This window comes from Ochotona curzoniae, unplaced genomic scaffold, assembly GCF_017591425.1.
Source record: "Ochotona curzoniae isolate NIBS_2020 unplaced genomic scaffold, NIBS_Ocur_1.0 scaffold_2453, whole genome shotgun sequence".
Classification (NCBI taxonomy): domain Eukaryota; kingdom Metazoa; phylum Chordata; class Mammalia; order Lagomorpha; family Ochotonidae; genus Ochotona; species Ochotona curzoniae.
Genome location: NW_024467094.1, coordinates 14,962,198 through 15,244,020, shown reverse-complemented (window position 1 = coordinate 15,244,020; position 281,823 = coordinate 14,962,198). Strand labels below are relative to the sequence as shown.

General features: G+C 40.9%; 5 protein-coding genes and 1 long non-coding RNA gene across 11 annotated transcripts; 4 read left to right on the top strand and 2 right to left on the bottom strand.

Annotated features, from left to right (window-relative positions):
- Window positions 1–15,947: 15,947 nt before the first annotated feature.
- Window positions 15,948–39,396, bottom strand: DGKE (diacylglycerol kinase epsilon). 2 transcript variants are annotated; one of them, XR_005885925.1, is made up of 13 exons: window positions 39,261–39,396; window positions 38,567–39,049; window positions 33,792–33,951; window positions 30,974–31,093; window positions 29,173–29,316; window positions 28,181–28,338; window positions 27,328–27,379; window positions 25,676–25,789; window positions 24,684–24,755; window positions 21,855–21,982; window positions 21,544–21,655; window positions 20,750–21,065; window positions 15,948–17,045 (listed from the first exon to the last, which is right to left on the bottom strand). XR_005885925.1 is itself a non-coding variant. In XM_041000659.1 (12 exons), the coding sequence occupies exons 2-12, from the start codon at window positions 39,028–39,030 to the stop codon at window positions 20,886–20,888; spliced, it is 1,704 nt and encodes a 567-aa protein (XP_040856593.1). In that variant the 5' UTR covers window positions 39,031–39,049; window positions 39,261–39,396; the 3' UTR covers window positions 18,334–20,885. The 2 variants fall into 2 exon arrangements, 1 of the variants encoding a protein (XP_040856593.1); XM_041000659.1 differs by lacking the exon at window positions 15,948–17,045 and having other exon boundaries at window positions 18,334–21,065.
- A 4,713-nt stretch (window positions 39,397–44,109) lies between these two features.
- NF1 (neurofibromin 1) lies at window positions 44,110–276,075 on the bottom strand. Of its 4 annotated transcripts, XM_041001779.1 has the most exons (58): window positions 275,809–276,075; window positions 239,216–239,359; window positions 237,594–237,677; window positions 233,549–233,739; window positions 218,986–219,092; window positions 213,529–213,596; window positions 213,225–213,300; window positions 212,321–212,478; window positions 208,626–208,799; window positions 208,056–208,178; window positions 207,325–207,399; window positions 201,115–201,246; window positions 196,599–196,733; window positions 192,208–192,321; window positions 188,631–188,710; window positions 184,104–184,227; window positions 181,729–181,890; window positions 180,068–180,317; window positions 179,465–179,538; window positions 179,148–179,231; window positions 176,709–177,149; window positions 176,194–176,333; window positions 175,806–175,928; window positions 174,965–175,048; window positions 173,852–173,968; window positions 173,114–173,295; window positions 172,786–172,997; window positions 170,425–170,586; window positions 170,181–170,284; window positions 160,472–160,607; window positions 156,112–156,174; window positions 151,569–151,727; window positions 150,957–151,054; window positions 148,762–148,908; window positions 146,046–146,192; window positions 142,875–142,985; window positions 95,618–96,050; window positions 94,727–95,067; window positions 91,724–91,926; window positions 88,413–88,606; window positions 86,447–86,587; window positions 86,005–86,284; window positions 85,340–85,554; window positions 84,992–85,053; window positions 84,735–84,849; window positions 84,124–84,225; window positions 82,357–82,497; window positions 80,801–80,927; window positions 78,144–78,275; window positions 76,909–77,044; window positions 75,239–75,396; window positions 68,000–68,122; window positions 67,478–67,605; window positions 67,188–67,288; window positions 65,704–65,846; window positions 65,313–65,359; window positions 63,918–64,134; window positions 44,110–46,998 (listed from the first exon to the last, which is right to left on the bottom strand). In XM_041001779.1, the coding sequence occupies exons 1-58, from the start codon at window positions 275,866–275,868 to the stop codon at window positions 46,856–46,858; spliced, it is 8,523 nt and encodes a 2,840-aa protein (XP_040857713.1). In that variant the 5' UTR covers window positions 275,869–276,075; the 3' UTR covers window positions 44,110–46,855. The 4 variants fall into 4 exon arrangements, with proteins under 4 accessions (XP_040857713.1, XP_040857715.1, XP_040857714.1 ...); XM_041001781.1 differs by lacking the exon at window positions 68,000–68,122; XM_041001780.1 differs by lacking the exon at window positions 156,112–156,174.
- Window positions 97,412–101,266, top strand: EVI2A (ecotropic viral integration site 2A). Its single transcript, XM_041001786.1, has 2 exons — window positions 97,412–97,590; window positions 99,864–101,266. The coding sequence occupies exon 2, from the start codon at window positions 99,879–99,881 to the stop codon at window positions 100,623–100,625; it is 747 nt and encodes a 248-aa protein (XP_040857720.1). The 5' UTR covers window positions 97,412–97,590; window positions 99,864–99,878; the 3' UTR covers window positions 100,626–101,266.
- On the top strand, window positions 104,947–114,077 carry EVI2B (ecotropic viral integration site 2B). 2 transcript variants are annotated; one of them, XM_041001785.1, is made up of 3 exons: window positions 104,947–105,093; window positions 105,432–105,495; window positions 112,553–114,077. In XM_041001785.1, exon 3 carries the CDS (start codon window positions 112,578–112,580, stop codon window positions 113,898–113,900), a length of 1,323 nt encoding a protein of 440 aa, XP_040857719.1. In that variant the 5' UTR covers window positions 104,947–105,093; window positions 105,432–105,495; window positions 112,553–112,577; the 3' UTR covers window positions 113,901–114,077. The 2 variants fall into 2 exon arrangements, with proteins under 2 accessions (XP_040857719.1, XP_040857718.1); XM_041001784.1 differs by lacking the exon at window positions 105,432–105,495 and having other exon boundaries at window positions 104,949–105,093.
- On the top strand, window positions 123,063–126,528 carry OMG (oligodendrocyte myelin glycoprotein). The gene is made up of 2 exons (XM_041001783.1): window positions 123,063–123,996; window positions 124,847–126,528. The coding sequence occupies exons 1-2, from the start codon at window positions 123,994–123,996 to the stop codon at window positions 126,170–126,172; spliced, it is 1,329 nt and encodes a 442-aa protein (XP_040857717.1). The 5' UTR covers window positions 123,063–123,993; the 3' UTR covers window positions 126,173–126,528.
- LOC121170503 lies at window positions 136,866–140,017 on the top strand. The gene is made up of 2 exons (XR_005885968.1): window positions 136,866–136,990; window positions 138,673–140,017. It is a non-coding gene; the product is annotated as an uncharacterized LOC121170503 (long non-coding RNA).
- Window positions 276,076–281,823: the final 5,748 nt, after the last annotated feature.

Genomic DNA, 281,823 nt, shown 5'->3' with positions numbered 1-281,823 from the left:
GTGCAAGCTGCCGGGGCATGCAAGAAAAGGCCGTTCTGAAGAAATGGTTGATTGAGAAGCTCACTCTTAGAGCGCGGGCAAGACCTCAGGCCGGCCGACTGCAGCCCCCTTTATCTTAGCAATGTCTTTCTCCCGGGAACCCCAGCTGTTGCCCGGCCTCCCCTCTGCACCCTGCCCCAGCTGGGGTGCTGTCTGAGTGTGGCACCCAGACACTCCCCCCAGCTCACGGGTCCAGCTGCCCCCTCTGCATCCCCTGCCCGTGGGAGTTCACGGTGCTGCCCTGGAGATGGACTCCAGGTTTGCCTGTTGCCTGCAGGTTGAGCATGAGAAGTGATATGCCTTTGGTTAGCTATGGGCCCGACCCTTGGCTTCACATTCTGTAAACCAACACTTGGCTCTTTGAAGGACGTTCCTTTGATAGGAAGTGTCATCTTCGATAGGAAGCAGTTCCCGTACCTTTAAATTTTGTGTGAAGGAGCATCGTGGTGGAGTGGGTTCAGCTGCCGCCTTCAGCGTTTTGCGCCATCAGAGCGCCTGTTCATGTACACAGGCTGTTCTACCTCCGTCCCAGCCAGCTCCCTGCTGATGCAACTGGAAAGGCAGTGGAGGACGGTCCACGTGCCCGGGGCCCTGCACCCACACTGGAAACGTGGAAGAAGTTCCTGGCTCTTGGCCTTCGCCTGGCCCAGCCCCAGCTATTGTGGACACCTGGGAGTAAAACAGCAGATGGAAGAGTGTCTTGCCTTCTCCGCCCCTCTCCAGCATGGCTTCTTGCTGGTCAGGTCTCCTCAGAATGTGGCCTGCTCTGGAGCCAACAACGTCTTTCTTTCTTTCTTTCTTTCTTTCTTTCTTTCTTTCTTTCTTTCTTTCTTTCTTTCTTTCTTTCTTTCTTTCTTTCTTTCTTTCTTTCTTTCTTTTTTTTATAAAGATTTATTTATTTTTATTGGAAAGTCAGATATACAGAGAGGAAGATCTTCTGTCCATTCACTCCCAAAGTGACTGCAACGGCCCATGCTGTGCCGATCCGAAGCCAGGATCCAGGAACTTCTTCTGGGTCTCCCACGCGGGTGCAGGGTCCCAAGGTGTAGGGCCGTCCTCGACTGCCTTCCAGGCCACAAGCAGGGAGCTGGATGGGAAGTGGAGCCGCCGGGATTAGAACTGGTGCCCATATGGGATCCCGGTGTGTTCAAGGTGAGGACCTTAACCACTAGGCCACGTCGTCGGGTCCCCAACAACGTATTTCAAGCAGCTTGGAATCCCAGCGTACCACACAGGAAAGCCACCTCAAGGTTTTCATCATCTCCTGGGAGAGTTCTTACTGACCTTCCGTTGTGTGAGTCTGGGCTTGAGCCAAACTCACTTGTAACCAGTACACACCAAGGGCTGGCTGGCCGGGTCTGCCCGGGTGTCTTGGTTTGGTTTTGTAACCAGTACACACCAAGGGCTGGTCGGCCGGGTCTGCCTGGGTGTCTTGGTTTGGTTTTGTTTCAAGGGGAAGGGCTTACGTGGCTGAAGCCGGTGATTCAGCCCTAGATCTCCTGGTTATGAATACAATGGGGCACCTGTGCTATGAAGATGTGGGGCTGAGTTTGAGGCAGGAGAGTGGCCTGGCTGGGGAGCCCATGTGAGCCTGAGGCGTGGGGGACACCTGGGCAAGCAGGGGGAGAGTTAGGCAAGCTCAGGTTTCTGCCTGCTCTGCCCTGAACAAGTCCCAGGGTCCTCTGGGCCTGGGAGCTCTTAGAAGGGTCTCTACTGGTCGAAGTAGCCAGTATAGTGAGAGAGAATGGCTTCCTGTGCCCATGTCGCTGGCTTGGCAGCCCGGGGCTCTGCAGGAGTCGGTGCGTGTGGGGTGCAAAGTTTATGTCGTTGTCTCCGCTCCTGTCCACGCCTGCCACCCGTGCGTTCCCTGCGGTGAGGCTGCGTGTCAGGAACTCACCTCCTCCTTCACAGAAGGCACGGCTCTCAGGAGACTGGCGACGTGCAGCCGTGTCAGCTCCGAAGCTGTTTCTTTGAGGTCCTTCCCCCGAGGCCTTCCTTCGGCCCTCTCTCCTCTTGTCTCTGTTGGCTCTGACCCGTCTCTGCCGGGGACTGTGGGCTCCTTAGGGCGCTGTCTTTATTCTTCGTCTCTCTAGGACACACTTGGCCTGGTACACATCCCACACAAAAAGTGTTTGCTGAAAAAAAAAATGCAAAAAACAAAACAAAAACTCATTTTCAGCGTTCGATGTCTGTCTTCCAAAAGTTTTCTCCCTATGTATCCCAATAGTTTGGCAAAATTGAGATCTTCTTAATGAACAAATAATTTTTGCATTTTTTGGTTCTTCAATGTGATTTCAGATGTATTTTCCATGTTATACTTTTTAAAAAAATATTTATTTGAAAGGCAGTTACAGAGGTCTTCCACCTGCTGGCTCACTCCCCTAAAGATGGCTGGGCCACAAGGAAGCCCAGACTTGAACTGGTACTCATATGGGATGCGGCTGCTTCGCTGACACTGCCACGATGCCAGCCATGGTGACACATCTTCAAACCTTAGTTATACCAACAGTAACTATTTATCACACAGTTCATGTATGCTAGCTGTGGTACCAGGGGCTCTACAATTTCTTTGTTTCCAATTTTCAAGATGAGTGTCATTAGCTCCATTTTACAGATGGAAAAACTGAGACTGATAGCTAAAGCAGCGCGTGTGAACAATAGCCAACAAAACTAAATGGGTCTCTAGGTCCTAGACCAGTGGCCTAGCGGCTAAAGTCCTTGCCTTGAACGTGCTGGGATCCCATGTGGGCACCGGTTCTAATCCCGGCAGCCCCACTACCCATCCAGCTCCCTGCTTGTGGCCTGGGAAAGCAGATGAGGACGGCCCAAAGCTTTGGGACCCTGCACCCACATGGGAGACCTGAAGAAGGCTCCTGGCTTTGGTTTGGCTCAGCTCCAGCCATTGCAGACACTTGGGGAGAGAATCAACAGATAGAAGATCTTCCTCTCTGTCTTTCCTCCTCTTTTGTATATCTGAATTTGCAATAAAAATAAATAATTAAAAAAAAAAAACTAAATTGGTCTCACTGACTTTAATATTCTTATTACTATCATATCATGCCATTCCCCATCGTTTTTCAGTGGTTTCATAATACACTTTTGAATGGATATGTCATTGTTTAACCACTCCTCATTTTTGTTAGGATATTTACTAATTATAGAATTGTAAAAAGAAGTTTATTGTATTTATTTGAAAGGCAGATTTAAAGAGACAGGGAAAAGGAAAAGGAAATGGAGGGGAAGCGAGAGAGAGAAAGAGAGAAATATTCTATCTGCTGGTTCACTCTCCAAGTGTCTGCAAAAGCCAGAGCTGAACTGTAGCAAGCCAGGGGCTTCTCCTTGGTCTCCCATTTGAGTGCAGGGTCCCAAGGCCTTGGGCCGTCTTCCACTGCTTTCCCTTAGAGGAGCTGGATCAGAATGGTAGCAGCTGGGACTCCAACTGGCACTCATACAGGATGCAGGCATGGAAGGTGGTGGCCTCACCTGCTGTACCCCAGCATCCCTTAAAGTTAGATATTCTAAGCTAGGGGCAGCATGCATCACCGTATTAGCAGACTTCCCCACTACATTTGGGTGGAGCAGAGTCCCAGCCGTGGAATTACTGTGTGAAAGGGCTGGCCTGCATCTATGGCTTCTGGGCATTCAAGGCAGCTTGCTTCCCTGGAGGACTGTGTTCCAGCAGGCTCAGTGTCAGGGCTCCTGCAGGATGTCAGCTGCCCTTTAGCTCCTGCAGGGTGTGCAAGGCCCTCCCTCCAGGAAAGCCCCAAATCTGCTTGAAGAGCCTTCAGAGCTGACCGGGAGAAAGAAGGGGGTGCATCACGAGTTAGAAATCAAAGCCCAACAGACCGACTTTCCTGGACTCCTCCTGCAGGCAGATGATCTGGGGAAGGACCTAGGGCTCCAGCTGGGCCATGCAGGCTCCTGCCTTGTAACCCTGGGTGACAGACCTTCCTCCGTGTGTCTCTTAGGACTTGGAACCTCAGATCTCCACACCAGTCAGGCAGCCAGCCCCTGTGAGGCCCCTCTTGTCCAGATCTCTGTGACGCCCACAGGAGCAAGAAGAGGCCGGTCAACTGGCAAGTGGGCGTGCGGAGGCTGGCACGGAGCTCAGCAGGTTCCCAGGCCCCAGGGCCGCCTCTCAAGACCAGGGTGTTGGCTGCCTGGTTCTGCGTTGTTGAAGACGGAAGCATACTGGCCTACATTCCAGGGAAAAGACGGGCCTAGATGGCTACAATGAGGGCAAGGCCATCACTGTGGGGCTTTTGTTTGCTCTTGTTTGTTTTTATCATTTGAACAACACTTACGGATTACACCGCTTAGGGAAAAGGGGATACAGAACATCTTTAAATGTCAAATGAAATTCTTGAGAATGTATATGTCTAAGAAGAGTATGCAGACGCCTTGAAAATATCTTTGGGGCTGGCCTTGCAGCACACAGCAGGTGAGCTGCAGCTTGGGTACCCACCTCTCATACTGGAGTGCCAGCTGCTCCATTTCTAGTCCAGTTTCCTGTTAGCGTGCCTGGAAAGGCAGTGGATGACGGCCCAAGCGTTTGGACCCCGGCCATCCGTGCAAGAGACCAGGACAGAGTTTCTGGTTCTTGTTTTCATCTGTGGCCCAGTTGCAGTCATTTGTGGACTAAACCAGTGCTTGCAAACCAATCTCTCTCTCTCTCTCTCTCTCTCTCCTTCCCTCCCTTCCTCCTCTCGGTCTGTCAAATAAACAAATGCATAAGCAAACAAGTCAGCCTTAAGAAAAATCACTTCTAGCACCAGCTCAGGCATTTAAGAGTTCCATTTTGCAAGTTCAAACAAATCATTTCCCACCAATGCCACTGTGCCCACAGGAGTCGGGTGGGCAGTGCTGCTCAGGCTGGGTAGGCGTGAAGACCTGTTCTCTTGCTTTTCCCAGGAGCATCAGCAGGCTAAAGCTCCATCCAACTGGCTGAACGCTCACCTCTCACAGGCCCCTGTACAGCTTGCTGCCACAAACTGGTTTCAGTATTTCCCACAAATTAATGATCTAAGAGATTGATCTGATTTGTTTTTAAGTAGACTAGGAAATCTGAGCAGACCCCACTTTGAAGGCCCCACGTTGTCCTGGAAATGCTTGCCCAGGCATTGCCTGGGATGCGGAATGGCTGGGCAGCACAGGGCAGTGGCAAGGAGTGAAGCAGATCAGTTGAGTCCTGTTCCAGTGCAGGCTGGGAACAGTCCAGCCCCTGGCTTCCCATACAGCTGTGGCGAAGGCTGGGACTCGGCACGCGCCCGGGGAATCCCTCCAGCAGACATCAGGACAGAAGGGCTGTCTTACAGAGAAGGCATTGAGAAGTGACAGCATTTGGGAAGGCTGTGATCAGGGTGTAAAGCTTAAATACTTCCACTCCTGTCTTGGAGCAGGTGTGGACTGAACACAATGACCTCATTACAACAAAGGCAGGACTGTGTCAGATTCCACTGACACTGGCAGCGTTTCCCCAGGTACGGCGTCTGCAGCTACTGTCAGGACATCACGTGTCATTGCAAGAAGCACACGTTCTTTCCGTGATTCTGAAAACTGAATCATGAATCATGAACCGGAAGCGTTTTTCCCATGTTAGCACAGTGGGAGCAGAGCTCCACGGGGTGGGGATGCGCAATGAGCATTCCGAGGGAGGGGGCAAGGAAGGCAGAGCTCTGCTGGGTGGGGGCGCATCCACGACTGTTGTCTTAGGTTGTGGGGAGATGTGCCAGCACGCCGTGCCAGGGCGCAGGCTTGGTGCCATGGAGGTGACGGAGAGCCGTGGGAGGGCCAAGGCGAGATGGTCACATGGCTAGACTCTGTGCCTCCTTAGGGATGGCTTTGGAAACTCTGGGAATTTCTGGGGTGGCAGGAATTTGGGGGTTTCTTGTGGAGGTGAGCACGCAGTCCATGAGTCAGTACACAGGACAAAATCATTAACTGGCATGGGCGTGAACACACCAGCCTGTCTTCCAGGGCTGCAGAGCACTTGATCCGGGAGGAGAGGCCTGTGCGTGCGTGGCGAGACTTCATGTGGGCATTACTGGTCATGTAACCTCAACGATCTGTCAGCACCTCGCCCCGTGTCCCCTGTGTCCCCTTGCCACATGTGACAAATCAGCTTCCACTTACGGAGCACCTCCAGTGGTTGGCGGTCACTGTCCTAGGAGCCGTGTTGAGTCAGCAGAGAACGCTGACATGGCAGCAGGAAGTCCCAGCATGTCTGCCGTAACTTCTGTCCTGGTATCCCTCAGCCCCTCAATTTGAGTAACTTACATTAAATCTTAACATGACCTGCATTGATCAAATGGAGCCCCCACCCCAAAAAAAACCCACAAAAAAACAAAAAAACGGTCAAAGGGCCCAAAGCCTTGGGACCCTGCACCCACGTGGGAGACCCAGAAGAAGCTCCTGGCTCCTGGCTTTGGATCAGCTCAGCTCCGGCTGTTATGGTCACTTACTTGGGGAATGAATTTAAAAATAATCTGGCTGAGTGTCCCAGGACTAGCTGGGTGGCTCCCGTGTCAGGGCCCCAGGGCACCTTCTGTGGCTCTGCTCCTGCCCCGTGCCGCCCTCCTCACAGCAGGCTTTCAGATCCTTCACAGCTTCAAGCCTCAACTTCCCTCCTCGCTGGGAGGCCAAACAGCCACCAGGTGGCGCCAACGCCCCTCCAACATTACCCCCTGACGCTGCAGCTTCAGCCTCAACCTGTAGCCTGGGCGCTCAGGCCACAGCAGCTGGCTTCTCCTGAAGGGGCCCTGGCCCTCCTGCACCCCCTGCTCTCGGCAGCCTCTCACTCCCTCCGGGATGTCAGGAGCCAGAGCTGGTGCAGCCTGGTGCCCTGAGAAGTGAGAGGCCCGACTTGCAGATGGCGAGGGCTGGCAGGGCAGGGAGGGGGAAGCAGGGAGAGCAGCAGAGCAGCTGGCCCCCGGGGTGGGAGCCCAGGGTAACAAGCCAGTGATGTCTCAGCCTTCACCACACACACGCTGCCCAGCCTGCTCGGCCTCTCCCACCTCAGCTCCCGCTGGCATGCAGCCCTGGAGGAGCCAGAGAAGCCCTGCTTCCCCTCTGCCGCCTCTGGGACACCCCAAGAGTTATTAGCTGAAGAGGGTGGGTTTGTGTGGAGACGGACTTGGGGCAGCTGCAGGGAGCTGGCAGGTGGGGCGGCATGCATGGGCGGGAGTGGGTGTGTCCCGGAAGCACAGGGACCCTGTGCTTCATCTGGCTGCTAATTTACATCTTTCACATCTTTTCTAACCAAATGGCAAGGGTGGGTAATTGGTATCCTGGGTGCTGTGAACTGTTCTGGCAGATGACTGTGCCGGGTGGGAGGGGTCACAGCTTGCCAGGCCGAGGCACAGGTGTTTAATTGCATTTCTGATTGCTGTCTGAACTCGGCTCAGTCTTGTGCGGCTGCGCCCCGAGCCTGTGGAAGCTGGTACTGTGCCACAGCTGAGTGCAAGCACAGCGTACCCAGTTGCTGTCCACAGAGAAGTGCAGCAGGTGTCAGAACTGAACGAGGAAGAGGGAGGCAGGCGGTCGGGGGATTTTCTTTTTCTCCTACGTGCAGGAAGTTGTGGGTACACATTCCTGACGCTTCTTTGTGGAAGAGATGGAGTCTGACCAGCCTTCCCTGTGACCGACTTCTCTGTACCGATGCCATGTGGCAGAAGCAATGCCACGTGCTCTGCGGCTAGGTCGCCACAAGCACCATTCATCTATGTCTCCTCAGGCCGCTGGCTCGCGGTGTGAGGGCTCCTGCCAGGCAGCACGGACAGGCCCACATAGGGAGGCCTCCCTCCAACACCTGGCACTGCTTGGCCGAGCAGGTGTGAGGTGTAAATTAGCAGCCAGATGAAGCACAGGGTCCCTGTGCTTCCGGGACACACCCACCCCAGCCCATGCATGCCGCCCCACCTGCTAACTCCCTGCAGCTGCCCCAAGTCCGTCTCCACACAAACCCACCCTCTTCAGCTAATAACTCTTGGGGTGTCCCAGAGGCGGCAGAGGGGAAGCAGGGCTTCTCTGGCTCCTCCAGGGCTGCATGCCAGCGGGAGCTGAGGTGGGAGAGGCCGAGCAGGCTGGGCAGCGTGTGTGTGGTGAAGGCTGAGACATCACTGGCTTGTTACCCTGGGCTCCCACCCCGGGGGCCAGCTGCTCTGCTGCTCTGCTGCTCTCCCTGCCCTGCCAGCCCTCGCCATCTGCAAGTCGGGGCCTCTCACTTCTCAGGGCACCAGGCTGCACCAGCTCTGGCTCCTGACATCCCGGAGGGAGTGAGAGGCTGCCGAGAGCAGGGGGTGCAGGAGGGCCAGGGCCCCTTCAGGAGAAGCCAGCTGCTGTGGCCTGAGCGCCCAGGCTACAGGTTGAGGCTGAAGCTGCAGCGTCAGGGGGTAATGTTGGAGGGGCGTTGGCGCCACCTGGTGGCTGTTTGGCCTCCCAGCGAGGAGGGAAGTTGAGGCTTGAAGCTGTGAAGGATCTGAAAGCCTGCTGTGAGGAGGGCGGCACGGGGCAGGAGCAGAGCCACAGAAGGTGCCCTGGGGCCCTGACACGGGAGCCACCCAGCTAGCCATATATTAGCGGATTATTACAAGACAGTCTAATGAACTGCACTCTTATTTAGCCTGTTATTGTGTTGGGGCTCTGTTGCAGTAACTGAACCTGGAGCTTTGCACCGTTAGGGAGTTTACAGTGCACAGGTCACCGTGCGTGTTCTCACAGGCCTGTGGGTCAGCTGACACTGTCAGGTTGAGCGCTGCGCTGGCACTGAGTTCTTGAAGGCCACACAGGTCATTCTGGGGCACAGCCAGGAGCTAAGAGGAAATCCTCTATGGCGAGAGGTTTAGGGCAGAGCCGAGCAAACTCACAGGTCTCTGCAAGCCGCGGCTTGGCGCAGCACACTGTGGCTGCTCTCACACTCCACGGGCTGAACCCAAACCCACGGGCTGAGCCAAGGCAAGAGGGCAGCAAAGAACCCTCCAGCCACGAAGGAACCAGTAAGATCTGTCACTCCGGAAGGGGAGAGAAACTGGAGCACCCAGTGTGTGGTGAGCCCTGGCTTCAGGGGAACACAAGCCGGGCCACTTCTTCCGTGGGCGGCCTAGAGCTCAGCCCGGAGAGGGGCAGTGATCGCTGTCCCACGGTGACCCGGCAGGTCAGGAACTCTGACAGGACGCTGCTCACATCTACTTCCTCTCCACAGAGCCATGTGGCCGACCCCAAAGCCTGGTGCCAAACCCTGCCCTTAGGGGTGACTTCCCCTGGGGTATCTCACACTGTCCCTTCATCACCCCATGTGGTCGGCTGTGATACACACACGGCCTTCCTCACAGCTGCACGCAACACACCAACACGCACAGGCTGTGAGCGGAGCTGAGTTCTATAGCAGACCTGCCTGGCACAGGGACCGTGGGGATGAAGAGCTAAATGGCCTCACAGGTCACTGAAATCTCTTTCTGTTTTTTTTTTTTTTTAAGATTTATTATTTATTTTACTTGAAAGTCAGAATCCCGGGGAGAGGCAGAAATAGAAAGATCTACCTGCTGGTTCACTCCCCAGACGGCCACCGCCGCCAGAGCTTCAACTGGGACGGTTATCAGCGAACATTCTTCAACATGTTTGTGGAAAAGGAAATTAAAGCACAAATTTACTTTGGCGCATAAATCATTTAAGTTATTCACTGATAAATCTGCAAAACATGTATGAAAATGTATATTGTAAAAAAACTGTGCAATAGCTAGTGCAATAGCTCAATTGGCTAATCCTCCCCTTGCAAACATCAGGATCCCATGTGAATATTGGTTCTAATCCTGGCTGCTCCACTTCCCATAAGCTCCCTGCTTGTGGCCTGGGAAAGCAGTGGAGGACGGCCCAAAGCTTTGGGACCTTGCACCTGTGTGGGAGACCTGGAAGAAGATCCTGGCTCCTGGCTTTGGATTGGTTCAGAGGGAGCTGGATTAAAAGTGGAGTAGCTGGGACCCAAATTGGTGCCTACATGGGATGCTGGCACTGCAGCCAGAGGACTAGCCTGTTTAGCCATCTGTGCCAGCCTCACATTCTTAGGAAGCATATGAAAATCGAACGCCATCTGGTATACTTTTCAGACGCTCTCTACATCCAGTCTTCAAAATAAACTCTAACACATCCACCTTGTCAAAGTTCTCACACCCAGCGTCCTGTCCACAATGCATTCTCCAAACACACAGCTGCTGATCATAAGCTCCCCCTGCTTGCCAGCTCCCGCCCACACCCCTGCCCAGGACACGTGCAGACCTAACGCTGTCTCCTGAAACCACGCAGACGGCCTCTTCCCGTACCTAGTGTGCGCGATGTTTCCTATATGGACTCCACTCATGAGCAAGCACCTCACTCACCAAGGGCACAAGCACGCCTGAGTGAACAGAGCAGGGGGCACTCGTGTCACAGATGCACCAACGTCCTCTCGGGCGTCTTGCTTTTCCGGACAGCACTTCTGCTCCAATCTGGAAGCAGCCAAGCAGGTCGGCTCTTCCCGCTCTGCTTCACCACAGTGCTGGGAGATTACCGAGCCAGGAAGCAGGGAGTCAGCTTATCCCTGTCTGCAGATGACATGCTGTGGATTTATTTATTTTTTAAATATTTAAATTGGAAAGTCAGATGTACAGAGAGGAGGAGAGACAGAGAGGATGATCTTCTATCTGTTGATTCACTCCCCAGGTGACTGCAATGGCTGGAGCTGAGCCAATCCAAAGCCAGGAGCCTCTTTCAGGTCTCCCATGCGGGTGCAGGGTCCCAAAGCTTTGGGCCATCCTCAACTGCTTTCCCAGGCCACAAGCAGGGAGCTGGATGGGAAGTGGAGCTGCTGGGATTAGAACCAGTGCCTATATGGGATCCAGGCACGTGCAAGGTGAGGACTTCAGATGCTAGGCTACTGCACTGGGCCCATGCTGTGTATTTATAGAAAAAAAAAACTTATGACTTCATGAAGAACAAAATCAGGAGAATAGGAAGATACGAAATCAACATGCCAAAATCATGAGCACTTTTAAACACCAGTCAAGATTCACTATGATTAAAAGCGGTTCCTTCACAATGTCTACAAAAAACAAAAACCAAGAAAATACTTGGGAGAAAGTTTAGCCAAGCATTAGTCTCTACACTTAAAGTGACCAGACATACTGAAGGGTGTTGATAAGTTGAATAATACATGTAAAAAAGTGAAAGACCGTCCACATTCATGGGTTAGAAGAATCAATATTCTTAAAATGTGCATTATAACACAAAAGGGTTTACAATTTGAACACAACCGCCATCAAAATGCCAACGACATTTTCCACAAAACCAGAAAAATCCATTCTAACATTCCTGGGGAAGCACAGAAGAACCGGAACAGCAAAGCACTTGCAACAAAAAGAACAAAGACAGAGGCTTCAAGACAAACTTCACAGCTACTGTAACCAACACAGGGAGGCCTGGGGCGGAGACAAGGGCAAAGTCCGCAGAACAGCCTGCAAATCCCGGAAGTTAACGCACACAGCCACGCCTTTGACAAAGCTGCCGAAGCCATGCACCGGATAAAGGACAGTTTCTTCAACAAACACTTTGGAGAAAGCCGGATTTCCACATGAAGACATGGTCACCCCATCCGCTCCTCTATATAAAGCCCAGCTCAAGATGGATCAAAGGCGTAAATGCAGGATGTGAAACTATGAGACCACAGCAACGGCAGAAGGCCTTCATGACATTGGGTTCGGTACAAAACGAAAATATAAACAGATAGATGGGACTATATCAACGTTAGGAGCTTCTGCCAGGAAAAAAAAAAAAAAAAGAATGAAAAGACAGTGGACAGAATGCCGAAAGCCTTTAACAAAGTATGCAGATCCGGGCCGGCATCTGCAAGGAAGACAGCAAACTCATCGCTAGTGACACCGAACAAGTGAGCTAAGAACAAGACCAAAGGCCGCCCCGTGGCGTGAGCCGGCCCAGGAAAGGACTGACAGCATTTAGAGCCCAGCCTGTCCTTTCCGCCAGGATCATCACAATGTTTGGGTTTCCACAGAATTGAGGTGCATTTTCAGAAGCTATCACCCAAGTTTTCAAAGCTGTCGCTGGCAGAAATATATTTGATGAAGAGATATTTAGGTCACTGGGGAGCTGAATAGATTATCTCACTGAGAAGTTGTCATGAAAGTAGGAAAGATAAGATCAAGCGGACTACAGGGAAGAAACGGTTGCTATTTCCGTTGCACAGTCACTTCAGCAGTTAAAGGATGTAATTTCTAGTGACAAGATTGTTACTTCACAAATGCCACTTTTAGGGTCCGGCACAACGGCTCAGTAGCTAAATCCTCATTTTGCAAGTGCCAGGATACCATACATGTGTCAGTTCAAGTCCCAGGTGCTCCACTTCCCATCCAGCTCCCTGCCTGAGGCCTGGGAAAGCAGTGGAGGATGGCCCAAAGCCTTGGGACCCTGCACCTGTGTGGGAGACCTGGAAGAAGCTCTTGGCTCCTGGCTTTGCATCAACACAGCTCTGGCTGTTGCGGCCACATGAGGAGTGAATCAGCAGATGGAAAATCTTTCTCTCTCTCAGTCTTTCTGTAAATCTGCCTTTGCAATAAAAATAACTAAGTCTTAAAAAAAAGAAGAAGAAGAAGAAGACAAGCCAGCCGTTAACACACTTCCTGGAATGCTCGCATCCCATACGGTGGTGCTTGCTTCAACACCGGCTCCTCTTCCAGTGTCAGCTTCCTGTTAGAGAGCACCTGGGGAGGTAGGGTGACTGTGGCTCAATGACATGGGTCCTTACACCCATTTGGGAAGCTCAGATTCTGTTCCAGGCTCCTGGGCTCTGGCTGAGCCCAGCTCTAGCTGTTATGGGCACTCAGAACGAGCCGGGGATACCGCACCACCTGCCATGTCAAAGGCTTCCTCTGGAATCGGGAGAGCTGGTGCACAGTTCGGGTGTTGGCCACTAGATGGGGGTAGAGGCAGGCTCACGGTGCGAGCTGAGGCTCCCAGGCTGCGGAAGGGACGCCTCGTCTGCCTGCTTGCCGGCTGCCTCTCCCTCCTGTTTGCTGAGGGCAACCTCAGCTCTCCTGGCTGACCATCCTGAGGGAGACTGGTAGGCTGAGAAGTGCTCAGAGTGCCCTAGAATTAACTCTAGCTACTACCCGACTTCTCCTTAAGATATCACCAAATTGTCCATTCTCTAATTGGAATAAACATTTAACACAGAGGCAACCTGGCTTTTTCTGTGACTTTGATGCCACGCAAAATTTTATCTTTTAAGGGTGTTTCCAATATATACTAAAATCTTGGGGCCAGGTATGGTAGCCTATCAGCTAAAGTCCTTGCCTTGCATGTACCAGGATTCCATATGGGTGCCAGTTCTAATCCCGGCAGCTCCGCTTCCCATCCAGCTCCCTGCTTGTGGCCTGGGAAAGCAGTTGAAGACAGCCCAAAGCCTTGGGACCCTGCACCCGTGTGGGAGACCTGGAAAAAGTTCCGGGCTCCTGGCTTCGGATCAGTTCAACTCCGGCTATTGTGGCCACTTGGGGAGTGAACCATCAAACAGAAGATCTTCCTCTCTGTCTCTCTTCCTCTCTGTATGGCTGACTTTCCAATAAAACATAAATCTTTAAAAATACATACAATAAAACCTTAAAAATTTTGAAAATTATGAAAATGCCTACATTCTCTTTGCCCTCCACAGGTACACAAGCCCCCGTGCTGCTGCCACAGACTGCACAGCCTTCCCCATACGCTCAGCTCGGCCTCCTTCCTCTCCGGCCCCTCAGCCCCCTGACTCCCTGTCTTGCCACATTCTGAAGTCCACCATAGTTACTAACTCGATTATCGAATTGTTTCCCCACCTAACAGACAGAGGGGAGAAAAGGCAAATGCTGCTGACCATGCTCAAGGCAGATTCTGGGGTGACAAGCAGATACGAGGGGCCCTCTGGATTTTGATCTTTCCCTGAAGTCAGGTCATCACAATCTGTAGAAATTACACACCAGTGCCCCTTGCCTGGAGACTATGGATATCCAACATGCCAGATGCTTCTGGAAGGGTTCAGACCTCAATTACTCAGTACCTTTGTTTGCCTGTTCATGCAAGCCAAGCAGCCAAAACTCAGTGATCCAACACTTTCAGAGAGAGAAGCCAACACAGCCTCTGGGTGCATCCAGGGCCAGCTCCGTCGGCCCACTGCCCTACACTCCTCTATGTGTGGCAGGTCTCAGGACACGGGTGCTGTTCCGCTCTGGCCTGGAGGAGCCCTGGCAGTGGGTCCTTCCTACGCTCCAGGACATGTTAGCACTGCCCACCCCGCACAGCAGCACGCCGTGGGCTTCTCCAGGAGCAGCATACCAGCCAGCAGGCAGTGGCCCAGGCTGAGCGAGCTGCCTGGCCAGCTCTCACCCCCCATGCGAGCCCCAAGGAGACACAATCCCTGGGTGTGACATCTACGCCAGGGAACACGCCCACCCACGAGCGGGTGTAGAGCTGTGTCCTCCTCCACTGGCCCTGCCAGGGCTCTGACTGACGTCGGGCACTCCGCAGATTTGGCTGCTGAGGGCCAGATGGGGGTTGGCCCTGCACCAATGGGGGTCAGAGGAAATGGGGCCCAGACCGAGAGCACCGTGGGCACCACACTGGTCGAAGGGCTGTGGTGGGGGAAGTGGTATGGAAAGGACAAGGCGATCTAATTTTTAATAAGATTTGTGTGAGGCTGCAAGAATGAGGCCTACCTGGTGAAGACTTAGGGATGGGGTGGAAGGAAGTCTGCTCAGGGATGCAGTTAGGGGCGCCCCCTGAGCACCAGGACGAGGCTGATAAAGTCAGACTGCGAGGGATGGAGCCCCCGGGACACTGGAGGCGGCCGTGAGGACGGCACAGCTCACACCGTCCCTGCGCCGAGGGGTCTGGAGGTGGCAGGACACGGAGGGGACGTCGAGCAGCGGCCGCGCCGGCCAAGAGGCGGGAAGTGCCGGTGCGGGAGGCGGGGCCCGGGCTAGGGGCGTCGGGGGTTCCGGATCCCCTGGCGGCCGCGGAGCCAATGGCAACGCCCAAAGGGGTCGGCGGGTACCACCCCCGGCTCGCGCAGCCAATCGCAGCGTTCCCGGGGTCGGTCGGTACGGCCCTGGATCCGCCCCCCGCCCACGGAGCCAATCGCAGCCCAGCAGGCTAGGCCGGCCTGTTATACCGGTCTTCTTAGTCTGAGTTAGACCTCCGGGAGTGGACTGGGCCGGGATGCAGTGATGCCTCGGTAACAGAAGGTACAGACCGCTGCGAGGACACATTTCCAATAGGAGCAGGGAGGAGGTGAGCAAGGGCCCCAGCTGTGGGATCGAAGGTCGTGGTGCGCAGGGGAACCTGCAAGCCCAGAAAGGGTGTGCTCAGCCATCATCCCCTCAGCCCCCTTGCCGAGCTGCCCCCCACCCAAGCCCCTCCTTCAGGAATCTCGGGGTCATCACCGAGTCCATGGGAGCCCCTCCCTACTACAGTGCATTAAGGATCAACTATGAAACAGAGAGCCCTGTGGAAGTTATATTTGGACATAAGGAGCCACGGTGCTTGTTCTGTGCTGCTGCCGCCCTGACGGTGAGAGAGGACTGGGTCTCGGGTGTCAGCTTGGAGGAGAGTTCAGGATGTCCGAATCGGACTAGCACCTGTGACATCCCAGGAGGCCAGGTCCAGTGACTGTCCCGGGACGCTCTACCTTCCCTGTGCCCCAGCCAGCCGCTGGAATCCCAGGGCCTCCCGCGACTGTGCCCCAAATCCTGCCTGGTAATGTGGATCCGGGGCAGGCAGTTTGAGGGCAGGCTGTAGATGCCCCAACTGAGCCTGAGGCCCAGTGATTTGGGAAAAGGCTGGCCCTGGTGTAATGGCCATAGGGTCTAACTCTATTCCAGGATGCTTCAGTAAGATGTCCTAAATGAAGGGTGGGGCAGGGTGCACACAGACCAAGGGCTCCAGCGATGACTCAGCTCCTGCTTAGGGCGCACCCACCTGTGCCCACCATCCTGTGTTGCTGGGTCCAGTCATCCCTGTGTGCTGTGACCGGTGGGGGTCATGGCTCATGGGCCCAGGGCCTGGTCCAGCTCACTTCTCAGCCTGGGCTTCACAGTCCTCTCAACGCAGCATCAGCTCAGGTAGTAGATCCCCATTGTCAGGAGAGCCCAAGTATTCCAAGTCCGCACGGTCCCTCTGCTCCCTTACTGGTGCTGGCCTCCACTGAAGAGTCAACTGCGGGTCTGGCTCGGCCCCCACACCAGGTCAGCCTATTGTTACTTATTAGGATCTGAACAATAAACTAGGTCAGTAGTGAAGGTTCTGGATTGATTGTTCAGGCTGGTTATGCCCATTCAACATAGACATAGTCCATCCAGGCAGCTTGCCTCTGAAATGCCAGAACGCAGGTGAGCCCCAGAACTGCCCGAACAAGCTGAACCATCTCCAGCCAGTGACCGTACCCCAAATGCAGACACCCTTGTCTGCGTCTAGTCCTGTTCACCCCATCCAGCAGGAGGCCCAGCTCAGCCTTCACAGTCCACTGAGCAGGTTCAGTCTTCTCCAGCCAGCAGCAGACTCAAGAAAACCGTATTGCAGGAAGCACTCCTGTGCCTGTGGAAACGCCACCAGACACCACAGTCAACAAGAACCCCGCAGGTCCCACTAGGGCCACCTTCAGTTAAGTGCCTACTGTTAAGCAAACTAACAAAATGTATTGGTAATCCCGCAGTGTGGGCACTGACATCTCTCCACACCCACAGGCTTCTCTTACCCATCGCTGTCATCCCCAGGGGACCAGTTTGAAATTCAGCTAAAACAGCAACTACAGACCCTCCTCCCAGCAACCCTGGAGAAGGAGCATTCCCCACAGTGATCCGAACTCTGACAGTGGACCGCGCTGAGACCCACGGGCGGCTGGTCTGTGCCGAGCTCGTCTCCAGAGCAGGCCTCCTGATGCTGCTCAGCCGTGAGCAGGAGGAAGTAAAGGCACCAACACCGGATCACGTGTGGACCTGAGGGAAACAAAAGCTCAGTGTGAACAGAAAGGGCAGCAGTGCAGAGGGGTGAGGCCAGCCTTGACACACCCAAGCATTCCATCATTGAGGAGATGCCGTGATTGCCCCAGCAGGCCAGCCATGGGCTCTTGGTCCTTATCTTGTCTTGGCAACAAAATTAGCCAAAATGGCATTTTCTTAGTTGGCTCCTTTAGAGAAGGAAATGGACAAACATGCAAGGTAAACAAAGTAAAAAATGCATCACAGATTATATAACAAATTAGACTTGGAATGGTCTTTAAGATCCTCTTAGCAACTCACCTGGAAGAATGGGATTCTGGCTAGTTTGTTCTTACTTTCCACCCCTGTGCCTTTTCACATTGTTCCTTCTTGTTAGTTCACAGAAGTTCCACATGTAGCTATATTAACAGATTGCCACTATTTTGACTGCATATATATTTTGTGTCTTTTTTTTTTTTTTTGAGGTAATAGTTTTAGAGTTCTTAAACCAAATCAAATCCACTGGTCCCCAAACTACTATCTGACATTGTTTTCAGACTCTAACACTGAGGTATGCTTGTTTGTGTGTTGAAATGTATATTCCAGAGATTTTTAAAGAAGCCTCACTCCAGGGAGGCCTCTGCACCTGGAGCCTGGATAGCAAACCATGAGACATTTCTGAGAAAGTTACAAACTTTCTGAGAAGTTACAAACTTCTGAGAAAGTTACATTGAAGAAGGCCATAGCCAGAAGCACATGGAGGATATGTCAGACCACTGGAGCCTGCAGAGAACACCTGGTACCACAGCAGAGGAAGGAGGGCAGGACAAACTGGACAACTACCCCAGCGAAGCATGGCGGCAAATGTCTGGATGAACCAGACAGTGGCTTAACATACTGTGCCACAATGCTGGCCCCAAACCTCTTAAACATGAACTGGGGGACCTTTCCACAGTCATTTGTCTTTCCCTTTTATAATAAGGGAACAGGAGGAGAAAGGGACCACATGTTACCCACAGTCACAGAAACAAGAGGGTTCCCACCCAGCTGGGGCTTGTCCACTGATCACAGTGGGCTTGGGTGTGAGCTACATCTTCTGCCACAAACCAGGGTCCTTGCACTATTCGGACAGTTGCTGAAACAATGCACTTTTGCTGTTCAAAGAGTAGCTTGTGTGTCAGTAGTCTTGTGTTCTGAGCTGGTTTCACACACTCCCTTCACAGAGAGACACTACACAGTGTGAAACTGTGAGCTAGAGAATCTTGCTGGATTCTCATTTTTACAGATTAATAATTCCATAATATACATGAAATATAATTTTATTTTATATTACAAATGCAATATATTATTTTGACAAACCAGTAGTAGTCATTCTTATACCACAGAAAGGACTTTTACAGTTTCTGAGTCACAGAAGTCTTTAGAGCTCTAAGGAGACAAATACATTTCAAAAGGCAAACACTATACATCCTTATATACACTAAGAAAAATAAATTATCTTGACTACAAAACTTTTATGAACATTAGCTACATTAAGGGCTCATAGCTAACTGTTGTAAAAACCTAGGACACATTTTCACCAAGTAATCTTGCCACTAGAAAACTCATATTTTAAAATACAAGTCAGTGTGAGCTTTACTTAACCAGACCCTCCTGACTGCCTAGAGGGTCTGCGAGCGCTTGCCGGTACTCGGGATGTCGGACACCACGATCACGGGAGGGCGGGATGTGTTAGGGAAGGGGAGAGGAAACCTGCAGATACGGACTACTTACTAATAACTTTAATATTTAACAGACATTTAATCGTTTATCAGTATCCATTTCTTCCTGAGAATATGGAAGCCTTTTTTTCTAGTATTAGGACAATGCAAATCAAACAGGAAAATCACACAGCAAATTTTCTAAAGTGTAGATTCCCTGATATTATAAACAATTATGATCTTTAATCCTAATTTGCAAATGCAAAGTCTCACAAATTGTACTTATTTAAATGAGGCACATGCTATGCATGTATTTGAAATCCTGGGTAAATGTGCATAAAAGTAAGTGAATTTTGTTAAAACAAGATAATGACATACTATGACATGGTATTGCATATCAACTTTCCTACATGAAGATTCTGAGTCTAAGCAGAAAAACTTGTGGAAAGTCAAAGATTGATTTAAATAAATAAAGGCATTGTATATAAACTTGTTATAATGCAGTGTAACATTGCAGTTCCTTTTAGCAGTTAAACACAATGGTTACTTTAATTCTAACAGCCCAAATTAACTCTACTGAGTTTCTACTATAATTAGCACTACAAATTATAGTAAACTAAAACCTATAGCAAAGTGAATTTACAAAATATGGGATCTGTAACAATTCTGATCATTAATGAAAGAATAAGTTTAATTACTCGAAGTGTGATCAGTCCCTAAAAGAAAATCTACAGAACTCTCCCACAGTAAGCTCCTGTGTAAGATACTGAGAATAAACAGGAAATACAGCAGGCTCAACAATCTTTCAAAACAATAATTCAGCATCAACTATAAAGATTTGAAGCTGTATTTAATACTGATGACCATATCTATTACTAAATTGTTTCCTCTAGATACGGACTGGCCCAGATGAGACTTGAGTCTGTTTGCAGCAGTTCCCAGACAAGGCTTCCGAACAGACCACTGAGGGGGCTGGTGATGTCCGGGAGGACACGTTCTAATCTTTGGGATTATGTCACTGAAGACCACCCAGTCCACAGCAAAGTACTTGGAAGAAACCACCAGGCTGGGGCACCAGGGTGGGCCAGAGAAACAAGACCAGCCCTGCAATAGCTTCTGGCAAGACCAAGCATAGCGCCTAGCACAGCTCTCAGTTCTCCATGGTTTTCCAGTCCTTCTCACAACTGCCCTCAGACACTGAGGACTATTTTGAAAGAATTAGAACTGGGTAATAAATCTGTCAGGAGAATCAGAATTTTAATTACTTAGCAGACCAAATTTCTGATTATGATGAACAGAATCAATGTGATAAACTAAATTTATAATAAAGCTATACAGCTATTACAGTGTAAACACGAAACACAGGTATCAAAGTGAATAAATTAAAATATATCTCATTTTTACATAAGTATGATATAAACATTTATTTTAGTAGAAGTTTCTGTACACTTACCTCCCTGAAAGAAAACTGTTAAATATTTTAGATATAAAACACTACTTCAAAACACTACAAGACACTCACTCTTTACAATATTAGTTAGCCTTGAACATGCACTCCCAGGTCCTAGGAACCTTGCTTTTTATCAATTCACATATCTGGCTTATAAAAAAGATTTTAAATTTCAACAGCATAGTCACTAGCAGGGTTAATTAACATTTAGGGTTCTGAAAATAATCCTAATGTAAAAATAAAAACTTAAGTATTATTTTTTTTTGGTTTCCTTTTGGGATTCTGCGCACACAGAGCCATTTGGTATGGGTTGGAGGCCATCCTGGTGGACTCAGCATCGGCCACGTGAGCGTGCCACTGACCTGGCCCTTCACCATGGCCAGTGTAAAATGCTGTGATGTCCGCACGTCAAGATGAGGAGGAAACAGCCTGCACATCCACGCCATTAAAGTGCACATCAAATGTGCGTTTCAGGAGTAAGGAATGAGACAGCATGCTTCAGAGTGAGCCCTTCTCCAGACATACAACCAAGGAAAACAAAGAACAGGCGCCTGTCCCTGGCTGCTACTCACATAGACATGCACCTGCTACGTGCCACTGAAATCACAACTGAAGTGCTGACGGAGAGCTTATGCTTCCAGATGAATGTGGATCTACTTATCCGCAAGGACCAAGGATGCTAGGCTGGGCTTGCACTTCCACATCCACCTAGTCGGTTTCTCTTATGTCCTCTTGATCAGAAGTACTGGAGATGTCATCGTCCGTCTGTTCCCCCGAGAAGTACAGCATCAGGGCATGCGTCTTGTGAGTTATGGTGACCGTGCAGGGCCCTTGGGCCCACGGCTCTCCGTCGACTTGCATTGGCATCATGGAACACTTCAAGATCAGCTGGTTTCAGGGAATAAAGAGTAGCAAAACGTCAGTCCACTACGTCCACAAGGTGTTCTGTACAAGCACTGCCGACAGGCCCTTAACCTACCTTTGTTTCATTCAGAGAAAACTAATCAACAGATCTTTATTCATGGGTTGTTTAAGGCTGTGATAAGGAACTCTTATTTCTTCCATGGGCCATATGAATAACATCATTGGTGGGCCAAACCAAATTACCAACTTAAAAATTAGCTTGCTGCAGATTTACTGACTTTCAAGTCTTATCCACAGCTGCCTTGGCATGGCCAAGGTCATCTGACTACTTTAGCTGGATTGAGGGTCGTGTTTCCTCTCTTCTGACCCATCCTACTCAAGCCCCTCCCTGTAAGGTAACCAACAGCGTGGGCTGTAAGCCACTGTCCGGAGCTCGCCAGAGCATGTGCACCTGCCTCCAGAGCAGCGGCTTAGATGCTCAGCACAACAGTGCTTCACTCACCCTCACAGTGTGGGCTTGTCCTATTCGGAAAGGATTCGCCAGTTTCACTTGAATCTGGGCACAGTGGAAAGACCCATATACTCCAACCACTTCCAGCAAGCCATCGTCATGCCTACAGTTGGGAAAAGGAAGAAGGGTTCTATGACATGGAAGAGCCAAGTCAGGGCAATGACCTTCTAACACAGGTGGGCCATCAACTTACTGTTGATGCTAATGAGGAATACAAACAGGAAAATTTGAAAGAAAAATGTATAAGTCTATAAAGAAAAACAGTAGCTTAATGAAAACAGCGACAATGACAAGGCACGCACCTGGCTAGCGGGTAGGTCTCATCTCCCATGCCTTCCCACAGCCTGCAGCCACCGCCCCAGTAGCCAATGTTCAGAACTATGATGCCTTCCAAATCTGGCAGCTCTACTCGCTCGCCATCTAGTTCTAGCTTTAAAGAAAGGCAAGTGGTTAGTTACGACACAGCATTTCTACATGGATCCCCTGGAATTCCTGCCCGTTGCTGTCTGTGTGCGCAGGTGCCAGGTGAGACATGCCTAGCATCTCCAACTCTTGTACAGATGTCTAGATCAAGACCCTTAAGACATTCTTATCTTTGAAGTCCATCACTTTTGCGGGTTTTCTCCAACTCGCTGCTTCTGTAGCAGCTGTTAGCCTTTCCTCCACTCTCTGGGAGCCACAGACCCTGCTGTTCTGGATGCTGCTTCTCAGTCACTACTGTTAGTCCCACATCCTGCCTTTCCTCTCCCTCAGTCACAGATCGGGCTCCTCTCCCCCTGCAGATGCTGCAGACTGCAGCCAAGTGGTTGGCTGCCATCTCTGTGGACGGCTCCCTTATCCCACTGCCTACAGAACACTGGCTCTAACACCGTCTTCTGGCATGGCTATACAAGGCCTGCTTCCCTGGAACCCAGGAATCACACGGAGTTTTTGCTTTTATCCTCCTCATCCAATTAATCAGTAAAAGCAGATTACCCTTTTTCTCTTTTCCATCACCCCTAGCACTTCTCTCCCCATGACCTGTGTGCCTACAGCTTCGCTGCTCTTCAAGTGCCCTCACAGAATGGCTAATGACCATGGCCTTCTGATGTCTTGGCTCTAGGCTCATAATGAAATCCAAGTGCCACAACAGGCCAACAGGGCCTGCCTATTTAGCCCCCTGTCCACTTCCCCAGTCTCAGGTTTTACCACTCTCCTACCAGCCATTAAGCTCTGGCTTGAATTCAACCAGGCCACATTCTTTCTTTGGACCCTCTCTGCATGTGCTGTTCTCAGCCTAGAACAATCTCCCACTCCTTCCACTTGGCTCACTCTGTATTTTCAGATGCTAGATTGTCACTTCTAGAAAGACTTGCTCTTCATTGGCACTTTCCCTAGACAGGCTCTGCAGTCCTTCAGTCATGCCTGGCTCTTGCCAACTCCCTGAAGACATGAGCTCGTCATTTCCCATACCGTATGACAGCAAGGTAAGTATCTTTCTTCTCCTGACACTTTAACTGGGGAACAAGGGATTTCTTACTGGATCTCCAGAATTTTAGCATGGTATGTGGTATTTTGTGGGCAACTCTACAAATAATGTTTGTATGGATTAACTAGTAGACAATAAAGTGCTATCATGTCTGTCTTCCTCTATCCTACTTTCCATCCCCCTACAGCAACATCAAATATTATCATTGAAAGACCTTGTTATTCCTGATGGCAGCAGCTTCAGCTGGCTAATGGACACCAGCTCCTTGTGCCATGTCTGTTGTTTTTCACTCTTTTCCCAAACTAGTTATCATCTCTTTTGACTTGTTTTGCTAGTTTCAGGTTTGTTATTCTGTCTTTTTTTTTTAAAGATTTATTTATTTTTATTGCAAAGACAGATTTAGAGAGAAAGAGACACAACTCTCCCATCCACTGGTTTATTTTTCATCTACTTAAAAGAGCAGCAGAGAGAGAAAAGCCTCTATCTGCCGGTCCACTTCAGAACTTCCACATGGGCAGCAGGAACCCAAGACATGAGCCATCATCTACTGCCTCCCAGAATGTACTAGCACAAAGCCACACTAGACGTGGAGGTGCTGGGACTCAAATCAGCACTCCCAATATGGGATGCATCCTGAAGCCTTAATTTGTTATGGCATAATTCCTGCCCTAGAATTAATGTCTTGTTGCTGCTATTAATCATTACAGATTTTTCTGGAAGCCACCAAGGTATACATACAAGAATATATAAAAGGAATTCATTCAAGACTTTGCCATATCACAGTGTTAAGGATGTCACAGCAATAATAATCATATAGCTTATTTTGCTGCACAGTCTATTTTGCTGTTTTTATACTTCCGTTTTTAGAATTCAAGAGTGATACCTCACAAAAATAACCCAAATTAAACTTACATTTAAACATCCTCTGAGCATTATGGATTTATCAGGGACTGAACTTGAAAATGTTCAAATCTGTTTCTATTTAGCAATTAGATTCCAGAGTCTATAAACGTGGGTTTGGGCCTGGCGCAATAGTGTAGTGATTAAAGTCCTCACCTTGAATGCGCTGGGATCCCATATGGGCACCGCTTCTAATCCCAGCGGCCCCACTTCCCATCCAGCTCCCTGCTTGTGACCTGGGAAAGCAGTCGAGGACGGCCCAAAGCTTTGGGACTCTGCACCCATGTGGGAGACCTGGAGGAAGCTCCTGGCTTCAGATTGGCTCAGCTCTGGCTGTTGCAGCCACTTGTGGAGTGAATCATTGGATGGAAGATCTTTCTCTCTGTCTCTACTCCTCTCTGTATATTTGACTTTCCAATAAAAATAAATAAATCTTTAAACTTCAACATTTCAAATATAATCTATTAAAAAAAAACCTGGGTTCAATCCTGACTGCATGCACTGTGTGGCATTGGGAAAATGATTTAACTTCAAATAGTTTTCCATTTACTGGAATATAGTATTATGTGCCTTGAAAGGTTTTAGGGAGAACTGAGATGGATAATGTTCATCAAGCATTTAGCAAAGTGCCTGACACCTAAATATCCTACATATGCTAGCAACATATATTAACAGAAAATTGAGTATTTTCATTAAACATTCTTATAGAAAATCCTTGTAGAAAAGAGATGCTAAAACTTTAGAGAAGGTGTTAGTAGCTTACCTCAACTTTTTTATTCAAATCTTTACATTCTTGCACTAAACAATCTTTGGTCCCATAGAATAAGTAAACAGCCTATTAAAAATAGACAAAAATCATGTTAGAACAATCTAACAAACCCTGCAAATAAGAAGAACACACTGGCCCAAACGCTGATCTGATGTTTGAATTGTGCTTTCTTAGTCAAGACTAGATTCTAAAGGAGAAAAAAGGCCCAAAGCATATTGAGGGTGCAATTCCTGGCATCACCCAACACCTCTTAAAGCTGGGACTCATTAGAGGCGGCCCTGAAAACAGCATTGTGGTAGAAACTCAAGCACTTGAGCCAGAGTCTGCGTGAACAGGAAGTCAGGGTCAGCAGCCCAAGGTGGTATCAAAACCAAGTACTCCAATATGGGATGCAGGCATCTCAGCTGCTGGGTCAAACGCTTGTCTCAGGGAACCATCTTAAAATTTGAAATTTTTGTACAACACCCAAGAATGCAACTGCTTCATATTTACTTTTCACATCCCCTAAAACAACAAGAAGGAACCCCCAAACCCACAACTACAAAGGAGCCAGCTGTATGTGAAGTCAGAGGGATGACTTTGGCTATGAGCTCAGGACTGTTTCTTTCCATACCTCATCTACCTCCTGAAGCTTTCCCAAGCTGATAGAATTTATTGTTTTCTCACTGATGACGAACAAAAATTTGTTCCACTTAACATTTCTTTACCTTTTGCATTGTCATTTAAGAAAAGTAACCATATATTGCAGCTAGTTGCCATCTAAGCAAAATACTTTGCAAAACATCACAACTTGGAATTAAAATCTGTACAGCAATACAACAATAAAACACATTTAAGGGTCCAATTTGACAGTCTTACACAAAATAGAACAGGTAAGTAATTCCACGGCTGGTTCAATCTGAATCTCAAAGTGCTAAATATGGCGAACTATTGATTTTTACTGTACCTTCAGTGATAAGCAGGAAATGTTATTTTATCCAACACACCTTATTAAGAATTCTGCTAGAAAACAGAGACGGGGCCTTCTCACGGTGGGCATGAAAATTGAGGGCCATGAGAGCATCGGGTCCAATAGAAAAATAGTTGTTCATTGTGAATTCCTGTGAGAAAGAGTGAGGATGAGCAGCAGCCATGCCTTGCCCAAGCATGTGTCACACTTCAATATGGAAACCATAGTCTTAATGTTTTTTTCTGAAACCTGAGTGTCTTTTCCACCCACTTTGCCCTACTCAGTGAAGTGGTAATCACAGATGGGGATCTTCTTCCCAGACTGTCTTATGTGTGCATCGCTGACCTTTCCAGCTGCAGCAGCCCTGCCTATAGGCCCGGGGTTTCCCTCCTGTGTCCCCACTGTGCTTGCATTTTCCTTGAGCACAGCTCCTAGGCTCTCCACATCTGTGGCCCCATCCAAGCCAGCCTGGATATGCAGGCCAGCCGTTTCCATGACTGTCCTCATTGCTGCTGAGTCGAGCTTGACTCTAGTCAAATTAACTTTCTTTGTTTATCTTCTCCAACTCTATTTGATTGGTTCTATTTCCAGATTGCTGGGCCTGCTGGTGAGAATCCTACATCACAATTCTTCTACACGTTGTTATTTCCAACCATGGCGGGACAGTCAACAAAAGGGCAAATCAATTCCTGGGGGGACTTCCTTTTGCCTTATCCTGAAAGGGACAACCCCCCTCAAGTCCTGATCACTAACCTCGTGCCTTTGCTATGTTCAGATCATCTTGAGTTTTGCCTTGCAGGGAAAGCGAAATCAGCAAGTATGAATTCTCATGCGTTCTCTCTGATATCTAAGTGATTACCATACTTAAAGTTTCAGTTGAAAGGCTGACAACTACAGGTGTGAATTCCACTTTTCACTCAGCACCCCAAATGGAGAATGGGCCCAGTTGATGTTACAGGGTTTCCCCATCATCTGCTTCTTTACATGTTCTGTGTAACTTTCAGTCCCTCCCTAGGCTGCCGAAGCTTCTCAGTTGATCTTTCATGCCAGCCCAGACTGGATCCCTCAATCTGAGTGTCTGGCTTTGTCCTGGTTCTGAGCAGTGAGCTCACACTTCTCACTTCTTGGTCAGTACGTCAGTTTTTTGGGTTGATATGCCCAAAACGTAACTTTCTTCTTACCTAAACCTGTTATTTTCTGTTTTTCTGAACTTCATTCCCAGGCTCCAATTTTAAACAACTAGGAAATCTAGTAGTAACATGGATTTTTGTCTCTTGCCTTTATACCCAGTTGATTGCCAAGAGTTATCAGTTCTACCTCCTGGAAGTCTGAATTTTTTGCTACCTAGGATTCCCCTTGTCTCCCGACTGTAGGCTTCCACACTGGTTTCACAGGGTCTCCACAGGTTGGCTGCATCCACATTGTTTGCACTGTCTCCTCCCACCTGTTCCAAGATCTGATTTCTTTACCTAAAGATCCACGCAAATGCCAAGCACAACAAGGTGGCATGGTTATGCTGGCCGCCAACTTCAGCTCTGGGGGAGCCTGGGCCTTTTCTGCCAGGTAACCAGTAAGCTCAGAGGAGCCAGAGCTCTGTGTCCCCCCAACAGAAGCCACGTCATTACCCACACATTCACTTTTATCTGCACATTCACCCAAACTACTTGCAAAATCAGCACTAAAACATACCTTGGGCTTTCTTAAGTTATAGTATCCTTTATTTGTTACTTGAACTTTCCACCTAAAAACAGGTTTAAAAAGTCAGTACTTCTATCAAAATAACTGAATTCTAGATGTCATATTTTTCTAGTAAAATAGCATTTGAAAGAGTAACTGTGTCTAACTGAGTGTACAAATTTCCTAAGTACTAAGCGGACCTATATTTTTGGCTCTTAGTAACAAAAGAACAGTATCTGTGTATGACAGTACTTCAAAGAGGTTGTGGAGGGACCAGCATTGTGGCGTGAAGGGTTAAGCTATCATCTCCAATGCTAGCTTCCCATATGAACAGTGGTTCAGGTCCCAGCTGTTCCACTTTTGATCCAGTTCCTTGCCAATGCAGCTGGGAAGACAGCAGAAGATGGACCAAATGCTGGGCCCTGCCATCCATGTGGGGAACTTGAATGAAGCTCCTGGCTTAGGCCTGGCTTATCCTGGCTGTTGTGGCCATCTGAGGACAAAACCAGCAGATGTAAGATCTCTATGTAACTCTACTTTCAAATAAGTAAGTTGAAAATTGAATTAGAAGCTACCTTTCTTTTGATGTGAAGAAAATCTATATGATCCACATACATACTGTCTTAAAAAAATTCAAGGGAAAATGCATCAAAACCTGTATGATTTCACAATTTTTTTTTTTTACAGCAGAATAAGGTTAATTTTTGATTCCATTTCTGTGTCCTTTTTAAGCACCCATATATAGAAGCACAACTAACACAATATTTTACACTTAAATTGAACTTAATTACCTAAGTTTTGATTTATAAGCCACATCATAGTCCCAAAGCTCAAGACATTTACCTCTGGGCTAAGTGTTACTTACCGGTCAAGTTTAATGCCATCTGCTTCCATCACATTTCTTAAGACTTGTGCGACTGGGATTTCGCCAGCATAGCCTGTACCCCAGCCCAGTGTATTGGACAGATCATTGCCTGTTCCCAGAGGCAGCACTGCAACTTGTGGGATGTATTTTTCTTGTCCCTAGGAAAAAGAAGATTCGTTTCAGATTACTTGCAAGGTAATGCTATTTTATAAAGCTTAAAGGCCAAGCAAATAAGGATAGAAAAATAACTATTGATTGCATTTACCACATAATAGTAATAATAATTTTTGTTTTGCTATTTAAAATTGGCAATGTCTTCTAATAGTCACCTACAAAACAGAAAAAAAAAAAAAGCAGGCTTTCCCCTCCCACCCAGCATTCCATACAGGCGCCCGTGTATCCTGGATGCTCCACTTGGGATTCTGTTTCCTGTAAAGCAGAAGATGGCCTGAGGACTTGGCTCCCCGTCACCTGTGCAGGAGAGCTGTGCAGAGTTCCTGGCTTCTGACTTTGGCCTGGCCAGGTTAAACCTTTGTAAGTATTTGAGTGAACCATGGATGGAAGATCTTTCTCTCTCTGTCACTTTTTAAAAGATTTGTTTATTTTTACTGGAGAGGAGATTTACAGACAGAAAGAGACAAAGATCTTCCATCTGCTGGGTTCACTCCCTAAATGGCCACAGGTGAGCTGATCAGGAGCAAGCAGCTTTTTAAAGAGTCCCCCACATGGGTGCAGGGTCCCAAGCCTTTAGGCCGTCCTTGACTGCTTTCCCAGGCCACAGGCAGGGAGCTGGATGGGAAGTGGAGCAGCCAGGACACGAACCGGAACCCATGTGGGATCCCAGCACTTTAAAGTAGATTAGTTAGCTGAACTACCATACCTGTCCCTCTCTGTCACTCTTTTAAATAAATAAATCTTTAACTGCTTTCCTCCATCTTGTGTTTGTCTTAGAAATTATTTTGTGATCATCTTAAAGACTGGAAGACTGGTACCTTAATCTTCATTTCATCAACTGTATCCAGGACCCAGCCCACCGTCCCGTCCCCTCCACAAACAAGAACACGAGCCGAATTATAGGGAAGAAGGGTACACAGCTGTAGAGCCTTGATAGGGGGAGTTTTGGTTATATCAAAAACCTAGAAAAAAAAAAGAAAATTATTTTTATCCAACACTGCTTCTGTGAGAATGCATTCCCTCTAGATGAGCAGATACAGTTTTAAGCAACACTGGCCACTACGTGCTTAGTAACAAGCCAGGCATTTGCTCATTGTGTTCGCTGAGGCTCATGCTCACACCAGCTCTACACAGCTGGAGCTGGTTGCCTAGAACCGAGCAGGAAACAGGTGCAGGAAGGTGCCAAGTGCTACGACTATCCACTACACACACCATCTCCACACAAAACCACAACACGATGAACACACCTCGGGTTTCTTATTTCATACTTTTTAAAAAAATCACTTGTTCAAGTTAATATATGTTTTAGACAATTTTGCACTAAGAAATGATACAAAAATACAAGGATTGTTGATATCCATTACTCTATAAGTGATCTTTCAGAAGTATTTCAAAATGCCCTGTGTATAAAGATATTCACTGTTGCATTAATTCTACAGTTGATCTTACACAAAAAAGGCTGAAAAGTGATTAATTATAACTACTTCCAACAGCACATAACTGAATAAATTATGATACATTCACTCTATGAACTCAACTAGATATCCAACATCTAATTATGAGGACTATACTGCAATAGGAAATAAGTAAATAAAAATACAAATTTATATCAAGATGATCACAGCAGTGTTAGCACAAAAATGCATAGCAGTTAATGGAAAGAACATGAACAATGGAAATGGTGTATTTGTACAGGAGAAACTGAAAGAGATTTTCTCTGTTTTTATAATTTTCTTAAGTAATGTTAATACTGAAAGTATAAAAACAAGATGGCAGCAAAAAAAGTTGCTGCCTTTCTGACTGCTGTGCAATGGGTTGTTCAGTTTTTCCAAAGTTGCTAGCACAGTATCCTCATTTTCAATGTCATTATTCCCCTTATCTTCTTTTTAAAACTGGGGATATAATTTACCCATTATAAATTTCATCAGTTTAAAAAGTCAATGACTCTTAGGAAGTATATATATTGAGTTGTAATACCACCACCATGACCCAGTTCGGCACATTTTCCCTGCTAAGTAAGGCTTCTCTACACCCATTAGCAGTCCCTCCCAGTCCCAGCCTCAAGCCACCTCCACTCCACTGTCTCCCTGGATTTGCCTTTTCCGGGCAGGTCACATAAAGGATGTTTCATTGTGTCGGGGTCCTTCACGTGGCATGATGCTTTCCAAGTTCATTCACTGAAGTAAGGAGGTATCAGCACTTTTTTTAAATCACTGAATAACCCACTGTATGGCCACACATTATTTGTCCATTCACTACTCAACAGACAGCTAAGCTGTGACCATTCCTGGCTATTACAATGCTGCTATGAATCCTTGCAGGCAAGTCTCTGCAGGATGTATGTTTTCACTTCCTTTGGGTAGACTCTTACAAATGGGACTGCTGGGAGACAGGGTTAAGTTCATGCCCAACTTTTTTTTTCCATGTCCAACTTTTTAAGAAACTGCCAAAACTTCTCATAAGCAACCGCACCACAGTGTATCCCAACTCCCAGGCTCCCTCCTCTCCCCAGATCAGACTGGCTTGATCCATTGGTCCTTCTTTCCTGTGAGCAGCTGACCTGTGACTTCAGGGGATTTTCAGGAAATCAAAGGAGGTACAAAGGAAAAGTCTATTTACCTGGACGGGATTTAGCAGGATCTTGAATTCTCCCAACAGTCCTTCTCCCATGTTAGTTCCACTACGCGAGTTGGCTAGGATTATTAATGGGGTCCACTGTTTTCCAAGCTTAGCAGCTAGCTTAAAAGAATAACAAGATGAGTGAAAAGGGTTTAAAATCTCATATGGCTTTTCATTACATGATCACGATGGTGCTATAATTTGCTGAAAATAAAAACAGCTAAATTGGTATTATCAAAACAACATAGGGTCTGGCGTGGTAGCCTAATGGCTGAAGTCCTTGCCTTGCACACACAGGCTTCCCACATGAGTGCGGATTCTGGTCCCAGCCCCGCCCCACTTCCCATCCAGCTCCCTGCTTGTAGCCTGGAAAAGCAGTTGAGGACAGCCCAAAACCTTGGGATCCTGCACCCATGTGGAAGACCCAGAAAAAGCTCCTGGCTTCCAATCGGCTCAGCTCTGGCTGTTATGGCATCTTGGGGAGTGAATCAGTGGACAGAAGCTCTTGCTCTCTGTCTATCTGACTTTGCATTAAAAATACATAAATCTTAAAAAAAAAGCAGCAACAACAACATAAAAGAGAATTCTAAGACTGGAAAGGGACTTTCAGAGATTAACCTTCCCCTACTGCATAATCATCATGTGCTCTATTCCAGTTCATTCCTCCATCACGTGCTCTGACATGTAGGAAGGAATTCACTAGCAAGGCACCCATTTCATAGCTAATCAATGAGAGTTTTGAATTGAAAATCTGTCTTTTAAATTTTGAAACATAACTACCATATATTGTTCTAAATTTATTTACTGAATCAACTAGGGATGATTTGTTTTTACATAAAATTGCTGTGCTTATAGACACCAAGTATTTTACCCCTCACTGGTCTTACATATTGGCAATAAGTTCTTTCAATTTTTCTTAGATTGAGCACTGATTAATTGCTTATGTGGATTTTCCTTTTCTGGATATATTTTGAAATATTTAATTTACAAGATTTTTAAAAACCAGATTCAGGGCTGATGTGACACCGGCATACAATATGGGTGCTGGTTCAAGTCCCGGCTGTTCCACTTCTTATCTAGCTCCTTCCTAATGAACTTGGGAAAGCAGTGGAAGATGGCCCAAAGGCTTGGGCCCCTGTACCTACATGGAAGACCTGGAAGAACTTCCTGGTTCCTGGCTTAGGATTGGCCCAGCTCTAGCCACTGTGGCCATTTGGAGTAAACCAGTAGATGGATACCTCTTTCTCTGTCCCTTCCTCTAATTCTACCTTTCAAACAAAATCTTTTTTCTTTTTTAAAGTTTTATTTTTCTTGGAAAGTCAGATATACAGAGAGGAGGAGAGACAGAGAGGAAGATCTTCCGTCTGATGATCCACTCCCCAAGTGAGCACAACGGCCAGTGCTATGCCGATCCGAAGCCAGGATCCAGGAACATCTTCCAGGTCTCCCATGTGGGTGCAGGGTCCCAAGGCTTGGGGTTGATCTCGACTGCTTTCCCAGGCCACAAGCAGGGAGCTGGATGGGAAGTGGAGCTGCCAGGATTAGAACCGGTGCCCATATGGGATCCCAGCATGTTCAAGGTGAGGACTTCAGCCACTAGGTCATGCCGCCAGAGCCTCAAACAAAATCTTAAACCGAAACCAAAATCAGTGTTAAGAATCCAGATTTGTAATAGTCTAAAGTCTAAGGAAATTAATGTCTGTCATTTAAAAAAAATTATTTGAAAGAGTTACAGAGAGAGAGAGGAAGAGACAGAAAGTTATTTCATTATCTACTAGTTGACTCTACACGTGGCCACATGGCCAGGGATGAGCTAGGAGATTAATGCAGGTCTTCCACGTGGATATGTGGCCCCAAGCACTTGTCTGCTAACTGTTGCCTTCCCAGACTGTCGTCAGGGAAGAAGTGAAGCAGCTGGGACATGAACAGCACCCACACAGGATGCTAGCGTTGCAAACAGTGGCTTTATCTACCATGGCAAAAAGTCAGCCCCTGCCTGCCATAATCGAATCATCTCGCCCCTCTTCCACTCTCCTTGTGGATAAAACCATTACTGAAGCTATACCATAATGTACTTAGTAATTTCAGATTGAATTCAATAAAGAGTTGTATAGTGAAAAATTACTCTTATATATCACAACAGGAATGCCTGATAAGGTACTTAACTTTAAAATAAAAGTCAAAATATTTGAGCATATTGAAGTAGGATTTAAATGTGCACTTTTCCCAAATCACTCCTTAAGAGCTACATAAAGATGGTGAGTTATATTTATGCTGGTTTTCATTCACATATGTATCTACTGCACTTTAAGTCTAACATTATCTGTGGCAGCATCTAATGTACAATGTGAACTTATCTCAGGGGACCCTCTGCAAATTCCAAATGGAATAAGTCTTCTAGAAAAAGAGAAAAATTTATTTTTTCTTTTTATTGATAATAACTATAAATCCCCAAAACTGTTAGCAGAATTGTCTGAGGACCTTATAAAATAGATGCATTCCTGGAACCTACCTTCCACGTGCTAATCAAACATGAGCCTGTTTTCTAAAGATCCCTCCTGTGATTTAGATGTGCTGTGTTCGAACCAGTAACATTAACACCTGCAGCTTTCCTCCAAAAACAAAGAACCAGAAACCCAAATGTGTGCCAAATCACTGGGAACTGAGCAGGAATTTATGGCTTACCACAGTTGATGACATTTTATCTCCCCCTTGCCTTGAAATCTTATTCCTGGCCCTAATTCTTGTCGCATACTTAGCCTTAACTGTCACACACAGACTTAAAACGATTTAAAAAAATCACATAAACTCTAATTACCACTTCATAGTCTTTCCTTTTGTCCTTACACATCTGGTTAATGGAGGTTAAATAACTCGGTGGGATGATGAGGCTTCTGAATTCCCCGAAGTCACACTGGGCGTTCTGTAAGCTCGTCTTCATGCATTCATCATGCACTGTTTTCTGACACCAAATGCACCTGAGGAATGGGAGGAACAAAGGTCTTTATTAATTTTAAGCTACAGTCTTACCAATTCACAAATCATTTATATAAAAAGAAAGTTCAGTAGTCCCTAGTTATTCTCAGGGGATGGGTTCCAGGACCCTCTCGACTCCCAAATCCAGGGTTAATCACAGAAGAAGGCAGCAAGTGTGCACAGAACGTAAGCTCATCCTCTGTGTGTTCCCATCACCTCTGACCACTTACCATACCCATACGTGAACCCTTAGGTAAACGGGCGTTATATGCTATTTTGGACTAGAGAAGGACAAGAAAACACTTTCCCTGTTCAGTGCAGACACAAGCCTTCCCCTAACACCTTTAACCTGAGTTGGTTACTCTGTAGGCTCAGCTCCCATCGGTCACTTCCTCACCACCAGTGTCAAGTCTGGCAAAGTGACTGCACACGGGCAAAGCCAGCAGTAAGTTTTCAGCATGACTGTCTAAGCTAACACTAGTCCTCAGACAACTAGTCCTTAGTCCTTGCGCCTACAGACCCTTTCTGGGCATCGATGAGGTTAATATCACTTCTCATGCCCTGAGTAATACTGAGAAGCAATTTCCCCTACATTCTCTCAATGGGGTTTCCAGAAGCTGTATCACTCATGCTATCACCACAGACTAAACGCAGAAAGGTATTCTTGTTTTAATTTGGAGGCCTTTGAATAGAAGCGAATCTAAATTTTTTGGTCTTTTGTGAATTCAGTTACGTCCTTCATTCCCCTTCCTCTAGGTTTTAACAGCTGCATGTACCTTATCTACCTAGGAGATCAACATCTTTCAGTCAATCATTGTAAATATATACCCATTTTCTTTTTAAGATTTATTTATTTTTATTGGAAAGTCAGATATACAGAGAGGAGGAGAGACAAAGAGGAAGATCTTCTGTCCAATGATTCACTCCCCCAGTGGCCACCACAACTGGAGCTGAGCTGAATGGAAGCCAGGAGTCAGGAACCTCCTCCAGGTCTCCCATGCGGATGCGGGGTCCCAAGGTTTTGGGCTGTCCTCAACTGCTTTCCCAGGCCACAAGCAGGAAGCTGGATGGGAAGTGGAGCTGCAGGATTAGAACCGGCGCCCAAATGGGATCCCAGCGTGTTCAAGGCGAGGACTTTAGCCGCTAGGCCACGCCACTGGGCCTGACACCTATTTTCTTTATATAACCTGTAAAAAGTATTTACCTTAATCTAGATTCCAAACTCACTGAGAATAAAGTTCCTAATAACATGTAGATATTTTACCCTAGCATGATGTCATTGAGTAATCACCTAACATCTTTACTTTTCTAATGTTTTATGTTAGAAGACTTCAAACTCCCAGAGAAGTCAAAAAGACAACAAATGAAATGTTTATACCTACCTTTCACTATGATTCCTAATTAACATATTCCTCACTGACATGGGTACCAGTTTGTGTTCTGGCTGCTTCATTTCCGATCTAGCTCCGTGATAAGGCACCGGAGAAGCAGCGAATCATGGACCAAGTCCTTGGGCCCCTACCCCCACATAGAAGACCCAGAAGAAGCTCCTGGCTCACATCGGAGCAGCTCCAACTGTTGTGGCTATTGGGAGTGAACCAGTGGGTTAAGATCTCTCTATCTTTTCTGTCACTTTGCCTTCAAATAAAAATAAATCTTAGAATTTTCTCCACAAGATCTTTGCACACTACACAGGAGATAAGGAGCTAATCTCCAGAATATACAAAGATCTCAAAAACAACAAAACAAACAAACCACTCAAGAAATGGGCATGGGAAATGGGCAGACACTTTACAAAGGAACAAACCCAAATGGCAAACAAACATATGAAAAATGCTCAAGCTTTCTGGCAATAAGGGAAACCCAAATTAAGACATTACTGAGGTACCACCTAACCACCTAGCCAGTAAGAATGGCTCATATATGAAAAACCACCAACAACACTTGCTGGCAAGGCTGCGGGGAAAAGGGAACCCTACTCCACTTTTGGTGGGGCTGCAGTTGGTACAGCATCTATGGAAATCCGTATAGAGAATACTCAACCAATTGAAAATCTGCATACCATATGATCCAGCAATAGCACTTCTAGGAATATATCCAAAAACACCTGTTATACAAGAAACCAACATGCACCCCTATGTTCATAGCAGTACAATCAATAATTGCAAAAACTTGGAAGCAATTGAAATGCCCATTAACAGAAGATTGGATAAGAAAGCTATGGTTCATCTACTCCATGGAATATTACTCAGCTATTAAAAAAAAAAAAAAAGAAATACATTTCTTCGTGGTGAAATGGGCCTAATTGGAAACCATTATGCTAGGGAAATGAGCCAATCCCAACAAAATCTAGAACCAGAGCTGAGACTGAAGTAGCTGAAGGAAGTGAGTCACAGCTCTGTTTTATGAATCTGTGTGCATGTGCGTGTTTCAGCAGTGGCTTGAAGGAAAGGCCTTTATGTAAATAAAGTGGTTCTTAACACCAACACAAGCAACAAAGCCTTATTTCATGTAATAAATATTTAAAATACAACTTGATCCCCTATTTGAGTCAGAAGAGAGAAGATAAAAAGACAGGAGTGGAGAGAAGTACCAGGTAAAAACACTCCTACACTCTGGCGGCTGTGGGCAGAGGCGGGAACATAGGGAGACTCATTCCCCAGGAACAGCAGACAAGGGCTCACTCTGTGCAGTAACCGAAGCAACACACGTTAGAGGGGCCCTGTGGCGTGTGCTCCAGGTGGCCTGGGCTGCAGGCCTGCTCACAGTCAGCCCTCTGAAGTGCTAACCTAGCCATCAGCACTCTCAGCTCACTGGCCCTCTTAGGGCCTGCACGCAGAGGCAGCAGGGCTGGGTGAGGTTCAGACAGTGATGTCCTGGCAAAGCCTCCAAACAGCTCCCTGTTCCTGAAATTTCCCTCTTACACAATGCTATCACAGACTGCAGCTCTGCTCACAATTGCCCATGAAATGCACCTGTTCAAGACAGGCAGCGCACTAGCATTTCAAGAAACCATGCTCTCTCTGCTTTCTTCCGGCACATAATCACTTCCTCCACCGGCCAGAGACCACTTCGTGTGGCAGTGAGTGCATCCTGGTGGGAACTGAGCACTTGGGTACCTGCTAGGACAGGGGATTAGCAGCTGTGCTCCAACTCTAGCAGGACCTAGGGCTGCCGATCCCTCCTCCACACCATCCAACTCCATGGGTCTCAGTGGGATTAGCGTGGCCAGAAAAACAGCAGAGAATGTCCAGATAAATAGACACTGTCTTGGTATCAGTATGTCCCACATATTACACAACCCTAGATTTTCCTTTTCCAACAGAGCTGAAGGGATGCTGGTGCTGCTGGTCTAGGGGCCTGTCTTGGTGATGTCCTGGGGTACAGGATGCAACTGCATCATATGGAGGGGACAACGTGGAAGGGGAGGTGACAGCAGGCAAAGGGCCCCATGGGAGAAACACACAGATGGCACCTCGGGATGCCTGGAGCCTGCCAGAGACCAGGAGAGGAAAGCTCTTAGGAGGGGCAGGCTTAGTGATGTTGATGCCTACAGCTCAGCGTGGGTGGAGGCAGACAGGCCTGCCAGGGCAGAGGCCAGCCGGGAGGCCCTGACGCCACAGCAGGCTCCCGGGAGTCCGTGCTGTCAGATCACCACGGCTTCCAGCCGAGCAGACACTTGCTCAAATGTGAACTTTTCACCCCCTTAGGCAAGGAACCATAAGCAGCATCACTTGTGAAGTATTTGAAATACAGGATATTTACAGAAGTCATCTTTATCTACTCTCTCACACACACAGAACGGAAGGAAATCTAAGAATAGACAATTCATTATGAAATTTATTTCAAGTCACTGGTCACGTGGTGCTCACCAATAAACAAGAGGCAGAAGGACAATCTAAATGTTAAAGATATCAAGTAGAAATGGCTACAAAACTCTGCAGGTGACTAACAGCACTGGGAAAATTCCTTAAATCTAAATCTGAGCCTTTGTATAGTTCTTCAAAGGGAGATTTAAGTGGGGCGAGGGATGAGCGTTGTGTGGCTTGTGACGTTGGCACTCCTTGCTGACGCACCCTGAGTCCCAGCTGCTCTGCCCTCGGCCACACAGCTCAAGGGCTTGGGCCCCTGCCGCTCACGTGGCAGACCAGGATGGAGTTGCAAGCTCCCAGCTTCAGCCTGGCCCCGTCCTAGCGACTGGAGCCCTCTGCAGAGTGAGCCAGCGCATAGATCTTTGTCATTCCTTCTCTGACACCCTGCCTTACAAATACATCTTCTTTAAAAAAAAATTGCAAAAAAGATATGGGCATAATAGTGCTCATGCTAGCAACAACAACAAAAATCTGGGAAAGAAAAAAGGCACTTCCCATTAACTGCTGCCCGCTTTCCCAGCCAAGTTCTTCTACATGTTTATGGGCCTTCCTACTCAGAAATAAGGCCCATGACACTGAGGAGGTCCAGACGCCCAAGGCATCTGCTTCTATTTCCAGACAACGCTGAAGAACACAAACGCTTCGTCCACTTGCTCATGCATAAGCCAGGAAGGCATTCCTGGCTCGCTCAAACTCCCTCATCTGCGATCCCTGTTCTTGGAGCCCGCAGCAGGTGCTGCCCTACCTGTAGTCGCAGAGCTTGGGCTGGCTGCCGCACTGCTGTCCGCAGAGCGCACACGGGCTGCACAGGGGCACGTTGCCCCGGATCCAGTGGTGGGGCATGGCGTCCGGCGCCCCCGCGCCCGCCTTGAGCACGATCTCCTTGCACGGGAAGCGCCGGTCGGCCTCGCGGAGGCAGGCCTCGTCCACGCGCAGCCCGCAGCAGTCGCAGAAGGCGCCCCGCAGGATGTGCTGCGCGCACACGCAGCAGTAGCTGGGCTGGCTGAAGAGGTCCGTGTCCAGCCAGCCGTGCTGGCTCTGGCGGAAGATGTCCCTGCGGTGCAGCTGGCGGCGCGAGCGCTGGCGGCTGCACCACAAGGTGACGGCCACGGGCAGCAGCACGGAACACAGCGTCCACACCACCAGGTGCCCGTCCGCGAACAGGCCCCTGGCGGGCGGGCCCGGCGCCGGCCGCCTCTCCGCGTCCATCTTCTCGACAAAGGCGGGCCTACCCCGGAGAGAGACAAGCGGGTCCACCCGGGCTCGCCCTTCCTCCCACCACCGCTCACCCTACCTCGGCCTGCCCCCCGCAGTCCCGGCTTGGCGCATCACGGCTGCCCCGCCCAAGGGGCCACCAGGCCGGCCACCGCCTCCTTCTAGAACCCGGCCCGCATCCCCAACCCGCGCCTCCATCCCGGCCCCTCACCCTCAGACCCTACCTCCCGGTCGGGCCCGTATCACCCCAGCGCCGTGGGCACGGCTGGCGGAGGAGCCGCCGCGCGTCCCAGGCGCCGGAGCCCCAAGAATCCCCACGCACGCCGCCGACCGGCCGAGCCCCGGCTGAGGCTGAGGCGGGGCCTGCGCGGCCGGCGAGCCCCGCGCCTGGGCGGGGCCGGGAAGGTGCGAGAGGACGGTGGGCGGGGCGAGGCTCGGGGCGGGGCCGTGAAAGGCGGTGGGCGGGACCGAGGCTGAGGCGGGGCCGGGGAAGGTGCGAGGAACGGTGGGCGGGGCGGGGCGAGGCTCGGGGCGGGGCGGGGCCGTGAAAGGCGGTAGGCGGGACCGAGGCTGAGGCGGGGCATTGGGGATGCGGTGGGCGGGACCCAGGCTGAGGCGGGGCCTGTGGCGGCCGGCGAGCCCCGCGCCTGGGCGGGGCCAGGGTAAGGTGCGAGAGCGGTGGGCGGGGCTAGGGGCGGGGCGGGGCCGGGGATGGTACTCGGGTCGAGGCGTGGCTGATGACGGAGATAGGCGGGGCAACAAGGCGTGAGGGTTGGCTGGTATAAATTGGAAAGCCAGGTGTCCAGTGCACGGGGTGTATTGTGTGCCCTGAGGTGATCTGCAGGCTTGCAAAGCCCCGCTCTGAGATGGGAGTCGGGAACCGGAATTGGGTGACTGCCCCTCGCACTGTAGCAAATTGTAAGCATATGTCTGAGAGTTGGTAGAAAACAAAATTTCAAAAAATGTTTGGGGGTTAAAAGTGGAATTCATAGGAGAGGGGCTTCTTCACAAAGTTCAAGGAACGTATTGTGTCATAAAAAAATCTACGCGTGGGATCTTAAAACAAGCCTCCCCTCCCCCAGCTTTCTGAAGGTGGCTGGTCGCCTGCAGGCCCAGAGCACAGGAGCAGCACCGGTCGACCCTATGTGCTGGCTGCCGCTCACGGCTGCGCCTGCTGGGCGGAACACTGGCTCTGTGTGCACTTGTGGCCCAGGGGCAGGTGCATCCTGGCAGTCGTATTTACTGCTCTGTCATGTTCCCTCCGGTGCTACAGCTCGGTGTCTGCATCATGACCTCTTCGGCTATCTAGGTTGTGCCCAGGATTCTTCCGTCACAAACACTCCCTGTGGTTAGGATGATATTCCCCCGTAGATGCTGTAGGTGAAAAGTATAAGGTGCATGACAGGTGCAGTGTCCCAATTCTTTTTTTTTTAGGCCATCCTGGACTGCTTTCCCAGACCACAAGCAAGATGGGAAGCAGGGCCATTGGGATTGGAACCGGTGCCTCTAACGGATCCCGGTGCGAGCAAGGCGAGAACTTTAGCAGCTAGGCTACCGTGCCAGACCCTAAAATAAATAAATCTTTAAAAATGTTTCCCAGGGGCCTGGTGCAGTGGCCTAGTGGCAAAAGTCCTCACCTTTAGCTCGCCAGGATCCCATATGGGTACTGGTTCTAATCGTGGCGGCCTCGCTTCCCATCCAGCTCCCTGCTTGCTACCTGGGAAAGCAGTCAAGGATGGCCCAAAGCCTTGGGACCCTGCACCTGCGTGGGAGACCCGGAGGAAGTTCCTGGCTCCTGGCTTCAGATCAGCATAGCACCGGCCGTTGTGGTCACTTGGGGAGTGAATCAGTGATGTAAGATCATCTTCTCTGTCTCTTTCTCTCTTTATATCTGGCTTTGCAATAGAAATATATAACACAATAAGATTTTATAAAACATGCAGAGGTAAAAATGCTAACAAGCACTGGCATGAACACAGTGGACACGGGCTCCGCCGGGGGCTGCAGGCTGGTGGCCAGCCCCCTGCCCCTCGTCAGACGGAGCTGAAACCCTGAAGTGCATGTGGGGTTTCCACTTCCCTGCTTTCACTTGGAATTTACACTCCACTCAAAATATCCTGAAACAACACAGCTTTGTGACAAGTGACAGAACAACCATTCCAGCGGTAGCCCTACCCACGAGCAAGGCTCCAGGGGAGCTGTGTTTGGGGAGTGTCCTGGGGGTGGGTCCTGGACTCAGCCCTGGCCTGTCCCCGGGAAGTCCAGGCAGCCCTGCGGCTGCGAGAGGCCCACTCCTGGGCGTGGTTCTGTCTCTGTGCATGGTTGGCCCTGAACTGTCCTTCGAGCCCCACACGGTTGAGGCTGAGCTCCCCTTTGTGGCCTGCACGAAGATGCGTGTCCGCGGTGCGTTCTTCCTGAGCATATTGACCACAGGCACCGGGAGAAGAGCTGGGGCCTGGGTTTCCGCGTGGTATGGACAAGAATCCCAGCCTTTCTTTGCCAGTGCCCAGGGCACTCCCGGGTGGGCATGGAAGCCTCGGACTGAGCTGCATCGGGCCCAGCCGGCCCCCAGGGGCTGCAGTGGCCCCGTTGGTTGGTCCTAGCCATCGGTCACACTCCCCGCCTCAGCCAGCACAGCCTCCAGGAGCGTGGCTTCCCTCCACCTGGCGAGGACACCTGCGGGGCCCCAGCCTCCGCCATCCTTCCCGGTGCCTCTGCTTGAGGCCATTTTTGTTTTTTCCTCGGTCTGACAAATAAAAATCAATTAATTAAAAAGGAGTCAGCCTGAATCACGTACCCCCAAGGGGCTTCCTCCTTATCTTCACTATGAGTGTGACTTGGCAGTTAAAGGACCTGGCAAAGCTGCACGTGCAAGTGAGACCCAGCGGCGACGGGCGGCTCAGGCCAAGGGCGGGAAGCTGCTCTGTAAGCCTTGAGTCACACACGTATGCATGTTATAGGCGCATGCTCTCTAGAATTGTACACACACTGGGAAAAGAGCTTTCTAGAAGGTCCTGTAAAAAAGAAGACAAACATATTAAAACAATGCCACATTGCATTGTGAGATTTTCACCTACTGTTAACCAGCAAAATGGGATTGAGTCAGACCTATAGGGCCAGCCGACAGACAACAGTGCCCGAGAGAATCGGATGAGGCTGTGGGGAGGCTGTGCGAGCAGCCTGATCAGTCAGTGCTCGCAGGAGTCTGCACGGCTGGGGCCTGCCTTGCTGGAGGTGAGCCCGGGCTGCCTGGTGGAGAGAGCAGTACTGAATGCCCCTGCTCACTGGTTCCCAGGCACCTCTGTCCCCACTTCTCTCTCACCATGGGGAGCCTTCAGGCCAGCAGCTGGGGGACAGTCCCAAAGCCTGAGCCAGAGCCATGGGCAGGCCAACAGCCAGGGCTGTGGTGGGGGGTCTGTGGCCTGCATCTTTGTGGAGCCACGGTCCAGGAATGAGAAGCTGGGATCAGGAAGGTTCCTGACTAGGACAGCCCTGGATCTGACTAGGATGCTTGAGGACGCAGGAGAAACATGTCTTTGGGCAGTCTCTGAGTTGCTGGTTCTCTCTGCCAGGATTTCCAGGCAAACTAACCTTTACTCCCCACGGGGCCCGGCCTGGGCCAGCAGGTGAACCAGTCTTCCCCACAAGAGGGAGCTGTACTTGCCCCAGGCCTGTGGGCCTCTGCTCCACGCTCTCAGTCCTCTGGCCCACAGCAGACACTAGTACCCTTCTGAGGACAGTTCTGTCCTGGTCACAGGAGCCACGCTGGAGTGTCTGCATCAGCAGGGTCAGGAGGGGAGGTGGCCACACAAGGGGGCATAGGAAATGGCAAGGGGGGTGCGCCAGCGTGGCACAGTTGAGGTTCTGCAGGGGAAGAGGTAGGTGAGACGGTGGCTAGTCCTGGGCTGTCAGGCACTGCTGATGCATGCAGAAGCTTGGGTCTCCAAGGGCCTCTCACTAAGATTGTATTGGTTGCAAGAGTTTCTGGAACTAGAATGAGCTTTCTCACATGGGCTGGCGGAGGAGACCCCGAAACATCCCTACAAGAAATTAAAGAACTCCTCACATCTTAGAGCTGATTGAATTTACGTTTTACTTTTAAAAAAGGGGGAGGGTGTGGGAGGAAAATACATTACTGAGGGAGCCGTGATGGGGACGGATTCTGTGACTTCCCCTGCGGTGGCGGCCGCAGTCTGGGGGCAGACTCCCTGCCGCGCACGCCAGCGCTGGCTTACAATGTTCAACAAGGCTGTGGACAAGGGTGCTGCCCAGTCTGAGAACAGGCAGGAAGTGTGTTATCATATACAGCGCAGGTTTACAACACGTGGCATTTTCTTTAAATGATGTAATGCAGGCACGGGAAGAAGTTAACAATACTAACACACACAAAAAAAATCAAAGTTTGGTTTGTTATCCATGTACAGCAACTAAATGCTTTACAAAAAAAGCAAAATAATACAATATATCATCACATGTATTTACAGTGTAGTAAATATACTTTTCTGTTAAATTTTACACAAACTATGTACAGGTGAATATGCTGCATTAAAAAAATTGGAGTGGCTGACGCTAAGTGAACTGTTAAGTCCATCGCATAACATTGAAGGAAACATGCCTCATTATGCCTGGGACCAGGGGTATAGAAATAAACCTGGAAACAAACAAACAGAAAGCCAGAGTGACCCTGAAAACCATTCTGGCTTATATGCCCGGGGGTTGGGGGTGGCTGCTGGCTGCTTCCACCATGCCCCCACTGGGCCATCTGCATGTATGTTGGAAGCCAGCTGCTTGCTGTGGTATCCGCAGCACCTGGTTTACTTGGGAACTAGTGTGTGGCTGCAGGACACAGCATATGCCACTGTCCCCCAAGTGGTGTCTTCCTGTTGACACCTGGGGATACACCCTGCTGCAGCCAGGAGTGCCGGTGGGCGTGGTAGGTGCAGGTATCTGTTACCTGTACGACAGGGTGGCGGACTCCCTGCTGTCCTCTTTCAAAAACTCCAGGGAGTTCTCGAACCAATCACTGCTGATGTTTTCCATAGAACTGACAGCTAATGATGCTGAAATGGGCAGCCTGTGCTGAACATCAGAAAGCTCTGCAGCTTGTAGGGGTGAGCTTGGAGAAATGTGTTGGTTAGAGACCTCCACTTGTTCCAGCTACGGGGAAAGCCAGAGATTCCTCACGAGGCAGAAGTTGTCTGGCCAAGGCCACCATTGAGCCCCTGATATGCTGGGCCGGGCTGAAGCGCTGACATGCCTCCCTTGCATCTGTGCAAGGCTGACCATTTGTGGAGTGCTGCAGTGGAGTCAGCCTGCCCATCCCATGAGCCATGGGAGAGGCACTGCATCTCGATCAATCTGTGTGTGGAAATCTAACTGTGAACATTTGGAAGTGTATCTGTTTGGATAGGAAGAGCACAACAGTGTAACACCCACCATTATATGCACCAAACCAACAGAGGGAAAACTATGGAATCACAATGGTCCAGGGCTCCTGCCACCTGCTGTCAGCAGGGGGCACTGCTGCCAGAGCAGCAGGGGCAAGAGGGCCAAGACCACCACAGAGTGGCATCCTTGGCACTGGGCTATGTATCTATTTCTAAACCCAATTCTAAGCTTCTGCTATTAAGAATGTTTTATGCTAACGCAGCCTCTAAGAGTTAAAAACAAAAGTTTATTTAATTGCACCTGTCTTCAAAGATTTTTTTCCAACAATTCTACGTTAAAATCACTATTAATACTAAGGATTTTTTTTCCCTTTTATTTTGGCAAATGGTTCTTACTTTTCCCAGGACTGTAAACAAATTAAAAAAAATTCTTGTTATTTCTGAATAAAAAAGCAATTTTATTTACATTAACATATTACATTGTTATTGTGTGGATAAACGTGAGATGTGTTATATTATTAGAATCAGAACACTTAAATGTACCATTATTTATTGAGTTAGCTGTGGAATTTAATTTACTGAAATCCACTAATGAAACAACACTACAGGAAACTCCGCTCTCCCCTAAGTTTTTCCCCCTCCCAAAACCATTATATCTCAACATGTAAGAGGAACGTGGGAGTGGGGGAGAGATAATATTTTTTTTAATAATAAATATGGTTTAGTCCTAAATTGGAACATCCAGATACTAATATGCTCACTGAAATCAGGTTACTTTGCATACTGCATGTACCACGAAGAAATTGGATCTGCACTGCTGCGGAAAGTCCCATGCCATGAGAGCGCAGGCAGGCCATCCTGCACAGCCGCAGGTCTCACGCTGGGCCTCCCGTTGTCATACTCCGCAGGCCGACCGGTCTTTTCACAGTGATTAAATGCAATTCTATCATATAGAACCCAAATGTTTCCATACAGAGATTCCTGATTTTTTAAAGAGGAGTGGGAGAAGATTAAAAGATATTTAAAATACATCTTATCAAAAATTTTATGATAATATACACCATTCTCTATGTTTGTTGGGAAACTATTTAACAAAATGAACATATCAGCTACTCTAAAAGTCACGTACCATTCCATTTTGCTATGGAGCTAATGTAGATATCCATGAAAAACTACCTTCTGGAAATAATTTCCAATGCTTTGTTCACTGATTACCCTGCTCAGAATTATTTAGGAAAGGAGAGGAAGTGGGTAAGATGTATAATTACTATACTTAGTATAGTTTTGGCTTAAAAATAAACAAATTAAAAAAAACTGACCTTTAGCATATTTAAACATTAAAAGAGAATCAACTGGAGAAGAAAATATAGTTTGGATGACTGAGATTGGATAAGGCCTCAGAACCCATAGCTTTAATGAAGCAATGTTAATATATGTGGCCTTGCTTATTTTTCCTGTAATTATTGCTAATACTCAAGTGTTAGTATTGAAGAATCTACTACAAAATGTTAGATCCCTCCCACCCTCCACAAAGTACCTGGCCTGTGGCTTTAGGATATGAAGTCACTGAGGCTTGACCCCTGTGGTTCCTTCAGTTTTGTAAGGTGGAAAAAAAAAAAAAAAAAAGGCCCAGTGCAGTAGCCTAGAGGCTAAAGTCCTTGCCTGCTAGGATCCCATAGAGTTGCCAGTTGTATCCTGATGGCCCTGCTTCCCACCCAGCTCCCTGCTTGTGGCCTGGGAAAGCAGTCAAGGACAGCCCAAAGCCATGGGACCCTGCACCCACGTGGGAGACCGGAAGAGACTCTGGGCTCCTGGCTTCGGATCAGCTCAGCTCCAGCCGTTGTGGTCACTTGGGGAGTGAGTCATTGGACGGAAGATCTTCCTCTTTGTCTTTCCTTCTCTTTATATATCTGACTTTGCAATAAAAATAAATAAATCTTTTTTTTTTAAAGGCCACAGCTAAAAGATTCAATGTAATGGGGTTACATTATTTCTCCCAAAGACATCTATCCGAAAAACATGGAAATAAAACTAACACTTTGTAGGCTAAAGAAAGGGCAACATAGAAGGCAGAGCTCTGTGCAAATGGCTTTCATAGCTGGCCAGCTGTGGGGGCAATGAAGAATTCATTTTCTCACCACTGGGATGCTTGCTGTTCAAGTGTCCTGACCTCCCACCGTCTGCAGTTGTTCTGAACATTTGCTTACACCAAATACACACCGGAGCCGGGGCGGGGTGGGAGATGTCAAGAGAAAGCAGCATTAGATGTAGGCGACGCTTCCCAGAGTTGATCATCGGGCAACATGGCAGACTGGCTGGGTCTCTTAAGAACATGAAGTGTAGCATCACGACCTGTGGGGTGGGACAAGGCCAGGGGAGTATCGCCAGGGAGCCCACGCTAAGTCAGGTAGAAAAGAGAAAGCAAGCAGGCGTCACATGATCTTTTTGATGCTGTTGCGTTTGAAACTGCCAGCACTTCTTTGCTTCTGCACTTGGCTTGCGGATCCGTGGCGAGTTCGCCCACTGTTACAGTGGCCGGTTGTGGGGGAGAGTTCGACATTCTCCTTGTCGAGTCCTGCAGGGAGACAAGGCAGCCTGTTATTCTCTCGGGGGCAGGCACACTCCAGGACTGAATCTCACCGCTCAGATCTGAGACACCACCTGGAGAACCGCTGCCGCCTGCCCTACACTCTATGGCTCCAACAGTCACTAGGGCCTGGTTGCACACAAACCTTACATTTTGCTCAGCAACATTGGCCAAGCAGCAGAGAAACAGCTTAAGAGAAGAGACATGTCGCATGGCAAAGCCAGAGGCAGGCAGGCTTGAGCTGAAGAAAGGCCAGCAGCTGCCAGCGAGCAGCGCCTCCCTCCAGAGACCCCAGAAGCTTCCAACAGAGCCAACGACCAGTGCCCATGTCCTCACTTCCCTGTTTGCAGCAGAGCCGACTCTGCAGGTGCCGAGGTACTGATCTTCCCACCAGCTGGCCATTTAGGAGATGGGGTCAGTTGCATGCTGTTTGTCACAGCACCTGTCCCAAAGGAGTCAAGCGGTTTCTGAGAGAACAGCAGCTCCCAAAGGCACACTGCGCAATCTCGGCTTTGCAGCTACAGCAACTCGGGGCACATTTGCCACTCACAGATGTGTTGTTCCTCTTTCAGCAAGGAGACTCAACCTCTACATGCTGGGGCCTACAAGGCATTTTAGGAATCATCTAGTCATCTAAATTTGCAAAACAATTTCACAGGGCTAGCATTGTAGTGTAACCAGTAAAACTGCTACCTGGTAAGCCAGCATCCCATGTGGGTGCTGATTCAAGTCCCAGCTCCTCCACTTCTGATCCAACTCCCTGCCAATGTGAAGGAAGAAGCAGCAGAAGATGGCCCTAGTTAAGTGTTTGGGACCACTGTACCCACATGGGACACCCAGATGACGTCCACAGCTCAGCCCTGGCTGCTGCCACCCTCTGGGAAGTTATCAGTGGATGGAAGATCTCACTGTCTCTGCCTTTTCTCTCTCTGTAACACTTTCAGAATAAACAAATCTTTAGGGCCTGGCATGATGGCGCAGTGGTTTAAGTCCTCACTGTGCACACCCGGGATCCCATATGTGTGCTGGTTGTTACCCCGGCAGCCCCGCTTCCCATCCAGCTTCCTGCCTGTGGCCTGGGAAAGCAGTCGAGGATGGCCCAAGGCTTAGGGACCCTGCACCCGTGTGGGAGATCCGGAAGAGGCTCCTGGCTTCAGATCGGCATAGCATTGGCCATTGCGCTCACTTGGGGAGTGAATCATTGGACGGAAGATCTTCCTCTCTGTCTCACCTCTCTGCATATCTGACTTTCCAAGAAAAATAAAAATAAATCTTAAAAAAAAAAACCCAACAAATCTTTAAAAAAATTAAGAGGGCTAGTGTCATGGAGCTGCAGGTTAAGTCTCTGCAGACATCCTGTATCACGGAGTCAGATGTTGTCCCAGTTTTGCTACTTCCCATCCAGCTCCAGGTGCACTAAGAGGCAGAAAACATCCCGAGTGTTTGGGTCCCTGACGTCCATGTGGGAGGTCCGAATGGAATGCTGGGTTCCTGACCTCACCTGGCCACTGGGACTGAGGTAGGGAATAAGGTCTCTTTCTCCCTCTCTATCACAGTAGCTTCAAATACATTAATTTAAAGATCAACAGGTAACGAAGGATTACAGATCAGAAAGGTAGCAGGACAGTGGTCTGCCCAGGGAACGAGTGCAGGAAAGGGTGGGGGGCTTCTTAGGGTGCTACCCTGGCTGTCTCTGTTTCCTGATCTGAGGGGTGGACTTCAGAATGTGTTTACTTCTTAAAGGTCACTAACGTGCAAGTTTAAGATCTGTTTACTTTTCTGCTGTTACACTTCAATAAAATCTGGCCTTAAAGGAGACTAACTGTGCCCACTTCTGGTGAGAGAACAGAATGCTGGAGGGCACTGCTGTGGTTTCCAGCCACATATGAACTCTTAACTAATATTTACTGATCAGAGAAGATGACCGCTGCTTCTGGAAGAGGAAAAAAGAAATATACATATGGTAGGGGAAAGGCTGAAAAAGCATTTGCCAAAATAGGTTCTCTCTGAATACTGTTATTTTACTGTATTCTTATCTGTCTCCTCTGAATTTTAAAATCACTATTTCAGAATGCAAAAATTTCTCTTTTGGAGTAAAAAAGCAGCATTTCAGGACCAGAGGAGTTCATTACATTACAGAAGATGTGCAGATACCTGACTAGCCATTGGCTGGCCTATGTACAGCACTGAGTTTGGGATTGTCTGCATTTTGGAGCCACAGGGCCTTCATCTGGACCAGCCCCGATTGGCCTGGGAGGCCTGTTCACAGACTGCCTTTGCTCGCATGTTACGCAAAGGCGCCTTGGGCTGGGCACAGGAGTGCAGCAGCAGAGCCATCACTAACACCTCTCCAGGAGCTGGTACCAACATTCTCATTTGTAGGAAGAGGAATTGGGGTAAACACACCACAAGGCACAGACTTTTCTTCTGGGCAAAAGGATTTTAGACCGTTTTTACTCTCTTCTATATGGCATGCACTCCTTCTCCAGATTTATTTAAAACATACAGAGGAAGGAGGCACCAGATCTCCGGGAGGGGCCTTGGGCTTCCTTGTGATGCATGCATCTCTTGCTTCTCTATGAGTCATCCTGGGTCCTGCCAGCTTTCTTGCTTGCTGTCACCATCTGAGGACTCCATGTGTTACCACACCTTGCTTTGCCTACTGGAGGACAAGCACCTAGAGGGGTAAGGAGAACTTGTTATTCACTCTCCTATAAAATCTGATTATTTTCTTTTTTTAATTTTTTATTTATTTTTTTTAAAGATTTATTTTTATTATTTTCTTATTGGAAAGGCGGATATACAGAGAGGAGAGACAGAGAGGAAGATCTTCCGTCCGATGAGTCACTCCCCAAGTGAGCACAACGGCCGATGCTATGCCGATCCGAAGCCAGGAGACTCCTCCGGGTCTCCCACGCAGGCGCAGGGTCCCTAAGCCTTGGGCCGTCCTAGGCTGCTTTCCCGGGCCACATGCAGGGAGCTGGAAGGGAAGCGGGGCTGCCGGGATTAGAACCGGCTCCCACATGGGATCCCGGGCGTGCAAGGCGAGAACCTTAACCACTTGCGCCACCGCGCCGGGCCCAAAATCTGATTATTTTCAACAAATACTGGTTGAACTGCTGGCTTCCATTTTAAATCATAACAGCTAGGTCCCTCTAATTCAGAGCCCAATGCATATAATCCCTGACCTCTGGGGGCTAGGGACACACACACACACACACACACACACACACACACACACCCTGAAATCTTTCTCCCCTTTGGCTTTCTTTGTCTGAAATGAAGAACCTGTCAGTATATTAGACCTTCCATTTCCCCAAACCTGCACATTTCAATCTAATGGCTTCTTGAGGGCATGTGGAGCGCAGAGGTCCTCATCCCACACACAGGGCCAGTGTTTCCCACTCCAGATTCCCACTCCTGTGTCTCCTGCAAGACAGCAGGTGATGGCTTATGCATTCAGGTCCCCGTCCCTTACATGGGAGACCCAGCCTTGTCTGTTCTAGCATACAAAAGATCTTTCTGGCTTTTAAGTAAAAGGAACATTTAGGAAAGCTTAATAAAAAGTTAAAGAATGCCTAAAGCATTCCTTGGCCACCAGGAGGGGCTCCCATTCTCTTCAATCCCCAGGAGGGCCCTGTGGCCCCAGGCCAGCCATCTGGGCTCCCTTGGGTATCTACCTCTAACAGCCTCACAGTTTCTGGACCAGCTCATGCTGAGAAACAATCACTACAAGCAAGGTGCCAGAGGTTTCTTTCTGGGCACAAGGACCTACTCAGTGGTGCTATTTTTTTTTTCTTAAAGATTAAATTAGTTATTTGAAATTCAGAGTTAGAAAGAGAATCAGAGATATATATGGAGAAAGAGAGAGAGAGATTGAGAGAGAGAGAGAGAAAGAGAGCACACTCTTCCATCTGCTGGTTCTCTCCCCTAGATAGCTATTAGCAGCCAGAGGGGTTGGAGGACTAAAGCCAGGGGTTTTACCCTGGTCTCCCACATGAGTGCAAGGGCCCAAGCACTTGAATCATCTTCTGCTGCTTTTCTCAGGCCATTAGCAGGGGGTTGTATGGGAAGTAGAACAGCCTAGACACGAATTGATACCCATATGGATGCCAGCATCACAGGCTTTACCCACTATGCCACAATGTGGGTTCCCTCAGTGGTATTCTTTTTTTTTTTTTAATTGGAAAGTCAGATATACATAGAGGAGGAGAGACAGAGAGGAAGATCTTCCATCCGATGATTCACTCCCCAAGTGAGCGCAACGGCCGATGCTATGCCGATCTGAAGCCAGGATCCAGGAACTTCTTCTGGGTATCCCACACGGGTGCAGGGTGCAGGGTCCCAAAGTCTTGAGCTGTCCTCGAGTGCTTTCCCAGGCCACAAGCAGGGAGCTGGATGGGAAGTGGGGCTGCCAGGATTAGAACCGGCATCCATATGGGATCCCGGGGCGTTCAAGGCGAGGACTTTAGCTGCCAGGCCACGCCGTCGGGCCCCCTCAGTGGTATTCTTAAAAAATAAAATTATCTACAAATTGGGATGGGTGTTTGGCACAGCAGTTAAACCCTGGCTGGGACACCTGCATCTCATATCAGAGTATGCAGATTCCAGCCTAGGCTCTGTAGCTTCTTGCTACAGTGCACCCTGGGAGGCAGAGGCGACAGTGCAAGCAGCTGGGCCCCTTGCACCCATGCAGGTCTAGATTCAGCTCCTGGGTCTAGGCTTCAGCCCAGCCTAGCCTAGCCTAACCCTGGCTGTTTGTAGCATCTGGGGACTGAGTCAGTTCATGGGAACTCTTTCTGTTTGACTCCTTGTTTCTCTGCCTTTCAAATTAAAGAACTAATGGAAAAAAAATTTTAAAAATTATTCAAATTAGACTGTCACTAAATGCTAGCACTAAAAATATTTTACTGTTTTGTTATGTCAATACCTTTCAACTTCAAAATTTTAGAAATCTTACTTACTTCCTCTTAAGTGTTAATTATAAAAGAAACAAAATATAAAAAAAAACACCAGTCTTTTGCTGTAGCTCATTAAGTCACCTCCTGTTATACTGGCATCCCAAAAGGGGCCTGTTTTGAGTCCTGCCTGCTATACTTCCCATCCCAGCTCCCTGCTTAAGTGCCCGGGAAAGCAGCAGAGGATGGCCAAAGTGCTTGCATCCCTGCAGCAATGTGGGAGACTTGGAGGACGCTCTGGGCTTGTCTGGCACCACCATAGCCACTTAGTCATTTGGGCAGTGAACCAGTACATGGAAGATATCTCTGTCTTTATCTCTGCAACCTTGACTTTCAAGTATATAAATAAAAATTGTTAAAAGATTTACTTATTTTTTATTGGAAAGTCAGATATACAGAGACAGGAGGAAAGACAGAGATGAAGATCTTCCATTTACAATTCCTAAATGGCTGAAATGGCCAGAGCTGAGCCGATCTGAAGCCAGGAGCCTGAAGCCTGTTCTGGGTCTCCCACATGGTTGCAGCGTCTGAAGGCCTTGGGCCATCCTTGACTGCTTTCCCAGGCCACAAGCAGGGAGCTGGATAGCAAGTGGGATCGCCAGGACTCGGACCTGTACCCATACAGGATTCTGGTGCACCAAAGGTGAGGACTTTTTAGCCACTATGCCATCATGCCAGGCTCCTAAGCAAACTTTTTTAAAAATGAGAGAAAGACTAGAAGCAGAGGCACTGAAATGTTAAGAAACATGGATCATATAAGACTGTAGGTGACTTTTTCCCCCCAATTTTTCTGAGTTCTTCGGTGTTTTCCCTGCTGAGCATGCTCACTGGGAATGTCTGAGCACGAACAATGTGCCAGCCCTGTCATTCGTATCCCAAAGCCTTGGAGCTATGCAAAAGGACGACAGTCTGCTTCGCTTCTCACATTTAGTTTGTGTCTCAAGTCCATTCTTGGCTTGGTGTGTGTGTTTTCATCAGTCACACACAGGCAATTGCAGCGTGACTATGACTGCAAAGTTCAATTTCATAGCAAGAATGTTTTACTGTAAGGATCACTGCAGAAACTAACATAAAAACCTTTTTGGGGGGAGGTCATTTAAAAAATCAATCTTCGTGCTACATTTACAATGCATTGGGGTGTCTTGAAGAAGCCAAATTAGCATGGAACAGAATGCTCATGGGGTATTTTGGGTCTAGCATTTACGTTTCTAAGCATAATTCTTACTTTGAGAGTTTTGGCAGCATTCTTTTTTTTCACTCTCCAAAATTAGACCTAGAAATCTCACTGGGAACTGATGCACGACTTGTGCCTCAACATCCTACAGGGAAAAACATTCAGACGATCAGCCAAACGGCTCTCATGCAGATGGGATCCCCCTGGGCCAGAACATGCCCCACAATTAACAGCACAGCTGCATTGGCCTTGCCCTGCTGCTCAGCAAGGCCTCTGGTCTCCCTGTGCCCTTCAAGCACTGGCCCTGCCTCTCCTGCTGCAAAACTCCATTAGGTGGCAGCACCACCTGAAGGACTAAAGCAAAAGCTCTGCTCTAAAACCGCATCACCTGAGGGTTCAAATCTCCATACAGATAAGCCGTGACCAAACATGCGGCCAGTCACAAACATGCAGGGCACAGCTGGCAACTCAGCAGTGGTGCAAGGGCAGCACTGGGCTTTGGTGAATGTGCTGGCTCCATCCAGAGAGGGAGACCCAGTGGAAGGGCTCAGGAACACCACCTAATGAGGACAGATGTTGGGAAAGGACTCCCAGGTCATGGGATGGCTGCCAAGTTCTGTGTCTATCTCCCCTACAGGACATCAGTTCCCTGAAGGCAGCCCCAGCCCCAAGAATCACAAAATACTTTGTTTTAAAAATCATTACAGTTTCCCAACATGGAATGTAGTATTTTCCTGAAAGTGAGAACTGAATCCTTTCTGGAGAAGCTCAGGAATTGGATTAGGTAATATGTGAGAAATCATATCTAAAGGCTATTTATCTGTGAGAAGTCACACATAAAAACGCAAGCTCAACGGTGACACTAACTCACCACCTGCACAGGGGCGTGGGGGGCTACTTGGCTTGGCACAGCCTGATTTTCCACAAAGACAACATGGCAGACCTACAAACAAGGGATCTTTACAAAGATCCCAGAAATGAGTATTGTGATAAACTTGCATGTATTTCAAACTTTTGCATCAAAACAAAAATATTTTAAGTCAATTTTCTATGAATTTTTTGAAGTTCCCTTATTCATGAGGAGGCGACCATGTTTGATTCTTGGCTGGATTACAACTCTTGCTTGACTCTAGCTCTGAATCTGGCAATTAAGAGTAAGTCACTCTTTGTTTCTAAATGTTGTCAGAAGAATCAGATAAATGAAAAATTCTTGCAAACAGATAAAATAATTACTATACAAATAAAGATGCTCCTAATGTCTGAAACAAAAATGACCTAAAGATACACTGGGAAGAATTTGGAATCAATGCATACAGAATGTATTTTAAGCTATGATTATAAATTTACTGAAATGTAAGTAAGCACAAAATAGAATAAGGGTATCTTAATAGAAAGGGGGAACTCAATTATTCTTATGCTATAGTCAATGCATTCATAAACTGTTGAGGTATCTTGAAACTGCATTTTGAGCTAGATAGAATTGCAATTAGAGGCATTAAGAAGAATTTCAGCAAATTTTCATCGCTTCTCTGTTTAGGTCTAATCTTTCTGTGTAACAATTACAAAGACAACAGGCATCTTTCAAAAGTTAGACCTAGGTATATACTGCGTTTGTTTCTTAGACAACAGAACAAACAACCAGTTTCATTTTAAAAAACACAGGTGATACAGTGGTCAGACAGCTTTTGGTCAGACTTTGGAAAAACAAACATTTATCTTACAAAAGCTAAAAAGATCTTCCTCAACACACATGCCCCACTGTTTTTCTATGAACTCTCTTTTGCTATCCTAGGGTGGGATCTCATCTCCAGAGTTTCAGTGTGGCTGTTAAGTCGCTCCCTACCTGAGACAGGACACATGCCAGCCTTGCCATTGGTGCAATACCTAGACCTTATGATGCTGTGGCTTTACAAGTGCCTCAGATGTGTGAGCCAGACCCAGCTGACTGGCATACGGAAGTTTCATGCCATGTGCCCAGGAGAAGCGCAGGGTAAGCAGTGCTTCGTGCAAGCATGAGGACAGTGAAGAGTACCTTGATGAGGAAACAGCTGCATGGAAACTGCTGACTTAGAGCAAGGAAGAGGGGCTTCACAGACACACAACGAAAGGAAAAACAGAGTGAGTGACATCCACAGACTCCAAAAAAGAAAAAAAAGGGAGTGAAATATGATTAGCTACTGGGTAACTGCTATGTTACTTGGTTTTCAGAAGCAATCTGGTTTTAGCTATTGAACTCTGACCATTAATTTCATATAGTACAATCTGTTAAATGATAGAACTGATAACTTTAGAGACAGATGGGCTTTTTTTTAAACACACTAAGGTATTAATGTTGTACTTAAGAATCAAAGAACTCGTGATACTCAGAAAGTGCTCAACAAAGCAACATCAATCTAACTTAAAATCCAAGATAAACATAATGGACAATTTTACAGGTAGATGTGTTTTTATTACCTTTATGAAGATTTTTTTGGGTCTAAGACAAGAAATAAACTAAAATATGAGATTAAGAAATTAGCATAGGGCATGGTGTGGTAGCTTAGTGGCTAAAGTCCTTGCCTTGCATACCGTGGGATCCCCCATGGGTGCCAGGTCATGTCCTGGTTGCTCCATTTCCCATTCAACTCCCTGTTTGTGGCCTGGGAAAGCAGGCAAAGACAGTCCAATACCTTGGGACTCTGCACTCACATGGGAGACCCAGAAAAGGTTCCTGGTTTCAGATTGGCTCAGCTCTGGCCTTTGCAGTCACTTGGAAAGTGAACCAGTGGATGGAAGATCTTTCTGTGTCTCTCCTCTCTGTAAACCTGACTTCCCAATAAAAACAAGTAAATAAATAAATGAATTAGCATAAATTATGCTGAGTAATTTGCCAGTTGCTCAAAATTACTTTTCTTGGGAGCAAATATATGCCCAAGCAGCTGGGACACTGGTTAGGATACCACATCACACATCAGTGCCTGGGATGCGATTCTGGCTCTGTTCCTGATTCCAGCATCTTGAGACTGTGCACTCTGGGAGGAAGTGGTAATGGATCAGGTGGTTGGGCTCCTGGCCTCTGTGCAGAAGACCTAGATGGAGTTTCTAGCTTCTTGCTTTGGCCTGTCCCAGATCCAATGATTGTTGGCCTTGGGGGAGTGAACCAGCAGTGTGTGTGCTCTGTCTGCCTGCCTCTCAAATCAATAAATATATAATCTTCTCCCCTAATATGGGAGATATAGAAAGGGAATTAAAAAAAAAACCAAATAAAGGTCTGATGATACCATTAAGCATTTATTTAAAAAATGTTAATATTGTTTTAGCGATTTTAAGTGGTCTCAAATAGAGTTGTTAAGTTTCCTCTAAGATTATTTCAAACCTAGTACGCACACAAGGAATATCACCCACTCGGAGCTATGTCTCAATTTAGAGAAAAGGTTGTGCTAGAACATCCTGGTGTGTACTCGGCAGTCAACTCCATTAGCCTTGGAAAGTTTAGGATCAAACAGCAGACAGTGAACTAGCTAAGTTCTCAGGACCATAGCTCTCAGGGGCAAGGTCTACATTACAAAAGTGAAACAAAGCAAGAGAATGGCTGGCAACTTTGGACAAAGGTCAAAACTAAAATGGAAGAAGTGATTGTAATAATACTAATGCTAATACTAGTAGTCAATTGAGTTGACCAAAGGAAAAAAAAATTAAGGATATTTTCTAAGTAAAAAACACTGAAAATAGATCTCAGGCTTACTATGTTTTTTTTTTTATATTTTTCTCACACATTTAGAGGTAAAAATGGTTTATAAAACTGCCCTTGTGGTGCCCAGTGCGGCAGCCCAGTGGCTATAGCTTGCTGGGATCCCATATGGGTGCTAGTTCATGTCCTGGTGGCCCCACTTCCCATCCAGCTCCCCGCCTGTGGCCTGGGAAAGCAGCTGAGGATGACCCAATGCCTTGGGAACCTGTACCCACATGGGAGGCTGGAGGAGGCTCCCGGCTCCTGGCTTTGGATCAGCTCAGTTCTGATCACTGAGGCTGCTTAGGGAGTGAATCAGCAAGTAGAAGATCTTCCTTTCTGTCTCTTCCTCTCTCTGTATATCTGACTTTCCAATAAAACAAAAGCAAAAAAACCCCACAAAACTGTCCTTGTGGCTGTTGTTGCAGCTTAGCAGATTGCCAGTTGATGGCCTGGGAAAAGCACTGGCAGATGGACGCCTGCACACACCTGCAAGTTCTGGATGAAACTCCTGGCTTCAGCCTGGCCCAGCCACAGCCATTCCAAACCCAGGAAGAGAATAAACAGAACATCAATATCACTGTTTCTCCTTCTCTCTGTAATGCTTTCATATAAACAAATGAATCACTACAAACAACTTCTGCCCTGTTTCTTTTCAGTAAATGTTCCTATAAGCTGTATTAATAACTTGGAGTTCAGGGCACAACAAGAGCAGCATTACAAAAGAAGTCAAAGTATTTCTCCCTGTTTTCTTCACCCTCACCACTTCTACTGTGAATTCTCCCGGAAGCAGGGGCCAGGCCTTCAAGTGCCTCACTCCCTGGGGCAGAAGAGCTCCTTGCACACACTAAGATACACATTGGGAGTTAGGGCTATTTTCCCAGAACTCTGTAGTACTACTCTTGTACCTAAAATCAAAGAATATATAAATTCCTAGGAGTTGTTAAACAATGTAGATCAGAACTGAGAACTCAATACACTGATCAGGGCCTCTGTCACCATTAAGTGTTCCATAGCACCCCACGTGCAGTTACAACATAGATGGTCGAATGTGAAAAACACTGCAATAGTCAGAGATTTTAATGCCTTTGGAAATGGATCTACTCAATCTCTTGCTAGTAAGTACTAAATCATTTAATTCTACCTGAATCTTTAATGCACTTGCTCTTCAACATCTAAAAAAGATGCAAGCAGAGTGTAACTGAAATGCATACTTGAAAATGAAATAGAAAGTATTCAAATTATAACTTCTGTAACAGCCTCTTTGCTCATCAGTGTGGATAAAGTACTCACAGCTAAGCTATAAAGTTAATAAAGTCTCATAAACAGCATGTTCAGGTAGGTAAGCTACATTTTCTAGTTTTTTTTAAATAGGTCACATTTAAGCAATTAAAAAAAATTATTTGAGGAGAGCAAGCAAAAGAACACTTTTACCTCTTGCTTCCCTGCCCAGATGCCTGCAGTGGCTGAGGCTGAGGGCTTGGAATGCAATCCAGGTCTCCCAGTGATTGGTGAAATCCTAACTGCTGAGCCTTCACCGTTGCCTAGCAGGACATGCATCAACTGGAAGGAAGCTAGCGTCAAGAGCTGGAGCCAGGGGCTGAACCCCAGGTACTCCCATTCCAGAGGCAAGGCCAAACACCTACATATGCTTTCTAGTTTATTAATTCATGTCTAGCTGAGCTATACTGGGCCTAACAAAGATTACAATATTAAATATGAGATATCCTTATGGATCATGGAATAAACATTATGGATTCTCTTCAGGATGTTCTTAGTGGCACTGTGAATTTTTTTTTAAATGATTTTTTTTATTTTTTAAAAAGATTAATTTTTTTTTTTAAAGATTTATTTTATTTTTTTTTTCATTGGAAAGGCGGATATACAGAGAGGAGAGACAGAGAGGAAGATCTTCCGTCCGATGATTCACTCCCCAAGTGAGCGCAACGGGCCGATACTATGCCGATCCCGAAGCCAGGAGCCTCTTCCGGGTCTCCCACGCAGGTGCAGGTTCCCAAAGCCTTGGGCCGTCCTCGACTGCCTTCCCAGGCCACAGGCAGGGAACTGGAAGGGAAGAGGGGCTGCCGGGATTAGAACCGGCGCCCATATGGGATCCCGGGCGTGCTAGGCGAGGACCTTTAACCACTTGCGCCACCGCGCCGGGCCCAAAAAGATTAATTTTTCTTTGAAAGGCAGCTACAGAGAGAGAGACAGACAGAGAGAAGGAGATACAAAGAGATCTTGTAACCCTGGCTGATTCCCCAAACGGTCATAATGGCCACAGCTGAACTGATCTGAACTGATCTTCCTAAGATTCAGGGCCAAAAGACCTTGGGCCATCCCCCGCTGCTTTCTCAGGCTAATCAGCAGAGCACTGGTGAGAAGTGAAGCAACCGGGTCACAGACTGGCACTCATAAGGGATACTGGTGCTTGTAAACAGAGTTAGACTGCAACACCACAGTGCCAGCCCCTAAAGATTTATTTTTTAAATCTCTATTTGAAAGGCATATTTACAGAGAGAAGGAGAGAGAAAGAGGGAGATCTTGCATCTGACAATTCACTCCCTAAATGGCAACAAAGGCAGGAGCTGAGGTAATCCAGTGCCAGGAGCTTATTCTGGGTCTCACATATGGTGCAGGGAGCTATGTCTCAAGGACTTGGATCATCTGCTGCTGTCTCCCAAGGTCATAAGGGGAGCTGGATATGAAGTGGAGCATCCAGGACTTGAAATGGTGCCCATATGGGATATCGGTGCTGGAGACGAAAGCTTAGCCTACTACGCCCCAGCACCAACAGTAGGAAATTCTGAAGAAGCAATCTTTCATGTCTATTTGGCTAAAAGGTCATCGTCAATACAATTTTTTTTATAAAGATTTATTTTTATTATTTTTTTTAATTGGAAAGATGGATATACAGAGAGGAGAGACAGAGAGGAAGATCTTTCATCTGATGATTCACTCCCCAACTGAGCGCAATGGCCGATGCTGTGCCGATCCGAAGCCAGGACCCTCTTCTAGGTCTCCCACGCGGGTGCAGGGTCCCAAAGCTTTGGACCGTCCTCGACTGCTTCCCCGGCCACAGGCAGGGAACTGGAAGGGAAGCGGGGCTGCCGGGATAGAACCGGCGCCCATATGGGATCCCGGGCGTGCAAGGCGAGGACCTTAACTACTTGCGCCACCGCGCCGGGCCCACAATTTTATATGCACTGAGCTCTGGTTGTAACTCATCTTTTACTGACCTACACTCAATGTCTACTAGGGAGGGGTTCATAAGACATCATTTATGCATTTTTAAGTGTGGATTTATTAAGCTGTCCCCCGTCCCCAGATGGACAAATGGGATATGTACGCAACTTTTTGAAGTGTGTATTTCAGGGACAACTGCATTATGTAAGTGAGCACCCCTTCTCTGGAAGCTGGATGGAGACTGATACAGTATCATTGACATTTCTATTTAAACAAAGACTGAGGTTGGGGCGGAAAGGCAGGTGTATAAGTCTCTTCATCTACTAATCTGTCACCAAATGAGACAGAACCCCAAAAGACACAGCTTAGTGGTTGATCTCATTAAGCACCCACGATCTAAAAACAGTCCTGCCTGGGTGTGGTAAGTGTATCAGGGTTGTCTGTGTACTAATCAGTGACTTTCAGTTTGTGAAGTAAGGCAGCAGCAGAGCCTCTGTCTTCTAAAACTCGACAGACTGGGTGCGGGTTGATGGAAGTTAATTTGGTGGCAAGTCAGATTTTGTTGCATTTCAGGGAATGATGTACATCTACTTTAAGTGCTTCTGCACGGGACTTGGCTGCTGGGAGTGGAGATATGGAAATACTCATTTTGGTTTCTTTATGCTAAACAGCAAAACTGAAATGCCAGACTGAGTTAGGAATCTGTATAAAATTAACTTAATCTAGCATTCTGATATCAGCAAACTCAGTTCCACAAAGAAATGAGAAGGTAAGGAGATAAGATTACATGGTGCTAAGGATATGCTGTATTATATCTAATTACAAAGTATCAGCTCTTTTTTAAAAAAAGACTTATTTATTTTTATTGGAAAGGCAGATACACAGAGAGGAGGAGAGACAGAGAGGAAGATCTTACACCCAATGGTTCACTCCCTAAGTGAGTGCAACAGCCAGTGCTGCGCTGATCTGAAGTCAGGAGCCAGGAGCTTTTCAGGTCTCCCACACAGGTGCAGGGTCCCAAGGCCTTGGGCCGTCCTTGACTGCTTTCCCAGGCCACAAGCAGGGAGCTGGATGGGAAGTGGAGCTGCCAGGATTAGAACCGGCACCCATATGGGATCCTGGCGCATTCAAGGCGAGGACTTTAGCCACCAGGCCACACCGCTGGGCCCCAAAGTATCAGCTCTTATCATTAGTAGATATTCCAAAAGAACAAATGACAAAACCTCAACCAGGCACAAGAGTTAGGTTCCTTTTTGGTGGAAATCAGTCTATCAATTTAGAGACAGCAATGACACACACAGAAGGGAGAGTAAAAAGAATAAATAAACCTGGGGCTGGACAAACAGAATAATTCATCTTGTAGTGCCAGCATCCCTTATGGACTCTGGTTCACATTTTGATTGCTTCACTTCCAACCCAGCTCCCTGCTTATGGCCTGGGAAAGTGGTGGAGTATGGTCCAGGTCTAGGGGATCCTGCACCCATGTGGGAGACCTGAAGGAAGCTCTTGGCTACTGGCTTCAGATCAGCTCAGCTCTGGCACTGCGGCCATTTGAGGGATGAACAGGTAGATGGGAAACTTCCTCTCTATCTCTCCTATTCCCTGTGAATCTGTCTTTCAAGTAAATCTTTTAAAAAAACAGAACAGATAAGCCCTTTTTCCAAAATGCACAATAAAAAAATCTTGTGAACTTAAGGACACACATCTTAGAGACCAGAAGAACTGACCACCACACTCCATTTCATAATTTCTATTACTGTTAGAGCTCTGGTTTTGTTTAAGAACAGTCAGAGTTGCCAGGGTAGAGTCAGGCAGCATCTCTGGAGAACTATTAGAGGGGGTACAATTGATTTAAAAATGTAGTCAAAACCTTATATATTAGTGTCTGATTTTTGTAAACAGTTTGAAGTAAGAGGTTACAGAGAAAAACTGTTTCACTGAAGCATATGACATGGCTGATGTCCAGTCAACACCAGACATGCATTATCAACTAACAGGAAGCCTGCACTAGCACTTCATTTTCAACCTAATTATTTTTGGTGTCTGCATTAGTAGGCAGAGTCTGGCAGAAATTCCTCTAATAACTGGCCTGGTGGTGGGAACCTAAGGAAACCTGTCTTGACAGGCTTAACACTACTTTATCAGCCCAAGAAGCAAAAGTTTGGTCAAAATGAACAACCAACCAGGAAACAAGGAGCTTTACAAAGGACTAGTAGATCAAAGGGAGTGCAGAGAGAAATAATAAAACAAAAATAAACAGATAAATAAATGAAGAGGGAAGGGAAGCAGGTAGGTAGGCAGATATGTACACACACACACACACACACAGAAGGCATTGCATGTGGAAGACACAACACTGATCTGAACTCTAGATACCAATGTAATAAAGCAATCGATATAACTTTTCTAAGCTTCAGTCTCCTCGTGGCATTCCACATTGTGAGCCTAGAATTAAATTAAGTACACAATTCCTCAGCTATGCTAACTGGAAGAAAATAAATTTTAAATTTTGCTATGGCCTTACCAATTCAAATGCTGATAATGGGGCAAGTTCACAGATCATGGTGCTTTTAAACACTGGTGTTCTCAAAAATCATCTGGCATGTTTATTAAGACCCCAATGCAGGAGTTTTCAAGCAAGAGGTCTTTCATGGGACTGCAGTGTTTATATTTCTAACAAGTTCCTAAATGAGGCTATGGTCTCTGGTTGAGACCACATTTGAACAGTGTCCAAGAGAAAGGTCAACAAGGGCAAGTGAACATGGTTACATGGGAGGAAAAATCACAAGAAATTCTCTTGTTTCCAGTGGTTGGGAATTATCAGTAATATGACCAACAAATAAATGCTGAAATATACTGTTTACATTGACATGTTCATGCAAAACTGGAATTACAAACTGGGGATTCTATTTAGGATCTTGAACATCACAGAATAGTTATATAATTTGATTTTAAAAAATGCAATCCTTGCTAACATTAAAAAAAGAGCTATGTATAGTGAATTTCCTTACAGAACGAAGTATTTCACAGGTGAATTTTGCAGAGAATGAACAGAAATTTAAATATTCTTTTATTTTAGTCATTTTAGAAAAAATCTTTCTGAAAAGAAAATGCGGGCTTTCCTTTATCACCCAGTATTATGGTAAGCAACACAACAGTCAGCTCTGTAAGGAATAAATTCTGGGGGGTCAACCAAAACTACACAAAACCACTCATTCTGACTGAGCTTGTGCAGCCATGTATAGGCTTGTTACTCTGCTCTCCTTCCAGGGTTATTAGCTGTTGCTTCTCAGCATACTGTCCTCTGAGCCACATAATGCACTGATATGCTTTTCCATCTGGCTCTAATAGTGACTCCATAGCAAGCAATATAATTGCAGACTTTGAGATATCGTTTTTTTGAAATGACATTTTTGTCTGTGTATTTAATCCCAGGTTGTTCACTGGATGGTTGGCTTGCCGTTGGTCACAGGCAAATGAGGTACTGCCAGACTTCATTGTATTGTTTTGATAATGTATGCTGTATCAAAGACACATTAGGGCAATTAGGATATCTAGCAAAGAAACTATAGCTCTGTTCATTTACAGGTAATATAACTCAGGTCATATCAGGCTCTTCTTTCCCAAACCCTAAAAACCTATCAACCTGAGCATACTATGTGAATGCTCTTAACATTTCACTGTCCTATGTGCAAGCTATTATAAAGTAGGGAGCCTTATGGAGTAACAGAACACAAAACAGGTACAGGTCAACAAGGAATGTATGGTGAACCTCATCAGATAAGGAGAGAACTCTGCTGTAAAGTGCTCAAAAGGGGATTGCTGATGCTTTTATCTTAGCATCATCGCTCAAAGTCATACAATGATCACATTTACTGACCTGGGGAATGCTGGGAAGTTGCAAGTGAGGTCATGGAATTTGAGAGATTAAGGTTGGCAGTGATACTGAGCTGGCTCTGCAGTGCAGGAGGGTAAGGAGATGTGGGTGTCAGGAGGGACTCCTCACTGGCTTCTTCATCAATTCCAGGCAAGTACGTGTCAATCAAGGCATCAAGAAACTTAACAATAAGCTCAGCATAGTCTGGGATTTGTGTTTGCTGTAAGAGAAAACAGGAAAATATTTTAGCTCCTCTTTTGTTTCACCCCCATCTCCTTGGTAACTTCCCTCTAGAGCCCAAACATGAGGGTTTTCTTTTGAGGGTACTTCTCTAGTTTTCCTTTCTTCTTTGTGTTACAAGAGCATAAAATGGCGAGGGGGCGGGGAGTATAATGCTTATAAAATTCCATTTTATAGGGACTTACAGTTGGAGTTTTTATTCAGCTTACACTTAAAGCTTTCAGATAAACCTGTAATTTCCGAAAGCCTTGCACAGACAGATTGAATTGAATAGTGAGACAATACAACCATCAACAATGATGTCAAGCCAATTTTCCAAAACAAAGAATCATCATCAGAGCATCATCATTCCAGCTGCCAATGCACCCTACTGCACTGTGAAGGGCTCAGGGGGTACCTGGCACTCTAGCTACAAAAACTCCTGCATGATACACTTATTTCCACAATTTCGGTCTTGCTGATTTTTAGTGACAATCTGTGCATATGAAGAGATATTTAACAACAGCCAAATGAAATAAACTGACCAATGCTTTAAATTTCAACAAGGTTTAGATAATTAATACTTATTTATTACTTCTGTACCTGGAATACTACACTAGGAACTGTAGCAATAAGAAACAGATAACCTGCCATCAAGGAACTTTCATCAATTTGGAGAGAGACCATGTAAAATAATACAGTCATTTGGCACAGTATCAACTAAAGCCAATCAACCATAGAACAAAATGAACAGGAGCAAAGATGGTTTATCCAGAGAGAAATGAATCTCATCCAACAGGACAGAAGGGAAAATGCGTCCATGAAATACTTTTGACCATAGATAATGCTCCTTGGTAACCACCAGGTCCTTAAGTGCGTCTATTAAGATGATCAAACATACAAGAACTGATGACAGAAAAGTTTTAGAAATTCATTATGCCTTTTGAAAAGTCACACATAAAATGAGCTACTGATTTTGTGAAAGCTTATATTTATGTATAGAACCATATTAAAGGTGCTATCTCTTAGAAAAAAATTGAAACCCTTTTATAAAAATAACATGTTTGTTGTTGTTGATTATTGTGGCTTTAGTACATTGTGTATTCTTAAATCAGACACATTAATGTGGCTAAGAACTTTGGTTTGGCCAAAAGTTATGAGAAAAAACTATTTTCTTACCTTTGAAAAGGGTCCTGCAAACCGCCATAAGCCATTGAAACCAAAACCTGCAACAAATGAAACATTTTCCTTGTAATAAGCAAGACATCTTTTAATGGCAACAGACACTAAATAAGTTGTATGTTGATACACACATACTAAAACATTTTAGATTGGGTGTTAAAGCAGATTAAAACTTAACAGTTAGTACGAAGTCATACATTAACTTAAAAAAATGATCAATCTGTTATTATACTGAATATACAGTCAGAAGAGCCAGACAATGGTCTATACATAGAGAAATAGAACCAAGTCCCTCCCCCCTAAAGAGCAATTCTGCAGTCACTGCAGTTACAACAGTGTGCCCATCAGCCAGCTCCTCAGCCACACTTCTCCTGGCATGTGTATTTACTTTGCAGGTAAGATGTTTGATATTGTGGAGGGGATTCTTCATGATATACCACACTTTGCACAATTCCATGGATGGGATTTAACAAATTTGGATCTTGGCACAATGACAACAGGGTGTTGATCTTGGAGTCCAGCAAATTGTGTCTAAAAAATAAATCAACAAAGGAACATTTCAGAAGGAAATGAAATGAAAATCTATATTAGCAAACATAATGTACAATCCCGGGAACAATGTGGCAAAATTGAAGGGAGTTAAGTGCTTTTTACTCCCTGGGACTTTTCTATGTCTTTCAAATTACCTATAATGAACACAGATGTGTATGCTATTCTTGGTTTGTCTCTTGCTTTTTAGTCATCAGGGAAAATATGGTAAGAATGAACTGCAAGGAGTGCCTAACTGTAGATGGTGAATATTTGTTCAGGATTAGCTGGGCTCCTGTCTGTGCCTTGGCATGCTTTTGGACCATCTCTTTCTGCTGTTGACACACATCTAGGCACTTAAAACTGAAATTTGAAAACAATCAGTGCTTACTCTCAAATGGCACAAGGAAAAAAGAACATTTAGGAGGGAGTGAATTATACCTGTATGATACAACTGAAATAGGAAGGAATTAACTATTTCTAACCCAGCTATGTTCCTAGAATAAAAATAACTGAAATCCAACTTAAAAATTCTAATATGAAATTAATCTCAAAAAGGAAACCATTTTACCAGATAGAAGGTTCTGATCAGAAACAAAATTTCCACATTTCTTTGAGCTACTTAAATTTGAACAGTTTAGTTATTATTTTAGTCCTAATAAAATTTACCTTCCAAACAAGATGTTAAATTCTTTCCTTTTTTGTTCAGCTGTGTTTAAAAGTTAAAAAACTCTAAAACCCAAACAGGCATCCCGAGTGAAACACAGCAAAGCCACTGGTTTGCTTCTGTGAAGACAGTAAACACTGCACTTCCAGATGCACCATTTTTGAGGCCAGTATAATGGGGTAAGCCAGCCCCTATGAAGCCAGTATCCCCTATGGGCAGCTCAAACCCAGATGTTCTATTTCTGATTCTGTTCCCCACTAAGGCACCTAGGAAAGCAGGGGACAATGGCCAAGTGACTGGGCCCCTGCACCCACGAGGGAGACCTGGGAGAAGCTCCTGGCTCCTGGCTTCTGGTGGTCCCACTCCAGCCCCATTTGGGGAATGAATCAGTGAACGAAGATTCTTCCTCTCCCTCTCTATGACACTCTTTCAAAAAAACCACTTAAAGCAAATCAACAAGATAAATGTTTTCTCTAACTACTCTTAGTAGTTAGTTTTCCCAAACTACTCTTAGCTAACAATAAACCCACTCTCTAGGCTTAGAGTCATCATCATGTTATTTTACTTCTCCCTCTTTGCAACTAATGAACATTAGCGGATATTAATTCCTAACCCTAAATAAAATGTAACTTAAATACAGGTACAAAGAGCAATTAAAAATAACAGGAAATACTTACACAACAGGGAAAACTTTGGGGAACACCACACTGGCCTCTGCTAAGTATGCATAAAGGATGCGTTGATCAAATTCATCTGTGGTATATTTTACCAGTGTAGCCTGCCAAAACACACAAAAGTAAATAAGTAACATTTTTGCTCTGCAGCTGAAATGCTATATTTTGGTAAGAAGCAGAAGATACCTTGCATTAATGCTTTTTAATATTTAAGGGCCTGCTAAGAGCAGATTGGAATAAAAACTTGAGCAGGGAACAAAACAAAACAAGGTTAAACAAGGGGAGTCCCTTACCAGAACAGTGAGAAGAAGTGCTTGTATCTTCGGATCGGTCAGGACTTCTTCATCCAGGAGTGCGTTTGATTCAGACATGGAAACCTTACACAAGTGTGGATGCTGCTGTGCTGAGATCCTCTGAGTTTCTGCAGGAAGAGGCGGATTAACAGGACCAGCTGTGTTAACAGGTACTGGACAACAATTAACACATTTCAATGGTGCTTCTGAAACTCAACAGCTTCTTAATAGATGCTTTGTCAAAACAGGCAGCTTTACTGTTCACCCATTCAAATATTTTAGGTGGCTACTGATAATTCTGTAGATATATACATACATGTAATTATACATATATAATTGGTTTTCACATGGGTTTCAGAATAACTCTCACTTTAAGGACTGCTGCCAAGCTTATATTTTGAAAAAGAAACAAGGTTTCTATAGTCCATCATAAAGGGAGTAAAAAATGAAATGACTGTGAAGTCGATGAACTCTTGCACTGTGTTTCAGGGATGCAGATCAGTTATTAACTTTGTGTCTCACCCATTTCATAATCAGTTTCTGCTACTCTCCTCATTTTGGGGGGTGTTGTGATCCCTGATTCCATTTCTTGCCTTTTAGGAGCCTTTGTGTCTGATATCAAATGATCAAAACTTTTCCTTGTTCCTATAAACAAAAATTACAGAATATGGGAATGCGTTAACCACAGTGTGTAGGGAACATACTAAAAGGAACAGGCTTTGACATAAACCATGCAGGCTTCCCCCATGGGACCCAAGGAACGCTCAGACATCCCCTGGAGCACTTTCATTCGCAGGCTTCCCAACAGGTTTTCCCCAGCTTTCTACTCCTGGATGGGTTGTATATCTACTGGTTCAAAATAAACTGATCAATAATTAATAATCACCACACTGTAGGTGAGATTCCTCTGACTAATGGTAACACACAGGGACATACACTGCTCAGAAGTAAAGATCAACTAAATCTGAACAGCTTTTCCAGTTTAAGACATTCTGCTGATAGGCCTGGTATGGTAGCCTAGTGGCTGAAGTGCTCGCCTTGCAAGCACCGGTATCCCAAATGGATGTTGGTCCAAGTCCTGGCAACCTGGCTTCCTATCCAGATCCGAGCCTGTGGCCTGGGAAAGCAGTCGAGGATGGCACAAGGCCTTGGCACCCTGCACCCACGTGGGAGACCCAGAAGAGCTCCTGCTTCAGAGTGGCTCAGCTCTGGCCCTTGTGGCCACTTGGGGAGTGAATCAACACAGACGATTTTCCTCTCTGTCTCTCCTCCTCTCTGTATATCTGACTTTCCGATAAAAATAAATAAATCTTTAAAAAAAATTCTGCTGGTGTTGAGAATTATTGATTATTATAGAAGCATTTGGAAACTTAGGCAAAACTCAGTTTGATTAGTTTTTCAAGAGATGTGCTCACCTAAAACTATTATGGAATGGATACACAGGTGCACCTCAAGCAAGCAGGGCTTTCTCTTACATGGTTCTGAGCTGCTCTTATCAGGTATTACACGAATACAGAACACTTCTATTTTAAATGGAAGTACTGACATTGTATCATTTGAAACCTACACATTGCTGTTCTTTATATTCAGATTTCTCTTATTCATCTGAGGATTTTTTTTTCTTAAAAACTCTGGTAGAACTGGTATTGTGCATATCTGGTAAAGCCACTACCTGCAATGATGGTGTACCATATGGGTGCTGGTTTGAGATCCAGCTTCCTGCTAATGTGCCTGGGGAAGCAACAGAGGACATCCCAAACGCTTGAAGCTCCTGAACCCACACAGGGACCCAGAAGTTCCTAGCTCTCAGCCTTGGACAGGCTCAGCTGTGGGGAGCCGGGTGCTAAAGCCATTCCTGGGAGTGGGAGGGGCCGTTGCAAGATGGTGGCTGTCCCGGAGCCAGGAGGCGGAGCTGGTCTTGCCAGCAGGTAAACAGGAAGTCACAGGGATAGGCCCCCCCCCCCCCCCCCGCGATTACTGGCCTATCATGTAGCGCCAAGAGGACCCACAGGGAGAAATGATTGGTGGAGATGATGTAAAAGTAGCCAGTAAAAGCTAGACGACAACGGATGGAAAATGACAGACGGACGACTGCGACAGATGACAGACAGACAGACAGACAAATAGACGATGATGGATGAGAAAGACTGGGGTCGGGAAGAAGGGTGGCAGAAAGAGGCCGGCCAAAGAAGCGGGGAGGAAAGCTTAGATCAATGGGGACAGGAGCAGAGGAGAGAAGGATTTAAATGCAGCCGCTTTTGGCAGTGAGGGGTCCGGTTCCAGCTTTTCCCGGACCCTCAAGAGCGTGTCTGGTTATTTTTATTGTCGCGGTGGCAGCAGCAGCGACACTCATGTTGCGATCCAGCTCCAGATGCTGCGGTCATTTGAGGGATGAAACAGTGAATGGAAGATCTCTGTCTCTCCCTCACTCTCTCTGCAACTCTGCCTTTCAAGTAAATAAATAAATCTTAAAAAGAATAACAACACTCCAATCAACCCACCAAAGCACAACTCTGGAGGGGCCTTGCCATGGCCTAAGCTCCTGCCTGTGGTGCTGGCATAGCATATGATCCTACTGTTCTGCTTCCAATTTGGCTCGATGCTTGTGGCTTGGGAAAAGAGTGGAGTATGTCTTAAGTCCCTGGCCTCTGCCTAAATGGGAGACCTAGAAGAAGCTCCTGGCTCCTGGTTTCAGATCAGCTCAGCTCCAGCTGTTGTAGCCATTTGGAGAGTGAGCCAGAAGATGGAAGATCGATCTTTCTCTTTCTGTAAATCTGCCTTTACAATAAAAATAAATCTTTTTTTTTAAAAAAAAAACCATTAATTAATTAAGTTGAAAGGCAAATGTGTAGTATCAGAGGACTGAGAGACAGAAATAGAGTGTGAGAGAAATAGAATGTTCTGTCAGCTGAGTCACTCTGCAATGGCTGTGACAGCTGGGGCTGGGTCAGAACAAAGCTGGGTACCAGGAAGCCCATCTGGGTCTCCCATATGAGTGGCTATCATTTACTATTTTCCAAGGCACATTAGCAGGAAGCCAGGTGGGAAGTGAAGCAACTAGGAACCAAACCCTCACTCTGATACAGAATGCTGGCATCACGAGCATTAGCTAAACTCACTGCCACAATAATGGCTTCTTTCTTGTTCTTTTTAAAAGATTTTTTTTTTTTTTGAAATTTTACTGAAAAGTCAGATATACAGAGGAGGAGAGACAGAGAGGAAGATCTCCTGTCCGATGATTCACTCTTCAAGTGACCACAACGCCCGGAGCTGCACTGATCTGAAGCCAGGAGCTACGAACTTCCTCCAGGTCTTCCATGTGGGTGCAGGATCCTAAGACTTTGGGCCTTCCTTGACTGCCTTCCCAGGCCACAAGCAGGGAACTGGATAGGAAGTGGGGCCACTGGGATTAGAACCGGTGCCAGCCTGGGATCCCAGTGCATTCAAGGCAAGGACTTTAGCTGTTAGACCACTGCACCAGGCTCTAAAACAATGGTTTCTAATAGTATTCTTTTCTAAAAAATCAGATCTGGGGGGGCCCGGCGCGGTGGCGCAGTGGTTAAGGTCCTCGCCTTGCACACCCGGGATCCCATATGGGCGCCGGTTCTATCCCGGCAGCCCCGCTTCCCTTCCAGTTCCCTGCCTGAGGCCCGGGAAGGCAGTCGAGGACGGCCCAAAGCTTTGGGACCCTGCACCCGCGTGGGAGACCCGGAATAGGCTCCTGGCTTTGGATTGGTATAGTATTGGCCGTTGTGCTCACTTGGGGAGTGAATCATCGGATGGAAGATCTTCCTCTCTGTCTCACCTCTCTGTATATCCGCCTTTCCAATAAAAAAAAAAAAATCAGATCTGATTTTTCATTATCATATAATCTGACAACTGAACCGTGAGGAGTATATCAACTTCAAATATGAAAAATAAATAATTAATTAGTCATATAAAGAAATTAACAATAGGCATTAATATCGAGGTCAAACAAGGTAGCCTGAGAGGCTGTTGTGCCAAGAAGACACTGCAGTTTAGTGATCAGTCCCAGGCTCCATGGGTGGAGATCCAGCTAGAATAAAAACTGAAAACTCAGGTTTTCTATAAAACCAGTTTTGCCCTCACTGTCTTTCTCACTATTGTATTTCCTCTTTCTTCCTGGGAGATCTCCTTCCACTCAAATAGCTCCAACTACTTAACAGCTGATCAATTCTAAGGTGCCACTTACTTGCTTCTCTCTTTCTGAATTCCATACACATCTTACCATTTCTCTTGGATATGCATTTCTAGATATCTTGAGGGAGTTTCAACTACATTACTAACCGATGTGCATCAAGCATGTATTATAAAAACGCTGGTCTTATTCCCTGTGAGAGGAATCACTGTGCAGCCAGCTTTGAAGCTGGAGGTTTTTTTTTTTTTAAGATTTATTTTTTATTGTTATTCGAAAGCGGATATTCAGAGAGAAGAGACAGAGGAAGATCTTCCGTCCGATGATTCACTCCCCAAGTGAGCGCAATGGCCGATGCTATGCCAGTCCGAAGCCAGGAGCCTCTTCCAGGTCTCCTGCGCAAGTGCAGGGTCCCAAAGCTTTGGGCCGTCCTCGACTGCTTTCCCAGGCCACATGCAGGGAGCTGGATGGGAAGCAGGGCTGCCAGGATTAGAGGACCTTAACCACTTGTGCCACCATGCCGGGCCCAAAGCTGGAGTTTAAGGACACCCTTCACAGCCTTCTCCTTCTACCTGCATGCTAGCAAGTCAGGCACAAAGTCATGCCCATTCTGTATCAGAGAAGTAATCCAAACCTGACTGCTCTCCATCCTCCCAAACCTGTGCAGATCTAAAAATCATTATCATTGTTATTATTTTTTACAGATTTATTTATTTTTACTAGAAAGTAAGATTTTACAGAGAGAAGGAAAGACAGGAAGATTTTTCCATCTGCTAGTTAGTTCACTCCCCAACTGGCTGCAATGGCCAGAGCTCATCTGATCTGAAGCAAGGAGCCAGGAGCTTCTTCTGGATTTCCCACATGGGTGCAGGGTCCCAAGGTTTCGGGCCATTGTCCACTGAACTCCCAGCCACAAGCAAAGAGCTGGAAGGGAAGAACGGAAGTGGAGCAGCCAGGACGTGAACTGGCAGCCATACGGGATCCCAGTGCATGCAAGGCAAGAATATACCCATTAGGCTATGGGACAGTGCCAGAAACAAACAAACAAACAAACAAAACAACCCCCCAACATTGTTATTATTTTTTTTCCCTGGAATTGCTGTGTCAATCACTTACATGCTCTTCCTCAACAAAAGCCTCCTTTTATTTCTCCACACTATCACCAGAAAAATTGAACAAAAAATAAACTAGGTTCTGTTCTTCCCCTTGCATATCTCTGCTGGATACACATTAAGGCTCTATCTTTTAACATGACATGCATAGTCTATTATAATTGAATTCCAATCTCTCCTTGGCCTCCTCATTTCCTTCCCTATTCCCTATGATCTACTGTTAATTACTTTCCTAACTGTTTTAATTCATGCTGTTCTCTCTCTTGGATGTATACACTTCCTTATCCTGTGTTTACCCTGCAAACAAGTAATAAATCTTCAAGATCCAGCTCACATGTTACCTCCTCTCTGCAATCTGTCCTAATGCCCCCTACCAACACACAACATGCTAGTTTTGCCTAGGAAATGTCACTGTAACCAGTTGGTTGTGGCTGAGTAAATCTCAGCCACCAGACTAGAAGGGGCAGAAACCAAAGCATTTTCACCTACCACACAGGGCGAATGAGTTCAATACTGCATTTCTCTGAGGCTATTTTTCTACTTACAGTTTCCTGGACACAAAAATCCAGAATTACAAAACACAAAATAACCAGGAAACTCCTAGGTGATTACTTATCGTAAAGTATTAACAGAAAGAAACCTAAACAAAAGGTAGCAGACTAGGTGACAAATTACAGTGACTAGCATTTGTGACTTCGGTTTCCTCTGTGTTGCCTGTTCACTAACATTCTTTTTTTTTTTTTTAAGGTTTATTTATTTTCATTGGAAAGTCAGATTTACAGACAAGGAGAGACAGAGAGAAAGATCTTCCACCCTCTGGTTTATTCCCCAAGTAGCTGCAATGGCCAGAGCTGAGCCAATCTGAAGTCAGGAGCCTGGAGCTTCTTTGGGGTTCTCCCACACAGGCACAGGGTCCCAAGCCTTTGGACCATCATCTTCTTTGAGGCCATCCTCAACTTCCCTCCCAGGCCACAAGCAGGGAGCTGGAAGGGAAGTGGAACAGCTGGGATACGAACCGGTGCCCATATGGGATCCTGGCACAAGCAAGGCGAGGACTTCAGCCACTCGGCTACTGTGCCAGGCCCACTAACGTTCTTTTACATACACATTTTCCTAATATTATCTCAAGATACTTAAATTTGCTGCACTGACAACAGAAAGCCACAGAATCATTCACAGTGGTGGTTGTTCAGTATCTTCTAGTAGCAATGAAAATTTAGCTAATGGGATAGCTCTGCATTTTCTCTGTGGGCAAGATGGAATCACATGTCTCTTTTCTTCATTTACTTTCAGTTATTGAAACAGGGAAGGGTTTCTTGGCATTTTACATGTCCTTCTCATAGACAAACATTGATGTTATTGAGCAATCTTTTTTTAAGATTTATGTATTTTTATTGAAAAGATAGATTTCACAGAGAGAAGGAGAGACAGAAAGATTTTGTTGTCAGTTCACTCCCCAAGTGGCTACAATGGCTGGAGCTGAGCTGATCCAAAGCCAGGAGCCAGGAGCTTCTTCCCAGTCTCCCATGCGGGTGCAGGGTACCAAGGCTTTGGGCCATCACCTCCCTTTTTCCCAGGCCACAAGCAGGAAGCTGGATGGGAAGTGGAGCACCTGGGACATGAACTAGCACTCATTTGGGATCCTGGTGCACACAAGGTGAGAATTTAGCTCCTGAGCCTTTGCACCAGGCCCTTGAGCAACCTTTCCAGAATCACATCTTCTTTAAGAAACTGAAAAGTATATTGTGTTTTCAGTTTTTTCAAAGAAAATACCACAAACACTATTAGTGTAACTTCATACTATTCGAGAGTATTTTACTCTCAAGTGATAATTTATGGAAGTATTTTATCATCAATGACTCTAGCAGGTCTCTTCCTGTCTTGCAAGTCTTAAGCATCCTACTCCTGTTTCCTGTTGCCCAGCGAAGTAGGAGAAACCAAGGAGGGCCATAATATTCCGACTAAGAATCCCTGTCTGTTACAAGATCTAATTCTTATCACAATTGGTTTGGTTAACTAATCCACCAAACTCTTGGCTTCAAAAACTTTTACAGCAAAAACAAAAACTTTGAGGTTGGCACTGTGGTGCAACAAGTTGAGTTTTTGCCTGTAATATTGGCATCCCATGTCATAGCTAGTTCAAGTCTTCTTGGTGGCTCCACTTTTGATGCACTCCTTGTTAAAAAACCTGGAAAGCCGCAGAAGATGGGTTCTGGCCACCCATGTAGGAGACTTGGATGGAGTTCCCGGTTCCCAGCTTCACCCTGGCCCATCTCTGACTTTGTGACCAATTAGGGAGTGAACTTCTGGAAGGGAGATTTCTCTGTCTGTTCCTTTCTCTCTGTAACTCAGTCTTTCAAACAAGTAAATCTTTGACCAACAACAGAAACAGAAAACTGATAAACCTGAACAATATCCAAGTCATTTTCTAAGTGTAAGTATCTCACCACTTAAAAAAGCAATGAAAAGAACTTGTACATAATTTCAACTGACCAAGCAATTTCTTAGTATTGGCCTGAGAAGGCTGCCCCATATCCAAGCTCATGGATTTCCTGGCTCGTGGACTGGTCTGCCCAACAGTTGGGTAGGTGGCTGTCAGATGCCCTTCAGAACCTTTGGGAGAAGACCATGGCTGATTCTCTTTCAGAGTCCTAAGAGATTTAAACAAATCAGAACTGGTTAACATGGTTATAAATGCAACCACTGTTTGTCCCTTCTAGGTGGCTGTCTTTTTTTCCCACTAATAATAGCTGATTTTAAAACAACACTTAATAGTTTTTGCAGTAAAAACTCAGTGTATTCATAGAAGTGAATACAATGGTGACTCTTGCCATTGTATTTTGTATCTAGTAGATACTCACCAGAGGTTGAACAGAATGTTGAACAGTTCTGCACTAGTGTTTAAAAATTATTTTTAAGTTGAAAAATAGAAAAAACTGTATATATTTATGCTGTGTAACATATTATGAAATATGCATACATTCTGGAATGGCTAAATCAAGCTAAGTACCATATGTATTATCTCATAAACTTATCATTTATTTGTGGTAAGCACAATGAAAATGTATCCCCTGAACAATTTTCAAGTACAGAATACATCTTCTATTAACTATAGCCACCATATAGTATAACAGACCTGGTGAATTCACTGTATTGCCTTTTAAATCAAGGAAAATCAAGTCAAAATAGGCCACTGTATTGGATTCAAAACCCAGAAAATCAGGAGCGGGTCTTTAACGTGGAAGATATGTAGCCTGTATCCCATAGTGGGTTACCTGGGATGGATATGTGGTTCAGCCTCCTGGCTCCAGTAGCCTGTTAATGCAGACCCTGGGAGACAGTGATGATGGCTAAGGTAACCGGGTTCCTGCCACCCATGTGGGTGCCCTGGACTGAGTTCCTGGCTCCCACCTTTGGCTCCAGGGCTGTCCTGATAATTGTGGATATTGATGGGTGAACCAAGAGATGGGAGCTCTCTATCTTTCCTTCTTGGTGAGAAATACAGAAATTGTTCAAATTAATACACTCTATATACAGAATACTACTTTTGTATGTTTAACACAATACCGAAAGATATGCCGGTTTAATCGAAAATATAAACATCTCCCAAATTATATAATTATACAGTTTCTCCAAGTTATAACAAAAAATATGCTACCTGAAATCATGTACAAGTTGACATAACTCGATTATTTTTATTCCAAATCTGTACTACAGAAAACTTTAAAAATTTCAGTGTGATGTGCATAAATATACAAATGTGCTGGTATATACATGTTCTTATAAATCTGTATGAAGCTTAGTTTCCATTATTAAGCACTTAATGTTGCTTATAGTTCACTATAGTTCATGTTAGTTTTTGGTTAAAAAATTTAATACTTTCAAGATCACATTCTTTATCATTGAGCAATTCTGTGGTTAACAGACGTCAGCTAATGTAAACATTAGTACCCTTAGACTAGAACAAGAAGGTGGTAACTTTCCTACTACTAACAGACATGCAATACTGTACATTTACAGAGTGCTGTGATTCATATTCTTCCTCAATCATCTCCACATTTCTTCTAAACAACTTACTGGATCACCCTGATATTTGGCTTCATTAGCATAGAAAGTTGAAATCCGATTATAGTTATACAACATGGGAGAGTAAGTCCACTTACCTGTAGCTGGGATCACCATGATGAATGGGGTATGTGTCCATAGGAACATTCTCCATTGAAATATCAGTAAAAAGAAGTGACTGTCTGTGTTTTAAGCTGAAACGACCTCGAACCTCCTCAGACACTGTGAGTAAAGCTAAATGGAAAGAGGGCAAATTTAACAAATAATGAGTTTGACTTCAAACAGGATATATTTCTCATAATCTAGAAAAGATAATACCTCTTAATAGTGCATATAAACAGCCCTAGACAGTGTGAGGTTTAAAGCTTAAGTCAGACTTGTTTACCTGGAAAGGCTTACATTGTATACAAACATGAGATACACCAGAGTTTTAATAAGTACCTTATATTTTTCAAGAGCTTTAATGTACATTTGATCTTTTTTTTTTTTTTTGCATTTCATTTTATGACATAGTTTCATAGGCTCTGAGGTTCCCCCAAACCCTCCCTGTGTCCTCCCTCCATGGTGGATTACTCCACCTTATTGCAATATTACAGTTCAAATCCAGTCTTGTTTCTTTCATTGCAAGCATGAATGTACATTTGATCTTAACATACACAGAGTACACAGGGGAGGCATTGATAAGCCCACTGAGGCATTACATGATTTGCTCAACATCACATGGTTCCAACAAAAAGTGTTGCTCACATTCAAGTTTGTGAAACCAAGAGTCAGTACTTTGCATGGAACAATTATATTCATTAAGTATACTGTATATCCCTGCTAAATGTTGCTGAGCAGAGAAACAAAAATCAGATAAAAGTCAACAGGAAAGATTTAATGGGATGGTGGGGATGATAAAATGGCATAAGGAATGAATACTGAAGATGCAGAAAGTCACTTGGAGAAGATGGCAATATGATTGGTTTAAAATAAGAATAAGGCTTGATCAGAAACTGAGACAGAGGGGACAGAAAAGGGAGGGTGGCTTAAAAACTCAGGACGCTATCCTGAGATGCTCAACTTCTGTGCCAGACAATAGTTACTTATTATAGTATTTTACACTAAAAATGCAAGGGGAATATTTCAGATTTTAGCACCATTTCTTTCATAAGGAAAACTGTTCAGGCAGAACTTTTAAAAATTTTGAACACCAGCAAAGGACTCAGACTATGAACTCTTTATCCTCTCAAAGCAGCCTGCGGAGGGTCTATAGATATTTGGAAATTCTTAGAAAAAAAAAATCTTAGAAATAGATGTTATAAGATTAACTAAATCTATTCCGTGTTTTTACCTGCTAAGTAAGCCACACTCTGAGTATTCACCTCAAATTTGTCACAGTTTCTGTGTTTGTTAACCAAAGTTAGTAGTGTATGCAAAATTCGGACTGTTCTTGCAACAATAGCAGGTGAAGGATGTCTGTAGCCTACAAGGGAAAAAGAAATTAAAACAAGTCAGTTATTTTGTGATTAGCAATTTTTCAAGAAAAATAATATGAGATAATTTCTGCCTGCCCAAAACAGCCACCTGGAAAGGTAAAACTCCCGTGTGGCTAATTAGTTACATGTAGGATTAAGTTAAAATGTGTAGAATACAATGAAGCTCCCTGAAACTCTAAGGTTCCCCAGGGAGAAGAAAATGAGGAAAGAAAATAATATTTTAGACCTTCCATCCCCTCTGGAGTGCAGGGATTTAGATGCAGACACACGCACATTCTCTTTCTTTCTCTGAGACTATGGTTCTATTTCTTTCTTGTTCTTTTTTTTTTTTCCCCCAAGATTTTTTTTTTTTTTCCATTGGAAGGTCAGATATAGAGAGGAAGAAAGACAGAGAGGAAGATTCTCCATGATTCACTCTCCAAGTGACCACAATGACCGGTGCTATGCTGATTTGGAGCCAGGAGCCAGGAACCTCCTTTAGGTCTCCCATGTGGGTGCGGGGTCCCAAGGCTTTGGGCTGTCCTCAATTGCTTTCCCAGGCCACAAGCAGGAAGCTGGATGGGAAGTGGAGCTGCCAGGACAGGAACCAGTGCCCATATGGGATCCCGGTATGTGGAAGGTGAGGACTTTAGCTGCTTGGCTACCACGCCGGGCCCTACAGTTCTGTTTCTTAAAATTCCTTTTATATGGGCCCGGTGCGGTGGCGCAGTGGTTAAGGTCCTCACCTTGCACGCCCGGGATCCCATATGGGCGCCGGTTCTATCCCAGAAGCCCCGCTTCCCTTCCAGCTCCCTGCCTGTGGCCCAGGAAAGCAGTCGAGGACGGCCCAAAGCTTTGGGACCCTGCACCCGCGTGGGAGACCCGGAAGAGGCTCCTGGCTTCGGATTGGCATAGTATCGGCGGTTGCGCTCACTTGGGGAGTGAATCATCGGACGGAAGATCTTCCTCTCTGTCTCTCCTCCTCTGTATATCCGCCTTTCCAATAAATTAAAAAAAAAAAAAGAAATCTAAAAAATGCCTTTTATAAAATTAAAACACTAATGACAAAGGGAGTATGTGTGTGTGTTCTAAGTGTCCAAAAAATAGGGTTAATCAGAGGATAAGTTTGACCTCCTACTAGCTTTTAAACACTAATGTTGCTCTATTTTAGAATAGGGGATTTCAATACTGAATATATTTGGTGTTCTTTCACAAACACAGAATAAGCAGATCACTCCCAGCTGCAACCCCTCCTCGTGGAATCCTGAACAGAGTGTAGCTGCTGTTGCATGTACAATCTCTATTCCCTTTACAGATTAAAACTCCTTTTTTTTTTTTTTTGGAAATTTCATTAGAAGGTGAAATTAAATGTATATGTTTCCAGTTGCAGGCATATACATATATACACCAGTTAAACTCTGGAGGGACAGGGCAGACCTTTAGCCTAGTGGTTAAGATGCTGATCTCCTGACTTCAGCTTCCTGCTTATGCGGACCCTAGGAGGTAGGGGTAATGGCTGAAGTAACTGGGTCTCTGCCACCTCGGTGAATGACCTGCACTGAGCTACTGGCTTCCAGCTTCGTTCTGTCAGGCCTAGTCACTACAGGCATTGGGAGAGTAAACCAGAAGATGGTAGTGCTCTGTCTCTCTTTGTCCCTAAAATAACTGAAGTATACAGATCTCCAGGCTTTCTCAAGCCCAAGAACAATGTAAATTAATACAAAGCTGTAGACTTAAGCCTTACTTTAACATCACTTTGTCAAAGACACACCACTACATGATGTCCCTGTTAGCCATGATCTCCTGCTATGACTGCCCCATTTTAATAAGCCAAAGCTACAAGCTATAGAGTCAGCAAGGGGATTAAGGCCAGGCTAAGAAGTGATCAAACTCTGAGGAACAACTGAAGATCACTGACTATATGCAACACAGAACTTTGGAAGAGTGAGGGTATGGTACCACAAAGGTGAGGCTCCATGGAGTTTAATAATGGTATTGATCCACTGAAAACAAAGTGAGCTGAAGAAAATATTTTCCAGGTATAAGTTCATCATATGAATTCAATGACTTATGTTCATATTTGCTAACCAGTAAGACACTTTAAGTACACTTACTAAGAGTATAGCAATTAAGTTGAATACTTATGCATTTCATAAGAATCAACTATTGCATTTTTAATGAAATCTGATATTTGCCATGGGAATTAGACTCTTAAAACATACACTGAATAAAATACAACTCATTGAGACATACAATTTGAATTAAAATAATTGAGCAAAATATTTCAGCTTCTTTCATAAAACAACTTATTTTAGTTACAAAAGCCGGGGCTGGGCCAGCCTGAAGCCAGGAATCCAAAGATGTGTCCAGGACTCCGACATGGGTATCAGAGACTCAAATACTTAAGCCATTTCTTGCTGCTTCCTGGGTGCTCAGTCGCAGGAAGCTGGGTCAGAAGAGGAGCCAAGACTCCAAACCAAACACTGCAAAAAACCCTGCAGCAAACAGCCTCCTAAAATATCCTGACACACACCTTTTAAGAGGTGTCCAACTAGTGCAAAGTTAAAGTTGGAGTTGAAATTGAGTCCAACAAAATGATCCATTTGTTTGCAGTGCCATTCCAGAGGATTCCGGATTGCCATAAATACTTCTTCGGGGCTCTAGAAAGACAACCAAAACAATGGTTAACGAGGTTCACACAGAATATTTTCAGGATCGCTTACTAGTTTTTGTGTTCAACATGATAAGAAATCCTTTCAACTGAGATAAATATTATTAGGTTTCTTAGAGAAAATCACTGAACATTTAAGGTAACAGAAATGAAATAGTATAAGAATGTTAGGCATTTAGACAAGATGGTGCAAGACGAAACTGCATTTACAAAGCAGTTTCTGCTTTCTGCTATCTTTAACAAACTTTATGAGCTCTAACTCCTAGCACCTTGGGAGACTTGGGAGTTAATAACAGAACCCCTACTAGGATTTTCTGGCTATCACAATGCCAAGGAAGACACTACTAAGAAACAAATACTTCATTTGCAAAAATTCTTAATAACACTTAATAGGTATGTATGACTCTGACTAACACTGTCCTGTGACAGCTTCAGAAAACAGAAAAGGAACTAGGAAAGGGGAGTTCTAGCCTCAAACCAAACATACAAATATGGTCAAGTTACTGAACTTCTGTATTATTTTCTATTGTGTAGAATGGAGGTCTGACTGATGAACTTGAAGATAATGTCTGTCCCTTCACTTCTGCGTACTCTTCCCAGACCATCAGTTGTTTGGGTCCACACTATGTTTTGCAGAATGAACAAATACTGCTCAGACCAAGCACTTCACAGTTAAGCCATACTATTGTTCTTTCTTTGTTTCTGTAACTGGGTTAATTTACTTTAGGCAAATATCTTATCATATAAATATATGGCTTATCTTCAAAAAGAATTCCTTTCTTTTATCCTAGATGCTGCCACTTTTTCTTCAAAAGTGAAAGAAAAATAATTTCATACTGTTTTAATTTCCTCCTGTATACTCTATGAGTCAAAATCCAATCTCAATGAAGCTTGATAAATGTTCAAAGGAGTGTCAAATGTTGAAAGTGAGATAAGACAAAAGGAAAAAAATCTAGCAAAATTAAACACCCCAAATTTTTCTTTAGTTTCTCTAGCTTCCTCACTGGCTACTAATGAAATAGATTTTTTCATTAAGTGGCATTATTCAATAAAAATAAGCTTTCTTTTAGATTATTCCTTCATTTGTGAGATAGTGGGGGTAGAGAATGTTAACTTTTACCTTAGGGTTCTGAAAATCAAAAATAATGCCTGGTATGGTAGCTGCTATGAACAATATTATTTTTCCTATTTTTATTAGTGTATCAGTGCTTTTTCTGCTATTTTTACATGAAAAAATGCATATTAAAACCTAGGTTTTAATGAATTGGTAAGGAACTATAGTCACAATAAGTCACATTATAAAAATTTACACTTCAGTCAGTTATGGATCTCTTCTGTCTTTAAAAGAACCATCATAATAAAGAGGGAGGGGGTGCTCAGTGTGACTCATCTGGAAGTCCCAGGGAGAGCCTGCTGACCTTGTCATTAAATATCCGGAGACTGTCCAAGGTGTGCAGGTTCTGCTCCAGGAGTGCTGTGCCTGCTGAATACAAGTTGACCTCATCAAGCTGCAGCACAGCCACAGCAACCCAAAAGAGGGCTTTGTGCAGGGGCGAGTCCTGGCAAAGGAGACACAGGCCTGGTGAGGAACATGGACCATGGAAGAACCTCGTACCTACATACTACGGCATAAAACAGACATGCTACTTTCACCAAATCACCCATGGTTTCCCCCCTGGAAAGGCAGTATGTGAGTAAGTCCTCTGTCTTTTGTAAGAGTGAAGAATAAGACTCAAGCAGCTAGGCACACAGCTTCAGCATTTCCTTTGCTCTTTTTCCTAAATCTAGTCAACAAGGTTTGCTAATTCTTCAAGAGAAGTCTAAAGTCTATTTTGCATTTGCTATTTCTTTAGGAATGCTAATGACACTTTCTCTTGCTGACCTTTACTCTTTTGCCTCCAGCGTTTCCTTACTGTCATTCAGGATGCACTATACCAGCAGAATGCATATCACTTGTCTGGCAGAAAATGCTATGCTTCCAACCTCTTTTTTTCTGAAGAACGGTGAGAATTATATCAGTCCTGTCCAATCTTTGCAACCTTCCCTTTCTCCCGTCATTGTCCACCATCTCCGCATCACCCCAGCATTCTCCTTGCTCTTATTTTCACTTTTGTTGTTTCATCTTTTTCTCTACCTGCATCAACTCCTACCCATTTCTGAAGTTTAAATTCTACCCTTTCAGGGTTTTGTTACTCTTAACAGTAATCTGTCAGTGTCTTAAATTTAAACTATTTATTATTGGTTAGTCCATGGATTTCAGAGCCAGTCAGCCTTGACTGAGAACCCCCGCCTGACCTTTCATCAGGCAGGTAACACCAGGGGCATGTTACCTGGATCTCCTCAGTCTATTCTGATTTATTATATGGGGATAAGAGAACCATTTCTAGTAATTTCAGGTTAGGATGTTTGCAGACCACAAAACTCTACCAGGAACATAAACTCTTCTAATATTTGTATCCCTTTGAATTCAACTCACAGAAATAATAAAGCTTCAGGGCTGGAAAGTAACCTTAAATGATATTATCTAGTCTTAGTTTACCCATTTTATCCATGTAGAAACATGATGTTCACAAACACCATTGCTAAATGAGCACAGACCATCCTAAAGCAGGGACAATGTTATTTCACTCCTAAACAACATGCTCACTTAGTATCCAAATGCTTCTGACAAACAGATATACTTCTCCCACCTTTCCATTTTTCCATGGTAAAAATCACTAATACATCACTACCTACACATGCACTTTCCCACTCCTGAACTTTCACATCCACTCTGGAATGTGTGCGCCTTAAAGGCAGGGAAAATTGGCGCTTTACTCAGTGCTAGTGTAAGTTTAGCCCTTAGGGTAGTCCCTGATGCATAGCACATGCTCAATTAAAACCTTTTACTAGAAGAATTAAGAATACAGCATCTATCTCTCCTTTAAGAATGAAAAAAGAAATCTGCAAGCACTTGAGAACACACTCTCTAAACTTAGTTGTTCCCCATGGTAATTACTTCAAACAACTAAATTTCAGACAAGAGGCTTATGGATGGCTTTCTGTTTTCCTTTTGGTTGCCATATGGCTTTTCTGTTATAATTTGTTCTCAATCCATCTTATTGTCTGAATTGCTGCCAGGAAAGAAAATTATACTTAACATCAGTACCCAAAATGCATAAACTCTTTTTCAGCTCAATAATTACCTTATTAAGAAGTGGCTGTAATTTGGTTAGTGCTATTACTGTGGCTTCTATCAGAACTTGACTGTTGTAAGTATCAGGTCCTTTCAAGCAACTCTCAAGTGCCTTTTAGGGAACAGAATTCTTTATTTTAGTTTCATTGAAATAAAACATTAATGCTTAAACTGAATCTCAGAATCACCTCAGGAACAGTTACGTATTTAATGCCAGAATTATTTCCAATACTATGGTGATCTTGGAAGCTTGCTCAACGCACACTGGAACATTTGTGTATTCTAATGTCATAAATCAAGTAATACCACAGAAACTACAAACTACATAACTTTATGTAAGGGTCTGGCCTTAGCACCATATAACTATATGCTTTAAAAACTGGTAAAATATTAAGGTTAATTGCTTAGAAAAAGAGGCAAAATACTTATTTTCTTCTAAAGACATATTCTTTAGAGAAGGTTTCTTAATTACAATAATAATCAAAATCCACGTCTTAAAGGTTGAATAAACAACAGAAGGCATTTTTTTCAAATCCAAATTTAAATATAATTTTAAAGAAAAGAGGATATGTTTTATTATTTAGAAAACACAAGTAATTGGGAGAAGGAAGGGAGAGGTACCTTGCTAAGAATACGGATAATCTGCTTTATCTGGCCATGAGATACTCGTTTGCTAATACAGCCAAAGACAACAAGAGCTCTTGGTTGCAGAGATGGATTATACTGGAATGCAAATCTGCAATGAAAAGATCCCAGAAGCTTAGGAAAAATCTATGCTTATACACACTAAATAATAAATTAAAATACTGATTATGTAGTAATTTTATGTTTCCAACAATTCGCACATTTTTCAATTTTCTGTTCACTGTGGAACCTACCTTTGTGCTAGTTCTGTCCACTGGTCCAGCCACTTGCAAGTTGGAATGTCTCTCATACATGCCTAAAAAAAGGATACTCTGAATATATGTGGGATCTTTGTTCATGGAGAATGAATACTATTTTTAAACTAGTTTTCCATGAATGCCTTGAAGATCCTATGTATGTACATAAATGTTTTAAAAAAACATTCATTGAAATATAAACAAATAAATGATAGTTATGTCATCAGTAATAAATTCCATGAAAGTATTTTTATTTAAGCATCAGATGCAGAAAATAAAAGCAGAATAAACCAATACTAACTACTAAAGCAGACACTTAGTTTTGTATCATTTTGCCTTAGATACCTCCATGATCTCTAACAAAGCTTCTGTGACTGTTTCCAAGGATGTCAAAGCAAACGTTTCCCTCTCGTAGGAGCCAGGAGAGAAGGACCTGTCCCGGTAGCTGGAACGGAAAGCAATGACTGCGGCTGACTTGACTTTGCTAATGCCAAACAGCAAGTAGAACTTGGGTAATGAGAATTCTGTCAGACTGAGTCTCAGAACTTGCTTAGTCTCTTCTGTAAAAGAAAGAAAAAATAAGTAAAAACTTAAGCTGCTAATTTTTAACTTCTAAACTACCATGCTTCATTTTGAGTACAGTAAATTTAAATATCATCTAAAAATTACATAATCATGCTCCTTAAATTGAATTTACCAGATATTCTAGATGTAATATACTCGATAGATATTCCCCATTGAACCAAAAATCAGTACCAGTAAAACTGTCTACTTAAACCACGTGACAGCTACAAAAGGCTACATGACAAACGGGCATTATGTTACAGTTTCATATGGAATGAGAGTAATGTAATTTTTTCCCATGTTAACATTTCACATCATTATTACAGGTTTAAATTAAATCTTGGTGCTAAGGCACCATCATTAATAATAATATAATCTACATTAATTGGGTGAAATAAAGTAGAGAATAGAACTGGTGAAACACAAAAAATCATCCAGAAACTCACCACTGAACTGAAGCTGTGAACACGTACACAGGGAGTGGATGATGTTGATGACCAATCCATGCGTGGAAGCTCTCAGTGAGAGGGGACCTGTGGCCACTAAGAAAGTTACAACGTGAAAAAGGTAGGGGAGATGAGCGGCTACGTCCAGGGAATTGTTGAAGGACAGCATGAGCATGTAACGCGCTAAGATAGCAATATCATCCCACATCAGATGTTGTTCCAAGGTAGGAGTAGGAGACAAGCATGTCTTATCAATTATTTTGCACATCCTCCCAATAACCTGTAAAGGTAAACAATTTACAAATACATGAGACCAATAGTCTTATCATTAACAAATTTTAATTTAACTTTAAAACAACTAGTTAAAAACATAATTAGAAAAACTTCCTGATCATGAGACAGATATGTTATGCCACAGCCCAAAAGGCACAAGAGTGATTACCTTGCTTGAAACCAACTTCACGTTTCCAGAGGCCAAAGCTACAGCAGTGTCTGCCATCACCTCAGCTTTGATGGATCCCAAGCCACCGGTTGCACTGGTTTTGATGAAGCTGTCTAGCACAACGTCAAGTAGATCTGTAATCTAGTGCAAGAGGGAATATGTCTTAACATTTTTAAAGATTTATACATTTTATGGGAATAAGTGCCAGAGAAGGGGGGGGAGGGGAGAGTGAGTTCTTGCCTATTTTGGTTCAAGACATCCTCTTGTTCACTCCCTAAATGACCACAAGGAAACTGGAAGCATGGAGCCCCATCTGGGCTTCCTAAAAAGGGGGTGGCAGCCTAAGTACCTAAGCTATCCTCTGCCACTTTCCCAGGTGCATTATCAGGGAGCTAGATCAGAAGCAGAGCTGAGTCCAGTGTGATGGCTCAGTGGCTAAATCTTCTCTTTGCATGTGCTGGGATTTCATAAGGGCTCGGGTTCATATCCCGGCTGCTCTATTTCCTATTCAGCTCCCTGCTGGTAGCCTGGGAAAGCAATAGAAGATGGCCAGAGACCTTGAGACACTACGTATGTGGGAGACCAGGAAGAAGCTCCTGGCTCCTGGCTTTGGATCAGCTTAGCACTGACCATTGTGGCCACGTGGGGAATGAACCTGTGGATGGAACATCTTTATGTATCTCCTTCTCTCTGAATATCTGCCTTTCCAATAAAAAAGATTATGAAGAAGCAGAGCAGCTAGGATGCAAATCATCATTCAAATATGGGATGACAGGGTTATGAGTGGTTACCTAATTTGGTGTACCACAATGCTGGCCCCTGACTTAGTTTTTAAATCCCTCCACCAGCATAATTTCCAATTTAAAAATATTCAATGAATAGCCTAACCAATTTAAAGTTTATATGAAGCCTTCAAAATGCATTTTACAAACACTTATTAGTGAACATATCAAAGAATATTAGAAAAAGGATGAGGATATTCACTCAGTTTCTGCAGAAATTAAGAAATCGATATTCAAAATTTGAAATCCTCTACATATTGTCTTCATGCACTTGGCACAGTATCTTTGTGCTCCTTTAAAATAGTGAGGCTTGACCAACATAAAATATATTTTTTTAAAATACAGGAAGTGATAGGATTTATTTAAATCATACTAAAAACTTTTCCATGGTTATAAAATCAGATCCAAAGTCACCTAAAATTATTTGGAGGGAGTAGGCTTCTGTTGTAGCTGTTAGGATGTCCACCAAGACACTGGAATACTAACTTCATTTTCTGACTCCCAAATCCAGTTTCCTGTAAGTGTTGGCCCTGGGTGGTATGGATTGCTTGATTTCTGCCATCCGTCTGGGACACTTGGACTGAGTTCCCAGTTCCGGGTTTGGTCCTGACTCAGCCCTAGTCACTGTGGGCTTTTGGAGAGTGAATCAGTGAGAATGGGAGCTCTTTCCTGTCTTTTTCCCTCTCAAATTTAAATAAATAAATAAGAGCATTGTTTGAGTAAAGGTATTACTTCCTTAAATCATTACTTTAAATAAATACATTAACTCTTGACCGATAAAAAAGTTAACATTACTTATAACATTGGCATTCTGTACTAGAACCACAAATGAAGGAAGGTGTTCCAAATAAGAATAATAAATATTTATGGAAATTCATGGTGTACTGAATACATTCCAAAGAACTACTTATTAGAAATCACACCAGAATTCTATAGTTAATATCTATTTAACCATCTAGGGAAGATAGTTCTAAAAAACTCATTTTCCTCTGCCTCTGGGACAGTAATCAAACATTTAAAATTGTGAGTCTAATGAAGAGCTGTGTGGATGTCCATATATTTTACAGCTGGGGATGATTTTTTTCCCCCACAGCTATATTGCTGTCACCTAGCACAGTTCTTTGCATAGACAGTGCCTCAGAAATATCTGTGGCACTACATAAATATGTGTCCAAATTCAATACCTGCCCAAGGCTCCCCCATATTTTTGCTTGAATAGATGGGTACATCTGCTTCTCATTTATGGTCATTGTGATTAGCTTATCGAGAATAGCAGTAACTCTTTGTCGCTTGGCATCATCGTTATGCTTGCAAAAACGAACTAGGTTGGAAAGCCATGGAGTCATATATTCCAAACAGAGGTGTTTCAATTCAATACCTGGAAAAAAAAATACTATTAGCATACATGGTCAAGGCAAATCATGTAACAATGATTTCAATATAAAGATTGGAGGGGAAGGGTATAGGGTGAAGACCATTACCTAGAATCAGGCCTGGAGAAAAGAGACTTGGCAAATATAGGTTTGATGACAGAGGTGAAGAGAGGAAGCCTTGAAGAGAATAATTTTAAAAGCCGTAAGCCAATTTTTAAAAAGTTTTAAAATTTTTCTCCCTTTTAATAATTTATATTCTAGTTAAAAAAATTTGTTTTACTCTCATTGCAAAAGGAATATGTGGTATTCATACACAGTTTGATAAAAGCATCAGCAAGCAGTCAACGTGATCAGCTCATTTCTCTCCAGGCTTTTAAGTTTAAGTGGAGGTAACACACTTCTGTGTGCCTGGATAAGTAAGTGTACCACATCTCATCTCACCAAAAATTTTACTATGTATCAAGTATGTTCTAGGAAGTCTCTCATTATTACACCAAGATTATATTAACATTCCCTCAAAGCACTTTAACTTTTTATTTTGGAAAAGTTCAAATTTATAAGAAGACACAAAAATAGCAAAATTCCCTTATACATTTCACCTAGTTCCAAAAATCACTTTTTAAAGTTGTGGTAAAACATATATAACAAAAAATCTATCACCTTAGTCGCTTTCAAGCATACAGTCCAATGGCATTAAGTACTTTCATACTGTTGTATAACCATCACCATTTTTTATCTCTGGAATATTTTCATTTTACACACTGAAACTCTTTACTGATAATATTTTTAATGGCCTCACAGGATTCTAACATAAGAAGATCTAGTATTTTAATCAGTTTATTTGTCTTGATTTTTTTTTTCTATCATAATTAAAGTTCAAACCAGGAAAAGTCAATCTATGGCAAGCAAGGACTTCACAGTGCTACTTGCAGAGAAGGGACAGCAGTGACAGAGGGACCCCTGTAGACACGGGCAATGCTCTGCACCCCAATCTGGACAATCCTCTCGTGATGTCTCCACACAGAAGAGCTCAACAGACTGCTTATTTACAAACTGGGCACTTCTGTGAGTACAAAATACATCCCAGTTAAAACTATGTTATCCTAACATTAATTTCTTAGGATAAATTCTAAAAAGGAAAATCATGAGACCTAAAATTACGAACATTTTTAAGGACGAACATTTCTCGGTGTCTGCTTCCAAACTGCTTTCTAGAAAAACTGTCCTAGCTGACAGCACTAACTTTTTGCGAGTCTCAAAGCTGAAAATATTACTTCACTATTCTCTCAATTGGTGATTCTTACTGGTAGGCTTAGAACAGCAAAAAAATTCTTTTTAGCGTGACTAATGCATAGATAATTCACATTTATATGTTACTCTTTTATTTCTCTATAACTTCATGATTAAGAATAACAATCTTCTTACAGTTTCTCCAAATGTATTTTCTGTTTTTGACTTATGTTTCACTTTTGACTTTAACACTTGAAAACTCTGTTCAAGAAAATCTGTTCACCACTTTCTTTGTCTCCTATTTTACTTCTTCTGTTTCATACTGTTCTTGCTCATCTAGAAATTAATTAAATATTTACCACTTTTTCTTCTTTTTTGAACTGTTCTAGATTTTATATTCAACCCTTTTTTCACCTTTATCAGATATTTACTGTATACCAATATGCTACACATACATTACTTCATCTGAGGTCAATGTTTACAATATACTGTCCACTGAGATAGTTATTAGTGTCTCTTTTTAGAGACAAGGAAAGTGAAATTTTGATGGATTTAGTAACTAGAGCAAAGTCACAGGATGATTAAGGAGAGTTGAAGTTTCAAAACAGATTTCTGAGTTCCTTTGCCCATTTTCTTAGTGACACCTCACCTACTATGTGTAAATTCTCTAATATACTGTGTGTCCTAGTTGGATATATTCAACTCTTAAATATAGCTAGACCTTATGTTGGTATTTACGTTACATGGTGAAGACAAAGATCTACCTTCACACATTTCCCAACTTCATTTCTTAAGTGATTTGCTCTTCCTCATCAATTTGTCATGTTTTATGCATCTACTTTGCATAAACTAATCTGATGCTTTTTGAACACCTTTGTTTTAATTATTGCATCATTATAAAATGTTCACACATCATTATACAATCTGATTCCTTTCAATATTTTCTTATAATTCTTAAAACTTATAATTAAAATTTAGGATCACTTTAAATTTTATCTCCATTCCCAATTTTCTGATTCCATGGCTATTACACTGAGCTGCAGCTATACTGAACTCTTCATGCAGGAATACAATATGCCTCAGGTTTTCATTTGTTAATATTTAGCAATAACGCTTTATACTTTCCTTGTTTTGTCAGTTTATGCACTTTTTGGTTAAGATTTCAACTTTTACATCTACTATCTCTTATTTAAACATAAAAGTAAGATACTAATGATCTCCTCTCGATGAATTATATAAAATCTCAGTTGTCTAATACAGAAAAACCAAGAAAGAAGAGTGCTGAAAAATAAAGGAGGAAGAGAAGGAAAGAAAATGTCAGGAAATAAGCTGGGAAATGATTAACACTCATATTACCTCAGAGCATGGTGGTGGGCAGATGTAATAAAGGAATGTTAAACTCATGAGGTAAATGAGACAAGCTAGGACTGACCCTGGACTTCATACTACGCCAGTTCACTTGCTCAATCATATCCTCCAAATAATAAAAAACTTCAAGTCAACCAGAAGAAAAGATATGTGACAATTTCCCTAAAATATGGAACAACATAGATGGTTCACTCATGTGGAATTTTCTGTTAAGAAGAGAAATGTTAAAACTAATTAAACAGAAACAGTGAAAGAAATACTTGTAATTAATCCAGAGATGGGTAAGGTACCTTGCCACCTTGCTTTTATTGCCAGAATTCTAGTATACTGCTCAATGTTGCCTACCAGAGGTTGCTTCAGAATTGCTTCAGCTGCTTAAAGGACACCAGAAACGAAAAATCAGAGAGGTAAAAAGTAAAAATATAGTAAACAAAAATTTTCACTGGAGAATTCTGAAATAAAAGGGTTTTCTTTGATTTTTCTTAAGATCATCGTTAGTATTAAAGAAAATTATCATTACTTACTAGATTTGCTAAATCCAGAAATACACTCTTCCAAAAATTCTAACGTGAGGTGTGGTTCATTGGCTGCCAGTGTCTTACTAATAGAGACAATAAAGAGGGTGTTGTTGGCAGGGATACATAAACCTGATGTCTCTAGTAACTGGCCCTCGATTTTTAAATTAAAGGTACAAGTTAAGGCACACAGAAGATTATAGGCAGCTGACCTAGGAGAAAACACAAATGAAGTTGTTTTAAAACTTATTTTTCCTTATAATTCCCCAACTTTTTCAAAACATACAGCTTATGATTTTATTGCAAAACCATGACCAGTTATTTTCAAATTTCAAAATCAAAGATAGAATGTTATGATTCTATAAGAGAATAAAACAAAAAATCCTTTGATTGTGTAAGAATTTTTAAAAAAATCCTTGATGAGGCTCCTGAGACAGGTGGCTCCAGGCCTTCCTATAGACATTTCATGAAGACATCAACTGTGACAGTAGGCCAATGCATGGGAAAGAAGTCAGAAGATGGCATATCATCGACACGGTCACTGCAGCCTCTGATCCCTCTCCATTCACATGGAGTCATTACAGGAACCGTAAGAAAAGAAAAAAACAGAATGGCCCCATGCCTTTAAAATATTAAAATATTTGGTCATCAGTATCTTCCTGGGCGTCCCACAAGTAACCCTACACAGCAGAGGTCAAAACCAGAATTAACTTATAATTATGCCTTCCCATTTTTATAATTTTTATAATTTCATTTCTACATATCAAACCACCACAAACAAAACACTGTAATATTCAAGTTCCATTAGATAACAAAATTCACTGGTAAATATCTGGAAATATGTTTAACCATCTAGGAGACAGTTAAAACATTACAGTCAATTCTGACATTTTTTTTTCTTTAACAAAAGAAACAGTTCATTTAGCATTTTTCCAGCTTTCCTTACCTCTGAACTTTGATCATGTTAATACATTTATTGAAGTCTGCCTAAAGCTGCTGTCCCTGAGGTGGGCCTCGAGGCTGGTAGTCAAGATGTCAGGTAAGACACATGACCCCACTGGAGGGCCTGGGGATGATTCCTGGCTCTGTCTCCTGACTCCAGCTTCTCAACAGCACAGATTCCTCGAGGTAGACATGATGGCCCAAAGAACTGGGTTCTTGCCACCACCACACTGGAGACTGGGACTAAGTTCCTGACAACTTTCTCTGGCTGTAGTCCAAATCCAATTGTTGTGGATATGTGAAAAGTAAGCCAGAAGATGGGATATCTATGTCTCATACACTTTTTTTTGTAATTTATTTAAAAATAAAATAAAATAAAAAAAACATTGACTTACTTCACTAGAATAGAGCAGGTGGGTTCATAGAAGCTAAGCATTTTTAGAAGTATTTTTGTATGAAGAAATTTGAATTAGAAATTAAAGACAGGCTTACAATTTTACTTTCCTAAAATGACAATATTGATATTACTAAGTTTATATGCTTTTTATTAACTCCTAGATACTCTCAAACAATGCTTTCTTGACAACAACTTTTATTACGTATTATCAACAGCTATAAAAATTGGTTTTCTTCATTTAAGACCGGTGTCTTAGAACCTTTGCGATTCTGACAGCCAAACAGTCCCAGTTCCTTGTGGACAGTTTATGAGAGTGTTTGAACTCTACAAGGCCCATCTAAGTAAAGAAATCTTGTTGATTTTTTTCTTTTTAACTAAAAGGAGAATTTAGAATGCTAAAAAGTCCAGTATTAAACTTAAACCCCAGGGAAGATTTTCTATGACTAAGAATTCATATCTGTAAAAATTCAAGGTTATTGAGACAGAATTATCCCAGTGTAAAAAGAAGGTGGAGGACCCCATATGGTAGCCTAGTGCTAAAGTCCTTGCCTCACATGTGCCAGGATCCCATATGGACACTGGTTTGTGTCCTGGCTATTTTATTTTCCATCCAGCTCCCTGCTTGTGGCATCGGAAAGCAGTGGAAGAAGAATCAAGCCTTGGGACCCTGCACCTGCGTGGGAGACCTGGTAGAAGTACCTGGCTCCTGGCTTTGGATTGGCTCAGCCTGGCCGTTGGGGCCACTTGGGGAGTGAACCAGTGGATGGAAGATCTTCTTCTTTCTCTCTATGCGTCTCTCTGTATATCTGCTTTCTCAATAAAAATAAATAAATATTTGAAAAAAATAAAAAAGGTAGAAAATAGGGAAGAGTACAAACAGACATTGCCAGGAGGGAAGAAGGGGAGGAGGAAACAAAAAAGTATCTGTTGAGTGCTTTGCTGATACACAACCTATTAAACCTTTGCAGGGTTATAAGGAAGGTATTGCTACTTTTGTTTTATAAATCAGGGAACAAGAGCTCAGAGAACTTCAGTTTCTCGGCCAGTGTCCTATATGTACAGAAAGTAACACATCTACATATAAACTAAACTGACTCCACCGACCACATGCATTCTGGTTTCTTGGTCCAATGATTAGTCCTTAACAAGACCAGTTACACTATGCTTAGATGACATCTGCATATGCTTCAGTATTTCAGGAATTCTATTTAAGTGATATAGGTGGAAAGTATACATTAACGTTATCGTATGAGTATTAATCATTAGACCTCCCCTTGACAAGCAATGATTATCTAATTTGACTGCCAGGAAGTCTAACAATGACATTTAAACATAGGAAAACTAGTTAAGATTTATAAAAGGAGAAAATTTATGAGTTGGCTTTAAAAAAAAAAACAAACTTTCTTTTTCCAAAAATCTACTGTTTGAAAAGTTTTTGGAGAAAAGGCCTGTGCTGGTTTAGAGTGAATCACCCTCATTCAGAATTCCACAGTTCATGTGAATACTCCACAATTTGATGAAGTCATGCTGGTTAACCAACATAGCATGCTTCCTAATTTACAGCATTAAGGAGAGACTGTCTTATAGGCTGATTGAGTGGTCTCATTTTAGAAGCAAAAGACAATGGATTAAGTTTAAGTAGATATTAAAACAAATAAACAAAACAAACCTACCGTAAACTAGGGTCTGAACTGCCTAAATTCAGCAATGCAATATTAAGCAGTGTCCCAGGGACATCTTTTGGTCGGATCTTGGTGTGCTGGGGAATGGAGTCAGGCTGTGAGAGCTCCCAGCGAGTCCGGATATGAATGATAGACTGGACGATGGCTTCACACTCCTGGTGCATGAAGGTGAGTGGTGTGCCCTGGTTTGCAATGGTTAAGGTGAACTGGTTCTCATCCACTAGGCAGATCTCTTCAATTTCCGAGGCATAATAGATATCATTCAGAAAGACCGACTGACCTAGGACTTTTGTTCTCTCAGCTGATGTTACTTGAACAGCAGTAGAACCAACCTGGAAAGTGGTGAGGGGTGAAGTGCAGAAGATTAAATTTCATTAAGTAGCATTTTTAGAGGCTCCAAAAACCGATCAACAAACCAACCAACCAACACCAACATTTGCTGTATTAGGAATTGCTATCACTCCAAATGGTTTCAAGCATTATTGTGATAAAGGTCCCCCAAAGACACAGAAAACATTTAACTTTGCTTTTAAAAAAGTCAAGAATCTGATACAATAGTACTTATTTTATTCTCAAGGTTCATGTTCCTCATTCTGTAAAAAAAAAAAAAGCACGTAATATCAGAAGAATTTCCAACTAGGTGATTTCCCGTCTCCACAGAGCCCTACTGTTTGATTAATGAAAAAACTACCTGCCCTTTTCACAACACATTGACTACAATCCAACCTAGCACAGAATGAAATATAAATTTTTCACAGATTCCCTAGGAAGAGGAAAACCTTGGTCTTTGATAAAGACAACTATGAGGACACTGAGGGGCCCTGGACATGGTCTGGTTAGACAGGAGAGGCAGTTAACAAGAAGACAAGGACCACAATGTACCTTAATAGAAACTTTGGTGTCTTTGTGGGCCAGCTTGAGAGCATTGTGGAATACCTTGAGGTCCTCTTCTAAAGCCAAGGTGGCAGCAGGTAGTTTCTGCTGTTCATGCTCTATGTGCTCAGCCAGCTTTCCAGGACAATCTATGAAGATGAGTCTCTTACTACCTTTGAGCCCAGTGAGCAGCCGCTCGTGATACTTGGTGTACTCCCTGACCCAGGAGTTGCAGTTATAGACATAGACCGCAGAGACATTGTCATAAGCAAAGCCAGGAAAGACAACGAACCACTTGGAGAGAAAGTCTGTTTTAAAACGATTGCTGGGTCCAGTATGCGTAAGGTCCACTACAATTTCATATGGCTTTGCATAATATGGCTTTAACGTCAGCAAGACGTGGTATATGAGCAAATCACCATTGATTTGGCCAGTTTTGAACCTAAGGAAGACAACAAAAATAACATATGGTAACAGTTCTGATTAAATATAGATTTTACTAATCTACTTTATAATTAATCTATTAGAAAGAATAATATAAAACAATTATTCAAAGTCTGGACTCAGTTCTCAATTTTTCTGCAGCCATGGAGAAATAAGGTTAAAGTAAAAGGGGAAGAAAAAAAAGACAGTGTAAAAATCTTGCATGATATCACAATAAAACCTCTGTCCAACAGTCAAGAAAGGAGGAAGGCAGTGGGCACTGCACTGCTGGTTGTCTCCAGGTCTGTCAATTTCACAGAAACAGCATGGGTAGGACTGACCTATCTGGAGCCCTGTAATGACTCCAGCCATTCTATCTGTCCCATCTTAAATACAGATTGTTTCAGCAATGAATACATGAGTAAAATCAGTATAACTAGGATAAACAGGCCCAATACAGCTAAAATGGCTAAAATTTGAAAATTTTGCTTTCCTTGAATTTATATACCCAATTTTCGGAGTTGTTACCTCAGATTTTGGGCTACAAAGGAAAAGCCTGCCCAAAAATCAAAGAGAGAGCTGAGAAATGAAGAGAGAAACTGGGGTCCTGGTCATAGAACATGAGTCTGGACAAAGTCTCCCCTCAGATCAAGTTTATCCTTATACTATTAACTTTTGTAAGTTAATAAATGCCATGTTTGGATTCAGCTATACTATTAGGTCATATGCTGCTTAAAATTGAAGCAATGCTAATCAGTATAAACAGTCATACTGAAGTCCACTGTAGAACTCTGAAGAACATGGTATAAGAACTGATTTGAGAGAGAGAGGAGAAAGAGGAAAAGAGAGAATATTTTCCATCCACTGTTTCACTTCTCTAGCAAGGAACTCCATCCTGATCATCCACCTGGGGAGGGGGCCCACTACATGCAGAGTGAGCATGTACACACTGCACCACGCTGGGGGTTCTGTTCCATACATTTACTAGATCCTTCCTCACACCACTGCAGTTCCATAGTTTAAAACATCAGTAGTTAGGTGTATCCCTCTATTAGCTGACCAATAACCCAAGGACTCCAAATCACATTTTAAAATGAGTCTGCAAGGTGCAAATAAAATTTGTGGAGAGGATTTTCATGCTTCAAGGAAGGTGACATTTTACTGCTTTTGAGCAAAATCAATATATTATCTAAAAAACCTATGGCGGGCATCAGGATGAGCACTAAGTCAAAAAGCAGTAAGTAGAAACCCTCCCAGCTCTGGAGGCGGGGATCTGTTCAACAAAGCTCCCAGTCATGCCAGAGGCCAACTAGTCTAGTTGGGAGTTTTTTTTTCTTTTTCTTTTTTTTCTGTGACATGTGCTTTAGTTGCAGGGGAAAGGAAATGTGTCATCTGTGGTTTGGTTTTAAAAGTGGAAAGCTAGCTGAACATATCCTTTTCTCACTGCAGATTAAGGATTTATATTCTTCAAGTCCATTCTGTTTTAAACGAGAAAAGAAGAAGAGAAGTCGTTTGCTAAAATTACGTTTTAATCAGACTTTGACCAAGCACTTTGTAAGGTACGTCATACATACAGTTTTTCTTATGCCTTTTCACTTCTAACTTTGTACGATTAGTATTCAAGGAAGTGCTTTTGGAGTGTGTAAGAATCTCACTAACAAAGCAGATTCGTGAGTGACTGAAAATGTATGCTGTTATTTTTGTCTGTCTTATTACGTAAAATTTAAGTTAGAAAGCAAAGACCACTAAACATGGAATTTTAAATTAGCAAAATGATGGATTAGAGTTTGGATGCCACAAGTAAACTGAGAAGCTTATTACAAACTAGTTATAGAATAAATTCATTGCTAACGCTTACATATTATAAATTTACTAGAAATAAAAAAATTGTCACAATCTGGTATCGATGGCATGAATTAAACATAGACAGAGTCATTAATTCTCAGGCATTTACAGGGCTAAGGGAAAAATCTCATTTTGTCCATAGTTGTTTATTTGGGCGTGGCGGTCCATCTGGCTAAAGACAATCAACAGCGGGCCTATTATCTGTGCTGAGGTCGGCACTGTCAGAAAATGTACGAGCACGAAGATGTGTACTACACAGCAAAGGAACTCATGTGACAAGAATAACCCAGCTCACCACCCAAAACACAATTCCAGTTAGGAAGGGAAAATTATTTTAATCAAAGAATCATGAAATACTGACAGACTTACGCCACTCAACTTAAAAATCAAAGCTGAACATTATAATACAAAAGTTGGTGTACTGCATATTCAACTGTGTGTTTAAGGTTACCATCCAAAAAGTAATCTCATCCCTAGAACATTTAATAAAGGCGTTTTCCTGCCTACTATCATAGGGATAATATGAAATGTGAATATGAAATAGTTTTAAAGGTTTGTTTCCAATCAGCTCTGTCCATTATGCACTGCTTTTGTCTATATAACTCAACATATCACATTTATATTCAACTTCTGTGTTTCAACACAGGCAATATCAGGTGACATTAAAAAACTCCTCCTTACCAAGGTTTGATCTCTAAAGTATGCCTGGCACTGGCATCTGTGTTACTGGAATATGGGTTAGAAAGATGAGTTGTTGGGCATATTCCAGAACTGTGGGGCTGGAGTCCACACCTAAACTAAGAGATGCTTACGCACATTCAGGTTTGAGGTCAGCTAAATGTTTTTGATGTGAAGTTCCCTCAAATAAATGCTAACAACAAAACTCTCTTCACGCATTATTATAGGAGAGAGAGTTCAATAACGGTGGTAAATTCTCCTTGTTATGTCAGAGGTAACTAGAACATAAATACTGGTTCTACTGAAAATGTTGTCCAACAGTAGACAATAAGAATTAAGAGGAGAACTTGCCTCCTTGTTATATTGGCTTCTAGGAAGCTCAGAGCCCCAAATGAATCCCAACTTTTTCAACTACATATGAAGATATTTACTATCTGCCACTTCTAACACCTCAAGATCCTGATGTTTTCTTCCTATTTTGTTGCATAATTTGCTTTGTGGAATCATACATAAATATCAGAAAAAAGTTATACAGAAACAATAACTTAAAAAAGCCATTAGTTTTCTGAACTTACTAGATTTAGAAGAAATCTGCTTCTTTTTCTCTGCTGTGCCAGATTTTAAGGTCAAGAGAACAAGTAAGGCTTCCCTTTCAGAAAAATCATAGTGAATGAGGAGAAACAGGCAAAAGGAAGGAATTAGCACCATATACTAATTTCATAAATATCATCTCTAAGGATGTTGCATCCTAAGCTTCAAAATTAACACTAAAAAAAAAAAAAGAACATCTTGAATTCCTATTTGAAGTTCATTTTCTTTTGGCTGCTATGAAAATTCACCGCTTCCCACTAAAAAGAAATAAACCAAAAATCCTACTTGCATTTTCTTTTCATATATGAAACAAAACTCTCAAGAGCACATTTCTTTTTTACCCTAAAGAGTCATGACTTGTTAGCTGGAGGGTGAGTAGTTCTGCAAAATTAATCCTTATTTTTTTTTTCTTAAAAAGAGGAATAAAGAAGTAAAAGCAGAAGTTGCCAGCTCAAAGCTGAAGTCTGCAGCACACTTAAAGTGGAGAAATTTGAAGAGCCAAGTTATTCAGTTTAAAATGATTACTAGTTATTTGTAATGATAATTTCTAACATCTAAAAATATAACACAATAAAAATGCTTCTCTATACATAGTCTAAGAATACAAACAAAAAAGGCTCAGGGGAGAAGGCACTCAGTAGTAAATGTTAGAACTCAACTGTCTTCTGGAAATCATGATCAAAACTTAAAGTAACAAATTATATTGTTCCCCCAACAGATTACCAATATACTCATGGACATGGGCCACACGGGAGCACATTACCTGCATCTTGCCTTCCTAATGACAACAGTGTGCTCTTTGCTTCCTGGTACAAAAACAAACCACACCCATGTTTGGGCTAATGCTACTGTCTGGGATTCTGTTACTCCAAACAGGGACAGAAACCACCATGAAAACATCAGCACAAGCCCTGTAACACCTGAAGAAAATTACAAAGAAAATTCTACAAATATACCTGCACCAGCAACATCATCTCACAATGCATCTTTTACCCCTAAATCTGAACCGAAGCTCTATGTCACTATTGTCAGGACCAAGCCAACAACACAGAGCACTGAAAACACAAGCAAAAATCACAGCGAAATTGTCAAAAAGGATGTCTGTGAGGAAAACAACAACATGGCTGTGTTGATTTGCTTAATTATAATTGCAGTGCTTTTTCTTATCTGTACCCTTCTATTTCTGTCAACTGTGGTTCTGGCAAACAAAGTCTCATCTCTTAGACGATCAAAACAAGCAGGCAAGCGTCAGCCTAGAAGCAATGGTGATTTTCTGGCAAGCAGTGGCCTATGGCCTGCTGATTCAGACACTTGGAAAAGAGCAAAACAGGTCGCAGGGCCCAACCTAATGATGCAATCTACTGGAATGCTCGCAGCTACAATGGAAAGGAAAGATGAAGGGACTGAAAAACTTACTAACAGATGTTTCAGTGATGAAAGACATAGCTTAGCAATGAAAAGGGCTATGGAGCAAAAATGAAAGTAATTTGGCATTTAAAGCTGCTGGTCTATGATCTTACATTGGACACAGAATTTAGCTTCAGATAGGTATAAAAAAGGAGACCTGTATCTGCTTATTTAATTTCTCCAACTGTGTATTTCTGTTTAACACTGAATATTTTAAAAAGCAAAACAAGCAAGGATTTGTGGGGCAGATTTTAAAAGATTTTATAAGAAAATAAAAATAGCAAAAGGGTAACAACATGAATATTCCCTATTCAACAATGGTACTTAAGTGATCATTATCTGAAAAGAATCAGAGCTTTAGCATATCCTTAGAGCCAAGCTTATGCTTCAATATTTAACAGAAATTACATTTCTACCGCACAGCTATACACTGTAATGGTACCTCTTGGTTGCACATGGCAGAATGCATACCAGTTCATCTATCAACACAGCTATTCTCAGGCAACATGCTTTCATCTTTACATTTGGTACACATTTATTTTTCACTACAGGTACTAAATATTAATAGTTTAATTTTGTACAATAAATTAAAACTCAGATTGAAACTGTGACCATGTATATCTGCATCTGCTTTACTATCTCAGAAAGATGTTATAAAGACCAGGGAGAAATGAAGTACAACTGAAACAGCACTCACTCCTGCCAGCGCCGAAAGCTCACTGTTACAAGTAGACATGAATGTCGAAGATTAACCACAATGTGCTTACTGGCACACTCACAAGCATTCAAAGCTGATTCATGATTGGATTTCATGGATGCCAAGTGGCCTAGTTACTTGTCAATTTTATTTTTTCCCATCCAATGTGACATGAGCAAAGGAAAGGGGTGTGTGCATGCACATTTGTGTGCATTTTTGTTAAAAGTCTAGAAAACAGGACATTCCAAATAATTCTTTGCCTTTAAAAAAAATTCAGCTTCAAGCAAAATAATGACTTTCATTTAAATTAAAACCTTCATCCTCAATTACATATATTGCAATTTTAGTATATATGCTGCCAAAGTGAGCACCTCAATTACATATATTTCAAAAACTGGTTTGGGAGGCTTTCTAAATAGCTAATGGAAGTGAAAGAGAGCATATTAATAAAGGCCAGGCTACATTTCAAAAAGTCTCATCTCTTTTTTTTTTTGAAAGATTTATTTTTATTATTTTTTCATTGGAAAGGCGGATATACAGAGAGGAGAGACAGAGAGGAAGATCTTCCATCCGATGATTCACTCCCCAAGTGAGCGCAACGGGCCGATACTATGCCGATCCGAAGCCAGGAGCCTCTAGCGGGTCTCCCACGCGGGCGCAGGTTCCCAAAGCTTTGGGCTGTCCTCGACTGCCTTCCCAGGCCACAAGCAGGGAGCTGGAAGGGAAGCGGGGCTGCCGGGATTAGAACCGGCGCCCATATGGGATCCCGGGCGTGCAAGGCGAGGACCTTTAACCACTTGCGCCACCGCGCCGGGCCCAAAAAAAAGTCTCATCTCTTATTGACATTTGTTTCGGTATTACATAAAAAAAAGATTTTAGGGGTAGGTGTAAAGCTTGGCAGTTTTGGTGCTGGCTAAAATGTCTGTCTTATATCACAGAAACTGGGTTCATTTCTAGGTTCCTGACTCCAGCTCCATGCCATGCTTAATTCCCACTCTCCCCACTGTGAGCACCTAGGAAATAAACCAGCAGATGGGAGCTCTTTCTGTTTGCCTTTCAAAAAAACTAAAAAGTGGGAAAATGGAAATGAAGGACAAGTTTATTTTTTAAAAAGGAGAAAAGATTTCACACACTCCCACATCTGACTCAGTAGGGATAGGGTGAGTCCCTACTCCTGGTTTCAATCTTCTGCTGGGCTAAGGAGGCCAACCTTGGCCACATGGGCTTTTGGGAGAGTAAACCAGCAGACAGGATATGTGTGTGTGTGTGTGTGTGTGTGTGTGTGTGTGTGTGTGTGTGTGTGTGTGTGTGTGTGTGTGTGTGAAGAATTAATTTTTTGTAGAAAAAAAATGGAAATAAAAATGATAAATTTACTTTTAAACTTAAAGTATCCCCCACACCCCCACAAGGCCAGTGACTCTCATCCTAGCTACATGGCAGAATCACCTGTCAAAAATATCAATGCTCAATTTCCACAGCTTCCATCTGACTCAACTGGAATAAGGTTAGCTTCAGGTACTGGCAATTATTATGCAACTTGCTAAATGACATTGATTTTGTTCATAAAACCCATTTCTTACAAGTACCATGGCTCCAAACAGCTAGGCTATATCTCAAATTGAGAGGCAAAAGTATTAGTATTATACCCAAGTTATTACCAATTTGAAAATCAACCCATTGCAAGTAAAGCTAAACAAAGTGAAAAAGAAAGCATGGGACTATCATGCCAATCACGGGGACATCAGGTTATCATTTAAGGGTGAAATGGCACAGATTAGAAGCAGAAATGGGCAAAGTTCTCTCTCTGAAAATTAAGGTTTTTAGACTACATATCAGAGTATAGTGCTAACACAAAGCCCTCTCTTAAACCAAGTGCCAGAGATTCTTGTCAGAAGAAATGAAAATAAAATAGCATCTTTGTGAAAATAATAAATCAAGCAGGAAACTACTTTCTTCTTCAACATTGTTGGTCAAATCAACAGAAAGCTATTATGCACTTCAAGAATATTTGAAAGTCATTACACACTCCAGGCTACTCAGCACCGAACCTCAGCAAGATATTATCCAACAGCAGTCCAGGCACTTAGAATAGTGCTTACTTTGCAAACTTGGTAGGAAAGAAGGCTTTACATTTCAAACTTACACACTAGTTATTAACAAAAACATAGCTACCTCTGCGCATTATGGTTCACTACTTAATTATGAACTTAAAATGTACAGGGATTGGTGCTGTGGTTAAAGAATAGAGGTTAAATAAAGTTGGTGCCAGCATAACTGGCATCATGTGCGGGTACTGGTTTGAATGCTGGCTGCTCCACTTTGGGTCCAGCTCCCTGCTTATGTGCCTGGGGAAGCGAGGGAAGATGGTTCAAGTACTTGGCCACAGTACCCACATGGCGAATCTGGAAGAGGCTCCTGGCTCCAGCTGTTGTAGCCATTTGGGGAGGAAACCACCAGACAGAATAACTACTTTCTCTTCATCTCTCCCTCTTTGTCTCTACAACTCGATCTTCCAAATAAAGAAATAAAACTGTCTTTTTAAAGCTACATATAGCATTTTGATTTTACTCTGCCATTTTTTTTGGTACTCAGTTATAGGGACCATGAAATCTGTGCTTCTATGCTGGGACCAGTGGCAACAGCATATAGATTTATCAGACCTACTATCACAGCATCAGCTAAGGCATTTGGCATTTATTTCATCTGATAATAAATTTATAAATTAGGAATTATGAAAGATGTTGGAAGGGGATTTGGTCAAAGAAATTTATGTTCACATGGACTCTTTATAATAAGTATACATTATTTAAAAAATGATTTCCAATTTTTAAAATTTTCCCCTAAGAAGTATCTATTTGAACTAAAAAAAAAAAAACCGTTAAGCATTTGATCCAAATACTTTCTTATATTTTGAAAAAAATAGTAATTTCTATTTGAAAGGCAGATTACAGAGCAAGGAGAGAGAGAGAGAGAGAGAGAGAAATCATTTATTCACTGGTTTACTCCCCAAATGGTCACAGCACCTGAAGCTGGGATTGTTTGAAATCGGAAGCCTAGAATTTCTTCTTGTACTCCTATTTGGGTTCATGGGCCCAAGAACTTAGCCATCCTTTGCTGCCTTCCAGCATACCAGCAGAGAGCTGAAGCAGAAATACAGGAGCTAGAACCTGAACGGGCACCCATGAGGGATGCCAGCACTGCACATGAAACCTTAACCTACTATAGTACTGTGCCAACTCAAATTTCATTACACTGTTAGCTGGGGTTTCCTATATTTCAAATGGGGAAATTACATTAACATTTGCTGGTTACTTAAAAGCATTTATTCTTGTTATGTTGTTTAATCCTTATAATGGTCCAATAAGGGAAACATTCCTTCTAAAGAGGAACTGGTAACTCAGAGGGATAGTGACAGACACAACATTCACTCCTTGCAGAAAGAAATCTCACTTTGGGAACAAGCCAACCAGTGGCGTTCCCTTAGACCACATAATTTTCTCCTTGGGACTTTATTCTAAATATTTAAAAGACTTAAATACATTATTAGAGAGTTTTAAATGTCTATTTATAAACATTCATCAACAGCACTCAAGTCCAAAGCTCCAATTTGTGTGTCAAAGTAAGTTCCGTTAAAGCAATACTTTTCTTAGTCATTTTGTGGCTTTTTGCACTTCCGGAATCAGCTATTGATAAACTTCCTCTTTTTCTACGGAAACCAGTTTAGTTTGCTGGAGGGCCATTTTTAATCTGAAGTGAACCACCCCTTTTGCTTTCTTAGCCAAATCATCAAAATGTCCAGCTAGATCAAGAATTTAGCATCCTGCAAAAGAAGTTAACAGCTGAGGTAAGAAAAATTTCAGACAAGTAATTTGGTTCGATATTTGCTTTATATAAAATTTGCTTTAAAAACTAAAAAGCCGTTGGTGTCCTAAATTTAACTTCATTCAAGGTTGAGAGCCTACAGATGTCTCTAACAGATTTTTCTCATTTTATTATATGGGATTAAAAAATTCAGTATTTAGCTTGCCTTCAAGATTTTGTTTGCGCAATATATGTCCTTTTAAACTTATTCAGTCATGTTTGTTAACCTTAGTCTTATACCAAAAAAAAAAAAAAAAGAAAAAAACCAAAACCAAAAAATTATAGCGCTGGTAAAATCAGAAATAAAATTTGATTCCATAGGTAACCTTCATAATACTGATATTTGCTTTTCATAAATTTTCTCTCTATATAGTATAATCCATAGGTAAGTTGTTTTTATTTTGATTTCCTTCTACATTCCATAATCACCTTTCTTAGATATCTTTACCTCCATTTTAAAGAAATGAAATGTGATATCCAATGATTATGTTTTATTTTTACAGAGAATTTTATATTTAATGATTGTGTAAAAATGTTGTAACATTTTACAAGTTCACTAAGGGAAGAAAGTTATATGTAGGCATGCATTCACATTATCTACATATTTACATCACACATTGTTTTAAAAGATTTATTTAAGGCAGATGACTGACACACAGAGAACATGTACTCCCATCTACTGGCTCGTTCCCAAATGTCCACAGGAGAGACAGACCAGACCAGGGCCAGAGACAGGAGCGGGAAACTCAATCCAGCATTCCCCATGGTGGGCTGTAATGTCAATGAATAAATTCACAGTGAATGATTTCCAATTTCAATACTTCAAAATAGTTGTAATTTTTTTCTTATATAAGCCCATTATGGATTTTTTCTAGTTATTACAGAAGTTTCAAAATAATTTCTTTTTGATAAGATATGTCTGTACATTTTTAAAAAGTCTTTAAGCTTAAAGTTTAAGTGTCTATGTTTTCAACTGCTTGTCAGATAATTCTACTTAAACTGATCAAATCTGAGTAAGTTTGAAAATATTAAACACAAATAACGCCTTTCAATATACAATCTTCTAAAATCATCACAAATTTTCAATAAATTTATTAAATATGGTATCTTACAAATGAATCATTCAAATTTCCCACAACTGTTTTCAAAGAAGCACAGAACTAAAATGGATTTTATATTTCTTTTCCTATGTTTTATGCAAACTTAGCAACCAAAGTTATTTCCGTCTTTATTTTTAGGCAGCTGACATTCTCCTTTCTGCACAAGCATTCTACTTCATCATTTTGCTATAAAAAACAGTGCATCATATATGACAAATAGAAAGAAAATGCACTAGACTGGTATGGTTTCTGTAAGTGTCCACAACTCAGAGCTGTGACATTTTACCAAGTTACTCTATTTGTTTCCATTTCCTTTTTTTGTTAAAAAAAAAAAATGCCACTACCAAAAAACTCTGAGCATCTGATAAGGGTCCTATTATTAAGGAAATAGTCATCAAATACTGACTAATCAAATATTTCCTTTTAAGGTCAATTTCATTTTTGATTTTCATGACACACAACTGCAATTTTCCATATTTTGTGGTAGAATATGACTAGTTGGAGATCACATCATCACAAAATTTTAATCTATTTTCCTCATAAGTAATTAATATATGAAAATAACAAGAATACAAATTTGTTTTAAGACCTATTTTTATTTTTACTGGAAAATCAGATATACAGAGAGGAGAGAAAGAGAGGAAGACTTTCTGTCCAATGATTCACTCCCCAGGTGACCGCAATTGCCGGATCTGCACTGATCCAAAGCCAGGAGCCAGGAATTGCTTCCGGGTTTCCCATGTGGGAGCAGGGTCCCAAGGCTTTGGCCTGTCCTTTCTTTGGCCACAAGCTGGGACTGCTTTCCTAGGCCACAAGCAGGGAGCTAGATGGGAAGTGGAGCTGCTGGAATTAGAACTGGCACCCATATGGGATCCTGGCGCGTGCAAGGCGAGGACTTTAGCCTCTAGACTATGGTGCCAGGCCCAAGAACACAGATTTTTTTTTTTTTAATATGCTATTTACACTTGCCTTCTTGTATGGAGTATATTCTCTGAATTTATGATTCTCTTAATTTAAAAGATAACATTTCTTAGCATATGTAACTTAGTAACATCAGTTTTATTTTTAAGATTATATTTATTTACTTAGTTTGCTTGAGAGGTAGAGAGAGGTAGAGAGAGAGAAACGTACCTCCAATTGACTGGCGCACTCTACCCAAATGTCTATAACTCGGAAGTCTTAGCTAGGTGAAGGCCAAGGACCCAACTACCTCTCAGGGTTTGCATCAGTAAGCAGCTGGAATGCACAGCATGGACAAAACTGGAACTCAGGCAATCTGATATGGGATGTAGGCAACTCAAGCAGCGGTTTAGCTACTGTGCCAAACACCTGCTGGCTAATACCAGTTTTAAATGCTGCACCTTTTATATAGTTCTACATCATGAAAACATGTCTAATACATGGAGACTCATGCTTCATTTCAACTATGTTTAAAATGTTAGTTCAAAAGAGCTTATATATATTTTCTAAAAAATCAAATATTTAATAAAGCAAAGGACTAGAATCACAGATTTAAACCTCAAACTGTCAGTTTCAAATAATGAGTAAGGTATTGCCACAGGAGGGTTGACACATCTCCTTTTTTCACCTCATAATTTGATGTGCCTGAACCACAGACTATGATTTCTAGAAAAACCCTGTGAACAATGTGCACCAGTCCTTCGTGTCAACCAGCAGGCATGCCTCTGGGCAGTGCAGTGAGGGGCTAGGTGAAGAAGGAGGCTGCGACAGGATCTTAATTATTCTTCCAGCAGACAAGACAGTCTGAAGTGAAAGGCAAGTGGGGCTGAGAGGGCTCTTCCTTTGAGTCCTCCATCTTGGAAACAGAGCCCTCTCTGCAGGCTTCCTGCACCCACACAGGCCACGGACAGGAAGCAGCAGGCTATACTACTTCTCACCCACTTCAATTTTCTCCCCCAGTGTCTTTGTTCTACCCACTTGAAACTTCTTTCCTAACTTGTTACTAAACACATAACTGCACTTCCTGTATCTTCTGAATACCTTTGCTACTCCACTGCTCTTCCCTTTTCCCATAGTTATTGTTTCCTGAAATGTTTTCTCTCCTGTGCTTTTTAAAAAAATGCCTATTTCTTTTTCAAAATTTTATTTTAAATTTTCTTCTCCTTTTAATTCCTCTATTACACATCATTCTTCCCCTCTAGGGAGCAGTTTTGTACTTCAGGTATATACCATTTACATTAAAAAAAAAGTATGTTGTATGGAGCAGGTACAGTGGTTCAAAAGGCTAATACTTCACCCTATGGAACTATGGAATCATGGAACCTATGATTACCTAAATGTGTTTCATCACAGCCAATATATAATTTAAAATGCCAACCTTAAAAAAAAAAAATCTTGGGGCTGATGTGGTGGCTCAAAAGGCTAATCCTCTGTCTGTCAGTGCTAGCATTTCATATAGGTACTGGAGCACATCCTAGCCACTCCACTTCAAATGTTGCTCTCTGGTTGTGTCCTGGGGAAGCATGGAGGATGGCCCAAGTCCTTGGGGACCCTGCAACTATGTGAGAGACATGGGAGAGGCTCCTGGCTGTCAGCTTCAGATCAGCTCTGGTCATAACAGCCATTTGGGGAGTGAACCAGAAGATGGAACCTCTCTCTACCCTCTTCCTGTAAAATCTGCCTTTCAAATAAAAATAAATAAATCTCTATAAAAATGCATGTCAAATAACTTTCTGAAACTAACACTGGCCTCACATCTTCCCAATATAAACTCATTTTCTCGCCACTGTAACCCCTATTTATTCCTCTTTTAAGCCTTGTTCCTTCTTTCCCATATTACTCTGAAGGGCTATAAACAGATTATAATACAAATTCTAGTATTCTGGTAGGGGCAGATCCTAGAAGGGCAAAGGACTAATTGAAGGCTAAGTCAGAGATCAATTTCATTTCAATATCACAGTGATCCTTAAATGACAAATGAGAATCTCATTCACTGGAGGGTCAACCACCTTCCTACTGACCTAAGAGGCCATGGGTTCATCAAAATAGAATTTACAAACTAGACTGCTTGCTAATTACATTCCTATTTGGGCTCTTTCCTTGCCTAATGCAGTTCTCAGCTAACTGAAAAGAAGAACCATATGGCTTCTTTATTTTAAGCAAAGTCACAAAAGAAAAAAACATTTTTGGCTGAAGATAATTCATGGCCCATATTTTCTGTTGCTTCAGCTGGTGCCTTTGAAAACATTTGAAAAATGGAACTCTGAAGAATAACATCTTGGGTCATTTTTAAGAACAGATGGTGGGTGTGAAGTGCATGGACAATGATCCATGGCACAGGACTCAAGCCTCTACGTCTATACGAAAAGCTTTACTTTCCCCCAAATTTTGAACCTTGAAACAGAGGGGGAAAAAAAAAGAATTTATTGACTGAGATTCCACTTTCTCTGCTTACACTCTGGCAGAAATATTAATAAAAAATGAAACAGAAAGAGAAGCAAAGAGCCAAACACAATTCAACGGTTGCTCAGTGCCTATCACATCAAGAACTATGCTGCATAGAAAACAGAATATAAAAACACTGAGGCGGGGGGGGGGGTGGAGATGGTCCCGCCTAAGAAATCCTTAGTCTGCCACTGAAGTAACACTGTGCCAGCTGTTCAGCTCATTTGAATTTTCTCATAAAGTCACTTACAAGTGAAATAAAGCACACAGAATACCTGAGACACTATACCACAAAGTATGTTGAAGATAAGTATTTTTCTTTTGTTTTTTACCACCTCTTTCAAAGCTCGTTATGATCTTGTTTGAGAGGATAGTAATAATATAATGAAAATGTGAACATCTAAGTAATAAAAAAAATAAGCACATGTATTAAAGGTAAAGAATCCTAAAGACAAAGAAGCATGGAGATTCAGCGAGTAGCTGCAGCTAATGGGCTGGGTCAGTTACAGAGACATTGGTTTCAGAAGGAAATTTAAACTTTGTCTAAAAGACTCAGATATGCAGTCAGAAGGCAAAATGGGTGAGATATTGGGGGGAGGGGATATTCTAGAAGGGTGAAAAAGAACATAATTAAAACTGCCTGCTTTGGAGTTAAAGGTGGGTATTTACGAAGTATGTAGGTGGGAAAGAGTAGATATAACTGAGAGGTTCCGGTCCTGAGATGTGAGTCTAGACTGGATAACTCAAACCAGAAAGAAGAAAGTTCAGTTCAGAAGTTTCAACAGCAGTGGGGCACTCACAAGCAAGGAAGTGATAACCCAACCAAGCAAGCTTTCAAGATTGATTCATCAGTAGTATGCAGCAGAGTTCAAAGAATTATTTAAAAGTTTGTTTGATGTATTAGAGTGAAAAAGAAAAGAAGACAAAATGTGAGTGGGAGAGGAAATTATATCCCCCTTTCTCCTAAAATAGGATTATCTATCATCACCATGTACTAATTACAAGAGAAATAAGCAAATGAAAACTCAAATATTCTGAGCAATCTATTTATATTCAAAACCTTACTGTGCCTTGCAATAGGACATTAAATCCCTTGGATAAATCTATGAATCACAGAAAAACTAGAGCTACTAAACATATATGCTAACATTTAACACTCAGATTTTCCTTTCCCTAATGTTAAGAAGCCCTTGTGAGTAATGGTATACAAAACTGGTATATTACATGCAAGAGCTCAGACTGTCTTTGCATAACTCATTGTAGAGGCAAGGCAACTGAGGACAGAGCAGGCAGCAGATGGCTGCAGAAGAAGAACTGGACCTCAGCTCCTCAAGTTTCAGCTTCTACCCTATCCAGACCTCTAAACTTATTCATGTGCTTTATTGTCCTTGTCTATGTTGTCCCTCTTTGCTGGAATAGTTATTTGATCAATTCGTTCTCACAGATATTTCAAGTGTCAGTTCACATTTCACTTCTCTGAGATACTTTCCCTAATCCATAGACTAGCTTGCTATTTCTGTGCATCTCCTGGTAACTTTATGAAAAAACCCAAATGTATTATTGTAATTTTTTTTACCTGTTTCTTGTCATTGAAACCTGCAACACTTGAAGGCAGCAATCCTACATGCAAGTGTGTGTATACCTGTATCTAATTATTTCTTCAATGAAGACCAGAGTCCACCAAAAGGATGGTGTTAGTCAATAAATAACAGAAAGGACTGACCTGACAAGCTTCAGAGATCAACCCAGGATTCTGAGATTGATCAGCCCTTTAGAAATATGAGATGCCGAAACATGGAAATTGTGTCGGTTGTTGAGAGTTTTGCACAAATTACTACTAGAATAGACTGTATGTAGGAAACTTAGTTGTACCAAAAATGAGAAAAGAGAAAGAAGCTGAGAAAGAAGTCCCCTTTGAGGTAAAAAGGAAATCTATTAAAAATATATTCAATATGCTGACAGTGAGGTGTATGCAACGATATGTCTGCAATGACATCAACAAACAGAATCAGAACAAAGGAGATTTAGGAGAATATACAGGTTTGGGAACTATGGCAAAAAGCCGACATGTTAAATCTTACTGAATCAGGAGCAAAGAAAAGTAGATAAAAGTGAGGACTGAGTATCCATATTAAGAAATTAGGAGGAACAGAGAAGCTAGTGAAAATAATATGAAAGATAGACTGTATTACAATAAGCTTTTGGATTTTTTAAAAAAGACTTATTTTATTTTTATTGGAAAGTCAGATATACAGAGAGGAGGAGAGACAGAGAGAAAGATCCTCTATCTGATGATTCACTCCCCAAGTGAGCACAATGGCTGGTGCTATGCCGATCCGAAGCCAGGATCCAGGAACTTCTTCCTGGTCTCCCACATGGGTGCAGAGTCCCAAGGCTTTGGGCCGTCCTCAACTGCTTTCCCAGGCCACAAGCAGGGAGCTGGATTCGAAGTGGAGCTGCCGGGATATGAACCAGTGCCCATATGGGATCCCAGCATGTTCAAGATGAAGACTTGAGCCACTAGGCCACACCACCGGGCCCAAGCTACTGGAATATTAGTGAAAGTAAACTCTATATTGTTTAATTGTGGTTGATGTTGGGAGTGGAAAGAGAGAAGAGAAAAAGGATAACTAGATTGGGTAACGGTTGGCCAGGGCATTCACCAAGTAGCACAAGCAATATAATTCTAGAGTAAAAGAAATACAGGCAGTGGATGGACCCAGCTACAGAACCTGAAATTAAGATAACATTCCCAAGGATGTTAAAGTGCTCTACAATGAGTTGGGGCATATTCGAGAGTAGTTTGCACTAGCTTACAGTATGGCCAATAAATGAGGAATAACAAATATTAATGATAGGCTCTGTAATGAAAAATCAAATGTAATCAGATATCAAATAACATTTAATTGATTTTTCTTCTTTCTTTCATTATACAAGTGCTAGTAAGGAGGAAGATTCTGAAATGGATTCCAAATATTTCATCTTATCTTTGTTTTGTGGATTCCTGAACAATAACGCATTTTCCTCAGAGATGAAGGCAAACACAACAAGCAAATGGGAACAACCAACAACATCTAGCTCATCAATATTAAATATCTCGGCCAATTCTGAAAGTACAACAGAAAATCATTCGACTTTACCAACGGAATTCAACAACCTTTCTGCTGAACAAACACTGTTGCCATCCAAAGTCACTGGTGGAGAACCAACACCAGCTGCCCTAATCTCTTCTGCGAATCCTACAGCACAAAGTTCTGCCCGACCTCCACTTACATATAACACCATCAAACAAGCCACACCGCCGACAGCCAACACCACTTCTGCACAAACAGTAGCATCCGAGTTCACCTCTGTTAGACAACCACCAATACAATCTGTGCATGCCTCTCCTTGGCAAGGTTTACTGTCTGCCCACACCTCATCTTCAAAACCAATACCACCATCTACACATGATCTATCCACACAACTAACACCAAGTGTCCAAAATCCACCAAGGATTACACCAGGATTCACCTTTGATGCTACCACTAACAAAGAAACCTTACATAAGACCAATTCCAGTTCAACAGCTGCCATATTAATTGGTATAATTCTGACCTTTATGCTGATAGCGATAATTATCATTGTACTTTGGAAATGCATGAAAAAGCCAGTTTTAAATGATCAAAATTGGGCAGGTAGGTCTCCATTTGCTGATGGGGAAACACCCGATCTATGTATGGATAACATTAGAGAGAATGAAGTAACCCCAAAACGTACATCGATTGCCTCACTCATAACCTGGAAACCGGGCAAAAGCACACTTTTAGCAGACAATTTAGAAATCAAGTTGTTCGAATCAAATGAAAACCTCGAGAATTCTAGTAACTCCAAAACAGACACAACAAAAGAGCAAGTAAACGATGCTTCAGAGGACAGTGCTGACAGATCGACAATCGGCACCGCAGTTTCTTTATCAGATGATACAGATCTGCCTCCACCACCTCCCTGTCTTGATTTGGAAGGACAGGAGATGAACCAATCTGTCACACCCATAATGACAACTGCATCTCGTCAACCAGATGATTCGAATGTTTTTCCATCACCTGCAGACTGCCTCAATCAAGCCTGTGAAGATCATAAACCTTCACCTCTTCTTGACTCACTCAACTTGCCCTTGCCACCAGATTTCGTGCAAAGTCAAGATTTTAACAATGAGAGTCAATGTCAAGAGTACTCTATCCTTCTTGATTCCAATCAACACCTTAACGAATCCTTGCCACTGCCACCAGAAGAACTGTTATAAGCACATATGTGCTTTTTAGTTGGTCGTCCACCCTTCTTACATGACTCCATTTTACATTTTTCTTTCATGTGATGAATTACATAAAATAGCAGCTAGCAACAAGTTTTGATTTTTTATTCAGGAACTACCTGAAATCTATTCAAACCTCATGTATATAGGAAGAAAGTTTTTTCAAGAGTTACTTGACAATGACCTGTTTACTGGCCATAGTAAATAATGTCTCTAAAGGATAGTATATTATACATATGCGAATGGTATACATGTGAATAGCAATTTCTGAAATAAGAATTTAACATATAATTATTATTAAATAGATTTTTCCACAAAAAGCTGTTTATAAAACTAAGATGAGTAAATAATTTCTTATTTTTCTATTTCAAATATTGGAATAGGGAAGAATGAGATTAAATACTCTATATTTTAAACCAACAATTCAAGTAGTAAATAAGTTTGTGAGGATGGCAAATTTGCATGGGGCTGGTGTGATGGCTCAATTGGCTATTTCTGTCTGCAAGCACCAGCGTCCCATATGGATGCCGATTCATGTCATAATTGCTCCACTTTCCATTTAGCTCTCTGCTTATGGCTTGGGAAAGCAGATGGCCCAAGTTCTTAGAACCCTGTACCCACGTGGGAGACCTGGAAGAAGCTCCTGGATCCTGGCTCTTGGCTCAGCTTTGACTGTGAGGGCCATTTGGGGAGTGAATCAGTGAATAGAAAATCTTTTTCTCAGGTTCTCTTTTTCTTTGTAAATCTGCCTTTTATAAATAAATACATATTTACATACATAAGTAGATATATAAGTAAATATTTTTAAAATGCAGCAGTTCTATTTTGTAGTTTCACTGGAAATAGTAAATAAAGTGGAGGATTAAGTTGGGGACATTTGATTGAAAAAAAAAATGAGTACACACCCTAAAATGTAAGCACCTATTACACTGAGGAAACTCAAATTTTAAAACTAGATTCTTCAAACATCATCTTCTTTTAAGCACTCAAATAAAAATGAAATCTTAAAAAGAGAGGGGACAAAGAAATGTATTGCTTCATTCCAAATTTAGATTATTTCCCAGGAGAAACATACTATCTCAAAATATAAACGATTCTTAACTATTCACTAAACTTAACACTTCCTTTTCCCTAACCTCTTATACCACCTTTAAGATGCAGAATTTTGCCTTTTATCCATTTATCCAATAACTGACACATGTGAGTTATCACAGCCAGGCCTAACCTTTGCCCAAGAAAAGAATGCTGGTGGCCTATTTATGCTTGAGGGGATGCCACCATATATGCAGAAATACTCTTCTGCCCAGTTCACACACATCCCTCCTCCTCATTCTGACCTCCACTCCAGGGACAAACAGTATCTTATACAAAAATGTGTGGATGTTTCACTGGTAACTTGGTCTTTAAGAACTTCTCATGATTCTGGGATTTTCACAAAAGAATAGAACATTCATTTGTAGCATTTGTGTCAGAGTCCAAGCTCCATCTTTAAAAAAAAGGATCAGGTTTTTGAACATGGGAATTTTATATACCATGCCCTCTGTAAACCTTTTAAGCCATCCATTACTGATCATGAAGACTTGATTCATAGTAGCGTAGTATTGTGGCCCAAACTGCAATCCCTACATTTGAGATGAATGCTGGTTTGAGGCCCAGCTACTCTACTTCTGTTCCAGCTCCCTGCTAATGTAACTGGGAAAGAAGCAAAGAACGGCTCAAGTAGTTAGCCCCTGATTCCATGTGGGAAAACTGAAAGAAGCTCCTGGTTCGCTTTGGCTTGGCCCAGCCCTAGTCCATGTAGCCATCTAAGGAATAAACTGGTAGTCAGAGGATCTTTGTCTTACCCCACATTCTGTAACCATGCCTTTCAAATAAATAAATCTTCTAAAAAAACTTTTTTTTAAAGAATTTACTGCTGGGCCCAGCATGATAGCCTAGTGGCTAAAGTCCTCACCTTGAACGTGCCAGGATCCCATATAGTTGCCGGTTCTAATCCCGGCAGCTCCACTTTCATCTAGCTCCCTGCTTGTGGCCTGGGAAAGCAGTCCGAAGCTTTGGGACCTTGCACCCACATGGGAGACCTGGAGGAAATTCCTGGCTCAGCTCCAGCCATTGTGGCCACTTGGGGAGTGAATCAGGAGACAGAAGATCTTTATGTCTCTCCTCCTCTCTGTATATCTGCCTTTCCAATAAAAATAATCTTAAAAAAAAAAGATGACTTAACTGCTAAAAATTCTTTCTTGGTTTTCTTACTCTTCCTGAGTAAGCATGTTTACTGTCTACATTGGTTCTCTTCTGTCTTCCACAGTAAAATGTTTCTTTCACGTCTTTCTCTGATTTAGCACTTACATAGCTAATAGCTAATTTACCATGCAGCATCCAGAAATCTGAGAAGTCCATTATTCTTTTGAGGTTTAAGTAAGATACACTGCTTTTATATTTGTCATGTTCAACATGCTTTAACTTAATATAATTCTAATAGCCCCGCCTCCATTTTTTTTTTTTTGCCTGTAAGAAAGTTACCTAATAGAATTTCTCCACATTTTAATTCCTTTTTTCACCACTTTCTTTCCTAATCTCCTGAAGGATGGGCACTGTGAAATAAAAACATAGCAAATTTCTTACAACAGCAGATGATGACCTGGCCCCAATCTTGTCAACTTTACTCAAACATTGGAGGCAATTTTTTTCTTATTGTTTTTTGTGCATCAGAAGACTGAACTACTGGCAGCAGTTAAGTTTTTTGTTGTTGTTTTGTTTTAAAAGAAACTCTCTGCCAGGGAGACAAATCATTCACATTTACTGCATGTAATTTTTTTTCCAGTTGGGGTCAGCTGGGAAGTGTTGAGCTGCCAAATAGTGTAATTCTTGCTTATTCAGCAGAAAAGATATTGGAGCCAATAAAAGAAGTGTAGCAAAGAAAAAAAAAAACTGCAATTAAAAAAAAAAACAGTGAGAAGAATAAAGAATTAGGATACAGAACCTAGAGTCTATTTCATGAACATAGCAAAAGACACCGGGGAGCTACATACTCGGGTGTTCTCACCAGATCAGCATTTTCACCTGATTCAGCAACAACCCCGAAGATAAACAAGAGTTCAATCCCTTTTGCTTTCTCCTGCTGAGAAAATAGGACCAAAGAAACCAAGTGGTTTGCTTAGAAGTGATGCTAAAAGCAGTTTGTTCTAAGTCTCATGGCAAGGCCTCTTGTAGCAACATAGAACTAAAGAGCAACCTACTTTATGTGCCAAAACATTCACACATGTACCGCACGATTGCTCTGCTTGCTATAGGTGGTAGGAGACATGGTGAGCCAGTATTTGATGTAATTACCTAATTTGGAAATAATAATGAAAGACCTGGGCTTCTTACTAGTAAAACACTGTGCCTCTGGTATATGAATAAAAAAGCATCAATGGAACCCAATAAAATTCATAAACAGACTCAGGTATCAAATTAGCAGGTACAAGTGCTGTAACAATTACATAGACATTTGGAAAAAATAAAATTGGATGCATACTTCACACTACATTAGAATAAACATGCAGAAGGGGCAGGAGTTTGGCATAATGGCTGAACTGCTAGTTTACAGGCCTATATCCTATATCATGGTTACAGTCAAGGTAGACACAAAATCTAGAAGTAATTAAATAAGAGAAACTCAGTAATATCAAATTTTAAAATATAAACAACAAAACATACATTGTAACCAAGGCAAAAGACACATGGCAAGTTGGAAAATAAAATAAATGCAACTTAAATTAAGAAAAAGTGATAGCATCTGTAAAATTTTAAAAGCTTTTAAGTTCAAAACAGGAAAACATGTGCAAAATATATAAAAGACAATCATTGAAGAAAATTCATATAAACCTATTTAAAGATATACAACTAGGGCCCAGTGATGTGGTCTAGCGGCTAAAGTCCTCGCCTTGAACCTGCCGGGATTCCATATGGGTGCCGGTTCTAATCCCGGCAGCTCCACTTCCCATCCAGCTTCCTGCTTGTGGCCTGGGAAAGCAGTTGAGGACGGCTCAAAGCCTTGGGACCCTGCACCCATGTGGGAGACCGGGAAGAAGTTCCTGGCTCCTGGCTTCGTATCGGCATAGGACTGGCCGTTGTGCTCACTTGGAGAGTGAATCATCGGACGGAAGATCTTCTTCTCTGTCTCTCTCCTCCTCTGTGTATATCTGCCTTTGCAATAAATAAATAAATCTTAAAAAAAAAAAGGATATACAACTAGCTTCATAGCTAGAGAAATGCATTCAAAATTGTAATGATATAATGTGGCTTACCTATCAGGTAATACAAATCCACTTTTAAAACAGGTTGTATTAAGACTGTATGGAACAAGGCTTTAAGACACACTGCCAGTGGGACCGCCAAACAGTTTCATCTGTGGAGAGGAACTTAACAATTCCTAGAAAAATTCTAGATGCATTTACCATTCTGCCCAGCAATGCTACAACTATGGATCTTTCCAAATACTCTTTGGCAAAAGTATGAAATATTCACTGTGTCATTACTCATATTACTTAAACAGCAGAAGCCTGAAACAACCAGGACAACCATCACCCACGATACATTCCCAAATGAAGTCCTACACATCATGAAATAGAAGGACAGATCCTAATTTGCTGACGCAGAGTCATCTTCAAGGCTGTATTAGTAAGGAAGAAAGAACATGGCATAGAACAGTATTTTGTAGCCTTTTATAGAAAAAGAGGAAGACAGAACATATACTACACATATGTATTTTTACATACCTGCAGAAAGAAATACTGTTAAGATTCAGCCAAATGCTGATGTAGTCTGACGCAAGGAGCAGTGCATCCGTCCTTCCGGACACAGAAAAACATCAACATTTTCCTCACTCTACTTCTCCCTCACCCTGACATTCCCCATCCTAATCAGAGGCCCACATGAGTCTGCAACTTCCTCATCTTTGTAATACTAACATAGAATTCTAAATAAAAGGTACAGCCAAATGTCACTGTATTTTAAGATTTCATGAATAAAAATCATCACCAGTACAAAAATGAAAAAAGAATAGAGGGGAGGGAGAAGCATTATTTCTCAGAAAATATTTCTTCACATATCTGACTCACATGATCTCTAAAAACTGCCAGTCCACCGAAACAAACAAGTATAAGCATATGTCAGGTTGATGGTAACAGACAGATACACAAGAGATTTGTTTTAAGGTGCATTAGAACATAGAACTGACTACCGATCCTTCGGAAAACAAATTCTAATAGCAGATTGAACTGCTAAGAAATCTTAAAACTTCATTCAGTAGTCTCTAATCTAATTCTAGCAATACTGGTATTATTTTGAAACTATTGTGGGATGATGCAAATCAGCAAATATGTTAATACTGTTAGGAACTATTTATAGGACATATGGGGGATAGAAGAACAAATTAAATATTCCCAAGGAAGCAAAGAGATAAATTCAGAATGAGGGACATTTTAGAGAACAATTGAGAAAAAAAGAGTGGGGAGCTGGGTAAGGAGACCGATCCATATGAATCAAACTAATTCCCACCCTGTCACTTGTTCCATGTATTTTAAAATACTTTATTGTGTACTGTTACTTGTTTTCAGCAGAAGAGTCAGTTTAAACCTTACAAGTCCAACATCCTAGATGTAAAAATGCAAAATCCAGAATGTTCTAAATGAGTTAACACTTTTTGTCACGTTTGTACTCCCAAAGTTTAAAATTTCAGAGCACTCTGGATTTTGATTTTTGAGTTAGGAATCTTCTACTTGTAAAGGCTCTGCAAATATTGTAAAACCTGAAAAAAATTCCCAAATCTGAAATATTGCTGGTCTCAAGCATTTAGAATAAAGGACACTCAAATATACCAAAAATAGAAAATTAAGCACAGCAAATGTAGTCAATTTAACAATAAAAGGAAAATTGAAACTACTGATTAGCATGAGATAGCCATTCCTAGCAGGTGGCTTGTTAGGCCTTTCACAATGCTGGGGAATAATACATTCTAGAACACAAAAAAACATTCAAATCATTATCTAGTATACAACAGCTGCCTAACAAATGTAGTTTCTGGTCAGGGCAGAATTACCTAAAATGTATTGTGTCTTTATGATATCTACAATAAGCTATAAGGAGAAGGCACTGAGCCTCAGTGGAATAAGCCACCACAAGGGATAGCCAATCAGAGTGCTGGGGTGTGTCCTGGTTGCTCCATTCAGAACCACCTCCCTCCGGGGACCTGGGAAGCAGAAGATGGACCAAGCACGGTGCTCGCACAGCCCGTGTGGGAGTCTCAGCTCTAGGCTACTGGTTTCTGCCTGGACCAGCTTAGGCTGCTGGGGCCATTTAAGGACTCAACAAATGAATGGAAGATACATATCTATCTATCTCTTCCTTTTAGTTAACCACAAAATGAAAAATACCTCTCTCCCCTTCTATCCTTCTCTGTCACTGTCTTCCAAATAAATAAAGAAAGAAATACATATTATAAAGGTTAGTTTTAATAAACACTTAAACCTCCAAAATTATTCTTGCTTTTGAATAACAGTAATGGACTATTATTTTATTTCATGTATTTCTAACAGTTTAAGGTAAAACTGCTATAATTCAAATACTTTGAAATATTTCCCATTTTCTTTGTGGGAATGTTATAGTTGTGTTCCAGCAACATGAGACAGTTCTGCATGCCGTCTACCAACAGGAGACGGGAGCCGCAGTCATTATTACTATCAGAACATTCTGCTATATGCAGAATCTAATCCTGATATAGCCTAAACTCAAATTCATTTTCTTTAAGATTTATTTTTTAAGATCTATTTTTCAAAGATTATTTATTTTTATTAAAAAGGCAGATATACAGAGAGGAAGAGAGACACAAAGAAAGATTTGTCCAATAATTCACTTCCCAAGTGGCTGCAAAGGCCAGAGCTGAGCTGATCTGAAACCAGGAGCCAGGAATTTCTTCCAGGTCTCCCATGTGGGTACAGGGTCCCAAGGCTTTGGACAGTCCTCAACTGCTTTCCCAGGCCACAAGCAGGGAGCTGGATGGGAAGGAGGGCTACCAGGATTAGAACCAGCACCCATATGAGATCCCGATGCGAGCAAGGCGAGCACTTTAACCACTAGGCTATTGCACCAGACCCTCAAATTCATTTGTTAATGAAATAACATGTCCTAGTCTTCAAACCAAAGTTGTGGAAGAGATAATTCTACTTCTCCACTGTCATAAGGAGATTCCCTACAATCAAAAAGGGAAATATCAATGTCTCAACTAGCTAATTCTCCACCTGCAAGCACCAGCATCCCACATGGGTGCCAGTTTATGTTCTGGCTGCTCCTCTTCTCATCCAGTGCCTGCTTATGGCCTGGGAGAGCAGCAGAGGATGGCTCTCCTCCCTGCACCCATGTGGGAGACCCACTCTTGGCTCAGCTCTGACCATTGCGGCCATTTGGGGAATGTGCCAGCTGATGGAAAATCTTTCTCTCTTTGTCTCTCCTTCTCTCTGTAAGTATGTCTTTCCAATAAAAATAAACAAACCTTAAAAAAAAAAGAAACGTAAATATTCAGGAAATTGTTCCTTAGTCACACCTCTTCAAGTGTAAAAGTGTACGCTTAGGGCCTGGCACAATAGCCTTGCAGCTAAAGTCCTTGCCTTGAACACACCAGGATCACATATGGGTGCCAGTTCTAATCCCGGTGACCCTGCTTCCCATCCAGCTCCCTGCTTGTGGCCTGGGAAAGCAGTCGAGGACGGACCAAAGCCTTGGGACCCTGCACCTGCATGGGAGACCTGGAGGAAGCTCTTGGCTCCTGGCTTAGCATTGGTTCAGCTCCAACCACTGCAGCCACTTGGGGAGTGAATCATCAGATGGAAGATCTTCCTCTCTGTCTCTCCTCCTCTCTCTATATCTGCCTTTCTGATAAAAATAAACCTTTAAAAAATGTTCAAAAAATATAAAAAAGTGTCACATAAGCTAAAACAGAACTCTAAGCATCACAACCAACCATCTTATATTTCTATGATTTCTATATTTCTACAATATTTCTTATTGTATCTATGCTGATACAATATTTTAAATTTCCATTTTAATACTGTCTACATAGTTGAGAGGGATGCATGCCCATGTGAGTCCTTATAAGGGTGGGGAGGGTCAGGTATGGAGGAAAGGGGGTGGGACAAATGTTTCAATTTTTAAAAACACACTATTTTTGAACACAGTGGTTTTAAAGTGCTATGATGGATGAATGGTTTCTGAAATACATAGAAAGAATCTTAAGAGCCTAACTGAACTCTCAAAGTAAAGTGGCAATAAAGCACCAAATCAATAATAAATTTCCAATGCTGCTCTCTTTTAAAATATAGGTACTTTTCAAAGAACATTAGTTTTCTACAACTGGGGATTACTCACTATAGTTTTTTCCCTAAAAAATAAAATTTTCACACAGTAAATTCTATTGGTGTATACAATTTAAATAATGGTAAATGCAATTTAGAGACACAGAAAACGTTCAATAAGGAGACCATTTAGACTTTTTTCTTATATTCAATCTGTTAATTCCCATTAAAAAAACAGTGACAGTATAACAATCAAAATACCATGATTTCACTTGCTTTCTTTACTAAGGTAAATTGATCATTTTTGAAATGAAATGTGAGTTTAAATACTATTTAGGGGCCTGGCATGGTAGCCTAGTGGTTAAAGTCCTCATCTTGCACACGCTGAGATCCCACATGGGTGCCGGTTTGTGTCCTGGTCACTCTGCTTCCCATCCAGCTCCCCTGCTTGTGACCTGGGAAAGCCATTGAAGACGGCCCAAAGCCTTGGGACCCTGTACCCATGTGGGAGACCAGGAAGAAGCTCCTGGCTCCTAGCTTCAGATCAGCTCAGCTCTGGACATTGCAGCCACTTGGGAAGTGAACCAGCATATGGAAGAACTTTCTCTCTGTCTCGCTTTCTCTATGTAAATCTGGTTTTCCAATAAAAATAAATATTAAAAAAAATAGTATTTAGACCATCAGTCCAATATGGAAGGAGAATAACCATAAATTTGAGCTCATAATCAAAGTCTTTCCTTTTACATTATTTCATGAAATTTAAAAACTACAATCTTTGTCTGAAAACAAAATATAAAAAATTTTAAATCACTTGAAATTGATAGTTATTTTTAAACTACAAAATCAAATACATGTTATTCATTTAGCACCAAAATATCTCTAGAAAAAGCAGTCATATTCGTTTACCAGTCATACAAGTTTCATGAAGAGCCAAAATACACTTAATCCCTAATACACAAAATAAAACATTTAGCATGCCACAGGAATTAATAATAAAAAATAAGATGCTCATTTTAAAGAGTAATGTAGTTTTTGTATAGCCTCAAGCAAATGATTCTCTGTGTCAGAGAAAAATAAAGGCAAAATAATCCTATGTAAATACTTCTTCACCTCCTTAAAAAGATAAAATATTTAACTTAAGTGGGTAATAAATTTGAAAAGCTGAGTGAACAACATAACAATGACTGTAGCATAAATGGACATAAAAATCAAACAGAGTGTTATATTTTTAAAAATAACATGATTGTACAATTTTTGGAAAGAATATAAAAAGACAGGAATTAAAAATCTTAGTATCTTAGAAGCCATCCAGAAGGAAGATCAAGCTCATTCTGAACACTTTTCAACATGTAAAAAGAATTCAAGCAGAGGCATTAAAAAGAATCACAAATTCTTAACGTGGCAAATGTTAAAATGGAGATTGAAAGCTAAGACAGACAGCAGAAAGAAGTAAGGGCTGGTTCTAAGGTGTATGACGTCTTGTGCCCTGTAACAGGTCCGTTGCAGGCCACGCACTTGCAGAGAGCCTGCACCTCTAGCAGTGCATTTGAGTCAGCGCCCATGACAGCTCTGCAGTCCTCCTCTGTGGTCCTGATCAGGTGGTTGCAGAGCTCCAGCTCCCAGCAGCACAATGCAGCTGAGCAGGCACGCACAGCCCACGGCCACAGTCGGTGCCGACTCTCCAGAACAACACGACCTCTAAGCTTTACATTTCCCGGAGAAAATGAGATGCTGATGGTGAAGACGACACTATGGTAAGCTGCTATTTACATCAGTAAAAGAGCAAATCCCATTTTTCCCCCCTTTCCTTTTTTTAAGAAAAAGTCAGTGCTAAGACTATTTATTCAATGGTGAGTGCATGCACCAGAAATTTGCTGCAGTATCAGTGAAGGGATTTCTTTAAAATATTCATTTGTTGGTAAATATATAGATATATATACATGTTTTACACATAAATGTATATATACATGTTATATAGCTTTCCTTTTGAAAATGGCACTGAAATATACAGGGAAAATCACTTCAGAAAATGTGAGGCTTAAAGCTCTGGTGTTGGTCTGGATTTTTCAAGTGCCTGAAAATGTTGGACCAGGATCTATTTAGTTTAAAAAGACAAGCATAAAATGTGAATGAACGCTTTAATATCTAAATAAAATCTCATCCTACAAACATACTGAGTCTCATATTACTGCAGAGATGTAAAAAGAGAGACATGACAGCCATTTTTTCCTATCTAAGTAAGAAAGCATATTTTCAAAAACAGTAACAGCTTAGGACTGCAACTCTTCATGTTTACAGAGAACGTCAATTTACCTTATTAAGTTTCTGGGAGGTTGAGTAAGAAAAACAAAAATTATTGTAAAAGGAGAAAGAAAATGCAGCATAGGGTAGAAGAGAGAGTCTCTACCACATAGCCCCAGTTGAAGGATTAGGCATTTGGACTATAAATGAAGGGGAGCTTTGTTAGTTTAATCACTGGAACAATTATAAAAGGACTCGACAACAAGGAGGTTTATTGAAAATTTTGCCTAATGCTAACTGACCCATGCAGATGCCTAAATTGTATTTGCATATTAAAAGAAGGGTGTATCTGTTTGTTTCCAGGCTTTGATGGAATATCAGATATTGAAAATGTCTCCCTGCCTGTTCATCCTTCTGTTTCTCACACCTGGTATTTTATGCATTTGTCCTCTCCAATGTAAATGCACAGAGAGGCACAGATATGTGGATTGTTCAGGCAGAAACTTGACTACATTACCGTCTGGACTGCAAGAGAATATTATTCATTTAAACCTGTCTCATAACCACTTCACTGATCTGCATAACCAGTTAACGCAGTATACCAATCTGAGGACCCTGGACATTTCAAATAACAGGCTGGAAAGCCTGCCTGCTCAGTTACCTCGGTCTCTTTGGAACGTGTCTGCTGCTAACAACAACATTAAACTTCTTGACAAATCTGATACTGCTTATCAGTGGAATCTTAAATATCTGGATGTTTCTAAGAACATGCTGGAGAAGGTTGTCCTCATTAAAAACACACTTAGAAATCTTGAGGTTCTCAATCTCAGTAGTAACAAACTCTGGACAGTTCCAACCAACATGCCTTCCAAATTACTTATTGTGGACCTGTCTAATAATTCCTTGACCCAAATCCTTCCAGGAACATTAATAAACCTGACAAATCTCACACATCTTTACCTGCACAACAATAAGTTCACATTCATTCCAGAGCAGTCTTTTGACCAACTCTTTCAATTACAAGAGATAACTCTTCACAATAACAGGTGGTCATGTGATCACAAACAAAACATGACTTACTTATTGAAGTGGATGATGGAGACAAAGGCCCATGTATTAGGGACTCCCTGTTCTAACCAAACATCATCGCTGAGGGAGCAGAACATATATCCCACACCTGCTGGATTTACCTCAAGCTTATTCACTGTAAGTGGCACGCAGACAGGGGACACCATTAACTCTCTAAGTATGGTAACCCAACCCAAGGTGACCAAAATGCCTAAACAATTCCGAACAAAGGAAACGTTTGGTGTCACACTAAGCAAAGATAGCGCCTTCACTAGCACTGACAAGGCCTTGGTGCCCTATCCAGAAGATACAGCCACAGGAACCACCAATTCCCACGAAGCAGCAGCTGCGACTCTCACCGTTCATCTCCAGGATGGAATGGTTGCAAACACAAGCCTCACTAGCTCCACAAAATCCTCCCCAACACCCTTGACCCTAAGCATCACCAGTGGCATGCCAAATAATTTCTCAGAAATGCCTCAACAAAGCACAACCCTTAACTTACGGAGGGAAGAAACAACCACAAATGTAAAGACTCACTTACCTTCTGTTGCAAGTGCTTGGGAAGTAAATACTTCGTTTCTCTTAATGCTTAATGCTGTGGTCATGCTGGCTGGCTGAGGGTCTGCACTTTCTGATCTAACGAAAGCACTCCTCTCTGATGTACAGTCGGGAAATTATGCCCCTATCTAACCAGTGACTCAAGCTATACTCAGTATTCAAGAAAGCCAGTCTTACATTTTGGACTCCGATGTAAATGAAGTAACTTGTCTTAAATAAAAGAAGTGCACAATGTCTTGGTACTTGCTGCTATTTTACTGTCTTAAGTAAAACTAATGAGTTTCTTTTTAATGAAATGTTTCTTTTTAAGGCTTCAATTTATTGCACAATATACAAAGCATCTAAACTTTAATATGTATTTTATGTATGTTTACACTGTCAAACATCTGAGGAAAAAAATAAAAGGTCTATGCTCACAACTGTGTCGTCTGTTTTTCTAGTTACACAAACTTTATCCAGCAGAATAAAAACAATCCAACAGCTTTTTTTCCCAGGGAAGCTTTGGTGAAGCCTTTAAGGTGAATGAGAATCGGCGGTCTCCAGACTCTGTCACTGAAGTAAAACTGTGGCTGCCACCCCCACAAATGGTTACACCACATCAATTAGTTTTCACACAGGTCATAATTGTTTTAAATCTAAATGATGTCCTGCTTCTAAGGAGCTCTTGGCTACTTTACAGATTATAATAATGGACAGAAGCTCTTCAAAAAGCAGGAAGACATTAGGCTTTGCATTTTAATAAGGAAAGTTTAGCTTTGGTAGGTGTGTGTGTGTGTGTGTGTGTGTGTGTTGAAGTATTAGAAATAAAAAGCTTTAATTTAAGATACGCCAAGGAACAATTTTAGTACATACTTAATAGACTATTTACTAATGAAAAATTCAAATTTTTACAAAATTAGAATCCTATTAGGGCAAGAGAAGGAAATTTATCTTTGTACAATCAGAAATTGGAATCTAATTTACTTAAATAAAGAATAAGATTAGCTTATGGATGAAACCATGGAGTCTAACAAACTAGGATGGTACTGAGGGAGGGAGGCAGAGACATGAAATGGGATTCACTTGGTACCGTTCCCAGAAGAGGAAGCCAATGAAGGCAGACTGCAGAGTATGCCTGGGGAGGGGGCAGAGCTTGACACTCCAACCAACTACACTGGAATTCAACAGAAGTAAGTCACTTTATGAATTAGTACCAAACGTAACTCAGTAGCCAAAGTCAGAGGAAGTCTCAAAAAGTAGGGGAAGGGAGTGGCACTAGATTACAACGGAATATAGCATTAACTGAGATGGGTGAGCCATAAACAAGGTATTTAATTCATGAGACACAAGGAAGAAAAAAAACTTTAAGCATTTCTAGAATTAGAAAAATAGCACAGAAACTTTTATGCTCCTCTTAAGGAATTTTAACAGATAGTCCTCTCTTTTAAGAATATATAATTTTTTTAGGAACCAAGAATATGAAAAAATTATAATTATGCTTCAATAACACAATTGCCTTCTTGTTATTTAGTATACTGACTCTTAAATATGTATCTGCCCCAGCACACCTAAATGGCTCATTGTACCTGGAAACCTTATCATGAAGAAATGAGGTTATCTGAAGAAGCTTCCCCAATAATTTAAAAATGCATTATCTCTCTAAATGGGCAAGCCGCACCACTGCCTTGCAGAGACACAGTGCTTCACAGTCCTACTGACAGACTGCAAGCTCAATCTCTTCTACCACACACTTACATTTCGTTTTTTAAAATACAAAGGACCGAGTTCCACAGAAGCAAGGTTTCTTAGAGGCAACCTTCTTTCACTCTGGAGATGCCAAGAATTCCATGTTGTCTTACAGTCCCTCTTAGGGCAGGGCAACAGTACAGTGAAATTACGGCCCACAGCATCAGCAACAGCTGTGGATTATGTTGATACTACCTGACATGTCTGCAAAATGCAGAGGAAAATCCCAGCAAGTACACAAGCATACATATGTCCACTTTCCAGACTAAGGCCTTAAATATGCTCTCTAGCCTGATAGATAATACTTAATTAGATAATATTTCCTTCTAAGGAAATAGTATTACCATTATTAATGGAAGAAGATGAACTATTTGACAGTATGATTTGTACCACTATACTTCTGGACTCTGTAAGCATTTAAAATGCATTTGTTCTCAATGTTTATTTCACAAACTCACCAGATACAGAAATATATTTATGTATGTATATGCGCAGAGTCCCTGTTGATGGTTCAACTTAAGATTGTCAATCTTTATGATGGTACAAAAGTCTAACTGTACACCCATTCTGTTCCTCAATGTTCAATATACTAGCATGAGATTTTAACAATGTATTAAAAATGTTTTATTCTTATTAGATGACTTTATTTAATGTTAAGCTAATGTAAAGCTTTCTGATGACCTTTATGGTATGCTAGACTAAGCTAGGATGTTTAGTAGGCTGGGAATATAGGTAACTAATTTTGTAGGATATTGAGCATCTGTATATAGATATATGTGTATCTATATTTGTCTCATCCATCCACTAGCTTGATTAAAAAGGATGTGATAATATAGCCAACCACATAACTGAGAAATGTAATACAAACATGAGACCATTGTTCAAAAATTACTAAAATAGCAAGTAGTGCTGGACACTTAATCTAGCAGTTAAAAGTCAGGTTAAGATCTCATGTGGCCGTAACAGAGAACCGGGGTTTGATACCTGGATTAACCCTCTGACTGTAGTCTCTTACAAACGTGGATACTAGGAACTAGTAGTGATAGCTAAAATGACTGGTTTAATGTCACCCCTGTGGGAGTCTTGGATTAAATTCCTAGTATCTATCTGCCTTTAATCCAAGCTTTTATAGGAATTTGGGGAGTGAATCAGAGAGGGTGAGCATACACACACATGTACTTCCTCCAAATCAATTTTAAAAACCTGCAAGTAATTACATAGAAGTAGTAAAAGGTAATACTTGGGCAAATATAATGAAATGGCTACATTCATATATTGGTATAACTCTTTTGGACAGCAATTTGACAGTGAATTGAAACCTAAAAGATTTTAACCTTTAGTAAATTTTAGGTAAAGCACAGCATTCTAACTAAGAAAAACAGAAAAAATAGTCACATATTCACTCTTAGGAACCTAAGTTTTAACCAACTGACCACAGTATTATGTAGCCAATAAAAATATTTATGAAGAGTTTTCAAAGTCTGAAATGTAAACAATGAAAATTTTAGAAAGATAAGCAGGGGTGGGCATTTGCCTCAGTAATTGAGGCCTGCTTGGTATACCCACTTCTATCAGAGTTCCTGTGTTTGAGTCCTTGTTCCACCTCCGATTCAGCCTTACAGCTCTGGGAGGCAGCAGGTGACAGCCTACATACCTGCGAGTAAAACCCTGGTTGATAAGCCCAGAACGCACATTAGAGCGAGTGCTTAGGTTCAAACTGCTCTTCCACTTGCAATCCAGCTTGTTGCCAATTCACATTCCAGGAGACAAAAAGTGACAGTTCAAGTACCTGGGTCCTTGTCTCTCATGTTTTGGCCTAGATTAGTGCAGGCTGTTGTGGGCATCTGAGGAATAGTCTAGCAGATGAAAGATATGTTTCCAGTTCTGTCTTCCAAATAAAATGAAAATATAAGATGTTAAAAGTTTTAAAGAAAAAGGGGGCCCAATGTGGTAGCCTTGTGGCTAAAGTCCTCGCCTTGCACATGCGGCCAGGATCCCAGGTGGGCACCGATTTTAATTCTGCTGGTCCTGCTTCCCATCTAGCACCCTGCTTGTGGACTGGGAAAGCAGTCGAGGACGGCCCAAAGTCTTGAGACCCTGCACCCGCTTGGGAGACCCACAGGAGGATCCTGGCTCCTGACCTCAGACCAGCTCAGCTATGGCTGTCACAGCCACTTGGGGAGTGAACCAGCAGGTGGAGGATCTTTCTCTCTGTATATCTGACTTTCCAATAAAAATAAATGAATCTTAGAAAAAAATTAAAGGAAATAACTAAAAATTACAGCATATAAATATACATGCTACAGATCTATATATAAAAACAAAATAAAAAAATACCAAAAGGCTAAAACTGTACATCAAGATTATTTTATGATGTGTCTTGTCCTTAAAGAACATGACCTAATAAACTAATAAATAGAGGATCTGTCCAAAGTGATTCAGACTAAACTAGAAAACAAAGCAAATGAGAAGAAGCAAGGTGAATTGCAAGTAACAAGAGGTGATTGAAGGACCACAAGCAATCTTGATGGTGAAGGCTGGAGATGACCACAACCAGGATTCCTGAGAGCACACCCAACTGAATTTAGCTGAAGCAGTCCACTATGGATAGGGCTGTTCCCCCACAGCTCTCAGTGGAGAAATTCTTTTCTCTCATTTTTAAAAGCCAAATTCTTGGGCCCGGTGCGATAGTGTAGAGGTTAAGATCCTCGCCTTACACATGCCGGGATCCCATATGGGTGCTGGTTCTGATCCTGGCGGCCTTCCTTCCCATCCTGCTCCCTGTTTGTGACCTGGGAAAGCAGTGGAAGATGGCCCAAAGTCTTGGGACTCTGCACCCACATGGGAGACCCGGAAGAGCTCCTGGCTTTGGATTGGCTTAGCTCCAGCCGTGGCAGTCACCTGGGGAGTGAACCATCAGATGGAAGATCTTCCTCTCTGTCTCTCCTCCTCTCTGTATATCTACCTTTCCAATGAAAAAAAAATAAATCTTTTTAAAAATGACAAATTCTTTAATGATTTGGCCTACCTCCATATGGCTTACTGTATGTACTGAACATTGCTTCCCTTTGCAATCTCACCCTGAAGTTTTGAGCTCCCCCACATTGTGTGGTTCAAGCACAACTCCTTTTTCTCCATTTGGTGCACTCTGGCCAGCAGGCTTTCAGCAATGCTACAAGTCTTCTTTTCCCATCTTTTCCTTCTTGCCTCTCCCCTATCTAGTCCTCACATGCCCAATGCATTCTTTAGATTTCAGCTTATATATCACTTCCTCCTAGAAGTTTTCCTTCTGATCATCTTTATTAGAACTTACAACTAAAAGAACGAATACATAGATATCAAAGATGTGACCACTAGCTACCCTAACAACGACCACAACTTAAGCAGAGCAAGTCAAGCCTGGAAGTTTCCTCCCAGAGTCAAGTTTCTTCCACATACATCAAGATCTTAAGGAGAGATGAAACAGAGTTAAGAGAGGGAGATCTGGTAAGCTACCACTTGTCATATAAGATGCTAGCTCTGAGAAGGTTAATTCTAATATCTGAGAGCAATTCACTATAATAAATAGTTCAGGGATACTCAGGCAAAAATAAGTATAAACAAACATCACCTTCAAGTGCTAACAATGTGTTAAACAGACTAGTTTGTTTCACACTTTGAAAGCTGTGGTTTTGAGTGAGGTCTTCAGAAGCTCAATTTTGAAGAACTGCCATTTAGGTTCAACAGTTCCAAGTGAGATAAGCATAGTTATAAACCAAACAGACGTAAGTCCAATACAGCTGTTTGTCCTGGCCTGAAAACCCTTGTTTGAGATTCTGAATTTGTATGTTATTGACAAGATCAAAACACAAAAATCAAATGCACATACATGTTGAAACAACACAACTTTGCATGTTTGTCTTCTCAACATAATTCTAACTGTATTTAAAGCACACTGTAGTTTAATAAAGAATGGCATTTTGCCATCCACAGTCTGTGCTATAACCTTGGACAAATGAGCACATGGCCACTGATAAAAGGTACGGTGAAGAACATGCATTCCATGGAGTGAATTAAACCAGGTACAGGAAAGCACTCTGCAGGTGTCACACAAAACACTGTAATGATCACACTATTCCTTGTATTCTTGGCTAAGTAATAACATTAGAAGTGAGAATAACTGAATCCACACGATACATAATTCTCCAAGTATGTACCCTCTTCAACTATGCTTCAAATAACTGATTTGTGGTACACACTGTTTGTTATTTACTTAATCCATGAGATAAAGTGATTTAGCAGCAAAAAATCAGTTACCTGCACATTTCACATGGATACTACAAGACCAAGGATTAATAAATCTGATGAAATGCCAGGAGATGCAGTTTGTTCTTTTGTATTATTTTGTTGCCTAGAGTCACTATTTAAACACATTGAACATTTCTGGAAGGCTGAAGGAGTCTAAATGCTTTTATAATGCTTGCCTCAATGGAAAATAAATTAAAATTTAATGACTTTTCATTGAGACAGAAAAAAATTCAAAACATCAGTAAAGGAAAATGAGGCCACCATTTAACCACAGTAACCACTGGGAATGCCCACAATTGCTAAGCAAAGCTTTAGCATTCACCATACACCTAGAAGGGGTGATGGTGACGAGGTAAAGGCCTACAGCCCACTGAGCAGCTCTATTGCTTAACATCAGACATGTAACTACATTTCCTCACACTATGACAAATGATCAAAGCCGGTAAATAGCTGTTTATACAACTCAATCTAGGAGCCAGCACAATGGCTCAACAGGCTTAGCCTCTGCCTTGCTATATCAGCATCCCCATGTGGATGCCAGTTTAAGTCCCAGAACCTCCACTTCCCATCTGGCTCCCTACTTATGGCCCGGGAAAGCAGTGGAGAATGATTCAGATTCTTGGCAATTTGGGAGACCTGGAAGAAGCTCCTGGCCGTGCATTGGTTCAGCTAAACCTAACTGTGGCCATTTAGGAATTAAATCAGTGGATGTAAGATTTTTCTCTCCGTATCTTCTTGTAAATCTGTCTAATAAAAAATAAATCTTTTGAAAACATCTCCATCTACTTGTAGGGTCTAATATGTCCCTGTGGTGGTTTTTCTTTTTTTGGTAGAAATTACATAAAATTTCTCTTGTGTTAACAAGCAAACTTTATTATATATGCTTCTTGCTCTGACTCCAAATTCTACAAAAAAAAAAAAAAAGCTGCAGGTCATTGGATATGAACTTAGATATACACTGTTTAAGTCTTTTAGATCTGTATTAAGATTAATCAAAGGATCAAAGAGTCACTTGAAACTAGTAAAACATCTGCAAATAGAAACTGTCCGTTGCCACGAATTGGTTTTAACTGCAAGCACACAAAATGCCCCCAAATTTCTATATATTTCTGTAAAGTAATGTTATTTTATTTCAACAAGACAGCTAAACCTAAAAGCAGCTTTAGGCTCTCTCCTTTTAAAATATCACCAACATTTTTAATTTATACAAGAAATACCTCATTCTAATAAAACACAATGTTACTAAATATATTTGTTCTAATATATTAAGCAATTTGAAGTATGAAGGTTTTCCTACTACATATTAAAAAATCATCTCCCTAAGACGCTGTGCACAAAGGCAGCACAGCTTGAAATAAGTGCATCACCTCCAAGGAAGACTCTTCTGAGGAACAAGACTTGCAGGTGGTCTTTCTCTCTGTCCCTTTTTGACACTCTGCCTTATAAATAAATAAATCTAATAAAAGGGGTAGACCTGGCACGGTAGCCTAGTGTCTTAAGTTCTCACCTCACATGTGCTGGGATCCCATACGGGTACCAGTTCATATCCCAACTGCTCCATTACCATCCAGCTCCCTGCTTGTGACCTGGGAGGGCAGTTGAGGACGGCCCAAAGCCTTGGGACTCTGTACCCACATGGGAGACCAGGAAGAAGCTCCTGGCTCCTGGCTTTGGATTGGCTTAGCTCTAGCCATTTCAGCTACGTGGGGAGTGAACCAGCAGATAGAAGATCTTCCTGTCTCTCCTTCTCTCTGTAAATCTGACTTTCCAATAAATAAATAAATAAATCTTTAAAAAAGTTTTTCTTACATTTATTATCTGCTCCTCTCCCCAACCTAGATAATTTTTGAAGCTAAGGTGTTTGCAATAGGAGGAGAAAGCATAATCAACATGATTTAATGATTCATCAAGTACATGTGGTTAGAGCAGGTTAACGTGAAGACTGTTGCTAAGGCCCCTTTTACAACTTAAGAGAAGTGGGACAGTATACAAGAGAAGGAAACAGAAAGGAGAGCATCTTTTAAAAATTCAGTAACTTTTCATGGATTATGAAAAACTGACAAGCCAAAATTACATAATAACAGACTTGTTATACTATGTTAATAGGAAGATAAATTTGCTTAAAGACTGACATTTGTCTGGGGGAGGCAGGTTTTAGGGGGGGGGTGAATTCCAGTGCCTATAAAACTGTGTCACATAATGCAATGTAATCAATTTAAAAAAAAAAAAAGGACTGACATTTGTCCTGAGAACATGAATCCCTGTTGGGGCAGACGTTTAGCTAAGACATTAGATGCTCTTGGGGCATGCTGGAGTGCCTGGCTAAATAACCAGCTCTAGTTCTGGTCCGCAGCTTCCCTCCAGGGTACATCCCGAGAAACAGCAGCAACGGCTCAAGTTGCTGGGATCCCTAACCACGCTCCTGGCAGCCTGGAATTGACTTTTTGGCTCCTGGCTTCAGCTGGATCTAGCTCTGTTGTCGGATTTCAGGGAAATAATCAGTAGAAAGAATCTCTCTGATCTCAAATAACAAAGAAATTATTTTTGATAAAGAATATGTAATTTTTTGCAAACAAGGAGAAATGTGTTTTTTTCCTACATTATCTTTGTAAATTGAAGAGGCTGTTATTTTACCATAGAAGAGAACTGTGCTTATATACAGTTCCAAAAGACACTCATAATTAAGTCTAAAATTTACCATAGCCTAAGGTCCGGTGCAACAGCCTGGTGGCTAAATCCTCACCTTGTACACCTGGGATCCCATAGGGCACCGGTTCATATCCCAACTGCTCCATTCCCATTCAGCTCCCTGCTTGTGGCCTGGGAAAGCAATAGAGGAAGTCCCAAAATTTTGGGACCTGCATGGGAGACCAGGAAGAAGTTCCTGGCTCCTGGCTTTGGATCAGCTCAGCTCCAGCTGTTGCGGCCACTTGGGAAGAGGACCAGCAGATGGAAGAACTTTATCTCTGTCTCTTGCTCTCTGCAGATCTGACTTTCCAATAAAAATAATTAAATCTTTTTTAAAAATGACAATATCCCCAGAACCTAGGGAATGATACCATAAAACAAAATAAAATATGTTTTAAAAAAAATTGCTGCAATACTAGCCCCACATAATACTGTTTTAAAGTTATCTTGAGGGGGCTGGCGCTGTGGCTGAATGGACTGATCCTTTACCTGCTACCACTAGCATCCCATGCAGGCATGGGCTCATGTCTTGGCTGCTCTACTTCCAGTCCAGGACTATGCTTGTGGCCTGGGAGAACACGGGAGGACAGCCTGGGTCCTTGAGGCCCTGATCCGGTGTGGGAGACCCAAATAGGCTCCTGGCTTCAAATTGACTCAGCTCTGCTGTTGCAGCCATTTAAATCTGTCTTTCAAATAAAAAAAGCCTTAAGTTACCAAAAAAAAAAAAAAAAAAAAAAAGACAATAGCCTACCTTATCACAAAGTTGTATACTGTCTCAGAAAGTTTCCCCATTTTTTTAAAAAGATTTATTTTATTTTTATTGGAAAGGCGGATATACAGAGAGGAGAGACAGAGAGGAAGATCTTCCGTCTGATGATTCACTCTCCAAGTACAATGGCCGATGCATCGACATATTTACACAAGTCAGTATGTCAGGGCACAGAGCAGGTTTGAGAACAGAGTGGATATGGAAAGGCACAGGCAAGATATTCAAAACATAATTAAGTTAGTAAGCACAGACTAACTACTGCCACAACCCCAAACTCAAAGGTCAGGAGTAGTAAAAAGGGTACATTACTAATAGTTTGCAAAAGGCTAAAATAATACTATTATTACTATTAACCCCCAGAGAATCTACAGAATGAACAAGTAAAGAGGACAGGACCAAATTCCTGTGCATTATTTTAGTACTTGGTTTACAATATTTACTCCGTTGCCAAGAAGCTTTTCTTTTTGTTTGTTTACTTCTTAGACCTGACCACGCTAATTTCCAGTTACTGAGGTTATTATATACACCAAGTAAATCAGATTTAGCCTTCATGGATTCCATTAAATCAGGAAGAAAAAACTTCATAACAAGTACAACAAGCCAGGAACATGTACTGACTTGCACTTTCACCAATTATGTAGCAATTTCCTTGTATGTCAACACCATTGTTTACAATCCTGTAATTTTTAAAGGGTGACAACCCATGTGATGAAAACTGTAGCACAATGTAACCCAACTTCCCTGTATGTAACAGAAGAAAGGACTAAAACAAAATTCCTTTAAGTAAACAATTTTCTTCAAGGTAGGTTACATACACATATTCAACTGTAAACTCAGTATGAAAACACCGCTTTCAAATGCAACCTTTTTAGTAAATTTCCTATTAATAAAGGTTACCTTCTTTTCTAAAAGGTTCATTACGTACTTTACAAACGTCACACTCCTAAATTACTTTTATAACCTCAGGATAACAATGGCTACTAACAACCTTATATACAACTTTGCTCTAAGTAGGAAAAATAAGTAACAATATCTTCAACATGCCTACTTATTTTAAATCAAAACCAAAAGATCATATTAATCTTGTTGGAATCGACCTAGTGAAAAAATTCACCAATATATAGAAAAGAGGGGGAAAAAAGTGTTAATTACTAGATTCTGTAAATAAACAGGCAGATTTTACAAAGTCAATTTGAATTCATTCATCTCTGCTGAAGTCTGTGTTTACATCAGTTGTTTGGGAAACACTCCGTTGGATAATTGCAAAGAGCAAATGGTAAGGCAAGTTCAGAACATGTGACATTTTCACTAACCATGTTTAAATAGCACGTAGTGAGAAAGAAATCAGAAACCTCACAGGACACTGGAGAAGGTCTGGATTCTTACTCTTCAATACAGAAAATTAAAAGGTAACATTAATTTGAAATTTTCCCAATTATATATTAAAGTAAAACAAAGCTTTCAGCATACATTGTATTTCTAATATTAAAGTTTAAGGTTTTTTTAAAAGATTTATTTTATTTTTATTGGAAAGTCAGATTATACAGAGAGGAGAAGAGACAGAGAGGAAGATCTTCTGTCCAATCATTCACTCCCCAAGTGAGTGCAACAGCCAGTGCTATGCCAATCTGAAGCCAGGAGCCACGAACCTCTTCCAGGTCTCCCACATGGGTGCAGGGTCCCAAGGTTTTGGGCTGTCCTCAACTGCCTTCCCTGGCCACAAGCAGGGAGCTGGATGGGAAGTGGAGCTGCTGGGATATGAACCAGTGCCCATATGGCATCAGAACGTGTGCAAGGCAAGGACTTTAGCCACTAGGCCATGCCGCCGGGCCCTAAAGTTTAAGTTTAAAGCTTAAAAAAAAAAATGGCTAGCTAACCAGGTCCTGCATGAGTTACCCGCATTGTCTCAAATGTGACAAGCCATTCAATTTGAGAACAGGATGATAGGAAATGAGCTTTATTTAAAAAAATTTGGTGATGTATATAGTTTGCTTTTGATTCATATCTACTAAAGAATACAGGACTTAGATTTGCATTCCAATGTTGGCCATTTTTAAGATATGTAGTCTCAGGCAAGTTATAACTCAAGTTTAGTCTGTAAAATAAAGGGGCTGGTTTTGATCAATCATAAATTTCCTTTTGTCTTCCAATGAACTTCTCCAAGATCTATCTTTTTTGTGTTTTTTAAAAGATTTTTATCTTATTTGAAAGGCAAAGAAGAAGAGATACAGAGAAATACAGGAACTTCCATTAGCTCCTTCAAACACCAACGCCCTCCCTCTACCTCACCCCAAAGGGCTGCAATGGTCAGGATTAGACCAGGTCTCTTACATGGTTGCAAAGACCCAAGTACCTGGGCCATCTTCTGCTGCTTTCTCAGGTACACTGGCAGCAGCAGATCAGAAGCGGAGCAGTCAGGACTCCAAACAGCACCCATATGGCCAATGTGGGATTTTGGCATCTGAGGCAGAGATTTAACCTGAGAGGTCATGATGCTGGCCCTTCGAACTAGCTTTTCGTAAAGCTGAAGGGGAGAAGGGGAGAGGGTAGGAATGAAGGAAATCTCATCACAGCAATGAGGAAATCCTTCCACTTAATCACTTTTAGTTGCTGAAGTAAATGTTGTAAAGCAATATCCTAATTTGTGATCTGACCTTAAACTTTTACATCACTGGAACAAAGGTCATTAAGGAATTTAAAAAATAATATGCCAGTATTTATTTCAGGGCTTGCTGTTCTCCCCTTGAAAACTACCTCTTTTCTGCTCCACCCTGCCCTATCGTAAGCTCAAACCTTTGTCTTTTTGTATTTTGTGTAGGGATTTACTTTTTTCTTTTTAAAGCAACATTAAATGAAACTCCTTTTTAGTCTTCAGATTGTTTAAATCTCAAGTTGGCAGCCCTACATAGAAAATAGGTATGTCCATAAAGATTAAGAACAGAAAAAAGTAAGCTTTTTATTTACTCACTAACAAACAATGTAAAAGCATATTTGTATAATGTTAATGTACTAAGAAAATAGAATCAAGAATATAAGCTTGTTTGTTCAAGATCCAAGTGTTAGGCTGCTTACTAATTATTTTGAAACACAGGAAGATGATGTTCAAGCTATCACTGATCGGCCTGCTCTTCATGTTGATGGACAATTCTTCAAGAATATTAGCTAATTCTCCAGGATCTCAGATCGTATCTTCTGCGACATCTCAGACAGGCCTCAGCAGCAAAGCAAGCCTGAGTACCAAGGCCAGTCTAACTACTGAGGTGACCCACAGTCTCACAACGATCCAGAGGCCCAGTGAACCAACCCAGAGTCCCAGCAAATCGAGCCAGGGGCCCAAGATGTCAACCAACAAGCCCAGTGAACCAGACCAGGAATCAGTAGAGACCTCAACGATAACCACGGTTACTACAGCTAGGGGAAATGGCAGCGTACTCAACCCAATGGACAATATTCATTTTCTTCTCTATGTAATACTTGTGCTGTTTTTTGTGCATTAAGGTTGAAGTGAACATGAATTGCCTATATGCTTTTCTCAATTCTTTATTACAGGATGAACACAAGCATATCAGAAAAGTAAAATTTATTTCAACTTACTCTTAAAGAAATTACCATTATCCTAGCTTGCTCTGGTTAACTGCATATTTTAGTCAAAAGTGTAAAATAAACATAATTTCCTTCCTTATAATAAAAGCCTGTATTTCATATTAAATGATTAAACAAGTAAATACTAAACATCTGTATTTTATTAATTGTTTAAAGGCAGAGTTACACAGAGAGAAGAACAGACAGAGAGATGGAGAGACAGATCTTCCATTCAATGGTTTGCTCCCCAAATGTCCTCAGCAGCCTCAAGGTAGAAGCCTGGATGGGTGGCAAGGGTCCAAGGACCTAGGCCTCCTCTGCTGTTTTCCCAGGTGCATCAACAGAGAGCTAGATCAGAAGTAGAGCAGTCCAGACAGAAATCAGGGCTCCTATGGGTACCCCAGATGGAAGCTTAACCCATAATACTACAACATCAGCTCCCAACATTTACATTTTAAATGTTTGCAGAACTAAATAAACTCAGAAACTTAAAGTTGTAAGAGAAGAAATAATGTAGACAGCATTTAACAGAAGTATGACTGAGAGACGTGAGCATGTGTGTGTAAGGCAGAGAATGACAGAGTTGTGACATAAAGGTAGGCAGGGAGGGAGATGACGGATGAGGAACTGTGCGAGAGAAGCAGTTTTTGTGTTTCTTACTTAAATAAACAAAACTACGCTAATCTGTTAAAATACAGTGCCCTATAAAACATCAATCTATACTTCCATGTCTATTAATGTGTAACAGTAATTTATCATTCTAGTAAAAAAAAAAAAGGATGCCAATTCTGCTAACCTCTGTGATGTATGATACTGCTGTTCCAATAAAAATATAAATCTTACTTCGAGAAAAACCTTGTTTCAAAAGATCATTTGCAACTTGTGATGCCTAAAAACTCTATCTTAAAAAATTCTATTTCCTAAATGTTGGACATATTTTCATGTTGGTCTATAAAGGTTGATCCAATCCAAATTTTAGTATCTAACAGTAACAGTAATAATAAGCATGTTATTATAGTGCAGTTTTCAAGATCTTCAGATTTCAAATCCAACTCTGATTCTTAACAGTTAGGTTACAATAGATTAAACACTCAACACGTTCAGCTGAGTAGGGTATCTGCTAAGTATGTAGTTAAGGTTCTGAACAAGATGGTTTTTAAGTTTACTTTCATGTCAATGAAAGGCAGATACATATACATACATGCAAATAGATTTTTAAAAGAAAGGAAAAGAAAGAGTGGGGTGATGGAGAGAGACAGAGAGAGATCTGCTATTTGCCGGTTTACTTCCCAAATACCCAGAACAGTTAGGATTGAGCCAGGGCAAAACCAGGGAGCAGGCTTCCACCCAGGTCACTCACATAAGTGGCTTGGGCCCAAGTATTTGAATCATCAACTGTCTTCCTCCAGGATACAGCAGCAGAGACAGGGAAGGAGAGATGGAGAGAGAGGCCTTCCATCTACTCACTGATTTCCTAACCGGCTACAAGGACTGAAGCTACATCAGTGTGAAGTCAGAGTCTGTAGCCTTATCCTGGTTTCTGGCATAGGTGAAAAGGCCCAAGGACTTGGGTCATGCTTGCACAGGCACATTAGCAGGGTGCTGGATCAGAAGTGAAGCAGGGCCCAGCATAGCAGCCTAGTGGCTAAAGCTCTAGCTTCACATGCACCACAACACCATACGGGTGCTGGTTTGCATCCCAGTTGCTCCATTTCTCTTTCAGCTCCTTGCTTGTGGCCTGGGAAAGCAGCAGAGGAAGGCCCAAAGTTTTGGGCCGGTGTACCCACGTGGGAGACCTGAAGAAGCTCCTGGCTCCTGGCTTCAGGTCAGCTCAGCTCTGGCCATTTCAGTTACTTGCAAAGTAAACCAGCAGATGGAATATGTTTCTGTTTGTCTCTCCTCTCTATAAATCTCTTTACAACAAAAATAAATAATTCTTAAAAAATAAAAAGAAGTGAAGCAGTTGGGTTAAACCAACATCGATATGGGATGCAGGTGCTGCAGGTGGCATCTGAATGCACTATGCCATAGTGCCCATCCCTTTTACCCACCTTTCAACAATGAATTTCTAGAATGTGAATAGGATCCAGGCCTAGATAACAAAGGAATTCCCTCTTGCCATAGTATCTAGCTCATTTTGGCAAATGACTGGAGACAGTTTAGTAAGACCAATCACATTTGCTGCAGAAGTTGTTAGGCTGGTAGGAAAGAAACCCTTGCTAGTCATAGCTTGGGAAAAGTTGCCTGGGAATGAAGCCAACACAAGAGAGTATAGTCAGGAGCCAAAGAAGATAGACATCCTCCACAGCTGACACTGTGCAGAGTTTTCCACCTCGTTCTGCAAGAAGCTAAAATATCCTCTTGATCTTAGGTGTATGTGTTGCTTTGTGCAACTTCACTGGTGGGTTTCTGTCAAAGGCACTGACTGACAAGCCAGCCCCTTGTAAGCCTTTACCCATTCTTAACTCACTGTAGAGAAGGAAAAGCTTACAGTGTTGACTTAGGGGGAAAAAATAAATAGCTTTGACATTTTCTAGAAAGCATTGCTCTCTCTTTGAAAACAAATAAGAAGTTAGAGGGGCCAATGGGATGGCACACTTCTATCTCCCTTAATAATGTCTATTTCATGCAAAAAGTCAAAATATTTTGCTAATATAAACAGATTTGGGGAAATGCAGACATGATAACTGGGAGGAGAGTTGGAAAGAGAACTTTAATGGGAAGGAAAGCAGTGGCCCAGAGCAGTACAAGTGAGGGGCAAAGACAAACGCCATCTTCCCTACTTCCCAGATTCTCAAGTCCCCCTGTTTTTTGGACTTACTGGTCCTGCTGTCTAAAGTTTCCCATATCCTACTTTTATTTCTTCAATTCTTTCCCACTATTTCTCCATTTCTATTTGTTTCTGACACATTACCAATTTCTGACACCCGTGACTATTAATCCACAATTTGTATCAATTTCAGATTAAGTCTGAGGAAGTTATAGAACTCAGATTAAATAGAATCTTGAGGGATGTTGAAGTTGCCTATGATACCACACTGTCTCTGAAGTTCAGCTACTGTCAATTTGTATCATACCAGAAGGGAAGTTGTAAAACTGATCAACACTGGCAAACATGAGTTCTCAAAGGTGAGGTATAACGACGCAACAAAGTGAAAGCAGTGCAAGCACCACACCTTTCACTAAGGAGGAGTTTATGGCATTTCCACCAAGCTCTTCTGGAGTTGGCCGTGACTGAGGAACACACCAAATACGACCCAACACTGTCCCCTGTGCTGTTTACACAGAGATTTCCCACAGCTCCTTTGAATGAATTTCCATATCACCCTGACACAGTCTTACACAGCCAATTACTAACATTTACCAGGAAAAGCAGGCACTTAGCATTTTATCTCTTCTTTGAAAAAAAGCTCCCGATCATCACATGGCAGATAGTATTTAACCAATATACCTGAAAACAAATATGTGTTCAGAGTTTTCACTCTTACTAATTAATCAATGGTAGCTAGGACACAGATACCAACAGGAAGGAAGCAGTCTGAGATCCATTTCTAATACACAGGCAATATTTTAGGAGATAAAGACTGTTGAGCAGTAATATTCTTTAAGGTAAGCTTTTCAATTCCTAAACCAAATAGGAAAAGGCATACTATTTGTTATTATTTTTAATAATAATTCTGTTAATTGAAATAGAAACACAGCCTTTCTTACCTTCGTGCAACATAGTAAAAAATAGGATTCCCAGCTTTGGAAGTCCCAGCTTGGTAGAAAATACTTAATGTTTTCAAAGCCTTGAACTCTTCTTTCTCATGTACCTGATGCCTAAAATTGAAAAAAAAAAAAGTGACTCACAGGTTTTGTATTGTTCACTAAGAATGTTAAAAACCCTAGGATTGCATCAAGAATAAGATATATTTTAGAAATGACAAAATATTTTAAAAGTACCTGTTCTACAGAGCAGTTTGGCAACGGGCACCAACATATCCAGGATGCTACTCTCTGAACCACAAAAATACTTTGAGGATTATACTAAGAAAACGACTAGACAGAGATATTAACCACAGACTGCTTTCACTTACGTTGTTTTCTAGACACATGTTTCTGAAACTCTAAGACCTTGTTTTTATGAGTTCAGCTTAGCAAAGTTTTCTGTTCCAGTTTATGGATTCTGAATGGATGGGAACGGCCATTCTTTATCTCTATTTTCTTCTTTGATTCCATGGCTTATCCTCTTGAATGATATGAACACTTTTTTCTAAATGGTTACTTAACTGTTTGTATTAACATCTTTTACTGAATGTTCAATTTAACTTCCCTGCTACTGAATAGTGTTTTTATATATATGTTCTATGTTTTCATCTATATGTTCCTATGTTTACTGAAAGATATTTCTGAAAAAGCACGGTTTAATTTTTATATATTCTGTCCAAGACTCAGAATGTTTCTTTAATCTCAAAACTGATGTCAGCCACCAACCCTGGGAAATTCTCATTTATCTTCTCTTCAAATATGACCTTTTCCCCATTCTCACTAAACTTGATTCTGCAACATTTATTGACAGACCTTGGACTTCTTATTCTGCTTCTGTTATATTTGTCATATATTTATTTCTTTGTACTAACATGCTAGGTAATTTATTTGGCAAATATTCTCCAACTACGTGTTTTTAAAATATTTTATTTTTAAAATACAGGTTGAATATTTATTAGCTGAAATACCTAGAACTGGAAAATGTTCTGAATTCTAGGTTCTTCCAGCTTTTGTAGTATTTTCATACACACAGTAAGATACCTCTGGGTTAAGAATGGAATCCAGGACCCAGTACGGTAGCGACTAAATCTTCACCTTACACACACCAGAATTCCATATGTGTACCAGTTCCTGTTCCTGGCTGTTTCACGTCCCATCCAACTCCCTGCCTGTGGACTGGAAAGAATTAGAGGACAGCCCAAAGCCTTGGGACCCTGCACCCATGTGAGAGACCTGGAAGGCGCTCCTGGCTCCTGGTTTTGGATCAGCTCAGCTCCTGTTGTAGTGACCACTTGGAGAGCGAACCAGTGGATGTAAAATCTTTCTGTTGCTACTTCCCTCTGCAAATCTGCCTTTCCAATAAAAAGAAAAAAATCTTTAAAAACAAAAAAAAAAGACTGGAATCCAAACCTGTACTCATGTTCTTTTTTTTAAAGACCATTTGACAGGGGAAAAAGATATGTGCATAGATAAACAAATGGGAGGTTATTCATTAGATGTTAACTAAGTTATTTTTAAGAGGGAGGATAACAAAATTCGGTATTACTTTCTAATTTATGTTTACTTTTGCATAGTTTAATAATTGGGTTTTTAGTTACTGACAAAGTACGAAGTGACCTTCATTTTTTTTCAAATAAAAATACATCTCAAAGAGCATCAGTGTGAATTTAGAAGAGAATCAAACTAACTTCTAACACTAAATACTGTGCTTGTAAGAAATGCTCTTACAGTATATATTTTAAATTGTTCCGTCTCCAAAGCACAGAAAATTGTTTTGCAAAGAAGTCGTCTTTGGTAAAAGATAGTAACAAAGTAATCTTCTCAGAAAAAAATAGACTAACAGCTTAGATATTCTTAGTAATGTTTTTTTAAATTGTTAACAACATTGTATTATGTGATACAGTTTTATAGGCACTGGGATTCCCTCTACCCCTCGTAATTTTAAAGCAGGTAATATGGAAATTTCATACAGAAAATAATTACACAGTAATAAACACTTATTATACTGAGAAAAATCTAATAGAGCTAAAATAAGATCACATATTTTTATATTCTAATTCTCTTATTCATGTATTCTTTTAGCAACATCAATGAATTGGAGTCAGTTGTACACACAATTCATATGCAATTTGATCAGTAACAGGTACTGTCAATGCAAGACATATTACAAGCAAATCTAACGTGAATTAACTTCTGATTGCCAGATTCTAGAATTTTCTTCTCAATCTCTTTGCTTTTGGCATATACTGTGAACAAAACACTCAATCCACAATTACTCTGTGTATTTATAAAGTGTAAAGCATGTGAAAGACACTTAGAAAACTAAAGGATTTAACAAACTACTTTAACTTTACCAGCATAGAGGAATTTAACAACGAGGACCTTTTATTTCATAAACTAAATCCCTTTGAGATTCAATGCAAATGTCCACAAAACATTTACAGTAACCTTGAGACCTATTTTTTGAACTTCAACCTAACAAAATGAGAACTATTAACATAAAAATTAAACAGAGTTCTAAAATTTACTATAGTATGGCAATAAGAATCTAACACCTCAAACCAAAAAAATTTATGAGGTAGTTGTGGAATCTTAGGTAAACCAGTTATTCATATTGAGTTATATGTTCTTTATAATATGAAAATAATAATGTCTGAACATCATTTTTAGCATTAAATGTAAAATCAAAGCAAGAAGATAAAATATAGGTTGATAAGATAGTATGGCTTTTGCAAATCACAATGCAAAATTAGACAGGAGTTCTTCAAAAAGTTCATGAGAAATACAAATTGCAAAAAACTATGGATTTCAAATTTTTCTTGAACCAAAATAAAGTTAACCTTAAATTTCATTCTCATTAACCTTCTCAGAGTATTATATCAGGGTACTTGGAAAAATCTTGGAAACAGAATTCTTAAAAGCAATATGCATTTCATGTAAACTTTGTGCAAACTCCTCACAGAAACAATAGGAATAAAGCTGGTTCTCAGAACTTGGCCATGGTATTATTATTGTATATATCTTTTTTGATAAATATGCTTATAATTTTGAGAGACGAACAAATGGCACAGTGACAAAATTTGGCTTTGGAACCAACAGAAATGCAATCATCAATTCAAGGATGTACTTTACCTAGTCATAAACTCCTCAAACTTGGAGCTAGTGAGGTTAAGGCTGGACCAGTGTGTGTCTGCCACAGGCTTGTGCTCCGGGGGCCCCAGGTACGCGAGAAGTGTGGCCATTTTATCAAAAGGTCGTCTTCCAACAGCTTTATGGTCCCTAGAAACAGCAAATCACTCAGGAAAACAGAAGCAGTTCACACACTGAACAGCACATATGTCTTTAGAACTTCACTGGTGGTTTTCACTGCCAGCTGGTGATCCCTGCTGATTTGTTAACTGCACAAAAAGACCTAGGGATTTTAAGTGTTCACTGAAACAGCTGAAAAATGACCAGTCCCTAAGCCACAAACATTGAGCTTTTTCTAGTGTTCCTAATTTGTTACCACTCAGAGGTCAATTGATCAATTAGTAAAATATTCCAATTCACTTTCACTGAGGGTAATAGGAAATCTACCTAGACAAACAACAATAACAACAACAACAATAAGAAGAAGAAAAGAAAATAGACCCCTGCTCAATCAGGGGAAATACAAATTTTCAAAAACCATTCAATGCTTAAAGCCATGTAAGAATAAGACACTATTTCAGAATCTGGCTAAACCCATGAAGACCGACAACCCCAATGAGAATGCTCACAGCATCAAAGCACACTTTAACATTTGGCAATATCTAGTAAAATTGAGGCAGGATACATACACTGCAGATCTGGCAATCACACATTCAGGTAATACAAAAGGAGATGAATATGGAGATATGTATTGCTGGAAGTAAATCTAAATGTTCATCAAATAGAATATGGACAATCATTTAATGAAATAACAATAAGTTAAGAAATCTCAAATAGAATGCTGTATGTTCATATTCATGTTATCATTCCTGAAAACTTTCAAAACACACAAAACAACTTTGCATATTTCTATACCTTCCTTTTGTTTTCATATGAGTAGAACATAAGAAAAGCACAACGAGAACCATATTACCAGCTTTAGATATCTCTAGATTGTCAAAAGGAAGCCTCAAGAAATAAAACACCACAAAGATTAGGATCAGGGCCCGGCGAGGAAGGCTAGTGGCTAAAGTTTTTGCCTTGCATGCCCAGAATCCCCTACAGACACCAGTTCACGTCCTGGCTGCTCACTTCCTATCCAGCTCCTTGTTTGTGGCCTGGGAAAAGCAGCAGAGGATATCCCAAAACCTTAGGACCCTGTGCCCAAGAAACATGGAAAGTATTCCTGGCTCCTGACTTCTGGTCAGCACAGCTCTGGTCATTGCAGCCACTTAAGGAGTGAGCCAGCAGATGGAAGATTGTTCTGTGTATCTCCTCTCATATATAAAGCCTTTCCAATAAAAATAAATAAAACTTTAAAAAAGACAATGCTGAAGATGGGTAGCAGATAAGCTATTACATTATCATTTATGCTTCTTTCTGTGTTTGTAATGTATACAGAGTTTAGGCACCTGAGTATTACTGCTGCTTCCCAAGTCTACATGAGCAGGAAGGAAAGGTCAGGAGCTGCAAGCAGGAACAGATTCCAAGTTCTCCAACATGGGGTGTGGGTATCGACACTGCTACGTTCAATGCATACCTCTAAAAAGTGCAGAGTTTTTCCAAAACGCAAAATTTAAAAGTTTCTGTAGGGCCCAGCACTGTAGCCTAGTGGTTATTCTTCACTTTGCATGCATCAGGATCCCATTAGGGCGTTGGTTCTAATCCCAGTAGCCCAGCTTCCCAGCCACCTCCCTGCTTGTGGCATGGGAAGGCAGTTAAGGACGTCTCAAAGCCTTGGGACCCTGCACCTGTGTGGAAGAGCCGGAAGAGGCTGCTGGCTTTGGATCAGCTCAGCTTTGTCCACTGCAACCACTTGGAGTAAACCAGCGGATGAAAGTTCTTCTTCTCTGTGTATCTGACTTTCCAATAAAAATAAATAAATCTTTCAAAAAAATTCTCTAGCAATAAACTGTGAATATATATCTAAGCTATATAAAGAAAAGAAGGTCCACATAAAAGTTCCATAGTTTACTCTGTTGTCATACCCAGGCCTATGTGAATTCACTTAATTCATAAAGGATTAGAATGTCCTGTCTTTAAGACATCATCTCTTAACTGCTTACCTTTATCCTCATGGACACCTACCTATCTTGTGAATGAGTGAATCAGTTTTCAGTGGCATGTAAACTAATATAGCAGTAGATTCTGTGGTGACACAGTTTAAGTGACTACCTGGAACATCTACATTCCACATCTGAGTGTAGATGCAAATCCAGGCTCAACAGATTATTGTGAAGTACTTGCCCTCGTGCCACGCACGAGGGAAATGAAGTCCCTAGCTCCAGCCTGGTCGATCCCTGATTACTGTGGGTATTTGGGGAATGAATCAATATACCCGCTTGCTCTCTCTCTACCTTTCAAGTGGATGAAGATAAAAATCTTCACCTTCATTTGTAAGGGAATTCCTCATGCATAGGACAAGTATCCTATGTCATGAGAAACTTAAATAAAAAATAATAAATAACATCAACCGTATCTAGATAGGCTTGCGGGTGAGTTAGCGTAACTTAACTTTTGATTATATATATGTGTATATATATATTTTAGAAGTCCTCATTTCTTTTTCTAAACTATAACTCTTATTCCAAGAAGATGCAGTTTAGAAAACACTATGCCATGCATTATTAACACCAGTTTAACCTGAGTGCTCAATTTCCCCTTGACTGCAAAGTCTTACCTATTGCTGGAAAGATACTGGCCAATTTTCTCTTGATTATTCCACAGAAGACGATGTAAAGCAAGAACGTTGCCATCACTGATGAAGGAAAGACTGTGATTTACTGCATCACTTGTAGGGCAATCTGATGCTATATCAAGGAAAAACCTTAAAAAACAAAAAGCCAATAGAAAATTCTACATCAGATACACATCTAATTATAAGTGAATTAAATTTATATGAAGTCAACAGTGTGAAGTAATCGAGGTTACACAGATGGAGGGCTCATTCACACACTGTGATTATCAGCAAATGCAGAAGAAGGACCAGGATAAAGTTGGCATTTCATTTTTGGTACCTGACTTTACCTGCAGAGAAGGATCTTAAGTCAGAGAATAAAGTATTTAGATAGCTGTTACTTTGGAGTATAGTTAGTATTTCACAAATGATGAAGCTGGAACCCAGGAAAGATAAAAAATCTTCTCCTAGTTACACAGTCTATTAGTTCAAGATCAGAGTTGTGGTTCCTTGAAGTTCTAGGAGTAGTCAGTCAACCTGCTAGTGGATGAATCCCACACTGAGTTTCTTTTTCTCTTCAGTATTGCTTACAGTTCACCAAGCTACCAAAGTAAAACCTGGAAGAGGGCTGTATAAGGCTAACTGAGACAACATGTCAGACCAATCAGATTCATTCTGTGTGCCACATAATTCAAACATTGAAATAAATATATATTTAAAAAACAAACTTGAAAAAAAGTAAACTCTGGACATAATTCACGTGTACAAGGTACTTTCTCATGAATTATCTCACTTGTTTCTCTAAAAACAACTGATGCAAACATGATACCACGACTACTGATAACTAAAAATTTGGAAATACAGTAACTAGTTACAGAATTTCAGAGTTTTCTAAAGCATTCAATCTCAAGAGTTGTTCAATTACATGTGAATGAAACCCTGTGTGTTGTACTAATTGATTTAAAGAGCAACTTGTCAGTTTAGATACACTTCTAAACTGAATTATCATAAGCATTTTTAGCATTAAAAGACACTGATGAAATACTATTACATATTATCTGTATAAGTTTTTTGCTGTTTAGTTTTGTGTTTTTGCTGTTGCTTTTGTTTCTATTTTGAGAGGCAAAAGGAGACAGGCAGACAAAGTTTCCATCCACTGGTTCACACCCCAAACACTCAAAATGGTTGTGGGCTAAGCCAGGGCCTGAAGCTCAGACACAGGAATTCAATCCAGGTTCTCCTTCAAGAGTGACAGAAACTCAGTCACTTCTGTCACCACCACAGTCTGCATTAGCAGAAGCCTGGGGTTGGGCACTGAAGCCAGATTTCCAACACAGACACTTCACAGCATGGATGTACATGTCTTAAACCCTGTGCCAGGGGTGGGAGACCATTTTATTTCCATAACTCACGAGCCATACAAAATCATCAGCTTAAACATTAGCCAACATTGAGTGAGTTTATTGAATTTCAAACCCAGACCAAATGATCTCCCAGGCATCATATGGCCCTAGGCAAGACATTCACTATTCCCACTAAGGCCAAAATCCTCCCAGTGGTTTTGGTTTTAATAAAAGCAAACTTCAGGCCCAGTGGCTTAAGTCCTAACCCTTAACGCACAGGGATCCCATAGGGGTGCTGGTTCTGATCCCAGCAGCTCTACTTCTCATCCAGCTCCCTGCTTGTGGCCTGGGAAAGCAGTCGAGGATGGCACAAAGCCTTGGGACCCTGCACCCACGTGGGAGACCTAGAGGAGGTTCCTGGCTCCTGGCTCTGGATTGGCACAGCACCGGCCATTGCGCTCACTTGGGAAGTGAATCATCGGACGGAAGATCTTCCTCTCTGTCTCTTCTCCTCTCTGTATATCTGACTTTCCAATAAATAAATAAACCTTTAAAAATTAAAAAAAAGAAATCTTTAAAAAACTAAAAAATAAAAGCAAACTTCTTCTTTGCCCCTTCAGTAGAACTGCCTCAAATCCTTTGTTTTCATGAACATGTCAAAAATTCCTCTTGGTATTCAAATATGGAAGTTATCACCACATTCGTGTATAGCAAAATAAGACAAACTATGTTCTTGACCTAGACAGGAAAAAGAAAAACCTACACAGGAGCTCCACAAACACAGCTACAAGGATTTAAGGGACACAGACAATCTTGGGTTCAAACATGGCAAACAACCAAAGGCAGGCTGCTTACCTTCGAGCTGCATCAAAGTTGCTTTTCACAAAGTCATTAAAAGGCCGCATATGCTCTTCTTTTGTGAAGAGAACATGATTGGCAATACTCTGAAGTATCTAAACAATCAAATTTTGGTATAAGTAATTATTGATTATTATAGACAGTCTATTCTTTTAAAAGAAGTATCAATTTTCTCTTGATATACTTTTACTGATAGTTAAAATCAACCATTCCATAATCTATAAATTATTCTAGATGCTATTTCTATTCTTTCCAAATAGAAATACAGCAATTTTATTTATGCAGATTTACACATATAAAAAATTTTAAATGCCTTTGAAACTAAAAAATTCTAAAGCCTGTATTTCAATGTTCATTCCAAAATGTCCATAATGATCACACAGAAAATAGCCCTAAAACTAGACATTTGGCAAAATGTTTTCCCATGATAATAAACCCTAGCAGGTGATCTCCTTTGTAATAGAAATAAACAAATAAAAAACCCCAAAACAACATACATAAAAACCACAGACAAATCAAAAGATAAATTCAAGAGGAAGTACTGTGTCACAAACTGAAAAAGTATTTGAAAGGAAATGTCAAGACAGCTAGATTATCCAAACAATTCACCTTTGACATTAACTTCAAGCCCCTTTCGATTCTAGGTGGTGGCTTTTTATCTAAAATGCCTGCTTCATACGGTGACACAATGGCGGGATTGATAAATCTGAGGAACATGGCACTTCCTACTGCACCGATGCTGTTTTGAGGAAAACGCTGGCTAACCACCTAAAAACAAGGAGTGGAGAATTCAGTATGAGGTTTGAAGCAGAACAAGGAAATGCGAACAAAGAGCTGAAGAGGCAAACCTTACACAAACAACTCTGAATCCATTAAGCATCACAAAATTTTCTATTTTTCTTCTCTCCAAATTTCAGAAAACACAGTTTCCCCTTAACTTTAATCCCATTTGAGTTTAGAGCACAATTAAGCAACCTCAGGGGAGAGAAAAGCCTCACGGTTGAACTGCGCAGGAGAGGACAGAGGAATGATCTTTATTATCATTGTCTACACTAAAGTGGGATGAGCAACAAAAGCAAACCAAACTAACACACATGAAAGTGATCAAACTTTAAGAAGAATAACAGATATGACAGCTTGATCAAACTCCTAGAAGGTGAAGTTTCCAAACGTACACCCCTGGAATGCCCTATACCTAAATAATAAACATTCGACATTTTGCTGTGGACTACATACAATGGATTTTCTTAAGAAAAATGTTTCTCATGAAGAAAACAAAATTTCTTAGATTGTTACTGGAGGTAGGGGGAATCCTTCCAAGTAAGGTTACTGCCAATTCTCTACCTTCATTACCATGCTTCCTGGTAAAAGGCCTAACCATCATTTAAACCATGGAGGAAAGGGATTGTTGGAAACCTAAAAGAAAAAGAATTCTACCAGAAGAGAACCCATAAGGTCTACCTCAGTTCATTATCTACCAAATAAACAACTTACAGCTTAAGAAGCAACTGCCCATTCTGCAAAGCAGAGTAACCCAGTACTGCAGTGGATTTGATTTCTCTATAAAACATGTGACACTGAAAATAAATCTTACAAAAAAAAGAAAGAAAGAAACATGTGACATTGAAGACGGTGTGGATGGGTCCTTTATCAGAAAGGGGGAAAGTGTTTTGGAAACTGCCTGAGCTTCCATTTTGTCCCAAGGACCCATTTTAAGTCAATTTCACAGATAGAAATTGTATTCTAAAATTCACATGCTTATACTACATACATAAATATATTGCTAAAGAACACACGTACAACATTCTAATTTTCACAATAATTTTTGCCTGATGTGGCTGACATACTGAAAGCAGAGATGACAAGGAAAGTAAAGGTAAAGCATTTGAGGTTATATATCCTGAGATTCCAGGAATAAAACGGTGTTTCAAAGGGTACTAAGGAAAATAGGATGAAACAGAATTTCCATGCAGAACCTCACTTAATTGTTATTCTTCACAATAATTTCAACATGGCTCACTGACTCCAGATTAACTCTAGAAAACAATAGGTTTTGTTTTCATCATTCTATTTCATTTAATGTATCATGTGGTCCAGTTTTAAGTATATTCTTACCTACTGCCTATATTCTTCAAAATAAAAAAAAAAGTTAAGATTGTTGAGAACAAACTATAACACTGAAGAAAATGTGATGGTATTGCACCCAAAATGCACATTCTTTGTGGTGCACAGAGAATTAGCTTTACACTCAAACAGGAATCTGGTGAGGCAGCTAACCACAGCTGTCTTAGCAAAATGGCTCTAATACCGAAGCATGGTTTGCTTTTTTTGGCTGATATACAAATACAGTTAAGAAAACTCAATTGCTTTTACTATTCTAATGACGTGTTGTTTAGCCTTTCATAATAAATAAAGGTGACTGTGAAAGTTAACTGGAAGTCAGAAAAATGAATGCATGTAAGCAAACAGACAAATGGATTTCAGAATGTTCATAAATCACCATAGCAACTGAGTAGTTCTTTAGAATTTTCTAATTTTAATTTTAAAACAGACAAAACATAAACAAATCTTCAAGATTCTACAGCATTTAAGGACAGTAAACCAGCCGGAAGGAAGGGGATTAAAAACTGCTTTAAATTCCATAGGAAGTTATTTACAAAGAGTTAGCATGTATTCAACTTAATCCATTAAAATCTTGAAATGGCTTTTCAAGAAGTTAAATGCTACAATCTGGCTCACAAAGAACCAGTTTAAAGAAATACTAGTTTTCTGTTGTATGTGTCTCATAAAAGTTAGTACTTTAATATACCAATAAGGTTCTCTTCTGATTTTCTATGGGACAAAAGTGTTTCAACTCATGTCTGGTTTATACTTAAGGGTAACCTGTTGCAATAACCCACCGAATGAAAAATCTCACTGAATTATTTCCCAAAAGGAGAATATTGTAAAAATTATAGAAACTACTACATTTTCATCACTTTCCATGTCTCCAAAAATTCATGTAAAAATACAAATTATCTACATCTCAGGAAAAAATGCTGTTCCATGTTTTACATAAATATACACCTCATGGATGGCAGTATTAATAAACTTTTGGTATTAAATTTGATAATACATAAACAGTATTAAAACACTATAATAAGCTATGAATTTATAAAACGACTTTTACTTTCACTACAAGTTAACATAAATGCAACTTTACTTCATGTACACAAAAGTATTTTAAAAACAATACATAAAATATCTAAACTGTATCTACACAACCCTTAGCACAAAAGGTCATAGTTGGGCCAGTCTTTGTTGAATTCAGTTATCAGCCAATGTTTCCTTTGCTTCCCCTAGCAAAAATGCTGGACCACATAATGCAAATAAATACATGTATAACCTGCTCATCAGCAAGAGCATTACCACCTATTACTGTAAATTTTCCTGGAGCTATGCAGACAATTAACTTCCAAAGTTCGCCCAAATAGAATTAGTTGCAGTATGACCACACAGCTATCCTGCATAAGCCAGACCTTTTCTCTGTATTTGACAGAATCAAATCCATGATCTACATACTCTGAAATAAAATCAGCTTGCTTGTAAAAGATCATTACACAGCTGAGCAAGCAACTGCATAAAATGACATTTCAAGTTCGTGCTGACTTTGGCACTGGCTTTGAAGGGTATCTCAGGCTAACAGTAAAGATTCCCCATTTCCAGGATGGCTTCACATCATCTATGCTCAGAAAGACAGTCCAAAAATCAAATAATCTGAAAATAAATCTAACAGGGAATAAAACACAATTCAAGGAATAATTGTAGATACAATCTTAATAAATAAGGCAATATTAGAAAGGCTAGGAAACATGCTCTAGGAAAACACAAAAGCTTAAGATTTAAATTATGTAATACACCACAAACAATGGAATTAGTGTAACACTAGACAGAGTGTTAGGAACAATAAATTAATTTCAAAAGTGCTAGTGTATATTACAGTAAATCCACATACAGTGAAATTAGAAGGCTGAAGCATTAGAAAGAAATGTTTTTATTAAGCAAAAAACCAAAAAGGCCATCCAATCAAACACATTGCTCACAGCTGACCAAATTTACTTAACATATCAAAAAGGAAATTCTAAAAGAACATAAAAGTAAATGTCTCTAAATTTTAACTTGGTTCTGAATTTTAAACAGAAATTTACATTTAAAGCTTTATTGTATATAAAGCTCAGACAAGGAATGAAAGATGAAACCAGATCAATACTATATTCTAAATTACACCTTTTTAAGAAAACCACTCACTCAGCTCTTAAAGGTTTGCTTTAATTTTCCGCTGAAATAATTCGGACTATATGAAAAGGAAGGACTCAGCCTCATAAGAATAAGTCACACTGACAGATAAATAGCAAATCGAAAAGGAATGTATAGGATGTTTAAGAAAAATTATATTCACTGGAAGAAAATATCATGATTATAATTTTTCTTCCTTTAAAATTAGGGAAAGTTCATGGAAGCAGGCTATACATATCATGCTTGTGAAATGAAATATTTATAGTTTTACTTCAAAATTAATACATTCTCATCTTAATAATGTAATATTGCTTTTCTCTGAAGTAAAAGTAGTTTTACCACTGGATTTTCTATATTCAAAGCACGATCATCTAAAATCTGGTTGAAATTTTCTAAATAAAAATATAAGGAATCAAAATAAAAACTTAACCTTGACTATGATTTAGAAAAAGCACTTTCCTGCTACATACAACAATTAAGAAACACGTTCACTTCTAGGTAAAGAAAGCACTCACATTCCCTGCAAACCAGAGGCAGGAATGAAGAGAGTCAGCATTTCCTATGGCCTTGAAATTAAGTTTTAAAAATTCATTTATAATATTTTAAATGGCAATAATAAAATTAGATCAAGGATGTCCAATGCAACAAATGCCCACAAAATGCCTTTGGGATAAATCAAACCAAAGGAACACAGAGAATGTTTTCATGTAACTTAATTCCAGGGTTAATTGAAATGAAAGCTATTTTGTGCCAGAATTAGTAGAATGATTTTACAGTGAAGGTCAAATAGGCTGAAGTGCAGATGTTTTTAACAAACAGCAAAAGATTTTTGTTTGGCTTTGAAAGAAACAGCTAATAAAAAGTTCTCCAAACTTACTGATTTTTTGTTTTCCTTTTTTTCTTTTACTGTAGCTTTATTCAGTAGGGAGTGGCAAGTTGCCTACAGAACAGAGATGAGCACAAACAAGTCACAGCACCGACTACATACAGCAACAAAAACAATGTTGGCTTGTACATAAAATTACATGATAAAATGTAACACAAATGGAATCAACAAAAAAAATTAGGAATCAACTGAATTTTGAGGGGTGAATTTAATTCTGGATTTAATTTTTATTACATTTTTATGCCAAGCACTAAATAAACAGCAAAAGATGTTGAGAACCAATCATGTCTACTACTTCTGGCTATGAATTACAGAAAAACTCTATAGTGAATTTGAAAATATTTAATATTTACATTTAAGTTAATTCCTGGCTTTTAATACATTTTATATAAAATATTCAATAAAAGTTCCTGTGCTAAAAAGCATTTTTGTCTTCCTATATTTTTTTCTGGACATGTCAAATATTTCTCTGTGTATCCTTCAATTGACTTAAAGCTATTTTTTCAACATTCAGCATTTAATTATTAATCCTGATAATACGAAAATTAAACAGCTCAATGTAACAGAAAATGTACTTTAGAGCTTCTAAATCAGAAAATTTCCTTTTCAAAAAGACTAATCTAAAAATTGCACATAATTTTCAATGTTTGCAGGCTGCTTTCTGAAATGGTTCTAAACAGAAGAGGTTAAAAGCTCTGTAGCATTTGGGAGAAGGATCTTATCAGTTCAACTAGAAAAAAAGCATTAATTGATATGAAAATGAAGAAACTGCAGAAAGAAATTATAGTCTGTAGGTCTGCTTGAAGTCTGATATTATAACTGATCACTTATCAGAATATTCTGAAAAAGAAACAGCCACCCCAAAAACTCCAAAGATTTACTGTTTTCCTCTACTAAAGTTCCTCTCCAAGGAATTCCTTCTGAATCACAGGACCCAATATTTCACTAGACTAGCAAGGACAGTAATTCTTAAAACCAAGTAAGAATTCATGGGCCCGGTACAGTGGCCTAGCAGCTAACGTCCTCTGCTTGAATGCACTGGGATCCCATATGGGCGCCGGTTCTAATCCCAGCAGCCCCGCTTCCCTTCCAGCTCCCTGCTTGTGGCCTGGGAAAGCAGTCAAGGATGGCCCAAAACTTTGGGACCCTGCACCTGCATGGGAGACCTGGAAGAAGTTCCTGGCTCCTGGCTTTGGATCGGCATAGCATCAGCCATTGTGGTCACTTGGGGAGTGAATCATCGGACGGAAGATCTTCCTCTCTGTCTCTCTCCTCCTCTCTGTATATCTGACTTTGTAATAAACAAAAACAAAAACAAAAATAAAAACCAAGTAAGAATTCTTTAATCCACGCCATTTATTCTATGAATTCTGGGCATTCAAGCACCATAACCCACAACCAGTTGGGCTTCAAGTTAGTTTGACATCCATTCAGCTGTCCATCCATCCACACATAGTTACTGTGTGCCTACATGCTGGATGACATTCCAGGCACTGGGAGACAGCAGGAAATCAAAACAACACAGTCCTTCAACCCATGAAGCTTTGGTCTAAACTTTAGGTTTTATATAAAAGTACTACTGGTCACATGTCACAAAAACACATCTTACATTTTTTTTTAAATTACATTATACAGCTATCATTTTGTGAATCACTTCAGTTTGGAGAAGCACATTTACTGGGAAAAGATAATTTTCAGCTTTTTCAGAATTCTCCAAATGGTAGAGAAGACTGTCAGGAGGAAAAACAGAAATATACAAGAACATCCCTTAATTATAAATCGGACTTATGTTCACATTTGAATATTCCTTCACAACTTTAGCCCAGTCCCTAACATAGTGAAGAACATAAATTAATATAGTGGGCTACAACATCATTGCAAAAAGCTTAATGCCAAAAGTATAAACTCAAGGTAAAGAGCTAGAGCTCAGAGGAGTTTACTGGCTAGCGAGATACTCACTTATCTCTCAGAATCTTGCCAGCGGACTCACAAAGCAGGAACTATACTTACTAGAGAAAAAAAATCAACAACTATCCTTCCTAGTGGAAACATAAAAGTATAAAGATATCATTATACTACAGCCAAAGTAAAAAAAAAAAAAAAAAAAACCACAAGAAAACACCAGCAAATAAAAGGATAAAAAAGTGCCAAGGTTTTGGAAGGAGACTCAATAACAACAACAAAATAACATGAGGTCAAATTGTTTTTTCCTATCTTTATAATTGCTGAATATAATTAAAAACAAAATTTCTAAACACCATAAGCATACCTTGGCTCCACAGGATTCCACTCTCCAACGTTAAGCTCACCCAATTATTTAAAAACAATGTCCTCACACAACACTTAAATAATGGTGATAAAGAGAATATTTTTAGGTTAAATTTTAATATAGTAGCTTGAGTTTGTTATTAAAATACATAAGGCAGTTTATATTAAAGTGCTTAAAAAGCACAACACACGATTTCATCAACTACTGGTTGGCTGCACTTGGCTCTAGTGTCTTCTTTTCTGACAAGGAAAGTTGGCGAAATTCTTGTCTACTTTGGTGAGAGGGATGGCGAAATTTATTCTACCATGAAATATTTCCTAAGTGCTTACTAAGTGCCAAACCCTGTTCCTTTTACATGATCAGAAACATGATCTCAGAGCGGTCATCAAGTTTGCTGATATTGCGAACAACCATGTGCAGAATTTCTCCTATCCCCTCCTAGGCTGTGCAATCAGGTGGCTATGTCCCTTCACTTTAAATCAGCCAACATCAAAGCCTTGGACATTTCTGAAACCCATTTGTTCTCTGAAAATAGTCATACTAGACCAGACAAGAAATTGTGCCAAACTATTTTTAATACATTTGGACATTTTCTGTTTGTCTAGTTTCATAAAGAAAAAATTCACTGCATTACTTTTTTTCCCCACTGCATTATTTTTAAAGAGAAACCTAAATAAGTCCCAAGCTTAAAATAAAGTAAGATCTATGTTGTAACTAACCACCTGGAGCTTCAGATTTAACTGGATGAATAAATTATATGGGTCTTGACAAAGCATCCTTGAGCTTTTTTGAAAAGGTAGAAAAATCATGACAAAGACTTAATGCTAAGTATGCCCTATCATCTGTGCATACTGTGGAAAAATTTCAGAGACACAGCTGATAGATCTTTTAAAATAGCAATGAGGAAAAAAATTCATACAGAGCATTCTCAAACAGCTTTTTTAAACGGTGAATTAACTGATGGTTGTTAAAGTCTCTAAGCAACTGAAGCAAAGTGCTAAAACAAAACAAAACTATGGCTGGGGGTGACTGTGTAAATGAGAGAGAGACATGCAAACACGTGATTTTGGCAAATACCTAAGCTCTGGCCCCAGAGTCACCTGGTCTCAAACCTCAGATCCACTAATGCTTCTTTCAGAATTACAGAATACAGAAAGTTACTGCAAATTTTCAGGACCTCCTTGAAGTAAGTATATAATTTCTAAACCTGCACATGCAACTCAAAGAAACAAGAGAAGCACTAGAACAGACCTAATTCCCTCAACATAAGTGGAAGACTGTGGATGTTGGAATTCAGCATTAGTTGCAGTGTTGGTGTTACAAAGTCTAAGAATCTGACGGTCTTCATCGTGTTTGGAGTGGCAAGACTGGCAGCGATTCATAACTGGTGAACTATCAAAACCATTTGAACAAGAAACTCAGAGCATGCCCCATATCCGGGACTTGGGGTGGGTGGGTGGGAAACTCAGTGGGGCTTTTCCTTCAATATCCCCCTTTACCTCAGATACATGAAGGAAACAATATGGAAATAATAGTCTTGCCCACTTCCCTATAGCCCTTGAACCTTTTTACCCTAATTAACTATGTAAAGAATGTCAAAAAGAAAAAAAGAATCTGACAGTCTGAGTTATGACAAATAGTAAAAACACTGCAATTCAGTCTTGACTTGAAAAAAATCTGACATACCCATTACATCTTAATGAAGAAGCCAAAATTACAGATTAAGCACTTTACAATGTGGAAAGCAGGGCCTATCACCTACTATGGGAAAGGTCCTGAAAGAGTTTAGGCAAAAGATAACAACAAATTTGATAACATATCCCAGTTCAGCCACATCCTTCAGACACAGTGCATTTGTTACATTTCACAGCTGCTCCCAACTAAAAGAAATTATAACAATCTAAACTATTTTCTGAAAGTACATCAGAGTGGCTCCTGAAAAATATTTAAGCCTCCTTTAGAGCCAACTTCAACAATCTTAGTGCATGATTCACCCAAATGAACTATTATTGCCAACCACCCGCTATCTGCAGCTAAGTCCTTCCTGGGGTGAGCAATGACCATCTCTAGCTCTGGGCATACCTGGTACAAACAGTGGCACACACTCCGAAGCTGAGGAGGGAACTCAGAGGAAGAGCTGATAATGGCGTGGAAGAATTTCTCAGTCATCTGCAGGAGGTTCCGCTGGTTTTCCTCAAGGCTTTCTGATGGTTCTAATCTGAAAAAAAAAAAAGAATAAATAAGGTGAAATCAAATCTTATCTGCTTAAAACAAAATCCCTCAAAAAAACTCTTTTAAGAGATATGAAATTTAGAATGCTCAACTTTACACCATTCTCTTTAACTACAATGTCTAGATACACTTAAATAAAAGAATGATGGACTTGTGATTGTTGTTAAAGGACTAAACTAATATAATAAGAGGAAAATAATGGTGGTGGGGGAGAAGAGAGGTTGGAAGGGGCAATCCCTAAGCCTAAGGAACTGTTTTATGAAAAAGAAATAATTAAAGGATTGAGAGAGACAGAGAGAGAGAGAGAGAGAGAGAGAGAGAGAGAGAGAGAGGTGAAACCAAATGCAATGTGTGAAGTTTAAATCCTGATTGGGGAAAAAACTAAAAAAAAAAAAAACCCACAATATTGAAGTAGTCAAAAAAAAAACCTTTTAAAAAGATTTATTTTTATTGGAAAGGCAGATATAGAGAGAGGAGGAGAGACAGAGAGAAAGATCTTCCATCTGATGATTCACTCCCCAAGTGACTGCAACGGCCAGGAGCCAGGAACTTCCTCCAGGTTTCCATTGTGGGTGCAGGGTCCCAAGCTTGGTGTTGGGTGGTCCTCGACTGCTTTCCCAGGCCACAAGCAGGGAGCTGGATGACAAGTGGAGCTACCAGGATTAGAACCAGCATCCAAATGGGATCCCGACACGTTCAAGGCAAGGACTTTAGCTGCTAGGCCACCACACCAGGCCCTGAAGTAGTCAAAAAATTTAACATGGAACTGATCATATATGTTAGAGACCATTTTAAATTTTACTATATATAGAAATACTGGGCCTTTTTACATTCTTTTAGAATTTAATTTTTTTTATTGGAAAATCAGATTTACAAAGAAAGAAGTCCACTAGTTCACTCCCCACATAGGCAGCAATGGCTGAAGCTGAGAAAACAAACTCAAGCTCACATTCCCTCATTGAAGTATTGGTTCAGTCTCCAGCAGACCTCCTGGCTGGTTCTGATGACATCTCTTGGCAAACTGAATCACAGGACACCCAGGTGGAAAATTCCACACATGGAGAATGTGTTGAGTGCAATTACAGAAAAAACAATTTTTTTTTCTTTTATAAATACAAAAAAACAAAAGCAACAGGGCCAGGGGCAAGTTAAACTGCTGCTTGCAATTCATCATCCTGCATAAAAGAAAATCTTAGAATCTTCACAATTCTGTGTACTCTGCTGGAACTTGTGTTTTTACTTTATTTTTCTTGAGTCAGAACAATAACATGTTTCAGGTGTTACTTTTTAATTTATTTTTATTGTAAAGTCAGATAAACAGAGGAGAAGAGAGAAAGAGGAAGATCTTCACTCCCCAAGTGGCCTCAATGGATGAAGCTGAGCTGATCCAAAGCCAGGAGCCACGTCTGGGTCTCCCACATGGGTGCAGCATCTCAAGGCTTTCAGCCATCCTTGATTACTTTCCCAGGCCACAAGCAGGGAGTTGGATGGGAAGCTTGGTGGCTGGGACACGAACCCATATGGGATTCTGGAGCGTGCAAGCCAGGACACTAGCCCATACAGGATCTTGCAGCATGTAAGGTGAGGACTTTAGCCACTACGCTACCGCAGCCAAAGTACACTCCTGCCTCCCATGCATATGCTAGTGGTGACCTGCTTGGTATTCTACTCATTCTGAACTACAGTGAGTATTTGGGTTTAATGAAACTTTTCACACTTATTTTCCAAAAATCAGTGATTGATCAGACTTTCACATTTTTCTGCTACCCTCCAGTTCGTTATTTTCTGCTCTTTTTTTTAATGTCTATTTCCTTGAGAGAGAGCAAGTGAGCAAGCAAGCACATATTTGCTTGCACAAATGCTCCCAGAATATGGGCTGAATCATGCTGAAGGCAGGAACCAGGTATCTCCTGGGGATGGCTGGAACCCAGTTGGAGCTAGGAGCTGGAGGAGAGTACTGAACAAAGGTACTCTGGCATAGAATGTGGATGCCTTAAACACTAGGCTAACCACCCACTTCTCTGTCCTGCTTTCTATTGTTTTCCTCCCACTTACTTTGTCATATTGTTTCTATTGCTCTAGTTTTTTTAAGTTGAGAACTTACTGATTTAAAAATTTCCTCTTCTCTAATATAAATACTTAATGTTGTAAATATCCCTCTAAGCATTGCTTTCATCACATCACACGAATTTTGAGATGCATTTATCATTGTGTTTACTTTTGGCTTTTTCTTTTAAATTCAATTTCACCTTGGGATGTTTTTATGGATATATCTAAGTTCACAGACTCTTTAGTGGATATCCAGTCCACTGACGAGTCACTTAAAGGCATTTTTTCTACTACAGTGTTTTTGATTTCTGGAATTTACTCTTTCTTCAGGGCTTCTTGCAGCTTCATGCATTCTGCTGTTTTTTCATCAGAGCTCTTAGCATACTAATCACAGTCATTTTAAATCCCACTTTGACAATTCTCAAACCTCTGGGTCAGGTTCTAATGACTGCTTTGTCTCTTCAGATGAAGATTTCCCTTACCTGTTAATGTACCTTATGCTTTTTTATTGTTGTTGTTGAAAAGTCAGACAACAGTAGTGACACAGTGAGGTAAACCACTGCCTGTGATGCTGGCATGCCCTATGGGCAGCAGTTCAAGTTCTGGCTGTGCCACTTCTGATCCAACTCCCTGATAAAGTATCTGGGAAGGCAGTGGAAGAAGTTTCAAGTATTTGAGCCACTTGGGAAACCCAGATGATGTCCCAGGCAGCTGGCTTCATCTGGCTCTGCCCTGGCTATTGTAGCCATTTTAGGAGTAAATCAGTAGGTAGAATACTTTCCTGTTCTGTCTCTCTGCCTCTTCCATCTCCCTCTGTAACTCTACATTTCAAATAAAAAAAGGAATAAATCTTAAAAAAAAAAAAGATGTAAGCAAGGTAGGATATACTAAACGGGGGCTGGCAACATCCCATATGAGCACCATTGAGTTGCAGCTACTTCACATCAATACAGCTTCCCGCTATTGGCCTGGGGAAAAAGCAGAAAGCAGTCCAAATTCTTGGGCCCAGTACCATGCAGGAGACTTCAGGGGTGTTCCAGGATCCTGCCTTTATCCTGGCCCTGCCCTGGATGTTACAGCCATTTGGAGAATGAACCAAAAGAGGGAAGATCTGTCTTTCTTCCTGTTTGTTTCTCTTCCTCTCTGTAACTCTCTCAAGTAAATAAATAATTCTAAAATCTCTCAAAATACAACAACAAACAAAAGGATTTAGTAAAAGAAAAAGTAAGCAGACTTTTATTGTGAGGTTTTTAAGTTACTGTTTCCTAGGAACTGGGCCGTATTCAGCATTGGCAGAGCTGTAGACATCCTCCATGTTTTGTCTCTCTGGTCCCTGGCAACTTCTTTGAGTACTTATGCTGCTGGTGCTTCAGATGTAATCCACAATCCAGACCCTTCTGACATGACAGTTTAGGACTGGAGAAGGAAAATATAAGCAAAAAGCCCGCAGAAGGGCCCCGCCTGTAGCCTGGGAAAGCAGTTGAGAACGACTCAAAGCCTTGGGACCCTGCACCCACATGGGAGACCTGGAAGAAACTCCTGGCTTAGAAACAGATTAGTTCCAGCTGCTGCAGCCACTTGGGGAGCGTATGAGCAGACGGAACATCTTTGTCTCTCCTTCTCTCTGTAAATTTGACTTTTCAATAAAAATAATAAATAAATCTAAAAAGAAAAAAAAAAGACCTCCCATAAACTTTTTAAAGGCCTTTGTATCCTATAACCTAATTATGTTGATTATATCTTATCTGTTTCATTGGGCAAAACTTCCTTGTTGAAATGGGACCTTATGTAAAGTTTCTTAGTCTTTTCCCCACCTCTCTGTATGTGGTGGCCCGCCACTAACCTTCAGGTGGGATCAGATTGAGGACACAGCACTGCAGGCATTTTCCTAATAGTTACCTTCCCCTGCCCAAAAAGCACTGCATCTTCTATCTTCACCACGACAATCTGATAAGTCTTCTGGATATCAAGGTAGTGGGTCCACTCTAACCTGGCCCCTCAGGAATTTCAAATTCCAAGATAGTAAACACTGAGCCCCATTGTTACAGTTCAGCCATATAACTTCAATTCAAAGATAGATCTCAGAAGAATGGCTGCTTTTCATGGTTTTTGTTTTGTTTTTCTTATGAATCTCAAAGTGCCAATTTCAAAGCTCTTTACATGTCAGAGTGAGCCTCAGTTTGATTTTATGAAACAAATATGTTGTTCGCCATTCAGTTAAAAATTTACATTGCAGTACTTACTGCTTATTTTTTATAGGCAATTATGTCATTCTTTAATCTTTAGAAAAATAAAATTGGTTAATTAAAGAATGAATTCAGTCAGATTGCAATTATAAGAATCAGTAGTGCTTCTATATACTAATGATTAAAAAAGAAATCAAGAAAACAATACAATTTTTGGCAGCAAAATATGTTTGTATTTAGGAATAAATTTAACTAAGGGGATTAATTGTACAATGACAATTGTGAAACACTGATGAAAGAAATTGGAAAACACACAAGGAAAACACAGAAGAACATTATTGAAAGGTTCATACTAAGCAAAATGAGCTTACAGATCCAACGCATTTCCTACCAACATCTCTATGACGTTTTTCAGATAATAAAAAATTCACTGGACTCACAAAAAAGAAAGAGGCCTCAGACTACCTGTTTTTAAAACATGTACAAAGGGAGAGGGCAGTCTCTTTAATAAGCAATACAACAATGAAGGGAAGATTGAGTACCCTTTTGCAGAACAATAAAACTGGCCTCTTAACACCATATGCACAAACCAACTCAAAATGGGCTACAGATATGGACATAAGGCCTCAAACTATAAAACTACAGAAAAAGTGGAAGTACAAGTTTCTCCAACAGACACATTAAAGTGCTTAGATTCACTAGCCATCAAGGAAATGCAAATAAAAACTACAATGAGGTTTCACATCACCCCAATTAGAATGGTTGTCAGATCTGAAAATCAAAAACCAATTAATGTTGGCAAGGATATGGGCAGAATCCAACCCTAATTCACTGTTGGTGGTAAAGTGAACTAGAACAATCATTATGAAAGATAGTAGCTGTGGAGATTCCTTCGAAATCTACTAAATGACCCAGCTATCCCATTCTGGGAATTTACCCACACAAAATAACCAGCATACAAAAGAGTTATTTGTTTTTTTGCAGTACTATTCACAAAAGTTAAGATACAGAATCAATCCAGATGTCCAGCAACAGATGACTGGATAAAGAAAATGTATATATACACTATGGAATACTACTCAGCCATTAAAATACTATGGAATACTACTCAGCCCTGTCTTTTGCAACAAAGTGGATGCAACTGGAAACATGATGGTTGCTGAAATAAAACAGTTTCATAGAGAGAAATATCTTATGTTTTCCCTGAGTTATGGTAACTAATACAGAGAGTAGAAGAATGTAATTTACAAGAGCAAGATTGGCATTTTGAGAACTGATTATTGCTCACATTCTTTGTTTATGCTCTTAAGAAGCAGAAGATTTTTTTCTGTGTTCCACTTGTTGAATTCTTTACCCAGTGGGTTTTTCGCTTGTAACTGAGAAGTAAACTGAGTGTGCCATTGTAAAAGTTTAGGAAAAAACAAAAAAAGAAAGGATGGTGAGTGGAGAATGTGGGCAAGAAGGAAGGTAAGGGAGTAGGTATCACTATGATCCTAAATCTGTATTGTGAAACTGTTCACCTTATAAAAACAAAATATTTTAAATTAGGAAATGTTTTAAATTAGGAAAAAAGTTCGTCACAATGGTCTGGGCCCATAGTGCAGAACTTTTTTTTCTGTCAAGGGTCCTTTGGTCCACACCCAATGATCAGCTTAAAAATTGGCCTGCTATAGACTTACTGAGCTTCATGTCCCAACTGCAGTGGCCTCAGTAGGGCCAGACCAAATGATTTCACAGGCTTTACATGGCGATTGGCCAGTGCCCCTGATTTGGGCAATGATTTTGTGAGTATAACACAAAAGGCACAGGTTGAAACAAATGAGAATTCTATCAAACTAAATGCTTCTACGCAGCAAAGGAAATATCCAGCAAAGTTATTTAAAAATAAGGAAATAACCAGTAAAGATAATTCTATGGAACAGGAGAATACATACACAAATCATATATCAGATAAGGGGTTAGTATCCAAAATATACAAGAAACTCAAACAACTCAATAATTAGAAAACAAATATCCAAGTCTTTTGTGCATGGCAAAAGAATGCACAGAGAGCCTGTAGACACACACTTAAAAATGCTCAGTATCATTAATTAGCATGGATGATGCAAATTCAAACCAGCACGCACTTGTTAGAATGATTGTTAACAAAAAGATAAAAACAAGTTTGGTGAAGGTGTAGAGAAAAGCAAACCTTTGTGTACTGTTGTTGAAAATTTAAATTAGTACTGTCACTACGGAAAACAGCATGAAGCTATTCAAACAAACAACAACAAAAACACAGCTAACATATGATCCAACAATCCCATTGGTTGGTATTGATCCAACGAGAATGAAATCAGTATCAAAGGAGATATCTGCATATGCATGTTAATTGCATCATTGTGTGTAATAGTTAAGAAGCCAAATCTGCAGATGGATAAAGGAAATGTGATATGTATGTATAAATTATATTATTTGTGACAACACAGATGAACCTAGAAAACAATGCTGAGAAAAATAAGCCAAGCACACAGAGACAAACGCTGAGAGACCTTGCTTAATCTGTAGAATCTGAAAAAAGGAGAGATCAGAGAAGCAGAGGGTAGAACGATGGTTGCTAGAGAGTAATGCAGAAACATTGGTCAGAGGGCACTGAGTAATAGCTAGCGTAAGTAAGCACCTTTAGAGAAGTATGGTACAATATGGTGACTATAATTAACAATAATACATTATATGTTGAAAATTGGAGGGAAAAGTGGTCACGAGAAACTGTTTTCCCCCAAAAGTTATATTTATTAGTTGCAACAAAATTAAGACAGCTTTCAAAAAATGTTATTTTTATGTTTTAGCTTTTTTTTTTTTTTAACAGATTTACAGGCACAATTTGGAGTATAGATAACCAGAAAGATAATTTGGTTTCTTTTGGGTCTTCCACAGGAGCAGAGGCAGGGAGCTGGAAGAGAAGTTGAGCAGCCTGGATATGAACTGGCACATTAAGGCATAAGGAATCCTGGTGCATGCAAGGCAAAGACTTTAGTCACTAGGCTACTGTGCTGAGCCCAAAGGTTTATATTTTAAAAGACTAATTCTTACAGCATATGAATTAAAAATTAAAACAATGGATTGGTAGTGTGGTGTGTCAGGTAAAGCTGCCACCTGCAATGCCCACATTCTACATGGGCACCAATTTGAGTTCAGGCTACTCTACTTCCAATCCAGATTCCTGCTAATGTGCATGGGAAAATGTGGAAGACAGCTCAAGTACTTGGGTCCCTGTCGTCCATGTGAGAGACCTGGAAGAAGCTCCTGGCTTCAGCCCGGTCTACTGAGGTCATTACCGCCATCTGGAATGGATGGATGGACTCCTTCCCCTCTTTCCCTCTCTCAACAATTTTTTCAAGTAAATAAAAATCTAAACAATAATGATGGGATAATAATCAGAAAGTTACTAGAAATATCACATAAATTATATGGACAAATAAATATGAACATATACATGTGCTATGATACAGCCAAACTATGTGAAATATACTGCAGCATATGAAAGTTTAATCTTTATATTCTGACATAAAAAGTTCAAGAATGTGTCAGTTTTAAAAATCAAGTTGAAAAACCATGCATACAACATTATCATTAATATAAATACTAACATAATATCATACAACATAAATATAAATATAATAATAATATAAGCATTCATATTATAATATATACTTTCTACAATTACATTTGAGAGTATTTCAAAATGGTGATGGAAAACCAAATTGGGGCCAGCACTGTGACATAGTGAGTTAAACCCCACCTGTAACAATGGCAACTCTTGATTGCAAGTCAGGTCCCAGCTGTTCCACTTTTGATCCTGCTAGGGCCTGAGAAAGTAGTGAAGAACGGCCCAAGTGCTTCAGCCCCAATATCCATGTGGGAGACCTAGATGGTCAGGCTCCCGGCTTTGATCTGGCCCAGCCCTGGCAGTTGTGGCCATTTGGGGAGTATACCAGCAGATCTTTCTCTTTATTTCTTTCCCTCTCTCTCCACAGTGCTTTCAAATATATAAAATAAATGTCTTAAAAAAGAAATTAAAAGATAAACTAAATTTTTCTTATGAGAAACCTACTAATAGATTAACAATATGGCTGCATATTGAAAACACACAGTACATTTCAATCACATGGTCACCCTGACATGTGAAAGTGGTCGCAGTTGTCTCCTACCAGCAAGCAGTTCATCAGACTTTCTCTCTCTCTCCTGACTAATCAAACTCTTCTTAAGTTAAAAAGGACTACATATATGATGGAATATTACCCAGTTAAAAAACAGAATGAAATCTTAACAAGTGTAACAGAATGAGTAAAATTGGAGATACGATATTAAATAAATGAGGATATCCCCAAATATCATATATTCTCTTATTTGTGGAAATTAATATACTCAAAGTATAAAAATTGTGTGTATGTCACACAAAAATTAGGTATTTACAATAAACATTGCTTTAGTGAATCATACACGTAAATGACAATACACTCTTCTTTTCTCACATTATGCTGCCTTGAATCCCTCACATTGTGATGTTAATATCTTTATTTTCAAGAAAAAATAGCATCTATAAAATGTCCATGTTTGCAGTGAGTATAATAAGATGCTCTTAAAATTGTAAATTGGGGCTGGCACTGTGGTATAACACATTAAGGCATCACCTGCAAGGCTGGCATTCCATATAGTACCAGTTTGGGCCCCAGCTGCTCTGCTTCTAATTCAGATCTCTGCTAATGCACCTGAAAGAGCAGCAGAAGATGGTCCGAGTGTTTGGGCTCCTGCACCTGTGTGGGAGACCTGGAAAAAATTCCTGGATACTGGTTTGGGTGTGGCTGAGCCCAGGCCATTGTGGCTCTTAGGCAAGTGAGCCAGCAGATGAACTATCCCTCTAACTCTTTCAAATAAACAAACCAATTTTTTAAATTGAAAAATGGAAAAATTGAATACCATGCAGTTTCATTATAAGATGCATTCTCTGTGAGCATTCTGACAACTCCCTGTATGCATGAATTTCAAAATGTTGCACCAGAATAATTTATTCAGTTGTTTTTTTCCAACAGCTTTCTGAAGTATTCAGTATGCATATGCAATCTCATAAAAAACAAAAGAACAGGCTCAACCAATCAGACTCTGGGGGTGTCAGTCAAAGACACTTTTAATGATATCTGTAATGTTTTACTTCTTTGTTGTTGAAAAAAATGAATTTGTACCTAACTTATAATTCTAAATTTTAAAAATCAAGACAGAAATCACAAGGGCCTTGGCAACAGTAGCCAAAAAACCAGACAGAAGTTGTTTAAAAGATGACAAACCTGGTAGGATCCACTTCAAAGCTGACATGTTGCCAATCAGAGGATGTAATAACAATTCGTAATAAAGGATCCAGGAGTTTTTGTAGGTAGGTAGCACCATATACCTAAAAAAACCACACAAGGAGGAATGTGACACGCCTGCTTTATACATCCTGCATTAAAAGAAGACAATCTGTTCTGCACCTTCTGTGCAGGATCAGGGCTTGACATACCTCAGCAGATACAGAAAATGAATGACACAGACCTTGAAGCAGAACGTCATTATTTTGCTGGCCAAGCTGTTGCCTCGGAAGAGAGTCTGCATGGAGTCTGCCAATTCTACTTCCTTTGAAAACATGTTCCAGAGCAGTTGGTAGAGCAAATGCCGAGAGTCAAACAGAGTAACCAGAACTCTAGCTAGCTCATCCTAGAGCAAAACAAAATTGTATATGTACAATCTTACTTTTTTTCCTTAGCAAGAAGACAAACAGCATCTATGACACCAAACTAAAGGGAGAATAAGTAATATTTCCCATGGAAATGACCTGTAGACATCTGTGATAAGTGACTTTAGTATGTCTACCATTGCTGATATTTCTAAGGATTAGCTGGTGAGATAAGAGGCCTAGGCTTCAGGTGGTAACAGAAATGGCAAGGATTCAATGCAAACTGAAAGAAAATAAATTATGACAGTAAAGATTTTTACTTTTACTTCCACCTGCCCCCATGCAGAAACAAAGCTTTGGTGGTCAGAATTCTACTCTTGCCTGATAAAAGGCATGGAACTCAGTAAACTCAGCACATGAACCAGCAGAAAAACAACAAAAATGGGAAGGTCAGATTTTCAAGAAAATACCTGGGCATTCTGAACTCAGCAATCAGATTTACAGGCAAAAATTGGAGTACAGGCAACCATAAAGAGGATGCCTCCACCTGCAGGCAGTACCCACAAAGGGCAAGATCACAGCCCATTTCTTCTCTAACTCTTGCCTAGGTATCAGGATTACAATAATCTGATATTTGAGTAAAATGAAATTTTTAATAATCCTAGTCACGAAAAGTCTAGAAGTCAATGAACTATGAACATCTAATATTCTATTCTAATTCTTACAGTTACAGAAAGAATACTTAATAGATATAAAAACTCTTACCCCCATTGTAAGGTAAAACTATCAACAAGAACTGAGTTACAAAATAGAAACTATTTTTAGATTACTATGCTAAATATTTTCTCTATTCTAGTCAACTTATAGATTCTTAAAAAGTTAAGCAACTGAATTTTTAAAATTCAGAAAATTACATTAAAATAGTATAATATTATATTTGTTTTTAGATACAGCTCTAATACATACTGCCCAACCTAAAATTCCTCCCAAAATAATTTTATATAAAAATCATTATACAGTTATCACCTGTAAGAAAATAAACTTAAAGCTTCTTAGATTTCACAGATTCCTTTTTTAAATAAGAAACTGAGTCTTTAGTGCTAATTAAAGTAGGTATTAACAAGATAATTCAGAAAATTCATGTTCAAAGTGCATGAAGACCTGTGAACTAGTTTTAGGTACCAAGAGGAAGTCAGTAATTTGGGGGTGTTACTACTCAATAGTCCACATTTCAGCTACATAAGAGGACTGTTGTAGAGTGCTGCTGTGCACTTCTGTTCGTGAAGATGGCAATACTGCACTGTAGCCTAAAATCCTTGCTCTCAGGCAGATAAAACAAATGAGATATGAGATATACTTTAGGGAGCCTATCAGCAAGAGCACACTAAGACACAATCAAATCTCACATGTGAGCAACCATGTGCCTCAAGTTTGGTGAAGAAAAAGAGAAATGGCGCAAAATGTCAGAGATGAGGCCGGGCCCAGAGTGAGGACAGTCCTACTGGCCAGAGCCAAGGGTCTTGAGTTTTACTTCAAGCATGAGAAATAAAATCGGCTTTTAAGTAGAAACAAATCTGCAAAGATAGATTATCTTATCTGTTACAATTTATTGTATTGAAATCCATTCTGGTATATTACCGAATGGCTTTTTAACATACAAAAGGAAAATAATCCTTCTCAGGTTTTTAGCATATATTATTAACAATGATGTGGGTTTAGGAAATTTTTTCATTAGATTTAGAGACAGGGCAAACAGTCATCTGTCTCTAGGACTTAAAATAAATAATAGTTTTATTTGAAATGTAAATAGAATACTTAAGCCAATAAATCAATCATACAAGTTATTACAGAAAAAAAGAATTGCAAACTAAAGGCAATAAATAGATACAAAACACAAAGTTTAGTTTTAGCATTACTAAAAACTAGCTCAAATTTGGCTGAAGTGAATTACTTTATCTAATATCTATAAACAGACACGAGATTACATCCCTGGCTCTGTGTCTTTATTTTAGATCAATATTCAAGTGAAATATTTTGGGAGCTGGGATGAGATTAAAAAAACACTACAAGGGCCAACCACACCCACAGATGAAAACTACCTAACTGAACTCATGGTAATTCTTTCAGTTTTAAAATGTTATCAGTTAATGTTATCAATTAACATCTATTGATCAAATATAATCTGGAAGCATTAAGTGTGTGCCAAGCACTCTTGTTCCCCACTGACCCAGTAAACTTACCCACTGTGAACAAGGGACCACATTGGCCAGAGCCATTGCAATGGGCAGCTCTCCCTGATCACCCATCATTGTGACTAATTCCACCAGTCTCTCAAATCGATCTGCCAGCACTGTTTCTGCAAGTGTGTCAAACTCTGTGCCTTGCTGAAGGATTTTTGTCAGAACTTCCATAAATGTAGCTCTTGTCTGGAGATCCTTGTGATAACCTAAACCTGATACGGACAGATAGATAAGCATTTACACACTTGGTCTCAACTGCTTTTCTCTCCATGGATTTACATGCCTATTCTCTGTTACATTTCTCTGTGAAACTTTGATCTGATCTTACCTATGGAGTGCATGAGGCCACTGTCCACATTAGCATTGAGTAAGTTTGACATGGCGAGGACTGTACAGTGTCTCAGTGATGCCAGCCTCCGAGACATGCCACGTTTCCTGCCACCTGTTTGTGCATTTTCATCTTCAACTTCACTACAGTCATTCAAAAGGTTCATAAATAATGTGAAGTACCTGGGAAATACAAAGACTGACCCTTACACAGTACACGGCCATATCAACAAGAAAACTAAATAAACATACTAAAATCATTGCTTCTATCATGTAAACAGCACTGGGTAATCTCTCCAGTAAAGCTGATTCTATCCTGACAAAGTCCAGCACACATTTCATAACACAGGCACCAGGGAGATGCTCTACTTTCTTGTCAATCTCACTTTAGATATTTAGTAAGTGCTCCAAACAGGTCAGAAATGGCATTTTAAAAATTACTTAGTAAAGCAATTTTAGTTTCATTATAAAGAAAAATTAATCTATCACACAATTTCCTTTAAAAACTACCAGACATAGTGGTTTTCCTGTCTCATTCCTGACAAGGGGAATATTCACAAGTGTAGTTTATCAGATGCCAGCCTACAGCTGTCATAGCAAAAAGCAAGCAGGTCCATTTTCTCAATACCATTTGACAGTCCAGTTATACTTCATTCATGCGCGCGTGTGTGTGGAGGGGGAAATATGGATAGGGGGCTTTATTTGCTTTGTGCTTCGTATTTTGGTGGCTGAAATTTACTTAAGAAATAACTGTGATTTGGCTTCCATCAATTCCACACCGTCTCCTTCCTCGGGCTGCAGCGGAAGACCAGCCAGGAGTGAAACGACTGCTTCCATGCTCGCCTGGTCCAGATCTCTGAAGCGGAACAAATGCAGAGACCATAAGCCTTTCAGTCATCTACTCCACCTACCTCTACAACAAACCTCTTCCTTCTTAGCCTCAAACTTTACAATTTATGTCATTAAACAAAATACAACCAGATAATCTGAGTTTCAGGATGAAAATCAGAGTGCAAAAACATTATTAATCAGGGAGAAGATGATAAGAAGATGAAGGAATTTTGGTAAAGTGACTACTTTAAATCAAAAGAGTATACTGCTAAACTATACCTGAACAAAGACACAGATGAGTGGTTACTACATAGTCCATAGCATTTACTCACATTCTAACACTTCAGTAAGTACCAGTAAAACAAATGTAAGTAGTTACTTTTTAGAAACACTCAACAATGTTAAATTTCTCAAATAATTTATTTGTCATGTGGTTTGGGTAATACTGGAGTATCCCAAAATGCGATGTATTAAAACTTGGTCCCCAAAGCCTTAGGTTAATAAAACAACAGACCGACAACATAACATGCATAAAACCAGAACCCTGAGGTCTAATCTTGGTGGTGCTGTGAGACAGAGCACAACGACGCCGACTAGCTCCCTGCCCTGCCATGTGACCTTTTCTCACACTCCCATCACCAGGCCAACAAGGTGCTGGCTGTGAGACCATAGAGCCAAAACAAACACCCAAGAGGAGCTGCTCAGGAAGGAAGGGCATCTCCTACAGTGACTGGAGGACACCCAAAATACTATCTAATCACAAACTACCACCTACAAAGGTTTTATGGATCTTTTCTGTACTTTTCTTGGTCAGTTAACATTTAGGTTTATTTGTGTTCAACATCTTCCAGGAAAAAAAAAATAATAAGTCCAGAATATCATCTTTATCTATTTCAAACATAAAATCTTGACATCCAAAAGACAAATAAATATATCTAGCTATAGCTAGATATCAGTAGTTCTAATGCCTAAGCAAAACCTGCTGATATTTAAAAGTCATTCTTATTCTTTTTGTTTTTACCTTGTTAGACATTTTACATCATCGTCTGCTGCTTGGTTTGATGTTCCCATAACCCAGTCTGTCAGGTATTCTACCATCTTATTCCTACAGAGTGATGGAGGAAAAGAAAAAACAAAAAACAAAGCAAAACAAAAAGAACAGCAAATAATTCTTTTACAATTACACACATACACCCCTTAGTTATATAATGTTTTCTATTTTTATCTTTTCAAAATATTTATTTATTTGAAAAGCAGAAAATACGCTGATTACTCCCCAAATGCCTGCAATGTTTGGAACTTGGCCAGTCCCAAGAAGGAGCCAAGAACTTTGGTCTTGGCATACCACGTAAGGGACAGGACTCCATCACCACTGCTGCCTCTCAGAGGCTACACTGGCAGGAGCCTGGCATCAGAGGCCAGAGCAGAGACTTGAATCCATAACCTCTTGATAACCACTAAGTCAAATGTTCACCTCTAAATTTTCTTTTTTTTTTTTTTTTGAAGCAGTATTTGCCTAATCACCCAGGTGATACGATAATTTGGTGAAAGAGATCCTGCAATCAGAAATGTTAAGGAAAGAATAAACATGAGGTAACTTTGATAATGGTCCTCCACAGTGGTCCTTAGTTGCAGTATCAGTTTGGAAACAAATTCTCAGCTCCTGCATACCAGTCTGAAAGAGACCACTGCAGGAGGCATAAAGCTTGGGAAATCTGAAAAGAGATGCAAAGAAAAGCCAACAGGTACAATGCTCCTTCTCCGAGACTCCTTTCCCCCAGTAGCCAGGCACCTACCATATTTCTGTACTCCATTCAATATCAGATTTATAAAATCCCACTTTGCTCTTTCTAGATACTTACCTAAATTTCATCTCTTGACAAAATGAGAGGTCATCTCTTCTTGCCATCATGACTTCAACTAACTGACACAGCTTTGTTTTTATCTGAATTGCATGGACCATATTTCCAAGGACACGAACATATCTATGTAGATAAATATTACAGAAATAATCAGAAAAGACGAAAGAGAATGTATTCAAAATGTTCGAATCTCTAAGGAAAATCACTAACTTGTAACAATAACATCTTTGCTTAGATAAGCACAAACACAACTTCTGATTCCTTTATTATTATACCCTACTTTAGATGCAATAAAGATGGAAAATTACTCAATAGCTACCAATATTAATATGTAAGCAGTTTTTTGTTTCCTAAAATGCATTCTGCTACACCTCAGGAGAATGCTTACCTGACCAGATTTAACATCATTGTTTCAATGCTAGCTTGCCCCAGATGTTCAGAACTGCCTTCAGTATGATTATCTAGTAAGTTCTTCATTATAGCTATGGTTTGCTCTACAAATTGAGTATTGGTGTCAGTCAACAAAACCTATACAAAGAATAAAATAAATGAGTGATCTGCCATCATTGCAGCTAAGAATGACTATACAATGATGAAACTGAACCCCTAAGCATTGTAACACATAGAAACACACTTATAGGTATACAAGCAAACAAACACAAAGACAGATTCACTCACCCCACATCCAACACACGCATATTCCCAGGTACCCGCACCCACTAGGTCCTAAATAGCAAACTGATCCCTACATGACATGCTTCTTTCTGCAACTTTTGGTCTGTTTTTTAAAACTGTGAATGGATACTATCTACCTTAAATAATCAGAAAAAAAAAAGGCCTCATTATTTCAAATAACTAACTATTCATGGGGAAATGTGAAGGATAAAATAGAAAACTCTTTACCTGTCCTTGGGAATCAAAAAACTTGCTGATGGTGTTCTTCAGTTTGTTAAACAGCATTGGATAAAGAGCAGGACTTAATTCTAGACCCACTAGATCCTTAACATTGGTCCGTATTTGAAGTCCCACTTTTTCATGGTTACACACCATCAAGGAGAGCAGCCTGTCCATGAACTTGCTGACAGGAGTGTCTGCATTTCCCTCTGATGACATCACTGAAATCATGGAACCCTTTCGTTCACTAACTGGGCCCATTGGTGGGCTATAGGTTGCCAGGCCAGAATTGCTCCTCTGCTGCAGACACACTCCTCCCAGAGCACAAAGGAAGCCAGTCATGTTGATCCATTCCTGCAAGGAGTCTGTGTCAGACAAATCTATAGATCCTCCTCCACTCACATGGGACATTCGCCTCTTGACAATGGTCTTGTGAAGGCTCTCGGCAGCCTAGACAAAAATTTTGTGGACAACATGAACTCAATCTAAATTTGCTTAAAACTGACACAATTACTCTTTAATCTACATTTCCTTCATAACAAAAGTACAATTTTAATTTTAAAAAGCACAATTCAAATTTAACCACATACATTTTTAAAGAGCAACTAACACATATTCAGATAGACTAATGTAATCAACCAAAGTATCATGTTTCCTTAAAACAGCTTAATTTGGTGGGAATGTGAACTAGTACATCCACTATGGAAGACAGCACGGAGATTCCTCAGAAACCTGAAAACAGATCTAGCCTATGGCCCAGTCATTCCAGTCTTACAAATTTATCCAACGGAAACGAAATTCATATATGACTTAGTTATCAATACCCCCATGTTAACAGCAGCTCAACTCACAATAACTAAGATATACCATCAACTGATGCCTGGAAAAAGTTAATTATTATATATATATGTATTATACATATATAGATATAGATATGGTAGATTACTACTCACTTGCAAAAAAACAATGAAATTTCGTTTTTGACAAAAAATAAATAAATAAAAAGGGATGCAACTGGAGAACATTATGCTTAAGGAATAAGCTAGTACCAAAAAGACAAATACCATGTTTTCCTGGTTTGTGGGAATTAATACAAAGTACAAAAACAAATGTAATGTATATGAGTAAACCTGACAATGGGAGTTTTGATGATTATTTATAACTTTTGTTTAGATCATCGAGGCACAGTGGTTTTTCTACTTACTCCTTGCTGGATTCTTTGATTAGTACAGAGTTAAACTGACTATAAAGTAAACTGTAAATATGTCATTGCAAAATTAAAAGAAAGAAGGAAGGAAAAAGGAGAGACGGTGGGAAGTATCACATTCTTAAAACTATATAGATGAAATTTGTTCACATGGATGAAACGTTCTTGTTCACATGGATGAAAGTTGAAAATATACTAAGTCAAGTAAGCCAGTCACAAAAGCTCATATACTCTGTGACATTTATAGGAAATGTCAAGAACAGGCATATCTACAGAAACCGTGCCTGGTGGTAAGTAATGGAAAGGCAGCACAGTAGGTGGTTGGAACAGAGATAGCTAAAGAATATGAGGTTTTTATTTTTTATCAGTTTAGTTTTATTTAAAGTTATGACAGTGTTCTAACACGGATTATGGCAATGGTCATGTAACTGTCAAAAAACACTAAAATAGTCAAAGAAGTGAACACTTTAAGCAGGTGAAGCATATGAACAAATATAGATGAATAAATATTAATTAAACAGTTACCAACAAAATGCTTTCGTTCTAAAGTTACAGGTCTTCTCCAACACTAGATACACAATTTTGCTTCACAAAAACATAACTTCCTCCATGTTGTTATTAAGCATGACAGGAAAAAGACAATGGGAGAATAACCAGTTTTTCCAAAATACCTAATAATGAGAACATGAACATTACAGATAAAATACACACAACTACCGATTAGCTATTTTTGGGGTGACAGATTGATAACAACCAATGAACGAAATAACTGACAACTGATGAAAGAAATGTCTACATTATAAAATTTCATTTAACCCTATCCCGGCCCCCTTAAATTTTCTTTAGGATCCCATCATTAGAACACAGAACAAAATAATAAAATGAATGATTTCTTCTGTCACTCCTTTTCTGACAATCTTGTAGAAGGTAGAAAGAGCAAGAAAAGAGGGTAGATAAATGGTCTTCGTGAAAGTGGTAACTTTTCCATCCCTACTGTTCCCAGCAACAACTACCACATGTGGCTACAGAGTATTAAATTGTGGCCATGATACACTGAGGACCTAAATATAATTTCATTTAATTTTAATTGATTTAAACAGTTTAAACATCAACATGTAGTTACTGGTTACTATATTAGTAAGTACAAGCCTAGATGAAGTCTAGAGTGACTTAAAAAGATTACACACAGTATTTATTATCTACCTAATCAAGTAAGACAAAAATTAACGTCATAAACTCACCTGGCCATCTTCCATTTTGGTTTTTGGATAGTTAAGAATTAATTTTGTAGCTTGCTCCCATTTCGCATGTGTATCTTCCCAAGCCTAAATGAAGGTAAGGATTAATTTTGTAACTTGCTCTCATTTTACATGTATATCTTCCTAAGTCTAAAATGAAGGCCACTATCACTTCAAAGCAACTTTAAGCAAAGAGCTAAAAATTAATCAACTGCCAGTTTTGAGGCTTGATGCCTACTGCATATCCTGAGTCTGCTTCCAAAGCTATTCCTGAAGACAGTCATGGAATAGGGGGCTTGTTTGTGTTGCTGCGGGCCTACCTCTGTGTTCCCTGCAGTGGGATGCTCGATACGCCTCAGAAGTGCCATCACTCTTTTCTGAAGTGCTGCTCTTCCTAAACAGGGACAAGAGCAAATCAAGTGACTCCTCTGCTTGCCCTGGAGAACCTGACTGGCCCCACCCAAAAAGCAGTGGAGGAAGAATGAGTGAATGCCTCAAACCAGATAGCTGAAAAATTCATTTCTCCAGCCTTATAGCACAAGTGTTTCCATATGCGGGACTCCAAATGTCTCCAATATAAAATAGCTATTGCCATTTATAATTTACAATATATACCAGTGTGCTTAAAACTATATAATTCAGACAGAGTACATGGTATAGTCTATAACTGACAGTGATTTACATTGCTAGTTACTCAGCAATTATATGGCATAGTAGTCACACTAAAAACCTGGTTGAAATGAAGAATTTCAAATACTACTGATTTTTTTGAACCTGCCCTGTTCAAAAAAAGGGTACCAATTAAGTTATTTAAATTGTCCCACACATTCACAAGTTATTCCTTTAATGGCTAAAGCAATCAGATATCATGTGATTTGAGACCACTTGACAACAGAAAAAAAACCCCAATATTCCGCATTTACCTGTTGACATCATATTGCTGACAGAGGCGAATTCCATGAATGTGTTGTAGTTGGGCAAGAAGTTGTGCACTGACACTTCATCCACCCCACACCGGATATCTGCTTCCTCACAAAGGTGGCGGAAACAGGACATGGCAACCAGAACAGCTTCAGTATCTGGGCTCCAAAGAAACATGTATAGAGCCACTTCCAACTTAGTCTGGGCTTGTCGGCATATTGGTGGGGTGCTAGTGCACCCGGCAGCACTATCCTGAGAATCAGGGGTGGGAGGCACATATTCGCAATTTAGGTGATTTTATTTACAAAACCCAAACATTCAATAAACTATGTACCATATATAAATATTCAACAAGTCACAAAAATTTTCCTCTTTTATTAGCATGGCAACTAACTAGATATCTTGTCTAAATAATTTTTTTTCTTAAATAAATAGATTTATTTGAAAGGTAGAGGACAGCAGGAAAGCTTCCATATACTGGTTCACGCTCCAGATGTTTGCAACAGTTGGGGCCAAAAGCAGAAACCAAGAATGAAATCCAATCCTATTGAGTCATCACACTATCTTGCAGAGTCTGCATCAGCAGAAATCTAGAGTCAAGAGTGAAAGCCAGGAATGAACCCAGGCACTCTCATGTAGATGTCTTACCTCTTAGGCTAAACATTCTGCCCTAGATGAGATTATTTTGGAACATATACAAATATCTACCCAATTTCAAATAAATGGGTATCATACCATTCTAGATCCCAGAGTCTAAATTAAGTTTAACAGAAACACAAGAAAAACATTCAAGCATAAAAATGCAGGAAAATATGTAATTTACTTCCTAGTAGAGTATGAAAGACAAAGAGGAAGTAACTGGAAATTCTATCTACTTGCAAAAGGAGGACATAAAATAAGTACACTGCAGCACTGATAAAAGTAAGGGCATGGAGAAGAGCTAGGTATTGCAGCAAAAGAAGATATAGAAGATTATTAATTAAATATGCCCTAAACATAAAATAAATGCTCAAAAAATGCATATTCTGCAGGTAAAGCAATAAACAAGAAAATGCCACACTGCTGAACTTTCTCAACAGAAGGTTATATTTAAAATTAGATTAAAAAATGTAAAAAAAAAAAAAGAAAGAAAAAAACCTTCAGTGTAGAAAAAAAGTCCTTGGCAACGCAATGATTTGATATTTTCACTTGTAATATGGTTTATATTTAAGAGGAATTCTATACAAAAAAAAAAAGCACAATCTACAACAGGAAGCAGAATTTTATCCCAGAAAATTTAAACCTTTGTTAGCTGTCACAACTTTCAAACTTCTGCAGTGGGAATGGTCTTCCTTTTAGGATGTGGGTTTATAACAAACATAGTTAACCAGCTTGGAGTCTTAAGTGTTGAATAATCATGGGCTGTTTACACATGACCTCACTGAATCCTCACAACCACTTTGGGGGAGGAGATTATTGTCATTCTTATTTTAAGAATGAAAAAGAGGCACAATGATGTTAAGAGCTTGCCTAAGGTTTTTTAAAGAACAGTTGATAGAACAACAATGGAAGCAGCCATTAGTGACTACACTGTATTATCTAGCTGACATTTACTAAAGCTCATTCAGGGAAACAAAACCACCCCAGAAAATGACACAGGAAAACTACCAAGGGTACTGCTTACCACAAAGGAGTTCCCTCGCCCCTTCCGCAGAGAGGTTCCTGGAGTACAGGACCGTAGTAACTCTTCATGATCCATGGACAGCTGGCTGGGATTCCCACTAGAAGGAACATCGCATCCTACCCCATACAGGAAAAGAAAGTGACAGGAACTTCTATCTGCCTGCTAAAAAACAAAAACAAACAAACAAAAAAAAAAAAAGAAAAGAAAGAAAAAGGAAAAAGAAAAAAAGAAGAAAAACAAAAGGAAGAACGAAAAGGGCGAGCTCTACCAAAGCACTGACAACCCAGAGGAGAAACAATCCATATGAGTTGTCTTCTGTCTGAGACCATCCAGAAAAACCTCTGTGCTAGATCCCTGTGCCCCACATGGAGGAAAATTCACTAGGACAAACAATGTTCACTCAATGTCTTGGAACCTTCCCTCAGTTAACCATTCTGCAAATCCTAAGAACAGATTCTAAATTAGGTCTAAGAGGAACACAAACACTGACAAAGTAAATCTACTATATGAAAATTCTAATGCAACCTCAGTCAATAATAAGTAATATGTATTTTATTCGTAGAGATGATACTCTGTGCCAAACTAGGATTGTTCAAAGTTGATTCTTTTATGAGTAAGTTCTGGATCAGTAACTAACATTGGCATTGATATCAAGTGTATTCCAAGAAGTGCTTATGTTCTGGAGACTATACAGCTGGCCAGTTGAGGACTGGTGCAGAGGCAAAGCAAGCTAAATCCTCTACCTGCAGCACTGGTACCCAATATGAGCAATGGTTTGTGTCCTCGCCTGTTTCACTTTTGATCCAGTTCCCTTCTAATAACCTGGGAAAGCAGAAGATGATCCAAGATGGCCCCTGTACCTATGTGGGAGACCTGGAAGAAGCTCTTGGTTCCCAGATTTGGACTGGCCTAGTTCTGGCTGTAGAAGCCATTTGGAGAGTGAACCAGCAGATGGAAGAATCTCTCTACTGTAATTTTGACATTCAAGTAAAACAAAGAAATCACCTAAGAAGAACTGTCTGGGCATGAAACTCTCAAGTTGAATCTCCTTCATCTTTCCAATCATGCGAAATCCCACTATACTATGACCTACCAAGAAAATCCAGAAATCCCACCTGCGCATTAACGCATTTATATTTATAAACAGAAAATTTAGCAACCTGCATGATACTGGCAAGTAAATGAGTTTGACACACTTAAGATTTCATACCTATGACTCTAGGACTGCATAATAACTCATTAAGCCAAGTATTCCTAAAATCATACCACAATACAAGAAATTTTAACCTAATTAGTTATAGAAACAATATGTCAAAAGAAATTTAATTTTTTTCTATTTCCCACAATTTTACCATGCCTCAACACTTTAGAATAATAATAATAATAATAATAATAATAATAATAATAATAAAAACCACTCCATACCAAAAGGGATGACTCTTAATATTTCTAAAAGGTAAAATCTTCAGGGAAGGGATATAAATCAGGCTAGGGGAATGGAGACTTTCCAATTCTTCTCTTCAGCTTCTTGATAATTAACATTCTTTGGGCTAACTTTGTAAACTTGTGAGTAAAGATGGAATATATCCCTCAACCTACTTTGCTGTTGGCAGTCTTCATCCTTGCCAGGCCTGGTTCTTAGGCTTCTGCTACACTCAAATAGAATTTACCAAGATTGTGGTTTTTAAGGCCAACGTCTCAGAAATTTTTTTAAATACTGATTTAAATACTGGCAACTATTGTCTTCTGTACATATATGACGGTACTTACAGAGATTTTTTTGAAAATTAAGTTACAAAGCTTATTTTGGTGCACAGTATTTTTAATCCATGTGCGTAAGATTTCAGCAAGTTGATGAAAGATGTATGCTGTACACAGATTTCAAAAAAATTAAGATTGCTTTAATTGAAAGAGTTACAGAGACAGAAGGAGAGACAGAGAAAGGTCAGCCATCCACTGACTGGCTCCCCAAGTGGCCACAACATCTGGGGTGGAGCCAAACTGAAGCCAGAAGCCAGGAGCTTCTTCCAGGTCTCCCACATTGGAGCAGGAGTCCAAGCATTTGGGCCATCCTCCACTGCTTTCCCACGTCCAAGAGCAGGGAGCTGGATGGAAGTGCAGCAACCAGCACTCGAATCAGCACCCATAGCAGTACTGCAGGCAGTAGCTTAACCTGAATACCATAACAATTACCCCCAATTTCAAAAATGTTTTGCACCAAAATAAACTTACATTTTAGTTCAATTTTTTAAAGAGCTTTTGACTCATCTTCATATATCCTTTTTAAGAGGGAAGAACTGCAAAAAAATCTAATTTGCCTAATAAACATCTTCATCTTTCTCAAACCATTCCAAATTTTCTTCCATTTTGCTTACCTTGTTTTTAAGCAGAAATTTATTCCTGCATATCAGAATTTCCCGCAACCACTTGAGAATCTCTGTGCTACTAAGCATCTGATGGCTAGTTAATTTCTTGCAGATATAAAAAAGCATCTGTGAGCTGTAGTAACATAAAATTTTACTATTATTATCAACATCAATAATCTTACATATAAAAGCAGCCTTCTCTCATAGGTTTGCTTTCAAATAAGCTATTAAAGCATTAAAAGTACCATAAATCAAAAGAAATAAGCCTATAATTTACACTTAAGAAGCAACTTCTTATAAGGCCTCTACTCCCCACAAGCTCCCTGTGTTTCATGTAGATACCACTCTCATAATGGACAAAAGAACTAATGAGCATGTACTCAGTGAAGGTGGCATGTAATCTAGTGTTCTGAAGCAAAAAAAAAAAAAAACAAACAGTGAACAACCACTTATAGGCCAATTACAGTCCCTGTATTTCCTTTGGAAAGTAAAGTTTTAGTGGAACACAGTGTCATCAATCTGCATATTGCCCATGGCTACTTTTGTATTTCAAAAGCAGAACCATATGATAAAATGTGCATGATTGGCTCTTCAGAAGACTGATTTGCTGTTTGCTGATTCCTACTCTAGAGTTGAACTGCCACCATAAAAGCCATGAGCCAGGAGCCATAGCTACTGAGGATTTTAAATATTATAAGTTATACATGTAACAAACATATCTACTCATGAAGACTGTATGAAAACAGAATACACCTCAAGTGTAGGTAACTGCATAGGTTGCCTTTTACCTAAGCAAGCGTTACACTGCTGGTAGAAAAACAGTCAATAACTGGTGGGTACTCTGGGTCTGGCGAAAGCCAAATTTGTGTTAATTATAGAAGTGTGCCAGCATAGTTTTCTATTCTCCTTTTTTTAAAGATATGTGAAGAAGGCAGGGAATACTGGGCCAGGATGTGCCACCAGGGCCCCAGGCAGGGAGGCAGTAGATTACCCAAGGCAGGGGATCTGGAGACATATTGAAGTAGGAACAACTGAGGGAATATTTGACAGGAGGAATGCCTTCTGGGATCTTCCATGGACTGGGTCACTGCACTCACAGGTAAATAAGGTGACCTGACACAGAATGATTTAGAGGAGGGAAACCAGATGGTATGTCTGGGTCAGGCCAAGGCACCCATCTGCATGGGAGACCTGGGCTAGACTAAACAGCACTGTCCACTGCCAAATGGCACATGGAAAAGCTGGGGCTCGGGGTATGTTTGGTTGGGCTAGGCCATAGTACCCACCCATGAGTGTCGGAGCATGGGGTGGGCCATATGACGCTATGCTGTAGTACCACCAAAACGTGAGAGAATCAGACCTGGGAGCAGATTCTATAGGGGACTTGTGGGCTTGCCTCTTTGAGTCTATTGTATCCATTGATTTGCATGGAGAGCTAGGGGTGCTGATAGGCTGAGCCAGGCTGGACCACAGAATTCACTTGAAATGGGAGCTGGGGTTGGAGGGTGCTGAGTTGGGTCAGGCTATAGACCCTACAGGCATGTGCAAAGACCAGAACTGTGGGCAGACCATGTCAAGCAGGGCTGTGACACCAACCAGCAAGCGTGAGATTCAGCACTGGGAGCAGCCCTGGTAGGGGAATTGGGGAAACTCCCCTGCTAGGCTGCAACTCTCACTGGTGAATGAGAAAGCTGGAGCTGGAGGCAGGCCAGGTAAGGCTAGGCTGCACCACCCATCATTGGCATAGGTGTGAGCCAGGTCTTTGGGCAAGGTCATCTGGGCCAATCCACAACTTATACTGGAAAGACTAAGAGCTAGGATAAGGTGCAGGCCAGGCTGGGCTCGACCACATTACCCATCATCAGTTCATGTAAGGGCTGGGGTGGACCTGTCTGGAAGAGGCTACTGCACTCACCATAAGAGCTGGGCCTGGGAGCAGGCTGGGCTGAACCAAGCTATAGCAACCACTGGAGAATTCCAAGACTGGGGGTGGACTATCTCAGACTGGACTGTAGCATCCACTGGCATGCAGAAGACCTGGGGCTGGAGACTCCCTTGCTGGGCCAAGGCTTCCAGTGCTAGAATTAAGAACTGGGACTGGAAGTGGGCCAGGTTAAGCTAGACTGATAAACTCACTGGCAAGTGCTAGTGCTGGATGCAAGTCATATTAAGCTGCAGTACAGTACCCATTGGCAGGTGAAAGAAGTAAGACTGGGACTAGGCCTGGTAGGGGAAATATGGGCACTCACTCCATGTTGGGCTGCTGCTCCCACTGGTAAGCATGTCAGCCAGGGCTAAAACAGGCCAAGCTGGTCAAGGTAGCAGCACCCATTAGTGTATGTGTGAATTGGGTCTAGGGACGGGGCAAGCTAAGCTAAGCTGTACTACCGATAGGTATGTACAAGAGAAAGAAAACATGCGGACTGGACCACACTAGACTGCAGCACATGCCAACATACCTAAAAACTGTGGTTGGGGGTTAGGCCTGGTGGAGGTAATTAGGCGTTGCCCTGACTAGACCACCGTACCTACTTGTGTGCATAAAGATTGGGCCTGAGGTGACTGCACTGGGCTAGATCAGGCCGTAGCACCCATCCGCTTGTGTGAGTGATGGGCTGGGAGCAGAATTGACCAGGCAGCTGTATTCACTAGTATGTGCACTGGCTGGTAGAGGTGACCTAACTGACCCTACAATGGCTGCTACACACCAGAGTCAACTTTGACATCACCCTAGGTGAGGTTTCTTGAGGGATTTCCCAACTACATGGCTGGACTCAAATCCAGCCACAAGAAAAATCACAATATATATTAATGTACAACCTTGGAGTGCATGTGCTGGAACTGAGCCTCCTCAATTGCTGATGCCTGTGCTGATGCCCGTGCAGTGGACAACATGCCCAGATGCACACGGGGGACATGACAACCTGCTCATTTAGGTCATTGGAGGACACTGAGTGCCCCATCAGAGAATGGAAAGCAAAAGAGGTTGGCCCATTCTCTTGATTAAGCTTTGCAAGTGTTCCTGGGTCTGTAGATGCACTAAGCTGGACTTGGCAGCCAATAGACCTTGGAAAGTTTTCTCAGCCCTGGTGCAATGAAGCTGATGACATCTAAGAATTATAAATACACTCAAGTAACACCCTCAGAGCACTCTTCTCCACATCAGGGTCTCTAAGGCATCATCAAATGACTCTCTCCACATCCCTGGGTGCTGATGTAGTTTGTAGTGGCCCCCTCCCATTCCATGCCTTGTGAATCCAGGAGAAAAAAAATTGAAACATTTGTCCCATCTACTTTCCCCCATACTTTGATCCTCCATACCCTAATCAGAGAACCACAAGGGGTGCACCACTCATCAACCATATGAACAATATTAAAAATAAAATTTAAAAAAGAAAAACAAAAGATAAATGTAAACAAACTACACTCTATTTAGAAGGAAAAAGTCTGGTTAGTTATAAAACACAAACTTGAAATTTAAGGTTGCAAAAAGACATTGTCAATGATAAATAAAATTACCTACTGGACAAATATTAAACACAGAAAAACTAGAGCTGACTAAAGCAGAAAATCCTAAAGCTAAAAGACAACTAGAATATTAAAAATAAAATTTTAAAAAATGTAAAAAATCCTCTTGATTTTTTGTATCAATTACATGGTTAAACTGTATTCTAGATGCACATGAATGTGTACACACATATACACTGGTTACATAAAATTTATATTATAAAAATTAATTTTACCTGTTCCTTTCTCCTTTCTAAAATTTTCTATCTTTCAAGATTTATTTATCTGAAAAGCAGAATTACAAAGAAATGGTCATAGCAGCTGGCCTGGCCAAAGATAGGAGCTAGGAGCTTCATCCAGGTCTCCCGCGTGAGTGGCAGGAGCCCAAGCGTCTGGGTGAGCTGCTGCTTTTCCAGGTGCATGAGCAGGGAGGTGGACTAGAAGTGGAGCATCTAGAAATGAATCAGCTCACTGGGACACTTAACTCTCTGTGCCACAACACTTACTTTCTTTGTAACTTTTCAATGTTCTAACTACAAATCATTAAGTTACATATGTGATTTTTGTTATTATTATCAAACAGTACTGCCCTGGGAACAATGTTTAATTCAGCTGCCAAGTGATTCAGGGCACTCATTGGCATGATAACAGCAAAAACTTTAGGTTACATGTTTACATTTTTCTCAGCATAGGGTACTTTTGTGTATTGAAAGGTAATTTATGTAACTCAGAAAACAGAATATAAAATGCTGTGTATATTTTTGCCTTCTAAAGCAGATGTACACTACGAAATCATTCATCAAAAGTAATGGTATTATAGAAACTTTATGAAAGATAACAGCTTAAATGCTGAAAATACAATATTATAAAAGTTTAATATTCTAGGCTTAAAATTCTAAAAACGATGAAACACAAAGTTCTAAGTATGTAGAAGTCTGAATTAGAATTATGTATGATAGAACTAGTAGTTAAAGTCCAAAAAAAAAGAGGGCAACTTTAAGTTGAATCAAAAATAAAAGGTACACATACCTGATCTCCCAGAAGGTTTCTACAGGAGCATCGGGATTCCACAAATCAATGCTATCTAACTGATGAAGAACCAGCAGGGCCTGGGGTGAAAGGGAGGGACAGAGAAGATTCACTCGAAATAGTTTTGATAAATATGAGTAGTGCTTTATAATGTTAACCAAATGAGCTATTTAACTGTTACTCAATCTGCAGTAAATGACAATGCAAGAAAACAGTGGAGAACATAAATCTTCAGGGAGTATTTTATGCAGAATAAAATCAGTTTATTGGGACCAGTCTCATTCTAAACGGCAGATATACTGAGACTTCTAAACAACACATACATATAAAAACTATTTTGAGAGAGAAGCACACTAATTTCAAGAAATATTTTTAAAATTCTACATATAGAGCAAAAAGTTAACTCCCACAAAGGAATTTTTGCCAAAATTAATATACATTATGAAATTAACTCATGCAGTAAAAAGTTAAAGCAAGTATCTTGCTTGCCACAGATTTCTTTTAAGAGAAAAGATGGCTAGATGCCAGAAGCCAGGAACTCCATCCAGGTTTTCCAAATGGATGGCAGGGAACAACTACTTGACCCATCATCTGTTGCTGTCCAGAACGTGCAGTAGCAATAAGCTGAACTGGAAGTGGAGGCAGGAACTGATTCCAGGCCCTCTAATGGGAGACACAAGTATTCCAAGCAGCAGCATAAACTGCTGTATTACAATGCCCTCCCCAGCAAGGCAATCAGCAGGAGCTATACTAGTAATACCTAATTAGCAGGGAATGATAATATGTAGTATTGTTACTTGATGTTTCACAAATCTTTTCACTATGGGTTTCTAGCATAATTCCATCATATTCAACAAAAAAGCAATTTTTTCAGTCCTTTAGGAATTGTTAAATCTTGCTTCATGCTCAGATGGCAGCAAATACAATTGGTGTACTTTGAAACAAAGTTCCATGTGTACCTGAATGTGGTACACCATATATGCCAAATAGGCCAAACTTGGTAATCAGGTTGTCCAAACCTTCCACTCCTTATTTTCTCTCGCTTGCTTTTGAGTTCTATTAGATTTTGAGAAAGGTACATTGAAGTATTTCTCTGTAATCAAATTTTGTATATAGCTCCTTCAACTCCATACATTTTTACATAGTATTGTTTTATTTATTCTGGACCTTTGTTCAATAGCTTCATCTAGAGTTTTTTTTTTTTTTTTTCCTAAATGGACAGGATCCCTTGGTGGCAAGATATTCTCTTCACTACCAGTAAGGCTTCTTGCTTTAATCTCTATATTTACACATTATTATCAGCCTTCCCAGGTTAGTATTTGTATGGCATATTTTTCTCTCCTTGCACTATTTCATTTCTAATGGTCTTAAATTTAAGCACCTATACATAGCACACATTAAGATTCTTCCATTCCTAAGTATTAACTGAAAAGAGATAAAAGCATATGTCCATACAGATATTTGTATATAAACATTCCTAGCAGCTTATTTGCAAAGACCACAAATTGTAAACAACATATATACAACAAGTTAATAGGCATACAAACTGTGCAACAGTAATACAAAGGAACAGTACACAGAATTAACTGGAAAACATTTTAATAATTTATTTTAATATGCATGAGATACTGACATATAGCAACACATAGGATGGTGTTAATTATGCTTTGCTAAAGATAAAAAGCACATGTACTTTGATTTCATTTCAATCAAATGTGGACTAATTTTTAGTAACAAAACAAATGAGTGGTTAAAAAGGAGGCGAGAAGGAAGCAGGGAGTGCGGAGAGGGAGGAACTATACAGACTACAAACTAACTTGCAGCAGTGATGGATGTGTTCCACTAAGTGTCTGCCCATAAACATGGGAATAAACTAAAGTACAATCCTTAACAGAATTCTTACTGCTATGGCTTCTGAACTCAAGCAGACATTTATTGAACCTCCAAAGTCGTAAGCTGATGTTACTCCAATAACAGCACCTGGGGGATGCGTTTCCTGGAGGTCTTTAGGTCATGAGGAGTGCACCAGGCATCCTTCCTGGAGGCAGCTGTGGTTGTGTGACCTGAGGGAGGCCCACCTTTGTTCTCTGCTTTCTGTCTTGCTCACAGGATTGTTCCTCCAAACTCACTCTGCCATTGCCATTTGCCACCCTCACTTCACACCAAACCAACAGGGCTCTCCATTTTGGAACTTAACCTTCTAGAAACATACCTAAATCAAATTTTTCCCTTACAGGTAAGCCACCTCTGATATGAATATTTCATTACAATAATGTGAACATAATATATTTAACAACAACAGAAGAAGGAACAAACTCATAAAACAAGAATGAAATTCAAAACCTTGGTGGATCAAAGAAGTTTAACAAATAAAAATACATTTTCTGAGAGCAACTGATAGGAATTCTAGACTTGCAAATTAGCTGAGTAACAGAGTTCAGAGCAGTGGTTTTCTGGGGCAGGGAGTGGCGTTATTAACAACAAAAAGAAACACAGGAACTTTCTACAATGATTAAACTTTTCTAAACTTCCTCTGACTTTTTCATATGAAAATTACACCTCAATAAAATTCATTTAAATTAAGACATTTAGCAAGTAATACAACGTTTTTACGGCAGATGTATCGCAATTACTAGGATGGCTATAATTTAAAAAAAAAGAAACTAACAAGTGCTGGCAAAAATCCCAAAACACTAGAATCTTTATACAATACTACTGGGAATATAAAATGGTGCAGTTATTTCAGAAAAAAGTATAGCAGTTCCTCACAAGTTCAACAGTTATCATGTCTCCCACAAATTCTACTGCTAGGCATATAGCCCTAAGAGATACATTCACATTAAAATCAGTAAGACAGATGTTCAGAATATGTGAAAAGTGAAAATTACTCCCAAACCCCCACAACTAATGATGAACAGAAAAATTCCCATGTGGGCACCAGTTCGAGACCCTGCTGATCTACTTCCAGTCTAGTCCCCTGCTAATGCCGCTGGGAAAGCAGCAGAAGGAGACTCAAGTATGTGGGCCCCCAGGTGAGAGACCCAGATTAAGCTGCTGATTTCTGGCTTCTGGACCAGCCATGGCCATTGTGGCCATTTGGGAAGTGAATCAGAAGATGAAAAATACTCTCTCTGCCTCTGTTATTATGCCTTTCAAAAAAAACCAAATCAAGTCAGTAGGCAATGATAGCTTAGGTAACTGGGTACCTACTACACATGAGACCTGGATTGAGTTTTTAGTTCCAGGTTCCTGTTGCAACACAGCCATTTCAGGCATGCAAAGAATATGCCAGTGAATGAGGGATTCTCTGTTTCTCAAACAAAGAGCAAACTGGTGAATGTTTATGGTATGTGAATTATGTCTAAATTAAAAAATTAATCCATATCTAAAAACTCAACTGCAATTAGAAAATTTTTAACTTTTAATTTACACAATGTCGTTGCCACTTAGATATAAAATAAATGCCTTCTTTCTCTATGCAGTTACACAGAACATAAAGTCAGAGACACCTAATTTTATGAAATGGCATCTGTGACAAAAGCCACATTTCAAGGGACCAGAGCTGTCTCCCCCTTACCTCCATCGCTTCCTGAGCAATCTCTGGCATGTGGGACTGAGGGACCAATTGTACCAGGCCTGTGATCAATTCTGCTGTACTGCCTTGGGTTTCTGGCCCTTGTTTTCTTGGATTCTGGATGGGAAAAAAAAAAACAACAAACTTCAATTTCAACTTCAGAACTCAACTGACCAGAATTAACAGTTACAAATGAGTATAAGATTTCCTTTAGACCAATCCAGATGCCATATACTGAAGACTGAATAAAGACAATGTGGTACATACGCATTATGGAGTATTACTTAGCCATAAAAAATGAAATCTTACCTCTTGCAACAAAATGGATCCAGCTGGAAACCAATACACTTAATTAAATAAGCCAATTTTCAAAAGACAAATATATGTTCTCTCTGATTTGTGATAACTTGTACATATAGCAAAAATCAGTGCTGCAAGTGAGCTGAGCATCCTGGGAACTGACTGATGTTTACAGCCCATACCTGTAACTCATGCATAATAGTAGGATTTTCAAATTTTTTCCTTTTCCTTTTTCCTATATATATTTTGGAATATTAAGCTTGTTACTATGAAGTGAAAGAACATACCACTATAATAATTTCAGGGGAAGGATTAGAAGGGCGGGGGGTGGGGTGGGAGGAAGGAGCCCTTATGCATCTAAATCTGCATCATGAAAATGTGCAATCTGCTCATTCTATATGAGTAAAAAATAAAAGATATACTTTAGGAGTGACAAAAAATGTTTCATAATTAACAGTGGTGATGGACGCAGAATCTAGCAAATATACTAAAACCCACTGGATTTTACATTTTAAACTAGCTAATTTTATGAAATGTGAATTACATAAAAAGTATAAAAAACGAGACATTTTTAAAAATCAAAACCTTGTTGGTTAAGGATTTTTTTCGTCTATAACTATATGTGTTCATTAATATGAATGATAAATATCCAAGAGGAATCTTAGTTAAAACAGAAACGAGGTATGAGCTTTCTGCCTAATAAATATCAATCACATGAGGGTAGTACCTCTGGTTTAGATTTTACTAGTTTTTAACAAAGAAATGATTATGAACAAAGGCAAAGAATACATGTTAGATAAGAACTGCTTGATTATGCCACGTAGTTTATCCAGTACCAAGATCTACATAGTTGATGTCAACGGGAGGGTGAGAATCTACACCCCAGATCTACACTACAGTCTTTCTTGTGGTTAAAAAAAAATACATGTATTAAGCAAAGAAAATTATCAGTACATACAAATTTGAATATTCATCTACTTAGACTTAACACGCTTCTCCTAACCTGAAAGCATCTCCTTTGACTTCAGAAATATCTGGCTCATGCGAAATTGATGCAACTTGAGGCTCTACTTTTCTCTGCTAACTGCAGATTCTTCTCCATTTTAATGACCAGGTTCACCCCAGTATGTCTGTAATTCAAAATATTTAGCCTATTTTCAGCCACAGTCATCGCATGAAGAAAGTAAAAGTCAGTAAAATCATCAGACAGGTCTAACACTTAATAGATGATATGAGCTGGAAAAGTGCATGCTCCTGTGACAGCATATAACTGTGGCTTTCTTGGAGCAGGGTAACAGATTGGAGTATGAAGCCACTACCCAGGGAAGAGGAGAGGGAGATTCTAGGCAGAGGGAAACACTAGTACAAAGGCAAGGATGCTAAGGCACTGAAAGAAAGGCCCTCATGTCTAGAATAGGTTAAGACAATGAAAAATGTAGCACTGGAGGTTGAAAAACGGCCGAAGAGAAGCTCATTTTCATCTATTTGGAGTTTGATTTTTATCCCCAAAGCAATTTAAACCTAAAGATTTTTTTTAAATATTTACTTTTTTTTTTTAATTTGAAAGGCTGAGTTACAGAAGGAAGGAAGAGGAGAGGATGGGAAGGAGAAGAGAGGGAGAAAAGACAAAAGGGGGAGGGGAGAGATTCACTCCCTAAATGCCTGCAGCAGCTGAAGCTGAACTGATCCAGGAGTCAGGAGCTTCTTCTGGGTCTCCCATGTAAGTGCAGGGGCCCAGGACTTGAGCCATACTCCGCTGCTATCCTGGGCTATAAGCAGGCTGTTGGAATGGAAATGGAGCAGCTGGAACTCTAACCAGCAATCATATGGCATACTGACACCTCAGGCAGAGGCTTAGCCTGCCTACTATGTAATGGCATCAGCCCCAAGCTAATAGATTTTAAAATGGGAAGGGGACACAAAAACATGTGGTTTTCAAAGAGATCGCCATGATTAGGAGAATATAAGAAATGATGCCTGCTGCAACACATCTTCTACCAGAGTGCCTGGTTTCAAGTTCTGACTCTGCTTCCCAAAGCTTCCTGCTAAAGTACACCCTGAAAGGCAGCAGGCTGCTCTCCATGGGAGACCTGAATTGAGTTTCCACCTCCAGGTTTCAGATTGGCCCAGCCCCCAAATGTGGACCATTTAATGATTTTACCTACATTCCTCATACTAAGACTTAGAATTTTTGCATGTAAAAAATGAAATATTTATCAGGAACCTTCACTATATGGTTCCTTTGAGAAAGTTCCTTTGAGAAAGTTGCTTAACCACTAGATGGCAGCAAAGAAAATAGCTTCCATTTAAAATGGTTCTTAATTTTGTTTAACTCTTGTAATATATTAAACTTAAGAGAAATTAGTGAATTTGGGTACATTTTCTGAATCTGAATTACAGCCATTTAAACAAATAGTGGTAACACTATGTGACATGCATAATAAAGTATCATCACAAATAACTTGTGCTATATACAAAAGTGAGTCTCATAGAAAGATCTTTTAAAAGTTTTCCATTCCAAAGATCTGTTTATTTTATTGACTCTTAGATTGCCACGGGCTTTTCCTAATATTAAAAATACCACAAGCTGAGTTTTGAAGGGTCATTGGTCATTTTTGGAAAGTCTGTCTGTTTGCTTTACTCCACAAAAATCACTCATACACATTTTAGAAAGTCAGGAAATTCAGACCTCTTGAAACCATGGACAGACATTTAGCTATGAAGCTTTGTACTGTGGTAAAAGAAAAACACGCCTTCAAATTGAAAGCATTCTACCATAAAAAAAAAAAAACCTGTTACCAGTGTGATAGCTTACTGATTAAATTCTAGCCTTGGATACACTGAGATCCCATGTGCTCGCTGGTTTGTGTCCCAGCTGCTCTGCTCCCCATCCAGCTCCCTGACTGTGGCCTGGGAAAGCAGTAGAGAAAAGCCTAAAGCCTTGAGACCCTGCACCTGCGTGGGAAACTCAGAAGAAGCTCCTGGCTCCTGGCTTTGGATCAGCTCACCTCTGGCCGTTGCGACCACTTGGGGAGTGAACCAGCAGACAGAAGATCTTTGTGTCTCTTCTCTTTGTAAATCTACTTTGCCCTTCCAATAAAGACAAACAAATATTTTTTAAAAGGTGAATTTATTAAAAAAGAAAAAAGCCTGTTACTGAACAAAGCAATGAGAAACCTCACTTGGCTGCTCTCTATGGACTAGAGAAACTCCATAAAAATTGAACATGTCATCCTATGAATGCCACATTACAGAACTGTTCCATTTTAGTAACAATAGTGTCTACTATATACTAGAAATTACTTCTAAAAGGCTTACATGTGCTATTTTCATTTTTAACAACTTTCCTAAAGTAGGAAATGTTATCATCTGAATGTTTTAAAAGAGAAAACTAAGGCACAAGAATAGTGAGGTCATCAACAGCTAGCTCGAGGACGGGAGCTTTTAATCATGTCATATAACTCTCTCTTAATTTACAGTATTTACATTAGTTCTGAATTCTCCTGTGTACCACAGTGATGTTCTCAGAAGCCCACAGAATGCCCAGGCTGCAGGACAAGGGGCAACAGATGCTCTCAGCAAAGTATACAAGTCCATAAAGGAAAGCAAGTAAAGGTTCAGAAATTGGAACTGATTCCATCAGGATTCTTGTAAGTCTTACTTTTTAAAGAGACTGATTTAGACAGAAAGACACACACACACACACACACACACACACACACACACACACACACACAGAGTCCAGAGTACCCACTGGAACAGGTCAAAGCTCCATCCACCAGGTCTCCCATGTCAGTGACAGGGGCTGAAATAGCTGGGGCACTTCTCACTGCTCTTCCCATATCATTAGCAGAGAGCTGAATGAAAAATGGAGGAGCCAGGACATGAACCAGTGCCAATTCGGGATGCCAGCTTTGCAGGCAGCAACTTTACCACCATACCCATCCTTAAACTATTTTTCTGAGGGATGTCTCAAGTTTTAGCCAAAATTGCTTTTTACTTAACAATTTTCTTAGAGGTCTTGGTATTTTCATTAAACTAATTCAAATTAGTTTAATAATTCCTAAGCATCTATTTAAAAAAAAAATACTTACACAAAGCAAGAGCTTTGGATCCGCATGAATCAGTTTCACCATGGATAAGAGAAGATACTTGTAGCTTCTAGTCTCCAGGTCTGTAGGTTTTTCTTTAAATTTAAGGCTTGTTACTTTTTCTTTGAAAGTGAGACTCTAAAAACAACACAAAAATATGGTAACATCTTGTAGGAATTAGACATTCCATTTAGAATAACAGTTATCCATTTTAAAATAAATGAATTATTAAAAAGTTTTGAAAAATAAGAATATATTTTATACCACCAAATGTGTGATATTAAGATATTCGATAAGAAGAATTAAATTGTTTTAGAAAGAACAAAAGATGCACCACTCATATTTTTACATATTCAATCTAATAAAATTTAGTAAAAATCTATTAAGATAATGAGAATAATATCCGGTTGCATCAACATAAAAAACTATTTTCCACAGTAGGAAACATAAGGAAAATTGTTTTATCTATAGTTTTACAGATCTGAGCAACTGATTTAACAAACACTTATCCCCACACACATTTTTATTTCACTAATTCCACAACCTATCAATTTTAAGAACTACCATTAATGTAGCCAAAGGAATTAAAAACTACAGTAAGATATCATACAAGGAAGACACATCTCTAATTTTAAAGAAAAGCAGGGCCCGGCAGCGTGGCCTAGCAGCTAAAGTCCTCGCCTTGAACGTGCCAGGATCCCATATGGGCGCTGGTTCTAATCCCAGCAGCCCCGCTTCGCATCCAGCCCCCTGCTTGTGGCCTGGGAAAGCAGTCGAGGATGGCCCAAAGCTTTGGGACCCTGCACCTGCATGGGAGACCTGGAAGAGGTTCCTGGTTCCTGGCTTCAGATCGGCACAGCATCGGGCGTTGTGCTCACTTGGAGAGTGAATCATCAGATGGAAGATCTTCCTCTCTGTCTACCTCCCTCCTCCTCTCTGTATATCTGACTTTCCAATAAATAAACAAATCTTTTTAAAAAAGAAAGAAAAGCAAAAATATGTGCTTCTGAGAACTGATGAAACCTGCTAGAAAGACTATCTCAATATGTAACAGCTTAACTAACTTTTCCTTTTTTCTTTTGATGCCATTCCACATCTCTTGATAGTGAAATTTTGCATGGTGTTTTGTTTGTTTGTTTGTCTGAAGACCATTCATAAAACAGAGAGAACTCTTTGAAAGATTAAACCATGGGAACTGGGTCTGGAAGGTAGGTGTTTTGGCACATCCTCATCCCACACATATATGTGCGTGTTCAAGTCCTTTCTCTGTTGCTGCTGCCAGTTCCTGCTGAGCTCAAGGTCTGCGGTCCTGCCACCCACATGGGGAAGTCGGAAGGAGTCCCTGGCTCTCAGCTTTCACTTGGCCCAGCCCTAATTCTTTCTGGCATCTGGGTTTTCAGCAAATAGAAAATCTGTCTCTCTGCCTTTCCAATAATGAAAATAAGTATCAAAGAAAATGTGTTTCAACTATACAATGATTACTTAATGAGCAGATTGATGCTCATATATGCCATTACAGAAGGAAAATAATAAACCTTACAATGTTTGCTGTCATATTAGTAATATTCAAGGAAAATTAATCAAATGTTTTAATAAATTGTTTCATGTGTTTGTTCCCATTAAATTATAATTTTTCTTTGTAATTCAAGATGTTTTACCTGCAGTCAAGGAACCTACTATTATAGATACAGGGATAGAAAAAGAGAGAACAATTGACAGGTGAAAGAATTATCTCTTATTAATCATCTCTAAAAGAGCAATTATTAATTTAATTATGTTATGTTTTAATCTCAAGTATCAGTTGTAAAAAAAAAATTTTAGGACATCTGCCTATCAAAATTTAAGACTTGAGAAAATCCAGTTAATCTGCTTGACTCAAATATCTTTTCATGTAATAACTATTAGCGACTTATATAAAGTCAGGAACAAAAGAAGAAAGGTATTTCTCTGACAAGAAATATAAGGAAAAAGCACTAATGTTTAAGCTGAGTCTTCATATTATGGATGCCAATAGGAACTCAGGCTGGCACATGTACTCTGGCCAAAGAGGGGCAGTCATGTCTGGAAAGAAATCCATGTGTCAGATTCTCCAGGAATTTTGCAAGGGCCCACAAGAGTTGTTAAGTATGACCACATGAATCCATTTTAGACATGTGAGAAGCATTTGCTGGCCGAGATACCCGTGAAGATGGAAAATGTTCAGAAATAATCCACAGCTATGAAAATTACACAACCAATAGTGGCAGGCTTTCCTTTCACCAAAACAGACTTGGGGTTTAAAATAGGAAATGATCAGAACCAAGACAAATGTTTCCAATGTCAAAGAATACTATAAAAGTGCAAAGGAAGCAGCAACTACCATTCAATATTCATCTGAAGAAGGCTTAGGAGCTGAAATGACTAAAAGGCTCAACAGAAAATTGGTATCTAGACATAGTAGGTTAATAGCTTTCAGCAGTTACTGTTCCCTAGCTGAAAAATGAACATATCCTGGAACACAGTAGTTCCCCACTAAAGGCCACGGAGTCCCCAGGAAACATCTGCAAAATGTGATGTCATTTTGGTTTTCCAAATTGGAAGGGGTGCTATTGGCATCTAGTGGAGAGAGGTTGGAGTTGCTCTAAATACTTCACAATGGACAGGACAGCTCCCCACAGTACAGTTTAGTCCAAAATATCAACAGTTAAGGCTGGGAAGGAGTCTTGGTGCACTGCATTATCTCAACACCACTTGCACACATTCACTGTGTGCATTTATGACCACTTGCACTGAGTTCTTCATTAGAAGTTTTCAGATAAAAGCTACCAGACTATGCCAGGGATCTCTCTGAGGGTGTGTCTGTTTAGTTCATCCTGTTTCTTTGGCATCAGCATCTGGCAATTAGAACAAGACCAACACTTCCATTATTTGTTGCTTGATTAACTCATGAAGTTTATAAGGTATGAAATTTACTCCAGGGATCATGGAAATCCTAAAATGTTCCTATTCTAAAAATAAATGTTGTATTTTGTGAAAATAATAACTAGAAAGCTGTCCTTCAGCCCTGTATACACAATTCAAACTTACAATATAAATACACAAATATGACAGCACTAAGAATGATTTTGTAGGACTGGTGCAATGGCGTAGCAAGATAATTCTCTGTCAATGCAGCTCCCTGCTGAAGCTGGAACTCAGCTTTGGACAAGCTCAGCTTTGGCAACTGTGGCCATCTGGGGAGTGAACCAGCAGATGGAAGACTTCTCTTTATGTCTGTAACTCTTTGGAATAAAATAAGTAAAAAAAAAAAAATTTTTAAAGAAAGAATTAATGGGGGGTGTCAGTGTTGTTGTATACAAGTTGCCAACTACAACACTTGCATTTCATATGGGTGTCAGTTCAAATCCTGGCTGCTTCACTTCTAATCCAGCACCCTGCTAACAGCCTGGAAAACGCAGCAGAAAATGGCCCAAGTCCTTGGTTGTCTCTACCCACACAGGAATCCTGGAAGTGCTCTAGCTCCTGGCACTCAGCTGGTCCAGCAGCCATTTGAACAGTGAACAGCAGAAGAAGATTTCTCTGTCTCTCCCTATCGCTCTGACTTCATGTTTTAAATAAATAAGCCTTTCAAAAATGATTTTGAATATGAAATTCATAATATTTTAGAGAATAACTGGAAATGAAAACTTAATTCTTAACATGGCTATTCCTGATTAAAAGAAGAAATCCTCTCCAATTGTGGTTTTGACAAAGTAATGATGAACAGTGTAATATGTAGCTCTCAGAATACACTAACAATCAGGACTCAGAAGTGAAGTCACTTCTAAACCTGATGAGTAGCATCAGACTACCAAATTTTCAAAAAATATTCAAAAAATTATTTGAATTTCATATTTTTCAGTTCTTGTGCAGAGAAAATTTGTAAAAGGAATATTTAATTTAAATAGGAAAAATATAACTTTCTACCAATTCCCATAATTGGAGGTCATTATTTCTCCCCTCAAAAATGAAGTACACTTAAAAAGGAATAGTTTAATTTTTCCAGAAGATATTTGGAAAGAGTTAACAGTGCAATGGTTTTTCAATAACTTCTTTCAAGTAATTAGGATATTACAAAAAATAATACCTACTTAAAAACTTAGACAGCTGTAATCTATGTTTATATTCAACTAACTCACATCTGTATTGAAACATTTTTAGTACTCGGCATTAGAACACGACTACACAACTAAAAACTAACATTTTATTTTCAAGTTTAATTAATGAAATATCTTTCCCATGACAGATAATCCCAAAACAAATCATATAGATTCTTTCTTTGCACATTTAAGATTAAAAAAAAAATCCTCAAACAATTGCTGACAACTAGGTAAGAGTAAACTACAATTACACAAACCCAAAGTACTTCAGTGACTAGGGAACTTGGAAACAGGGAAGCACATCAGGGAAAGGACTTATGTGACTTTCTAAAATAACCAGAGCAGTAAGAATCCAATACAACAGAAAGACGCTGGGATTCAAAACTCAGCTTTTATCTTACTGTTGGCATTCGTATTGCTGTGTGTGCTCCACAACCCTGAAGTGCTTTATGAAGTGTTTCACCAAACATGTTTCGAAGTTCAACTGAGTGGCAATACACAGCATCAATCTTGGGCCACCAATCCAATGCAGACTGGAGGAAAACAAAGACCACAAAGAAGAAAAAAGTACAGAATTACCTGACTTGTATGCTCTGTTTATCATCATAATTTCAAGACTCATCACTTTATCAGAAAAGTCTCTAACACCATGCACACATACCCACCCTCCATGATTTCCAATGTCTCCAAATGACTTCTTAAATTCAAACATCAGCTCACACATTTCTTTTAAAATATACACATGAGCATGAGAAAAATCACCCATTTCATGAGTATATGTATGAGACTTCTTTTCTCACTAATAATATAATAATATTTTTATCTATCTAAATATGTTTAGATAGATAATTCTGTAGACAATATTTTTCTTCAATGTCTTACACAAATCAGAAACATGCATATAATGGCATATATATTCCCAGATAAGAATATTATTATGAAAACCTCAAAGGAGATTAGTGGTTCAACACAATATTGAAGGACAATGTAGCAAGCTATTGTTTATATGCTTACAAACAACAATGATAATTATAACATAAAATTAGTAAATGAGATAAAGCCATTAGCAACCTATTATCTTGAATTGATATGCCATGATTGTACAATACACAGAAGACCAATGATCTCTATAAACAAAGACAAGTTGGGGCCAGCACTGTAGGCAACAGGTTAAAGCTTCCACTTGCCAAGTAGCTCCTACTAATGTGCCTGGGAAAACAGTACTTGGGACCTTGCCATCCACATGAATAGCCAGGACTAAGTTCCAGGGAGTTTGCAGACCTTTTGGGAGTGAATCAGCAGATTAAAAAAAAAAAAGTAAAGATATTTCTTGGCCTTTCAAATAAGTCTTAAAGAAATAAAACTCAGTAAATATTCTTAAAAAGAATTACACAAAGTATATATTTTTCTATTTCTGTTTAAGATGCTTAGCTTTGCTGTCTAGTTTTCAGTGCCTATTTTATTTGAAAGTATGGCTTTACTTTTTGTTTTAAGTGGATACACTATCAAGTTCACCTGAGAGAATTTTTATTATGTATGGAAAATATACATGAAATGGGATGGCTTAAAATACACGCTTCCAACTTATGATATTTCTATTAATAAAGACATGACAATGCTATCTATTCACATCGTGAATAAAAGGAACTTAATAGCTTTTTATTCCCAGCTTCCTTCTTATTCAAACTAAGTTAAGGAGGCAGGAAAATGACCTAACCCTTATGGTGCTAGTTTGGGATGTTCACATTACTACAGAGGTGCCTGGGATGGAGTCTCAGCTCTTCTTCCAATTCTAACTTCTACTAATATGTGCCCTGGAAGGCAGCAGGCAATGACCCAACTAGTTGAGTTCCTGCCACTCAGGTGGGAGACCTGGAATGAGTTCCTAGATGCCAGCTCTTGAGCCTAGCCCAGCCCAGGACACAATGGACATTTGGAGACTGAATCAACCACAGGCAAACACTGTTCTCCCTCCATCCTACTGCACAAACAAATCCACCACTGCCTCTTAAGTAATAGCTATAAAAACAAAACAAAACAAAAACAAAAACAACCTCCCCCCCAAAAAAAACACCTGCAATGCCAGCAACCCATGTGGGCACTGGCTTGGGGGCCAAATGCTCCACTTGCAATCCAGCTCCCTGCTCATGTGCCCAGGTGCCTGAGTCCCTGCACCTACGTGTGAGATCCAGAAGAAGCTCCTGGCTCCAGACTTTGGTTGGTGAGACACTGTGGGAGTGAAGCAGTAGATGGGATAGCTCTCTCTAACTCTCTGCAACTTCAACTTTCAAAAAAATTAATATATTTTTAAAAATAAAACAGCTAGTCTTAATATTTGGTTTTTAAATTTCAGAATATTTTGAGTACATCAAGTTACAATGCCTTAAACAAAACAGACTTTGTGAATTACAAACTCTAATTACTAGAGAGCATTGGACAGTAAAATTTAAAAAAAAAAAAAAAACCTATTTACAATACACAGTTTGAATGCTCCATACAGGAAATGGCCCAAAAGCTGTGAGGCAAGAAATATCTTTGTTATTTTTTTGTTTTCCTTTGCTTTTTTTTTTTTTTAAGATAGTGTGGCTGTTTGTGTCTTTCCCTCATTTCTGACTTCTTTTAAGCTAATTCATTCTAAAAGATCAATTTTTAGGGCCCAGCATGATGGTCTAGCAGTTAAATCCTCGCCTTGCATGTGCCAGCTGCTCCACTTCCCATCCAGCTCCCTGCTTGTGGCCTGGGAAAGCAGTCAAGGACGGCCCAAAGCCTTGGGACCCTGCACCTGCATGGGAGAACTGGGAAGAAGTTCCTGGCTCCTGGCTCTGGACTGGCTCAGCTTTGGCCATAGTGACCATTTGGGGAATAAACCAGCAGACAGAACTTTCTGTTTATATCCTTTTCTCTGCAAATCTGCTTTTCAATAAAAAAAATGAATAAATCATAAAAAATAGGTCAATTTGGAGTTTGGTTAAATATAAGATCCCTAAGCTTTATGCAGACTAATCGCATGGTTTGCCTGAAGAAGTAATGTAAATGCATTTTGATTTCCACTATTTACTAGATGTACGGTTGGAGTTGCTGAATAAACACAAAGAACACTGAGTGGAGGATCTCCGTGACTCTACGGATCCCATACAATCTCATCAGAAGCTGATACACACACACAACCCCTGAAACCTCTTATCCAAGTTACATTTGCTTTGACAGCTGTTGAGATTGCCTTGTGAGAGCAGGTACACTCTATAAAATAACTTTCAGGCTTAATTTAGTGATTTTTTTTTCACAACTGCATTTTGCCTAATGTTCTACTTCATTCTTTATAAAGTGAAAGGTTCACTTTCAAAAAAAATAGGCACTAAACATATGACTTACTTGGTTAAAAAAAATTAACACTCTGAGCAGTAGCTAAAAGTATGCTTTTCTCAATCAGCCAAAAGTATCCTTTCTTAACTATTCTTCGAACATTCTAAATTTATTGCTGAATAAATGGCAACACTTAACAAAATATAAGCAAACTATGTATCAATTCCTTGAGGGATCATTGTAAAATTTTCATATTTTAGTTTTATTCGAAATAACTTCTTTAACTAAAATTTCTTAATGAAAGCGATCATCTTTTTCTCTATATGAACAATCTGTAAAATACAGTAAACTGCTATAAGGATCAATGGAAATGAAGTATTATTCCAGCTACTGTACATACCAGTGATGTTTTACACAGCTGGTTCATACATATACTACTTTTAACTTCCCAACTACATCACTGGTTCAGCCTAAAGAACACCTGTCATGGACAGGCATACAACATAGGTCTTAAAGCTCTAATTCATCCTTTATGACATGTCAGAAGTTAAAAAAGGTGACCATCTTAGGAACTGCTAGAAGATGCAAATAGTTAATAAAGATATCCCAGGAAGATATCAAATATTTCAGACCTAAACACAATACTTAGAAACTGAATGAGTATGTTTCACAAAAGCAAAATAAAACTCCAAAAGCCATTGCTGTTTCTATATAAGCTCTCAAAAATGTATCAATAAAATTTGTTTCAAAATATGATAATAAAAACAAAATCATGTGCACTGACTAATGAGTTGTGGCAGAAAACTTATGAAGTGCATTGAACCAAAAAATCACGGAAAAAAAGAAATCTTACATTAGATATAAATTTAAAATCAGGAGTCTAAATAAGAAAAATGTCATGTCATTTTGAGTCATAAAATACTTTCCTAATAATTATAATTGTCATTGGTGAGACTCTTTACAGTCAACTATATAAATTTGGAATTCTATAGTCTCCAGTTAAAAACAAAACAAACTTCAGATCCAATATCTACTGGCCTCAAGCCAAACTGAGGAGGGGAAAACACACAGACACAATTTACCAAGTAATCTCTAACAATAAAAATCACCATCTTAAGGTATAATTTTAAAAGATGTCTAGGACTAATATTTATGCTACTTTGTCAAATATTCAGTATTTGAGAACTAGTCATCACAATTCTTTATATTAAAAAAGAAGCTATCCTGACGACTTGCCCTCTGACATAGACACACTCCACCTTCACACATGCAGTTCTCGTTAGCACGGAGGAGGATGCACACCCACTGTCACCAAGTCCACCACTGCATGCATGAAGCACCACTCCAGGCATGCTCAAAACCCAGAAAGGAGCAGCTCAGCCACTTACAGCAGTGCCAAGTCCATGCTTGAAAGTGCTCTATATAGTTAATTGTAAACAAAAATATTTCACAATTAAAGTAACTAGCCACAAAGCATCAAAAGAGCATATACTTGGGTTTATTAAATACATTTATATATGACTGTCCAGCCTAACAAGTGGAATATATTTAGTAGTATGAGCCAAGGCAAGGAAGGAGTAGTATTTTATTTCTGAATTTTACATGACTTGGGGGCAGGCTCTGCTCTCCCCATTTTAATGACCTTGAAAATAAACTTTAAGGATACAATTCCCTGAGTTCATTAGAGTGGTAAAAGCTCAGAAATTTAAAAAAAAAAAAAAAAGAATGCCAACATGTCTTATCTATAAACAGATTAGTTAAATTCCCCTTTTAGAAAATGAGTATCCAATGTTTTAACTACCTATAATTTAATTCAGTGATATTTAATTGTGGAAGATATAATTCTCAAAAGCATTTTTACTTGTTCATACTGATGAAGGGTTGGTATTTACTGAGGACCAAAAAAGCTAAATGCCTAAAATGCTCAGGACTCCTGACATGGAAAAGCCAAATGCCCCACTCAACACCGTTATCAACAGTTACTTTTCCCCTGCGCAAATGGATGAAAGAAAATTAGAGCAGAGTTTTTTTGATTCAAAACATGCAAGCAAATGAAGGTACAAGGGTATTTATAACTCAGCAGACACACAGTCTTAAAGCAGAATTTTACTATAAACAATACAAATATTAATACTATAAACAATACAAATACAGAAAAACAGATTTGCATACATTGATGATTAAATTACTTGGAGGAAAACAAAGATTGTCAATTCACATGTTAAACATGACATGAGAAATATATTTAAAAAAATGACACCAGAGGAACTGATGTCATGGCACAGAGCAGGCTGCAGCATGTGATGCCAGCACCTCATGTCAGAGTGCCAGGTCAAGACTCAGCTGCCCTGCTAGTGTGCCAGGAAAGACAGCATCAGATGACCCACGGACTTGGGCACCAGCTCCCTTGTGGAAGACGGGTGTTGGAGTTACCAGCTTTTGGCTCTGCCTGACCCAGACCTGGCTACTGCAATCAACTGAGAAGCGAACCAGGCAGTGAAGATCCTTCTCTTTTCTCCTCCTCTCCCTCTCTTTATCTCTTTTTCTGTCTCCTCACCCCCATCTTCTCTTTTCATGGCCTTTTCGTCCAAATAAATACATCTTCTTTCAAAAAAAAAAAAAGGGAAAATATTATACCTGAGAATCTTCAAATACAATTTAAAAATCCAAAGTCCAAATTTCAAAATTTTGCTTTCTACTTGGTATCTACATCACAAAATACCTTTTAATAGTTCACTTGGTTTTGTCTGATACGCTTTTTTATTCTGTAAATACCTCTTCTAAAGTGTTAATATTTCACTTTGTTTAAGAACTAAAAAATACAGTAAAAAGTTTCATCACTTTTGTAGATGTGCCATACATTTGACTACAACATAAGCACTATCACCTTTCAACCAAGTGGTCAAGTAACAAGTCAGAACATCTTAAGTACTGACAGAAGGCTGAAGGTATTCAAACTCACGTGCAGAGTTTTGAGATAAGATGCTAAGTTAGTTTTTCAGTGGCACTGCTCTGAAGGACTTTAACCTAAATAAAATGTTATACATTTAATTTTTCCAGAGGATTTTATTAAATCATCAATAAGAGCATTCATGTCAATACTAAATATGAGGGGAAAATCAAACATATATATACATACATTTATATTTAAGATACAATCACCCCGGAGAACTCTTTCTATACCACAGTCTAATTTCAGACATTTTGTGAAAACCAAGAATATTTCTCCAAAAAAAGGGAGGAATAAAAGAAAATACACATTCAGAAGAAAAAATTTTCAGTAACTTAGCAATACCTTTTGGACTTACATTGGTGATGATTCGATGAAGTGAATTTACTAGCACATAGTGAAATGTAGAAGGTGAATTCTGAGCCAGGCAAATCTACAGAAAAAGAGATTTGCATTATTTTTCTGAGAAATATATTCAGCAATACCAATGAAAACAACAGTAAAAGCAAAGTTTTTAAATAAAAAATCATTTCTTGAGATTGAAGCCCAGTGCAATGGCTTACTTTGCTAACCTTCTACCTCTAAGCACCAGCACCCCATATGGGCACTGGTTCTTGTCCTGGCTGCCCTACTTCCCATACAGCTTCCTGCTTGTGGCCTGCCAAGCAGAAGAGGATGGCTCAATGCCACAGGACCCTAATGCCACATGGGAGACCTGGAGGAAGTTCCTGGTCCCTGGCTTGGGATTAGCTCAGTTCCAGCCATTTAGGGAGTGAATCAGCAGATGGAAGATCTTTCTCATTCTATCTCTCTTTCTCTCTGCAAATCTGCCTTTCCAATAAATATATATATATATATATATATATTTATAATATATATTATATATAATATATAAATTTATTTTATATATAATATAAATAGAATATAATATATATATAATATATATATATTTAGGTCTTGAGATCAAGCTCAACACATAATATTGAGAAATAATGGTATAGGTGTACCTTTTCATCCTCCTACTCTCTTCACACTTATAAAGGATAACAGTATTAGTAAGTACAGGGTAATAAAAAATGATGTTCTCACCTTGAAGTGTTGGTTGTTGTGAGGGCTTATCCGAAAGCAAGAAACAAGGCAGTCAATCATGAGATCCACATCCGCAGGCTGACTGCCTCTTGAAAATGGTTTACTTGGATTAAAAAGCAAGTTCTATAAAAAACCCCAACAGAAAAGAAATGCCTTTGAAGTGGCCATGCAGAACATTTGTACTGGCTTGTAATAACATTAGCACACAACCCACAAAGATGGCAGAACACTTGCTAGGCAGAAAGAGCAGGAAGTCCTAACAGTGTTGTTCACCAATCTAGTAGAATTCTCATTATACTATTCATGACTCCATTCAGGCCCTCATTTTGGCAGTGTTTTAAGCCCAGTGCCACATAGCAATGCTAATTTGAGGCAACTGGTAGCTGAGTTTCTTTTATATTCTTTCTATCTAGTCTGATGAACATGGCAACACCAAAGCAGTCCCTGTGAACTTATGACCAAAGAGGACTCAGAACTTCAGTGTTAACAGTGATTGGTGACAGAATTCGTTTAAGTTAATTCCCACTTAATGCTCATCAAATTGACAGCAGAGACAAACTGAGGCATCACCTTAAGATCGACCACCATGGACTGCACCAGGAGAAAGATGACAGAGTTATCTTCCCAGTTAATGTACGTGCTTGCTTTACACAGTTTGACACAGGCGATGGCAGCACTTTCTGTCAGCTGCCTGCTTCCTCCATGGCCAGCTAGTGCTTTCCGTAGACTGTCCAGAAATAATTTCTAGAGAATTCAAAATAAAGAATGGGGCATCAAATGAAGCTTCGACTACCTCAGATTTAATTGGTAAATTAACAAAGAACTTTCAAAACTCACCAAATGAAGACTGAGTAATTTAAGAGTATTTTTGTGGTTTTAAATAGTTGTCATTTATTTACATGTTTCTCAAATCCCCAAAATTCACCTATCGCCACTTACTTTGCTGAATTATTACAAGAATATAAGAAACAGTCACAGACAACTGAACTCACCACTGAATTCACTTGATCATAGCCTCTGTGTTGTATGCTTTGCCCTCATTTTTAATGATTTATAAGGCAGAGAAAGACATGGACAGATGGGGGAGATCTCCTATCCGCTGGTGATAATAGTATGTTGGACTCTTTGCTAATGTCCATTTATACAACGTCAGGATACATTTAAACATCAGAATTATGCACTTATGACTGATTGTGAAGGATTATACTATTGTAATGACATGCAGGAAATTAGTTGGGAGTGGGACGGGGATTTGGAGATGGGGGAAGAAAAATCCCAGAGCCTATAAAACTGTATCATGGAATAATAAATTAATTTTTAAAATAAAATAAAAATCTAATTTAAAAAGACTCAAATTATTAAAATAATAATTACAAGTTGGCAGTATTACTGACTTTAAAAAAATAAGTGTTTTTAGACAATACCACGAAAAACTATACCCAAAAAATTGAGTAATATGAAAAAAATGAACAAATCCCTAGAAACACACCATCTACCTAAAATGACTCATGAAGAAACAGAAAACCTGAATATAACTATAACCAAAATAAGGAGAAAGTAATGAAAAAATCTCCCAACAAGCAAGCCCTAGAAATAAACTGTCACAAATGACCAATTTTTGACAAAAGTGCTGGGAATGGTGTGTAAAGGGACAGTATTGTGGTATGCAGGCTAGTCCACTAACTGTGATGCTAGCATCCTGTAGCACAGTTCCTGTTTGAGTCTCTACTGCTCCATTTCAGATCAAGCTCTCTGCTTCTGTGCCTGGGAAAGCAGTGGAAGATGGTCCAAACTCTTGGGCTGCTGGACCAATGGTCCAGAATAGAGTTGTTGACTCCACGAATCAACATGACCCGGTCCAGGGCAAGGCAGCCATTTGGCTGTGTAGTAGGGGATGGAAGATTTTGTCCCCCTTTCCATCTCTCCCAGCCTTTCAAGTCAATCTCAAAAAAAAAAAAAAAAACTTTAAAAGAAACAAACCAAAACAAATGGTACTGGAAAAATTGAACATGTCAATGTAAAATCATGATGTTGGGTCCTTCCTTTCTGTTATGTATAAAATTAACTAAAAAGGGATCAAATATCTAAATTTAACAGCTAAAACTATAGATCTTATAAAAGAAAAACATTCTGAAAAAGACTACACTTTTGGATTTGTTTTCTTCTGGGACTTCCACACGGGTGCAGGATCCCAAGGCTTTGGGTCATCCTCTACTGCATTCCCAGTCCATAAGCAGGGAGCTAGATGGAAAATGGAGCAGGTGGGATATGAACTAGTTCCCATATGAAATACTGGCTCTTACAAGGTGAGCATTTAGCCATTCGGCCATTGTGTCGGGCCAGATCATTATTAACCACTAACTTTCCTTTGAACAACAGTAAAGACTGCTATTCGTAAATTTGCTTTATAACCATACTTCCCATGAAATCACGGGAGCTGGGTACTTCCTCCAAATTATGCTCTAGAGATATTTAGAGCAATTTTCTTATGTTCTAAAACTTTCCCAAGTTTACTTTTACAATGATCTTTTTTCCAATTTTATTGAGGTATCATTGACAGATAAACATGAAATATACAACAAAGACTGACAAACATGTATGTATACAACATGATGTTTTGATATACATGGTAAAATGATTACCATAAACAAGCTAATTAACATACCCATCATGCTTTCAGAGAGGACTTAACAGGAATTGAGATACTGTTTCACCTTAGTACTGTGACAAAAAACTAGCAAGACTGAAAACAAGCAATCTGATGCATGTACAACAAAGCAGACAATTAATTTTGATCTGATGAAAATATAACCTACAACCAATACTGGGAACTGTAAACCTAGGAGTAACTATTAAAAATTTAAATATAAACGCCCTAGCCAAAGAAATCCCACTATGCTTTTTTTATTTGAAGAATTAACAATGATTTAACAAGAGGGGAAAGCTTTTCCAAGTATGTGGGATTTGAGCAAATGAGTAATAGCTTCTTTGTGTTGCTTTGCCCTTCAAGTAAACAAAAAGCAAAAATAATTTTAAAATAGTTTAAACAAGATACACATAAAAATCACTAAAACACATATGATACATTGAAAGAGTAAAAATTTTGTAACTTTTTCCACTCAAGGTAAAATGATCAAGTAATTGAGGCTCATGTATAACAGAACATTGTCAAATGTTAAAAGTAAAGTGTTAAACCACTTGAGCCTTCACAGCTTCTTGGGAAAGCAGCAAAGATGGCCAGGTCCTTGGGTTCCTGCCATCCATGTGGGAGACCCAAACAAAGGTCAGGCTCCTGGCTTCTGGCTGGGCAGCCTCAACTGTTGAGTCATTTGGTTTCTTTTCAGAAGATGCAAATGTTCTGATATCTGACAGTGGTGATGACTGCACAACTTTATGAGTATAAAGACACAAAATCACTTAATTCTACATTTTAAAATGGTGAATTGGGACGTGCACTCTGGCATAGCAGATAAAGCCTGCAGTGCCAGCATCTCATATGGGCATTAGTTGAGTACCAAAGGCTCCACTTCTTATACAATGTCCTGTTAATGTGCTTGACAAAGTAGCAGAATATATCCCAAGTACTTGAGCCTCTGCACCCATGTGGGAAAACAGGAAGAAGCTCCTGTGTCCTATATCTGGCCCAGCTCCAGCCATGACAGCCATTTGGTAAACAAGAAGAGGGTGCAGTGACCTAGCTGTTGGAAAATCTGTCTTTCAAATAAAAATAAATAAATCTTCTACTTTAGGAAAAATTGGGAGTGAATTTTATGGCATGTGAGTTATATCTCAATAAACTGAATAATTATAATTTAGGAGGAGGAAGAATCTAACTAAGTGCCAATTTAGTTTAGAGGGTATATGTGGTAGCCTACCTTCCTGATAAAATCTGGAGAAAGCTGCTCCAAAATACCCAGGTCAAGCTCCTGGAGAATTTCAATTGCACCAAATGAACACTCACCTAATCACATCCTACAGAATAATCAAATCTAGCAGGGCAACCTTTGCAGTGAATACTTAGATTCAAGAAACTATGTTTAAGCACTAACTGAAATGTCATTTAAGTCTTCTCTTTGATTGGCAATTCATGTTGTTTATCCCTCTTCCAAATAAAATGTATGCCTATGCTACATCCAGCAAACAAAGCTGTCTAAAAAGATAACAAATAGTTTACTTAAAGAATGATAAGCCAAAAATACACATCTTGGTAAAACAAACAGCTTCCTTCACATCTGGACATATTGGAAATATTTTGCCCTTCTGACCTTATTCATGTTGTTTTCATCAACCACATCCTTGGATATATCCTGGATTATTTCTGGACACAAAATAAGAAGAATGATTTGTAATGGCCACACTGCAGCTTTACGTTTGGTGCTTTCAGCAAAACCATCCACCAAGTCAAACAGCTTTTCTGCACACTCTACATAAAAAATATAAATATTAAATGACATTATTAGATGAGAAGGAAATATGGGATTAAAAACTAGCACTATCCAAAGGCCATATTTATAAAAAAAATAAACTTGGCAGACTTGAGTAACTGTATCAGTTCACTTGGGAAAGCAGACAACTCTCTATGTGTCATAAGACTATGTTCATCCCTCCTGACAAAGTCCACACGCAGCAAGACTGGCCTGCATTTAGCCTTAATGTGCAGGGCCTTTCATGAAGTGAAAGGTGCTTAGCCAACCAAAACTGGACAACTCCTCAAAAACCATTACCAAAGTTCTCCAGGAGTCTCTCTGCTCTGCCATGGAACTGTATCCTAAGAATTGTTGCTTCACTGCTAAGCGTATTCCTTCTTTACACACATATCTCCCTAAATGTAAAATAAAACCTGAAAATACAGTAAGTGCTTCTATACAACTTACACCCATGAAACACCCAATCACAACTCTTAAAGGTTATAGCTTTATTTCCACTGATCTATTTGCTCAAGAAAGGAAAATGGTTGAAGGTAATTTAGAAAGATGAGAGAAAAACATTACTTCCTATTGCACAAAAAGTTCATGGAAAATATAAACTATGGAAAAAATACACATGGATCTCTAAATTGAAAATAAAAGAAGTTTTGCAACAAAAACACTTAGAAAAAGTACTCAGTTTTCACCTCAAAATTAAGATTCTAAAATACACACACACATTGAAAAAAAAAATTGTCCTTACCAGCCATGTCAGTCTGTGGAATCTGGTACAGCTTTGTAAATTCATCTGGATAATTTTCTACCCAATTCCAAAATGCCTACAAATAACCAAATATATACCTTTACATGAAGGCAATGATCCTTTTCTTACTATAAGTAAATAAAATGTCACAAACTTTGCTTTCTTCAAAAGCAAATTACAATGCATTTTTCTCTAAATTAAAGCAAAACAATCATCCAAATCATGACTTTTTGATAAAAAATATTAACGACAATTACATTTATAACTATAAATGAAATTTTAATGCCAAACAGTTGTAGCTTACCTTTTCCAAACTATTTATAACTGCTAATTGTGCAACTTTCTTTAGAGCTTTAAATTTAAATGCTGTTTCTGGGGAGGGGAAAAAGATTAATTTTAGTTAACTCTTCATTAATTAATATAGAGTTATTAGCAAAAATACTTTTCCTATTATATAGTACTTTTGTTGCGCATTTGTAAGCAATGTCAGGGTAATGACAATTAACAAACTCCAGGTTCACTAGTTATGTCCATTGCAGATAAAACCCAAGAAAAAGCAAATATTAAATTTCAAAAATTTTATATTTTTCCTGTTTTAATAACTTGTGTTTTTAAAAGGGATAAAAAACATGATCATGCAGAAAACTCAAAATACATGATAGACTAAAAATTTTAAAATATTATCCATGATTTTACCATTCAGAGACCATTATACATTTGACAGCCTGCTACATTTTTTTTTCTATTCTTTTCCTATGCATACAAGATGCTACCTGAAAAAGTTCATGGAAAATATGTATTATGAAAATGTAAACATGGATTTAAAAAAATTTTTGCATCAAAATAAATTTCCCTTTAGTTGTTTTTTTTATTCAAGAACTTTCTGAAGTATCCTAAAATACAAAAATATGTCTGATCTGTTTTTTTCTGTTTATGTAATATTCCCATTTTTTTCCTCTAGCATTAGGAGTCTTCAGGCTTAAGTTTGATGGGTCTGTATCACAGATGTAACTACTACTTGAACAACCATATCATACCCGCTATTTTCAATATATTATTATTTTCAAACTCCCAAGGCTTTTAGAATATTGCAGATGAGCAAACTGCATCTGAGAGCTAGACAGAGTTAGCCGTTCAGAGTAGGCTTTGCTATCTCAGTACATTCAAGTCACTGTGTTAGGTCACTGCTTGCTTAATGTTCTCCATTTTCACCATTATTTCACTATTACAAATGCTAGCTAACTATTGTAAAATTTGGGCATTTTATCATTATAAAGAACATTAAAAACTATTTTTTAAAAAGATTTACTTATTTGTTACAGTAAAATCAGTTTATAGAAAGATCCTCCATCTGCTGGTTCACTCCCCAAATGGCCACAATGACCATTGCTGAGCTGATCCAAAGCCAGGAGCCAGAAGTTTCCTCACTTCCTCCAAGTTTCCCATCTGAGTGCAGGATCCCAAGGCATTGGGCCATCTTCTACTGCCCTCGCAGCCACAAGTAGGGATCCTGAAAGAGAGTGGAGCCCCCAGGACACAAACTGGTGCCTATATGGGACCCCAGCAGTTACAAGAAGAGGATTCAGCCACTAAGCCATCATGCTGGGGCCAGGTCAAAGACACCAATATTTTTAAGGTCCTTGTATTTTTAAGGTGTCTTCAGGCAGTATTTTATCTTCAGTGAGAGACCAAAATTCACTCCCACTTTGTTAATTTGCTGCTTAAAACAGACTGTATATTTGATGTGAGATTAAATATATGTCCAGGGCCTGGCACAGTGGCGCAAGTGGTTGGGGTCCTCGCTTTGCACGCCCGGGATCCCTATGGGCGCCGGTTCTAGCCCAGCAGCCCCGCTACCCTTCCAGCTCCCTGCCTGTGGCCTGGGAAAGTAGTCGAGGACGGCCCAAAGCTTTGGGACCCTGCACCCGCATGGGAGACCTGGAAGAGGCTCCTGGCTTCAGATCAGCATAGCATCGGCTGTTGTGCTCACTTGGGGAGTGAATCATCGGATGGAAGATCTTCCTCTCTGTCTCTCCTCTCTGTATATCCGCCTTTCCAATAAAAATAAAATAATAATAAAAAAATCTTAAAAATATATATATATATGTCCATATAAATATATTTGGAATTTTGATTTATTCTTTATAAATTAAATGTCAATGCCTAGGTGGAGAGTTTTACCTATAAAAGATGATTCCCCTGTAACCTATTTTATCAGTAATAGTTCCTTGACAAAGAATTCTTCCTATGGACTTTCAACAAAAGGATACAGGCTTTTGTTACACTTGTATCTTTTTAAGATACAGATGACCCTTCCAATAGCCAAAGTTACATTATCTGAACAATCTACTAAATGAGATTCTTTTTTGGACTTTCCAAATAACCTCTCACTTTTCATATCAATTAAAAAATATGCCTTTTTGGACCTGGTACAATGACTCAAAGGCTAAATCTTTGCCTTGTAAGCAACAAGATCCCATATAGACACCAGTTCATGTCCTGGCTGCTCCACTTCCCATCCAGCTCCCTGCTTGTGGTCTCAAACAGCAGTGGAAAATGGTCCAAAATGTTGGGACTCTGCACCGTGTGGGGGACCCGGAAGAAGCTCCTGGCTTTGGAACAATTCAGCTCTGGCTGTTGTAGTCATTTGTGGAGTGATCTAGTGGAAGAAGATCTTTCTCGCTCTGTCTCTTCTCCCCATAAACCTGATCTGCCTTTCCAATAAACATTCTTCTTTAATTCCCAAACAACAGCATTATGTTTGAGTGCTCTTTAGCCTTTTTGCCTTCTTCAGTTAATCAACTCTATCTTTATGACATGCATTAAATACAGTATTCTAGTCACATAATTCCAATGCATATACCTTAATATTACAGTTATGAAAGTTTCCTTTTTTAGCACTTTTAATTAATTTACTTACTTGAAAGCTAGAATTAGAGAGAGAGAGAGAAAGAGAGAAGGAAAGACTGAAAGATCTTTCATCTGTTAGTTCACTCTGCAAATGGCTGCAAAGGAAGTGGTGTAGACATGACTTAAACCAAGGCCCATATGCAATGCCAGAGCTACAGGCAGCAGCTTTACTCACTATGCCACAGTACCTACCCCAAAAGAGACAGAAAGAGATTTGATACTAATTCATTCCCCAGATGGCCTAAACAGCCAGCACTGGACCAGACTGAACCTAGGCACCAGGAGCCTGACCCAAGTCTATCATGTGGGTGGCAGGGACCCAAGCACTTTGGCCATGTTCCATTGCTTTCCCAGACCAACAGAAGGGAAGCGGATTGGAAGTGAAGCAACCAGGACTCAAACCAGCACCTATACGAGACACCGATGCTGCAGGCAGTGGCTTTATCAACTATGCCAGAATGCCAGCTCCTCTGTTCTACAAGTTTCTGATTAGACAATTCACTTGTATCTCCATCACAGAAGATCTAAAACTGAATTCACCATTTTCCTGACAATGTCATTCTCCACCATCAACCCCACCTTCCCTTTCTTGCTTCAACCAGCTTGCTCTGCATTATCTTGTGATACCTTTGTAATCACATATTTATGTTGTTTATGACGTATTCTTCCTATCAAATGGGTGTCAACTACCCTCATTACTATTTTCCCATTACTATCACTATTACACAACTAAGTTCCAGAAGTTCATTCACCTTCTACCAAGCCATTCTGCAAACCTCAAGGAAGGTCACGTAGACCTTCCTAGGTCATTTAGATTAAAATAAAATACTGCTCAAGATAATCCCCACATAAATCCCTTTCATCACTTCCCATGGTTGCTAAAATAAAACCACATAATTCTTAAGCATAACAGTGAAGTTAGACAGGGACAGTTAAGAACTGAATCATTACTACCTCTGAGAACTAGGAAATGTTACTTACGTCTGTTTCCTCATACAAGTAATGATAATACTAAAAATTTTAATCACAGTTATTTTACAAATTGCAGCATGATACCTGACATAAATTCAAACTGTAATGACTATTACTATGTTTTCATTCTTCTGACCTTCCTACTATCTTTATATTCTTTTTCAGTTAACATCTTTATATTATTTTTCAGTTAACATCTCCCAACCTCCAAATAAATGCATACTTCTTCTCACTTTACGTTCATCCTAGGCGTTTAACCATATTGTCCGACAAATAATTTTCATACATGATTCCCACAAACTGTGCTATGAGTTCCTTAGGATCAAATATAATAATTTATTCATCTTTGGATTCCCAGCACACACATGGTTTCTTGCTTCTCGGCAAACAGTTTCTAAACAGATGACTAAACAGTTGAACTAAACTTAAAACTTACTACTTGTATTACTCATGATAGGAAATTATCATTCCTTTTACCAATGTAACCTAGAGCTATTTTTGCTGACCTGTTTATTTTACTATTTATTATTTGAGAGGCACAGAGACAGAGAGGCAGAGACCGAGAAAAAGAAATTCTCCAACAGGTTTTCACTTTTCCAGTGTTTGCCTAGGACTGGACCAGAGTTGAAGCTGGGAGCCAAGAACACAATCCAGGCCTCCACCCTGATAGGAGAACCCCAACTGCTTAAGGCAGCACTGCTACCTCCCAGGATCTGTATTGTTGGGAAATGGGAGTCAGGAACCAGAGCTGAGAATCAAACCCAGGCACTCCAATGTGGACTACAGAGGCTATTTAGGGGGGTCTATCTGCTGGCCTATTTAGTATTGACTTGCTGTTTATCAGCATACACTCTAAATTTACGTTCATGAGGAAGCTGGACTCTGGGCAGGGGAAAGCTTCCAGGTAGGCATTTGGAACAGAGGTCCAGATTCTCACTGCTGAGTGTCTGTTCCACTCGGAATCTCTGCTGAAGTACACCTGGGGGGAGGTGGGGGGAGAAGCAGGTGACAGCTCAAGCACAGGATACCTAAACTGGATTTCTAGCTCCTGGCTTTGGCCTGTGTTGGCCTTTGTCATTGTAGGCATCTGGGAAGACTTTTGGGTTGAGAACTCTGTTTTCTCTTTGACTCCCAAATTAAGAAAGGAGGAAGAGGAAGAGGCAGCAGAGGAGGAGATGGTGGAAGAAGAAAACAAAGTCAATCATTTCTCCATATTTCTCTTATTTGGTTGGGCAAAAAAAGCCACCTCAGTTCCTTACCATAGATTGAACATTTCTACAAAAGCTGTTGTTTTAAACAAACACCTACTCAAGAAAATTAGACTAGATTTATTGCCACAATGTCACAGAATTATGAGAAATCACTAAAGCCCAATTACTCTTTAAATTTACTTCAGAAAGGACATCTCGAAATTTTACTATTCAGTTCCTTTTAACTGCACAGTTTCACGTTAGTTAAATCTTGCAGACTTCAGCATAAACTGCATATAAACGTGTTCATATTTTGGCGTAACAATAGCTAAAGTTAATATAACTCAATCTCCTTCTTTCACATTATTGACAATTCCCTAAACAAGGTGCAAAGTAAAATGAAGTATATGCTACAAGGTTTTGTGTTCACATTAGCTATCATCGAATAAACCTGGTTTTGGCCTGTCCAGCCACAGCCCTTGCAGCCATTTGGGCACTGAATCAACAGATGAAGATCTCTGCTGCTCTCTCTCTCACTCTCCCCTGATTCCTCATTATCCCATTTCCTGTCACTTTGCCTTTCAAAAAAACATAAAAATAATAGTTCAACACAATTACTACACTTATAAAACATGCTAGCTTGTGATCAAGATTGATTAATTCCAAATACTTCACTCATTTAAACTTACCCTTTAGGAGTCGTTTTAGTTTTGCACAATCCACATTAATATACTGTATCAATTCTATGTCATGAACATCAACATTGTCTTCTGAACAAACAGTCAATTCTTGTAACCTGAAAAGTTACAGCCAAAAATAGTTATCAGTTCAAACATTTCAAAATTCTGATTTCAACAGATGTGTTCCCCTAAATATGAGTTCATAAGATTAAAAACATACATAACAAAAGTGAAATAGTTCTTATACAGATCTAAAGGAACATAATTTAAAAGATATGGTAAAATAGTAATGATAATCCAGAATCCCTATTTTTAAGAGCAAGATATCTAAACACTATTCCCTATTTTTATTTTAACACGGTTCTTTAGGAAAATAGCTTATTTTTACGATTGAGGCAGGAAACTTACAGATGGGCTTCAGTCACCTGAAGCTTAAAAACAAGACAACTATCAACTATCAGAGTTGTCAAAAATTACCTAGACATACATTTATAAGAGCACAAAACTGTTTAAATTGGACAATTTTAAAACTAGAACACATATGAATAACAATCCACAAGTCTACAATAATATTGAAGAAAAATCACAGGTAAACTTTTGTACTTGTTGCTATCAATTCATTCTGAAAATGAATAACTGGGGTGGACACTGTGACAAAACTAGTGAATTAAGCCATCACTTATAATATATGCAATATATCAGAATTCCAGCTCAAGATCTGGCTCCTCCATGTGCCACCCAACTTCCTATTAATGCATCCTGGGAGGCAGTAGATATTGGCTCAAGTTCTTAGATCCCTGCCAAATAGCTGGGAGTCACAGACGAAATCCTGCGCCTCTGACTTTGGCGTGACCCAGCCTGGGGTGTTGTGGGAATTTGGGGGCTGACCCAGTGCATAACAGATCAACAGATCAAACAATCTCTCCTTTCCCCGGTGCTGCCCTTCAAGAGGGTAAAAGTAAACATTTTTAAAAACTATATAACATAGAAAGTATCCATCGTGTATTCCCTATAAAAATAAAATAAATATAAAAAAAATAACTGAATAAACAAAGAATAAAACAAAAATACTTTGCAATACTCACTATTTAAGATTAAAGAATGAACAACAGAATAGCAAATTTGTTACTTTGTAACCCCCCAAACACAACAGTCAGGCTCTGCTCTTCAGTGGCTACTAAAAACAGCTACACGTTTTATGGGAAACTTCACAATGAAAAAATAATCTCTAAAAACCCAACAGCAACAACCTGCCATACACTCAAACTGGGATAACAGCACCTGTTTTCTGATGGGACATAAGAGGAACCACACAAAACATCTCTTGTCCACCCAGAATAAATCCAGTCACAATCCTAGTCACAGCATGAGTCAAATTTTACAAGACAAAATACAACTCAATAAATATACAGTAAGACAAGATAATAGGAGGGAGCAGATAATGAAGAAATGATATAAATTAAAAGAGAATAGAAACATCAGCTAGTCACAAGGCATGGAATTTTCCTTTTTTTTTTTTTTTTTGGTATCCGAATTTGAACCAACCAAATGAAAAGTGCATTTGTTTTTAATGATGGGGAAAAAATGAAGAACAAGCTTAATATAGACATCAAGGAACTGATGTGTTCTTTTGGCTAGATGTGACAATAGAACACCGAAATACATGGAGGCGAAATCTGATGTCAGGGTCTTGCTTAAAAGTACTGAAAAGGGAGAGAAGAGAAAAATCAAGAATCAACACATGCTGAAAAGGCTAAAATACAACAAGATAAATGGAGATCTGAAATACTATTCTCTCAACTATTATATATTTTTAAAGTTTTCCACAAAAATCTCTCAAAATTCCTATTTCAAATGAAAAATATAATAAAGTTTAATTTTATTCTGTTCATATCAATTAGATTTCAGAAACATGACTATCTTATGTGCATTCACAGAACACATTTACTTTGTATTTAAAAACTGGTGGGCCTTTTTTCCACTGTACTTCCCAGTCTGTTCATATTTTATTTGATCCTCCTCCACAGGAGATTTCAAATTTACAAGGATCAAAAGCTTTCTAGGGGCTAGCATCCTGGCACAGTGGATTAAGCAGCTGTCTGCCATACCAGTATCCTATACATGTGCTTGTTTCAGTCTCAAGAGCACCACTTTTAATCAATTCTTTGCTGTTGAGCTTGGGAAAGCAGCAAAGTACAGTACATGTGCTGGGCTCCTATCACACATGTGGGAGACCTGAAAGGAGCTGAAGCTCCTGCATTCAATCTGGTCCAACCTTGGATATTATGGCCATTTGGGAAGATAACCAGGGAATAAAACATCTCTCTCTGTCTCCTCCTCTCTCTCTAACCCTGTCTTTGAAATAAAGAAATAAACCATTAAAACATTTTATATTGAATGTCAAGATATCAGAAATGCAGAAAAAATAACAGAAGTGTACAAAATTTTTCACTAAAAAGATATTCACTTTAGCCTTCTTCATAAAAAGAATGCAACTTTCCATTTTTTACTAACAACCAAAAATATTAGTTTTCAAAAACTGGTCTCACTAACCTATTAAATTGTCCAACCAAATAACAAACATTATTTCAATGAATAGATATGACAGTAAGGTAAACAGGACAAAGAAATAATACATTTCTATAACTACAGCAGAAGAAGGAACTGGTAAAAAAGCATAAACACTCTGGTCTTATTCACACTATGGTGCAGCTTCAAATTATCTTATTATAACATTAAGCCTTCAGATGATGAAAATGTAATCAATTCTGTTTCTTCATATTTAAACTATCCTTTCACTCACTTTATCCTATATTCGCCTGTAACTAACATTAAGTTTTCTGAGCATTAAACGAAAGCATCAGGCAGGCCAGAAAAGACTGGCAGTTGAAGCCAGGGTAAGATGGTCCTCAACACTCATCCACACACTAAACACTCCACAGTTGCTGCAAAGAACCAAGGAACATGGACAACGGAGCCTTAGGAAACACAACACTAACTGCTGAAGAGCTGACTCTTGTGGTTTCTAACAAATGCAAGAAATGTTTGATCCCTTCTATAGCCCAGGTATGACACAAGGAGGGACATTCTGTAATGCCTCCATGTCACATCCGAATTGGAGAAATAAAATGAAGGATAGTCTGAACAAAAAAAAAAAAAGAGAGAGAGAGAGATGAAAAACCTAACTTTAAAACCTCCAGCAAGATCAAGTCGACTGAACAGAGACATTTTAAATGTGGAGAAATACAGAGAAGCACCACCCACCCAGCTAGGTCCAGAAATGAAGAGGAAACTGAAAACCGAGTCCAGTGCATGTGGTCTGGCACTGCAACAAGGATAGAGGAGGCTTTTAATCACCTTCAGCGAACAGTTTGGAGTTTAATATCCACACAGGACTAGAAAAAATTTTCCTGTTAAAAATGCAGTGATTAGAACTGCATCCCTACATAAAACATAAATGCCCTAAAAACTTATGAACAATTTTTAAAATGTTCTCCTGTAAGAAGAAAGAAAAAAAAAACAACCAGTACTAAGAAATCCATGTATTTTGCCTAAGCTTTGAGTAGGGGACAGAAAGTAACTTAAAGCTGTTACCTTAGAAGGCTGTAGGGTCCATATTTATACTATTCATACTGTCTGGTACTGAGAAATTAAAAAAAAAAAAAAAAGGTTCAGAGCTGAGCACCTTGTAAAGTTATCACTGAACACTCCCCCAGCCCAGGGCACCAGGAGATCCCCACCAAAAATACAGATCACCTGAAGGCAGATTTGCTGCAAACAGATTACAAAACAGAAGCAATTCACTATGAACAGCAGTGAATTGTGTGAGCCAGTATTGTGTCTGTGGGGCAGTAGAGTAGGCCACTGCTTGTGATGCTGGTATCCCATATGGGCACCAGTTCAAGTTCCAGCTATCCTACTTCCAATCTCTTGAAAAGCAGCAGAGATAGCTGAAGTCCTTGGGCCCCTGCACCTACATCAGAAACTCACAAGTTCCTGGCTCTTGGCTTCAGCCTGACCTAGACCCAGCCATTGCAGCGTTTTGGGGAGTGAACCAATAGGTGAAGATCTCTCTTCCTTTCCTCTCTCCTTCTCTGTAACCCTGCCTTTCAAATAAATTTTTTAAAATCTTAAAAAAAAAAAGTTGCATATAACATATACAGCATTTAAAAGAATATAAGTATACTTTCAATTATTAGAACTACAAGTGGAATCCAAAACTGGTTTTAAAACAATAACTATCTATGTTTTAAAGGCAGATTTATGGGCCCAGCGTGATGGTTCAATTGGCTAATTTTCCCCTTGCAGATGCCAGGATCCTGTATGGGCATTGGTTCGTGTCCCAACTGTTCCAGTTCCCAATTGGCTCCCTGCTTGTGGCCTGGGAGAACAGTGGAGGATGGCCCAAAGCCATGGGACCCCACACCCATTGGGAGAACCACAAGAAGCTCCTGGCTCCTGGCTTCAGATTGGTTCAGCTCCAACCACTGTAGTCACTTGGGGGAGTGAACCAGTGGGTAGAAGATCTTTCTGTTCTATCGTCTCTGCAAATCCGATTTTTCCAATAAAAACAAATTAAAAAAAATTTTTTTTAAAGAGACAGGTTTGTGAAGAGCTAAATGACTTTGAAATTACCGAGTCTTTTGTTTCTGGTGGTAGGTCAAACTAGATATTCAGAAGGGCAACTACATCTAGTACAGTTGCACAGTAATTCTGTGGAGAAACCAGCTGATCTTCTCCATCCAAGATTACTATGGTATGCTTCAGGAGCATAATAATCTTGGTATGATCTATGGCCCATCTTCCCCTAAAGAAATGGACAGAAATACATGTATAAAAAGTAAATCTTAAGGGCATACCTTGTTCTGGTGGTTCAAATACTAGTTGGGTTACCCTCATACTGTACCAGAATGCCAGGGTTTGGGTCCCAGATCCACTTGGGGTTCCAGCTTCTTGCTAACGCACACCCTCCACAGCAGTAGGTGACAGCTAAAGTGTTCCTGACTGAGACTAGGATTGGGTGTTTACCTTCTGGCTTCAGGCCCAATCCCAATTATTGTGGGATCTGGGGAGGGAACAAGCAGGTTCAAAGTCTCAATTTCTCTCTATGCCTCTCAAGTAAAATATAAATAAATTCTAATTTTATCTAAAAGCAAATCTGTATTTATCATACAATGACGCAGCCATCTCACTCCTGGGAAATTACCCAAACGAAAGGAAAACAGTATATGACAGTCATCTGTGTTCCCATTTTTGTAGCAGTTCAAATTCACAACAGCTAAGATGGAATCACCCCAGATGCCCATCAACTGATGATTGGATAAGGTCAATGTGATCCATATACACTATGGGATACTATGTGGCCATGAAAAATACGACCCTCTGCCTTTTGTAATAAAATGGATGCAACTGGAAACCATTATGCTTAGTAAAATAAGCCAGTCTGGAAAAAACAAATATAATGTTGTTCTAGACCTGTTGTAACTAACATACAGAGAAAAAAAAAAGAGTTTATATGAGTTAAACTGACACTTTGAGATTATTGTTTACAACCTCTGTCTATATTCTTGAGGAACAGTATTTTTTTTGCCATTTGTTGACTTCTTTATCTAAAGGAGGGTTGAGCCTGTGATTATAAAGTAAATTAAAAGAATGTCATTGCAAAAATTAAGTAAAAAATAAAGAAAGGAGGAGGCAGGATTTAAATAGAGAATGGAAGGCTGGGATGGAAAGTATCACTATACTCCTAAATCTGCATTATGAAACACATGAAATTTATTCACCTTATATAAATAAAAAGAAAAATCTAATAGGAGAACAAGAACAGTTAAGCATAAAACACTTGGCATCAATTCATCTAGTATATATGAGATCTGTGTTCAACTTTCAGAAAAGAACGATCATTTAAGTCACATATATTTTTTAAGGACCAACCCTATGACAGCAATGCCATAGACACTTCCACCTAAATTGAACCATCATAATGGTCTTCAAGGTCAGTGGTCCTCTAAAAAGGTCAGTTTCTATTTCTGCTATTGGCTAAATGAAAAGGCAAATCTGACACATATTATTTTATAGCTTCCATTTTTGAGCAATCTCCCCTAAAAATTAGTGAAATTCTAGACAATTTCAACTCTGGCATCAAACAGTGAACTGGAGTCTGGAAATAAAGCTCTCGTGTTGGTGACTAGAAAATGTCTGGTTTTTAAAGGTGACATATTTGTGTTTTATTAACTACTCACTCAGTAGTAGGCTTAAACATATTTCACTCTTTCAAGCAATAATGTTGATCTGCCAGTCACCTCAAGGGAGAAAGTTTTTGGTATTTTTGTTTGCTTTTAAAAATAATTTTCAGTTTTCTCTTCCCTAGGAGTTTGTTATTCTACTGGTTGCAGTGACCTATAACTCAGAATATAAAACGTTAACTATTCAGAGTTCATAAGAACTCTGTTATATCATATGAATGCTACCCAAGATTATCAATCTTCTATCATGCTTAATAAAAATGCTTAATTTTTCTTGGGCCAAGAATTCTATTAAAACTAAAAAATACCATCAAATTATAGAAATATAATTTTAAAAAATATTATAGAATTTGATTAGTCGATTCCCCAAAACATTGTAACACAAATTCTCAAGTTAAAGTGCATGGTTCTCATTCAACAAAGAAATGAGTGAATCTGATCAATACAAGTTCACTGTTCACAGTATATACTAACAATAAAAAAGTAGGCACTAATAAACAGACGGACTACTTTTCTATACTCTATATCAATCTTCAATTTACTAATCATTATGGGATTTCTGTTATACTTACCTCTTAGCAATAATTAAGAATTCCTTTAACTCCTTTAAGAACTCCTTTATTTGTAGGATAAAGCAAATCATTTGTTTTTTTTTTTTTTTTTTTTTTTTTTTTTTTTTTTTGTTTTTCAATAGGGATATAGTGATTGTCTTATTTTTTTTTTTTTTTTTTTTATTATTGTTGCTTACATTGTATTGTGTAGTACAGTTTCATAGGCGCTAGGGATTCCCCCCACCCCTCCCATACCCCTCCCCCCATGGTGGATTCCTCCACCTTGTTGCATAACCATAGTTCAAGTTCGGTTGAGATTCATTGCTTGCAGACACATGCCTAGCATAAAGTTCAGCGTCTTATTGTCCAGATAAGTTCAGTGGCCTCTTGGGGAGACCTTCTATGGTCTGAAAATAGGTCTAACAGAGTAAAGATCCAGTCAGTTAAAAGCCCCAACGAGGCCACAGTATCAATATACAACATTATGGAATTAATTGACATAGTATTGGGTAAACAATATGTTAAAAATAATGCAAGTTCCCTTCTTCGAAACATCTGGGTTGAGACAGTATCAATGACAGGTTCAAAAAAAAAAAAAAAATAACAAACAACCAAACAAAAAATTACAGGTTAAATCAAGGCAAACATGTGGTATCTAATCTTTTGGGATTCGCTCATTTCCCTTAGCATTATAGTTTCCAGTTGTACCCATTTAGCCACAAAGAACTGCATTTTGTTTTTTTTAATAGCTGAGTAGTATTCCATGGAGTAGATGAACCAAAGCTTTCTTATCCAATCTTCTGCTGATGGGCATTTCGGTTGCTTCCATGTTTTTGCAATTACTGATTGTGCTGCAATGAACATAGGGATGCATGTTGGTTTGTCGTAAAACAGGTGTTTTGGATATATTCCTAGGAGTGCTATTGCTGGGTCATATGGTATGCAGATTTTGAGTTGTTTGAGTGTTCTCCAGACTGATTTCCATAAAGGCTGTACCAATTTGCAGCTCCACCAGCAGTGGAGTAGGGTTCCCTTTTCCCCGCATCCTCGCCAGCAAGCGTCGTTGGTGTTCTTGTTTATGTGGGCCAATCTTACTGGTGTTAGGTGGTACCTCATCGATGTTTTAATTTGGATTTCCCTTATTGCTAGGGAGCTGGAACATTTTTTCATATGTTTGTTTGCCATTTGGACTTGTTCCTTTGTGAAATGTTTGCCCATTTCCCGTGCCCATTTCTTGAGTGGCTTGTTTGTTTTGGTTTTTTGGTTGTTTTGAAGTTCTTTATATATCCTGGAAATTAGCCCCCTATCGCCTATATCGTGTGCAAAGATCTTCTCCCACTCTGTGGGTTGCTTTTTTACTTTGTTGATTGTTTCCCTTGCTGTACAGAAGCTTCTTAGTTTGATGAGGTCCCATTTGTTTATTCTGTTCTCAACTGCTATTGCTTTTGGTGTCCTTCTTAGAAAGTCGGGACCTACTCCTAGGTCTTGCAGGGTATTTCCTACATTTTCTTGCAAGAGTTTGAAGGTTTCTGGATGTAGGTTTAGGTCTTTTATCCATGTAGATTGGATCTTAGTGTATGGTGATAGATGTGGGTCTATTTTTTTGTTTCTACAGGCTATCAGCCAGTTGTCCCAACAACATTTACCAAAGAGGCCTTCCCACTTGCTTGAGCTGTCATTGGTCTTTTTGTCAAAGATTAATTGGCTGTATTTGTGTGGGTTCCCTTTTGGTGCTTCTATTCTATTCCATTGATCTTCCTTTCTGTCTTTGTGCCAGTACCAGGCTGTTTTGATAACCACTGCTCTATAGTATGTCCAGAGGTCCGGGATTGTGATTCCCCCTGCTGACTTCTTATTTTTCAGGATGGTTCTAGCTATTCGTGGTTTTTTGTGCTTCCAGATGAACTTTTGAATCATTGTATCCAGTTCCGTGAAGAATGTTTTGGGCAATTTGATTGGAATTGCATTGAAAATGTATATTGCTTGTGGTAGTATAGACATTTTAATGATATTGATTTTGCCTATCCAGGAGCACGGGATGTTATTCCATCTTTTGAGGTTTTGTTCAATTTCCTTTTTAAATAGTTTGTAGTTTTCTTCGAATAGGTCTCCTACGCTTTTGGTTAGATTTATTCCCAAATACTTCATACTTCTCTCTGCTATTTTGAATGGTATCCTGTTGGTTAGATCTTCTTCCATCTTGGTGTTATTTGCGTACACTATGGCTGTTGATTTTCGTTCGTTAATTTTGTACCCCGCCACTCTGCCAAACTCTCGTATAAGTTCTAGCAGTTTCTGTATTGAGTCTCCTGGTTTTTCTATGTATAGGATTATGTCATCTGCATATAGTGAAAGCTTGACTTCTTCGTTTCCTATACGTATGCCTTTGATTTCTTTTTCTTGTCTTATGGCCTCTGCAAGTACCTCTAGGACTATGTTGAATAGCAGTGGTGATAGCGGGCACCCTTGTCTTGTTCCAGATCTCAGTGGGAAGGGTTCTAGCTTTTCTCCATTCAGTATGATACTGGCGTTGGGTTTTTCATAAATTGCTTTGATTATGTTGTGGATTTTCCCATCTATGCCTACTTTGGCTAGAGTTTTTAGCATGAAGAGGTGTTGGATTTTGTCGAAAGCTTTTTCTGCATCTATTGAAACTATTATGTGGTTCTTGTTTTGCTGTTTTTGGATATGGTTTATAACATTTATGGATTTCCGAATGTTGAACCATCCCTGCATCCCAGGGATGAATCCTACTTGATCCGGATGAATGATCTGTCTGATGATTTTTTGAATTCTATTGGCTAGGATTTTGTTGAGAATTTTAGCATCAATGTTCATCAGAGAAATAGGTCTGTAGTTTTCCTTCTCTGATGGTTCTCTGTCCGGTTTTGGGATTAAGGTGATGTTGGCTTCATAGAATGAGTTTGGGAGGGTTGCTTCCTCCTCTATTGTTTTGAAGAGCTTGTAGAGGATTGGGGTTAGTTCTGTTCGGAATGTTTTGTAGAATTCTGTAGTGAAGCCGTCTGGGCCTGGGCTTTTTTTCGTTGGGAGATCCTTGATGACTGTTTCAATCTCTACCTCGGTTATGGGTTTATTTAATTCTGCAGTTGCCTCCGGACTGAGTTTTGGTAAGTGGTGGGAGTCCAAGAACTTTTCTATTTCTTGGTGGTCCTCAAATTTGTGGGAGTACAGTTCTTTGTAGTAATTTCTAATTATTTTCTTAATGATTGCAGTGTCTGTTGTTATGTTGCCTTTTTCATCTTTAATGCTATTAATTCTCACTTTCTCTTGTTTTTTTTTGGTCAATCGGGCCAGTGGAGTGTCTATTTTGTTTATTTTCTCAAAAAACCAACTTTTTGATTTGTTGATTTTATGTATAGTTTTTTTGATTTCTATTTGGTTTATCTCCTCCCTTGTTTTGATGATTTCTTGTTTCCTATTGTGCGTGGGACTCTTCTGCTGCTGTTTTTCCAGATCCTGGAGGTGTGAGGTTAGTTCCTGTATTTGGCGTCTTTCTTGGGCCTTGACATGCGCTCCGATTGCGATGAATCTACCTCGTAGCACTGCTTTGGCGGTGTCCCACAAGTTTTGGAATGTTGTATCAGAGTTTTCATTGGTTTCCATAAATTTTTTGATCTCATCTTTGATTTCTTCTCTGACCCAATGTTCGTTTAATAGCATATTGTTCAATTTCCAAGAGTGCGTATACTTCTTGGGGAGTTTTGAGTTGTTGATTTCCAGTTTCATCCCATGGTGGTCTGAGAGGGTACATGGTATGATACTAATGTTTTGGAAGTTGTTTAGATTCGCTTTATGTCCTATCATGTGGTCGATTCTGGAGAAGGTGCCATGCACCGCTGAGAAGAATGTATAGTCTGTGGCCTTAGGATAAAAAGTTCTATATATGTCTACTAAGTCCAGTTGTTCTATTGTTTGTGTGAGCTCTGTTGTTTCTTTGTTGAGTTTTTGTTTCGTAGACCGGTCCATTGTTGTTAGAGGTGTGTTGAGATCGCCTACAAGAATTGTGCGGGTGTCTATGTCTTCCCTTAAGTCTGTAAGTAATTGCTTTACGTAACTAGGTGCATTAAGATTCGGTGCATAAACATTAATGATGGTGATTGCTTCTTGATGGATCATTCCTTTCACCAGTATAAAATGGCCTTCCCTGTCTCTTTTGATGTTAGTTAGAATGAAATCTATCTCGTCTGAAATTAGGATAGCTACCCCAGCTTTTTTTTCTCGTCCATTAGCGTGAAATATCTTTTTCCATCCCTTCACTTTCAGTTTCTTTGCATCCTTTCTGGTTAGATGCGTTTCTTGTAGGCAACAGATGGTTGGGTCTTGTTTGATGATCCATTCTATTAATCTCTGTCTTTTGATTGGTGAATTTAGACCATTTGTGTTGAGAGTTAAAATTGAGAGGTTGCAATTTTGCCCTGCCATGTGTTTGTGTTGTGTATGTGTTGTTGCCTATGTAGTTGTCTTGTTTGTGCGGCCTTTAGTTTGGAGACCTTCTTATTTGCCAACTTTGTTTGTGATTTGCCTCCTTTTTGTCCGGGACTAGCGCATTTCTAAGGAGACTTTGCAGGGCTGGTTTTGTGTAGACATATTCTTCTAGTTTTTCTTTGCTATTGAAGTATCTGATTTCGTTCTCAAATACAAATGAGATCTTTGCTGGGTAGATTATTTTTGGTTGACAGTTGTTTTGTTTCAGGACTTGGAAGATCTTTGTCCATTCTCTCCTTGCTTGTAGGGTCTCTTCGGAGAAGTCAGCAGTAATTCTGATGGGTTTTCCCCTGTATGTGATCTTTTCTCTACTTCGTACTTGTCTCAGGATTCCTTCTTTGTCTTCATTGGAGTAGAACTTGAGCACCGTGTGTCTGGGTGAAGATCTCTTTGGATCATGTCTGTTGGGAGTTCTCTGTCCATCCTGTATGCGGGGTGGATTCGTGTTCCAAGTGTTTTGGAAGTTTTCCTGTATAATTTCATCAAGCACTGCTTGCATCCCAGATTCTCTTTCTACTCCCTCGGGGAGGCCGATGATCCGAATATTCAATTTTCTAAGGTAATCCTTCATCTCTTGCATCATTTTATTAGTTTTGCTGAGGTTTGTCTCTAGCTGTTTAATTCGCTGGGCACTTTCATTTTGTGTGTCTTCTGTTTCAGAGATCCTTTCCTCTGCCGCATTTATTCTGTTGATGAGGCTTTCAATTTTATTCTCTTGGGCATCCAGTTTGGTTTTGATTTGTTGTATTTCGGTGATTATGCGGTTCTGGTAGTCTTCCAGCTTTGTGTCCACGTCTCTGAGAAATTTTAGCATTATTTTCATCAATTCCTTTGCTGGTAACACGTCCATGTCTTCATCTCGCATCGCCGATATTGATAATGGCTTTTGGCCCATGTTTGGTGGGGTGCTGGCTCTTTCATCTGGAGCACAGCTCTTTCTAGTGGTTTTTCCCATTGCGTTGGTGTATTCTGGTAAGGCAAATGGACCCGTGTGTTGAGGGGCTGTCAGGTGCTTTCCTGTAGAGATTGGAGCCTGCAAGCGTGGTGTTGCCGGGCGTGGTAATTTTCAAGGCACCGTTGGTGCGTTCTCAGGGCCCGGGGCTGTAGAGCACCACCTTGGGGGCCCAGTGGATTCCAGGCACACTCTGGGCACCTCTTCTACAGGTGTGCCACCGCAGGGCGTGGAGGGATGGAGGCGCTCTCTGGGCGCGCCCCCTGCACGGGAATCCACAGGACGTAGAAGGTTTTATGTGCTTTCTCCCTGCGTTCTCCTTGTCAGGGACTGCAGGGTTTTTCAGAGCCCGCCTGGTGTGTCTCCCACACACAAGACTGTGGTTGAGGCACTTTCTGGGCGTGGCTCTTGTGCAGTGATTCCACCACTCGTGGTGTGTGTGTGGCTCCTCCTCACAGGACCGTAGAGGAGGTGTGACCCAGGCGCCCTGTTAAAATAACTTCTCAGCGGGATCGCACAGTGCCAGTGTGGCACAGGAGATTTCAGAGCTCTCCCGGTGTGTCGCCTACACTCAGGACTGCGGGGTGGGAGGCGAGGAATGGACAGTTCACACTATGGGAGTGGCATCTGCGTGTCAGGGACACACAGCGCTACACTTCCCAGTTCAGCACCCTCCTGACTCCTGCGCTACGGAGGCGGCTGCTGCAGGCGGGACCGCCTAGCCCAGCCCGGCGCGGCGCTCAGAGTCCTCCTGGTGCTGTCGCCCACCCACAGGGTTTCAGGGTGTCGGGGATTCCAGACTCCCACCAGCAGCCTCCGCGCGCTGAGATGCACTGGCCCACTTAGCGCAGGAAGATCTGAGGCGCTTTCCCGGGACCTTTTCAGCCACCAACACGCACCGCTGTTCCCAAGGCACAGACCTGACAGTTTCAGGTTGCGCCCCTTGTGTTCTCAGAGGCTGGAGCCTCAGCAGGGGGTGGGGAATGCGGAGGCTGCCACGTTAATCCCCAGCTCACCAAAGTCCGGCTGCTGCAGTCTGCTTCTGCTGTTGTTGAAGAATTCCGCCGGCGACAATCCCTCCGATTTCCCTGTCTCCAAGCTGGCCGCGTCTCCCGTCAGGCCGCTCTCAAAGGTGACTCAGCAGGTCTGGAGTGGGATGTCGGCTTCTCTACCTTTGCCCTGCTCCGTTCTCGTTGTTCTTCCGAGTTGTGTGGAACTTTTTGGCTCCACACTGTCCCAGGGAGTTTCACGGACCTCTCCCTACGGTTTCCTGCCGCTCCTCTTCGCTGCCTCTGCAGCACTCTAACCTTCTCTCACTGAACTCTCCCTCATAGCCTTTCTCCTACGTCGGCCATCTTCCCTCAATCGTAAAGCAAATCATTTGTATGAAACCAAGTTCCCAAGTTCTTTGCTAGAGTTAGGATTCCACCCCCACATAGCACCATTTACGCTCTACCTGTATAATGCTCACAAAAATGATTTTGCATCATTAACCAAAAAAATTATATTTATGATTGTTCCTTAAAATCTATTTAATTATACTTCCAATGAAAGAACCTCAACTGAATTTGAACTGTGGTAATGCAGCAAGGTGGAGAAATCCACCATGGGGAGAGGGTTCGGGGAGGGGTGGGGGGAATCCCAATGCCCATAACACTATGTCACATAATGCAATGTAATTAATAAAAAAAATCTATTTAATTATTTAATTTTCATTGCAAAGTACAGGGAGAGAGATCTTCCATTCACTGGCTAATACCCCCAATGCCAGAAATAGCCAAAGCTAGGCCAAGCCAAAGACAGAACTTTCATATACATGACAGGGACCCAAGAACTTGAGCCAATATCTGCTGCAATCTGAAGTATAGATTAGCAGGGAGTTAAGAATCAGGAGTAGAATTGAGACTGGAACCAGCCATGGGTTGCAAGCATCCCAAGAGACCATTGCACCAAATGTCTGCCCCAGGATAAACTTTCAAAGCACAGAAGTATATAGTACACAAAGGATTTCATTAAAATAAGCCTAAAACAGAAGTACGAGATACAACTGGTATAATGAATTAATACAGATTCTGAAGCCAGACAGACTTAGAAATTTGGGGTTCTCCTTTATTAGGGATGTCATCTGAACTCTTTGGGGTATCAGTTTGCTTGCCTGTAAAGGGAAGCAAATATCACCTACCTCTCAGTTATTAGGATAAAACAGCATAATAGCATATGCTGAAAATATTCAATAAATCAGAGCTGAACACACATTTAGCACACAGTCTACTTTCTGTAGCATGCTACTTTGCAATTATGTAGATTTGTACACTAACCTGGTTGAAATTCGACTAAAGACTGCATTGAAGTTGTTGCAGCTGAGAGAAAATAAAACTCCAGAGGCAGAATTCCGAAGTTCAGCTGCATGCTGGTTTCCTTCACGACAGGTATGAAGAAAATGGCAGATTTCTGGCAGCAACTGTTTAACCAGCATCGTTTCATCTAATCTCATTGTGTCCTTTGGTTGCTAAAATACAAATAACATAATTCTAAAAACGTCTTAATTATACCTGCAAACATTTCTTATGAGAAATTTCTAATATCACAGAAGAGCACAAAGGCAAAAATAAACACCTGCATATCTGTCACCTACTTCCCATGACTAACATTTCTTCAAAAGTGTAGCATTTATCTATAGATAGTCTAGTAAGAAGCACATTTCTCTTTCAACCCATAATCAAAATTATTCCATCCTCCCACACAGCTTCATTATCCCCCCTACCCATGCTGGCTCCGTTAGTCATCAACTGAGCCCTCTTTCCTTTCCTGGGAATTCCCATTTTGCCTTAAGTTCTAAGTAACTTGTCACACACAGTGTAGTCACAAATGACTATTACTATTAGTAATCTCTCTAATATCCAAACAAATTTCTTGGTGGGTGATTACACTTGCCTTCACGCAGACTGACCAAAATAGGTGTTATTTACTATGAATAATTTTGTTTTGGTTAAATCACCTCAAAGTAGGTTGTAAACATAATACCACTTAGCCTATACATACACTTCAACATCTTAAAATTAAGGACTTCACTTCAATACAATTAATATTCCAAAGAACACTTCCTTTGTATGTCCAGTATCCAATCTATAATCAAATTGCAGCACTTTCCCTAAAACATCTTTCCAAAAATGTGTAGCTTATAAAAAATTCAAACAGTATTTAAACAAGGTTCCTATTGTAATGTGATGGTCATATGCCTTTAGTTACTGCATTCTATAGCAATCTCTTAAACATCACTTTTACTTTACATGAAAATGACCTAAGAAACTGCACAGTACTCTGACAGAATATTCCATATTCTTGGTTTGACTGTTTCCTAGTGGTGAAACTTGCTCCTCTAGCTACTATCTTTCACGTAAATTGGAATTTAAACCAAGCAGTCTGATTAGATTCAGGCTAAACCTTTTAGGCAATTCAGCCCAGTCTAGATTACATTACATGTGAAGCACAAGAGGCCAGGTGACCCCCTATTCATGATACCAAGCTTGATCACTTTGTGCTGAACACTGAGATCTCTGCTTTGCAAAGTAAACACAAGTAACTAATAATCAACAGATAACTCTCCTGAAGATGCTGTTTCACATCATTATTTACCTCAGCATATTTGGACCTATATACAAATATCAATTTTGATAATAATGTAAAAGGTGGCAAAAACACAAAAATCTGTATTACTATGACCTGATTCTCTCATTTCTTATGACTAACAGTGTAGATTTTAAACTATCACCAATGAATAAAAACATGATAGAAAAGTATTAGACATTTTAAATGACAGTTTTCACACTAAGATTCCTCAGATTCTATAAACCTTTATGATATTGGTAACTTAGTTTTCTTTCACATAGTATTTCAACTATTATCACAAATATCTACATATAGATAGCCTACATGTAGGCTTAGTTCTTGAACTGCCTCAGCTTTATCTGACCCAAAAATCGAAAGACATCCAAAAAATCATGGATGATAACCCAACAAAACAACTATTTAATAATATGGTTAGCAGTGCTTCCAAATTATAAATTTCCTTTTTTAAAATACATTTCCAATACCAAAGTAAGACAAGGTGGTATGCATTTTATGCTTTATATTAGTTATGCCTGGTTGATTTATTAACATTTCAGCTCTAGGTTATCTCCAAATTATTCAATCAAAAAGGGTCAATAAATATCTGATCATTCTCTAAAATGCATTTAATAATATCTCTCAAAGGTGAATGGGAAAAAGCTGTGGAATTAAAAAAGGCAATGAGCCACCCTCTGTTCATTCAATCAGGGTGTGGTTGATACCCTAGTAACGCACAGGACATCACAAAAAACTGACTGAAGAAATCAAACACTGCCTCTAGTCCATCATCCATTTAACAGTCCTTTTGATCTTCTGCTCCTTCTTATAAATGAACACCACCAAATCACAACAGAGAGCAGCAAGCTAAAAGAGCTAACTCTCAATTTAAGTCAAGCCCAAAAATTTTGGAATATGGCCAAGAATAAAGAAGGAAAAAATTCAAAATAGCACACATAGTTTTGTGCCCAATGGCTTTACGGGGATTTACAGTTGTGTGAATACATTATGCTTTCCAATTTTTTACACCATCCCTTTCCTAAATACTTCTAACCATTCCAGCTCTCCAGCACATTCCACCACATAATCAGTCCTCATATATTCAAGTCCCTTGCATAAAGGTTTCTATAAACAACTATAACAAATGGAGATAAAAGCAAAAGTTTCAATTTCATGTCAAAGTAAGAGAAAATACAAAAAATGAGTTCACTCTAATACGCATAGATCTTTAATATGGAAGCACTGTGGTTGGCAGTCACCTAGTGGCTAAAGTCAATGCCTTGCATGCCCCAGGATCTCATACACACACCAGTTTGTAACCCTACTGCTCCACTTCCCTTCCAGCTCCCTGCCTGTGGTCTTGGAAAGCAGTCAAGGAAGGCCCCAAAGCCTTGGGACCCTGCACCCACATGGGAGACCCAAAAGAAGCTCCTGGCTTTAGGTCAGCTCTACTCTGGCCATTTCAGCCACTCATGGAGTGAACCAGTGGAAGGAGATTCATTCTCATTCTCTCTCTCTCTCCTCTCCTCTCCTCTCCTCTCCTCTCCTCTCCTCTCCTCTCCTCTCCTCTCCTTTCCTCACCTCTCCTCTCCTCTCCAGCTTGGAAAAGCAGTCGAGGATGGCTCAAAGCCTTGGGACCCTGAAGCTGCACGGGAGATCCAGAAGAAGCTCCTGGCTCCTGCCTTTAAATTGACTCAGCCCTAGCCATTGAAACCACTTGGGGAATGAATCAAATGGATGGAGGATCTTTCTCTGTGCCTCTCTTTCTCTCTGTACATCCGATTTTGCAATAAAAATAAATAAATCTTAAAAAAGAAATATTCTTGCAAAAAGCACAAATTAAGTCAGAAGGGAAATAGAATAACTGGTTCTGGGCTGCCACAGTAGTGTAGCAGGTTAATTTTGTGGTGCCAGCATCCCATATGGGTGGCTGGTTCAAGGCCCAGCTGCTCTAATTCCTATCAAGCTCCCTGCTCACGGCCTGGGAAGGCAGTGTAGGGCGGTCCAAGCTTTTGGAGTCCCATACCCACATGAGAAAACCAGAAGCTCTTAACCTGCAGTTATGGATCAGCCAAGCAGATCTGTTGTGATCACTTGGAAAGTGAACCAGTGGATGGAGGATCTCTCTCTCTCTCTCTCTCTCTCTCTCTCTGTGTGTGTCTTTCCCTTTCTCTCCCCATCTCTGACTTTCAAATAAAACAAATAAATCTTTAAAAAAGAAGAAAACTTGCTTGTTAACTCAATTAATTTTCATATACCTATTACACTTGTATGTATCCATTTTTACACAAGACAAATGTTTTTCAGGTAATAGATATCCTTAATAGGACAGGTTCAACATTTAACAAAGACTTGAAAAACAGAATATTAATATTCTCATACAGAAGTGGAAACAAGATTACTTCTGGTATTCTGAATCATATTCTTCCTTCTTTTTCTTTTAGCATTCTTTCACAGGCATACAATACCACAGCCCCACAATGCCTGAGAAATTTAATTAAATCAAATGATAGATTCTTCAAAAAATAGAAAAGTACATGGCTCAAACTTAATCCTTTAAAGTAAACTTAGTGCCTACTTAATTTACAAAAGAAAGAATAACTTTTAATTAAATACTTCATCTGCACCACCATGTAAGCTGTATTAACAAAGTTCATATGCATATATCCTGACCGAAAGTCCACAGGATGCCACATCTATACTTTGGAACATCAGATCATTGTCAAAACATCCCTATTTGACAAGGGATTTACTTACCCCAGCAAGACATTTTTCCAGTGTATCCAATATAATCAACTGAGAGAGATATAAATTTTTTTCAGCAACTTCTCCAAATATTCTCTGAAAGATAAGCAGAACATGAAATCCAGCAGTCATTCTCCACAACAAATCAGGACACATTTGAAAAGTGAAGGATGGGGAATAAAGAAAAATAGTAATACTGTATTTCATCCCCTACATTATCCTACATTTAAATCTATCAATGTTTATTTTATCCTGACAATGACACATAATCAATACTCAGGCAAAGAGAAATGCTGGCATTTATTAGGCTGCCCATCTTGAATTGAACATTTAACCCCACTTTTATACCACAAAATAATCAACATCTTAATTCTTATAGTACCACATGCAATAGCACCCAGCACACTAAATTTTAAGTACTTGTTAAGCTCAAATGTGCACTGCTTGGTAACAACAACAACAAAAAGAGTTTCCACAATATATTCCATAAACTCTTAATGACTACCAGTACCACAATAATATTGTTTTGGTTCTTAAAAATACTTCAACCTAACTGGAAAAATGTCAGTTTCACATGTGCAAAATGCTATTATTATGCTCCACGCTCCAGGCAGCCAAAAACTAGAGAAAATACCAAACATATTATGGTAAATCACATATCTATAAAAAGAACTTTTTAATTAGTATTTTTCCAATCTCTTCATAAGGCAAATGACTGCACACATCTTCAGTTTATGAACTGTATAAACTTGGAACTTTATCTAAGCAACTTTCTTGATGGAAAACACACAAAGAAGATGTGATTATTTAAAAAAAAAAAAAAATGGGACTGTGGACCAGCTCAGAGGCATAGCAAGCTAATAATCCTCAACTGTAGTGCTGGATTCCCATAAGTGCACCAATTTGTGTCCAGGCCATACGCTTCCATCTATGGCCTGAGAAAGTAGTGGAGAACAGCACAAGGCCTTGGACCCCTGTACCCACATGTGAGACCTGGAAGAAACTTCTGAATCCCACCTTCAGACTGGCCCAGCTCTTGACTATGACACCATTTGGTAAGTGAACTAGCAGATGGAAAATCTCCCTGTGTGTCTGTCTCTGTCTCTCTCTCTTTCTCTCAAACAAAATGCATAAATCTTCAGGAAAAAAAAAATTCTCCTTCTCTGCCTTTCAAATTAATAATTTAAAAAATAGGATTAATCTTCACAATCTACAACCAGATATTATTTCACAGTTCTATAAAAATAACACAACACATTACAGAAAACAGCAGAGAATTCAGTTAATTTTTTAAATCCAGATGAATTGTTTTGAACTTATCACCTGAGAAAGACAAGAGCCATACATATCCAAAAGCAAAGAGGAAGAAGAGCTGAAGGCATCATACTTGGTCTAAGGGTTAACAAAGCTGCGTTCCCTATCTAAGTACTTGAGTTTGATCCCTGGCTCCAGCCTCCTGCTGAGGACCCTACGAGGCAGCTGGGACAGCTCAGTCAATGCTTTCCTGTCACCCAGACTCATCCACACAAAAAAGCAAACAAAATCTTTTTCTATCCTTCAAAATATACTGCCCTAAACTTTTAAATACAAAACAAAATACCAAATCCCCCCAAAATAGTAACCCAAATACTCACCATATTATTAACATTCTTTAAGATAGTAGTGAGGCCACTTATAACCAAAGAAAACTTGTACTTGGAAATATTGATTAGGCATTCCTTGTTGCGCTCAGTACTGACTTTGGTATGTGTGTTCTGTTGTCCTGTTTTAATTGGAAGCTGAGAAGAAGAAATTTTTTAAAATGTTAATATTTACCTTTGAAAATAGCAAAACACTAAATTTTTCTCATTGAAAATCATAGCACAGGAAAGTTTCATCAACCACAGTTATCTGTATTTGTACCTCATGGTCCAATTTCCAATAGAATTTATAGAAAATATTAAATTTTCAGAAATGTTCAATTTGAGGGAACAGGAATTGCAGCATGCAGATAAAGGCACCACTTGTTACTCTCTAAGATCCTACATGGTCACCAGCTCAAGTCCCGACTTGAATCCAATTCTGATTCAGCTTGGGAAAAACAGTGAAAATGGCACAAGTGTCTGGGCCCCTATCACCAATGTGGGAGACCCAGATGAAGCTCCTGGCTCCTGATTTTTCTCCTAGCTTAGCCCCGGGTATTACAGCCACTTGAGGAGTGAATCAGCAGATGGAAGATTTATCTCTCCGTCTTGCTCTAATTTTGACTTTCACACCCTGAGACACTGAACTCAAATGTTCAAAGAACAATAGATCACAAAACAAAATGTCTATAGTAGACTTCTAGTCAGAAATAACTGCCAACTGCTCAACAGTAAGAACTGTAAACCTAGAACACAGTAAGACTGACTCAGGAGAATCACCCTCAGCCAAAAAATTAAGGGTGCACAAGAACAATTGGAAAACATCCACTAAGAGGACCACATTCACAGCTGTCTGATGATGAGCTAAGTGTATTGCCCAGAAGTTCATCTCTACTCTGTTTAAGAGTTAGCATTGTGTATTCCAAGCATCATCAATTAAATTAGATTCTGCTAATGCTAACAGAGAATGCTGGCTAGGGTTCTCTGAAAATAAGAAGCCTAATTACAGCTTATTTTTTTAAAAAACAATTTCTATTTTTATTGATAGCTGCTATTTGATGTAACGTTATCATCATGTCTTTTTGTAAATTTTTTCACTACACATTTTTGTAGGTATAGGGATTCATTCCTCCTCTTCCTTTCTTCCCTCCCTAAGCTTTTCATTTTTAAAATTATGAAAAAAGAAACCAAGTAGCACGTCCACATTTGCTAAGCCAATTAATTACAGATAATTAATTGAAAAATAAAGAAATGCTAAGTAAAACTAAGAATATCAATTTTAGGATACAGAGAAAGAATCAGAAAACAAGCTTAGCATGACATAATGTTTAATATAAAGATCATATAGCAGGGGGAGTCCAGTTACTGGACCCATCACTGTTGCTTCTAATAGTCTGGATTAGCAGGAAGCTGGAGTGCTGAGTGGGAGCCAGGAACTAAACCCAGGCACTACATTACAGAACTCATGTATCATAAGGAACATCTTAACCACAAGGCCAAATACTCACCCCTATAGTCTTAAATTTACATTGGAAGTAGCTACATGGACTTTTAATGTATTTGACTTTGTATGAAGAAAATGGATTCTTATTTGTGGCCACTGAAAATTCCTAGGAACAATATACCAATTGCATAAGTAATAAACAACCCTTACTCCCAATCTTGTAATCTTGAAATATTATTTCCCAGTAGAAAGGAATCGAGGATTCTTCAGGGAACTACTGATTCCATGTAGTAAGCCAGACATATCTTATTGTATCCAATAGCAACATAAACTAGAAAGGAACAATTCAAAAAGACTCAGAAATGAATTTTAAACATTGAAGAAGGTCCCACTGGCCAAACTGTAATAATTTGAACACTGATAAGAAAAGAAATTTCAAAACACCATCTTCTCATGAACAATTGAGGTTTAACAGATTAAATACAAAAAACCATGTGTCCAAAAGATTTCAGAAAGCCCCTGAAAGAATGAGGACTACAGCTAAGATTCCAAAAGGGATGAATTGTGGTGAGGTAAGGCTCGTCTGCAGCTGCTTTTTCCCTGGGGCATTTGAAGAATTTGGGAAAAAAAAGACATGGAGAAATAAGGCTGTTTTCAGGCAAACTCTTTCTGTGAAGAAAAAAGAAATCATCAGAGATACTGATGGTCACTGATGGCTGGGAACAATACTGAAGATTGAAGGGGTTTCAAAAACTTATGTAAATTGTGGAGACAAGTAAAAGGGTAAGTCAAAAATTTCTGAAACGTTGAGAAGAGTTTGATTGTCTTACAGCTTCAAGAAGAAAAAAGACTGGTGTGTAGAATCTTCTAGTGTAGGTACTTTGGTAAACACACACAATCCCTAGTTATAAGCCTTAGTGGGGAGGGAAGCTTCATCTTATAACAGGGCCAAGCCACAGCAACTGGAACTTTCAAGTGCTGTCAGAAGTATAAATCAGTAATAACCCTGGAAATTTGCATTATCTACTACAATCAAATACACACATTGAATGCATGAGGAATGTACTCTTAAAATAAATATGTATGGTTAAAAACTGGAAACAACCCAAATGTCTATCATCAACAGAAACTTAAGTAGTACATTTATACAAAGGAAAACTATATCACAGTGGGAATAAATGACTTAACAGCTATAAACGTAAATTCACACATATAATACAGAAGACCAGAGGTCAGAACTAAAGATACACTGCATAATTAAGTGACACAATTTCAAACCCATGTTCCCTTTATCCAGTGATCTAACAAGGAGGGACAGAAGAGATCCTTAGAAGGTAGCACTGGATGGAATCACCAGGGCGAAGGCAACACCTGGACTTTCAATGTTGTTTTATTTCTCTATCTGGATACTGATACATTGATGTGTTTACTGTGTGGACATTTCCTGGGTTATCCCTTAACAATCTGTGCACTCTTCTCTGTGTAGAAGTTAAGAGTGTAGTTGTCTGCAAGTTCATAATCATGTTAACAAACACGCGAGTAATTTAGTAAATTCAGAAAAACTGTAGTAGACATGGAGGTGCTTTTTCCCCATTCAAGGAACAGTTGCTGGAAGCAGTCAGTCCCTTCAGAAAATGCCTCACCTGCAAACCACCCTGCCCAAGGCCGCATCCCAGGTAGTCCATCTCCAACTACTGGTCATTACAGTCACACAGAAGCCCGACAAACTAGGAAGGGTCAGTCCAGTTCCCCAGCAGCACTGATCAGAGCTGCTGTGGAGCCTCCATTGCTCAGGATTCCTTTCTCCCATATGTTGATGCAAAGGAAACAGCTTAATGAACACTAGGTTTCCAGGGCAGTTGGTAGCAGATGTTAAGATGGGATTTTAATGCTGGCAATGAAGTAGAAACAGCAAACACAAAACAATGGAACTGGAAAGATATTGCTAGACTCTTGGATGTCCAGAAAAAAATAAAGACAACAAAAAAGGCTGACTCACTATAAACTGAAAGTCTGAAAGCCAGAGTGCCTTCAGAGAAATAAAGAGGCTCTTCCCTCCTGCTGCAGGAAGACAGAAACCTAATGACCAGACTAGTACTCAATGACTATCCATTCATTTCCATGTGTCCATCTCATTCCTATGATACAGATATTCTAACTATCCACCCATCTATGCTGAACTCAAAAGAAGTTTGAACTCTTCAAATAAGGCAGGTCCACTGTGCCAAGATCAAGCCCTGGCTAGCAAAGACTCCAATGCAGGGAATAGATATATCTGAGCCAGGACTCCCAAACATCTTGAATATCCAGATTCCCCTGGCACTTCTCAAACCTGCTTCAGGAAGATTCAGAAGACTCTCTCACAAGGCAGTTACCTTCACACAGATCAGCCAGGAGCAGTGGTTAAGATGTTGGGATGTCTGCATTCCATATGAACGGGGCTGGATTCAAGCCAGTTCCACTTCCAATTACAGCTTCCTGCTAATGCACACATGCACACTCTAAGTGGCAGTAGTGACGGCTCAAGTACTTGCATCCCTGCCACCCACATAGGAGATTTAGACTGAGTTCTAGGCTCCCAGTTGCGTTCTCTCTCTCTCTCTCCAAATTAACACAGCAATGAAGCAGCCTCTGCTGAGTGAGAAGCCAAAAACAAAAAAAGGTTCTATGAGAGCTTATAGCAAGTTGTCTCTAAGAACCAAGGTCTACATCCTCCAACTGAAGGAACTAAATCCTGACAGCAAACTAATGAGCTTGGAAAAAGGACCACAGGCCTCAAATGAGACTGTAGCCCCAGCCTGATTCCACTTGGTGAGAACCTGAACAGAGAAGCCGGTTAATCAATGCCCAGACTCCTGACTCATGTAAACAAGGAGATAATAAATTGTGTTGCTTAAAGCCACTGTGTCCCTAGTAATTACTTAGTAAAAGAAAACAAATGTAGGGCCTGACAGTCTAATGTCTAAAGTCCTCATGTTGCGTACACTAGAATCCCATATGGATGGATGCCGGTCTATATCCCTGCTGTCCACAACTCTTCCAACTCCCTGTTTGTGGCTTGGGAAAGCAGTGAAAGATGGCACAAAGCTTTGGGACCCTGCACCCACGTGGGAGACCTGGAAGAAGCTCCTGGCTTCAGACCAGCTCAGTTCCTACCACTGCAGCCATTTGAGAAGTGAACCAATAGATGAAAGATCTTTCTGTCTCTCCTCTCTGTAAATCTGACTTTCCAATAAAAATAAACAAATCTTTTTAAAAATGTGGCTACCAAACATGTATCTTTAATGAAAATTTCTCTCCCAAGCTCCTGAAAATATTCTTCAAATATCTGATGGGTTTATCCACAAAGTATTTTTTTCTTAAAGATTTATTTATTCTATTGGAAAGTCACACATACAGAGAGGAGGAGAGACAGGGACGAAGATCTTCCGTCCAATGATTCACTCCACAAGTGAGCACAACGGCCGATGCTATGCCGATCCGAAGCCAGAATCCAGGAACTTATTCCGGGTCTCCCATACAAGTGCAGGGTCCTAAAGCTTTGGGCTGTCCTCGACTGCTTTCCCAGGTCACAAGCAGGGAGCTGGATGGGAAGTGGAGCTGCTGGGATTAGAACCGGCGCTCAGATGGGATCCCAGGGCGTTCAAGGCAAGGACTTTAGCTGCTAAGCTACACCACCGAGCCCCACAGATTTTTTTTTCAAAATATACATTTCCATGAACTTTTTGAAGGACCCCTCAGAAGCATATATTTCAAAATGCTTTGCACCAAAATTAATTTGAGCTATCCTAAAATTTGCCAAGTTCCTGTAACATTTATGCTTCAATACTATATAAAAATGAAAATACACACGAGATAGCTAAATAGTACCCTATAGCCATTTTAAGGTGTATAGTAGCCGGTTGTGTATAAGCTAAAATTGAAATGGCAATGAAGTAGTCACAGGATGTGGTTAAGAACTTGCATTTTCTAACATATCGGTCACTCAATACCATGTCAATTAACTCCATAGTGTTGTAAATTGTTGTTGATGTTATGTTGTGGCTTTTCATTGGACGGGATGACATTCTGCCAGCTCTGCTTTCAGACCAGAGATGGTCTCCCCAAGAAACTGTTGAATTTATCTGGACAACAAAATGCTGGACTCCATGCATGGTATATGCTTGCAATGAAGGAATCATGACTGGATTTGAACAGTAATACTGCAACAAGGTGGAGGAATTCACCATTGAAGAAGGGCACAGGGAGGGGTTGGGGGAATCCCAGAACCTATGAAACTGTGTCATAAAATGAAATGAAATATATAAAAAAAAAAAGGAGGAAAAACTTAATTCATACAGTTTCCCATAGCTCAGGGGTGAAAATCACTTTGGACATTTACTTACTCCCTTTTTTCACTCCTTTTTAGTCAGTGAAATTCACAAAAGTAAGGGTAACTGGATGGGCACAGCACCAGCCTCACTTGGGGAGTGAATCGTCAAATGGATAATCTTCCTCTCTGCCTCTCCTCCTCTCTGTATATCTGATTTTGTAATAAAACGAAATAAATCTTTAAAAAAAAACAGAAGGAAAATATAAATGATGAAAGCAAAGGAAAGCACTGGTCAGCCCACAGAAAGCCTTGCAGGCCAATTTAAGAATTCTGAACTAATTCTGAGTTTATTAATTGTATTTTCCATAATGAACACACAGTATCTCTCATCTCATAAACTTTCCTTCATAAGACTTTGCAATGTCTCTATCAAAAAGTGCAAGCAATTCTTCCATCTCCTTGCATGAAGTAGGGTTTCTTCCAGTTAACTGGTAATTTATTTTCTCCTGTGACTACTCTGACCAACAACATAGGGAAGAAGGCATACTGTCCCATTTCCAGGCATACCTTTATTGGTCTGGCGGTTTTATATCCCTCCTCCCAGGAGCCAAGTGTCATGTAAGAAAGTTCTTACTCTGAAACTACCACACTGTGAGAACTCCAGGGACAGATTCTGAATAATGTGATGCCACTGCACAGAGACCAAGAAGCAGAGGTGCCAGATATGGGGTTCAAGAAGTCTTGCTGCAGAGTAAGCAATGTAGCACAGCAAGGTAAACAGCCACTTGGGATGCCAACATCTCAAATGGGAGTGCAGCTTGAGTCCTGATATCTCTGCTTCCAATCCAATTTCCAGGTAACACATTCTGGGAGCAGCAATGGCTTAAGTAGCTTACTCCCCGCCACTCATTAGGGAGGCCTGGACGGGGTTCCTGACTCCTGGCTTCCGACTGGATCAACTCTGGTTGTTGTGTCATTTGGTGATAAGCAAGGGGATGGAAAATCTCTCTCTCTCTTTATTGTTCTGCTTTTCAAGTAGATAAAAATGAACACAAACATACTGAAAAAGATTTTTCAGCTGCAGTCAACACCATATGGAAAAGAGAAGAATTGCCCAACTGAAACTGTCACGAATTCCTGATCCACAAAAATTATGAGCAACACAATGTGATGTTTTTAACAGAATACCCTTATTGCTTTTTGTAGGAAAAGAATACAGTCAAGAGAGGATGGTAGATGACATTAATTTGAGAAGTAGTGAGATACTATAATAGATATGGAAGGACAACTAAATCTGCAGTTCATTTAGAATAAATCTGGGGCCAGTGCAATACCCTAATGGCTAAATCCTCACCTTGCATGTGCTGGGATCCATATGGGTGCCGGTTCATGTCCCAGCTGCTCCAATTCCCATCCAGCTCCCTGTCTGTGGCCTGGGAAAGAACCTGTTACCTGGCCTTGGATTGGCTCAGCTCTGGGCATTGCAGCTACTTAGGGAGTGAACTAGCAAACTGAAGGTCTTTCCAGCTCTCCTTCTCTCAGTAAATCTGACTTTCCAACAAAAATAGATCATTCTTTTTAAAAAAAAAGAATGTTAGTAAATAAAATGATGCCAGATCATCTTGCTAACCATCTAGAGTAACTCATATCAAATTTTAAAATATGCAGGTTGAGGGAAGGGTGGCACAAATACCTGTTTAAGCTACCACTTGCAATGCCAGCATCTGATATGAGTCCCAGCTGCTCTAGTTCTGATTCTGCTTCCTGTTAATGTGTCTGGAAAAGCAGATGATGGCCCAAGTATTTGGGCCCCTATCACCTAGATGGAATTCCAGGTTTCTGGCTTCAGCTTGGCCCAGTCGCAGCCTTTGATACATTTTGTGAAGTGAACCAGCAGACAGAAATCTTCCCTCTTGGTTCTTTTCAGAAAAATAACTTTTTTGAGGGCCATTGAGTGATTAGGACATATATTTAAGAATAATTTCATAATACTGAAATAAAGAAGACCTTCCTAAGCAAGACAAAAACATTTAACACCAACAACAACAAAAAATACTGATAACATAAATAAAGAAAAAGAATGTTGGGCAGCACTGTAAGTCAGCACCTTAGCACAGCCTGGCTGCTCCAATTAGAACCCAGCTTATTGCTGATGTGCCTGGGAAGACAATGAATGATGACCTAAATACCTAGGACCCCACCACTCAACAGCAAAATGTACAACAATTAGCTCCTCAGTGATCTATAAAACCAATCATCCCCACCTCCTTGCATTCTTTCTCTTAGCTTTATTGGCCCAGTATGTTCCTTTTTCTATACCTTCCCAGGCATCCTGGAGAGGAAAGTGGTTTTACAGCATCAAGAACTAAGCTGTTTTTGTAACTTCCTAATTTTCCTCCAAAAAAGTATTACTGGAATATGGGGTGGGGACGGGGGAGAGGGGACTGGCAAATCAAGTAAAACAAATAAGCTCATAGTATTTGAAAGCAAGACAGACTTTGTTCTTGAGTTTCTGTTCAAATAGTATGTACTTTCACAACTGGGTAAAAGTAGATTAAACTTTTTAAAAAATACTTCTTGTCACATTATAAGAAATATTTGTATATAACAGAAGAAGTGTGAAGGGTCTAAATTACGTGAAAAAAATCACTTTTTAATTATTTTCTCAAATTATTAGTTTTTTAAAATATAGAAATTCAAGAAATAAGATTTCACGAAAGCTGGCATAACATTAAGCAAAGCTTTCTGTGAACAATGGAGAATTTGTCACTAGATCTACTAGAAAATTCTTCAAAAGGTCAAAAGCTAAGATTTTTGCCTCTGTGTACATTCTAACCACTTTCTAAAAGGCTCCTTAAAACATGCCATCATGCGATAGAATAAAAATTACCTTAATATAAGTTTTAGTTTCATTGAAATGAAAGAAAAGAAAAAAGAAATACAGGGGATACATATGACACTTAAAACATTAGCTCCACATACCAGGAAACATAAACCCAGAAAATGTGTCATATGCTGATTCCAAAACATCTTGGAACCAAAATAAATCCACCCATTTTCCCACCAACTCTCAAGTGGCACATCATCTGAGGGTGGTCACTTAAATTGTTCCTATATGGCTGCTGTGAATAATGCAGCAGCAAGCACGGGTTATAGATATCTCTAAAAGGTGGTGATCTTAGCTCCTTTGAGATAAACTTAACAGCCAGCAAGCCCAGCAATATTTCTGAAATAGCAAAATTTCAATGCCACAGGAAATATACTCGGTAATAAATGACTGTGGATATATTGTTTTATTGTAGACTTGACATAAAAATTTGTATTAATTAACTGCTGGGGTCTTCTATTTGATCGTCTAACATAACAGCATCCTTTTAAACAATATAATTAGTAGATAATCCTGAGTACAAGTACCAGGCAATAAGGATATTATACACCTCACTTAATCCCATAATTATTAATTATCCCAGCTAATATCTCATTCTCTGGCACTCTTCTCAGACTCCCCCACAACTTTCCTTATTAATAGTTTCAGAGATGTCACCCCTGAACACTATAGCAGGTGTCCCATGCAACATGAACATGTAGTGTGGGCAATCTTGACCTTTTCTATTGGTCCTTACAGCAATTGTAATTAAGCAATCGTACTTAAATAAACTTTATATTAATAAAAATTTAAAAGACAATTAATATAAATGAATGCTGAAAATAGTTAAGATAGGAAAAAATATGTTCTAGTCTTCTATAGTGCAGTGGAAAGATTATTACAATAATTTAAAATATTTCACAAAGAGCTAGCTAACAAACGAGGATAAATGTTTCAGGGGACAGAAATGTTCATTTTAAAATTATTTGATTATTAAACATGATATACATGTATCAAGTTATCACCCTGCACCCATAAAATATGTACAATTATTATGTATCAAGTAAAAATAACTTTTTAAAATGCTTGTTAAGTAAAAGAATGAAGGAATGTGTTACACTGCCTCTACTATCTCCCTTAACAACTACAGCTTTATTACTTAGGGCAGTGTGCCTCAAACTGTGGTCCAAAAACAACAGTCCAGTCCCTGCTAGCCTACTAACTGATCTACAGGCAGTTTCATGATTTCAGAGGAAAAGACCAATCAACCATTTCCTTAATATTTTATAAACTTGACCTGTAAGATAATATTTCCATTCTGATTCTATTACTTCCTTCATAAGTGAAAATATCCATAGCATAAACCACCACCTCTTCCCTTCATCTAGTCTCTGGATCCTGAAACCAGATAGGTATCTAGCTTCCTAGGTGGCTAGCTAACCAACATTACATAGTGAAAACGGATGCTTAAAGAAAGCATCTATAACCCAAAGGGTCTTCAACAACAAAGCCAGCTCTTCACCAACTTACCCCACATAAAGCTCATGTACATGAGCTTTCAATTATCTTACTTATCCTTTCCATCTTTACTGAGGCAGGCATATTTGACAAAATTATATACATTTTAAGGTGTGCATGTGTTTTAACGTTGTAGATTATATGACTTCCAATTCAAGCATCCCATATCATAGTACTGATTCTTCAAGTCCAGCTACTCCAATTCCAATCCAGTTCCCTGCTAATGTACCTGTAAAAGCAGTGTTAGATGGCCTGTCTGTTCCCCTGCCATACACACGGGAGATGTAGATGGAGTTCAGGGCTCCTGGCTTCAGCCTAGCCACTGAGGCCATTTGAGGAGTGAACCAGTGAATAGAAGATATCCAACTCTGCTTTTCAAGTAAATGAATATTTTAAAAAACATTGAGATTGAGCATGACAGCATATTGGGAATCCCCAAGATTTTCAGCAGCTTCAGTAGCTCATGAGAAAAAAACTAAGCATCAGTATAGTCACACTCACTGCTATGATTTATTACAGCAAAAGGACTTGAAGGAAAAAGGAAAGATGAAAATGCGGCAAAGCACAGAAAAAAACAAAACAAAACAGGTGCAAGCTCCAAGTGCTCTTTTCCGTGGAGCTGCACACAGCATGCCAAGTCCCTCCAGCAGCAAGCATACTGGTGAAGCATTGTCTATGGGGTACTTTGTGCTCAGAGTTTTTACTGACGCCATCCTATGTTAGGACTACCAAAACTTCAGATATCCAGAAAAAAAGCAGGGGTCAAATAAATCACAATGTTCGTACAGTTGCAAACATCATAGCCATTCTCACGGAATATGCAAGAAACTCCTAAAAATCCAAGTTTTCACACTGGAACAACCTTGAAAGCATACCTTATAAGGTTAACAGCTTCAAGTCGGCTACATGTAAAGACTGGGCTGGGCTAGACCAGGCTGAGGCAGCCATCAGCTTACATGAGTGATATGGTTGGGGGCAAAAACTGACCAGGTAGCTGCATCTATGTGCCTGATCCTGCACTGGCTGGTGCATACAAGAGTCAACTCCGAAGTCACCCAGGAGAGGTTTCTTGGGGTAATTCTCCAACTACATGGCTGGACTCAAACCCTGGCCACAGGGAGAATCATGATATACACGGTCTGACCTTGGAGTGCACTTACTGGTGGCTTCTTCAGTTGCTGATGTCTGTGAAGCAGAAAGCATGCCCAGATGTGTACCAGGAACATGACAACCTGTTCATCTAGACCAGCAGACCACATCGAGTGCCTCATCAGAGGACAGAAAGCAGAAGAGGTTGGAGCATCCTCCCGGCTAAGCTTTACAACATGTCCCTGGGTCTGTTGACACACTAAGGTGTATCAACCCTGGTATAACAAAGCTGACAACACCCCTAAAACTATCAAAATAATTCAAGTAACACCAATGGAGCACTCTTTCCCACATCAGAGTCTCAAAGGTTGCGTGAAAGGACTGTCTCCCATCCCCGGGTGCTGATGTAGTTTAATAGCAAGAAGTGTCCCTGTCCTCTTCCCCGCCCTGTAGACCCAACAGAAGAAAAAAAAAAAAATTGAAACATTTGTCCCACTTGCCTTCCTTCATACTTTGACCCTCCACACCCTAATCAGAGACCCTTACAGGTATGCACCTTTTTCAACTAGGTAGACAATATTAAAAGAAAAATTTTAAAAAGAAAAAAAGATGAATGTAAAACTAAACTAGTCAGAAGGAAAAAATCTGATTAGTTTTTAAGACATAAACTTGAAATTTAAGGTTGCAAAAAGATACATAATGGATGATAAATAAAATTATCTACTGGGCAAATATTAAATGCAAGGAAACTGGAGCCAACTAAAGCAGAAAGCCCTAAAGACAAAAGACCACTACACAATAGTAAACGATTCAGAACAACTGGAGACCCCATTCTAAATTTTCATGTCCCTAACACATAAACACACACACAATGAAACTGATAAAACTATAAGAAAAAGTTATAAATTTGGTTCAGTTGCAGTGATGCAGTAGCCTAATCCTTTGCCTGTGGTGCTGGCATCTTATATGGGCACCAGTTCACTTCCCAGGTGTGTCATTTCTGATCCAGATCTCTGCTTGCAGCCTGGGAAAAGCAGTGGAAGATGCCTCAAGTCATTGGGCCCCTGCACCCATATAGGAGACCCAGAAGAAGCACCTGACTCCTGGCTTTGGAAAGATCAGATCTGGCCATTTGTGGCCATTTGGAAAGTGAGCCAGCAAATCATGCACGCTCGCTTGCTCTCTCTCTCTCTCTCTCTCGCTCTCTCTCTCTTTCTTTCTCTCTCGCCTGTGCAGCAGCGCAATGGCTTAGTACCTAAATCCTCATTTTGCAAGTGCCAGAATCCTATACGAGCACCGGTTTCTATTCTGGCTGCTCCACTTCCTGTCTCACTCCCTGTGTGGCCCGGGAGAGTGGTGGAGATGGCCCAAAGCCTTGGAACCCTGCACACACGTGAGAGACCTGAAGAAGCTCCAGGATCCTGACTTCAGACAGGCTCAGTGCTGGCCACTGCTGCCACTGGGGAACTGAAGAACCAGGGGACGGGAGATCTTTCTTTCTGTCTTTCCTTCTTTCTGTAAATCCACTTCTCTGATGACAATAAATAAATCTTAAAAAAAAAAAAAAAACCCTTAAAAGCCAAACAACTTAGGCCTACTGTCAATAACTGAATTTGCTTGAAAGTGAATAGTTCAGTTCTAGTGAAGCTCTCAGATGACTACACCTTCAGCCATTAGCCTGACAGCAACCTCATTAAAGACTGTGAGCCAGAAACTTCCAGCGAAAGCACCAGTGGATCTTGGACATGCAGATATCTGGGGATAATAAATATTTTTTGTCAAAAGCATCAACATTTTGGCATAAATTAGCAAATAAATAACTAATAAAATGTTCCAGTCCATAAAGCCCAGTGAATATACAAAAGTATGGGTAGCAAATTACATTTATTCTACAATTAAGACAAATTAAACACAAAAAGGTAACTATGGAAACTTCTGAAAGTATCACTCTGGGTATCATGAGAAATCACAATGAAAAATAAAAAACACTTGGAATTGAATACTTACAAATGGCCAATTATCAAAAATTGTGGGCTAAAACTAAAGTGGTTTTACAATTAACTACTGATCACTAAGAAACACTCTCTTACTCACTAGACAGATATAAAAAGATTAAAACCTATAACTGAGCATTGGTAGACATGAGAGAGACAAGAACATTTGCATAGTGCTACTCAAAGTGTAAGCTGGTTCGACCACTTTTTTAAAAAAAGATTTATTTATCTTAATTGGAAAGACAAATTTGCAGAGAGAAGGAGAGACAGAAAGAGCTTCCGTCCACTGATTCACTACCCAAGTGGTCACAATGGCTAGAGCTGAACTGATCCAAAGCCAGGAGCCAAGAGCCTCTCTCGAATCTCCCACGTGGTGCAGGCTCCCAAGTCTTTGGGTCATTCTTGACTGCCTTGCCAGGCCACAGGCAAGGAGATGGGTGGGAAGCGGGGCTGTCAGGATTAGAACCAGTGTCCATATGGGATCCCGGCACATGCAAGGTGAGGACTTTAGTCACTAGGCTACCATGCTGGGCCCCTCAACCAATTTCTTCTTATTTAAAATTTTGGATTTTATGATACAATCCCGTAGAGTGTTGAATTCCCCCCACCAATTCCCACCTTCCAACTGATTTTCCACATATCACCACAATAGCATAGTCCTTCAAAAGGAGTTATAATTCCATCAGTCTATTATTTAACTGTACCCCGACACTGCTGGTACAATATCAGTCAATCATCCCATTGTCTAGACTTGTCCTACAGTTTCACTGTAAGGATGCTTATTGCATTGTGTCCTCACATCTGGGTATGGTAGTCTCCATTACTCCATTACTACACATTCCATTTTGCATGCTGGTTACCTTATATTAGAGAGAACAGATGGTATTTGTCTTTTCAGGATTAACTTATTTCACTGAGCATAATGGTCTCTAGTTGGGACCATCTAGTTCCAAATGGTATCATTTTATTCTTTTTAAGACATTTATTTTTATTACAAAGTCAGATATACAGAGAGGAAGATTTGTCCAATGATTCACTCCCCAAGTGAGGACAACGGCCAGTGCTATGCCGATCCGAAGCTGGGAACCAGAAACTTCTTCCGGGTCTCCCACACGGGTGCAGGGTCCCAAGGCTTTGGGCCGTCCTCGACTGCTTTCCCAGGCCACAAGCAGGGAGCTGGATGGGAAGTGGAGCTGCCAATATTAGAACTGGCGCCCATATGGGGTCCCGGCACATTCAAGGCAAGGACTTTAGCCGCTAGGCCACACCGCAGGGCCCCATTTTATTCTTTTTAATGGCTAAGTAATATTTCATGGAGTAGATATACAAGATTTCTTTAACCACTTCTCTTTGGACAGGCATCTGGATTGTGTTTTTTGTCTCTATTTGCCTTTCAAATAAAAATTCAAATAAAATAAACATATTTACAAAAGAGGTTGGCAGTGCCACCTAAGAACAACTCTCACGATCCACTGAATCTTCTGTCTTCATTCTTACACTTTCCACCTTCCAGATATAAAATAATCATAAACCTATTTTGTTTATAAGCTACCTACTGCATGGTATTTTGTTCCAGCATCCTAAACACACCAAAATAAACTGTCTAAAAATCACTATTTTAGTACCTAAATTATCTTCACTTGAAAAAATGATTTTCGAGCCCAGCATGATAGTGCAGTTGTTAAAGCCCTCGCCTTCCATGCACCGGGATCCCATATGGGCGCCGGTTCTAATCCTGGCAGCCCCGCTTCAGACTTGCTCAGCTCCAGCCATTGCGACCACTTGGGAAGTAAACCATCGGATGGAAGATCTTCCTCTCTGTCTCTCCTCCTCTCTGTATATCTGTCTTTCCAATAAAAAACAAATAAATTTTAAAAAATAATTTTCCTATCCCAACTCTTTTTTTAAAAAGATTTATTTATTTTTATTGCAAAGTCAGATATACAGAGAAGAGGACAGAGAAGATTTTCTGTCCAATGATTCACCTCCCAAGTGGCGGCAATGGCTAAAGCTGAGCCAATCCAAAGCCAGGAGCCAGGAGCTTCTTCTGGGTTTCCACATGGGTGCAGGGTCCCAAGGCTTTGGGCCGTCCTCAACTGCTTTCCCAGGCCACAGAGAACTGGATGGGAAGTGGGTCCGCTGGGGTCAGAACTGGCACCCACATGGGCTGGGATCCTGGCACATTTAAGTCAAGGACTTTAGCCACTAGGCTACAGCACCAGAGCCCTGTCCCAATTCTTTAAAAAGCTATCAACCAGTGAATCTAAGTTTACCCTAGTTGTTCAGAAGCCTGTTCCATATAGGAGGATCTGGGTTCAATTCATGGCGCTGACTCCTGAATCCAGCTTCTTGCTAACGCAGACCCTCAGAGGCAGCAGTAGTGGCTGCCACCCATGTGGGAGACCTGCCTTGAATTCCTGGGTTCTGCCTGTAGCCTTGCCCAGTCCAGTTTGCTGCAAGGATGTAGGGAGTTCACTTACTAGTCTCTCTCTCTCTTTTTGTTTTTTTTTTTCTAGTCTCTTTTTCTCCCTCACCCTCCACCCCATCACTTTCTACTTCCCAACTTCCTCTTCAAAAAAGCTAAAGCCATCAACTATATTTCTGAGTCACCTCTTTCGATTTATGTGGAGAAAATACCACTGATCTAAAAGAATGGGAAAATAATCTTTAAATATTGACAATGAAAACTATGCCCATTTAATCAGATCTATACAAATTTAATAGCTAATTTCCCATAAACTCAAATGGGCAATGCTAAATGGTTACCTTCACGATTCAGACTTTTAAGAACATATAACTACCCTAGTACAAATCATAAGATAGCAATCTGGCAACTAAAAACTGCAGAAGAAAAGTAAACACAATCAGTAAAGATTCCCAGCCAGGCACCACTTTTTTGTGGGGCTGAGAAAACAGCTTTTGAATAGCCAAGGTTCTATTTTGGTTCTAACATGGCATTTATACTAGTTCAAGCACCTGCCACCATGCTAAGTTTACAACTTCATTCAGTCAGCTTGGGTTATTTAATCATGTGCTGATTGGCCATATTACTTACCAGGTTGAATGAAAGCAAATTTCATTCATAAAAAAAAGGTCAAAAATAAACTTGGATTCATGAAGACAGCCAACGCACACTTAGCTTCCAAGCTGACTTCACATTGCAATGACCCACTAGCTTACTTTTAACCATTTCTTTCCCATGTCAACATGACTCCATTCAATCAGAAAAAAAAAATACAGATCTTTGGTTGATATTACAAAACATACACTTCAAAAATATAGTTATTTTTGAACCTGGCACAATGGTACAATTAACTAATCTTCCCTTTCCAATCACCAAGATCCCATATGGGCACCAATTCATATCGTGGCTGCTCCACTTCCCATCCAGCTCCCTGCTTGTGGCTTGGGGAAGTGGCAGAGGATGGTTCAAGACCATGGGATCCTGCACCCAACCGGGAGACCCAGAACAAAGTCCTGGCTTCAGATTTGCTCAAATCCAGCCACTGTGGCCATTTGGGGAGTGAACTGGTAGATGGAAGATCTTTCTCTGTCTCTCCTTCTCTTTATAAAATCTGCCTTTCCAATAAAAATAAATAAACCTATTTTTAAAGATAGAAAATATGCTAATAAATATTGTATTCTGAATTCCTAGAATTCCCATTTGATTCCTTCCTATGGATTTCAATTCTCCAAAGAAACTCATTCATTTTCTTCATCTTTTGTTTTGGCATATTACAGTCTTTGTTAAGTTCAAATTTCTCAGTCTGCTTCTATAGTTTTTTTTCCCTCCTCAAATATAAATCATATTTTCCACCTTTTCACACCTCTAGCGTGGGTTAAATGTGTTAGGTACTACAAAACAAGCTAACTTCAGAACTCCAGAATGTATCTTCCCAGGAACAATTTTCTACTTCTTGCTAGACAGAAAGGATGAGAGGTTGATTAACTCAATCCATTCAATAACTGAACTGACCCACTGCAGTTTTAGTAAGACTTGATTCATGTCAGGTTCATCTTTGTTCTTCAGTTTGTGTTCAGAGTCAGCAAATGTTATGTGTCTGTTTTATCTCTGGAATTTTAATTCATTTAGTCCTCATTAATTCCAAGCCCTCCAACAATAACTGTAACATTTATTTCGAATGTTCATCCAGGCTTGCTGTGTTTTGTCACAGAATATATGAGTGAATTTTGATCTATTAAATAGCACCAAAAAGCTGCAATCTCCCTGTGTATGATATGAGACAGCACTGTTCATATACTCAGCTTTGTATTAAAATAACCTGTTTACCCTTATTTTACTTGAAAAGCAGAGTTACAGAGAGGGGGAGACAAAGGTAGAGACCGTCCATCTGCTAGCTCACTCTCCAGATGACCACAATGGCCAGGGATGGCTCAGGCAAAAGCTGGGTGCTCCTTCTGGAGCTCCCACATGGGTGCAAGGACTCAGCTACTCAAGCTATCTTCTTCCACTTTCCTCCACACATTAGCAGGGAATTGGATAAAGAATTGGAGCTCCTAGAACTTCAATCAATACCCAGATGAGACAGTGGCGCTGCAGACAGCAGCTTAATGCACTATGCTACCATGTCAGCCTATAAAGCCCTTTGTCCATACATCTGAAACTCACGGGGATTTCATGAAGCCAGGAAATCAGTACTATAAACAAGAGTGTTAAGTGATCTTGTAAAGCTCACATTTCTAAAGCAATCAATATAGCTTCGCCATCTCTTCTCTTTCCTTCCCCAATACCCAGTACGTACAGTGACATTTAAAAAAAAATACATTCAATACACAACGATAGAAGAGCTAAGAGTTCAGAGTAGCCAGAAACTTGAAAAGTACAACAGTAAAATGTAAGAAAAATTTTTAAATATGTCAGGACCACAAAGATGAGGCAGCATGATTAGAATAAAAAGGACAACGAGGGGTCACTGAAGTCCCCTGGTGTAACAGCAGGGGCTATTCAATCCAACTGTAATTCTATTCAATAACTATTCAATCCAACTGTAATTCTGACCGTTTCAACAGCAAACAAAATGATCCTGAAATCTGAAAGAGCACTGCTGAGAGTCAGAACTCTCAAAGAGATAAAGGGTGAAAAGCCCAACTACCGCTTGATCTGAATCTTCAAGTCAACATGAATTAATCCTAGAGTAAACATGACAATTTAAGAAGGTGGTTAAGAGAAATACTGCCAATGAACTTCGGGAAGTCATGAAAAATAAAAGGCAGCCAGGCTGAAAATGAGAGAGAACTGCTTCTGCTGCCAACACGAAGGGCGGATATAGACGCAAAGGTGAGTTCAGCACTGTGGACTTCATTTAACATTAACATCCAGGCATCTGCGAGACCTGCGAGGATTTACCAGTACTTATACAGGGAAATGGTGGTATTTAGTATTTATCACAAAATTTTACCTGTCAAAGATTTTGAGCTTACAGTTTACAAAGTACCTTCACACACAGTATCTCACGTTTGCCACAGAGTCCTGCAGAAAACAGTACTAGCATGTATCCTGAATGACCTATACATTTTTTAACATACTAGGAACTTAGGACACAGACAGTATGCATTGTCCAGGTTCTCCCAACCCAGCAGAAAATTACGAGTATACATCAAACCTTCTATTTCCTGAGTTCCATTTTTAAATCACACAATTTTTAAAGTCAGCGAACAGGTGTTATGGTGCAAGAATAAGCCCTACTTGCAATGCCAGCATCCTAAAACAGAACATCAGTTGAAGTTCTAGTTGCTCTACTTCCATCAAGCTCCCTGCTCATGTGCCAGGAAAGCAGCACATGAAGGTCCCTACTTGGGCCCCTGTCATTCATAGGACACCTGGATGGAGTTACAGGCTCCTGACTTCAATCTGGTCCAGGTATGACTATTGTGGTCACCTGGAGAATCAACCAGCCGAAAACCAAATCTGTGCCACACTGGGTTAAGCCAGCGGCCAACATCCCACGTGGACACAAGGTCAAGTCCCAGCTGCTCCACCTCCCACCCAGCTCTCTGTTAACATGCTAGGAAAGCAGCGGAAGATATCCCAAATGCTTCAGCTGCTGTGCTACACAAGAAACCCAGATGAAGTTTTAAGATCTTGGCTTCAGCCTGGCATGGCCTTGGCAGTTGTAGCTATTTGGGAAATTAAGCAGAAGATGAAAGATCAATTTCTTTATCTCTCTCTTTAACTCTTTCAAGTAAACCCTTTAGAGAGAGAGAGAGAATGAACCAGCAGATGGGATTTCTTTTTTTTTCCTTATCTGTTCCATTGCCACTGTGGCTTTCAAGTAAATAAATATTTTCTAAAAAGGAGGAGTCAGGGCCTGGCGGCGTGGCCTAGCGGCTAAAGTCCTCACCTTGAACGCCCTGGAATCCCATATGGGTGCCGGTTCTAATCCCGGCGGCCCTACTTCCCATCCAGCTCCCTGCTTGTGGCCTGGGAAAGCAGTCAAGGACAGCCCAAAGCTTTGGGACCCTGCACCCATGTGGGATGCCTGGAAGAAGTTCCTGGATCCTGGCTTTGGATTGGCATAGCATCGGCCGTTGCGCTCACTTGGGGAGTGAATCATTGGACGGAAAATCTTCCTCTCTGTCTCTCCTCCTCTCTGTACATCTGACTTTCCAATAAATAAATAAATTTTAAAAAAAAAAGAAGGAATTAAGAATAAGTCATAAGGTCACCGATGGCATACAGATTAATCCTGCTCTTGAGGGTACTGGCACTGGCATCCTATATGGGCACCAGTTTGTATTCTAACTGCTCCACTTCCCGATACAGCTCCTTGCTTATGGCCTGGGAAGGCAGTGGTGGATGGCCCAAGTCCTTCGACCCTTGCACCCATTCGGGAGACCTGGAATAAGTTCCTGGCTACCAGCATCAGACTGGCTTAGCTTTGGCCACTGCAGCCATTTAGAAAGTGAATAGGCAGATGGAAGATCTCTATCTCTCCCTTTCTTTCTGTAACTTTGACTTTCCATGCAAAATATCTGAAAAAGGAGATGGTGGAGGAGGAGGAAAATGAAGTAAAAGAGCATGAAAAGGAGGAGAAAAGTCTTGCTGAAATGATACTTGATTTTTTTTTTTTTTAAGATTTTTTAAGGTTTTATTTACTAGGGCCTGGCGGTGTGGCTTAGTGGCTAAAGTCCTTGCCTTGAACACGCCAGGATCCCATATGGGCACCAGTTCTAATCCCAGCAGCTCCACTTCCCATCCAGCTCTCTGCTTGTGGCCTGGGAAAGCAGTCGAGGACGGCCCAAAGCTTTGGGACCCTGCACCCATGTGGGAGACCCGGAAGAGAATTATCTGGGCTCCTGGCTTCAGATTGGCACAGCACGTGAATCACTGGATGGAAAATCTTCCTCTCTGTCTCTCCTCCTCTCTGTATATCTGACTTTGTAATAAAAATAAATAAATCTTTTTAAAAATTGGGTAAAAGCTGTGTAACAAACACATGAGATTAATTATAATTATCTGTGTGTCTGACTTTTCATGATAAAAATTTTAAAACACGGGCACATTGCAGTAGTCTAGTGGTTAAAGTCCTCGCCTTGCACACACTGGGATCCTATTTGGGTGCCAGTTCTAATCCCAACTGCTCTACTTTCCATCCAGCTCCCTGCCTGTGGTCTCGGAAAGCAGTCAAGGACAGCCCCAAAGTCTTGGACCCTGCACCCACAGGAGAGACCTGGAAGAAGCTCCTGACTCTTGGCTTCAGATCGGATTAGCTCCAGCCATTATGGTCATTTGAGGAGTAAACCAGTGGACAGAAGATCTTTGTGTCTCCTTCTCTTTGTATATCTGCCTTTCCAATAAAAAAAAATTTTTTTAAGCACACCAATTAACATTTTTGATAGGTTTATTGAATTGGTAATCAAATGAATACCAAAGTATAGTACACGATTCTCAGCACTGTTTATTCTTTCCATCTATTTTATTTATCTCACATGTGCCCTCATGTATAAAAATATTGAAAGTTGAAAAATGCTATGCCTGAGTACTAACCGCCATTGCATGAAATGAAACAAGTAAGCTGCTGAGGTGTCTCAGGAACATATCTTTTGAGAAACGACTGAAGAATGAATGGAATTTTTTTTCTGGGGTTGGGAAGATTAGGGAGCACTTAAGGTCTGTCTTCAAATATTTTTTACATTTTTTTTTATTGGAAAAGCATATCAGATTTACAGAGAAAAGGAGAGGGAAGGATTTTCCAACCATTGGTTTACTCCCTAAATGTCCGCAATGGCCAGAACTGAGCTGATCCAAAGTCAGGCTTCTTCCTGGCCTCCCACGCTGGTGGGAACTAGAAGGGAAGTGGAGCAGCCAGAACACGAACCAGAACCCAAAAGGATGCCAGAGCTACAGATGCTAAAAGATGCCTCTGCTACAGGCACAGTAACAAGTTCTCATACTTGAGTCACCTTATTTTTACCTTTACTTCATCTAACCCTTACTATTCTATAATCTGTCATTGCTGGAAAGGAAGATTATTGTAATTTCTTAAACTGGTACATTTTAGCCAGATTTAATACCTTAAGTAACATTATTATCATTTTCTGATTGATTTCCAATTCAATTATTTGAAATAGTAAGAAAAATTTAAATTACCTATAATCCTTTAAATTTTAAATAACGTAAATGAGACTGATCTTATGCATAGTATACATGTTATTCAAGCATTTAAAGAATACAAGACAATTCCAACAACTTTACCATAGTAGTATCTATTGGGTTCTTCTTTGTGACAGAAAGTATGTTGATTGCTTTCTTCGCCTTTTAAAATACATTTCTTACCTCCCTCTTGGGTTACCACTCTCACTGGAGAGCATGAAAAACATGACAGGGACAGGGGTGGCTAGACAAAGATCAAGCGCGTTCAGGGAGGTATGGCTGTAGACGACAAGTTAGGGGTGGCTAGACAGAACGGCACCCGCCAGTATGTGTGTGGACTGGATAGTAGGGTTGAACTAGGCTACAATGCCCATTGACATGTATGAGAGCTAAATGGGAAATGGGACTGAATGAACAAGTCTGCAGTACATACTGGCAAGCATGGGAACGAGGGTAGGGGGCAGGTCTGGTGGAGGTTATGAAGAGTCGCCCCAACTAGGTTGCAGCTCCCACTAGTTTGCGTGAGGGCCGAGTATGAGGCGGGCACAATCGGGCTGGACTGCAACACCAATCAGTTCACATGGAAGACAGGACTGGAAACAGAATCAACCCAGCAATTGAAACGACCAGCATATGCGTTAGCTGATTGGGGTGACAGACTGTGCCGGACCCTGTACTGGCAAGCACACACCAAGAATCAGGTCTGGCATCACCTCAGACGAAGTTTCTTTGGAGATCCCTCCAACTGAACTGCTGATCTCAGAACCCTAACCATGAAGTGACTATGTCAGCCAGTAGATTCTGAATAGATTTAATCGCAATTAGAACAGTGAGATTGGCAGCAATTCAGAACTGTTGAACTACCAAAACTGCTTAAGCAGGACCCTCGGAGCGTGCCTCACATCAGGGACCTGGAATGGGAGGGATGCTGGGTGGGGCTTTTCCCTTTATTTCTCCCCTGACCCCAGATACAGGGAAAAAAATGATGATATTAGTGTGAAAACAATGGTATTACCCACTTTCCTGTAGCCCTTCACTCTTGGTACCCTAAGTAACTAAGTAAGATTATTAAAAATAATAATAAAGTAAAATGAAAAAAATACATTTCTTTAAAATCTCACAACTACCTTTGTGATATGGGTACTAATACTGAACCTGACCTACAGGTAACTGGAGCTTGCAGAGTTCAAATAACTTGGTTAATGGATTACCGAGTATTGGAGAGAGCAGAATTCTCACACAGGAATCAGATTTCAGAGTCAGCTGGCTTAACACACGCAGCCACGTTCTAACAGTGCCTCTGTGCTGTGTATTATAAATAACTTGTGTTTATTTTTTGTGATGTTGCTGCCATTGCCCATATTTCTGGAGTATGAATGACTACATTTTTAAGTGTCCAGGCAGTGTCAGGTAGGATTTAAATAGTCTAATGTTCTTCTCACAAAGGATCTGTGACTAACCAATGAGAAACTGGAAATATTCAGTCAGAGGATTGGCTAAAATCACAGAACACATTAATATTACAGAAGTTCTCAACAGTCACATACAGATGATGAAACAGGCTTAGAATTCAGTAGAGTAACACAACTTCACAAAGGGTAGTCTGTCAGGGCAGGAACGGGAGTTCAGGTCTTCACCAACCCCTGCTATCAACATTTGGCCCAAATAAACCATTCCCTATCACATATTCACTTGCCATGGCCAAAACTTGAAACTCTTAACAAGGAAACACAAATGCTTCTCTTCCCTCTACTGCATCAGTCACCAAAAAGGAAGGAAACCTGCCTACAGTGTTTCTCCAGCCCAGAGGTGGAACAGAAGCAAAAGGCATTGATAAGGACAGAACAGAAAAGATGAAGAAGATGAAGATGAGATGAAGATGAAGAAGACAGAAGTCCAGTAGGATAAAGGCTCTCAAATAACACCAAAGTTTGTAAAGTTGCCTCAAAGGCCTGCCTCAAGGGTCCAATGCCCTAGTCCTCGCCTTGCATGCACCGGGATCCTACATGGGCGCACTTTGTCCCAGCTGCTCTGCTTCCCATCCAGCTCCCTGCTTGTGGCTGGGAAAGCAGCAGAAGATAGCCCAAAGCCTTGGGATCCTGCACCCATGTGGGAGACCCAGAAGAGGTGCCCGGCTCCTGATTGGCTCAGCTCAGCTGTTGCAGACACTTGGGGAGTGAACCAGCACATCAAAGCACTTTCTTTCTCTTTCCTTCTCCCTTTTAAATCTGATCTGCCTTTCCAATAAAAATAAATGAATTTTTAAAAAAGAAAAAGAAAAAGAAAATGTCTGCATAGTTGTGAACCTTAAGGATGATTCAGGTGAAGGCTCAGAAGACAAGCCCTGTAAGAGATCATGAACAGATTGCAGGAATACGAACAGGGACAAGCACAGGGGTATAGTATGCTAAGCTTCAGCCTGCAATGCTAGCATCCCATATGAGTGCCAGTTCATGTCCTGGATGTTCCAATTCTGATCCAACTCCTTGCATATAACCTGGGAAAGCAGCCAAGAATGGCTCAAGTCTTAGGGCACCTGCACCTGCGTGGGAGACCCAGAAGTTCTTGGTTCCTGGCTTCAAAACAGCTCAGCTCCAACCACTGCAAACACCTGGGGAGGGAACCAGCAGATGGAAGATCTTAATCTCCTTGTCTCTTTCTCTCTGTAAATCTACCTTTCCAAGAAAAATAAACAATAAAATCTGTTTTTGGGCCCGGCGCGGTGGCGCAAGTGGTTAAGTCCTCGCCTTGCACGCCTGGGATCCCATATGGGCGCCGGTTCTAATCCCGGCAGCCTCGCTTCCCTTCCAGCTCCCTGCCTGTGGCCCGGGAAAGCAGTCAAGGACAGCCCAAGGCTTTGGGACCCTGCACCCGCGTGGGAGACCCGGAAGAGGCTCCTGGCTTCGGATCGGCATAGTATCGGCCCGTTGCGCTCACTTGGGGAGTGAATCATCGGACGGAAGATCTTCCTCTCTGTCTCTCCTCTCTGTATATCCGCCTTTCCAATAAAAAATAATAAAAATAAATCTTTAAAAAAAAAAAATTAAAAAAATAAAAAACAATAAAATCTGTTTTTTACAAAGTTGCCTCAAGTTTAAGAAAATCTAACTATCTGATGTTCAAGCATGAAAAATTTTACAAAACTGGATTGTGAAATGTTAAAATTAATAAAATTAAAAATGTAAAATCTCAAATTTAATACTATATCCCTGTCTATATTCAATTATCTCTACCTAAAAATCTACAAGGCTGGAATAAAATGCTTTTTTAAAAAACTAATTAGGCGACTAACTTTGTGACATAGCAGGCAAAGCCACTTCCCACAATGCCAGCATCCCATACAGGTGCTAGTTTGCATCCTGGTTGCTTCAGTTATAATCCCACTACTTGCTCGCACACTAAGAAAAAAAGACAAGCTGGTCCATGTGCTTGGGTCCCTGCCACCCTGTGGGAGACCCAGATGAAGCTCCTGGCACCTAGCTTATCTTGAGCCCTGGCCATAACAGCCACTTGAGGAGTGAAGACTTCTCTCTTTATCTCCCTCTTCGTAACTGACTTTCAGATAAATATATAATCTTCTCTTTAAGTTATTTATTTATTTTATTTGAAAGATATACAGAGAGCAGGAGAGACAGAGAGAAAGATCTTCCATCCACAGGTTCACTCCCCAAGTGGCTGTCACAGCCAGAGCTAAGCCAATCTGAAGTCAGGAGCCTGGAGCCTCTTCCTGGTTCCCCACATGGGTGCAGGGTCCCAATACTTTGGGCCATCCTCAACTGCTTTCCCAGGCCACAGAGAACTGGAACGAAAGCAGAGCAGCTGAGATATGAACCAACATCCATATGTTTCCCAGCAGTTGCAAGGCAAGGATTTAGCCACTAGGTCATGTCATGCCCACAAATACATAATTAAAAAAAAAAAAAACTAAATTGAAACAATGTTACAACTTCTAGCAGTTCTGATAAGGTGACAAAGAGTATAAGTAATGAAGTCAAGGACAAAACTTTTAAACTTACACCAATTGCAACATATAATCAACTTTTAAAAGTTCAGATAGTTCCCATGAACATAAAAGGCAACACACAAACTATTACCTCAGAGTAAAAAAGTAATTGTCATGTCACATATCTCCACGATCCTTTCATAAAACTCCATACTTCTTTGGTAAAATTGTATTTACTGAAAAGTAAGGACTAAGATACTCACACTCTACATTAAACTCAGTGCATTAGTTATCACGTGATTTTGTGAACAAGTTGCTTTGCTTCTGTAATTTCTGTTTTGCAGAATAGAAACAATAACAATCGCCAAGCCATTAAGAAGGGTAGAAAAGGGACTGGAGGCGTGGCCTAGTGGCTAAAGTTTTTGCTTTGAACAAGCCCGGGATCCCATATGGGTGCCGGTTCTAATCCCGGCAGCTCCACTTCCCATCCAGCTCCCTGCTTGTGGCCTGGGAAAGCAGTCGAGGACAGCCCAAAGCTTTGGGACCCTGCACCCCTGTGGGATGCCTGGAAGAAGTTCTGGATCCTGGCTCTGGCTCAGCATAGCATCGGCCGTTGCGCTCACTTGGGGAGTGAATCACCAGACAGAGGATCTTCTTCCCTGTCTCTCCTCCTCTCCATATATATCTGACTTTCCAATAAATAAATAAATAAATCTTAAACAAAAAACAAAAGGGTAAAAAAGAATACTATACATTGTGGCTATTTACAGCTTGCTTTCACCCAGAAGATTCACACTGAATGGCTTAAAGGCGCCCAAGCTGTAGTGGAGGAGCAGGTGAACACACAACTGCCCCCAGGGGTCACTGCTCAACGCGGTGGAGGGCCTCCCCTACTACACAGAAGGCCTCACCTCACAAAGCTGACGTGGGTAAGAGATTCAATTCTCATGTCCAACTGAATTGTCACAATGACCAAAAATCTGCCAATAATTAAACAAAAAGGATCCTTTGAGATTGTTATGAGCCACAATTACCCAAATGGTCATTATCTGGGTATAAAATTATGATTAAAAGTTTAATAAAAGCCCTTAAAAGAAAGTTATTTACTAAATAAACTTCATGCCTCCTGAGCTAATTGAGGGTGGAAATGAGGTAGACAACGGAAGAATTTCATCAGGAAAAATTAAGTAAGTTCTTTGAAGTTCAATAGGGTAAGCTCCTTAAAGCTATGACCAAGGGCAGATGACAGCCTGCCAGCTGCACTAGCAACCCTGAGCCAAGCCGAAAGGGTGACAGACTGTGGCTGAAAACAAATACGGAACCTGCAAGTGTGCACCTCATGTTACTGCTGTAGTAATTAACAACACCTAGGATTTAAATGCATACATACATACACACATATATATACACAAACATATCTATAGATATGTAAAGTTTCAAAATTCCAATTATTTATTATAATAGGATGAAATTTCTTATTATCTTGGGGTTTCTTGTCACAGCCAATAACTTACAACCCACTCTCAGTCATATTCTATATCACAGGCATGTAACACTTGAAATGTTCAACATGCCGTCTACTTCATGCACTTTTTTTCTCTAAGGTCATTTATTTATTTGAAAGGCACATCCACAGAGAGGAGAGAAAGCTTTTCCACTCACTGATTAACTCCCCAGATGGCTGCAACAGCAGAGCTGAGCCAGGCCCAAGCCAGGATCCTCAAACTCCATCTATGTGGTACAGGAGTCTAAGCACCAGTGACATCTTCCCCTGCTCTTCCAGGTGCACCAGCAGGGAGCTGGCTCAGAAACACAGCAGCCAGGACTCAAACCACTGCCCATGTGGGATGCTGGTGCTGCAGGCAGCTGCTTAACTAGCTATGCCACAGTACCAGTCAGCTGCCCCCTCCCACCTCACCATGCACTAGTGAGGGCTGCTATCCATACCAGCTATTTTCTACATTCTAAGATGTTAAAAAAAAAATTTATTTTTGCAAAAGCTCTAAGAATGCTTGGTTTACTGAAGATTCTACATATTAGTATGATGGAGAAACTTACAAGTTGCTAGAAGTTTAAACTTAGTTCAGTTACTACAAGGTAAAATAACTTGCCTATTCTTCAAGGTCAAAACAAACTTTGCCTCATCTATTCCTCCCTGGTCTCACAAAAATGGTGTACTTTAAGATGTCAGATGAAACAAGCCAATGCTTTTATAAACACAAGTCAATTCTCAGCAAAGGGATGTCCATATTCTACCTCGGTATTGATTGTAAACCTTTTAACAGTTTAAGCTGACCACAAACCTCCCCTTCTACTCCTTCTATAGAACATTATCTTCCTTATACTTCCTTTTAAAAAAAGAAGCCTTTCTGTACCTTTCGTGCCTCGCCTTATCCACATATCTCTCAATGAAGAATAACTAAGGAACACATGTGCAATACACACATTTCTTAATACACTGTCCAGCATGTTATTTTAATGCATCAAAAGAGTCTATAAACCCCCAACACAAAAATCAAATTTGAAGACTAAAAAGAAATGCCACAAAGCAGTCTTAGTATTTTTAAGAGGAAAGACGTAAAGCTAAGGCATGCTAACTACTGTATTAGACTAAACTCTCATTTAAGGACCAAATTTTCTGTGTAAAGCACATCTTTTGCAAAAGCTTATTTAAGAAAAGAAACGATTTCCTAATAATCAAAAAAGCCAACCCAAAAAATGCTATTAAAGACAAATATTTAAAACAAAACACAGTAATCTTACTGGCCCAATTCACACATTTATTTTATTTTCTAAACCTGAAAAACCATATTAGATGCAGGCCACCAGTTAGATGATAAAGCAAGAAAACAGATCAATTGCAAATATTCATGAGAGATGACAGAGAAATCTTTTCAGGACCCTATGTATTTGCCAATGAGCGCTAACGTTGGGTACCTATTATCAAAGGTATATACCAGGGAATATCCATAGACCAGACACTATCTCTCACTTAGTAAACAGAATACCACTGTACCATAGAGGAATGTAAAAATTTGACACTTGAATTATTTATTTCATAACACACGATTCTATCTGGCCATGGCAAAACATCCTTATGTAGACACTTCACTGACAGTGACAAAGACAAGATCACAAAAACAGTTAATCAGACCTGAAACCTGACATACACAATGGCAGGCATTCAGCTTAGCAGTTAAAACACCTGGCCCCCTCATTAGAGAACTTGGGCTTCATGCCCAGCTATGCTCCTCACTCCAGATTTCTCATGCTCAGAAGGTTGAGAGGCAACAGTCAGAGCTCAAACAATTGGATTTCTGCCACCAAAGAGCAGACTGAGTTCCCAGCTGCCAGCCTTGGCCTGCCCAGCCAGGGAGCACACCTCAAGAGTCATCAGGAGATGGGACTGTGTTCTCTGTTTCTCAAAATAAGCACGTCCACTCTTTGGAAGGAAATAGGTGAAAGTTTCTCCTTTATACCGAATTTTCCCTGAAAAGTTTCTAGCTAAAATGTAGCTTATAAACTCTAAGCAACTACAAACACTGAACTAAATTTCAATTATTTACATTTAAACAAATCCAAAATCACCACTTTCAGGTAGTCTGCCTTTCAACCACCAATAATATGAAAACCATTCTATTAGTAATACACTGCTGCATTGTTCATCAGTGTGCTGGGCACTGCGGCAATTGTAAGAGAATTCCAACAGAGGCGCCTCGGTCTTCACAGAGTTCATGCTCCATTGGATAAGAAATGAGAGGCTGACATTGTGGCATGGCAGATTAATCTACCATTTGTGAAACTGTCATCCCATATCAGAATCCCAGTATAAGTCACAGCCTCCCTGCTTCTGACCCAATTCCCTGCTAATGCACCTGCTACCTACATGGGTCACCAAAACGGAATTCCTGGTTCCTGGATTCAGCTTAGGCCATGGTAGACCACTGCAGCCATTTGGGGAATGAATCAGCAGATAGATTTCCTTTCCTTGTCTGTCTGTCCGTTTCTCTCTCCCTGAGTGTGTGCGCGCGTCACTCTTTCAAATAAAAATAAATCTTTAAAAAAAAATCCAACAATCTTCAATGAATCTCATACACAGAGAAACCTTACAATCTTTTTCTGTAAAATTCCAAGGACACCAAGAAGGTAGTAATGAGTTTAGTCTAAAAACAATTTCACAGGGAAAAAAAAATCAAAATTGATCTGGACTGGAAGGGTGAACAGGAAGTGGAAAAGACAAGGGAGGAATTAAAGCATTTTGATAATGTATGGCATACATAAAAAGCCAAGATGCCAGACTAAAAGCATGATACGTACAGAAAAGACTGAGCCAAGCTGTTTGAAAAAGTTATAAACCGAAGCAGAGTGAAAACAAGTTTAGCAAATTAAGTGGGACCAGCTCCCATTAGCTTGCTGTGTCACAGATAGATAAATATATAAATGAATGATTAAATCTAGGATCTACAAAGGAGCTAAAGGAAGACAGAACAATGCAGTAGCAGGTAACAGAACAAAACTCAGATCCCCATTTAGGAAGCCCAGTCAGTGACAGGCAGCATGCTTGGATGCAGAAAGCACACCTGCTCAAGATCGACAGAACATCAACGCCAAAGGATGTGCCAATGCACATACAAAAAAGTGTGTCCTGGGAACCAGAGACCAGCTTCTGGGGGAAGAGCATCACAGTGGTCTTACAATGGAGCAAAGCTATGTTTTTCCAGGATCACTTTCAAGAAACCAGAAATGGTGGCAGGGAAGGGGTATTAACCAGATTAGATAGACCGGGGCCGGTGTGGTAGGTGAACACGCTAAATCCTCTACCTACAATGTACTAGCATCCCACATGGGCCAGTTTTTACCGAGGATGCTCCTCTGTCCTTCCAGCTCCCTGCTTATATCCTGGGAAAGCAGTGGAGGTGTTGAGATCCTGTACCCACATCGGAGACCCAGAAGCTCCTGACTTCCTGGTTTCAGATCAGTTCAGCTCTGGCTGTTGTGACCATTCAGGGAGTGAACAAGAAGGTAGAAGATCTTCTCTTTATCTCTCCTCTCTGCAAATCTGTGTTTCCAACAGAAATAAACAAAACTTGAAAAAAAGACAGAAGCTACTCTTCAGAAATAAAGGGGTGGATAAACAATAGAGGCAGCAGGTATCTGACAACAAAAGGAAAGGATTAGTCCACAGAGTGAAAGCTGTAGGACCAAATAAATGTTTGATTTCCAAGTGAAAGGAAACCAAGCTAAGTTTGCAAGTTCACAAAGGCAGGTCCCAGATAAGGTAAGGGAAATGAGAGGGTGTTGGGAACTGAAGACTAGTTCGAAGAAACTTTTTAATGGGGGTTACTGAGGGGTAGCCACAACTAGGCCCTGATATTCACTGGTATGCATGAGGAGTGGAACTGTGGCAGGCTAGCTGGGCTGGGCTACAGCATTCATCGGTTCATGTGACATATAGGACTTGGGTAGAAGCGACCAGGCAGCTGCATTCACTGGTCTGTGCTTTGGCTGGTGCAGGTGAGAGATTGCACCTGACCCTGTCCTGGCTGGTACACAAGGGAGTGAAGTCTGAGGTCACTCCAGGTGAGGCTTCTTGGAGGACTCCCCAACCAGACTACTGGCCACATTCAGACCCTGGCCACAGGAAATCTCACAGGATATGTGGTACAACCTTGAAGTACATGAATCAGGACTGGACCTCCTCAGCTGCTGATGCCTGTGTGGTAGACAGCATGTCCTAATGCACGTGACGGGACATGAAGACCAGCTCATTCAAGCCAGCAAGGGATGTCAACTGCCTCATCAGAGGATGGAAAGCACAACAGGTTGGACAACTCTCCTGTCCAAGCTTTGCAGCAAATTCCTGGGTCTGTAGATGCATGATGGCAGACTTTGTCAACCAACCCTGGAGCAACGGAAACAACTCAGAACTATCAAAATCACTGAAGTAACCCCCTCCTCTGAACACTCTTTCCCACACTGGATCCCTAAAGTATCATCAGAGGACCATCCCCCATCTCTGAGCACTGATGCAGCTTGACAGCAACGAGCAGCCCTCTCCACTTCCTCTCCTTCAGCCAAAGAAGAGAAAAAAATTGAAACATGTGTCACTCACCTTCATCAGTACCTGACCCTCCTCACCTAACCAGAGGTCCACACAGGCGGGCACCCCCTTAACTATGTAAACTATATTTAAGAAAATTAAAAATTAGACAAAATGTTTTCAATAAAAATTTTAAAGACAGGTGCCAAGGGGCAGCACAGAGCCCTAAACCACACTATGAGACACCCTCAGGATGCCTGGCATTGAGACCTAACTCTGCTTCAGATGCAACCCCCTGCTAATGAACCTGGAGGCAGATGACAGCCTGGTGCTTGGGCTCCCATTGCCCAGAGACCCTGGTTCCTGGCACAAGCCTGACCCAAACCCCTTGCAGGCATATTCTCTCTCTCATTTCTCTCTCATCTACCTTTCCAAAAAAAAAAAAAAAAGATCTTGACAGAAAGCTGATTTCTAGAATAAAGAATACAGATTGTTTTTCACTCACCATAAAATATCACCTATTGTAAAAGAGTATTTTTTTTAAATTTATTTTTATTATTTTTTCATTGGAAAGGTGGATATACAGAGAGGAGAGACAGAGAGGAAGATCTTCCATCCGATGATTCACTCCCCAAGTGAGTGCAACGGGCTGATTCTATGCCGATCCGAAGCCAGGAGCCTCTTCCGGGTCTCCCACGCGGGTGCAGGTTCCCAAAGCTTTGGGCTGTCCTCGACTGCTTTCCCAGGCCACAGGCAGAGAGCTGGAAGGGAAGCGGGGCTGCCGGGATTAGAACCGGCGCCCATATGGGATCCCAGGCGTGCAAGGCGAGGACCTTTAACCACTTGCGCCACCTCGCCGGGCCCAAAGAGTAATTATTTTTTAACTTACAAGGTTTTTCAAAGACTACAGGCTAGGGGCCAGACACAGCAGCCTAGTGCCTAAAGTCCTCACCTTGCATGTGCCGATCCTATATGGGCTCTGGTTTTAATCTTGGTTCTAATCCTGGCAGCCCTGTTTCCCATCTAGCTCCCTGCTTGTGGCCTGGGAAAGTAGTCAAGGACGGCCCAAAGCCTTAGGACCCTGCATACACACAGGAGACCTGGAAGAGGCTCCTGGCTCCTGGCTTCAGATCAGCTCAGCTCTGGCCGTTGTGGCCACCTGGGGAGTGAACCAGAGAATGGAAGATCTTTCTCTCTGTCTCTCTTCCTCTATATATATAGCTGACTTTCCAATAAAAATAATAAATAAAAAACAGGCTAGCATTTAAGAACAAAATTAGCAGATTTCTTTAAAAAAAAAAGGTTATTCTCCAAGTTTTACAAATCTATTTGGTATTTGGTCAGTTACCCTTTGGTTTGTAGCTTCAAAGACACTTACCAATCATCTCACACTATGACTTTTATACTGCATATTCAAAGAACACTCTGATTTTCCCTCAATGTATAACAACGACCAATCACTATTACAAATAATCAGTTCCTTTTTGTGACATTTTCTTTTAAAATCTTTCATATATTATTTTCACTTGATTAGAAATGGAAAGGATAATACTTAATGAACATGACAAATCATTTGGGAATCCCTCTTTAAACTTTCATAACACTTAACGTAATCAGTATTTTTCTATTCCCTTTTAAAATTAAAGCCCTAAAAGGACTTAAGAGGGAACAAGGACTAGCTGAAACAAGCAATAAGCCACCTTTTTTTTTTTTAATAAATCAGGTTACTGAGCCACAACTTAAAACTATACATCTAAAATGTGCCAATTCCAATTGAGAAATTTACTATGTAACACCACAAAGGCAGATTAAGGAGAGCCAGAAAATGTTAACAGATACATTCCATTTTCCAGTTTGTAACTGCTATTTCCCTAATCACCTTAAATGTGATCACTTTAAAAACTGGTAACAATTGTTTAGCCATTGGCAATATGCTTAGGAGCAGCATCAGCAAGTTACATTGCATCTGTTTGGAAACAAGGATTTGGGCTGAATAAGTGAAGATGCAACTTCCCACTTCTCTCTCTGTCTCTCTGTCTCTCTCTCTCTCTCTTCCATCCCACTTTTTTCTTTCAACAAGGTTTGCAGCACCAAGTTGCTGAGCAACATCCATCAGAATTCAATACGCCTGTAACCAGCAATGGCGAGTAATGTGTTTCTGCTTTGATCATCATTACTAAAAATCCAACCAAAACATCAATTCAATCAGCAAAGTTGCCATCTTCAGACAAACAGGCCTCTGGGCACTTTAATGGCTCAATACACAATGTAGGTGTGTTAGCTGCAACAAAAAGAAACTGAAAGGGGGGTTAGGGTGGGCACACCAAAAAAAAAAAAAAAAAAGAAATCCTCGTCCAGATCCAGTGAAACAAGTTCTGAGAAAATATCCAAAACGCACCACTTTTAGAAACTGCTGAAACAATTAAAACTATGATGCACACATCTCTGAGCACAGCAGGGCTTTTTTTCCCCGTGTTCTCAGCATGCAGCATTTCTGCTCTGAGGCTCTGCTTGGCAGGTGTACCGCGTCACTCAAGTTTGTGGTGCCTCAGTTTACTCACTGGAAGCTTGCAACCTCAACAGGAACTCTAAATTATACAGTTATTACTGCTACAATAAATCAGCTATAAGTAACTTACATTAAATACATACATTTACATTTTGTACCTCAAAGTCAGGGGATGTTATCCTAGTTCTAAAGGGGGGGGGGGAATGTGAGGAATAGCTAACTTGTGCTATGCCTCTTTCTCCTGATTACAATCCAGGAATACAGAAAATCCTGCTTTAAAAACCTGCATCCTCGATTTTTAACAGATGGCAGTGAGTTTGATTTCTATAATAGATACCACAAAGCAAGCGGCAAAGCTTACAGCCTTGTTAACCCTGGGGACTGAATCAGAAACCTGTTCTTACATTGCTGGGCATATAGTCAAAAATCACTCCACTTGAAATTTAGAAAACTATGTTAAAAGATTATATAGTAAGCATGCCTAAACATCAACATGTAAGAAATGAAGAAACAGCAAAAACAGGAAAGAAACCCTTTTCGTAATTTGTAAATACTAGGAACAAGTATGGTTGAATCCTTCAGATCCTTGAGTCTTTATTATGTTATCGACAGGTACCGTTCTGGGACTCCTTGGTGCCTTAACATTTTTTTAATGACATGCAGAAAGTCTTTTCTATGAAGTTTGAATCCTATGCTCTGTCAATAACATAACCTATGATTTTACATCATCAGGTGGGTTAGCAGTACAGTTGCTGGAAACCATCCTGAAAGCATCAGGTTAATTAAACAACTTTAAGACTCCCAGAGCTTTGTAATTTTATCATATCTCTGTAGTTTCCTCCTCGATTTCCTCTGCCTATTCCCCAATACCTCTCAGATAAACCAGAAAAGCTGTCAAGTTTTGCAAGACAATGTTTGTGAATCAAATAAAAGAAGGCCCTTTCTCGCCCTCAATTCTCATCATCACTTTCATGATTATATCCCGTAAACAAAATGCGGCGGTTCAGTCTTGAACAATTCCCTCATCACAGGAAGCCCACGGTAGAACAGGAGCTGCCAAAGCCTCCCTTTAAACCATCTCCAGCCACCCGCAGCAACAGCAAGTTAAACTCACTCCATTGACAAAAAGCTCACCCGAGCCTTCACTCGGATCAGCCGCGGAAACTCAGGGTACATAAAGCCACTTCCCTAAACTATGAAACTACCCCCCCCCCAAATATTCTCAATGAAAGTTCTCTTGTCAACCGGGAGGCGAGAATCAAAAACAACCATCAGCAGCACTGGCGGAATCACAGCTCCTGGACCACGGCCCAGCGGCCTGGGCTGGCGGTGGCCAGCAGCTCCGATGCAGCCCCACTCTCAGCTTGCTCCCCTTCCTCCCCTCATTCCTCGAGGCTCAACGCTCCAGAAGCCAAAATTCCCAGCCTCGGACCGCCGGCCAGAGAACGGGGCAGCACGCGAGGACAGGGAGGGAAAGTGTCTGAGAACCCAGGTTTTCCTCCACCGGGCAGCCGGCGACGGAAAGGCCGTCGGGTGTCATGGGGCTGGGGGGCCCCGCACGGAGCAAGGAGTGCGTGCGGGGTGTGTGTGTGTGTTTTGTGTGTGTGTGTGTGTGTGTGTGTGTGTGTGCGCGTGCACTTGGAGCTGGGGGAAGGGGCAGGCCGACGAGAGAGCAGAAAGTAAGAGAACCTGAGCTTTCCCTGCTTTCTTCTACTCTTCCCCCTCCAAGAGAGGAAGCTGAAGAACTGGGGGAGGGGCGGGATGTTAGCCTTCTCCTAGGCGGGGTACACCAAACAGGCCCGTACTCACACACTACCCCCTCTCTCTCACACACACACACACACACACACACACACACACACACACACCATGAAGAGGCTCACGGAGGGAAGAGGAAGAGGGAGCCCCTAAATGTTAGTCAGCTCCGTTCAAAACAAATAAATAAATAAAAAGTAAGGCAGCACGATTGAATCCAGATGGAGCGCCCCCGAAAGCGCCCCCAGCTCCCTCATCCCTGGGAGCCAGCGGAAGGGCTGGGATAAAAGGGATGCAGGGGTCGGCGGGCCGGCCGCGGAGAAGGCCCCACCCCCCCGCTTCAGGAGGCTAGGGGAGCCCCAGCTCCCAGCCGAGGCCCCCCGGGGCCACCCCCACGACGGCCCCTGCTCCCCGCGGAGCCCCAGGCAGCCGGGGGGAGGCGGCCGCTCCTTCCTCCCCTCACCCAGCCCGTCCCCACCCCCACCCGGCTCCCCACCTCCCGCCCGCCACGGGCCCGTTACCTGCTCGTCGAAGCGGCTGACCACGGCCTGGACCCATTCCACCGGCCTGTGCGCGGCCATGTCCTCCCCGCGGCCGGGGGGCGGCGGAGGGACCGGCCGGCCGGCGCCCAGGGCCAGGAAGAGGGCGGGGAGCCGAGGCTGAGGTGAGCAAAGAAGCGAAGAGAGGGGTCTGAGGAGTGCAGGCTCCGAACGTTCCCACGGGGGTGGGGTTGGGGGCGCCGCGCCAGGCCGAGAAGGGGAGAGGGGAAGGGGGCGTTGGCGAGGAGGCAGGGGGGAAGGGGCAGGGGGGAGGGGACCCGGGGAGGGGAGGGGGGTCTCTTGGTCGTTCTCCCCACTAGCGCCGTCTCCCCACAGCCATCACAGTCCGAGACGCCGCCATGACACCCCACCGGAAGTGGGATCCTTTCCACGGCCCGGGGAGAGGGAGAGCGAGCGAGCTCGAGATTGAGAGCGCGGCTGGGAAAGGGGAGGGGGAAGCGAGAGGGAAGGGGCCTGCCGCGCAGGCGCGCGCGCCGGCCGGTTTCATTAATGAAAAAGCGAGCCCTCCTGGAGGTGACGTCACCGAGCTCCTGCGAGGCCCGGGTGGCGCGCGTCCCTCTTCGCCGCGGGGCTCGCCTCGACCCGCGCCGGGTTCCGGCTCGGAGAGTCCGAGCGGGTCCCGGAGCCTCCGCTGCCCGCGCCGCCGGCCCCCGCGGGCTGCCCACCTCCCCCGCCGGCCTCCGGGTTTGGACCGCTCCCGGGCTTGGACGCGAGGGCGCCCTGGGGCTAGAGTTTCTCTCCTCGCGCCGCTCCCTGCCGCTCCTCTGGGGAGCCCTGGCCTCGGCCGCTCGCCGCCGTAGGCTTAGAGAGAATCACACGGCTTCCAGGGCCTGGCTGCTTTCTGTGGATTGCTGACCCACAGGAAGAGCGAAAGCCGAGAGAGCGTCTGTGAGTTTTGTGTTGTTGTTGTTTTTTTTTAATTTATTTTTATTAGAAAGTCAGATATACAGAGAGGAGAGACAGAGAGGAACGTCTTCTGTCTGATGATTCACTCCCCAAGTGGCTGCTATGGCCAGTTCTGTGTCTATCCAAAGCCAGGAGCCAGGAACCTCTTCCGGGTCTCCCATGCAGGTGCAGGGTCCCAAGACTTTGGGCCGTCCTCGACTGCTTTCCCTGGCCACAAGCCGGGAGCTGGATGGGAAGCTGGGCCGCCGGGCTTAGAACCGGTGCGCATATGGGATCCCGGCGCATTCAAGGCGAGCACTTTAGCCACTAGGCCACACCGCAGGGCCCTTGTGTTGTTTTTTTTAAAGGTCTCTTTCATCGCACTGCTTGACCCAAAAAACAAAGACTCGGGAATTGCAGCCCTAATAGCCTCCCCGCTGAACTGATAGGCACCCGAGCTCCTGAAACTTTTGCTTAATTGTAATAGAAAGACTCAAATTTCACCACCCTCATAAAAGCCTTTAAAGCCCTTGCTTAGGTGACTAACCCGGTGCATTCCTCGTCCCACAAGGCTGGTCGGTAGGAACCTTGACCCTCTTGGCGATGGAGAGGCCACCCCAATGGAGTTGGACAGTTTGCTGTGGAAGTGATGGTGTTGGTTTTCCAGGGAAAAGATTGCAGTCCGGATACAGTAGAGAGTTCATCTGTATATGACACTGGACTTTACAGTAAATTATTCTTTCGTTCATTTTTCTCTACATTTTACTGAAGCTAAAATTAAACAAAAGTTTGCATGCTCTGAGTCTACACTGACCGGCTGGTTAGGCCTCTGAATCTGAAGCATAGCTGAATTAGAAATTTGATTTGACCACAGAAAACCCACAAGGCTGTAACTCAGAGACATCTGTGAGACAAGTTTCCAATCTCCATAGGAATTTAGTTATGTATTGCATTAGTGCTTCATTCTGCTACAAGAACCAAAGGGTATTTCTTTGACCCCTTCCTTAAGGCTGCAACATGGATATTGACTGATTGATGTCAGAAATGATGACAGTGCTGACAAGAATCAATAGGAAATGAGTCTGTGCTTTCCTCCGGCCAGGACCCCTTAGGAAGTTCTCAGTCATACCCTTAAATAACATTCTCGTATCTATTACATCCGTGACCTTCATTTCTTTTCCTTAGACATCCTCTGAAAGTCCCTAATCACCTCCTTGTTGTCAGGCCTTTGGCCTGTACATTCCTCTTCGTCCCCACCCCTGGACACAGCTGCCCGCGCCCCATCTCCCTTGCCTGCATTGGCATAGCCTTTGTCCCCTGTATTTCTTTCCTCTCATGATCTGGCTCCTTCTCTGGTTCGCTGTTGCTGTCTAACTTGAGACTAAGACACCTGAACTTGGTGCCTAGGCCCTCTGCTCTTTGCATAATCACTGGCAACATCTCTAATTCCTCTTCCTCTGTACTTGTGGTCCTGTTGTCTGCCCTGAGTGCCAACTCTCCTTCTGGTTGGAGGTGCAGACCTGACCCTGCCCTCTTCACCAACTAAATTCATTCGGTGCTGTTGAGCCGGTATTGTGTTCAGATGCCCGAGATCTACCATTCATTTGGTTAGGCTAGCATTCAAAACCAAGATGCTAAAGAAGGTAAGGCATACAAGCAGCAGTGAACTCGAGCACTCCTCCTGCTCTCCCCCTTCAAGAAGGCACTGTCACATCAGTTACTGCCATGGAGGAATGCTGACCCAGCATTGCTGGATCTGATTACTCAGAAGCTGGAGATCAGAACTTATGCATAAACTAACAATTGTGTGTTGTAGAAGCCAATTCACTTAATAAAAAAATGCTGAGTAGCCAAACAAAACGTATCTGTTGCCTGAATTGGCTCATGAAACAGCAATTTGACTAGCTCTGGTCTAGTGGAAAGGCATAAACTACAGAGTAGAATAGAGTTAGATTTGTATCTTTACTGCTCCAAACTGCACTGTGTTAACAGGAGCCAGTTGGTGTTTGGTATAGTTCTAAATGTCTCTTTTGGTCATCTTTCTTCCTTTTTTTTTTTTTTAAGGCAATAAGTTCTGCCAGTTTTTTCCTTTTCTTTTTCTCTAAGAATCTTAGAATCATAGCCTGGTAGGTGATAGCCTGGTAGGCCTTAATATGCTGTGGTGGTATAATGTTAAAATGCTTGGCAGTGGTGGAGTAATGGAGTAGCTGGTGTGTAGCACCAGTGGAACAATGCCGTCTGCCAGAAATATTTCTTATTTTATGAATATTCTTTATTTATATATAATCTTTACATAGTTGATGAGGGCACAAAGAGTCAAGAGTTACAGGAAAATGGGTAAGACCATTGTTTCCACATTTTTTGTGTGTATGTATCTGGGGTATAAGAAGGGAGATAAAGGGAGAAGCTCCACTCGACCTCCTGCCCCATCCCAGGGTTCCTGATGTGGGGCATGCTCCAAGAGCCAAGCTCAAGTGATTTCAATAGTTCAACAGTTCTGAATTGCTACCAATCTTGCCATTCCAAGCATGATGAAATCTTTCCAGAACCCACTGCCTGACATAATCTACCTTAGAATCTCTGTTTGCCCAGATCCTCACTGCCAACACATAGCTTGGGAAGATAATCGGTTTGTTCTGTCCTCCATCCTCTGTTGTGGTGCTAGGTGTCCTCTGCAGGCTCCAATGAACTGCCGTTTCCTCTATGTGCATTTGAATATGCTGTCCATTGTTCTGTCTCAGCCTCTGAAGAGGTTCAGCTTTGACACATGCACTCCATGGTCAGTCTATGGAACCTGCACTTCTCTTCATGATTGGGGTTCTGAGACAGGCAGTTCAGTTGGAGGGATCCCCAAAGAAACTTTGTCTAAGGTGATCCCAGATCTGATTCTTGTGTGTGAATGCCATTACATTGTCCAACACAGTCTGTTGCTCCAGTCATCTTATGCCTATGCTGGTGGTTGCATTTACTGGGTCATTTCTGTTTCCAGGCCAGTCTTCCACACAAACCAGTGGGTGTTTCAGTCAAGCCTGATTCTGCCCAGGACACACTTAGCCCTCTCACAAACCAGTGGGAGCTGCAACCTAGTCAGGGCAACTCCCAATAACCCCCACCAAGACTGCCGCCTACCCTGGTTCCCATGCTTGCCAGTATGTACAGCAGACTTGTCTAGTCTGTCCCACATCCCATTCAGCTCTTTTACATGTCAATGGGCATTGAAGCCTAGTTCAACCCAACCAGCCCTACTTTCCAGCCCACACACATGCTGGTGGGTGCCATTCTGTCCAGCCACCCCTGCCCCAATGCCAGACATATTTCAGACATGGAGAAATTGATCATTTAAGAACAGTGGTATGAACAGCTATTGATGGAATAAATCTGAGAATTGGAGAAAGGTGATGCAAGCTTGAGAGTGATTAATCACCAGATAAAGGCTAAGGATGAACAGAAGACTACCTGTTTGGCAGCAAATAAGTGGTAAAGAGTACAAATCAGAAAAAGCTGAGAATCAGGTTTACAACTTAACTAAAAGGGAAAAACCCCAAAAAGATTCACAGTCCTGGTGAGCTGCGACGCCAAGGTTAGTGCCAGAGCTGGTAAGAAATGGAGCCAGTACACTTGTAATTGGGCATCCAGGTTGATAAAGTACTTAAAATCCCGCACCACCTTAACTGCTTTGGGTTTTAGAAGGACCTCACTTCTTTTTCATCAAGAAGTGTATCAATACACACTCTGCTCAGGATCTGTCTACCCTGCACCTGCCTGCTAGATCAATAACTAAGGTCAAGGGTAGATAAGGGAGGACAAGAAAAGCTACCCAAAAGAAAGTCACCATCCCTTGACCCATTTCAGGACCTAAGTCAATTTCTGGAACCTCACGTTTGAAGATTAGATTCCCAGGAATTGTATACAGTAATGAGTCCTGTAGTCTTACCTGAATATATCATTAAAGTGGACAATCAGCCCCCTGTGTCAGTGAGTTCTACCAACTAAGGACTCAAAGATCCAGAGAGGAAAAAACACTGTGTATAAAGTGCAGAAAGACTCCTGTCATTATTCCTAAGTGCTTAACAATCTGAATAGCAATAACATTGCATTTGATGTTATAAGGTAGCCTAGGGGATTTATAGCATGCAGAGATGTGCATGTGTTATATGCAAACACTCTGCCATTTTGTATAAGGGACTTGAGCCTACGTGGATTTTGGTAGCACACATCAATTACTTGGCCTATAAGGTAAGAGCTATCATAATCAGGAAGACCAAATGGAAACCTCTAGAACTTTACCCTCCCCAACCCAGCCAACAGTCTCAATTTTTAAAACTGGAGGGGTGACAAAAATTAGAATGCAAGTGCAGAGTGGCATGGACTCCCAGTCATCGCACTTGGCCTAGGCACTGATACCACCAAATACCCAACCTGCAGTCATAGCGTGCAGCTTTTGTCATTTGCTTTTCATTATTCTTCCCACCAAGAACACACAGATTCAAATCCTGAAGGTGAGATAGCCATTTTACAAAAAATGGAAGCTAAGTGGGTCCCTGGTACTTCCTCAGGTAGTTATGGCTCTGTGAATGCCCTGCCTTTGGAGTCCTGGTTACTTTAAAAAAGCTTCACTTTGTTCACCAGTAAGTCCCAAGCTTTCGATTTTGCAAACATTTCAACACCACAACATTTATTTCAAAGTTTGTGAAGGTGGTATAGGGATGGGTCAATGTAAATATTTATAGGTGGTAAGCATGTGTATCTAGGTTTCAGCTCCAAGCAGCTCACTACAACCCCAACTGATTCCAGTAGACACAGAGAAGGAGAGAGGAGGGTGGACTGGTGGCCCAGGGAAATGAAAGAGAGGCCACTCTGAAATGTTCCTGTGGGCTGTAATTTAAAAAGTATATTTAAGACCTCCTTTCACTTTGGGTTGCCAGGTTCCTTCTCTGAGTGTAAACTACCCCAAAACTGGGCCAGGTGAGGCCCAAAGCACATTTGGGTAATTTGTCATTAATTACCACAAACAGTAGTAGTATCACTAGATGATCATAGCCAAACACCATAAAAAGAAACACTGGGGAAGGGAGAAGATACACAAAGAAA

What these genes read in the sequence shown, in the direction of transcription:
- NF1 (XM_041001779.1), bottom strand. Translation starts at nt 275,868, where the DNA reads ATGGCCGCGCACAGGCCGGTGGAATGGGTCCAGGCCGTGGTCAGCCGC. An exon ending in TAAAGAATGTTAATAATATG is followed by an intron (nt 237,678 to 239,215) that starts GTGAGTATTTGG and finishes CTTATCTTTCAG; the next exon opens with AGAATATTTGGAGAAGTTGC. An exon ending in GAAACCTTCTGGGAGATCAG is followed by an intron (nt 184,228 to 188,630) that starts GTATGTGTACCT and finishes ATGTTACTACAG; the next exon opens with CTCACAGATGCTTTTTTATA.
- EVI2A (XM_041001786.1), top strand. Translation starts at nt 99,879, where the DNA reads ATGGACATGGGCCACACGGGAGCACATTACCTGCATCTTGCCTTCCTA.
- DGKE (XM_041000659.1), bottom strand. Translation starts at nt 39,030, where the DNA reads ATGGACGCGGAGAGGCGGCCGGCGCCGGGCCCGCCCGCCAGGGGCCTG. An exon ending in ATAACTTAAGAAAGCCCAAG is followed by an intron (nt 25,790 to 27,327) that starts GTATGTTTTAGT and finishes TCTTTCTCACAG; the next exon opens with GAATTCACAATGAACAACTA. An exon ending in GACAAGCCCACACTGTGAGG is followed by an intron (nt 21,066 to 21,543) that starts GTGAGTGAAGCA and finishes CCCTGAAACCAG; the next exon opens with CTGATCTTGAAGTGTTCCAT.
- EVI2B (XM_041001785.1), top strand. Translation starts at nt 112,578, where the DNA reads ATGGATTCCAAATATTTCATCTTATCTTTGTTTTGTGGATTCCTGAAC.